Raw genomic sequence first — 288,358 nt, 5'->3', positions numbered from 1 at the left:
TTCCACCTCAAAGTAAATAATAAAAATTGTGAGATATGTTAAATAAAGAAATTAATGAAGTTGCAATTACTAGAAATGCTCACAAATTGTAAGATATAATTTCACATAATGACATCCTGTCAATTTATATTTAGAATTTATAGAAAGAATTTATAGAAAAGAAAAAGTCACACTGCGTGATATAAAATCATGATTAATAGATATAAAGTTGCAATTATGAGAATAAAGTCACATTTGTGAGAAAAAAATATATATATATATTTTTATTTTTTTTTATTCTAAGGCCAAAATGGGCTTCCATATTGATATCAGTTATTTCCGATGAGATCTGGCGTCATATTCCCACAATAACCTTCATGTTTCATACAAATAAGCAAATGTTCTACTGTACAGGTTTATGTATTTTACTCTTAGTGCTTGTTATGTTTATACCCATAGAGCCTCAGATTTGGACCCCCCACAGCCTACCGGATTTGGACCCCCCAGCACGCACAGGAGTATGATGTAGTGGGTTAAGCCAAATGATACATTTTACTCGCCTGTGCCCCACTACGATCGCTGTAATTCCACCCATCCATCTATCCTGCCATCCCTCCATCCTTTTCTCTCTACCCCTCCTCCTCTAATACATCTTCAGATTAAGGTAGACCAAATGTCACCACTGGAGATTACCGTACCTAGTAAGCTATTAACATTTATGGCCCATGGAGGGATTAGTATACCTAGCTGGCTATTAGAGTCAGAGGTCCGGCGAGCGAGTCGGTGACTAATGTGAGTGTCACAAGCAAATGCAGCGCAGTCTGGGCTGAAACCCAAACTTCAACACCTGTCAGGAGTCAAGGGTGTTTGCTGTGCCTCCACACACCTGTTGTGGGTCTATCAAACCGTGGGGCCCGCGTGATTCGTGCCAGGTGGTGACATTCAGATGCACGTTTACACACACACACAGACACACATACGCACATGCACACACTCACATGCACAATCATGAGCTCCCTGACAGGATGCCTAACATAAGCTGCATCAGTAAATCCCTGCCACAACACACCTACGCTCGATTTTTCTTGGCAGATGATGTCAGTGGAACAAGACAACTCCTTTTCGAACCAAAAATGGTTACTTTTAAATTTGAGAATATTGAAATGATCTAATAAGCGAAATCTAAATTCTTAAAATATTGATTTTAATATTCCATATGTAAATACAAACTAAAATGATCATCTTTTAATATATGATGATAAATCTTCTGAATTGAATAAAAATACACTGTAAATCTGGTAACTAAAAAAAAAAAAAGAAAAGATCAAAATGCAATTAGGTGGGTACATGTTTGTTGTAAATGCACAAGGTGCAAGTTACAATAAGAAAACACATACTACAGACGACAAGTTGGGCGGTCTAGACGCGAGATACCACGAGGTCTTCTGAATGAGCTGCAGAATGGTCATCAGTGCTGGAGTGGTTGAATAGGTTGTGATCATTCTTGGTGACTCAAAGGCTGACAATGCTGACATGAACCGTGGCAGCAATATAGTCATTTTAGCTATGAGGGATTGTCTGAAACTATATGATTATGATATATAGGATATTTACCATGAAATATCCAATGCACAAAGACAATTTTGCTCATAAGTCAAATAATTGCAGTTAATAATAAAAATTTAATTTGAAAAACTGAACTGATGTGTTTTACTGACCTTTAGTCCTGATTGCAGGAATTATTTCACAATGGGATTGCTGGGATGTAATAATAATAAAACAAATATATATATGTGTGAATCAGGAACAGTTTCCTGAAAAAAAAAAAAAAAAAAAAAGCTGGGGGTGGGGGTGGGGTGGTAGTGGTACATCTCTGGTACATGGTTATTTTATTCTCCATATAACTAAAATTTAATCTGATAATCTGTTTATATCATGGAAATACAGTTAATATCAATTTAAACCAGTTTCGGGTTTGAGAAAAAATAATAATAATAATTTAAAATATTTTATTAGTGGCACAGTGCAATCTATTAGTGTTCACCTCAATGACTCACATCTTGCTCATCATTGTTCTGAAAGAAAGATGGGAGTTTTCTGTTCTCTTCATTCTGACAAACAAGAATAGTGATGTGAGGGGGAGCCACACAAGCAACAGATGTCAACAGTCTGCGAAGTTCATTTTCAAAGTTGAACGTTTTTTACTTCAAATATATCATTGGTACAATAGTAAAAATGTGTTTTATTTATTTAAATGCAATTTTAATTCATTGAAAAATTAAGTTTAAATTATTATTTTTTTAAATTTACTAAATCTAAATATAATAAAGATACTAAAAAACACAATTGTGCATAACAGCAGGAAGTATAGAAAAAAAAAATGTAACCTGCGGCAAGAGTTCTTGAGCAAAGGTAAATGCACCTAAGTACTGAAATGTGCTACAAAGGTCATGATTATGTGGAAAAGGTAATGAAACCTCTTACTGGAAAATATGCAATGGTAGCTGATACAGCTGAGCAGACTGTTCGAGTTTAAAGAATCTGTCATTTATAATTGCATTAAAATGCCCATGAGCTTGAGCAGGGGTCAATAGTCAACCCTGTTTTTGACAACGAGTTTCATTTATTGATTTTTCTTGTAATAGCTGTACTATTCCAAAAATAAAAGGGTAGATAAGAAATACCTAAAATAAATCATTTAATAAAATAAACATATTTTGTTGTAACATCTTTTCTTGTGCTTATCACTCATTTACCAATGTTTACCCTTTTGTGTGTCTATGGCTTCTGACCAATGAGCTATTAATTAGAACAATGACTGATTTTGAGAAGAAATGACTGGTTTCTACATCTGTCTGCAATTATATTGGAATGTAAGATATACTAAGTAACATTAGTTTTGCTTTCATAATTTGCGATGTGACAACACATATCAAAACTCAATGCAAAAGTGAAAAAAGAAGAACATGATCCATCTTTGAAAAGTTTCTTTGAATAAAAGTTACAGTAACTTGTTGCCAACCTCAGGGGAAGCTATTATGAATAGGTTGAGAAATTAACATTCATTTCACATTCATATTTAAAAGATATTTCCCATTTAAGATCAACTGGCAAATAATTACAAACCAGACAACAAATTTGCCTCCGGCACGACTGACTGCTAAACCTGCGCTAATGAAGTTTAGTTCATGTTGTTGTCAGTTAGAGGACAGAGGTAAAGACAGTTGAGAGAGGAAATATTCGAGTAATATCACTTCAAGTGACACAGAAGCCACAATGAGCTCAGAATCGTAATCAATGGTGCCCAGAGTGATGTGTCGAGCTCCTGTCAGGCAGACAAAGAGACAGGCTGTCAGGTCAGGGCTAAATTTACTCTTGAGCTGGTCTCTGGTGTTTCCTCAGGCCTGTCATAGCTGCCCTCAGGTTTGCCGATAAAGAAGGCCGGATACTCAAGTGTCTTGACAAGTCTGACAAAGCATAGGAACTGTAGGTTGGAGCGCGCGCGCGCGCGTGTGTGTGTGGACAGCGTTGGTGCGCAGCGTCCCTGAGCTTGAGAGAAGAATGATACAGGAAATCTGCTCTCTCCAGATGTACTGAAAGAGCATGGAAAGCCATTTGTCCTTCTGAACATACATTTATAAAGCTCACATATTTCCAAGAACCGCTGAGACTGTAAGCACCTGTGATCGATACAAGCACACCACATGATTATCTCCAGACTTAGTTGTTGTTGTTTAAAGGGATAGTTCACCAAAATGAAAATTCTGTCATCATTTATTCACCCTCATGTTGTTTCAAATCAGCATGACTTTCCTTTATTTTGTGGAATAAAATTCCATCCAGCATGGTTAATTTTGAAAGTCAATGGGGTCCAATGTTGTTTCATCGACCCCATCCTTCAAAATGTCTTATTTTGTGTTCTACAGAAGAAAGGATGTCATGTTTGAATACAGGTTTGGAACGACATGAGGGTCAATAAATGATGACAGCGTTTTCATCTCTAAGATACAAAACACTTTATGCAAGTATATGAGCGCAAAAGCTACACTGAAGAAGTTACACACTGAAAATACAACACATACAAGTGTTGTGTAACAAATTGGACATTAGCACAAGCCAGAGAAGCCCAAAAGTTGGCCTGTGATGACCTTTGATTTGACCTAACATACTAAATCATAAGAGGGGAGAAAATAGGGAAAAGCATGCCATTGAAGGATACTTTCATTTCTAATTTATCATTTTGTTTCACATTTTCTTATTTTATTTTTGCATTGAAATAGAGAATATAAGTGAATATATATATATTTTTTAATTTATTGAATTTAGTATAATACTTGACCCTGGACCACAAAACCAGTTTTAAGTAGCATGGGTACAGTATATTTGTAGCAATAGCCAAAAAATACATTGTATGGGTCAAAAGTATCGATTTTCCTTTTATGCAAAATTCATTAGGATATTAAGTAAAGATCATGTTCCATGACGATATTTTGTAAATTGCCTACCATAAATATATTAAAACTTAATTTTTTATTAGTAATATGCATGGCTAAGGACTAAGGACTCGGCCAAGTATTGTCCTATCCCAACAAACCTTGCATCAATGGAAAGCTTATTTATTCAGCTTTCAGACGATGTATAAATCTCAATTTCCAAAAATCGACACTTATGACTGGTTGTGTGGTCCAGGGTCACATATAGTTGGATGTACGGCAAAATTTACTTTCGACCCACAGTCCTCAATCAAGACCGAAATTTGTCCCTTCATAGCAAAAAATTTGGGCACCTCTGGTGTTAGCCATATTCTTTTACAGTCAGTTTTCTCTTTCAGGTCAACTACTGTCATGGCAGAGTAACAGTTTGAAAAAAAATCCTGCTGAGCAATTTAAAGATGGCATGTTTATTGCTGGCCACTTGAATAATAACACATGTGGTTTAAAGGGAAAAGCATTTGAATGTAACCCCATCACCCCCCTTGAGTGCTAAGGTTTGTAACTGCCTCAGCCAAACCAATAGTTCATAAACATGAGCACCTTAGGGTCTAAACACAAAAGCCATAAACGAAATGCATCTGGAAGTAAACAAGCAATTCAAAGGTGACATAAGTTCAAAGGTGACTTCCCCTATGATTTCATGTCACATACTTCTTCCTTTCCTTTTCTTTCTGTGCCACATGTGCCCATATATGACCCTATAACTTCAGTGAGCTTTGGCCCTGTGTTGGACCTTTAATCGGTGCTCAGGAAACAGCAGAACTAATCTTCTGGGGGAAACAGCGAGGTGAAGCCTGGTGGGCTGAAGAGGGAAGTCTGCAGGAAGTGACCAGCCTCTGATTACTGTACACACGGCTGTCACGGCCGTCATCACCTCCCCCGCTACACTCAAGTGTGTGTGCATAGTTACCTTCTCCCTTTCGTACCCTCTCTGTGTGTGTTTGTGCGAAAGAAAGTGTTTGAACTGTCAACACCTTACTTGCGTTGTGTGTGCATTGAATGAAGCGAGGTATGAGGCTCATTATCAATGGCCTGCTCACAAGGGAAATGCGTTTAGCTATGACAGTCAAGCAAAGTGACTTGTTTCAACACAATATACTTAAACAGAGAGTTCAGCAGGCTAAACTGATGTTTCTTACACAGAGATTTTTCTCTGCTGATCTCCAAAGGTTTGAACACGCTGATAAATATGAGTTCTGATAAATAGGGGAGGAAGCGGTAAGATGTAAAAAAGTAATATATTTAAAAATGCATTTATTTTTATTTTTATTATAGCCTTACTGATATAAAAATACTAATTAAATGTTATTTGGAGTACTACTTGTGCACAATTCATGTTTCTTAATATTATTAAAATGTGTTTTATTGTCACTATTGAAGATGATTGTATGATTTCTGAATAATATTGGTCTTTAAATGCAAGATATTTAAAGTGTACAGGAGGTATACTTGCAATAGTTCCACTTTAGTATATCTTTAGTTGGACTTCAGTACTACTTCTGCGCAATTAAAGTGCATTATGTGTTCCAATTTAGCAGACTTCAAATATACCAGTTTAGTATACAATTGCAGGATATTCTTATTAAGTACATAAATATATTTACATGTTGTAATTGCATATACAATTTGGAGTAGACTTAGCATGAAACAAATGTATTTCAAATACATTTTAGTATATTTATTTTTTCCCTATAGGGACTCCTTTAATCTAGCAAGCTGTGATTAATATTTGTCACGCTATATATTTAGAAGAAGAAAAAAAAAAAAAAACATATACAGCTGCCTATTTATTTATTTATTTATTGTATTTTGAGTGATAGTGAGCTTGTACTATATATATATATATATATATATGTATATATATACAGTATATAACACAATTATAAATAATAACAAAATAGCAGATATCCTGAAATAATTACCCATCTCATTTCTCATTGGCCTATATGTAAAATCAAAAGTGAGACAGCTTACCCCATTCCCCCACACTTGTGCAATGCTGCAATGATTTCTTCATAATATAATTTATTCTCTTCAGTAGAATCGCATTATTGATTATGAATTGCAAAATGTACTGTAGTAAAGTAACCACATATACTAACCAGAGAATAATGCTTTTTTGGTAGTTTTATGGTAATATTAATGTGTACCTATTATTCCTTCTTAAGAAATCTATTGACATGTTCGAGCTATAAGACAGAGGATGTTTTAACAGGTCTCATATTTTTTACTACCCATTCACTGCAGCGAATACGGTACATCAGGCCCTTTATCTGTTTATTCAGTTGTCATGTTCATATGTTAACTGTAAATATATCTAAGAGTGGTAAAGAAAATCCTGTCGAAGCGATTAGAAAAACAACACAACAGAAAAGACACTGCCTCGATGAAATGTCAGCTCTTTTGTAAAGCACACCGACTGCCACAACAAGGAGAGGATGCATGTTTGATCCCTCCCGCTGTTGTCTGAAGCATGCACCACAGACGCAGAAAGACAGAGACAGCGAGAGACTGAAAGACTGCGAGAGAGAGAGCGAGAGAGCGAGCGAGAGAGGCCGCAGAGAGGATTAGGTTTACCTGTGAGGGGCCTGTCAGGTAGATTTAGCAGCAGAGATGATAAGCGAGGGAGTGTGTAGGAGGACGAAAGCGGGAATGAATGAACGTTTCACAGCGCTGTCGGGCAGACAGAAGAATAAGACACTATTTCTATCACAACATCAGGTTAGTCTGTCGGAGAGGAGTTTGACCGAGTTAAACAGGATGTCACGTTATCAGGGACTGCTAAAGGGAGTGAGGGAGAGCGAGAGGGAAGAGGAAAGATAGAATGTAGTTATGCACTTGAAACTGACCAGAGCCACAGCCACTGGCTCAGAGCACCATGGGAAGAGGTTAGAAGTGATAAGCTAATAACGTTCCGTTTACAGCAATGCTCCTAAATATTCCTTAAAAAATGCTACACTATCATGAGAAAAGAGCAACTGAAATTATTACGTGTGGAGTTATTATGTCGGTTGGCTTCATAGGCAATTTATTTATGGGGGCTTCAGTTTTCTTCTGTGATTATGCGATTTCCCTTATTGAAGCGACTGCAGTAACTTTTTAGTTTTTTTAGGATGCTTCTTCCTTGATACACTTGTTAATGAATGATCACTTGTTAACTTTCAAAGGTTTGGGGCCTGTAATATGTCTCTGAAATAATAAGTCTCTTACGCTCCCCAAAACTGCATTTATGCATCATATAATTCATGTAATTTACTGCTGTGATGTCAAAGCTGAACTCACCATCATGTTTGTTGTTCCCAAACCATTTTCTGTTATATATTCTTGGGAACACGCATAAAAGATTTCTAAATATTAAAACATAAATTTTCTCTAGCAACCAAGAGTTATGAAGCAACAAAATACCCTATATAGACACAGCTTTATGTGATTAATAGAACAAAATTGTTATGTTTATTGTAAGTTACTGCTCCTGACACCTAAATAAATAAATATCCTAATAACTTGAAGATTTGACCTTATGATACGACCTTTGTTAACTGTGCTAATTAAATAACTACACTTGTACTTACTTCAGGTCTGCACTTAAAAGTCACTGGCAGTCTGAGATTTACTTAACTAAGTTGACAAATACTCAACATTCAGTAATTCAACAAATTTTATAAATTGTGGTTTTCCAGTGCAACCACAAATATGTAACATTTAGAGACGTTGGCTTGGAGTGAGAGCACTTTGCAGCTCAAGTATTATGGCTTTATTTTAGCTCTCAAAGGGAACAGAAGACTTCAGAATTGAAGTGCAAAAAAGGACAAGGAAAAAAAGGAAGTGTCTCGCTGTCAAGTTTAGAGAAGTTTTTTAACATTACAGCAAATACGTTTGCACAGTAGACATATATTTGCAAGAGTGTATGTCATTTTGTATGTGTGTGTTATGTGTAATTTCAGCTTAGAATAAACCTTAAGACTGGGATGCTGTGGCAGGTCATGTTAATGCTGTCAGCGCTGCTTTGGTTTATGTCCAGCTTCCTGGAAGCTCCGCCTCCCCATCACCACTTAAGATAGCCCTTCAAATGTCTCCTGTCTTCCGCTGTGTTCCTCTCAGCTGTTTTACAGAACAGTTACAAACAGCATTCATCGTTGTGATACCTGGGACTGCTCCTGTGGCTCATACATGACCATATGTACTACACACTTATCATGTGTGATAAATGCATATAGGTAATGAAAATGCAGTTAATACAGTATTAACACTATAACACACACCCACAAAATCACTTATAGAACTGATATGAGCAATGAACCAAAATTAAGAACACACCAAGTCCAGGATTTCCTCACAATTTTAAAGTTACACTTCTTCATTGTACTTTTACAATGTAATGATCGTCTGATACGAGCTGCTACAAGCACAGCTAATCCACAACCTCTACACAACTGTTAAACACCCCATGATATCAGTGTTCCTGGCTTAAACTGGAGTCACGTTACCAGTCATCCTGGGTCAGGTGTTCCATTTTAACTGAAAACCCCACAGACTGAGCCAAAGTAAACTAGTGGCGCAACTGACAGCGGCCAGGGCGGCTTTTGTGGGAGGGAAAGGGGACCCCTTTATGGCTGATTTTCTGGATACATATTACTTACCTTTAAAAAGCAGAGCTGTTCTCTAGGGACCCATCCAGAATCCGGCCAAAGTGTTAAGGCTATTGTGTTAACACACAGCTGGAAGCCACAGCTACTTCTGTCATCGGGCCCAGCTACAAATGTGTTTGTGTCTGGAACTGCCTGGCCAATTTCAAAAAGTAAAAAAAAAAAAAATTAATGCTCATATCGAAGAGGGAGTCATCTTCTGTTGACCCAGCTCATTTCACTACAGTAATGAAATTTCACTCCGTGACGTGGCGCCATGGACAGCTATAGCTTATGTGAGCTTTAGAAGCGTAGAATATTGGCATAATGCTACATGTCTGAATGATTGAATGTTACAGGTTTTTAATGATACATAAGACAAAGCCTCTTCTCTAATAACATAAGCCTCCATTTTGACGCCAACATAATGGGCGCTAGACACACACAAAAAAAAAAAGCAAATGAGTAATATGCAAATGGAAAGTATTGTTATAAAAATGTGAAAGTTCTGACACTGTGTTTCGGAATGCACACACATTATGACTAAACACTTTTGCTGAACAAAAACCACCCTAAAAATTGGTCAGATGATGAGGGCCGTGCCAGTCTTTTAGAGAACAGCACACTGGATGTCGTCACGCAAATTGTTTGTCTAGAAAACTAAGCTGATCTTGGGGCATCATTTCAGGGTCGTGTTCTTGGCCTTCTGTTGTTCTTGGATCTTATCCTACAGAGATCTTTTTCATTGACACTCCATTGCCCGTTTGACAGTAAGGGTATCCTACACTCTCAGAAAAAAAGAAACAAAACTGTCACTGGGGCGGTATCCCAAGGTACAAAAGCTAAAAGGTACATCTTTAGACCGTATTTACACCTAAATGGTACATTTTAGTACCTTAAAGCTACATATTATTATTTTAAAAGTACATATTAGTATCTTTTTACCTCATGCTCTGAAGTTTATAAGACTGCATTCAAATCACTGATGTCACACAGAAAGTTGCAAGTTCATTACTAATATGTACTTAGAAGTGCAACTGACTTACCTCTGATATGAGAAAATATGACACCTTCAGGCACAACAGAAAGTAGAGGGATGCAAAGTGGACTGTTTTTGCTGGGGGGAAAAAACTGAACACATAACACAAAGTGAAACACCTGTTAAAATATTTTTAATGTATTAATCAGCCAAACTGGTTTCAGACAGTTTCACATTAATTTGGCTTATTTGTAGATTATCCAAATTATTAGGAAAAGATTTAAAAGAGACAAGAGAGAGATTACAAAAAAAGAAGAAGGGATTTTGCAAATGTAAAACTGTACTCCTTTGAACCTACCTTTTGACTTTTGAGACATGGAAACCTTACTGTCAGCATTCTCTGTAATTTCTTTGTTCTGAAAAAAAGGAACTGGTTAATAATTAAAAATAAAACAGTTAGATGACCTAGCACTTTGAAGAAAATGTCACAATGGCTTGACAATATGTCATGTTCCAAATAAATAAATACTTATTATTATTAATATTATTATTTATATTGTTTATATATATATATATATATATATATATATATATATATATATATATATATTGTTTATATCATTCTGCATTCTTTCGTGCATGTAATTGCATCTATTCCTCAATTTTGGTTTCTTTACATTTCTATGCTTAAATTCTTTGGAGATTCTTTCATTTCTCCAAAAGAAGAAGTAAAAATGGAAATCTCTAGATTTCCGATAGCTGGCACAGCAGAGAGGGTGTATCATGGGAGGTTTTGGGGAATGTTGGGAACAGCAGCTTGTCGAATGATTATGGTTTTTGTTGGCGGTGGGGATCAAAAAAGGAGTCTGGTGGGTTGGCTTGGAGGTGCCAGGTTGCTGGGACAACAAATCAAAGATGAAGCGTCTGGTATGTCTGACTGGGTACTCATCACTCACGACCAGAGCCTTTAGTGAGGGGGAAACCGAGCCCTGCCTGAGTACACAGCTCCCTAACCTCCCACCGTAGTCTCTTGTTATAACAGACAATGTTGACAGAGCGTTCAGCCGCAGTTTGGAAATGCTACACCATGTATCTGCAGAAAAGGTAGAGGCTTTCAGTTATGACAAAATGTGTTTAGATTGGGACAGAGCCCTGGAGCGGTGGTTTTCATGGCCATACGTGATAGCGGAAAAAAATTCTTCATGTTATTCTTCTTCCCATATGAGAGACACTGTCACGACTGGTGGCTAATGGAGTTATATACAGCACACACGCCCATAGCAAAGAATGACATTTTTGATTTAGTACATTGGTTTGGGAAGGAAAGGACTGTATAGTCATGGAGGATATATTTGAAGGGTGAAATACAATCAGAATCCATTTTTTTTCTGTACACTACCATCAAAAGGTTGAGATCAGTAAGTTTTTTTATTTTTTGAAAAAGTCTCTTCATATGATCAAAAATACAGTAAAGGCAGTAATACTGTGAAATATTTTTACAATTTAAAATAACTTTTTTTTAAATGTTTTTAATGCAATTTATTCATGTAATGATAAAGCTGAATTTCAGCAGCCATTACTTCAGTTGACAGTGTCACGTGATCCTTCAGAAAATTATTTTAATATGCTGATTTGCTGTTCATTTCTTATTATTGTCAGTGTTGAAAACAGTTGCGCTGCTTCAAATTTTTGTGGAAACTGTGATACCTTTTGACAGGATTCTTTGATGAACAGAAACATTTTTAGTATTTGAAACAGACTTTTTGCAACATTATTGAAGTCTTTATTGTCACTTTTGATCAATGTAATGCATCCCTACTTAATAAAAGTATCATTTCCTTCAAATAAAATTTTAAAGACCCCAAACTTTTGAAGCAGCAAACCTACTTTTCATAGTAATGAATGCATAAGATAAATAGATTGCAATGTGGATCGGCATTTCAAGGGTACAGTATTTAGATGCAAAAAGAAATGCATGAAAAACAAAACCATGTTTCCATAAATTACAAGGTAAATAACGTGTTTACACAACAGCTCAAAACGGCCTCTCTTCTCTTGTCTGTTACATTTCCTGTCTAAAAACACAAGCTTGGAATGTGAAACCACCCCCTGATTTACAGCAATGAAACACATCAAAAGAAAAACACTGACAGTAATAGTTGAGCCATTTCCCTTCACTCAGAGAAAGCATATTTTAAGTAACAATTATGGCTATGAAAACTCTACATGGAGGGAGGTGCTTTGACTGCACGCCAGGAGTGTCTTTTGTGTCTGGAAAGTCCACATCAGTCCAGGAGCCCGGGTGAATAGTCACCGAGTGGTCGGAAAGGGAAACTATTACTGATGTTTTCTTTTGTGAGATGAAAGTAACAAGGAGGAAGCAGCCATCATAAATTCTTTGTTTCATAGGTGTTTCTCCAGCACGTCAAATCAAGCGATCCTTTTAATCTTGCCTGCAGGAACTTTCATCCCTGTTTGAGATGTATGTTATGGTAGAGACAATCAATAATATCAATAGTAGTGGGGGGAAATAGTCCGAAATAGGGAGTGCCTGATTAAACACAACCGGAAATGATAACAACTCGAAATAAAAAAATAAGCTTGCACACAAGGGCCACTGTGGTTTGGAAGGAGTTGGCACCATCAGTGGCATTTTTGCAACTTTGGCATCAAGAGCAGGTCATGGGAAATAAACATGCTAAACAAAAGTGGTTGTGCTGCGACTCCCACACTTTCAACTGTATGCCATTATTACGACAGAAGTGACAAACTGGCTTGGTTTACCATTAAACATTTTTTCATTCTCAAGTTCTTTACCAATGCATATCACACAAACATAAAACTAGAAGAGAAACATATACAATACATTTGCCTTATCCAATAATATAATATAAATATTAGTGCTGGGCAACGATTAATCGTGATTGATTGCATCCAAAATAAAAGTTTTTGTGTACATAATATATGTGTGTGTATTGTGTTTATTTACTATGTATATATGAATACACACCCATGCATGTATATATTTAAGAAAAATATGTTATGTTTATATATTAAATATATTTATATATCACATAAATTATACTAATATAAATATATACATGTAAATACATCTAAATATTTTCAAAATATATACTGTATGTGTGTGTGTCTTTATATACATAATAAATATACACAGTACACACGTTATATAAACAAAAAAATGTATTTTGGATGTGATTAATCGCGATTAATCGTTGCCCAGCACTAATAAACATAAATAAGGGCCAAAACAGCACATCTTTCTCCCAATCAAATGCATCATCTGACATCTATGGAAGTCGCAGAATACATGATACAAATAAAAAAGTTAATTGAGAGAAAGTTTAAAATAAACAATGTACGTTTTTGTTAAATAAAAAGTCACAATAATTGAGAGAAATACAGTTACAATTGTGAGACGTCACGCAGCTTTTTTCTTTTTCTTTTTTGGAGGAGGCACCAGTGACAGTTCTGGCACTTCTTCCTATGACTGTTAGTCATGACAGTCTAGTAGGTCTACTGTAATTTTTATCTAGAATGCAAGAGGCTGGGCAAATTCAGATCTCATATAAATTCTTATATTGAACCAAGCAGTTTTGCAGTTTTGACAGCCAATGATCACCCTGCATTTACATCGTATGGAAAACAGTGTTTCTCATGGGAAAAACTGAACTCACAATGAAAACAATAACTTTTATTATTTACTTAAGTTTTTACTATAGTTACCTATGTCTATAGGTCAAATTACATTCTTTTGAATTTTGAACCGAAGCAAGATGATATATTTTAAAAGCTTTATGTCGCAGTTTCAGAATATTTAAAGTTCTGCATTTCAAACCTTTAGTTTTGGATAACGCAACACTAAACTGCTCTATATATTTGCATGTGGAAGCACATTTTGTGAGCTCTCTGTAGTCATTCAGAGAAATGTGCTTCACATGTAGCACAAATCTTCTGTAAACATTCAGCCGATCAACAAAAATCATTTTCACAAAAGATTTTGGATATAATACATTAGGCTAATAGACAAATCTCCTTGGTTGTGTTCTGTTGACAAATTAATATTTTGCTAAATTTTGGATTCCCCCAACCACTCATATGTAAAATACTTAAAAATAACATAAATGACATATGACTTTAAAATGTCAGAATTCATCAAAAGGTGAAGGCTTCGGGGCATCAATAATGTTGTTCCTGAAATAATCATCAAATGTTTTATCAAATAATAAAATGCTAGGTTACAACCCAGCGCTGGGTAAAATATGGACAAACCCAGCGGTTGGGTTAAACATTTGATATACATTTAATATATACACTCATAACTGCTGTTTCTGTCTCTCTTTTTCTTGACAAGAAGTGCATTTATTTAGTCGCAGAACGTCTTTACGAGCACATTAATCTGGAGACGTTTCAGCTCCAGCTTCACTTCAGCGGCAGGCCAGGCGCGAGTCAAACTGGCGCGCGCTATAGCCTGTATCAATTCATATTAAAGCCGAAATAAACTACGTGCATGTAACGTCGTGGTCAGTTAAGGCATGAAGTTACCAAAAAGGCGATTAAAGCTGCTTTAAAACTACAAATGGATACAAATGGATACAAATGTTTTTAATGATGAAAAAGACCTTGTTTTATGAAAAGCATCACTTAATAATGTCTCATATCTAAGCAAGGTTGTTTTTCGGTGACACATGCATGTTTCATAAGGTTTCAAAGTTGTGTCCCCACTTTTTGTCAACACTGTCAGACATTTATTAAAATGTAATAAAATCAGGAAATATCAGGGGCAGCTGTCACTCTAAAGGACCCCCTTGCCACAATCCTCCTCTGCCAGGTACATCAATGTCAGACAGGCTCTGCTAAGTTTTATAGTTTTAGAATATTTTAAATCCTAATGTTAATATTTCCTGTGTCACAACCATGATATGTCAACACCATCTTCCAATTTCTGAGGAAATTATTTGAAATATTTAGATCATTTTATTCTCCTGAAGCAGGTTCCATTAGCATCTAGCATCAACAGAAAAAAACTAAATGGCTACTACATGAACTCTATTTGCTTTGTGAAAGAAATGCCAAATTTGTCAACACAGTCAGATGTCACCACCATAAGATTTTGTGTTCCAAAAATACTTAAGTGTGACTCTTGAATAAAAGCTTTATGAACAATAACATACTCACTGTTTGTTGTGTATGTTTTAGTACAGTAATTGATTGATCCAGTGTATTTGATCCAGTCATACTTAAAATGACTACAAATTCAGGTTTTCGTCACCACCGTCAGATCTGTCACCTCCGTCAGATGAATATTTTGATAATATTTCATTATGATATTTCATATTTGTTGTGGAATTCTTGGAATGACATGTGAAAGTGTCATCTATCTGCTAACATGAGAATGTGTTTTGAAATGTTAAAAACATCTTGAATGCTGTTAAAGATAAAGTTGAAATCATATTACACAGTCCAAGGTAAAAAGCACATTTTGTTGAAAAAAGAGAAAAGTTGGGAGGTTGCATCAAAGCATAGCTCAGTAGCTTAGCACATATAAGATACATAAATGTAGTTTCATTTGTCTGAGTAAGTTACAAAGTTTTTTTTTTTTCAATTTTGCACTGTTTTGTCCCACTTCTCAAGAATGATATGAGTTACATTAAGAACATTTCACTGAAATGGTTTTCAAAACCGTCCTGGAGCAGCCCAGCACTGTCTCCCTCATATAACACACCCGATTCAACTCGTCAGTTCATTAGCAGAGACTGAAATGGGTCCGAAAAGGTAAAGAGATTTGAGAGAAAACACGATGCGTGTCAGATCCGCGTCACGTTCAGCAGCAGCAGCTCTTAAAGAAATAGCAGCCAAAACAACCTAATAACCAGCTGCTGTGATGTCTGTTCATCAATAATAAAAGAAAAAAGAGGAAATCAATGACTTTTAAATAGCTGTAAGTATTCATCTGTATTTAGTTTAGAATTTAGTGTCCCACCAGAAACAAACTTTACATACTGTAGTTCCGTTTATTTGAAATGATTAAATTATTGTTCGTTGAAAGTATTAGTGCCATTAATTAGACAGATCTGTTAAATCAAACTTAGAAAATAGACCAATAAATAGCACTAATATTTTGTATGATTCGTTTATGTTTAGTCATAACGTCTTTTCTTCCCGTGACTACAATATGTAAGGTTTGTTTCTGGTGGGACACTCATTAGCAGCGCACTCTAGGCGCTCACTCGGCGCGTAAGGTTTGTTGTTACGGTAATGTTGATATTTTAATCTAATAAATGTTGTCTGCTTTTGTAAACCGAATTAAAGTCATGTTTGCATTTCCCTTTTTTTCTGGAAAGTTATGTACAGTAATTAACAACATTTCTTTTCTCTTTTTTTGAGCTTCTGGACGCGAAATATTTGACCTTCTGTGTGTCTTTAGAGGTAACGTTAACATTATGTTTGGACTTTCTTTTGAGTCCATACATGTGAAATTATGTAAATGAATAATAAAATAACTAAAAATCATTGTTTGTTGTATTGGTGGTGTAAAGGAATAAGGAGTACACCCTTACAGCATGTTTAATTGTATTTAATTTGATGATCTGTTAATGTGTATTTGTGTCATCTCATTATTAACTACCCACTAACTAACATCAACTAATGGCTTGTAAAAGTTGATTTTGACATGACTTTACTTGAGAGGGCCCAACAAAACTAACTCATTATTAACTACCCACAAACTAACATCAACTAATGGCTTGGTAAAGTTGATATTGACATGACTTTACTTGAGAGGGCCCAACATAACTAACTCATTATTAACTACCCACTAACTAACATCAACTAATGGCTTGTAAACGTTGATTCTGACATGACTTTACTTGAGAGAGCCCAACATAACTGACTCATTATTAACTACCCACTAACTAACATCAACTAATGGCTTGTAAAGTTGATTTTGACATGACTTTACTTGAGAGGCCCAACATAACTAACTCATTATTAACTACCCACAAACTAACATCAACTAATGGCTTGGTAAAGTTGATTTTGACATGACTTTACTTGAGAGGGCCCAACATAACTAACTCATTATTAACTACCCACAAACTAACATCAACTAATGGCTTGTAAAGTTGATTTTGACATGACTTTACTTGAGAGGGCCCAACATAACTAACTCATTATTAACTACCCACAAACTAACATCAACTAATGGCTTGTTAAAGTTGATTTTGACATGACTTTACTTGAGAGGGCCAAACATAACTAACTCATTATTAACTACCCACAAACTAACATCAACTAATGGCTTGTTAAAGTTGATTTTGACATGACTTTACTTGAGAGGGCCCAACATAACTAACTCATTATTAACTACCCACAAACTAACATCAACTAATGGCTTGTTAAAGTTGATTTTGACATGACTTTACTTGAGAGGGCCCAACATAACTAACTCATTATTAACTACCCACTAACTAACATCAACTAATGGCTTGTAAACGTTGATTTTGACATGACTTTACTTGAGAGGCCCAACATAACTAACTCATTATTAACTACCCACAAACTAACATCAACTAACTGCTTGGTAAAGTTGATTTTGACATGACTTTACTTGAGAGGGCCCAACAAAACTAACTCATTATTAACTACCCACAAACTAACATCAACTAATGGCTTGTTAAAGTTGATTTTGACATGACTTTACTTGAGAGGGCCCAACATAACTAACTCATTATTAACTACCCACAAACTAACATCAACTAATGGCTTGGTAAAGTTGATTTTGACATGACTTTACTTGAGAGGGCCCAACATAACTAACTCATTATTAACTACCCACTAACTAACATCAACTAATGGCTTGTTAAAGTTGATTTTGACATGACTTTACTTGAGAGGGCCCAACATAACTAACTCATTATTAACTACACAAACTAACATCAACTAATGGCTTGTAAAGTTGATTTTGACATGACTTTACTTGAGAGGGCCCAACATAACTAACTCATTATTAACTACCCACAAACTAACATCAACTAATGGCTTGGTAAAGTTGATTTTGACATGACTTTACTTGAGAGGGCCCAACATAACTAACTCATTATTAACTACACACAAACTAACATCAACTAATGGCTTGTTAAAGTTGATTTTGACATGACTTTACTTGAGAGGGCCCAACATAACTAACTCATTATTAACTACCCACAAACTAACATCAACTAATGGCTTGGTAAAGTTGATTTTGACATGACTTTACTTGAGAGGGCCCAACATAACTAACTCATTATTAACTACCCACTAACTAACATCAACTAATGGCTTGTTAAAGTTGATTTTGACATGACTTTACTTGAGAGGGCCCAACATAACTAACTCATTATTAACTACACAAACTAACATCAACTAATGGCTTGTAAAGTTGATTTTGACATGACTTTACTTGAGAGGGCCCAACATAACTAACTCATTATTAACTACCCACAAACTAACATCAACTAATGGCTTGGTAAAGTTGATTTTGACATGACTTTACTTGAGAGGGCCCAACATAACTAACTCATTATTAACTACACACTAACTAACATCAACTAATGGCTTGTTAAAGTTGATTTTGACATGACTTTACTTGAGGGGGCCCAATCATAATGAATTCACTGTGAACTACTTACTGAACTCAGCTCACGATGTTATATTTTCTATCAAACACACATGTACTAACACAGTGAGTATTCAGCTTGTTTAAGAGATGCTGTGTGGATTTTCAAGAAATCAGAGAGTGGAGATACAGGATCATCATGGCTGTGTCTGGATAGAGAGTAAACTCTTTCCAGTTTGAGCATTTCTTTAGGAATTGTTCTACAAAATGTTCTTTGTGGGTTTCGGGTTTTTATTTTTTATTAATCTGTGTATAAGTCACAATAGGGTGAGTTTAAAGGGAAAGAGAAGAACATAAAACAGACAAGATCAGTCATTAGTGTATTTAGTATTTTCTACACTTGATAAGGACGATCAACTAATAATTTTCCACCCAATAATGTTTATGACAAAGCTGAAGATGTCAAATGCTCAAATTATGATTTGTATTAAATTATTTAAATTAATTTCAAAGTCAGAGTACTTCTTATTCCTTCTTAAAGAGGCTGTTTGATTTAGTTGACCCATAAATGTTAATTAATGCATTAACTATCAAACATGTACTAACACAGTGAGTATTCAGCTTGTTTAAGAGATGCTGTGTGGATTTTCAAGAAATCAGAGAGTGGAGATACAGGATCATCATGGCTGTGTCTGGATAGAGAGTAAACTCTTTCCAGTTTGAGCATTTCTTTAGGAATTGTTCTACAAATGTTCTTTGTGGGTTTCGGGTTTTTATTTTTATTTTTAAGTCTAATAAATGTTCAAATTGATAGCTCTCAATTATACTCTAATGTACATTAATTTGAAGATTGAATGTGAAATTATTGCAATATATAAAAGTACATTTAAAAAGTTTAATGTTAGGTGGAATTAATTGTGATTAATTTCAGAAAAAAAAACATGCAATTAATTAGTCATTTTTTCATCGATTGACAGCACCAATATATGCATATATATATATACACACACACACACGTGTATATATATATATATATATATATATACACACACACACACGTGTATATATATATATTGTAGAATCTCAATTTCTAAGAGATGCTGCAACAGGGAATTTCAAGTAGGCACTTAAATTAGAAGTTTTTATTTTTATTTTTAAGTCTAATAAATGTTCAAATTGATAGCTCTCAATTATACTCTAATGTACATTAATTTGAAGATTGAATGTGAAATTATTGCAATATATAAAAGTACATTTAAAAAGTTTAATGTTAGGTGGAATTAATTGTGATTAATTTCAGAAAAAAAAACATGCAATTAATTAGTCATTTTTTCATCGATTGACAGCACCAATATATGCATATATATATATACACACACACACACGTGTATATATATATATATATATATATATATATTGTAGAATCTCAATTTCTAAGAGATGCTGCAACAGGGAATTTCAAGTAGGCACTTAAATTAGAAGTTTTTATTTTTATTTTTAAGTCTAATAAATGTTCAAATTGATAGCTCTCAATTATACTCTAATGTACATTAATTTGAAGATTGAATGTGAAATTATTGCAATATATAAAAGTACATTTAAAAAGTTTAATGTTAGGTGGAATTAATTGTGATTAATTTCAGAAAAAAAAAAACATGCAATTAATTAGTCATTTTTTCATCGATTGACAGCACCAATATATGCATATATATATATATATATATATATATATATATATATATATATACACACACACACACACACACACACGTGTATATATATATATATATATATATTGTAGAATCTCAATTTCTAAGAGATGCTGCAACAGGGAATTTCCAAGTAGGCACTTAAATTAGATATTAAACTACTAAAATGAGAATAAAAAACAAAAAAACATACAAACATCCTGTTGTATGTACATTCAGACATGAACACAAAGGCATTATTGTGCACAGAGAGACCGCAAAAAGACCCAGCCAGGGCAGAAGTGTTACCAAATCTCAAATCTCCCATAAACCATAAATCACACACATATATTCGCAAAGGTCATATAATGAGGAATACACCTGTGTATGATATTCTGTGAAAAAAAAAAATAATAATAATAATAATAATAGCATATTATTATATACATATACAACTACATTTCAGAGAGTTCGTCAAACCTGTACTGTTCCTGGTTGTTTACTGCACCTGAGGGCCACTATTTCTCAGGACTGTTTTAAAACGCGCGCAAATCCTTGTTTACTGAGCACAAGCTCGACAGAGAGCAGCAGGCTAAGCTTCAAATATCAAATGAACCAGCATGAAACATCAGTAAAGAAGAACTTTGACGAATAGGGGTGTAACGATTCACTCGTTTTCTCAATGCATCGATTACAAACCCTGACGATGCATATGCATCGATCTTGAAAAATGGATTTTTGAACCGCGAATCGTCGATTTCGGACAGTAATCGATTTAAAACGCTAAGAATCGAACGAATCGCGATTTCTATAGCGATTCAATGCTTTCAAAATAAATACACATTCAATTACTACAAGCACGAATTAATGGAGAGCCTTGAACAGTGTTCGTGCCTCACATCTCTCCTTCACGCGCGCCACTATTTACCGCCTGTCACAGGTTTGCGCTCGCGCTTCGTTCGTCTCGTCACTACTGACACATTTTTTGAGCAGCTGGTGTGTGATCTCTCCTTAGAACTCGTGGCCAGTAATGCTAAAGTGAAGTAGTTTTAGTTTTCTGTAGTTTTCTCTGCGCATTTATTGCATGGAAGAAGCAAAAATGTAAGTATCTAAAGCATACGCACAGTTCCACTTAATGATAAATGTGTTGAACCGAATGTACGAAGGAAACTGTTAAAATAACCACAGCATTAACGATAACCTTGAAATAAGAGCGCGAGGTTTATCTGTTTATCTGAGTTCGTTGCTATAGCAAACAGACATTGCTTTCAGAATCATCATTCGCCGATGGAGAGGAAAAGTTAAATACTATAGCATTTTATTTTATGAAAATGAGATAAAGAAGTTTTTGCACTGAAAGATAAGTGATCGTGCGCTCCTAGAACTTAAGACGTGCCAGGAAAAGGAAATGCCTAATATGGATTTCTTATAGCAAATTCAAAGTAAGAGATAAGAAAATAATTTCTTGTAAATAAAATAAATAATAATGCATACATATACATACATAAAATTATTGTATTTGACATTTCTGTCAGTTCTGAAATGATGGCTACGCACCTGGTGTGACAAAATGTTAGCCTATACATAATACTTGTAAAGCTCTTTTTTAAAATATTGGCTTACATAAATTTCTAAATATGCCATGTCATGCCATAGCATCATTAAACTATCTAACAATGGACAAAAGTGTTTTTTTTCTTTTTCTTCTTTTTTTCTAACCTATGGTTCTCTAACCATAAAGGCTGCTGTGTAATTTGCCCCCTTACAAAGCATTTAAAGAATTTAGGGGAAGCATTTAAATAATCATGTGAATGCACTTAAAGAATGCAGAATCGAATCGTTAATCGAATCGAATCAAATTGAATTGTGAATCGAATCTGAATCGTTCTGAATTTGCAAAAATCGTTCTTGAATCGAATTCGAAAACCTATGAATTGTGAATCGAATCGATTCGCTGTCTACCCAAAGATTCACAGCCCTACGAATTTACATTCACCTTGTCAGGTACAGTATAGTATTAACAGGTCTTCTTGTTTAAAAGTAATTGTGTTCTTCACGTAGTTTCAGACAAATGATTAATATACAATGCCAAGGCTAAATGAATAGTTTATCCGGTTTTGATCCTGTGGTTTAAATTTAAATTAAAAACTAAAACAAAATCCCTTGTTATTGGCTGCATATATAAGCAAACATTCAACGCGACCAAGTCTGGATATTTACGGTAATATGAAAATCAAATGGATAATCAAAAAGTAGCGCAGACTGTTTGATCTATCATTCTGACGAATTTTCACTTAATGAACACACTGAATCACTGAGTTAGAGTGGTTACTGAATGAACGTTTGACTAACTGAACTGCAGCTTATCATTAGTGATATTTGTCTCTAAATGAAACAAGTTTTGTAATCTGGTTTTTCGCTAGAAAAACAAAATTCACTAACTGACCTTTTGCTTTAGCAATATTCTTAAAAAGTCTAGGTGTTTTGCAAAGATGATGCCCTATAAAGTTTTTTTTCCTCTGAAATGATTCAAACTAGGAATCAACATCTTTACAGCAAAAGGAAGTAGCCTACTGGAAAATTTCACACAGCACATAAAGCAAGGCTGTCCTTCATTAATCTTAATTAAACATATCAATTTGATTAGCTTCATATATATTTAATTCACAATATATAATTAATCTCTATTCATCTCTGGGTTGATTAATTCACAGCAAAACTTTTACTATTTATTTAAAATAATTGTTTACACATTTCATGTTTTATGTGGTCAAAAGGATGTTGCAGCAGTGCTGACCACAGAGAAGAAGTGACAACATCAGGTTGTTTCCCCAGGTGTGGTTTGCCGAATGAGGAAATACAATGGTTAAATGATTGCACTGAACACCCAAACAGGACACAGTGTCTTAAAAGACAATCATTTATTTTGATTTATTTAATTTAATAATATTATTTTATTTTTTATTTAGGTCTATCATGTTCCCTATGTTTGAATGCATATATAGTAGTCTTAAAATATATGAATACTTCAGACACAAATAAAACTCCATGAATTTAATTGCATTTGAAAACAAACTATGAAACCAAGTGGCCTGAGTCTAGACATTTTCTCAAAACTAGTGTCACTTTGGTGAACATTTTTAAGGTTGTCTTCATTTTTTTTATGAATTGCCATTTGGTTTGATATTTTATTAATGCAATGACATTGTGACATATAATTGTCCAAATAGTTTTGTGGACTATACTGTATATATTTTTCTAATATCCTACCATTTAATCATCATTATTGGCGACTTTATGTAGAGGCATTTATCCTCTTTCTCGCCCTCAGTTTTTTAACAAACTTAATAGCAGACCTTACTGTCAGCAGTTCATATTTTAACACTTTCTAACTCCTATACCATAAACACAGCCTGCAGCCATTCGCCACAGAGTGTCTCCATGAGCAGTGACCTGACAGAAGTGTTAACTACAGCAACTCCTCACTGTCTCACCAGCCGAGCTACCTTGCCAAGCTCCTCTCGTCTAGTTAACTTCAGTGATGTGATTCCAGCTGTCACTCTGTTTAATCCTATTCTTTACCTCAGTTCTCTCCACTTCACTCACACCTTCCATCACTCCAGTCCTCCGCACAGGCTATTCAGTCCTCATCTCACTCTTCAGCTACATGGCCACACAACAGGATTTAAAACTCATTAAGGGAATTCATTCATTCATTCAATTTTATGAAGAGGCTATATCAGGGTTGATTAGTGAGTTTGCTTTTCAACAATTGGACCCGTACCCGATTTGAAAAGGTTTGGGGTCATGGCGCATACTCAGTAACCTTTGCTGAAGAGGTTAGTAGTCAGAAAGGATATCAGGTACAAAGATGCCAGTGAGGAACCGGAACAGTCTGTGAGCTACCTGCGATTACCCCGTCCCCTAGCACAAATTCAAACATTAAAAAAAGGCAAAATACTTTAAAGGCAAAATAGTTCTTTAAACTGTTGAAATGTAATAACGCCAGTCTGACCCTTGTTGTTGTTGTTGTTGTTTTATTAGACATACATAGTTTCATGATCTACTTAATAATCAAACGTGCAATAATAAATGTGCAAGCTGCTTTAGATAAAAGTGTTCTTCTGGGGCAAGTCTGTGGTAGGGTTTTAAACCCCAGGTCTGGGGACCTCCAGTGGGTGTCTGTGAAAAAAAAAAAAAAAAAAGAAAATCTGAATATTAGTATGAAATAAACTAGGCAAGAGTGATAAAGCTGTATTATTGTGTCTTCAAAATTGTCTCCATTCCTGATGAAAGAAAATATATGAGAATAAATTCACAAAGGGTAAGGTTGTTTTTGCGAGAGGTGACATTTCCCTGAGAGACTGGCTTATAAACTATCCTGTGAATGACACAATAACCAGCACTGTTGCCGTTAGTCTGAAAACTCCTAAATAATTCCTTTGTCATTATGATAAAATAAATGTATTATTGAGAAAACGATGCAAAAACAGTATTGTGTTCTGTAAAATTAATGGCAGACGTGACAAAAAGTTTCCTTTTGACATTGGTTACAACACCCTAAAGTGTTAAATCTCAACTTAAAGTTGATCATGAACTAAACTAATATATGATATAACAAATCACAAGAAAGTTTTAAAGTCACAAGTCAGTTGAAAACTAATTTACATTATGGATTCAAAAGATGCCTGTTTTTGCATGCATTCAATATCTCAAGATAAGCTAAACCTTTGAGTAACTTAACATATGAATATGTGACAATTTTATACAATGTCATATGTGCTTTATTTCACTTTAAATGATAATAGAACCATGTGAAAGGCACTTTTCCTGACGTTTCAGAATGTCAGAAGCATGTAAAAATGCATCTGACATTTTTGGTGCACTCAAAAAAATAGCCTCCAGTCTCATCAAGTGATTTGGGCAGCTAACACAAAGACACATGTGTTTTGGTAGCCCATTACAGCTAGGATCACACTGAAACGTCCTTTTTTTCTTCTGACACACACACACAAAAAGTCAATCTCCAGTAAAACAGATGACTCCACTGAAATGTTCCGTGAATAGAGATGCTTGTGTGCTATCAGAATCTGGAACCCTGACAAGGGCTGTCTCTCCTTCCGTCACAGAGTCTCTAAAACCCTCGCTTCATACGCTGCATTTCTTGGGAAAAGAGCTATTTTTGTTTTTTTGAGTTGTAAGGAACAGTATAACTAACATCCCTATGAATTTTCTTGTTCATATAGTTCACTCTGGGCAACGCTATAAATGTTTAGGTTAAAGATTTATAACATGCATTTGGGAGAAATATGTAGTGTAAGGATGAATCTGATGCAAGAGCTTGCAGAAAATACTTGTAGCCTCTAAACTGTTTGAATGATCCCACTGGTAAAATCCAAATTTGCACATTGCAGGCCAACCAGCAATGACAATTATAAGACATAAAGCACTATTGACATCTGCTAATGGCCTGATCATCTTTCTAATGGGCAATTTTGGGGTCAAAACAATTACCATACTAATGAAGTAGATAGTAGCTGAAGTGTCATGGGACCTAAACTGCCATCATTGTGACCTTTTGTGAGCTTTCTTATTTACTGTAGAATGTAGAACTAGAAAAATGAAATCAGGAGTATGCATTTCTTGAGATGACCTTCTGTTTCTTTGGGAAGTACATGTTCATAATAGAAAGCAAAGTGCTTGTCTGACACAATGGACAACATCAAAAACACTCTTGTGCAAAAAAAAAAACAAAAAAAACGGTAACACTTTACAATAAGGTGTCATTTGTTAACATTAGTTAATGTATTAACTAACATAAACGAACAATGAACAATACATTTATTGCACTATTTATTAATCTTGTCGTTTGTTGTTTGTTCGTGTTAGTTTACAGTGCGTTAACTAATGTTAACAAACACAACTTGTGATTTTAATAATACATTAGTAAATTCTGAAACAAACATTAACTAAATGCTGTAGAAGTATTGTTTATTATTAGTTCATGTTAACTAATGAACCTTATTGTAAAGTGTTACCACAAAAAAAACTATGTACACATTTATTTTAAAGCTAGGACTGTTGATGGTTTTAAAAAATCTGATAGAAATCTGGTAAAGCTGCATCAACATGTATTACTTGTATGTTTTGAAAGTTGTGTTATGTTCTGAAAAAGAAATCAAGTAAATTCTGTATTTTTCAGCAATATATAATGGATCTAATTATAGTTTTGCAGCATACTAGCTTTATAACCCTTTATATTCATTGTAGAGTGGATGTGACCTTATCCTTTTCTTTTTGATCTGTCTATTGTTTATGGAAAACCCATGTTTTGATATTTGCTTCACACCGCCTTTCCTCCCAGTGAGGATGTTGACCCCTGGGAAATCATTTCACAACGATTAAAACTCAAAACACAGACTCCACGAGCCACTTATCTGCATTGAAGTCATGCTGAAGGAAACATTTAAAACAGTACAAACTACAAAACAAGTCTAATTATTCCCGACTGAATGAGTGTGTGGATGGTACAAATCTAAAAGCGATATCGTTCTAGTTGCTGTGGCAGATGCACTCAGTTGAGTCATTCCGACAATAAAAATGATTGTTACATTGTTTGGGAATAATTAGGTTGACATCCTCAGAAGCATGTCAGTGATGATCACAAGGGATTCAGGCAACGGTTGCTGGATGTCATGTTTTTATGATTTAATTGCTCATATTTATGAGTATACACATATTTATAAGTCATTTGCAATCTCTTTCTTTTTACAGCAGTAAAGCAACCTGTCTGTCGTGAGCTGCACGTTGCACGTCATGTCTGAGGTCATGTGTGTAAAAGAGTGATGAGAGTGCGAGTGAGGCAAGATGGAGGAAATTTGCTGACTTAAACCGTGGCAAAGGTGACCAGGACTACAAGTGCACTGACAGCTTTATGAGCTGCTGGCCTGGGAGGAAAACGCTGGAACATGAGGCGCTGGCGGAGGTCCCAGATTTATACAGGTACTAACCAAAACAAGCTGGCGTCATACCAGTGCACCTCACAGCAGCTGATGAGCTCCAGAAATTGTATGCATACTTTACCTTCATTCATTTACTGTTGTGTATTGGCCACAAATTGATTAAAGAAGGAAGTATTGGCTCTGAGACACTTGTTCCATGGCATTTTAAATAAATTTAGGAACGTGCAGCAGTACAGTCAGCAATAATTACACATTTATTGAATTAGCATAGTTTTATTGAGGATTTCGGTATTTTAAATGCACTTTTCGGCCAACAGCAACTTGATTCTGTGGAAATACAAATAAATTAGAATTAGATGTGATGAGTGTTATGTTATAGTAAGAAGCAATTTGATGGGGCGTTCGCATACACAGTGCTGGTGAGCACAGAGTGGCTGTATTATTGGTCGTAGTGAGCATTCCCACAATTAGGCATTGCTTTTTAAAGGGGTCATATGACAATGCTTAAAATAACATTGTTTTGTGTATTTGGTGTAATGCAATGCGTTTATGTGGTTTAAGGTTCAAAAAACATTATTTTCCATATACCGTACATTATTGTTGCTCCTCTCTTCCCCGCCTTTCTGAAACACGTCGATTTTTACAAAGCTCATCATTCTGAAAAGTGAGGTGGGTTACACATTCTATTAACTATAAGTAACTTTGTAACTACATGTCAACTAATTCTCATTCATTTGCAACTACATGTCTACTAACTGTCAGAATAGACTGTTAGGGTAGGTTTAGGGTTAGTAGAATAAGTTGACATATACTTGCAAAGTTTCTCATACTCGGTATGTTGTATGTTGTGGACCCATCAAAATAAAGTGTTAGGAAATATTAAGCAGACAGTCTACTAATACTCTAATGACTGCTAGTTGACATGTAGTTGCAAAGTTACTTACTGTTAGTAGAATGTCTAAAGTGGACTATTGAAATAAAGTGTTACTGCGAGGTGTGCTCTGATTGGCTAGCTATCCAGTGTGTTGTGATTGGCCGAATACCTCAAGTGTGTGACGGAAATGTTACGCCCATTACCATATTTGGAAACACACAGTGTTTCCACGACATGGCCACGATGGCAACAATGCATCAGCGAGAATAAAAATTACACCTTCTTTCTTTGCGTAAACATTTGGGCAGTGTTATGCAAATTGTGATGTAAATATGTGGGGGCGTGTTTAAATGAAGCATTTTAGGAAGGTGTGGATGAGTCTTAACTTTTATAAAGAATATCTATTTAATCTTTGCAACTTTACACATCTTAGCTTGTAACACTCCAAAGACAAAGGCAAACTTGAAATTGCATCATATGACCCTTTTAAAAATTTGGCATGGTAAGTAAATAATAGGTAATTATTACTTGACAAGGAATAATATTTATTCAAAATCCATTCTGAAATATGTGTTTATTATGCATAATATTATCAAGATGAATACTTAAATGTAACCGTCAGAATGCTGACAATTCCTGTAAACTGTCATCCAGGAACCCCCAGGGGGCCTTATTAGGAAATATTCTCAGAAATTCAAAAAAAAGAAGAAAATTATTAACATTTTATAAATTTGACATTATTACTGTTTTATTCTACTCTGTAAGGACTGTTTGCGCTTCCTTATAATATTTGAATTTTTCACAGTATAAATAGGAGTGTGGTAAATAATTATTATCGAATGTAAATATTTTTCAGACAATATTTGACACATTTATAGCATTTTTTACAACAAAAATAGGCCTTTATACAATACAGTAGTCAAAGCCACTCATGTCACTATACGTCACACAACGTCTAGTTGCTTTGTCAGTGCAATTTGCTGTATGTGTGAATTCCCATGCAGTGTTTGATTCAAAACATTGCTTTCAACACTCACAGCACATTTAAAGCAAATCTTTAAAGCTTAAGTTTCCTGAACTCTTCTAAATAAAATCATGCTTCTGTCGTGCTTCCAAAACAAGCTTGTTTAAACATCTGGGACGGTATAGTCACTTTTTTCGAGTAGAGTGTAAATGCTGTGTTTACACTTGACCGCCACATCTCATTAAGCAGCCTCTGCACTCTGACTGCCTAAATACTGCGTCACCCTCTTTCTCTCAGTTTGTTTTCTCTGTCATTCACCATGTATTTGCACTCACTCAGCCTGTGGGTTTGGCCCCTGGCGGCAGCGCAAACTGGTTATGGTGTAACCGCACCCCTCGTCTGCTTCATCCTCCCGATCGTCCTCTCAGCCATGTGGTGTGAGGTAACACGGCTGACCACAACTGTAAGTAGTTCCACCTTCAGCTCATGGAAACCTGGGGAGAGGGCTAGACCGTCAATTATGACCAGCATCTTCCAGAAGAAAAATACATTTCTCACTGTTAGCGGTTGAGGTATGGCAGTAAGGAGTTTAATGATGAGGTGGAAGGGCCAGCAAAATTAAATAATGTCTGATGACCTCCATTATTAAGATTCATTAAAGGAGCATCGGTTCAGTGTAACCTAGTTTTAAAAACCCGGACAAACGCTGACGCCGTCAGTGGCTTTAGCTGAACTAATTTGAAAAGGCTGATGTGCTACAGTCAATATACTAGTTCAGAGTAGAGTAAGCGCCAGAATGAAATAAGTCTCTTATTTTTTTAAAGCTGCATTAATATGAACAAAAATATTGTAAAACAGTAGTGTTGTGAAATATTATTACAATTAAAAAAAGAAACTGTTTTCTACTGTTTTAAATGCAATTTTAAATAAAATGACAGGGTTACAGCATTTGACTGCATATAACAGCATTTATAATGTTACAAAAAGATTTCTATTTCAATTAAATGGTGTTATTTTGAGCTTTCTGTTTACAAAAGAACCCTGAAAAAAGTATCTCCACCCCAAAAAAACCAATAAACATTTTTGTCAATATTGATAACAGCTTTTGTCCCATAAATTACATTTTGAAATATATTAAAATAGAAAGCTGTTATTTTATGTTGTAATAATATTGACAGGGTTACAGCATTTGACTGCATATAACAGCATTTATAATGTTACAAAATATTTATATTTCAAGTAAATGCTGTTTATAATATTTCAACTTTCTATTTATAAAATAACCCAGAAAAAATTGTCATTTTCCAAAAAAAAAAAAAAAAAAAAAAATCACATGAACATTTTACATTTTAAAATAAATTAAAATAGAAAACTTATTTTACACAATATTAATGTTTTACTGTGTGTTGTTGTTGTTGTTTTCAATCAAATAAATGCAATCTCAGTAAGCATAAGAGACTTTTTTCAAAATCTTATTGACTCCAAACTTTTGACCAGTAGTGTACATCTTTGTAAGTTGTGAGAAAACATCAATAAGATAAATAAAGAAATAAATAAAATATATTTTAAAAAATAAAGTAAAATATAAACAGTATATTAGCAGATGTATAGTGGGAGGGGTCAAATTTATGTTGTAAACTTGCCCTGCACTGTATAGTGCTATTATTATCCCTCTGGTTTTGGCTTCTAGGAGGTGAAGAGACATTTTTATTTCCAAACTGCCTATCCTATCCCTATGTTACAGCGCGTGAAGAAAGATACTGCTAGGTAATATGCTTGGACTTTTATTGAGAGGGACGAGCTACTAGTTGGGTCCAACGTTTTGTCTGGGAGGGCACAGTGGTCTGGGACACTGCCCAGAGGTCATCAAAGGACCCTGCTTTAGAGTAACAGAGATGTTTGCATAAGTTACAGACCAACAATCTCTATTCCAGTCCCTGGTGAGTTGCCTTTAGAAAGGATTTAGGCCATTACAGTTGTTCTTCAATTGGCAGAAAAATTACACAGATGTTTTTAGACACTTTATTTTGGTCTGAGTCTATGGCGGCATTGCATGTAACCATAAATGTGGTAATACTAAAATGTATTGCAATAAGCTCAGTGAAACCTTTTATCCAAGATGGTGAATGAACTTGATGTTGATTATAAATACACTGTACATAATTTTATTTGGCACTTGATACTATCAAAATGGATTATTTTACCTTAATTTACTATTTTGCTTGCATCTGTTTGTGTGGCATGTGTGTAGAGTGTTTAAATTGACATAAGGCTTTGTCATTGACTTTTTATGAACATAGGTGCCTCTTTACTCTATGATAAAGAACAGACATGTGAAAAAAATTTGATCATAAAATATTAAAAAGTTCCCTTTCAGTGTTCCAACATTTCCTCGGAAACAGAAGCCATGAATTAAAACACACTTGTGGTCAATATTTCACTATGTTTCTATGGCTACACAAGAAAAAAAAAAAAAAACCTTAGTTTAGAAATGTAGGTGATGTGTTTTCCTGCCCATTTTTGCACAATATTCTCTCCTGGGGAAAGCTGTAGCTCCTTCATGTGAGACAGATGCCTAAAATCCACATACTGCAATCTTTCCTGAAAACAAAGTTCAGTTGTGTGAAAGCCAGTCTTCATTTCAGTGGCCATTTGAGCGTGATTTCCAAATTAAGCCTGTGGGTACCTAAGTAGCATCAAACACTTGAAAGCCTTTGATTTTAGTCCTGCATGCTGAATATGTCACAGTATTTACAAACAAGAATACCGTTTAAATGCAGGCTGAGCTCTGAGGTTAAGACTTTGTGTTGTGTGTTTGTGTGGTGTCCTCGCAGATTTCATTGGTGGAGCCAAGGTCATGTTTAAAATGTATGTCACAGTTTTCAAAAGGGTTTCCTCCAATTACATGTGAGTGGCAGTTTTTCAGCATTTTAATAAAAAAACAGATATGTTTAAATTATTTGTCTTATCAAACCCATCAAATCATTCATTAAGAAAGATTAGGAACAGAAATTATAAAGTCAAATGGTATAATTGTAAATTGCACAATAAGTTAATGAGCCAGATCGAATGAGGGAAGAAGCAAGTGTCTCTCATGTCATTTCACTCAAGGGCTTCTCAAGATTTTGAGAAAAATTCCAAGAACATTAAATCTGATTATTCACCTCCAATATACACTGGATAATGGTTATAAATAATATCTCAAACTAAGTTAGATCTGTTGGGAATATGATTATGGTTTTGAAGTCATGGCAGATCTTCAAAGGCCCTGCTTGCTCGTGTCTGATGCCAAAGATTAAGAACACAGATGAAAAGCTCTTCGCTGTGAACGCCGTTCTGTATTAGAAAATTGTAAGGCAACACTGACTGTCACTGAATGAAGTAATAAAGTGAATTAATGTAATTGATCAGTGTTACAGTTTATTAAAAATGAATCATCCAGTAGTATTAACAATGATTTAAGTAATGTCTAACAACTGAATCTTTCATATAAGATGCTTGTCTTCACACAGGATTCATTCTTGTTTTATATGATATTTTTCAGTTGTTTTTCGGCATACACTGACAAGAACAAGTCCCCCAATTGTTCAACAATCGTACAAGTCCTACAAAAAACACACAACCCAAACCATAAAGTTCATCCCATAAACTTAACCATAATTATAATAGGACAGCTCTGTTACAACTCACTTTTTCCAGTGTCCCGCATTGTTTAAAACACAGTGTCGCGTTAAAATTAGACTTTTGCATTGTCGTTTTTTTCAATTGCATTTATTAATCAAACTAAATAATGTGTTGTTTTGACACCTATCATTTAAAAACTCTGCCCTGTACCATCACATTTTTATGACATAACTTACTTCTGTGGAACGTGAAGAAATACATTTTGTGAGATTTATTTATTTATTTAAATCCGTAAAATGGAAATGAATGGTAGCCAAAACTGTTTGGTCACCAACATTCTTTAAAATATCTTCTTTTGTGCTCTACAGAAGAAAGTAAATTATACAGGTTTGGAACGACATGCATTTTCATTTTTGGGTGAACTGTGCCTTTAAAGTTTACTTTTTGACCCTTACACTACAAGCTAATGATAAGACTGAGACTCCAATCTAACAACTAAGCTTTTGGGTTTATCAAAAACAGCTCTGAAAACAATAACCATCATATTTTACGGTTCAGCACTCTCATGCCAGTGATGATATGATTCCATTTTGGGAGTCTGTATGACATTAAATGCCCCTTTCAGAAGAAGTTCATCTCGACAAGCAGTTCTTGATCTGTACACAGGAAGACATGCACGTATGCACGCACACACACACACACACACACACACACACACATACTTTTTTTTGTCCACAAGACTGGGGGCAACTCTTCTTCACAGGAATTCTTGGGGAATTTCTGCTCTACCTCGCAGGCAAATGAAATTAGTGGGGATTGTGGTGACAGAGTAGCCATTGTGGGAATCATACAATGTGGTTCTTCATCCTCTCTGCACTGCTTGGGGTGGAAAGTCCTGTCTTGAAGGCTGGTTCACTGGCCTGCAGGAGTGCTGTTATCCTCCCCCCTGCCCTAGACACGGTGGGATGCTGGCCAAAAAGGAATGATTAACTGATTACAAGGCAAGGGGTGTTTGTTGTGGCCTTCCTTGACACGAGAGGTTGCCCTTATGGTCACCTAACACACATGCTTTTTTGATACCTGTACCGATGGCAGACTTAATGTAGCCAGTTTTAATTGTGGACAAATGTGATTAACTAACAAGTCACATTTTGTCATGCATATTTCAAGTTATGGTTTTATAGAGGGTAAAGAATGTCATACTAGTTCATCAGTGTGTGTGTGTGTGTGTGTGTGTGTGTGTGTGTGTGTGTGTGTATAAGGTAAAATTAGCAAATTATTAAATTTTAAGTTAGAATATGAATACATTTTATTTATAAAGAAATCAGCTGTATTCTGAAAGCCATGGCTAGCATGTTTGCTTTATATTGCTGCCATAATGTAGCAGCCAGCTGTGATGTCAAGATTGGCTTTGTAAAGCTTACAACTCGGTAACTTGATATCAATAAATATTCTAAAATAGCCCTAGTTAAAGTTTATGCGCTACTTGTGCCATAAAATTTGATTTGCAAGTAAATTAGCCTGAGTAATTCGCATTAAAATGCTGACTTCTGTTCAACACTCAAGATTAAGTTGTTTATCTAGAGGAACTGAGGAGCCTGGTACCTGAGACTGGAGAAGAGCCGGAGATCCAGGGTTACAAGTTTTCCATGATGTACGTACTATTTGGCTTGAAAACAAAATCAAAAGTGAAAAAACGTTGTGCAGTATATGAAAAGCTTTTTGTAAGGTTTGATTGGCAACAATGTGATTCTGTGCTTGAGGTAGAGATCAGTGGGGTAGTACATGCATATGGACTGTGTGTGGAATGCCAGCTTTTGCATTTATTGAACACAGAGGACTTTACATTTCAAGCTTGGCAACTCGCGGGTAGATGAAATCTCATTGTTGGGATGGTATTCTAAAAATATGAGATGATCTGTTCGCTATTAAGGAGGTCTTTGTGGATGGCAGTTGGTCATACATTCCTTTGCACAATTACGCATTGCCCCCTGTTCTAGGAACAGAGGTAGCATTATAACTGTAGCACACGATTGCATTTGGGGTTTCAAACTGACAAAATAAAAATGAAATGCTAACTCAAAACATACATGAGTAGCTCTCATACTTGTTCTGAATGTTACATTTGATTTTATTTGTTATGTTTTCAGGAGAAAGTAAATAAAATATCCCTTTGTCAAAATGGCAAGTTGTTTCCAGTGCAAATAAACACTCTTTGTTCATAATCTCACATATTTTTGCCTCAGGGTGCAGTTATTATCCTGTGTCTGGCCTGTATTGAAGTACGGATAGATTTACACATCTAGATAGACGTCATTTACTAAACCTTGAAGTCTAGGATGGTTCTGAAATATGACTTTGATCACTGTCAAATTTTAGTAGCACCCAACCTTTGACAGTTATGCTGTTTGCATATCTAACACTTGACTGCATTGCAACAGAAATAATCATTCTGATTCTTTGTTGTTTTTGGGGGTTATGAAATGGAGGAAACAGTAAATGCTTTATTGCTCTCAGCCTTCCTTTCCTTTTTGCATCTAATTTTTGATTGGCAGAATCAAACGAATTAAATGAAGTCTGTAACTGGCGTATCCACACAGTTACAGTCCATTGATTGATTGATTGATTGATTGATTGTCTGTAAGCAGGTGCAGGGACTGCAGGGAAATTTCCCCTTTAATATCAGTGAGTGGCCACACATCATTTTAACACAACTGATCATGACGATGCAGTTCTGTATATTGATTTATTCTAAACTATACCAGAGCTACCAGTTTCTACTTTCCTCACATTTCCTGCTCCTTCCAGAAATCCATTGTTCCAAATATCTGTCATAAAAATCAGAAAGCATCGACTTCCCTCACATGGTACAGACTATGGTTTAGAAGTTTCTAATCTTATTTTACAGGGTTGTGGCACAGTTGCCAACTATTTACAAGGCTTTGCTAATTACCATCAACCCATCACTATTTAAACTCATAGAGACCAAGAACACAAAAGCCACGCTGGGCTTAGCAAGCAGATTACTGCTCTTAGAAGTACATGCAGTAAAGATTTAATCAACTCACTTGTATTCTGGCACAGAGCTGAAGTTGAGCTTTGACTTTATGGAGGCTGTGCATGATTTATCACTCTGTGATCCAAGAACTAACATTTCATACCTGTTTTTAAGCATGATTTCCAGGTTCATGCCAACCAAATAAATCATTGCACACTTGGACTATTTTTTGTGCACTTTACCACAGTGAGTTCCTAAGTAAGTCCTGCATGTCCTTAATTGTATCTTCTCCCTGAATTACAGCCACCCAGACGCTGGTTCCCTGGAGGATTCTGACTGTTGTGGCAGCACTAATTTAACCACTGACCTCCTAAATGATATTGTCTCTCTTTCTTCAACCAGATTTTTCCACATTCTCATTTGAGCACATATCTCTTCACCATGTTGTTCATCATGTTTCTTTTCCCCCCCTGGAGAACCCCTGAGCCGAACAAAGATAATCTCGCTACATTCCTCCGTTTCCTCCTGGTGGGAGGTAGCGCTCTGATTCCAGTGATGAGCACATCTTGACTTGCGGCACTGGCCCATCTGGGTTCAATATGCCCCTTGTCACTATGTCATCTATGCCTAAACAAATCCTTTGATTTTGGATAATCACAGACTGGAGTGTAATTTCGTATTTTTATCTTAAAGGCAAAAGATTCTGCTGTATTTAAACTACCTGTGTTTGAAACTGAGCAGCTTGATTTTAAGATTTGAAATCTAATCATCTGTCTTAAAAAAAAAAATATGAATAGAATTAAACAAGAAACAGTTGATTGATTATCATTTGATAACAGTTAAGATAACGTGAACTTTAGATTTACCTTTTTTATTCTTTGGACAGTCTAAATCAAGTATCGGACTGCAAGTTTTTTTTACAGTTACAGAGAATGTGTTCTCAAATTACAGGGTTTTAGTTGATTGCACAGTGTGAATGCTCATTTAAAGCGAGAGTTCATGCAAAAATGAACCTGTAGGACATTTTCATGCAACTAAAAAGGGGTTATTTTAAAATAGAAGCTATAAAGTTGCACTTTTCCATTCAGTGAAAGTGCAGCTGTGGTAATCATTCACATTTTTTTTTTGGCCACACTTTATTTTAAGGTACAATTCTCACCACTAACAAACTACATTAACTATTATTTTGCCTCAATAAACACCTAATTTGCTGCTTATTTATAGTTAGTAAAGTAGTTGTTAAGTTTAGGTATTGATTAGGGGTGTAGAACATGGTCATGCAGAATATGTGTTTATAAGTGCTAAAACAGACAATATGTTAATAATAGACATGCTAATAAGCAACTAGTTAATAGTGAGAACTGGTCCCTCTGATCTTTTTTTAACAATGTGTCTTATGTAGTGCACAAATAAAAAATGAAAGGAAGATTCACAGAATGCAGAAACATAAATAATATTTGTCTCTGGAACTTCACACTTGTGGCACCTGTGTTCTTCCAGAGTAAGGTTTCAGATGGACTTTTAGATTGGATTAGAGGTACTAAAGTGAGCAGGAGGGAAACTCAGCAGCTGTTGGCGCCCCCCAGGTGAGCGGGACGCCCATGGCTTAAGGCTGTCTGAGATAATGGCACTGTCTCACCCCGTCATCTCCCACTGTCTTCACATCCTACCACTAAGAGTTTAATGATTAATCCTTCAAAGTATTCTAGAGATGTCTGGGTAAACATTCACTCATATTTCCTTCGTGTAATCGCATAGCTCCTTTTTGGTGTTTTGTTTTATTAGTAAGATGAGACTCTGAAAGCACTTTCCACAATTGTTTGGTCCCCAGAATCTCCTAAAAACAGTTGTTGCTATTAGAACAATAGAAATGTTCTAACACTTTACAATAAAGTTCACTTACGTCTAATTAATAAGCTTAACTAATTACAAATCTATGATCTTATATAGAATCTTATATATTTTATAATTAGATATATATGTATAGACCCTTTAGAACTAGGTTCGCTTAGATTTTCTCAAAAGAGAACAAAAACTTTGTGTCAACATTGTAATGGTTGCTTTGATATATGTACATATGATCACAATATGTAAATATGATCTGAATTTTAAACAAACATAATTTGTTTTTTTAGCCTACACACATTTTGACAATACAGAGCTCCAGTAAAGGAATCGTGGCTATTCACTGCTTCACATTTGAAGAGGATCATTATCTTATGGACAAAAGAACACACAAGAACAGGTGACAGAGGCCTCACAACAGCCCAAATTCCCACTGACTGTGGCCCCTTTTGGCCTAGCAGATGGCACAAGGCTTGTTGCTAGGGATAAGGAGTAAGGAATCCATTTTTTAATTCCAGATTATTTGCTTCAGCACGGCAAGCAATATCCAAAGCTTTCCCAAGGCCAAAAGGGGAGGAGGATGCATTGAGAGAAGACACAGGCCAGGTCAACAGTCACTTTTATAGGCAAAAGAACTTGTCAGTACAGCTGGCTGAGCTTGCCGAGACCTCAAAGAAACAGATTTGCTAAAAGTTGCTCCAGTTCGCTTGAGGTGCCTAATAAGGGGGGCGAAAAATGTTTTTAGCAGGTGAAAGCTTGTTGGCTCTCCTAATTAATAAAAACATGCTCTACCTTTTCTGCTCTCAAGTTTGTTGTGTAGAATAACAACCGGTCCACTGGACACACACAAACATTGGATAAGTGGGGATTCCAGCCAAGAGGGAAGTGTTGGTGGTCTCCCAAGACGTTTGATGAAGGCGCTCTACCGCAGCAGCTGATATTTGTTTTGATCCCACCAATCTCTTTATCGGGCTCATTTGTAACAAGAAACAAAAACAGACTTTTTTAGTTCAGAGAAAACAGTCGTGTCCACCTAGACAAACCTAACGGGAATGATGTCAGATGTTAAGGGCCAAAAGCAAAGCCACAATATGAGGGTTCAACAAAGGATATGGTAATGTCACAATAGAATTTCACAACTAATTTGTCACATGTTCCCAAAACAGTGCAAAATAAACCAGTTTAATATAAATGGAAGCAAGTCAACTTGAGAAAGTAAGCTCATCAATATGTCAGTCAAATGAAAAAGGCAGATTTCACCTATCCGTCCAACAGTTTTGGGCTCTTCTTTGTATTCATGACTATAACTGTCTGTAACTTCTGGAATTCAACTATAGATAAAACTCAGTGCTTCTCCGGTGAGACAGACAAAGAAAAGCTTTTGTGAAAGTTTGAGTAGTTCTGATGTAATGACAGCAGCTCTCCATGCAAATGCTTGTGCACCGTATCTCTGCGGATCTGATGCCTAGACTACATTTACACTCTATTATATGCAAAAGCAATAGCACCGCATGTTTGAGAATGTGATTTAGAGTCCTTTCAGGCAAAAACAAAAATAAGACTGAAAATACAAATGAAAAGGTAACACTGTGATAAACTTTAAGACTCATTTCATTCAAAAGCAAAGCAGTTGAACGAATATGAGGAAATGACACCTCGTTGGTTGAATTTGGTGTCAACAAATGACTGCTGTGTTCGAACAGGCCACCAATTTCCTTATTGCAGGTTTCATATTAGTCTGTGCTAGCAGCTAAGTTTCAATTGAGAATAGAAAACAGTTACACAGTTTCAATACGCTGTTTCTTTTAAGTGTGATTTGAAAGCAGTCAGTTGGACTGTTGTCTGCACACTGAGGGTTTAGCTTCATTTTAAATGTCCATTCCATCTCTTACCAGTATAGCCTAAGGTATTGAAAAAGTACTCGGAGTTTGGCTGGTTAGCATCATTCAGTTAGCTGATACTCAGATACTGGAACTACACCATTCGATTACAAAAAGCATTTTCAATTTCACACTTATAAAAGGCAATATTGAAATATTGGCAACACTTTAGAATAGGGACAAATTATGTCTATTAACTATTAACTAGCATGCCTGTTATTAACATATTGGCTGTTTATTAGTACTTATAAAGTACATATTCTGCATAACCATAATCTACATCTCTAATCCTACCTAAACTTAACAACTACCTTACTAACTATTAATAAGCAGCAAATTAGTAGTTTATTGAGGCAAAAGTCATAGTTAAATGTTTGTTAATAGCAACAATTGGACCTTAAATTTAAGTGTGATTAAAATATTTAATGCCATTCAAAAGTTTGTCGGTCAGTAGGATTATTTTAAAAAGAAATTATTAGTTCTATTCAGCACTGAATTGCATTGAATTGATCAAAAGTTGGAATAAAGTTTTATGAAATGTTCTATTTCAAATAGAATCCTCACACTTTCTGTTCATCAAGAAATCCTGAACAAATGTATCATGGTTTCCACAAAAATATTATGCTGCACAATTGTTTTCAATAATGTTTCTTAAGCACCCAATCAGCATATTAGAATGATTTCTGAAGGATCATGTGACACTGAAGACTGATAGGACAGATATGGTTGCTAAAAATTCACCTTTGCCATCAAAGGAATTGATATATTCAAATAGAAAACAGGGTAACACTTTAGACTTTTCACTCAATAAATTCCTAATTTGCTGTTTATTAATAGTTAGTGCAGTAGTTGTTAAGTTTAGGTATTGGGTAGGATTAGGGATGTAGAATAAGGTCATGTAGAATAAGGCATTAATATGTGCTTAATTACTACTAATAAATGTCTAATATTCTAGTAATATGCATGCTAATAAGCAACTAGTTAAGAGCCCCTAAAATAAAGTGTTACCGAAAACAGTTATTTAAAATTGGAATATTATTTCACAATATTACTCTTTTTACTTTATTTCTGCTCTAATAAATAAATGCGGACTTGTTGAGCATAAGAGACCACCCCAAATGTTTTATATATATATATGGCTTAAAGCTGCAGTCCATAACTTTTTTTGTGTTCAAAATTTACAAAATTTATATAATAAGTGAGTACACCATGAATCCGTTTTCCAAACCGTGTCTTTGGCTTGTCCTGAATCACTACACCTTTAATAAGTGTTCATATTCTGACTATTTTAGACTGTTTCGGGTAGGTACCGCTGCAGAGTAGCCCAGTACCTGCGTGATTCTTCATAGACATAAACAGAGAGAAGTAGTTCTGGCTACAATGTTCTTCCACAAGACGCACGCAGTTCTGTTCATTAGCCGCTACGGACTGCAGCTTTAAATTGACTATTTTCTATTTTCCCTTCTGCTGGCTTTGACATCACATGCTCGCCTCAGGTTACAGAAGTCAGTGAAGCCTCCACCTGTTTCCTACATGACTGACATCATCACAGGCCCTCCCATCACATGCCGTCATGTCAGCGGCTGTGTGCGACAAGCACATGACAAGCAAACAACGCTTGGACAGGCTATTTGTCTGCGCAGGCAGCGTGGCGTCTTACAGTCTGCGCGAAGACTCTTTCGTCATGTTACATTTCCTCCCTCTCCTCCATCTCTTCCTTTATCTGTGTCCCTCACTCTCCTCCTCTCATTCCCTGTAGCTCAATTTCAGTCTCTCTCACATCCTGATTATAATGTCGTTATCTCATTAAAACGGCCATCGATGTAAGCGCGAGCGAGCTGAGTTTAGCACACAAGCAGTGTTTACTGCGGTGAAGCTGAGGTATTAGTCATGGAAAGATGAAACTTTGTAACTTTTCAGTGGTCTAGAACCAAATTCCCACATTCTCCAACCAGTAAGTAACCTGTCAGGTTGACAGGTCTTTTAAATCGCATTTATGTGCAGTATCTCTGTGTGCCGTCTTTAATATTTTCTTTAAGCTAAAGTAGAATTATGACAGCTGGATCTGTTCCATATAGATTTGCAAAGTATTTCTCTCTTATTTCATTAATTTTTATAGAGCGGACAAATTTTTGTTGGCCTCTGTCGTCAATTACTCTTCAGAGATGGAGTTCAAGTGCTCTTCCAGTGATTCACGGCCTAAACATATCCATTTTTCTACTTCTTCCTTTGAAATATAGCTTTTATTTACTAACTGTTGCCTTAGTGAATCTGATCATAAAGAAAGAATGATTTTTATGCTAACAAAAGAAGAGTAAAACATAACAGATGTGAACCATTAGAAGGGAGTTACAGGAACGATCACAATTCAAGTGGGCAGTGCCAAAGCACCAATGACGGAATACCACAGTGGATTAAAACCAATAGGATCTTATCATATTATAATGATAATGAATGATATTCTCACTTGGGTTTCTGAGCAGTACAGTAAGAGTTTTCTGAGAACAGAGCAAGGTTAGATTAGAGAACTGTCTGGCCTTGGGTCTCTTTAGATTTATTTTATGATTATTGACAAACATTGGATGGCTGTAAGAAAACCTCAAGATGTCCAGCCCAGGCACAAAGCCTTTGTTTGCTCTCTCCCTTCACTAAAAAATGAGCAAAATGTTTATATAAATGTCAGATTATTTATGCAGAAGTGAGCTCTTGCTGACTTGCTTCTTTGACCTTAGAGAGTCAAGAGAGACTCGTCTGTTTGCTGAATATCAAATTCAAAGGTAATTTGTTTGTAATATATTATTCATGTAGCAAGCAAAATCTCAGAAATACATTGAAAAAAAATGTAATCTCATATATGATTCTCGAAATGCTATGACATGATGTTTTGTTTGTAACGCTTCCACTGTTGCTTCTGTAAAGAGCAATTTATTGTAATTGAATAACTTATTCATGAGTTCCCAATGGATTTCACTACACTGTTTAGATTTGGCTTCCGCAATGTTGTTTGTACACGAAGGCCAGTCACTGGTTCTTCTGAGGAGACCCTGCCATTTAGCCTATTTTAATTCTCATGTTGAACGCTCCCCTGAGACGTGTCCCTCCTCATCTCTCTCTGCAGCTCTTAAGGATTATTATTGCAAAAATCTGGATGAAAACAGCAGGATTATCAGCTCACATGTGTGGGCTTTTTTAACACTTCACTTTTAACCGTTTGAGAGCGTGTCACTTGTCAGCAAGTCTGCCAAAGGGATTACAAACCACTTTGTAGACCTCGGTTTATGATCACGTCTCATTAAACTGTGTTCTTCTACAATGCTCCTTTGACATTAATGTAGGTTTACACAGTGCTAATAGAGCTCTCTAATGCTATTTGAGAGCAACAACATTAGGAGAGCGTCTTTCAAACAGCTTCCTAAGCAACAAGATAGTCACATTCGAGCATATTTTTCCTATTTATTTCTTTTCAAGCCCAGTTTTTTTGTTCCATCACATTTTTTAAATTTCTTTTAAACATTCTACATCAAATTGGTCAATTTCTATAAAAAAGAAGAGCACCAAATTAGCATATTAGAATGATTTCTGAAGGATCATTTGACACTGAGCACTGGCATAATAGCTTCTGAAAATTCAGCTTTGCCATCACAATAGTAAACTACATTTTAAATATATTCAAATAGAAAACAGGTATTTTAAAACTGTATTAATATTTCACAATATTACGATTTTTATAGTATTTTCAATCAAATAAAAGCTTTTCTCAAAAACAAAAAATCTTCCTGACCCCAAACTTTTTAACAGCAGTGTAGACTGTATGCCGTTTTCTAATGCAATGACGTTAGCTGTATTAAATAGTATAATAACCTCTATGTAACGGATTTTTAAATGAGCGCAAACCTGCTGAAGCTGCACTTGACATGTTCATTCCTTCCTGACCTCACAGCATATATGACTCATGCCGAATCAGATCATCTGAATAAACTCCAGCCACACTGGGAACATGCTAACCTATTTCTCTGTAGGGAGGAATCTCTGGCATTAAAAATTACGGTGAGGAAATGCGCCCATCGGAGACCTCTAAAGCATCGCAAAGGGGAGGATGTCACTGTGTGTATTTGCTACAACACTCAGAGGATGTGGCTTACGCACATTTTTAATTATCCTCGTCACCCCGAGACAGGGCCTCAAATGTGTTTGTGTCTTTGACTTAAATGGCTCAAATGAAACCCATATCCACAAACAAAAACCCGAACAGTTTTCCTCACGTAAATCAAGTGTGCCGAGCACCCCGCAGCTCTCCTCCCTGTCACTTCTCTCAGAGCCCTTTGGCAGAGACTTGCAGTAACTTCTGGCCACGTTCTGGAGGAGATCCACCCCGGGTAATTGCGGCCTCCTAATTGCCCAGGCACCGCTGGGCTTTGTGAGGGGAGACAGCGGCCCGTGCTCGCCGGCAGCCCCCCCTCTAAATGAATGCCATGTGCTGGGAGTGAACGCCCGAGTGAGTGGCTGCGCCGGAACGTTCTTTGAGGTGGCGCCGTGACGCCTCCGGCTCCATCGCTCCGGCCCCGCTCTGCCAAGAGCAGCATAGTTCAACTCTTACGTCTCTCAAGACACACCTCTCTCTCTTTCTCTCTCCTGGTTTATTCTTTCTTTTGGTTTCTTTCGAGCTGTCTGTCTCCATAACACACCCTCTCGTTCTCTCACCCTGTTTTTGTCTTTGGCCATCTCTGTTTCCCTCGCGCTCTTTATTTCTACTCTGTTTAAATAATGTAGATGGGATGTTGCCGCTCATTAGCAGCAAAGTTTGAGCCTCTCTCTGTCTCTTTCTAGAAACGGGGAATGCCCACCTCGCGAATGCCATCATGTGCCAGCCTCTCTGGATAGACGACCCTGCTGGTTTTTCTCTTCCCTGGCCCTGACTTCGTCCAGGATTCTCTGATGTCACTCAGAGCGCCTGACATCTGGGAGGCTAGTTAGCACACCAGTGCTTGAAGAAGCCATGTGTGTTCGGTGGGAAACCCTCATACTGCTGTCCAGCTCTCTCTCTCTCTCTCTCTCACACACACACACACGCACACACAGCACAAGGCTCATTTATAAGGCCAGTCCTCATGACCACATCTCTGTTTCCGTTGAGAGATTTTTGCTATTCTGGATTTGGAAGCAAACACTCAGTTTGTAGTAAAATGGGATGGATATTGCTCTACTTTCAAAATTGCACCATAATTGTCCTGCAACCTCTGCATTTTTCTTCATGGAATTTTATATAGACACAAAGTAGATTTAAAGGCAATGTGTGATAGATAGATTTACCCCGTGTTGAATTTCTATTCTATTCTATTCCATTCCATTCTAACAACACACTGTGGCAAAAAGGTAGCTGAAAAAACTCACCAGAATATAGTCAATATAGTCAGAAAAACTGCAGTCATCTCTGATGAGTTCAGAGGTAAACCCAGAGTTGCGTAATGTGAGCGAAGGTGTTGGAAAATATAATTTTCATACCTCATTATGCATCATGGGAAACAGTATGACTAAAATCTGTGTTCTCATTGTTGTATAAATGGGGGATTTTTGACAGAGAGACTCGCCAACATTTTTTACTCCTTCCCAAAAATCTTTACGAGATAGGTGCATTTTTTCCCAGGCTAAAACAACAGCTTGTTCCCTGTGGAACTGAGTGACTGACTGTAAGTCACACACACACACATCAGACGTACCCCCGTCCTGCTCCAGGGAGAAGCAGGAAATGTCTAAAAATAGGCTCGATTAAAGGTATGTTATGGCAGGGACACATGAGAAGGATGTACTTGTGTAAGAGAGAGATTTGCTCCTCAGCATTCCTGCCGCTGTTTCTCATGTGAAAGTTTGGGAAAGAGCCCAAGCAGCTGAGAAGTGGCCCGTTTATTTTCCTTTAAGGTTCAACATTCTCTGTGTCATATCTCAGAGAAAAAGAAATAAGTGTGTGTGTGTGTGTGTGTGTGTGCGCATGTCCATTTCAAACACATTAGTTGTTGATAGAACATTTTAGTGGCATTTTTCCTGTGAAGCACCTCTGATAATCTAGTCATTAGTATATTTTACATTAGTGGTGACTCAACACAGTCCCACAATTATTTATTGTACCAAAGTAAGCAAAAAAATAATTAAATTAAAAAGTATTGTTGTAATATTTTCATGATACACATTGAATGGGAAATTTGACTACTACTACTACTACTACGATTAATAATAATTTTTTCTTACTGTCCATTATCACAACCAACCTGTGACCTATTTTGTGTCAGGAACGACTGATCTATTCTATTCTATTCTATTCTATTCTATTCTATTCTATTCTATTCTATTCTATTCTATTCAGCTATGCCCCAAGTTTCTATTATTGACTTCCCAAATTTAAATATTGATTTTTCCTGCAATCACAGTGTGCAGATGTGCATGACCGTGCATGTGTGTGTGTGTACGCATGCAAACGCTGCCGTCTGCGCTGCACCTGAGCAGCACTTAATGAACGGAAACCTTGTAAAATTATCTTTGTTACAGGCACTCAAATAAAAGCACTGCCTTCCAAATTTCAGTAATTTCATCCTGCCAAAGGCAATACAGTCCCTCTGCAGCCTCTCCTTTTCATCATCCTTAAATCAAGCCTTTCAAATCTGATTAGAGATATCCCTCCGATGAACGTATACAAATGAAACGTTTGATGAAATCTTGTGCGGCCCTTCTCGCTCAGAATTTTCATACACACGTTTATCTCTCTCGACACCCAAGAGAAGTCAAGAAAATGTTGAGCACACATTTCTAGGCAGGATCATTTGGGGCAATTACAAACACATGGCACCAAAGGGAGGAATAAATTGTAATTTGAGTGTATTGGCTGAAAGCACAGAAAGCATTTCAGGAGACGCTATACCTGCAGATATGCTAGATATGAAAGATTTCTCCGAATTGTTGCTTTGAACATTTTTTGGAAATGTCACATGCATTTGGCAGCTCATTGAGTGACTTGCCGGTTTATCTTTACCACTTTTGCAGTGTTTATTTTGACTCCATCATTCCTGCTCTAATGTTGACAGAATCAAACTTCAACCAAACGATGCCACAAGATGAGGTAAAGGCCTTTCGCACTCACGCTGCATTCAAAACCAGAATGAGAGCCAGAGCGAGGGACGCCACATCTGGATCTCTCTCCTTGTGAAATTAGTTCAAAGACTCACAGCTCCTTGATTATTTAAACATTGTTCAAGCCAATTGAGGCGCCTTCTTTTCAGAGGGGATGGAACTGTATAAAAATACACCGCAGTCACTTCAACACCCCTGTAAGAGCAGGGAAAAGAGGGGGAGCGGAAAAAAAGAGAGAGGCTCCATACGGAGGACTTCTGTGGGCAGCGTGTGTTTGCTTTGAATCCTCTCAAGACATCACGTCGCTTCGGGGAGCCTTTTGACGTGCTCTTTACTCTTCGCGTGAGGCTTTGATGTGGTCTGGATGAGGGTTATGTAAATCAAACCCATAAAATACCGAATCGTGCTCTAGATTTGAGCCTCTACAATGCTGTTGTGGCATATGGAACATTAGAACAGATTGTAATGAATTACAAGCGAGCAAACCTCGCCCAAGACGAAAAGCGAGACCGTTAGCGGCGCATAAAGATGCAGAAAGTTTGTGACACCGTGCTTGTTTGTGTTAACGAGATGTGACGCCAGCTCTGTCTCTGGCTGATTTCCAATCATACGAATTCAGTTGAACTGAAGTGGGCTATTTTAGGGCCAAGGTTCGAAAGTCTGTCGCTACTTCGATGTGGGAAAAGTCTGTCCTCTGTACTCCCCTGTCGCCTGATGCATTCCAGCTCGACAAGTCGAAGAGTGTGAGGGAGTGTGGTCTAAAAATGTGTATTAATGTGTAGTATGTTGACACAAGGGATTTAGAAACGTGAGAGTCAAGCCATCACTGTTCAAACAGGTCAGTGTCACTATCTCACACACACATAGAGCGCAGGAAGACTTCCTCCTCAGCCCTCTCTCTCTCCCTGCCTCACTTGTATCAGAGGAATGGCATTCCTGAGCCATTTCATTGCAGAACAGGAAGTGGGTCCGGGGCCAAAAATGATTAGGGGCTGGGGAAAACATAACATCCCCAGTGCCTGAGTGCTTTGGTGGGAGTTTTGTGGCCTGACACTGTGTCAAACACATGTGAGATAGCAGTCCCTACACTTAAGAGACCAGACCCAAGGCGCTCTGGCTGCGGTACCTGACTCCCACCCTGAGAAAGCAGCCATAGTCTGAGCATTGGGGGATTCTACCCAAACAGGGAATTGTAGGAATCAAAACTGTGCTGTTGATTTAGTAATAACAATATGTTGGATGCGTCTCAGTGTTTTACAGTACAAATGTGGTGTTACTGAGATATATTGGGCAATATGTAATTGCTAGGCAAGTATTCCTCCTCAAAAGGAGAAGAAAAAACGATATTGTCTTGAATACGCTCTGAACTGTGGAGATTAATTCCGTCTTTTGTTACTTTAACAAAACCTCAGTGCTATAAAAGTTGAAAATAACCTGCTCACAGATATAACATCTTATGTTTCCAAAGCCAAAACGGCATCAGTTTAACGTAAACGTTTTGCATATACGTGATGGAATACCAGGAGCTCAAGTGATTTGACATTCGACTTGTGTTTCCCGCGCAGTTTGGGATTATGCCCCATCCAGATCCACTTGGCAGGATGTGTGCCTCAGTTATTAATATTCCACCAGAGCTTAGAGAAAATAAACTCCCTGTCAGAGCGTGTTGCCATAGCATCTGTGGCCGCCACAGAAGTCAAACTTTATTTGGCAGGTCCAAAATGGCTCCGCATGGCTCATTGTTCTCAATGGCTTCATTTTACAAAGAGGCCCCTTTTCAGAAGACGTCAAATTTCCGTTTATTTGCTCTCTACATTAATCATGTCTTTTATGAACAGAGCATAACTTTTTTGTCTTGTTTTTGAGAAGAGGAAGAAAGGCCAGAAAAACAGGAAGTTTCTTGCAGGGCATGAGACAAAGAATCAAGCATTTTTAGCAAATAAAATATAAAGCGGTGCTTTGCGGTCCCGCTGGTTTTAGCCTATTTTGCGCATTTCAAGCATGTCCATATTCTCCCTGCCTACCCAATTGAGTAATGATAGATTAGGCATATTTACTGCAATCAATTAACTATTGATGATCTGGGAATATGAAATGCATAATCTCCCCATAGTATGACACTGCAGTTTTGTCCCATAGAAAATAATCATACAGTAGTTTACATACTCTACAGTTCAAATGGTTAGTAAGATGTTTAAAACATATTCAAATGGGAAATAATTATTTTAAATTGTAATATTTCATAATTTGTGATAAAAAAAAAATGCAGCCTTGGTGAGCATAACCGAAAAAGAAAAAAAAAATCTATCCCAAACTTTTGAATGATAGTGTATGCATGTGCATGCATTGTATTAATGCTATATATTTACAGTTGTGGTTCTGTGCAGATAATTGGTCAAATAAGAAGGAAACAGCTACATCTGAAACAAAAGCAACGATTTCCATGACATATTAATGTTGGAATGCATGCTGAAAACTGGGGTCCTCAGTACACAGGTCAATGCAGTTATTGTACAGTGAATTGTGCAACTGTAGACTGGGTTTTTTTAATTTACTGTTAGTTTCTTTGGATGCTTAGTTTCTCTGTATAACTGTATACTGGATAATAGCATTCATAAATCAAAATGTAATTATTTATTATAAGTAATGTAATGTAAATAGATATGCAAAGTAAGCTAAACAGCATGATGGTGAGAGTAGTTTCAATAAAGAAGGACAAGGATTTCCAAGTGTCTCAGGCAGGCCAAATGTATTGTTCTTTCTACGAGACAGGCTGAAGTAGTCAGGAGCCAAGGAATACACTTTATAGACACAAATACTCGTAAATTGGGAATGTCACCTTAAAGTCGAGGCATTTTTATTATTGTTGGTGGAGCTGCTGAGAGCCTCTGATAGTTTATTCTCAGAGACTCCAGCCGTTCCCAAGTCCAGGAATCCACCGTGTTCCTTCTGCCTCGGTGTGAGGGGATGACAGGGTGCCAGGGGGCACTCACTAGACCTTGGGGTGATTGATGGCTAATGGTTAACCTATCTGCACACAGGACAGGATTATGTTGGCTTTCATTAGAAAGATTGAATTCACTTCTGTCACAAAATAGTTTTGTTTTTTAAAAGCAGATACTAAGAGTGAAGGTATTATACTAGACAGTTTAATGAATGCTGCTGAATGTGGTGAGAACTGCTTTTCTTGCCAGCAGTGATTCTGTGGAAGGTTTGATGTCATTAAAAATTGTGGTTGCACATTTTTATGATTTGCCCACTTAGATGTTTGACTGAGTTTGTTGTGGTTGACTAATTTAATCAGCAAGACTTTAGTGTCTAAAATATAACAATGGCACTTATAATGGCATATGCTTTTTTTTTTACATTTTTTTACATTACAAAATGAATCACTCTAGGCACAGCGATAATATAGATAGATAGATAGATAGATAGATAGATAGATAGATAGATAGATAGATAGATATTTGTACTCTAACAAAACATAACCATGAGTGCAACATAAACTAAAATATGCTTTTGCACAGGTTTATGGTTCATTCAGTGATCAAAAAAGCAGTATCTAGCTGATTTTCCCTTGCTGCCAAGTGGGATAGGGGCAACAGACAAAGGAAACATTCATATATTCCAATTAGATTTGACACACTTCACTGGCTCCAATGTGTATGGGGGTCGGAAGGTCCATTTGCTGTCTGTTTTCCATTTTTGTTGGTGTCTGCAAATTAACAGAGACTGAGTGTGTTGCGTTTTTATTTTACCTCTTTAATTATGAGTGTTTGAAATGCATGCACACACATAACAGCCTTTCGTCATTTGTAGGAGTCTTGGCTAGAAACATAGAACATGTGTTTACTGTTGACCAGTCCAAACATAATGTGCTCTGTTTTTTTATTAGCCTAGATGCTTTGAGATACATACACTATGCAATAAATGTTCACCATGTATCAATCATATACTGCACCAAATTCTCAAAGTCACAACAAAGAGGTGATCTCATTTGTATATGAAAGTCCAGCATTTGTGTGTATGTATAAGTATGTGTGTATGTATGTGTATACATACATTTTTGTGTATTTGGGTAGATACTGAAAGACAGTGATATTATTATTATTATTATTGTTATTGAAAATGGATACTGTTAATGTTGTTGTTAGGATCACAAGTCATATTATGTGGCGAATGAATTGTTATTTTTATAATTATTTATTATAAATGTAACTCAGTTATCATATTGCTGTTTTTTTAGTGATGTCAGGATTTCATTCAGCTATTTGCACTCATAAGGCTGACTTTATCAAAAATCGAAATGTATGAAATATAAGTGAAACACTGTAACTTTATAATATTTTTTACCTTTTTTAAAATGTCAAATTTGGTAAATGCTAACTGCAATGTCAAATGCAATTGTAAAAACAAACAAACAAACAAACAAAAAATAATTAATCTAATTAATTAGAAATACAATACAATCAACTATTCAACAACGCTGAAAATATTTCTATTTGTGTACGTCTCGAAATGCTATCAATATGTTTAATTCAAATGCATTGTTATAAAATGTACATGTGCTGAAACCACTTTGCATTTGAATACCTATGAATACTAATGAGGTCACTTTGGAGTGCCACAGTAACTGACTTTTAATTATGGACATTTTACTAACAAGCAACCTTGGCCAGTTTCATTTGAAGGCAGAGTAGGTGGAGACCATGCCTCTCTACCTCGACTAGTTGAGCTCTCATTCTCTGGGCCCTGCAGTTAACGTGGCGGTGTTTCTCAAAACAGTAACTCGAACCTTTTTTTTGTGCTGTAAGCAGCCTCGCTTCAAATAAGGTAGACCACAGACCAATGCTGTCAACTCCACACAGGTTTGTCAAATGTCAGCCAAGCCACGGGGCCGCTTTCAAAAGGACCACAGCTCAAATTATATGTCAGATGAGAAGTCTTAAAACTGTTGACGAAAAAAATGAGGAGAAGAGGCTGATTTGGGCCGGACTGTTTAATTTTTCAGTCCTGTTTTGGGAAGCCTCCCTCAAATACCTGTGGAGGCCGGAGATGAGGGACTAACTACAAAACCTCGACTGTGCTCAGCAGACCAAATTTTAGACAATTGACTGTGCTTTATGTCAAAAGGTACCGATTTCAAAACCGCAGCTGTGCATAAACATGCTATTTAGTGGAAATGACAACTTAACTACTTTCCATCATTTTTCTCTTGAAACATATCCATGCGCCTAATCAAGAGGCACAAATGGCAAAGTCTATGAATGATGCCATATTTCAAAGTGACAAGTGTACATAGTCAGCTCTAATCATATCATGTTATGTGAGAGTATTTTACAGTGAATTGACATTTGGAGACAAAATTCAAAAACACTGAGCCTGACATTGATCAATTGTTGTGCAATGAAGTTCAGAAAATGCATTAGAACGAGAACATGACACATTCCTGAATTTGACAGCTTGCAAGCAGTGCAGCGGTAGTTTGACATGTTGCAAAAACAGCCGGAGGAGTACAAATTAGTGGCTGTACTGTGTTCATGGACTGAAACCTCAGTCACATATACAGTGGGTTGAGAAAACAAATGGATGTCCAGAGGAGCCGACCAAAAGTGTGGTAAAGATCGGTTGGTCTGAGGACTGAGCTGTCGTGGAGAAAGTTCAAACCTCAGTGCTTTCGCATTCTCAACAGCCCATAGTGTGGCGTGAGCCTGTCCACCGCCCCGTTCGCCACTGTATCAACACACCGTATGACTGTATACTCAGGGCTCAGGAGGCCATGAAATTATAAAAATGAGTATCAACTACTGGATTCTATATCAAGATAATTCTCCACAGCCCTTGAGTAAATAAAGGCCCTAATATCTTTTTCTTGGAAAGGGTTTCTCCTTTTGTCTGCTGACACGAGGGAGCTTTTCGCAACAGGGTGAGGGAAGCAGGAATATGAGGTCACGGGGCCTGCGTGTATGGGTGTGACTGGTAGGAGGCATCAGAGGCTTGCTATCGTGTTCCCTGTGAGAGGTTCCTGCGTTCCAGGATTGAGTCTGAGGTCTGGCACATGGACGCTCAGTTAATTTTACTCTCCATGCTTATTTCACTTGGCAGGCTGTCTGAGGATCTCAAATGCGATTGCTGACCATGATGGTTAGTATCCTTTGACCACTGTTTTCAAGTGAGTTTTGAAGCTTTCTATCAACCTGATTGTTTGAGTGGTGAATATCAGGCAAGCGGTTTCAAGGTGGTTAAGATATATATCCAGGGTCATGCTGTTTTAAGAAGAGTCACACAATTGATTTATATATTGGTTGGACTGTATGCTAACTGCTAGCGTAGTAAGAGTTTTTTATTTTTATTTTTTTTTTAAAGCAACTGACTAACTTGCAAAGCCATTAATAGACAGACAGACATACATACAGACAGGTAGCCAGATAGATAGATAGATTACAATATTTGACTATACATACTATTTATTCAAAATAGGCTATATTAAGTGGATTACAGCTAAATGTAACAAAATCTGTGGAACTGATTTTTCTGTCACAACACAAACCAACACATGCAGACACGCATGTCCTCAGATGAGCTTGTAATTCCATGGATAAATGCTTTTAAAAAGCTAAGTTATATATTTATTTATTTCTCTTCACTATCTGCAGGACGCTTACAGTAATCTGATTATATCTTCAGCATCTGAGCGGTTCAGGACCATACATCGCTTTCTGCCTGTCACCCTTCAAACATAATGCAGGTACGTTGTAAACATATCCAGTCACGCAGCATCTAGTAGGATTTCATCCGAGTGCAGAGAGGACATTGGTAAATCCTGACCTCTTGGTTCATCCTCGCAGGCCCCACTGATCTGTGACACTGCTCTGAGATCAGGCATGTTGAGACCATTGTGTATCCCTGAACAGATGCCTTTCTTCTGGGCCTGGTACTGAGGGAACGAATATTTGTTGTCACAATTTCCAAGGCGCAAAAAGGTTAAAACAAACCATAAATCCATGTAATGCCTCCAAATGCCACAAATCTGGAATAGCACATCTATTTGGCAGATGTTGGAACAAAGTGATACAGAAAAAAAGCACAGGGAAAATGTGGGAAAGCATATTTCCTTTATTTGGTGGCTTGTTTAGATGGAGTATTGCTCTATAGCAATATGTTCAAGTGAAAAAATGATGCATTAAGGTATTTAAAAGAGTGAAGTCTGTGCTTAATTATACATTTCTGTGAATTGAGAACCTTTCATGCTTTAACAACCCAGAAGACAGTATTTATTTAAAACACTGGTGAAAGGGAAGATATACATGTGTCTTAATAAGCACATCAGCCGTAAGGGGAAATGCAACATTTTAGCCATCTGTTAATGACCTTGTTGCTCTGGAAGAATAATAGCATCACATCTCCGACATTTCAGTAACAAAGACAGCGATCATCTCCATTGAGTGAAAAGAGTGGAAAGTGATCCATGAACTGGAAAGCTCCCTCAGCACTGTTAAATTAAATGAGTTTAAACTTTTATGAAAGAGAGACACCAAATTATAGCTCAAATACTTCCATCGACAACATATAATTTAAAATTCACCAAGGAGATGTCTCCGCTGCCAAAGAGTGCGGTTTTCTTTTGAATGTTTTTCGCATATGACAGGCTGCAATTATTCAATCCCAGTGAAATGTCACTGATGTTTTTAAACAGACATGCGCCTCTCACCTCAATTAATCAGCCCGGTTCATCTTCTGGAGTTTTTACCACTTTCATTCAGGTTGTTTTGAGTTACATTTGAAGAGAGGAGCCTCAAATCCTTCCAAAGGCAAAATAATGGAACAATAATCATATCAAATTTGTGGTGAGACGCTGCCCGTGCAGAGGGTATGCTTATTTCAGCCTATAGTAATTCAATACTCTTCCAGTTCATTGGTGGATTCATTAAAGAGTCATTTCACCTAAACAGGAATTGTGAAGCATTTTCCAGAAAGGCGGCTCAACTGATAGTTTTAAGGTTCATAGCTTCATTTTTGTAGTTTCTGGATTTGCCAACAAATCCCTTTGATTTCAGATGGTGTCAAAATAGGAGCCACAAATAAGCAATGTTTGCTGTAGCAGTGTACTCATTTAAAATTTTCAAGGAATATTCTGGGTTAAGCTCAATCGACACCATTTGTGGCATAATGGCAAAAATTAATTTTCACTTGTCCATCCTTGACTTCACAGTGAGGCAATTACAATGGAAGTGAATGGGGCCAATTCATAAATACTCCCATTTTCAATATTTTTGTTACCCTAGATTAATGGATGTTTCAATAGGATATCCACAAGATATCCACTTTATGTGTTAACATGATTTTTAGTGGGAAAATGAATCCCTTACTAACCTTCTGTGTAAATCTATATTCAATTGAACGACTTCGATGCCATGACAGCAGAATGGCTAAAACTCTAAAATGACTGTAAAAAAATTACAAGAAAAACTTGTAGCTCAAATAATACACACAAAAGAATAATGTAAATGCTTTTATTAAATCATTAAATTCAAATTCATCCTTTGATGCACAACATAAAAAAAATAAATAAATAAATAAAAATAAAAAAAATTGGCCCCATTCATTTCACTGTAATATCATGTTGTGGTTGTTGTTTAAAAAAAAAGGCCAAAATGATTTATTGTGATAATCAACATAATTCTACAAATGCTGTCAATTGAGCTTAACTTGTATTGAACCCAAAATATTCCTTTAAGGAAAATTCAAACAGCAGGGAATGCACATCAGCTGAGCAAGACAAATGATTCTGGATGGGGGTGGATGGATGAGGTTTTCAGGAGCTGAGCGCTTTGTCTATGAAATGGGACTTCTGAATGGCTTCAGTCTAAATAAATTTTAAACTCACTGCTGGAAGCCAAAGACTGTGATCAGAGGTTAAACTGGGCACAGAAAGGTGGGGGACTGTAAGCGGGCATCCATCATCTAAGAGCTGCATAAATACTATGGTTTAAATGTTGAATTATGGCACTGAAGCCCAGATTAAACTAGTCCTTAGTATAAATGGGATTTTGGGAGCTCGCCCTACTTGGCTCACATCCATGGTGACTGTCACCTTGTTGTGAATTGCAGGGTATCCCCTGTTACATGTAGAAGTATAAACTCTCACTCTTTACAGATAGTCCAGCATGCTTTCCTCCACTATTTTAAATTCACACATCTCACTGACTGCTTGCCACTGGCAGCATTAACCTTGACTCTTTAGCTGCATGAGTCTTGCAGTGGAGTCCGTCTCAACTGAACTTCTAATGGAATAGAATCTGATTGGTTGTGGCTGTCCTGAAGTTTTAAATGACAAAACCAAAATCCTTGCCTCAGGATTAGAATCATCATCCCTTCAGCGTGCTGACTATGATATCAAAGTGGTGAGTGATGACAGGATGCCTTCTGAGACAGAAAGGGCATTGGAAAACATACGTTTAATATTAGAGTGTTTCTTCAACTATGGCCTCTTTTATGTTCTAGGCATTGATTTTTATTTAAACTAGCAGATTTCTTTCCTTTTTTTTTTTTTTTTTACATTTAAAACTTTTCTCTCTCTCTCTCCTTTGAAGTTTTAAAACTTGGAAACTTTTTATCATGATTTCATCATTTATTTTTGTTACTTTTAAAGTGCCTTTTAGATTTTATTATTTTGCCCTTGTACCAAATCCAAACTTTGGTTACACTTTATTTCGATAGTCCAGTTTAGACATTCTACTAACCATAAGTAACTTTGTAACTACATGTCAACTAATTCTCATTAATTAGCAAATACATGTCTACTAACTCTCAGTAGGGTAGGTTTAGTGTTAGTAGAATAAGTTGACATATACTTGCAAAGTTTCTCATAGTCAGTATGTTGTATGTTGTGGACCCATCAAAATAAAGCATTAGAAGATATTAAGCAGACAGTCTACTAATACTCTAATGACTGCTAGTTGACATGTAGTTACAAAGTTACTTACTGTTAGTAGAATTTCTAAAGTGAACTATCGAAATAAAGTGTTACCCAAACTTTTAATATTAAAATATATTAACCATCTTAATAATTATTATACGATTCATATACATTTTTACATCAATTCTAATTTATGTTCAACTTGCGTGTCTTAACTGAGGCGTCATCCCATCATGTCCAACATGTTTTCAAAGTCTGAAATATGAAACATGTTTCATATGAAAACAAAGAAAAATCAAGGTAAAATCACCTGTTGTTATTATTTTTAATCAAGCTGTAATTTTAAATTGGGAAATACAAATGAAAATATTAAAAAGTTTAATAATATATTTGCTTAATACATAATTTTAATATATTATACAATTAAAATATTAATGATACCAAAATTCTATCTATACAGTTATCTTTAGAAGAGCTGATGCTTTTTTCCATAACATTGTTAGGAAAATTTTAATTTCCATCATAAACACAATGCATCATTTGAGAGGAATTAGTTGGTTCAGGAAAAAAATAAATAAATAAATAAAATAGTTTTCATGTGATGCATTGCAAATCCATTGTTAGAGACAGTGTGAAAAGTTTATACAGTTAAAGAAACACCCATGATTATTGTTTAAGGTTTGGTAGGCTACTTGTGGTATTTTGTACCTCTAATGCAACTATTTAGTATGAACCATATTTTTGAATGAGTTTTACTCCTCTCACTATGGGATGACTTATTCATGAGCTGAAAAATGTTGGCACACAACCTCGTGAAGCTCTACATTACGATAACCCTGGAGATCGATGAGGAGGTCACACTGAACTCTACACTAGATTAAGGCAAAAAAAAAAAAATTTATCCATGGTTGTCTTGACCGGCTGTTCAATTTCAGCATGACACGTCTGGCCCCAGCTCACCGACAGCAATATGCCCAGTACATCTGTATCAGCATACTGAACACTTCTTGTATCTGACCGGATTAGTTCAGATGTTCCCAGGGACAAGAGCCCATGCTCTGGAACTGCCGACACAGGTGGCGTCCTGCTCTCAATCCCGTCCTAAAACGGCTTTACAGCTGCCCGTCAGAAATAAAAAAAGAGGAGGCAAAAACATCTGTCCGGAGATTGCTTTTTTAAGACTGATTAATGAAAATAAAGCTGCTCCACCAAATCCTCTACCTTGTCTGAGTAGTTTTTCCAAGTTGAACGTCCATGTGGTGAGATAAAAAAAATGTCAGGAGTGAAGAGGTCTTGTAAGCCTGGGCTAAATCCTCGGTCCGCTGGCTTAATGTGTGACTGTCTGTGGTTGTAAGGTGTATTAGAGGTCATATAAATGCTGTATATTGGTGCATTTTTCAGTGTTTTCAATGTTGATGTGTTGTTGCTATTGTCTTTGGCTGGAGAGATCTGATGCCATTGTTTTTTGTTGAGAACATAACCAATGCATCTTTATTTGCAGAAACATAGCCCACAGTGTTTGGTGTAATGTATTGTTGATGACTGGCACTCTTAAACAAAGTCTCTCACGCACATACTAAAGCTATGAAAGTATGTTGAACATAATTACATTTATTTTACATAGAAAATTACACAAAGTAATTTGCAGTCTTTGTATGGTGGAATTTAAATATCATTGAATTCCCTATAAATGCATTAAAAGTGAATGCGCGACATTTTGAAAGCAAAAAAAGTAGCAATTGGGACTCAAACTTTTAGCAGATTCAAAATAATCATGATTATTTTATTTTGTATGTATGTTTGCAGTTTGTAAACTGGCTGCTACTTTTACATTATTTAAAAAAAAAAATCATCAGGGGTTAGGAGTTTTTCGAACTTTATAAGCCAGCTGTTCTCTCTCAGGTCCTCTGTACAAGAAGGCCATCAGGTTGTTTCTGGTTTATTCATCACTGGTTCTTTGGAGAGTTGTTTTAATGTTCTGCGTTCTCCTTAAGAGAACATGCTGGACCACGGACCTCCACAGGTGGGAAATGAATTAGAGGAAGTCGAGTTCATTGTGCAGTGCATACAGTTTTGATTCCAGCTGAGAGCTCTTTGTATGTGGTCTCTAATGGCTGCTAAGAGCCCCTCACTGGTTGGAGGTGTTGATACAAAGGCCATATCAGGCATGAGTATAATCACAGTTTGTTCATACACTTACTGGGAACTGCATTCTTCACACAGGAGTTTCACGCCACAGTCAAAACATAACTCGCGTTACATGAGTACAGCGATTCAAATCAGCTGATGCAGCTGATGCAGCTGATGCATACAGGAGTTCAAGTAAAATAATATCAACCCTAGAAAAAACAAACAAACAAAAAAAAAAACTATGCCATAAAGTATACTTCAAACCATTAACATATATTTATTGACATATCACTTTGACATACTGATATAAAATTATAATTAAACTTTATTTGGAGTATTTCTTTACTACACAATGCACATTTCTTAATATTATGCCTAAAATGTGTGACAACACTGAAGAAATTACACTTTGCTACAATGTAAAGTAGTGAGTGTACAGCTTGTATAACAGTGTAAATTTGCTGTCCCCTCAAAATAACTCAACACACAGCCATTAATGTCTAAACCGCTAGCCACAAAAGTGAGTACATCCCTAAGTTAAAATGTCCAAATTGAGCCCAAAGTGTCAATATTTTGTGTGGCCACCATTATTTTCCAGCACTGCCTTAACCCTCTCGGGCATGGAGTTCACCAGAGCTTCACAGGTTGCCACTGGAGTCCTCTTCCACTCCTCCATGACGACATCACGGAGCTGGTGGATGTTAGAGACCTTGCGCTCCTCCACCTTCCGTTTGAGGATGCCCCACAGATGCTCAATAGGGTTTAGGTCTGGAGACATGCTTGGCCAGTCCATCACCTTTACCCTCAGCTTCTTTAGCAAGGCAGTGGTCGTCTTGGAGGTGTGTTTGGGGTCGTTATCATGTTGGAATACTGCCCTGCGACCCAGTCTCCGAAGATGCTTCGGTATGTCACAGTACATGTTGGCATTCATGGTTCCCTCAATGAACTGTAGCTCCCCAGTGCCGGCAGCACTCATGCAGCCCCAGACCATGACACTCCCACCACCATGCTTGACTGTAGGCAAGACACACTTGTCTTTGTACTCCTCACCTGGTTGCCGCCACACACGCTTGACACCATTTGAACCAAATAAGTTTTGCTTGGTCTCATCAGACCACAGGACACGGTTCCAGTAATCCATGTCCTTAGTCTGCTTGTCTTCAGCAAACTGTTTGCGGGCTTTCTTGTGCATCATCTTTAGAAGAGGCTTCCTTCTGGGACGACAGCCATGCAGACCAATTTGATGCAGTGTGTGGCATATGGTCTGAGCACTGACAGGCTGACCCCCCACCCCTTCAACCTCTGCAGCAATGCTGGCTGCACTCATATGTCTATTTCCCAAACACAACCTGGATATGGATATGACGCTGAGCACGTGCACTCAACTTCTTTGTTCGACCATGGCAAGGCCTGTTCTGAGTGGAACCTGTCCTGTTAAACCGCCGTATGGTCTTGGCCACCGTGCTGCAGCTCAGTTTCAGGGTCTTGGCAATCTTCTTATAGCCTACTCCATCTTTATGTAGAACAACAATTCTTTTTTTCAGATCCTCAGAGAGTTCTTTGCCATGAGGTGCCATGTTGAACTTCCAGTGATCAGTATGAGAGAGGGAGAGTGATAACACCAAATTTAACACACCTGCTCCCCATTCACACCTGAGACCTTGTAACACTAATGAGTCACATGACACCGGGGAGAGAAAATGGCTAATTGGGCCCAATTTGGACATTTTCACTTAAGGGTGTACTCACTTTTGTGGTCAGCGGTTTAGACATTAATGGCTGTGTGTTGAGTTATTTTGAGGGGACAGCAAATTTACACTGTTATACAAGCTGTACACTCACTACTTTACATTGTAGCAAAGTGTCATTTCTTCAGTGTTGTCACATGAAAAGATATAATAAAATATTTATAAAAATATGGGGGGTGTACTCACTTCTGTGAGATACTGTATGTTCACAAAAACTTTTATTTTCGATGTGATTAATCGCGATTCATCATTGCACAGCACTAATTAAATTAATGAAAAATGACAGTAAAGACATTTATAGTATTTCCAATTAAAATATTTTGTACATTCTATTCATCAAAGAATGCTGAAAAAAGTATTAGAGTTTCCACATAAATATTAGCAACATAACTGCTTTCAAAATTGATAATAATAAGAAATGTTTCCTGAAAATCAAATTGTCATATTATTAATAATTTCTCATGTTACACTGAAGACGTTTACAGTTACGGTTAGGAGTAAGGGTTACTGAAAATTCAGCTTCATCATCACTGGAATAAATTACATTTTAAAATAGAAAAGTTATTTTTTTATTGTAATACAACCCGAATTCCGGAAATGTTGGGACGTTTTTTTTTTTGTTTGTTTGTTTTTTAATTTGAATAAAATAAAAACTAAAAGACTTTCAAATCACATGAGCCAATATTTTATTCACAATAGAACATATATAACATAAATGTTTAAACTGATAAATTTTGCAATTTTATGCAGAAAATGAGCTAATTTCAAATTTGATGCCTGGTACAGGTCTCAAAATAGTTGGGACGGGGGCATGTTTACCATGGTGTAGCATCTCCTCTTCTTTTCAAAACAGTTTGAAGACGTCTGGGCATCGAGGTTATGAGTTTCTGGAGTTTTGGTGTTGGAATTTGGTCCCATTCTTGCCTGATATAGGTTTCCAGCTGCTGAAGAGTTTGTGGTCATCTTTGACGTATTTTCCATTTAATGATATGCCAAATGTTCTCTATAGGTGAAAGATCTGGACTGCAGGCAAGCCAATTCAACCGGACTCTTCTACTACAAAGCCATGCAGTTGTAATAGCTGCAGTATGTGGTTTTGCATTGTCCTGCTGAAATACACAAGGCCTTCCCTGAAATAGACATCATCTGGGGGGGGGGGAGCATATGTTGCTCTAAAACATAGAGGACACGGCATCTGTGATTTCCAACAAGAATGTCAAATTTGGACTCGTCTGGCCATAGAACACTTTTCCACTTTGAAACAGTCCATTTTAAATGAGCCTTGGCCCACAGGACACGACGGCGCTTCTGGACCATGTTCACATATGGCTTCCTCTTTGCATGATAGAGGTGTAGTTGACATCTGCAGATGGCACAGTGGATTGTGTTTACTGACAGTGGTTTCTGGAAGTACTCCTGGGCCCATTTAGTAATGTCAATGACAGAATCATGCCGCTTATTGATGCAGTGTCGTCTGAGGGCCTGAAGACCATGGGCATCCAACAAAGGTAAGGTCCTAATGAACATAGATTTCTCCAGTTTCTCTGAATCTTTTGATGATGTTATGCACTGTAGATGATGAGATTTGCAAAGCCTTTGCAATTTGACGTTGAGGAACGTTGTTTATAAAATATTCCACAATCTTTTTACGTACTCTTTCACAGATTGCAGATCTGCCCATCTTTACTTCTGAGAGACTCTGCACCTTTTATAGATAATCATGTTACAGACCTGATGTCAATTAACTTAATTAGTTGCTAGATGTTCTCCCAGCTGAATCTTTTCAAAATGTCTTGCTTTTTCAGCCCTTTGTTGCCCCCGTGCCAACTTTTTTGAGACCTGTAGCAGGCATCAAATTTGAAATGAGCTCATTTAGTGGATAAAAGTGTAACATTTCTCCATTTAAACATTTGTTATGTTCTCTATGTTCTATTGTGAATAAAATATTGGCTCATGTGATTTGAAAGTCTTTTAGTTTTCATTTTATTCAAATTTAAAAATAAAAACATCCCAACATTTTCATTCGGGTTGTAATATTTCACAATATTACTGTATATCGATTTAAAGAAATCCTTGGTGAACATAAACTTTCTTGAAAAACTTTAAAATGGTAGTATACTTTTTTTTTTAAGAATCAATGAATGTTACATTAACAACCATAATTATAAATTCTCAGAGAATCAATATCAATAATTACACATGAAAACAAAAAAGTTTTAATTCATTTTAATTTCCCTGTATGTTATATGTTGTACTGTAACATGACTGTTGAATCTTCAACAAATAAAGCTAAAAATGTCTGGGTTCACCAGTTATTCCCTTTATGCTCCTGACAACATTATGTTTTCTTACTTCCCAATATGTTGTTTGGGAAAATATCGCAAAAGCTGAATAGATGTGTTAAGATGGTCAGCATGATTAGTCTGTATTTTTCTTCTAAAACTGACAAATCCGCTATAATCCGTCATCCAAGATAACACGCAAAAAAGTTGAAGGACACACTGCCAGAGAGAAATTACTGATATTTCTACTTAAAGAAGCACTCTGGGACTTTTTAATGTGTATGCTTAACTGGCTGGCCCATCATTTCTGATTACACTAAAAGCATCTGACACATGCTAATTATATTAAATTTATCAACATTTGTTTGATTACTAATGACATGGGTGTCACGAGTGGCATGTTTTCTCATGATGTGTTCACTGTCTTGTCCAAATGAGCAGTTTTTTTTTATTTTACCCTGCAGAAAAGCTTCCTGTAACGAACTAGCCGGCCCTTAACGCATCCTCATTTGTATATCACTGATGTTAGCGCAGTCAGCTTGAGATGTCAGGCAACTGGAAAAAGAACACAGTGCTTAGAGCACTTATCTGGGACGGAGTGAAATGACATGGTCTCCAAGTGAAGCATGGGATAATTTCAAGTCGCTAACAGCAAAGCGTCCAGTAATGTATGGGAGAACTTCTAACTCGTTGACATCCCCCAATCTACAAAAGGGCACGTTGGTTGTTTCTCACAAGGATTAGGCCGATCGTCAGTTCGTTGGTGCGACATTGTTGTGATAGCGGAATCCGACCAGGTGGACTCACAGGGGCATGTTGCTTTTCTCTAATCCGCGTGTAAAACGGAAGTGTAAATGTTCTGCTTTGTTTAGAGTCACTAAGGCATACGCTCAGGGAAAATCCAGCGTGTTTCCCATTTTAATACCTACCTCCATGAGGGTAACCAATCCCAGATGTGCTCCAGCACCAAATACATTTTCACTCTCTTTAAAACCTCTTTTTTTCCCTCCCTTCTGACTCGGGGTCAATGACTTGAGTTTCAGATGTAGTGGTAGCTAAATATAGATTTATTGAGAGTCACTAAATGACTTGTTTTTAGAGCATTTGTCAATGCGGTCCTTAAGAGAACAAATATTTATGCATTTTTAAATGGGGATATGTCCGGGAGAGTGGCGTCGCTCTTCCTGGGGCTGACGTGAGAATGCAGTTCACTGCATGTCAGGTTTTAGTAAATCAAGATAATTGGTTATTTAAAAACAGAGAGACAGTAAGCGAGAGGGAGAAAAAAAAAAAAAACCTGGTCCATCAGCTTCTTTGGCTGAAATAATAGACAAGGCAAGAACAATAATTTCTGTGGGGTGAAAAGGCGGCGGTCCTCCTGTTTGAGAGGCCGCCGTACACAAACCAGCGCATCGCAAACTCTGTGAGAAAGTACGGGCCGGGTTGGAGGGGTAGGAACGTGTGAATCTGTAGTGTGTTATGATAGCTCTGTACAGGGCCCCCAGAGCGATGTCCTCTCCACGTTTTGGATCACCTAGGGGGTCCTTGCATCCTGTTCTTCTCCAGCAGGGAGAGGTGGGAAGTTCCCCCGACAGGAAGTGGGCCTGTCAGATCTGCAGATTGTGAGGGCTTTGAGAAAGTTCGGGGTGTTTGGCTTGCCCCGTGCTTTCCCAGGGAGAAGAGCCTCAGGAAGAGCTCATGAGCCGGGGATTTAGGCCTGTTTCCTTTTTAGATGTTCTTCATGTTTTAGAGTATCTTTTCCTTGATTGTATGAATCTGTGCCCTGTAACAAGACTGTCATTGTGTTCTTCTTGTTATTGTTTTGTCTTCTGAAATGTGTACTGACCAGAACATATCTGCAGTAGGCCTAATGCTTTTATTTAACGGCATTTAATGTCATACCTACTGTATATTGCAGTTTGACTTTATATTTTACAGTGTGACTCCATATCTCACTGTCTACCTTAGTATCTCGCACTTTGACTATATTTTTCACAGTATGACTTTATATTTCACAATATGGCTATATTGTGCATTTTTAAGTTTATTTTTCATGATTATGACAATTTCTTGAAATTGCAACTATATTCGCAATTTGTACATTATATATCACAAAATGTTTGACTTTTCAAACAATATGACTATATTTCAAAATCTGACTTTTTTTATTTTTTTATTTTTTACAATATGACTGTATTTGTTTCTTGAAATTGCAACTTTATATTTCACAATTGGGACTTTTATATCTCACAGTGTGATTTATGTACTACATTTACAGAATATTGTAGTGACATTCATTTTCATAAAATTATACATGGAGTCATATCAATAGATGCAAAATGAGTATAAATTATATTCATAGATTCATCATAATTATCAAGAATATGTTGGTATTTTGTATCACAGGCATATTAAATTACTACAAAAAATATTCCACTTTTGTTCTTCTCATTTTTTTAGGCTTATTTTACGTATTCATCTCAAATACAGCCCTGTCCATCAGCAGCTACTGCACATATGGCCTGTACTAATATAAAATAACCCATTATCAGCACTGAAATGGAAAGAAAAAGAAATTAAGATCTTACTGTCCCAAAGCCAAAGGACTAAAGCTCTTTCACCTTTATCATGGCTGATAATCTCGCTCACTGTGATGTGGCTGGGCCCCTGGCCATCATGATACAGATGTGCAGATGCATATCAGCGCTGCCCTCGCAGTTCCACCCTGGGCTCAGCCCACAAGTTACAGACCTCAATGCTACATGCGTGAACAATTCAGGGATGCCGTCAAGGCAGTGTACTGGAGAATTAAAGACTGAAGTAAGAAAAACTGGCAAGTGAGCTATACTTCCTGTTAGGGGCCAGACATGGGAAACCCTATTGTAATACAATATTGTAAATTTGCTATTCTTTAGATATTCATTGTCTGTATTTTATTCCATATTTACAGAAAGATTGCATTTAAACTTTGACCTACACATTCTGACTACCATGTTACGTAGTTCAAGATCACTTGTGCATTTGCATAATTTTGTACAGATGCAAGTTCTAATATTACATTACTGTTCAAATTTTTTTGAAGAAATTCATATTTTTATTTAGCAAGGATGTATTAAATTTATCAGAAATGACAGGAAACACGCATACTGTTTTTCTGAACATCAAAATCCTGAAGAAAAACTAAATAAATCACACTTTCTAGCACAGTTGTTTAACAGTGATAGCATAAAATCAGTATATTAGAATGATTTCTGAAGGATCATGCGACACTTGAAGACTGGAGGAATGACTGCTGAAAACTCAGCTTTGCCATCAGAGGAATAATTTTAATGTACATGCACAAAATAGAAAACAGTTATTTTTGTATCATTGAGAGCATAAGAAACATTTAAAAATCTTACTGACCGCAAACTTTTTGAACAGTAGCGTATATTGTTGTGTATGTATCTGAATATGTATATGTAACGTGGATATGATGTGTGGTTAATTAACTAAAAGCACTTCAGTTAACCAGTGTTTGTTTACGCATGAGCTTCAGCTTGTGCAGCTCAAGCAGGTCAGTCTCAGAATCTATGATCTTTGATATGACTATGATTCATTCTTTTTATGAATCATTATTTTAAGATTTTAATATCACTGACAAAGTCAAAAAAAAAAAACATTTCATCAAACATTTGATGCATAATTTCATCAATACTTGAGAAAATGGGGATAAGATAATCACCCAGACCTCAAGATAGATCAAGCTGTTCCAGAACTACCCAGAGCGCACTACACGCAGTGTCACCGCTGTGTTAAAAGGAGAGCATTACCCCTTGGGGGCTGGACTAATGGCAGCATTTAAATGTGTGTGTGTGTGTGTGTCCATTTGTGTTCAGGAGGGCTCCACTGTTTCCCCTCCCACTCAGGTCACTGGTAATGCACTCGTTGTACATCCTGGCCTCCACGTAGGGGGAAGGAAAAATAAATAGTAGCAAAAGAACGCGTCTGGGATCTGAGGGAGGAATGCAGCGGGGCATGGGAACGGCAGTCGCCCACGAGGATACTTTGGCCCGCCATTAAACGCCACCTCACCGTCATCACAACACACACACACCCAGTCCCGTGCTATATCTCCCCAGCCATCGGTGCTCGTGGGGGCTTGAGAAACAGTGTGTGGGCGCTGTCCTGATTCAAGAGTGGGCAGGAATTACAACACCTTCTTCTCATTTGCTCTCTTTTCCTGTCCCTCATTTCTCTCATCTTTCTCACAAAGTCTTTCTTACTCTCTAGGGGAGGGCTTCCAAAATCCCGAAGACAGGAAGGCCTAACTTGCAAGCTTCAGACAGCCGCCTCTACACTAAGGACAATTTATTTTAACCGTGGGAAGGGGGAGGGGGCGACTCGGGTGTTGTTTGAAGGTTTAAAGATGACAAGGCCTAAGGTCCATTGGGGAGGTGGGGGGGGGGCATGTTGTTCCCACGAAGAGCGAGGGCTGGAGGGGTTTGACTCCCCAACTTGCAGGAGCTGACGCAAAGAGGAGCGATGACTGCGAGAGAACTGTGTGCAGGACGCTCATGTCAAGAGAGGAGGGAGGCAGATAAGGAGCGCTGCCTCATTAGTTTGGCTAATGTTAACAGAGTCGACAGTGGAGAGTAGAGAACAGGTCACAATGAGAACGCCGGTTTGATTTTGAACAGGGGATGGATGGAGTGCAAAGGCCAAACACAAAAAGTTCCTGAACTTTCATTCTTGAATATGCTAGATACTGGAGAGTCATGAAACGATGTGTACTGTTTGTAAATCTCTGAGATGTACTGTCAGTAGCGTAGGTTTCATTGCACTTTGGGGAGGAGACACTTTGGCTCCCTAAAAATAAATAGAAGTTTATTTATTTGTCATTTTAAATAAGAGGTAACAAATATTGTGGGATGCAAAATCTTGATCAATCGGAATAGCACAACACTCTTTTGTGTGTGTGTGTGTGTGTGTGTGTGCGTGTTAGAGAAGTCTGTTTTATGTTCACATCTACACTACCATTCAAAAAAAAAAAAAAAATGCTCACCCGTGCTCCCTTTATTTGATCAAACGTACAGTAAAAACAGTAATTCTGTGAAAGAGTATTACAATTTAACTCTTTTCTATTTTGATACATTTTAAAATCTTATTTATTCAATTCTAAATTTTCAGTAGCCATTATTCCAGTCTTCAATGTCACATGATCATTCAAAAATCATTTTAATATGCTGAAATATTTATTTGTATTATAAGTGTGGAAAACAGTTGTGTTGCTTAATATTTTTTTGTGTTCAAAAGAACAGTATTTATAATGTTTTGTTTCATGGTGAAGGTCTTTACTGTCACTTTTGTACCATTTAATGCAGCCTTGCTGAAAAAACATTTAATTACTTTCAATAAACAAATAAAAACAATCTAACTGCCCTAAACTTTGGAACATTAAGTGTAGAGGGTGTGTGAGTGACAAAGAAAGTTTTGCTTTCCTTTGCACTATTGCTAGAATACAGGTGCATCTCAATAAATTAGAATGTCGTGGAAAAGTTCATTTATTTCAGTAATTCAACTCAAATTGTGAAACTCGTGTATTAAATAAATTAAATGCACACAGACTGAAGTAGTTTAAGTCTTTGGTTCTTTTAATTGTGATGATTTTGGCTCACATTTAACAAAAACCCATCTCAACAAATTAGAATACTTCATAAGACCAATAAAAAAAACATTTTTAGTGAATTGCTGGCCTTCTGGAAAGTATGTTAATTTACTGTATATGTACTCAATACTTGGTAGGGGCTCCTTTTGCTTTAATTACTGCCTCAATTCAGCGTGGCATGGAGGTGATCAGTTTGTGGCACTGCTGAGGTGGTATGGAAGCCCAGGTTTCTTTGACAGTGGCCTTCAGCTCATCTGCATTTTTTGGTCTCTTGTTTCTCATTTTCCTCTTGACCATATCCCATAGATTCTCTATGGGGTTCAGGTCTGGTGAGTTTGCTGGCCAGTCAAGCACACCAACACATTGGTCATTTAACCAACATTTGGTGCTTTTGGCAGTGTGGGCAGGTGCCAAATCCTGCTGGAAAATGAAATCAGCATCTTTAAAAAGCTGGTCAGCAGAAGGAAGCATGAAGTGCTCCAAAATTTCTTGGTAAACGGGTGCAGTGACTTTGGTTTTCAAAAAACACAATGGACCAACACCAGCAGATGACATTGCACCCCAAATCATCACAGACTGTGGAAACTTAACACTGGACTTCAAGCAACTTGGGCTATGAGCTTCTCCACCCTTCCTCCAGACTGACAAATGTAGCCAATTTCCTTGACACGTCTGTGTGTGGTGGCTCTTGATGCCTTGACCCCAGCCTCAGTCCATTCCTTGTGAAGTTCACCCAAATTCTTGAATCAATTTTGCTTGACAATCCTCATAAGGCTGCGGTTCTCTCGGTTGGTTGTGCATCTTTTTCTTCCACACTTTTTCCTTCCACTCAACTTTCTGTTAACATGCTTAGATACAGCACTCTGTGAACAGCCAGCTTCTTTGGCCATTTTGAAGGCTCAGGAAACCTTTGCAGGTATTTTGAGTTGATTAGCTGATTGGCATGTCACCATTTTCTAATTTGTTGAGACAGTGAATTGGTGGGTTTTTGTTAAATGTGAGCCAAAATCATCACAATTAAAAGAATCAAAGACTTAAACTACTTCAGTCTGTGTGCATTGAAATTATTTAATACACGAGTTTCACAATTTGAGTTGAATTACTGAAATAAATGAACTGTTCCACAACATTCTAATTTATTGAGATGCACCTGTATGTTAGTACTCTTTAGTATTACTTGAAATGTTAATCACATTAATGTTGCTTGTAATGTGAGCGTGTTGTGTCAATAGCTTTTACAGTAAGCGAATATGGTAATATGATGATATCCTGGTATTTATGATGTCTGACACAATGCAGATATTTGAGTGACTCAATTATTGATTTAATTGTCAATGATTCATTTCAGAAACCTTATAATAACCCATTGATCAGAATCAAGTATTAAAAGTTTGGCATTTGTGATTTTTATGGCTTTTTCTGAAGAAAAAAAAATAAAAAAATAAAAAAATAATAATAATAAATAAACATATATAGTTTGCTCCTTTACAAAGAAAAGAGAGCACATTTTTGTTTGCCATATATAGTATAATGTGGACAGAAATGTGTAATCCACACATCAAAACTGGAGTAAATGTGGAATACACTCAGTATCTTATAATCAAGTGAGATATTGTGTGTACGTAAGTATGAGACAGAGAGAGATAGTGTGATGTGTGAGAACACCTCTGATAAGAGATTAGTATGAAATCTGCAGAAATGTGGTCATTTTGTATAACATAAATCTCAATCTATCTTTGTCATTAACTATTTCAGCTGTCATTAAAAATGTCTTAAAAGATGAAAGATTTCTCATTTTACTGCGAGGAATGAGACATGCCCAAAGCAACATCACTATTTCAATACAGAGCAGCTAAACAAATGTCTTAGTTATGTTTAAACTACAAGTTAATTACCAAATTCTTAATTGAGTACAAGGTACATAATTATTTCATAAGCAGCATAAAAATAATTCCACTTTCCATTTCAAATGTTCATCTTTTTACTGTCTACAGGTTGGTTTAATTATGTAAATGAGAATCCAAGTTTGCACAACCTAGGCTTTGATGTTCTCTAATTGTTGAGATCATCAAAGGCAGAATTGCCATTTGCTGTGAATAAATGTAACACTTTCTTCATTAAAAGGAGTCGTATGTTAATGAAGGTGGGAGTAATTAAATATGGATGAATCCTGGAATGTTTAACAGGAACATTTGTTTCACCATTGGCACAGGAAAATGAAGATGGTTGAAATAACAGTTCAAATGAAAGGAGATCAGACAGAGACTAATCTTTCCGTTTCAGGTTGTTTTCTTAATTTGGAAAGCTCCTGCAGGAATTTGCTTGTTCATTTGCAAATTCTGATTGGCATAATTATAAAAGCTGTTCATCAACAACCCTAAATCCTCCTCAATCTGTTTCTTTCTTTGACCTTTGACCTCTGGGTGAGCAGTCAGTAATGTGAACCCTTCATCAATAAAACAATTATCCTGTCATTAAAAAAGGACAGAAAATGTAATATAATATATGGGCATCTATTAACCAGCCCTGAGCTGCAAACATATCACCTTTTATTTTTAACTTTTGTCATTTTTAACTAGAAATGCAAAATTGACAAAAGCTCTATTGTCCATCCGTCTTGCTATCATTACATCGTTCTATCTATCATTCTATGGATGGATGGATGGACGGACTAGATTAGAGGAAAAGAAATGGAAAGGACTGACAAACTGACTGACAAACTTTTTTCTTAATCTTAAACTACTGATCCCCCCTAGTCATTTAAATAAAATAAATAAATAAACCTGTAGTTATCATTTGAACCCAGCTGTTTTAATTCACAATTAAAATTACAACACATTAGTGAAAAATATCTGCCAGCCACCAATCCATGACCTGTCAGTCTGTAAATCTTACAGTAAATGCTCTTGGTGAGCGTCCTATAAAACAGGACCTTTGCTAAGTATCATTAAGTCCAGCTACAGAAGGCTTTACCAGGCACCGGTGATGTGTGCATTAGGCATGTTGGTTAAGTGCGTCATAATACACAGATAAGCTGGAGACAGATGTGTCTGCCTGTTTACCATTGTTTTCCTCTATGCAATATGATAGATAAAAATATTCCCTGTCCTAATAGGCTTTTTTCACTTATGCAGCTTTGCCATTTGTATTTTTGACATTCATTTAACCTCACAACATGAATGTTACATAAACACTCATCTGTGGAGTGAAAGGCGGTCAACGTTTGCTTCAAGTTTGTTTTACACTATAGGTCACCTCTTGATGAAACCACTTTCCTACATTCATAATTTATGAGACAAGGTCTAAGCCATGGACATTCATTTTAATATCCAGGTTTTTTTTTTCCCATGTACCTTTTCATGTACTACCTTACAGGGTCAGTCTAAAATAACGTGGCTAAAGTTACCAACATGTACAGATAAACCAATAAATGTAATAAGCCTTGACACAAAGCAAACCAATACCATACTGGCAGATATGTGTTCCTATTTTGTCCCACTTCTCCATAGTTGTTGGATCTGGATATGATCTCATATTTCAAGTACTTGTAACATCAGATAAGGATTCATAGTCCCACTTAAAACTTACTCTGTTTTCTCGAGTCCTGTTCTATCTCAAACTGAAAAGAAAAATCACAGGTGCCACAACCTTCCACCAATATAATGTGGGACAAATAGGAAACTGTGATAACGGATATTATATTTCTGTGAAAATGTCTGCGACCTGCCCTTCTCAAGACAAACGCCCTGCTTTCATAAATGTTTACGAGGGGAATGTTACTGTCGGCTTGTATTTCTTTTTAAGTGCAAGCGGTGTTGAATGGCCTTACAACTCTCTCCTCACCCCATCAGGAACTAGATCTATCTAGCCAGTTGTGATACATCATGGATTTGGAAACATAAAAAGGTCACACTTTACATTACAGTGTTCATCTGTCATATTAATGTGCAATGTACTACATGTACATCAATGTGTAAATGCAAAGTGTTACCAGAAAAGAAAAATTAGGAGAAAGAGTGGGCCATGAGGCATTTCCGTTATATTATATATATATATATATATATATATATATAACCATTCACAGTCTGCTATATCAGAATGAATAATTGTTGTTGTGTTCTAGTACCGGAGTTCAGTGTTTCTAATGAAATGAGAACAATTCCAGACTTTCCAGACTTTGTTCTGTCAAAGCAGGAATGTAACATTCAAGAGCTTATCAGTTTTGGTGAAGAATAGATCATGATACACTGTTATTTTCCTAGAGTATGGGAATAGTTCTACCTATTAAATAATAATAATATTTTATTATATTATTATTAATTTTTTTATATTATATATAATAGTACTTCAACATAATACCTTTATAAATCCGACTCCCCATGATATTTATGAAAAATAATAATAAAAATAGGTCTCTTCAGCTTCTGGCATTTATGTCAGAAAAGTTAATTTTTATTAAAACTGATTTGAACTCATCTAATTTTTTCAACTGATTTTTATTTATTTATATACTTACTTATTTTAATTTTTTGAATATTATTACCATGACTTGATCACTTAATACTTCTTGTTTTTGAGTAACTTTTGAGTAATCTTTTCCCTTGTTTCAGATACAAAATCTTAAAATTTGAAAATTGATTTAAAAAATATGAATTTATGAGAAAACAATTTTTAAAGAATATGAATAAAATAAATGCAAACCATTGTATTTATTTTTTGAAAGTGATTCTTGTTGATGCATAGCTGTCCCACGGTTGTGATATTATGTAAGTGAACAGACAGACTGAGAAGAAAACAAGTAGATAAAGTACTTCCATCCATCTAAATATCACTTATGAACAGATTTTATTATTATTATTATTATTGTTTATCATTGGCCCTAGCAACACAAATGGGTTGGCAGTTTTGCTTAAAATGCTTAAAATGTCATTTCCACTTTATACTATAATTTCCACAGGGTCAGTAGTGCTCATAGTTAAAGAAACACCCAGTTAGTAATCTCTCAGTTTCAAACTGTAGTCTGTAGACCTCCCATGACTGAACAATCAAATCTTTCATCTCCACATCAGATTCATTAACTTTGTCGTTATATAACTTCATTTGACCTTATGTCAAAGACATGGACGTTAAATAGACAGTGACACAAACCCAGAACTTGAGCTTGGCAGCATTTCCTATGAATACTTCAGGGCCTGTGTCACCCTGTGAGGAGATACAGACAACCTCCTCCCCGCTCATCTTCTGTTCCTCTGTCCCACGGGACAGTTTAAGGTGGGTGGGTAGGCACAGGAAATTCTCCAGATACTGTGTATGTGTGTGTTTTAAGCTGAAACATTTGTTTGTGGAATGTAATTGAACTACAATTTAACCTGAGAAATTTTCATCTTCATTTTTGAATCAAGCATTTTATTTTATATCTCATGTTTATATCCCAAGTAAAATCAGGCCAGCTAACATCAGACAAGAGCTTGACTCATGCTGATGTGGAATAATGTTCCTTTACGGAGACCATTATCTGATTCAAAACTACTCCCAGTCACGGTTCCTCAATCTAAATGACATTATCCGTGCTCTGCTCCCTACTCCACAGCGTTTAGGTGTCTTAAGCGGTACTCAGAAGCGTCCAGAGGGGGAAACAGACACAGTCCAGTGACATGAAACAGCCTAATTGCCTGGGCCTTTCCTATCTCAAGGCAGAACTTCAATCTTTTGCTTACATTGCACCACACACACTGGCGTTTTAACTTGAACCTGAGGACACAACTGGGAGTTTGCTTATCAATGTGTAATGTAATGTAGACTGGTAGACAGAACAATCAGCTTTTAAAGGTAAATGACCTTTCTAAAACACATGAGGTTGTGTGTGTGTGTGTGTGTGTGTGTGTGTGTGTGTGTGTGTGTGTGTGTGTTCTCATCATGTCCTTTTAGCAGCTGCATAGATGGCTTCTCCTCATGACTTTTGTGTCTCCTGGGACTGAGCATGCAATTGCTAACACATCTTCTCTCATTTTCCCTCTCTCTGTCTCTCTCTCTCACACACACACACACACACACACACACATTAAAAATGTTTTTTTTTAAAAACCCTGTAATGTAAAGAACTTTGAATTCCTTTTTAAGTTAAACTATTAATGTGAACTGATAGTTCTGTAAATTATAATCTGTCACAATTGTGTTATCCAGTGTACAATCAAATATTATAGAACCTGAATAATCGACATACAGTAAACACAAGTTGGAACAGTTGTCTCAATAAACTTTGAACAAATGCTGCTAATTGCTTAAAATGTTTACAAGCTCCCAGCATGCTTTGCAGCATGAAGTAAGCAGATAGTTAAAAGGGTTGTTGTTCTTTTTGTCCTCAATGCAAGCAGTCCTGTAGTTCAAACAGTGGATCACAATGTACTTGATCCCCCAGGTATGTATGTTTAGATATTATTTATTGATTAACGATATAATTATGTTATTTTAATTGAATTCTAAAGTCAAAAGAATTAAAAGCTAAACAAAGTAACGTCACTGGGGATATTATTAAGATTGATATGTTTTATTATTGTTTTGAGAACTTGAATATCTCACTTTGTCACATTGCCTTAATTTGCCTTTAACCTACATGACTTTTTCTGATGCACAACAAATTTTCAACATGATATTTTGAGTCTCAGTGGATTTTATTATCATTATTATTAGTAGTAGTAGTGGTAGTAGTTTATTTTTTATTGTTTGTTTGTTTTATTTTTTATTTTATTTTATTTTTTACATATAATAGAAGTCAGCGGTAACCAAAACTGCAAGGGTTCCCAAAATTCTTCACAATTCATAATTCTTCATAATATCTTCTTTGTGTTCTGCAGAAAAAGTGTCATACAGGTTTGGAATGACATGAGAGTGAATAAATGACAGAATTTTCATTTCTGTGTGAACTAATCCTACAAATTAAGGCAACATGACACATCGAGATACAATGCAAGACAAGTTCTCACAACAGTAATTTAAAATAAAAATCGTAATAATTGTCCTCTGTAACGTTACTTGGTTCTGTAATGTTGCTTTATCTTTTCTCAAAATTGCCATTTTAACATTGAACATAACTTCCAATTGACCATTATCTAAATATGTTAATTAATTTACAAACCAAAAAGCTATTTCCATGTTGCTGACATTGGATATATATTTTTGTTTTGTAACACATAGAAGTAGTTAAGCCAGTGAAATCACTTCCATCCAGACGTAAGCTCAAAATCGATCCCTGGTGATCTGGTCTGCGGGGAAGCTGTCACCACACTGTAAATCTGACTGTCACACCAGGGTCTGACCTCTGTCAGGAGAAAATCCACAGGGCTGAAGTCAAACTCCTCAGCAGTCACCGCTGTCAGCTGTGAGAAACTGACATGGGGCAAAATCATTGATGCAAATACTGCCCTCAAAAGAGATGTACAGTATTTGGGGATTGAATATTGACAGTGCGGCATGAGGGAAGGGAAGAGCACAGGCTCTGGTTTGTCTCCTCAGCTCCATTGTAAGAGTTAGTTCTGAGTTTGTGTACATCGAGATCAGATAAACATGTGATGCAGGTTTTAAAAAAAGAAAACATTATGCCAAGAATGAATGTCACATACCCCGGGCTAAATCAGATTCAGCAAAAATGAAAAACAGACTATAAGCCGCAAGAGTTGAGATCATTCGGACAACACCCATCAGTCAAACAAACATAGTTACAGGACACCAAAATCCTCACGTATCTCCAAGATGCTTTTGTTGGGACGTGAGGACTTTATCTAACAAAGCACAACACAGGATGACCGAACATCCAATCACCACTGGAAAACAATTGCGAACAAAAGTAACACAAAGAAAATATTTAATGTGTCTACGTCGCTGGGCCTTTGGATGGCTTCATTTTGAGGTCAAAGGGTCATTTGCAAAGAATGCAAATGGGGAGACAAACATGATACACACCTTCATCAAACTTTAGTTTTATAATCCTGAAATAAAAAAAAGAACAGATAAAATGGCTAAATAACGCAAGCTTTTAGTTTGAAACCCTGTCCGCCTTTTGTGTTTATATGGTTCCTTTTTGATGCATGCTCCTATTTATATTTCCTTTTCTACCATGAACTTTCTGCAAGTGGATTAATGTAAATGTGCCCAAATGAAACTCTGCCACTGCAAGTTATTGTTGACTTGATGAGATCTGCCAGCCTTTATCACGGGAAAGTAAAAGAGCAATTATCCCTCTTAAACAAAACTGTTCTCAAAGTCTGTCCTAAACATTAAAAGATCCTGTAACAGCCCTCCTTATCTAAATAGGGTTTGATCAGTCCAGAAATAGCTGAAAAACAGCATTTCCACCACACTTATGCAACAGTAACTGAGTCACCGGCAGTGTTGATGGTAAACCTGATGGAGATTAGGTAAGGTGGAGCAGATCTGGCGCTGTACCTTATCTCTTCCGCTAATTTAGTCATGCAGTCAGCGTTCCAGAGAAAGCTAGTCAGCTCTAGCTCACCGTAATCAGGTAATTAAAGCTATTTGATCTAATGGCTCTCAGCTCCATTGCACAATTGTTTTTTCCCTTGATCCTTTGGCTTATCTACCTTGTTGTTTTTATAAATCTTGAAGGCAAAATGAAGGAGATCCTGTTAATGTTTCCTGTCTCCGCTAAGTATTTATTTGCACCATTCCCTCAGTTGCAGGCCTGCATTCACGCTGAACTTTTGAAAGTAGGATTGATTGGGGAAGTGGATCCATCACAATAACCCCTGAGCAGACAGTCGCTAACTAACCATCTTTGTCTTTTGTAAGTCATCAAGTTGTGTTTGTGCCCGTGCCAAGAAACCTTCTAGGATTTGACAAAACCCACCATCCCCTTCCCTCCCAGAACTGGATGATCTTGGTAAATACAGAAATAAATAGAGAAACAACCTCAAACAAATAAATCCACTTTTAAAGACGCTCTGGCTTTAAACAAAGCAAAGGATCAGATGCGTCTTGAAGATGCCAAGTGAAAGGAGCCACAGGCTGTTGTTTGAAAAGATGGCTTCACTTTTGTTCCAGATTTCCTTTTGCTTCAGTTCTGTCTCCTCCTGTGTCAGATTTGCAGAAGAGATATGTCTTGAGATTTAGGCTACAGCTCAGAGCTCGAGTTATAACATGCTGTAGCATCATTTGAATAACCAGTGGCTGAAGAACGGGTCCTTGCTTTTCATTTATCATAAATGATAGAAATATTTTAGGAAGATAAATCAGTCCAAATGGTTTATGCTGCGTTCAGTTTTGATTATAATATGAATTTTACTGAGTTAGTTTATAAATGAGTTTTACCTTCACTACTGACTGATAATTTGATCATGTCACTTCAAGAGAAAATATAGTAATAAGGATGTGTTGTAAATAAAACAGAAATATTTTTACAGACCTTTTTTTTTTTTTCAGTGTGTACAGTATGATGTTCATGGCTAGTAAATATTAGTTTAGGGTCAGAAAGATATTTTTTTTCCCCCTAAAAAATATATATATATATATTGTGGTGCCCACAAAAATATCAAGCAGCACAACTGTTTTCAACACTGATAATATAAAAAATCAGAATGATTTCTGAAGGATCATGTGACACTGATGACTGGACTACTGACTGCCGAAAATTCAGCTTACATTTTACAAACATATTCAAGTAGAAAACAGTTAAATAATTCTTCACAATATTACTGTACTGTATCAAATAAATGCAGCCTTTATAAGCATGAGAGACTTCTTTCAAAAACATGAAAAAATCTTGACAAACTACAAAATTTTCAATGGCTGTGTATTGTACGTAATTGTTATTATTCACATTACCAATAACAATTTGGATTATTCTTCTGCAAGCGATAAAGATGCTGAAGTGATTCAAAACACATTTACTTGAATTGTAAACTGCTCTTTTCAATCTTCTGTGTCCTGTTAATATGATTAATAACATGTGGAGTTGTTATCAAAACATCATGCTCCTAATAAGCATCACATCACAAGACTACCAGTGAAACAACAGCAAGTCAGAGGATTGGCTCTTGAGTTTGTCTCCAAGACCCCCGAGGCGCAGCAATTTCACTTCTTGGCATGGGCCAGGGATTTCAACCCAAACAATGCCCCAAAGGCTCACTCATTTATGGGGATGAGATCAACTCAAAAACAACTAAGGGAGTGTGAGGGGGAAGGGGGGAGCCTATAGCGCTTTATGACTCATTACATAAGCACTTAGCGACATGAATATTCCTCAAATACCTGGCATTGCAGAATGTAATCTGCTTACGACGACAGGACTGGATGTGCCCGGCTTGTGTGGCAGGTGTTTCTGCATTAGCTTCTGTTACAAAAGATTACGGAGGCAGTGATGGCAATCTTGGCCGTGGAAGAGAGGAGGGGAAAACGTTTTAGAAATGGCTTAATCCAAGGGCTAGATTACCCACAAGGTACCGGCTAGGTAGACATCAAAGGCCGTCCCAGCCCACTCAGTGATATTGAAATGAAAACGTGTTCCCGCTAAGCTTGAATGGAAAGCGTCGCCGGAGGTTGTCAGCTCGGTTTTGGGAGAAGAGAGGCGATAGAAGAGCAATCCTATTCACTCTACTCATGACACTGTTTGGCTGCGCACTTGTGCTTATCGCTTTGTTGGGCTGAAAGATGCGATGGAATTTTGCTCCCGTTTCGGAATCGCTTGATTTTGTTTTGTTTTTGCATCCATCTAAAATGGAACAAAAAATCTGCTTCTGTACCATTTCGTTTACCTGTTTTCAACCTGCAGTTTTTTGAGAATCATTGCATCATCTTTTTTATTAACCCGATTGCATTTGTCACGGTGGGATAAAGCATCTCGTCTGCATTTCAAACGCATTCAAGCACTGAACACTTGGACCTTTTTTGGCAGTTGCGGTCGGTTCACATGACCAGAAGGTCCTGGCTAATTTCAGCCAAAATCCCCAACAATGGTGCTCTCTGACAACGCTCAGGTTGTTATCTACAAGTGCCCTTAGAGTTGTGTCGCTCACAGAATGCCTCTTTGGAAAAAGCGCATGAATCACTCGCTCTGTTAACTTACACAGAGACACCGTCCACACTGCCCCCTTTACTATTTCGAAGGTCGCATGAAATCCCCCTGAAGCCCTGAACCGTGTCATCCGTCACTGCTAGCCTGGAGTGCCAGGTCTCATGCTGCTGGGAGAAATGCCACTGTTTAATGATTACGGAGACTCATAGACGCTTACTGTCAGGCTAATCAGCTATAATCGCTGCACAGTAGTTAATTGACAAAGGTCACGCCTAGGTTAGGCTCTGCCGCTGCTAATGGTTATAAATAGAGTTCTTAGAGTGTGTCTTCTGTTTGATGTCACCGATACATCACCACAATATGCTCGTCGTAATCAATGAGGTCTGGTGCACATCTGTATCATGTATGAGCAGACAGAAAAATGAATCACATCTAATAGCCATTAAGCAAATATCAGGAATGCTATTATTATTCCGACAGGAATGAATGTGTACTCATATATGCTCATCTAAGACCTGCAACCTTTCTTCACGTCCTGTCAGCTGACTCACTCAGACAGGAGAATGTGTTAGCCTGAACCGCCGTGTTTGTTTAGTTTGCAGTTTCACTTTAACCTGTCCCGTAGAAAAACATTTCTGAAAAATGTAAAGCTTGTGGGACATTTTTTATTCCCACCTTGAAAGCTGATAGCAACTTTAGACAAAGTTCTTTGTCACTGCTTTTTTAAAGTATATGGCTGGGTTGTCTGGAAATAACATACCATGAAAAGTACCTTCTTTGATCTATTTTGTGTGGGACCGTGTGTGTTTTACATGAACACAAAAATATGTGATATGATTGCATTTATATGAACATCTAGCTAAATGTATATCCATTTCAGATGATATGAAGATATACATTTTTAATATTTTGAGTAACAATATTTTATTTGTGATTAAAGGGATAGTTCAACCATAAATGAAAATTCTTTCATTAATTTCTCACCCTCATGTCGTTCCAAACCTGTAAGACCTTTGTTCATCTTCAGAAAACAAATTAAGATATTTTTGATGAAATCCGAGAGCTTTCTGACCCTGCATAGACAGCAATGCAACTTACACGTTTAAGGCCAAAGGTAGTAAGGACATCGTAATTTTACAAAGTTATGAGAATACTTTTTGTGCGCAAAGAAAGGGTCAGAAAACTCTTGGATTTCATTTTAAATATCTTAATTTGAGTTTTGAAGATGAACGAAGGTCTTACAGGTTTGGAACGACATGAGGGTGAGAAATTAATGAAAGAATTGTCATTTTTGGGTCAACTATCCCTTTAAGTATTTTGTAACCTATTTTTAGACCAATGAATCAATCTTATGGTGTATCAATGGAAGGAAAACTGTGTTTCTATATCACATTCTTCTTGGTATAATGAATTAAAATGCATCCTCCCAAAACAAAGTATTTTATCCAATGAATTTCTATGCTAAAGAACCAGATGTTGGGGGATGAATTTTGCTCATTCAAATGGTCATTCCAGCTCAGTCTTGCCTTTTATCTCCTTATCTGCAGAAGAGTATATGGTGTATGTACAATTCATCATGTACACACAAAATAATTTGTACGTGTGTACTTCCTTACAGACAGCACAGAGAGAGATGACGTTCACTACTGTATGTCCATATCTTTCCAAGAGTGTGCGTTGTTATACGGCCATTGTTTGAGAGGCAGAGGTTGACTGTAGAGTGGTCCATCTCTCTCTGTGGTGTGAAAGGCTACAGATATCGACTGGTCAGATATTAAAGCTTCAGCAGGTGTCCTGTAGCACTGTAGAGACGGACCCTGAGTGAATGCATCGAATTGATCGCACAGACAAAAAGGCCCCTCGTTGTGCATCAATAATGCATTCTCTTTATCTGGGTCACTATACGTCCCAGGAAGAGCAGTCACACTACATTTCCACTTGATCCATGTAGTCATGTTCCTAAACTGATCAATCTTCCACTTTGCAAAAAACTCTGGCATAATTTACTTTGAATTTGTTGAGATCAGTGTGTATTGGCACTGGGTACAGAACTTTACCCTACTGTTAAATTAATGTACTCTGACATTGAAATGTTGAGGTCGGTAAGATTTTTAAAATGTTTTAAAAGAAGTCTCTTATGCTCACTTAAGGCTGTATGTATTTGATGAAAAAAAAAAAAAAAACTTAAATTATTACAATTCAAAATATCTGTTTTAATATATTTTAAAATGTAATTTATTCCTGTGATGGTAAAGCTGGATATTCAGCAGACATTATTTAAGTCTTTAGTGCCACATTATCCTTAAGAAATCATTCTAATATTCTGATTTCGTGCTCAAGAAACAAGAAAGTTAAAAATGGTTGTGCTTTATATTAAAAAAATAAATAAATAAAAACTTTTTCAGGACTCTTTGATGAATGTAAAGTTCAAAAGAACTGCATATATATATATATATATATATATATATATATATATATATATGTGTGTGTGTGTATTTTTTTTTATATTTACAATATTTCCTGTCACTTTTGATGAATTCAATGCATCCTTTTCTGAATAAAGTATGCATTTCATAAATAAATAAATAACTGACCCCAACCTTTCAAACAGCTGCCAAAAGGCTAATCATATGCCAATAATAGTTAATTAAAACTTAATTAATGAATCGTAATTAATTTACAATACATTTTAAATAGTTTTGTTCTAAATTCACCTAAAACTTTTATTCCAAAGATAATTTGTTTCAAAGATTAAATTAGATTTAGAATTCCAGATTTTCATTCACTCAGACGTTGGAACCCAAAAGTCTGTGTATTTTAGTACATTAAAAATTTGAAATGAATTGTGAATAATGTTTTAATCTATTGACAGCCCTATAAGAATATTTTCTTAATAATTACCAAGATCAGCAAGCCAAAATTAGTGTTTGCACTCCTTCAGCAGAAGTAGTGTTCAGTGAAAGGAGGACTGTGTGTGTGTGTGTGTGTGTTTGTGACAAATGGGGACATAAATTTATATAATGACAAGGGTATGACATAGGTATTACAAGTAGAAGGTGACTTTTCAGGACATTACCCCATGTCCCCACTTTTCAAAACGCTTATAAATCCCACAGAATGGAGTGTATTGAAAATCTGAAATAGCACAAAGTTTCCTGTAAGGGGTAGGGTTAGGTGTAGGGTTGGTGTAGGGCAATAGCACATACAGTTTGTACAGAATAAAAACCATTACGCCTATGGGATGTCCCCACTTTTCACAAAAACAAAAATGTGTGTGTGTGTGTGTGTGTGTGTGTTGAGGTCTACATGTTGTTGCATTTATGAGCTTACGTTGGTCTAGGTGAAAGTGTGGCATATCGATAACCTCCCTTTGTGAGTATTGATCGAGTTATGAAAGACGAACAGCAGGGTGCGTCCCCTTTAAATGCCTGCCACTGGCCATTTAGCCTTCCTTTGGGAAGGTGTGTGACAAAGGAATCATTGCGAACACAAAAGCATCTTGTCACACCTGGAGGTACAATGTTGTTCTTTCTCACAGGAGCTCCACATCAATAACCCACATAAAAGAGAATGTGAAAACACTCCCGCTGCTATAAATGACTTTTGGCATCCCATAATTTAAACTCTCTGTGCTTCACTGTCAGGTGTATCATGTTAATTCTGCATTCATGTGTTTGATGAGCTCCATCCCCCCTTTTATTCCTTTCTTTTCCAGTCTTCCCTTATACATTTTTTAAAAAACTGTTCCTAGACCAAAAGCTTAAGTGTTTAATTCTTGATAGATGAAACATTTTCCAAAGAACAGGCCTGTGTTTGAGCTACTGTGTGATATAAACATCTGCATAATCAAAAACAGTTCATATCAGCATTTTATAAGATATAGCCACTGATATAGAGCATAAATGCAAGAGTGCTCAAAGGAATCTGATCTCAGCATTATCAAATCAGTCTAGTATTACATAAAGAGACATAAAAACCAATACAGACTAAACCCATTGAAGAAATTTGGCAACACATCCAAGGCACTCGAAACCTACCTACCTGTAAACTACAGTAAAAAGTGTGAAAATTTGAAGGCACTTGTGAAAAATAAAAGGCTGAAAAGTAGGAATGTTGTTCAAAATTAAGTTGACTTAACTTAAAAAAATTGAGGAAACCCTTTGCCTTAAAATTATTAAGTAAATAATAATAGTAAAAGAAAAGTTAAGTGAACTTGACAATTCACTTAAATATTTTTTTTTTTTAATTATTATTTACTTAATAATTTTAAGGCAACAGGTTTCCTCAATTGTTTTAGGTTAAGTCAACTTATCACTTTTTACAGTGCATAGTTTTTATCAGTTATCAGTTAATTAAATTAAATCAATAATTTGTATAAGAGCCCCTTTCTTTTAAAAAAGTTATTTTTCAAGGTACAGTTGTGCACAGTTTTCAAAACGGTTTGCAGGTAAGTTTCATCCAAACAAATTGGAGAATTTGCTCTAGATCTTCTTGGATTTTTGAATCTAAATAACTTCTTATTACAATATCTGCAAAAGGCAAAATGAATGTTTAGGAATCTAGAACTGTTTACACACTAAAGCACATATAACCATCTTAACACAAGTGTTTTTGTGAAGCATCTAATGTGCTTCACAAAAACAGTAAAGACTTGTGCAGAGTAATTATATGTAGATAAGAGATTCCCACTGGCCTAACACAGAGGAACACTATCCTTCAAGGTTTTTATTTCTCTGGCAGACAACTTACATCCTCATCGCCACGTGTCCCCACAGAGGATGTATGCTTTGACTTATTCATTGTTCTTAAACATATATGTTGTTGTTCCTTCCTAGTATGTAACCCCACAGACACAGGGTCATATATCGTGTCTCTGTTCACATTTCGCCTTTATACAGCAATCATTGCCAGTCGAGCTCTTCAACACAATCAAACGCGAACACTGGAATGATTGAATCTTCCCTTCACACTGCTGCTCTGCCTGGTACAGGACTGATTCATTTCTGAGGTGTGTGTGTATGTGTGTGTGTGTACGTCGGTCTCAGGGCGAGGTGAGGATAGGGCCCCTCACTGTCTCCCCAGACAGCAGCACTAACAGGGCGTCTTTGAGGGGGGACCTCATCCGAGCGGGCGGGTGCACATCTGGGCGGCCGCACAACAAGTGGCCCACTGTGCCGCGGACCCCTGTGGCGTATGAAATCAAACGCACATTCATAACGCTTTCTGTGATTCCCCTCTGTCCCCGGTCCCCGTTCCTTAGCCAAAGTGCATCCTCGGGGGGTAGAAGAGGATCGCACCATTATCTGTGGCGCTCGCAGAGTAAAACATTCTCGTGCGCAAACTCGCACACAGAGGTTTTATGTCCAGCTGTTTTTTTCCACACATGGACAGAGGAGCGTATCACAACGGAGAGGCTGTTTAAATGACAGAGCGAGGCCTTGTGGACAATCCAACTTCCTGTTGACAAGATTCCACTCCCATAATGCAATGCTTGCTATCGTACGCACAGCCAGATGAGTGTCAAAGGCTGCTTTTAACACAGCAGAGACACATAGCGGCTCAAAGGTGAGGTCCGTAGAAGAGGACCTCAAACTCTTACAAGAACTTGATGATAAGTTATGTATAAGCAGACCTGACTAGCTCTATTTGATCCATCATGTGAGATATTAATGGACAGATCAATTGTCGTATCATATGCATTTAATGCTGGTCGTAAAGTTGATCAGTAGAAATCTGAGAGGAAGAAAAGTATTTCTCAGATGTCCCACATGTGTTTTCAGAGTTGGTCTCCTATGCAGTCATCGTCAGGTGCAATAAACATTAATAAAAAATCTGTTCATTCCCCTGCTAAAACATCTGCCATCGAAGCATTATTATGAACATCACCGTTTTGTTATGCAAGTATTTAGAAGCTCTTTTAGCAGACGATTAAGATTTCAATTCACGAATGACATTAGAATATTGTAAATAGAAAAAAAATATATAAACATTCATCAAGTGAAACCACTTAGAAGACTGTGTTATAATATGTGAGTCCTTATTCTCTGGTTCCAAGTATAGAAAAATAATATAGAATTAAGATATGTGCAGAAATGGTATGGAAAGTGGTGCAATATTTTGATTACTTTTACATTTATTTATTCAGTTTTATTTTATTTCATTTATTTATTTTTTGAAGAAGATGATGAAGAAAAATAAGAAATTAATACTTTCATTCAGCAAGCATGCATTAAATTACTCACACTATATACATATTTACTATTTGAAATAAATACAGTTCTTTTGAACTTTCTATTCATTAAAGATTCCTGGAAAACAAACAAACAAACAAAAAACATTGCATTTCACTGTTCACATAAATCTTAAGCAACACAACTGTTTTCAATATTGATAATAATCAGAATTGTTTCTTGAGGAGCAAATTATCATATTAGAATGATTTCTGAAGGATCATGTAATGCTGAAGACTGGAGTAATGACTGCTGAAAATTAAGCTTGCCATCACAGGAATAAATTCAAATATATTCAAATACAAAACAATCATTTTAAATTGTAATAAGATTTCACAATTTTCTTTCAAACGCATTAAAAAATATTTTTAATGGTAGTTTATATATTTACTGTATATATTTATGGCCACAAAAATTTGACATCTTGAAGAAAAATAAGTATTTCTGAGCTTTTTTCTGCACACTCCTCTCAACATTCTTCTCTTGTCCAAGAGCACAGCTCCTAACCTCTTTCTGTCCCTATCTTGCTCATTTTGTAGGATGGATATCTCTTCTGACTCCACAACCACAATATTTGTTTAGAGCGGTAGCTAATAACAGGAGCACAAGAAAAGCATGAGAAAGAGCGAGGAGTGAGGGCTAATTCTGTACGTTATGGAAGAGAAGCTTAGTGTGGACTTAGGGTGCTCCTGCAGCGATAAATGCACTCACAGATCTTAAAGGGCACGCTTGGGGTGAACATGCTGCGACTAACTTGCCTTGCGCCGTTCGTTTTCAGTCACGATCACAGGGAGCCCTGCCCGCTGCCAATATCCTGCAGATACCATGTCCAATTTCCTTCCAGTTCATTGACTAGCCTAGATGCTGCGGCCTGTTGAGTGTGAGATGTTTCTAGTTTCATGTTGAATCATGGGAAATGCAGCACAAATACTAAATTCCTTCTTCTATCTTCCAGCCTGACAATGTACAAATAACTTATTCCACAGTAGGATCATTTGCTAGATCTGGCTAGAGAGAAGACACTTATTTAAAATGTTGCATTTCCCTATTAGCGCACAGTTAGACTTATTAGACATTTAGATAAGATATATTATAATTTCTATTAAGGTTGCCAATTGATTTTTTAATGCAATTAAATTAGAAAATTAATTGCATATATCAATATTTGCTGTGAAATGCCAGAAATGAAGATAATTCAAAGAGATTATTGTAGGGCTGGGTATCGAGTTCGATACTTTTTAGGCACCGACCGAATTGCCTCGATACCATCGAATATCGAAAACGCCAAATTTCGATACCTAAGGGGTTAATCTCATCAACATCAGTGAGACAATAAGCCTGCAGCACTAGGTGTGTTCGACTAGAAGCGGCGCGGCGCAGATTGATCGGTGTTTGACATCCGCAAGAGCGATTTGAAAACGTATGGAGCAGTATGCTCTCTATATCACGCGGTTTTGTTTACTACACACAGAGTGGGTTGCCAGGTTTTCTCAGCAAAACCCACCCAATTGCTACTCAAAACTAGCCCAATCACTTTTCAGTGGGGATTCCCGGTAAAAATCGCGTTCCGGTGGGGTAAAATACACGTTTTTTTGGCGGAGTCACCCTGATAAAAGTCACATTCCAGGAGCTAAATATAACATTAATGGGGTCCCTTCAACCCGCGGACATGAAAAACATCCCAACAAAAAGGTTTTGTTGTCCAGGGTCACAAATATATTACTGTTCAGCAGAATGTACATACTGCTACTACTACTATGGTTACTATTAAAATTATTAAAACTTTATTTTTTAAAGTAACGATCACACAACATTTCTTCCTTTTTTTAATTTTAATAGTAAACTCCTTTGTTTGACAAAATAAATAAATAAAGTTTGATTTTCAATAATTTAAAGATGAATGAAATTAATGTTTTACACCTTAATTTGAAAACCAGATACAGAACACAGAATTTCTGAGGAAAAAGAAAACATTTCATAAGGCTATTTTAAGAATAAATTTGAATAAACTAAGTTGTTTTTATGCATTCAAATAATTCACTACAACACAAAATTGAATAGCAATAAAACATATGGTGAAAGAAAATAAAACACCCACTTATGACAGTGGATAAAGATTTTCAATTTTTTGAAGCCTTTAACAAAATGAATAGAAATGATGATTCTGTCCAAGCTATGCGTTTTAAAACGAACACACACTAGTGTAAACATAGTCTAACAGATGTGTAAACTGAAAACTATTTGAACTTTATTAAAACTATTTGCACTGATTTATTGTGTTGGATATATTTTGTTCATTTGTGCAGTGGCTCAGGAGATGAGGCTTTTTATCTCAAGTTTTTTGAGATAATGTAATCTTGTTAGAACTGATTTCATAAAATTGGTTTTGAAAAAAGTATCGTTCAGGAACCGGTCTCAAACTCAAGGTATCGGTATTGGTATCGATATCGATAATCGAAAATTTACAATTTGTCAAAAGTAAAACAGACAACTTTTACTCTTACTTTTAATTTTGTTTTTGTTTTTATGGCAAATTAAAAGTAAATTAGAAATGCATTCAATAAGTATTCCAGTAGTAGAAAAATCTTATGGAATTTACATGATTAATAATAAAATATTTTATTTTTTTCTCTGTTTTTTTTTTTTCTGTTTTTAATGACAAAAAGTTCTGAAATGCATTTAATGAGTAGACATTCAATTTCAGAAGTAGGGGAAATGGAATTTACATGATGATTAAAATATATAAAAGATTAAACTCCATTTAAGTCTGTTTAATATAATTTAATTTGAATTGACTTGCACAGCCAATCTGAATATACTTGATTTAAAGCAGCAACTGAACTTCTTTTTATTGAAGTAAATTTTGTACACTGTATGTATGCACAGACAGATATTATCTCTCACACAAATGCATTTTCTATTCCTCAGGAGTCTGTTCCTTTTACTAGCTCTCTTGTCTCCTCCTGTGGATTGAAAGCAATAAAAGCGTCACCTTGAGTGATTTGTGCGCCCTTTGGCATTTTTTAGTTAAAAGACACTAGGCTTCTTTGAGTGTGGACACCCGTGGACCATCCCTCACAGCCTCCACATTGATATATGTTGTGGTTTGTCCCTGCTCTTATTCGTGCACAGCTGTGGCAGGCAGCGGGCAGGAACAATGGCCGTCTCTCCTTTGGCCCACAATGCCACACTTGTGCTGCCCTCTCTGGACTCCGAGGCGACCCCATCTCCTTTAGAATAGCAGGCCGAGGGAAAGAGAGAAGAGAGGAGTGACTTTACAGGAGAGAGATGTTACATGACGATAGTAAAAGACAAAGCAGAAATACTGGTTGAGGGAAAACAGACCAAATATTAGAGGATAAACATGCAGCGAAGAGAAAAAGTGCTCCCCGCAGGGTGTTTGTCTTCGGTCAGGTAGCTCCTGGAATGAATCCCATTTTCCGACACAATTGGCAGACACCTGCTCTTCACAGATGGCAATAGCAGGACTCGATTTGCTACCATCTGCTCCATATTACAGAAAGGTGCTGCACTCTTCCTTAAATATTAAATAACAAGGAGAATCTCGACACGTCCAGCGGAATGCATCTCCAAACGCTACTTTATCCCTTGGCTCTTGTTTGTCAAAATGGGTTGTTGCGGTCTATGTTTAGGAATTATTTGGCCTGCTCCACATACTTTGACGCCCAAGGTCTGTGTTTTGCACAATAACGAGAATCTGTTTTTTGTGTGCACTAGGCCACTTGTTTTTGCTACTATTGATTCACCAGGCAGATTTTTTTTTGTTAGATTTGAGCTCCCTAATGAGCTGAAGAAGTTCTCTGGTTCATCTTGAAAGGTCAAAAGCCCAAGGAAAGTGTTCAGGTCAAAAAAAAGTTGGAGTGTTTGACCTCTCTACCTAACATCTAACACCTTTAAACACGTTTGGCTTTGACTCCAACCACCACCCTCGTTCTCCATCCGACTTGATTATTCCTGTTGTCATAAGTCAAGATATAATTGCGAGATCAATTATTGATTGTTTTCTGACTTTGTTTATGCGATCTGCCAAGCGCAATTGTGTTTGTATTCATTATTTGAATATGACGTTCTCGTGAGGATTTGGTTGCATTCGAAAAGAGGGGAAGAACTTTGCTCAAGGCAAGAGCATATCTTCAATGTCAGATCACACACACACATACACAGGCCTCTAGACTTTCATCTACAGCGATACCGAGATGCTCGGCAGCACAGTTGGAGGTCTCTAAGTTGGGGCAAGGGCTCCTCAGACAGAGCGTTTCCTCCACGCATACAACACACACATGCATACGGAGACACGCACAGCACACTTGCTATCGGCGTACTTGAATTATTCATGAAGGAACAGGACAAGAAGCTACAAATGAGGTTATGCAGACCTGCGCTAAAACATATGGTCTACTCTCAGCAGGAAGACGATGCTCTTTTAAATCTGTGCCACTGCATTCACTTTGAAATAAAATGGATTGGGAAGGTATTGTGCATCAAATAATAAAGGAGATGTAAAATACACATGGTTAGCGAAGAGCACTCATTTAATGAAGCCATTTGCACGGTAAAAAGGAGTTAAATCTGTGATTGGACGAGAAATGATCTGTATTTAAACACTGATATTAGAATTGCTGAAGAGGAGCTATTAGGTTAAGACTACATCATTTCAGCTCCAGTCCAAGCCCAGCTCACGTGGTGAATGCATAGCTATTATTAAAGATTTTAGGGATATATATATACACTACAAAACAGTAATATTGCAGTAATAATAAATAGTCATACTTTTTTTCTTAAGGATTCTTTAATGGAGAAAGAAAGTTAAAAAGCGAAAGTTCAAAAGAAAAGCATTTAATCAACTTAATGCATCCTTGCTAAAAAAAAAAAAAAAAACATTTGTTATATTATATTTATATAAGCACAAAATCAAATACATAATGTATTTGTATTAATGTAATCTTGAATATGTTGTGCTTATATATTATATATGGTACATTTCTATATAAGTTTTTGTGTGTGTGTGTGTGTGTGTGTGTGTGTGTGTTTATATATTCTTGAGTGTTTGTGTTGATATATTTGCTTCTCCTCACTCAGCTCTAATTATCTTAGCATTTTATATTAGCATTTTGCGGTGGACAGTCAGATATTCTGAAAGAAAAAAAAAAGAAAAAAAAAACTGGCTTTCTTTTCATCATTTTCTTTTTGAGTGCTTCAAATGTTACATATTGTCTAACATTTGTCCTGCCAAACGTTCTGACCACTCATGTTTTACTTCAAACTTCCTTTATTACCGACTCTCTAATCTGCTGCCAGTCTGAAGATCTGAGTCATTAGCTTTAGGCCATTCCAATAGACTTTGCATCAAAAGAAGTTTGGAAACGATGAAGAGAGAGTATCACAACCTGTGGACACACACACACACAAGGGTCACTGGCCTGTACCACTGCCACCAAACTGTGAGGGGTGGAGGCATTTCTCTTGATAGTGTCTGGAGGTAAAGGACTACAGGAAGTGGGCCAAGAATCATGGTAGCTGCACATATAACTTTCCTTTTCTTTCTCTGATCACGCATTTGTCAGTGCACATGCGCTCATGGTGAAGGTGATGTAAATCATTGCTTAGACTTAGTTTTGTCAAGTCAATATGTTATTTTATTTCCATTAAACATCAACCTATCCCTGGCCTACCTCATCAAATATATATTATTCATATATATTATCAGTACAAATTTTTTTACTTATTTATATTTTCTGCATTATATTTTTACATTAATTAGACAGAATTTTATATTTATATCCTTCACAGACTTATTATAATTTATGTCCTTAATATAATGGCCTGCCTCATCAAATATATGTAATTCATATATCAGTACTAAATTTTAAAATGTTTTAAAAATATATTTTTTTTTATATTGTACTAAATTTTATATTTATATATTTCATAATTTATTATAATTTATATACTTTATATCCTTAATATAATGAATTAAGTTAAGGGATATATATTATAAAGTATATAAATATAACATTTTGTACAATAAAAATATAATATACATAAATATGAATACATATATTTTAACATATTATATGAGATATACAAACTAAACATATAACTACACAGAGCACAACATACTGTCAGTTCTGATACCTGGATGTAGATATAAAAATACTGCACAAGGCAACACACTATTATAATATAAACTAATTTGTATTATATTTTTATATTAATTATACTACATTTTATACTTATATCCTTCATAAATTTATTGTAATTTATATCCTTAATATAATGGCCTGTCTCATCAAATATATGTAATTCATATATATTATCAGTATTAAAATGTATTTTTGTATTATATTATTATACTGTACAAAATGTTATATTTATAGCCTTCAAAATATATTATAATTTATAAATGTTACATATGTGACCCTGGACCACAAAACCAGTCATAAGTGTCATTTTTTTTTAAATTGAGATTTATACATCATCCGAAAGCTGAATAAATAAGCTTTCCATTGATGTATGGTTTGTTATGATAGGACAATATTAGGACGAGATACAACTATTTGAAAATCTGGAACCTAAGGGGGCAAAAAATAAAATCAAAATATTGAGAAAATCGCCTTTAAAGTTGTCCAAATGAAGTTCTCAGCAATGTGTATTACTAATCAAAAATTACGTTTTGATATATTAACGGTAAGAAATTTACGAAATATCTTCATGGAACATGATATTTACTTAACATCCTAATGATTTTTGGCATAAAAGAAAAATCAATAATTTTGACCCATACAATGTATTTTTGGCTATTGCTATAAATATACCTGTGCAACATAAGACTGGTTTTGTGGTCCAGAGTCACATATTTTAACATAATAGCCTACCTCATTAAATATATATATAATTCATATATACTGTATTTTCAGTACTAAATTTAATATTTTATGCATTCTTTTTTATATTAATTAGACTACATTTTATATTTGTATCTTTCATAATTTATTATAATTTATATCCTTAATATAATTAATTATTTTAAGGGGATATATACAGTGGTGGCCAAAATTATTAGAACACTAGTATTGCTAAAAAAAAAAAAAAAAAAAAGGTTATTTCTATCTTTTGCTGTAGTGTGTCAGTAGGAAATCCACACAGAGATCTGATCTCATCCTCATCCCGTCTGTCTGGAATGACATGAAGAAACAGAGTTTCTTGATAAGTTAACTGATAAAGAAAATCATTATTTTTGACAACATCCTCATTTTACAGCATTTTTACACAAGTGCCTAGCTTTGCAGGGAAGTCTCTTGAAGCATCTTGGAGACATTGTTCTCCACAGTTCTTCTGGATTTAGTCTGTCTCAGTTTGTTCTGGTTCTTCACTATAGCAAAAGATAGAAATAACTCACTTAAAACCATTTTTGAAAATACTAGTGTTTTAATCATTTTGCCAGGACTGTATTATAAAGAATATAAATATAAAATGTAGTACAATAAAAAATGAATACAATATACATAAATATTAATAAATATATTCTAAAATATTATACAAAATATAGATATAACAGAGCACCAAATACTTTCAGTTCTGCTACTTGGATGTGGATTAAAAAAAATACTGCACAAGATAACATGCACACAGTCACAGAGGTAAACCTGAGGCACTCAGCCGGTAATAGAGCAGACATAACAGCACGCTGGGTATTCCCTCAAGATGTCACATTAGATCAAACACAGAGCGAGCCAGAGAGAGAGAGAGAGGGAGAGAGAGCGAGTGATCCAGGAGCGCTGGCCTCAGGTGTACTGGCCACGGCTGTCTGCCAGACTCTGACGCGTGCCAGGTGAAACATGTCATCCACAATGTCTTTGCTTCAATGAGGCAAGAAAAGAGCTTCCCAGCATCGGCAGGCTGAGGAGCAGGAGGCGGCCATCAGCTGCAGGCTCTACCTGTCTGTGTAACCGGGACGTGCAGTGGGATAAGTGGTTATGTAATTTGTTGTTGAGCTGCAAATTACACGCTCTGTAACTTTTACCCGCCCAGTCAAACATGGGGCAAATGGTGGTGTGTCCTATGCAATTACATGCGAGGCATGAATATACGTGATGCGAACACAAGGTGTAATTTGTTAATGAATGGTAATGTGCTGCTCGTGACCTGTGCTGAGTTCTCCGTAGGTCTGTTAATTACTTCATTTGTGATTCGCGATGAAGTGTGATTACTTAGCAAAACACATCCTGACACAGAAGAGTCTGTTCACTGCTGCTGGTAATGTAATTCAAACTGCTTTATAAGGATGAGACAAAGTCACTGTGAAATAGAGAGTATACCTCTCAATAAAATTTAGAGAGGTTTGTGCTTAAACATGAAAAAAAAAACATTGAATTACAAGGTTCAGTTTGTTTAAAAAATACTTAATTAGGTATCAAACTAAAAACATGAACAACCATTTTTTAACAAAATGTATTTATTAATCTAGGTTAATATTCATCTATGAATATAGTATTGCTCATTATTAATTCAGGTTTTTTCTTAAAATATTCATTTATGCAACTTTAAATATTGAAAAATGCACATGCAGAAATGATCATTAAGTTAATTAATTTTGTACTGAATTGTTAATTGCTATTTCATGTTACTTATTTCATTAAATAACGCAACAGATTGAACCTTTGAAAAATGTTTTACATTTTGCACTGAAAAAAAAAAATAGAACCATTTAAATATGAGGTATTTTAATACTTTTATTCAGCAAAGATGTATTAAATTGATCAAAATGTATAATTTGTAACATCATAAATGTCTTTACTAATGCTGTTCATCTGAACTGTAAAGAGTCCTAAAAATGTATCAGTTTCCACAAAAAAAAAAAAAAAAATATTAAGCACAACTGCTTAAAAACATTGATGATAATAATAAGAAATGTTTCTTGAGCAGCAAATCAGCATATTAGAATGATTTCTGAAGGATCAGTGAAAATTCTGCTTTGCCATCACAGTAATAAATCACATTTTAAAATATTTCTGGCATGGCCTCTCTACCCATCTGTGAGGCTCTAGCCCAATCATGTTATTTGTAAGTTGTTATTTAAACCAAGCTCATACATTTTCTACACTGCAGAAGAAAAAAAAAAAAAAAAAAAATCAACAAGCCCACATTTAAGACTGTTCTCACATGCATAAGTGGATTGAGAGCTTGCTAGGGGTGAGTCCCTGCAGGGCCCTTTGTGCTCTTGAATGATGGACTATCTTCACAGCAAACCTATAAGAACATCATGCTGAATGCCACGGGCCACATCTGCAAACATGCTGCCAAATACCTCCAGAACCAGCAGATCCGTCAATGCGAATCCTCAGCCTGCAGGTGAAGGGGCTATTTTTGCAGCAGATATGTGATTATACATATGATTATACTCAATATCTGATCTTTAGCATGAAAGTATTTCAGTGAGTTAGACATCTGAGCCTCCGACTTTTGCGCTCTTCATGTTTAAAAGTTGAAAGATATGAAGCAGGCTGTGCATTAAGTATTTAAAGAAGGAAATATTGATGCCTGAACTTGAATATATAGAGGATACCACATTAAAGTTTTATTACAAGGAATAAAAGTACCTAAAGCAAGATGTTCGTACAGGAGAGGCGCCGATACCGGGATTAAATGATTAATGAATTCTGGAGGGAATACTTGGGAATCTTAAAAGCCCACGCTGCAACTGGCGAAATGGTTAAAAAGAAAGAGAGGCTACATATTCCATGCCGAGTGTCAAACACACAGACAGAGCGGGTGAGTCGATTGTTCCGAAAAACAAACATCTTCGTCTACTCATTACCAAAAAAATAGAGCGCGTTTAGCCGTGTGAATTTTCGAATGCCTCAGTGAATTACTCGCCAATTTTCCTTACATTTTCAACAGATTGAGTTACGATGACAAACAAACACTTTTGTTTGTTATGCTAACAGTAAGCGCACTAATATAGCAAACTCAAGCTGGAATCCGTCGCATAATTCAAGACTGAATCCCCGCTCACTTTGTTTACAAGAGTCACAGTCCTGACTGGAAGGAGGCTGCAGGCCCCAAACTCAAGTCTTATGAAAATACATGAAGTTCGAGCAAAATGCTGGCCAGAGACATTAGTGGCAAAATTTGCAGTGATTTTTTTTTTTTTCTCCCCTGAAAAATCTCCCGAAAAGTTGACATAACTTCAGGTCCTGACTAACAGCCCAGTGGGAAGAAATGAGTTTCAGTGCAGTTTTGGACTGTTTTCCTTAAACTGAGCTGTGAGCAGTTTGGCAGGCATTTCTGGTGCTCTTTCGGAGGTCCTTTGCCTATGTGAACGCGAGTGATGCGTCTGCCAAGGGTAGCAGCGAGAAGTCTAAAATCCTGGAGCGTAAGATGCAAGGCCTACATTAGTTATGTGAGCTTAGCCAAGGCTCTGTTTTTCTCCCTGGCAAAAGTTGTTTTTATCAGGCCCCTGTCAGGCTCATTTGATAGCACACTCCTTTGGTTTTACAACTGCTTTGGCTAAAGAGAGACAACCCACTGAGCAATGGAAATGGCGCACACCCAGACCGTATCTGCGAAGACCGACAGGTCACAGCCAAAAGTGTATTGCATTTTACCTTTATCAGCTTCAGACTTTGATTATACAAGAGCGATACATGTGCAGGAGACATCTGATATGCCAGATATCCAGACTGGACAGAACCCAGACAAGTTCTGTAAGAGCTTTACGAGGCATCCAGCTACAAAATGAAGGAGATGGAAAATAAAACTATTTCCAAATCTGTAATTGTGCGCTGTTCAGAAATGTTTGTGGAATGTATAAAGTGCTGAATTGGATGATGTTTGCAGAATGGGACAACACCCACAATGCCGTGCTGGGACTCGCGCTGGGCCTTGAGACTCGGATCCAACTGAAGAGTAACAGCATCGTTAAGCTGTCCAACTTGGGATAGTTAGGAACAGGCGATGCTCCAAATATGGAGAGAGAACAACAGTCTCTGGATGACGATTCCGATCCATCATTTTATGAGCGAAATTTCAATCCAGAGATGTCCTTGCTGTTGGAATTTGGAAATATTATGTGATGACAAGGATGCATTCACAGTAAGCAATTTCATATCTAGATGATATGAATGAATATGAATAGATAAAATGGCAGGGTTATTTTATTTCAAGTAATATTTTTTAATGGTTTATTTTATGACAAACATTACTTGAAATAAAATACAAATACATAAACTTCAATGTTGCCTTGCAACTGGCTGAAATAAAAGAAAGTTTAAATACTAAATTAATTAAAACTAAGACTAAATAAAAAAATATATAGACATCTTAAAAATGAATACAAATCACAAAATTACTAAAACTTTCACTAAAATTAAAAGGAAGGGCAGCAATTCTAAAACTAAAATTCTAAAGACAAGTTTGTTTTTATTTATTGTTTTATATGATTTTATTTTTAATGCATATTATTATTTCATTATTGCTGTTGTTGTTGTTGTTGTTATTATTAATTGTTGGTTAATTGAATGTATGATGATTAAAGTGACCTTGAGCTTTTTAAAGCCACATTAAAAATGTAGCCATTATTTTCATTTATTATTATTATTATACTATATTTTGGTTGGTATAGGTTGATGAACTGACTGAATGATTTTTTTGTAAATTGATCTTTTTTTTTTAATTACACTCTTTTGACTACTTAAATTGTGTACGTTTATTTATTTAAATTTCAAACATACTATATGTTCAATAATTAATATTCTATTTCATTATCTGAAATGTGCATTTAAATATAAGAGCGGTGGTGTAAATGTATCACAACAAAGTTCCATGTAACTCCTCTCAACAAAGCTGGAAGTCAAAGGCAAAGTTAGTAGCGGTTCCAGCAAGAGTGGAGTTTAACCAGGAGCAGATGGAGTCTAATCCTAAGGGTTTCCCTTTGCTTCCGGAGTCACCCACGTCCACAGGTGCTCGCCTCTTCTCCCCCCATTCCCATTTTAAATCCTCCCCCTCCATTTCCTGTAAAGCAGGTGCAATGTTAATCCCTACTGGGGGTCAGCATGGCAGCATGCCTCTGGCTAGACCTCCACCTGCTCATGTTGAGCAATACCCATCCACAAATGTATTCTCTTATGGAAATAATCACACTCTGATTGAGGCTAAAATAAAGATTTGTACAAACGCAACATCGACACAGCAGTGAGGCTGACCTTTATGTACAATGCATAATCACTCTCATAGAAATATAAAAACAAGAATAAATAATACTGTGAATTTATGAATCTGTAGAGAATGCTTGAAAGCTGGCCGTTTGCGTTTTGAACCGCCAATCAACGAGAGAGCTGTTTCACTCCATACTTCCTGCCTGAGTGATCACCTCTCGCATTCCTGTCACTCAAACCTCACATCTCAAGTATTTCTGAGAAAGGGGGAAAAGTCAGCTAGCGCCTCAAAGACGCCATGTGTCAAAGAGTCGGACTTTTCACACTTGAAAATGTACATGCAAAATTTCATTTAAAATTTGATTACACACATCCTCTTCCACACGCTAAGATAAAACAGCATAGCTGACTTACAGCATGGTGGCCCATATTTTCATCTAAACCAGTCAAAAGAAGTTCACCAGCTGGAGTGTGGCAGAGCTAGAATGTGGAGTCACATGTTGGGATAAGTTACAGATCTGTGAGATTACTGCAGATGGTCCGTGCAAATAATTAAAATGAATCAAACTTGTAACGGCAGCACTACTCATTTCTTCCATTATGAAATTATCTAATTCGACTCCTAAGACCAGTTAAGGCCTATTTTCAGTTAATGTGTCTTGATTGATTGCAACCGCGGTTTTGTGCCGCATTTTGCAGGCTTACGTGCTTTCATGTAGGAGTTTATGGATGTGGAGATTTTCAAGCTTTTGGATGCCAAGACCCCAAAATATGATGATCCCCTTGCAAGGGACCACCTTTCTAAATTATAAAGCTGGCTGTATGTTTTAATGTATGAAGACCCATTTATACGGTGTCAGAAAAAAACAATGTGATAATATAATATGTTTGAAAAATAAATTGGCTCAGATGGTCAAAGTGAAGTGTATTTTAATACCTGTCAATCACAATTTCTTCAGCACTGTTAAAACAATAAACTTAGTAAAGAATATCAATATATATATATATATATATATATATATATATATATATTACATTTTTTGACAGCCCTCAAATATGTAGATTTTTTTTTTTTCTTCAAATTTTTCCACAGACCCTCCAGCACGCCCCAGAGCCCCCAGTTTGAAAACCCCTTGGCCTAAATAACCATGTGAATTTACACATTCTCCTGAAATCCTAAAATTGAATAGCCTTAAATGAGTCTTGAAGGGCATTTGCACTTGTTCTTTTCATGATCAGAAAGCTATTTATTTAGTCAAAAACGCATGAACCATGCAGACTACAATTTATTTGAGGTAACGCCACATATGCTTGGTACATTAACTCTACAACTCAAAGCACACCGCCAGTGTCTCTGAATTCCAGCAATAGTGTTAAATATCTGCTTGTTGATCAACAAAAACTAATTATGTTGTTGATTTCCCTTCATTTTCCCATTTTACTTTCAAACCCTTACAGGCATGTTATCTAAACCACAGGTATCATGTCTTTCTGAGACAGTTTCTTAAGCAACCCTCCCTAACCCTCCCTCTAGTTTTTCTTTTGCAATCCTTGTACTTTCTTCACCGCTGTTCTCAAATGAGGTAAAAGGAGAAACAGATAGAGGTGAAACTGCTACTTGTGTGTTTCTGTATTGAGAAACTCAAAGACAGCATTCCAGTTAAGGTTCAGCCTCCACGAAAACCCAACTGCATTATCAGCATGATTCACTACCCAGATCTCTGCTCTCAGACTTTGCCAGGTACATTGTTCAGCCGACTGGATTGCGACAGGCCACTCTTGGCTCAACCTTAGTTCCCTCTCTCATAGTTTCATGAGGAAATTAAAAGGGAAGAGGTGACTCTAATCAGAGGTTAGATTATTTTTAAACATCTGGTTAAGAATGTTGTGCAAAACTCACAAAGTCAAAGAGGGAAACAAAAGTTAAGTCTCATGTAAACGAACAAAACTGAAGGAGACAAAGGTGAAAAAAACTTCAGCTCATACAAACAGAATCAGTATCATGTCCAGTCGGGCCCCTCAGATTGCTAATTAAATTGGATATTGCTAAAACAATGTATATATTTGAACAAATGTAGCGTGTACTGATTTAGTTTGTTATAGGGTAACACTTTGCAATAAGGTTCCATTAGTAACATTAGTTAACTACTTTAATTACATGAAAATACTATTACTAATACATAATAAATTACAGCATTTACTAATACACTATTGAAATCAAAAGTTGCATATGTTATTATTACCTAATGGATTTTATTAACTATCATTAACAAAGATTAATAAACAATGTAGCAAATGTAATGCTCATTATTAGTTAATGTTAGTCAAAACATTAATGTTAAATAATGAAACCTTAAATGTAAAGTTTGCCTTTGTTTACAAAAGGTAAATATAATATCAAATAAAGTATGGTCATGTATTATTTCAACTGTAAAAGTGCATGGTCTCCCTGATACTACAATATCTAATAGCAAAGCTACTTGTCTTAAAATAGTGGAACAAGTAAATAAAACAACAATATGGGAGAGGGAAAAATATCAACAAATCTCTATAAAACATAATTTCAGGCCGTTGTAGACTACAGTAGAAAAAATATGATTGTCATTGTTCTTAGTGCTTGATTACACAACCAACTGCCTCTGCTGAGGTAAGCTGTGGTTCCCTCAAAGAAAAGTCACTGCTCTCGCAAACCTTTACCACAAAGTTACAGCCTTATTATGCCAAATTACTGCATCCAATCTTGGGCCTTAAAGGTAGCTCATCATGCACTGATGAAAAACACATGAACAAGCACAGGCCTTCATTTCACTATTAGGAATGATTACAATCGCACCAGGGGCCAGTCCTGTAAGATCTGCGAGGCAGAGACTCCACTAGCAGTCATTTGCGTTAATTACCCGACATTATCAACAAAGGAACTGCGTTTGTCGAAACCTGTCTGATTAGGGACTGAGAGACACCGGCCTCATGGGAACGAGAAACAAATGTTCTCCCTTGATTGTGTTTGTATAGTCACAAGTTGCCTTAAAAAACCCTAAAAGTCATCAAATTTGCATGTAGTTTTTTTCTCTAGATTACACCAGACATGCTGCATCCTGAAGACCTTAAAAAAAACCTGACCCTTTCTTTTGTTTACATTAGTGCCGTCAACTTGGTAGCAACGATTAGAGGCGATTGGCAGGTTTTTTGATGTTTCATAATATATGATAATTTATGCCAGTGGGAAATCATGCACACATAAATGGCACCAGATATAAGTTGTCTGTCTGAGGCAAACTTGTGTACATCAAAAGTGGAAGATTTTAAGATTGTGGAAGAAAAGTGGAAGTGATTTTTTGATCTTATAAAGATTTTCAAATGTCATTTTAGCACACAAGGTTTTACTGTGGTTAAATTGAAGTTTAAGGTCAGTTTATATGCTTTTTTTTTTTTGTAATTAAATTGTAAACCAATCACATTTGTTTCAGTTGCACATTTTATTGAATAATTTGTCAACACGTGAAAATTATAGTCTGCCAAGGAACATGTGGGTGGGAATTGTGCTTGAAGTATTATAGCAGGGTCGAGTACAAAATGCAGTGTTACAAGTTTTAAGCCCACAGATATATTTTAGTTCTTCCTGTCATTAGTAGTGATATCTCCCCCAATGCTAATGGATCTGTAAAGCATTACCATAAATCTAACCTCCCCCATAATATCAGAGTTCTTATGGGTCACTGACTCACCAGATTCTACTTGATGCCTTCGCACCGTGTTAAAAGATACAAGCCCGGTAGCCTTGTGTAATTCATTTCTAACGCTACGCGCTAACCTTTCAGGTTGCACTGCTACCTAATAAGACATGTACACATATGACGTGAATAGGCCCCTTGAAAAACACATTCAAATATGAGTAATATCGCTTTGACAGCAATCTGCATAAATTCAAATGCAGCCTGAAGCATACACTGGCCTCTGTTTAAAATTCAGAATTATCCCTCTTTTAGCACACACACTATGGCATCTGTCCTCTAGAATTACCGCATGAAAAACAGCACCTCGCTCTCATGTAAATGGCAAGTTTTGATGAAATAGTGTGGACTGCGTCAGATTCTCATCACATCTAGGTGTCTATGGTGCCAGGTCTCAGGCAACATATAAACAAAAGCATGTAAATTTATTTTTTTAATCCTGCTGCGCTTGTTAATAGAGCAGATATTCTTACTGCGTTAAGGAGGTTTATCAATTTTTAATAACTTCTTTGAAATTTCATAAGGGAGTGATGATATCTTAACAGAGAGGGGAGGAAAGCATGACAGTCCTCATTGATGTTGTTTTTATTAGAGAAGGTGGACCACAGAGAGCGTTGGACCACCGAGAGATTCATCAAACGCACACAAAACCCCTGCTGTATCAGCATCACTCTCAGGGGTGTTAAGAATACATGTGAATCACATCTAACAGAGCTGGTTTGACACTCATTATGTGATTAATGTGGCTAGAAATAGTATTAGTAATAGTGATATAATATGGAATGCGTTGAGTAATTAACTGAAATATAAAACGACTCAAATATTTTATTTTATTTTATTTTATTCAAATCCCACTGCAATATTGTTGTTTGCTGTTTGTTTGTAATATAAATGTTATAAAGATCATTTATACATATATTCAATCAAACATTACAGTACAATTGTAAAATATTATTACAATTTAAATTATACTGTTATCCATTTAATTAATTCGTCAAGTCTTCAGTGTCACATGATCCTTAAGAAATCATTTTAATATCCTGACTTGGTTCTCAAGAAGCATTTTTGTCTAAACCTAAACTGTGTACTTTTTTAAAGAAGTCTTTGATGAATGAAAAGTTCAAAGGATCTAGTGTAAGGGTAGTTCATGTCACTGATTTGCTGATTAAAAGCATTAATGTCTTTCAAAAAAATGCATTTTGTGTATGCATATGTTTAAGCTACATAAAGCGTGAAGCTATATTTTGCAGAAGCTCAAGGTAAGGTAAACTCGAAGGAATGTGCAAATATTTCTGTAATTGCATTAGACTCTACAATTAGTTCATGTGTACTTAAAACTTTGCAGGAAGTGAAAAACGGCAAGAGGCAATTAAATGGGCCTAAGAGGATGATGGGAGTGAATTCGGTCCCAGACGACTGTGTCTCCCCAGGGGTGGAGGTATTTGTTGCTGTAACAGGAAGCGTTTGGTCAGCACTGAGCAGCTGAAGTGAGCAATCAGGTCCGTGGCAGATTACCTTACCCAGACGACAGGCCTGCTGGGAGCGTCCTGATCTAACGGTACCTGACATGTCTCCCCACAGCTCCCTGCATGTGACTGCATGTTTCTGCCTGTATGTGTGAGAGTTTAGGGTCTGCTGGCAAGTGATAGCTGGTGAATCGCAGGTTTTGCCGGTCTGGTGAGCTGGCTTTTTTAGGTGGAAAGGAATTATGTGAAAATGGAAGATTTATAATTCCTTAATTTACCTCACACTTTACCTACCCTCATAGTTGAAGTACTTTATTTACCCGAAGAGGAAGCGACAGTAGTGGTTCAGTCTCCTTAAACCTTTTCCTCTATCAAAACATTGATGGCCTTCAACTCGACCCCTAGTGACCCCAGCATCTGTTTGAGGAAATGGCCCTTATGTATCATGAACTAAAATGGACTTTTCCTGTGGCCTTGAATGAAAAGGTCATTAATGGGATATTATTCCAACAAACTCTGAGAACTGTTATTGCCATAATCACACTCAACTGGTCTACAGAAAGTCTGCCATTTGTGTCCCTGGCGTGTTTTTTTTTTTTTTTCACAAGTTATATTTAAATTTTATTTTTAAATGCAAGTCAACATTCATCAGTGACATTTTTTCCTCATCATAATGCTGCCTTTAATATTAAATATTTTAATTATTTAAAAAGACTTGAAGTTGTGCCACAGTTTGTGCATCAACTGTGTTTCCATCATATATTTTTTTCTCTCTATTTAAAGCAATGAGGGTTACATAAATCAGCCTCTGAAGAAATAAACGTTCTCTTTATCAATTTATCATCAAATTCCCTTTTTTTTCCAATCAAATTCAGATTCTAAAAAAAACACCTTGTAGTTTTATTGCTTGTTAGCACAGGATTGTATTGTCAGATTAAAAACACTCTATCTGATAGAATATTTAAAAGTTTGCAAAAAATCTAACTGAAAGAGACACCTGTTTGGGACTGTGGATTGAACATATTTGATACCTGTGATCAAGCATTCAAATCAATAATTAATGTTGCTATCCACACACAAACAGGCTCAATCGTCTTGTGTTTAACACTGACCAGTTTTACTGTGGAGAGCAAGATATACAAAACAGGAAATCCAGAAATCAAATGAGGACTGTTTTGTATTTTACTAATATCACGGATTGTCTGTACACATTCTGACAACGCAGACACTGTCAGAACAAGGCATATGTTCAGCTGACTGCACATAATTTGCTTAGTGACATTGTAATCTATGCAAATGATTTTTAAGCTGAACACAATAAGACCGTCTCATTTCGTAACATAAATAAGTATGCATGAACAGACAATTAGAATATGATAATGTAAATATCAATCAAAACGTGGGGAAAACATGTCATAGCTAATTGCCCATCTATTTGATTGCCAGTAGCCACAAGCACTGTTTTTCTCATTCAGTTTTATTCATTTTGAAGTTTACCATGTAGATGAACTTTGTTCTGGCCGTTTGTCAGCTTTCGATTAATATGGTGTGATGTGTTGTAGTTCACACTGTAACCCTGTTCAACAAGAGCACCCTCAAATGTGTATTCTTGAGTGCCACGAAGACACACGGCATCTCAAACCACAACCCAGGGGTCAGCAGTGTCTGTGAGGTCAGCATGTCATTGTTTATTCTACAGTGGTTACATCAGCTATACATTTTTTTTTTTTTTTTAAACAGCATTGACCAGCTTTTTTGTCAAATTGTTAGTTTGGGACCTCACCAAACCAAGTGAAATACGACCATAAATGACAAACAGTAAAACTAAAAATGCCTTAAGAGAAACATCCTTCAGCAATATGAGTCGCAGTTTGGTCATCATAACATTAATTTACATATGTAAAAAGTTAAAATGCTGCTTTTAGTATTTCAAACTTTTTCTTGAGCTTATTTGTCCAATTTTGAACTTAAAGTTAAATATCTACTTAATTTCTCACAAAGTTTTGGAGGGAAAACACACATCTTTCCATATTTTACAATTTCAACAGATGTCCTTAATTATTTTTGGTCATTGTGGTTTAGAGACAACATAATTCTCAGATGTCCGCAATAGTTCTCACAAGGCAAAAAAAAATAAATAAATAAATAACCTAGCACCAAACACAATACAGTTAAACAAGTCTAACAGTGTATTTTCCTTCAGATTTAACCTTCTTATATTCTAGCCATTTTTCTAAACAAATCAAAACAAAACTAACTATATTTTACATTTTGTCTTTTTCTTTCATCATAATATTCCCTTTTTTTTAGCCAGTCTGTATTTTTATTTTTGCCATCAAAATATGTACTGTAAATGCAAGGAACATTTTGTTTTTGTCAAACTCCGCCTACCTGCCTTTGGTTGGACAAGCAGATAGTCCCACCCCTTAACTCACACCAGTGGTTAAGTCAGCATTGCTGTACAGGGTCATTGCACATCAGAAAGCATTTTAACATGAAAAAAGAATAAATTTACTCACATTACACTTAAAACGGTGCCTACAAAATAATGGCCGCTGTGAGGTCAAAGGTACACACCTGACATTTCCTGCTTTTCCTGCTTCTAATTGGCCATGTCCGATGTTTACATTTATAAAACCAGGGGAAGTGTGGCATTTACCCTTATGTAAACACACAACGCCATTCAAGATGCAACAGCTGTCAAAGATTTACATGCCTTATGCCAACCAGTTCCTCAAACTTGCATCATTAGAGTGTAAATGCTCAAACAGCAAGGTACCTGCAACATGTCACTCACTATATTTGTCATTTGAGTAGACGTAAGTTGAATGAAAGCCAGCATGAAGCATGCACGAGTGATTTTTTACTACATTTTTAGCTCAATAGCGTCCATTTACCATTTCGTTACAGCCATGATTTGTAGAGGATAAATTTTCATAGCGGTGCAAATGTTGCAAACCAAACGCGAGAGCATATGTTAAATATTTAAAAATGTGATCAACTCGAGAACCTTGAGTGTTTAATGTAAATCGTGCCGGCATTTGTATTTAACAAATCTAACAGTTCCCGTTTTCATATATAACCTAAGGATTCATCGGAAATCGAGAAGCCTATAAATTACACAAAACAATCAAGTTCCCTAAATCAGCACTTGAGTTCCCTAAAGGCTTGTTCCATACTGTCGTTTCACATTCTCTGTCAAGTTTTTCCCTTTCAAACGCACACACACACGTACTGAAAAAGTACACTGTGATTTTCTCATTGAAAAATGGCTGTGAGCACCTATGAAAAGCTTCAGAATTGTATTTCCCCACATCATTTATTTTCTTTGGGCTGCCGAGTCTTTCTCCCATGCTTCATGCTCTGGCTGCGGTGAGCTGAGAGAGAACAGGACACGCCTAAAAAACCCTAAAGTGTCTCTGGTGGCCGGTGTCAGTTGTGCACAGAGATTGTGGTCCTTGGCCCTGACCCAAGGATTAGGTGTTCCAGGGAAGAGAGATTTCTTGGCCCTCGCCAATCCCCAAGAGTGCTTTGGGAATTGTGTGTTTGTGTATATGTGCTTTTCCCTCCTCCCTTCCCACCTCCTCTGCACTTGAGTTTTACGCCATCTTCCTCCTCCTCCTCAAAATGCCCACGATAGCACGCGGATGGCATAATCAGGGCCTGCCCTGGCTGGGTGGGTTTAAAAAGACTGACAAAATGTAGCTTGGATTGTGAAGGGGGACAAATCTAGTAATATAGTCAAACAGAGTGAGAGAGCGAAAACGGGGGGAGAGAGAAGGAGAGCAGTCGAATAAGTGAACGGTGGGGGATCTTGGGCAAAGGAGGTAAGACAGGATATGAAAACAATGGACTCATTGTAGAGAGATGATAGAGGGATGAGAAGGAGATCGGTGGAACACAGCACCATCTACAGGCTGATAGAGAACACCATCAGATGATCGCAGGAGGACGGCCAGGAGTGGGTGGGATGGCGTTTCCTTTTATGAGTGGATATCAAATGTGATTGGGAAGAATAAATGAATTCATTGTAGTGATACGGGTGAAATCGCTTTGATAAGAGATGGATTACGTTGGTTTTATAGTTGCAACACGAGAAAGAGTGAGTCACTTTGAAACCCTCTTTGACGTGTTTCCACATAAAAGGCTTCGACAAACAAGAGAGAGGTGACCTATAGTGACAAAATGCATTCTTCTCCATTTCCTGCATTTTTACGGGCTGCTCTTGAATTTCAAATGGAACAGTTGTATGAATGCCAGCTCCGACGCTTCCGCTCTGCTCCTAAGTCTTTCTTTCTGTTCTCCAGGTGACCATTTTGTAGCCCCCACCACCTTTCCTGTGCCAAAAATGCCAACTGTAACAACAAAGAGTGGCAGATGCCAAGGGAATCCCAGACGAATGACCTCCGTGAAGCCGGCCTACCAAAGAGAAGCAAATATTTACCCTGCGTGTTTGAACCCATGGCGCCGTGCCACGGCTGCCCCTCAGAGCGCATACCGGCCCGATAGGCTTACTTGTCCTCCAGCTTTACTCCCTGGGTACACCCTATATGAAGCCAGAAAAATCTTCTCGATTTTCGACCATCATAGAGCGGAATATGTTGAAAAGGGGTATGTTTAAGAAATATGAAAAGAATATTCCAGGTTCATTACTAGTTAGGTTCAATCATAATGATCATCAAAAATTAATTGACACTTCACTCTTTTTCTTTAAAAATGATTGATTAATTATTTTCAGTGTAAATTTCAATTTAATTATAAACCCTGCAATACTGTAAAAATGTTTTAAACAAAGTGCAAACAATACATGTTTTAAGAGAAGATTTCATCTAAGCAGATAAAATAAGCTTCACATTTCTGCTTTTAAACACAAAATTTTGCCCTATTCACTCCTAAGAAGTGTCTCTACCACATTTTTGTGATAATCAACATTATGTCAAAAAAGAGAATAGACAACCCAGAATATTGCTTTATTTTTCCTTTTCTTATTTTTCTTTAATTTTTATCAAACAATTTACTTATTTATTTATTTATTTATTCAAACTTTTAGTCTTCTTATTACCAGTGCTGTCTCTTATTCCATTCAGGTCCAGCACATCTCAGAGCTCAGCCGCCCTGAGACTGAAGTCTCCTTACGGGACACTGACTTCAAAGTTCATTTTGGAAGGACTGATCTGAAGAATACGAACTGGTCTCTGATAACCAACAGAGCAGTCGGGATCAGTGGAGAAGCCACCAAATGAGATCTCCAGGGCATCAAACACACACAATACATAAAATATGTGCATATCATTTTAATGTGCTGTTCTATTCTTCTGTTGAGGTGAAGCTGGTTGGAATATGCTGACTGTCTTGACCGTGCATGATTTACTCGTGCATGATTCACTCGCCAGTAAACAATTTTACATGGAAAACATATATTGGCTCTAGTTTTGCTCGACTCTTTGACTCAGACTCTCCTCTCTGAACAGTTTGCAGGTCGTACCAGGATGCAAAACTGCACATCTGACCCACCTGTGAATTCCATGACCCCATAACCCATCATCCTCCATCAGATTAGCATGCCCACTCCAAGAAATGAGCTCTCAAATCAGCCTTTAATCCCTTAGGAGAACAACAACAACTGCAGCGTGGTACAATATAGAACAGATGTGCAAAATCTTAACCTGGGACAAGAAAATGCCTTGATGCTATGTGTCAGCCATCATTTAAAAAATAAATAAATAAATAAGTATCAGACTTAATCTGATAAAAGGGCCAAGAATAGGTGCGGCGCAAATTGAGAAACTCTGAAAAACTTTCAAATGTCTGTCTGCATTAGGTTATTGTCCTTTAATCTGACTCCCACCGTGCTGGATTGTAATCCCTGTGTCCTGTAGGAGCAATCATCAACTACATGATGGGGAAGGGGAGGTTAAGAGGCAAAATGGAGATGCGAACAATGTGCTAAGCTCTGTCCAAAAAAAAAAAAAAAAGAGGATTGCAGTGGATATGGAATCAATCACTAGAGCTACTGACTTTATGGCTCTACTAAGCTTGTTCTACTAGATGGACAGGTGGTTTTTTTTTTTTTTTTGAGAATAGCGATCCAGGGTGAAATGTTTGAAATTTTATTCAATGGTAAACAAAAAGTAACTTTTTTCCTGAAATATTCCACATCAAGCTCCATGTCGAAAATGCATGACTTCAGGAGTTGGCATGCGGCAGCGGTTCCAGCCTGCTCAGCCCACGCCATCTCTATAGACCCTTAAACCAAAGCAAACGTTTCAACAACATTTCCATCCATTCCTGCTCTAACAGTGTGATGAGAGCAGGTTAAAGCTGTAAGCCATCAAAGTCTGCCGAGCAGCGTGCCCTGTTTGAAACTCATCTGGATCCCCCATAAACACTCGGCTGCTAATTGGCTGCACATGTGGCGCTGAGTGCATTTTAGCATGCGTTGGTGTGTGTGTGTGCCGCAGCGTGTTAGAATGTGCATGCGTGTGTTGGCATACAACATGGCTTATCAGTCTGATCAAAGACAGCCTTTCCTTAAACTGTCTGCAATATGAAAGGCACACAAAGGCAGGAATAGCTTCATGGTAAATATCTGATCCGGAGAGTAATTGGTACCTGTCTCGGAGATCTGGTTCTTTGATCGACACTCCTTTCCTCTTCCGTAGTTTAAATGTGGAAATATATTTATTGGTGGCTCCCCCACATCCGATCGTCGTGCGCCATCTGGGCAGGGTGCTAAAAGATGCTCACCGCCAAACATGCTCTCTAAGCTCACGAAACTGTCCTCACTTCTTGCCACACTGCAGGAGAGAAATACCTGAAAAGAATGGCATACAATTTAATTATTAGAAAGGAAAACTGTTAAAGGATATCCTTTTTATTATTATAATAGTGCACTGAGAAGCACATAATTTAAAAAATAAATAAATAATTCATAAATGACTTGCTTCAGATGACTACTTTTATAGATTATCTATTGTTGCACAACCAAATATTGCTACTAGTGTTGCAAGAAAATCCCTTATTATGGAATTTACGTAATGATTAAATGCATTAATTTTTCAACAAATTACTCAAATAATAAATTAACAAGAAATTGACAGCACTGATTGCTGTGTCATACAATTTCATCTAACGGAGCACATTATCCCAAAATAAATCTAGGGCATAACAATAACATAAAAGCTCATAATTCTATGAGCACCTTAACGCAAACATCTGTAAATATCATACAATTGAGAGTATGTTCAAATACAATGCGTCCCTTCAGCAGATCCATGAAAACTTACGGACATGAAAAACATGTAAATGCATCCTTGTTTGAATGATTAATACAACAACACTGCAAGCCAGTTAAACATAAGTGAACCTTCTGAGGTCATGTGACTAACACGGTGTCTTGCCGGGACAGGGTTGACAGAGTCATGACATTTCACCCCAGTGCATCACTGTGTTGTCTGTCATTTTGAACATGACTGAATGACGGCTATTTACATGCCCTAAGGGACAGTATTGTGTGGCAGGGGCCAGATCACATGCGCATGGTCCACTGAATTGAACGCCTGTTCTAAAGGGGGATTTCTACCACTGTAGAATCCTTTCAAAAACAACATCCATAAACTCATACTTGCCTCTAAATAAAGTCATAAACTGTTATGTCAGTAGGTTTAGAATAGGCCTAAGGGATTTTGTTGTTTAGTTGCTTTTTTGCTGCAAGACATCATTTTATAGAAATTACATAATTACATATTCACACGAAATGCACACTGAGATGCTTAAAAGAGTTTACCCCAAACCACCAAGTTGTTTAGCTGTGCAGTTACTATAGGTAAAAAATAATTTAGGGCTTTTATGGTTGCTGGGGCCAAATGCTACTCTAAACAAAACCATTGCTCTTATGTATGTATCATATCGCCACATTAAATAACCATTGGTGCGCAGGCAGTATATTGACAGCACGCAAGCCAACACAACCTCAAATGTCACCTATAAGACCATAAGCCACTTTAGGGATTTCAGTGATGCGATAGCTCACATATCATAATCAAACAGAGTCTGGTTGTGATTACAAAAGAGCCAAAGGCCTCAAGAAATCCTTCTGTCCTCTCAATAACAAAAGGATTGCTTTTTCTCCCGCTAGCTGGCCACGTTCTGTTTCACAACACAAACAGCGCCTCAAAAACGTCTTTAATAGCCTTATCAGTCTGGTTGGAAAACACAGGCCCCCGATTCTCGCTCCGTACACCAGAAATGTTGCCCTTCAAATGCTTAGAGAGTCTGGAGTTATTTAGCTCTGGTCCCCAATTCCAGGCCCGTGCCAAACCCAGAGTAGCATTGGAGGATTGTGTTTAAGAGCTGGCACAGGATAGCTCGGATACTTGTGTGCAAAGACACTGCCAGAGGGAGGGTGCCAAGAGGGCCCATCTCATCTCCAAGCTGTAAGCAACTGGAAAGTTTCAACAATTGTGGCGTTACATTTAGTCTTGGACTGGGATATTTTGATGTTCTGCGTATTTTATTTCTTGCATTGAAATCACCTGAACAAAGCTAAATGTTCATCATTAATGCAAGTAATATTGTGTTGCAAATTGTCTACATATTTTAGCAAAACAAATACAAGTAGAAGAATAGAAAATAAAGAAAAAACATTGACACAAAGAAAGTAGCTATCATTAACACGCAATCAAAGACGACACAATCGACCTCAAAGCACTGTTGCTGATTTCTACTGGAATATATCATTGCTTGATCTATGCAAGTTCCATTACCTCCGATGTATATCAGATGGAGAGGAAATAAAAAGGATTCGCAGGCTGAAGTGATGCGTCCCAACCAGCTTTTTGCCAACGGGAGTCTACGAATCGGAGGCAAGTGGTGGCGAAGCGGGGCTGTGAACCTCTCATTTGCGAGAGCCCAGAAGTGTGTGGCTTAGGAAAATGGCTGTAATAGCAAACATGTGTGCCATATGTAACATGTTAGTAAAGTTGGGGGGTCTTTTCAGAGTGGAAATCTTGATAGTTGCTGATAAGAGCCCTTTCTTAATTTAGTTGACTATACAGGAGGAAACTACTACATGTATACACAAGCACTAGACTAGACAGATGAAGCGGGGTGGGGGTTGCTTTATGACTATTTTACTTTTATACAACAGCCCACAATTCTTTGATATTTATGTGATATTTACAAAAGAGTTCAATAAACATTAAGTCAATATTGAGTAGATTACGTGTTAATTATTCCCAGTTCCCTCATTTGCTCTGCCTCCTTTCAAACAAACCTAGAAAAACACCAAGTTACACAACAGAGGAGTTTTTCATTCAAGAATGATTCCATGTTTAAAAAAAAAAAAACCTCTCGGATGATTCAGTCGCTTATACTTGTTCTCTCAAAGAATCTGTATCTATGAACGAATGGGTGAATGGATGATTCAATGACTCATTTACAAAGCCACTGGTTTCGTTCCTGAGTGAAGCAGGGTTCTTGAATTAATCTGCTTAATGAACGAGTCAATCCCTGCGTTCCATTCGGAAGGGCTCATCCCTATGCCCTTTGAATCCCTTCAAAGTGTTTACCCTCCAGAGTAAGAGCTTGGAAGGGGAGAAGGGTGTAGAGGACCAAACAACTGTTTCTTGAAGTGCCCTTCTGCATCATTATCCCGTGCCCACACGGAGGCGCTGTCATCATGCAAAGGATCTGCGCAAAGGATCATGGGAGCCTGAAGAGTCCATCAGTTGTACCCTTCGAAATCCTTCATTCCGAAGGGCCCTTTGAAGCTAGTTTTGAGCACTTCGGTTTGGAACGACCCTTCAATATGGCGTGCCCTTCGGAGGGTGATATATCCCGTTTGGAAAGCACCGAATGACTCCCTCACAAAGACAACCGATTGAATCAACCAGAATTTTGAATTAACCAATTAATTGAACGATTGAGTGACTCGTTTTGTTCTCGCGGGAATCGGCATTTGAATGAATCGGTTCAATAAGGGTACTTTCACACTAGCACTTTTGGTGCGCACCTGGGTTCGATTGATGTCAGAGTTTGGTTCATTTGAATGATGTGAACGCTGTCTTCCGACCTCGGGTGCGCAACTGCGAACCATACCAGAGTCCACTTAAAAAGGGTGGTCTGGGGTCCGGTTCAAGTGAACTCTGGTACGGTTCGCTGCTGATGTGAACGCAATCGTACCAAATTGCGGAAGTGAACCGCTATTAATGACATATCATTTGATAAAAATGTGTGTTTGTGTGCGTTTCCCTCACATTCCTGATGAGTGTGACTGACGCACTGCAAGCAGTGAGCTGTAGGTCTCATTTCTGTTCTCCTTTAGCATTCTTTAGAACATTTGCAGTACATTCGTAAGACAGGCGTAAGTGGCGTTATGTACTGAAGCTTTGGAAACAAAACCAGTGGTTCAAAAACATAAATATATAAAAATGAAGAACGCAACTATGCATTTTGTTACTAAGCAACAGGGTAAACAGATACAGGCTTGATTACGCAAACAAACTGTGGTTCGGACCCAAATAAAATAATATGAACACAGTCCAGTGGGGGCAGGGGGGAGCAATCGAACTGAAAAAGTCACCAAAGCAACAATAATCGAATGGAGAAAACGACAAAGAATATAAGATTTAAAGATAAACAAAGATGTTTGAACTACAAATTAACTGGAAATTAGTTTAACACTATATGTAACCCGTGATAAAATTATATTTGTACATTAAGTTCTGTAGCATAGATTGTTGTAGAAGTGTGCATCCAGATGAGAGATGGTTATGTAACGTCTTTGCAAAGTATTAGCCTACTGCAGTTTAGGACTGTTTTCTATCACACATGCTGCAAGTAATATATTATGAAGGCTACATAGGTTACTTAAATAAGTGAATAATTTAAAGAATAGGCCTTTTCTTTTACAATACCAATTTGCCAGGGTTACACAATGAGAAAAACTTTGCCATTATGCAAGGTATGATACGATTTCATAAAGTGAACAAAATTATTTCGTATTTCATGCTCTGACTGAGGTAGCATTGATGTTTGACACGGAAGTGTTTTTATAGCTTTCCTGGGAAAGCATGGTCTAAATTCTTAGAGGGTGATAATAACTCTCTTATAAAATAACACTCATTGATGTTTCCAAATACTTAAAAGGTGTGTATAATTGAGAACATTGTACACTTCATTTGATGTGAAATCATGCTAACTGAAGCAATGTTTGGAGGCTATGACCAAATGCAGGAATGTTTCACAGAAATGTATACTTTTCATAGAAATAATACAGTAGCTCTTTCTGTGTCTTTCTCTGATTCACACATCTGTTTGTACAGAAATATTTAAAACTAATTCTTATATAACTGACCTGTCTTTCATTTTATTTTTCCTTTATAGATTTACAGTAAATGTATTTTATAGCATTGTTTAAGTTATATTGGTTGCATATGGTATAGGAGAATGAAGAAATAAGAAGTTCATTATGTGATTAAAATTGGCTGCATTTTCCAGTATTGATCATGTTCTGTAATTGTTAATAAACAAAAACTGATAATTGAAAATTAAATCAGTTTTAAATGTCATTAAGCAAATATAAATTAAAAAAAGTGTATTTTTTTATTCTGTATTTGCGCATTTAATATGTAAATATGTCTGATTTTAAACGTTAGCTCTGAATAAATTATCTACACAAATCTCTCTTTTTTTCTCCACAGTGCATATACAAGTGCGACATAGGTCAACAGTCAATTCAGTGAAGTTCAGAACCCTATAAGTAAATAAGAACCTCAATGTCACATTCATCCTTTGAGTTTCATTATAATGGCAGACTTGCTATTTATTGTCAGTTTCTCAGCAGTAGCAGCTCTAAACTAACATGGTTCATTGTGTGTTCATCTACAACTTGAAGCCTCCATTCTTCAAAAAAAAAAAAATAAAATAAAAAAAAAGAGAGAGAGAGGATGCCACAAGGACACCAGCACGTTGGTTTGAACGGATTTGTGTTATTGCTAAGAGACCACTGGTTGAAGCCAAAACCCCTTCCTTCCTTCCGACCAGCCTTAGCAGAGAACAGCTTAAGCTGCAATGAATTAAGAAAATGAGAACCGGAAAATTGCACTTTTAATTTTCTGACCTTGTTCCATTTCCTGCGCTAATGTCCAAGCGCTCTGGGAGCCACATCCCTCCTTTGTTTTTATGACTTTTATAGACAACACTCCACCATGTAAACCCCTATTTTCAATACAGAGCCTTACAATAAACATTTTGTTTTCAGTTTGGATCGATGTGTCAGGGTTTCCTCTGATCACGGGGTTTCCAGCAGAGAAAGGAGAAGAAGTGGCTCAAATAAAAACTTGAGGGACATCATGGAGATTTTGGCAGATTTTTGATCACCATAACAATATGATTTTAATGTGGCAGAATATCCCCATGGGCCATTATAGCCTGTAGTGAAACCCCATTGAGCAGTACAAAAAGTGAAAGGAAGTATGCCAAAGCAGAAAGTTCTCAGAAATCACACAAACAGATATTTGATCAAAATGAGTGATTTTTATCTGAGGTGACGATAGAAATCGGACACTCTTTTACACCTATGTTATTCTCATGAATCCAATTTCTATCATTTTCTAAAGCCCATTTTGTTCAGAGGATTTTAAGGGACTGGCAGGTGCGATTTGTGAAGCTGTATGAGACAGATATCGCTCAAAGGCAGCTTAAATTGGCCAAGTTTCACTGGCTCCCCAGTGCTGTTATTACCAAGAATATACATTGCTTGAATCACTATTAGTCAACAGCTGGCTTACTGCATTTAAACCAACCGAACGGACGTCTCATGAGAAAATGAAACCGTGTCAACAACAGCAGTCACATGCAGTACTAAGCGATGACATTCTATGGCTGTGGGGTATGTGGAGGCCTTCTTAATCACAATACTTTTCATCATTGCTTTACTTTTGTATTCGAATATTTTTTTGAGCATTTCTTGTTTGTTTGTACTGCAGAATCCTCACTGGAAAAACAAGTCAGTACCCTGCGCAGAACAATAACTTATTTGATTTCAATAAGAGTGTTGATGTTAAGCCGGCTCTTTATTTGTAGCGGACTATTTAGTATAGTGTGTGAAAAAGAAAAGGGGAATACTGCATAACTGTCTTGCGTTAGCGTTTGGATGTAAGCCACTCTGTTTTTGCTCCATGCAGAGATTCATCGCGCCCTCAAGGAGCCTTATTTAGAGTACAGATGCATCTCATCTGCTGGGTCTTAGAAGCCATGCCACATGGGAGGACACAAATTTGTTTTAAGTAGGAATTTAAATACACACATAAAGAAAACTCTCTCAGTGCCTTGGCCTTGCAACACAAACTTTGCAGATTTCAGTCGTCTATTTCACTGAAGTGCTCAAAAAAAGCGACCGCTGCCCTGTTTCAAGTCACGCACTGCAGCCTAAAAAAGGTTACGCTCCACCGCAGACAATGGCGCATATGCACGATTTGGCAGTTCTGTATTGTTTGTGTCAGCAGAGTAAAGTAATTTATCCAAGATAACCTAAGGAGACCTCATTTGGTAGTGCGGAATTGACCATTCAGTCTTATCACAGACCTTTCTGAGATGTTCTTATAGTCTCTCTGTTTTATCCGAGTTTAAGTATCACAACTCATTGTCCTTGTCTGATTTAATTAGTTGGCACTTTATTTGTGAGTTAAATGACCATCTCTTGCTCTTTTCAAATATGAAATGACATTGTGACAAGATAGCGATTCAAATCTGCCTCTCATTGTGTCCTGCTCGTAGGGACGCTGCAGAATAAATCTGAATAAATTAAGCAGATAAATGAATATTCATAATAAGTAGTTAATCTTTCTTTGCCTTCAGAGGTAAAATGATTGCAAATGACATGCTGTAGATACCAATGCAACTTTTTAAAGTTGAGATAGATTAATTTACTGTTGCATTTGAATAACGAACTGTAAGATGACCCTAGATTAGGCCTTATTTCTACACGTGGAAACTCCTTGCAGATTAGGTATCCTAAAAAAAATAAAATAAATAAAGTTTTCAACGAACTCAGACATGAAGAGAAATCACATTGAGTTTACTCAGTGTTCAATAAAATGTTTTTTTATTATTTACAAGATTGAACTCATGCATAAATTAAGCAGATAAATATAAATATATATATATATATATATATATATATGTGTGTGTGTGTGTGTGTGTGTGTGTGTGTGTGTGTCTTATTTGTAATATTTTTAGCATACTGATAAAATGTGCATATTCTTACAGTTCTTATATTATTTAAACATTTTATTTTAACAGCAAAGGGATTTTTGTAACATGCCGAATTCACACTGCATGATTTTCAATGTCATCAGATCACACTGCACGAGCATCTGGGGTAGCATTCAGTTGCTGCTGTGTTCACGTTGCACAATGGATCGGCAACAGGAGGTTACACACTGCATGACTTTACAATAGGAAGAATCACAGACAACATTGTCTGGCCCGCAAACTACGTTTTACAACCAAATGCACGCGAGAAGTGACAAAGAAATAGCGCAAGATCACACGTGAGATCAGAGTTCTCGCGCGAGACTGGAAATGTTATTAAAATACAAATGGTCGACTAAACTTTCCTCCATTTCTTGGGTCCAAATAGACAGAGAAGGAGCCTTTCTCGGAACCAAAGCCATGCTTGCTGATATTGTGGTCTATAACTCTTCTCATAAGCTCTCTCATTGGCTGTAGGTCATCGCCAATGTATTTTTCAGTCATTTCACACAGCAGGATTTTGAATCGCCGACAGATATTCTCTCAGATCACGTCTTTGATAATTCACAGTGCATGACTATCACTCGCGTGAATGAGCACCGATTTGCCTCTGATTTCGGCCATTTGATGGCGATTTCGCAAAACCTGTAGGTGAGTGAAAATCAGGGCTAAAATCGTGCAGAGTGAACTCGGCATTAGAAAAAGTGGGGGGAAAAGAGAGAGAGACATTGATAGAATGAGATCTGACCTTTGACCCTTCCTGCTTCTCTAGGTTATAAAGTGACTGAGCATTACGGCAGCTCATTCTTAAAGGGCTCGTAGGAAGGACACACTGCGTCTGTGGTGAACAGCCCTCTGGTAGAGCGTTTCTGCACGAGAAAGCTTGAGGACGCATCTGAAGTGCTTTGATAAAGTGCTTTGAGAGAAAATGAACTCCCTCATGGATTTAATGACATCAAAGAGTAAGTCTCTGGCATCGTAATAAATTCAGACCAAACTCATTGAGAAAGAGAGGGAAATTGAGCCTTGATTATCACAGCTTTTGTGTGACATTGAAAAGACTAAGAAGGCCAAGGGAGGAAGGGGATAAGAAAAACCCACTTGTCCTCTCTCAAACTAGCCCACAGAAGAGAAAGAGAAGAGCCGTTTGAGGATAGTGTGCTGCCTGGTCGTCAGACGCTACACGGTTCTGAAACAGAAACTTTTCTGCCCATTGGACACAGCTTTTATAAGCATATATGAGGGACAAAAAGCCTGGAGTAGTAAGGAGCCCGCACAGTGGCCATTATTTATTAAGAAAAAAGAATAATATCAAATCCCTTGATGCATTATTTATATGTGATCACTATATTCCCACTGGTCAAACCAAACTGTGACATGTTTACAATACGTGTTTTTTAGTAACTTTCTTTTCACAGTATAAATCTCTTTTCAGATGCTTCGTTAGATTCTTCTGTGTTTCATAGCAACAGAAATAATAATTGAGTTTGCGAGCACAATGGGTCTGACATCAGTACCTTGTCATAACCATTCTTGCTTCATGAGGGGGTGCGTAATTTTACCTCAGTTTGAGCCAAATCAAATAAATGCTTTCATAGTGGTATCCAAACACTTATTCAAATAGCTCACCAACTCTGCCCTCCACACTCTGACTCATAGGTAACAAACATATGACATGGAAATACTGGATATAAAGTCAGGGGGGTGAATTATGGGAGGTTTAAAAAAGACATTGATGTAAAAGTCAAGCCATGTCTGTCATTACCTCGAGCTTTTACAGCAACACCTTTTGGCTTACGTTTTGGGTGAGAGCTGAAAGTTTACTGGTTCACTGGTTTTTCCCATCAAGACATTTGAGTGTGAATTCATGCCTGTAGAAATGGCAAGATAATTGTTCCATTATAGTTTTGATTTTAGGAGGCCTGTCTTTTACTTCAGCTTGTGTAATAGATTTCTGGTTACTGTTAAAAAAAAAAATAATAATTGATGCAGTCTTGGCTGTGCTAATCTGTGGTTTGCATGGAATGTCTTCTTTTCAGTATTGTGACTTGTTAACTGAATAATGTCCATGAGTAAGCAAATTAGCAATTGACAAGACAGCAAATGATTGGCGCAATGGAAAAAGTCCGGAAAGCAGTGGGTGTGCACACACTCATTTATAATTTGTGAGCTGAGAGACTTCTTTAAAAAAAAAAAAAACATTAAAATATATGTATGTTTATATGTATACATGCATATAAATTCATTAACTCTATCAATTTTTTTTTTGGGGGGGGGGATTTTACTTAACTTTTTTCTGATTTTCTTATGAAAGCTTTATCTTCATCTGATTAGAAATGATTGAAACCATGTAATTCAATGAACCACAGACATGAAAACCCAGAATATGTTACTGTGCCATCTTTGTTGCTCAAATAGTCAACAATCAACCTTTTGTATCAGTGACTGGAAACTTCCTATAAATGGTAAGTAGATTTGCTGAAAAGTTGTGGGATATTTGTATCAATTCAGAACTGTTTGGGCTTACATATACAGTAGTTTTAGTGTTAAGGCTTGGCTAACTCAGGTATCAACAAAATCAAAACACTACGCATCCTTAATTGTTAGTATTTCTGTGACTTGTTTTAGGATTTTAAAGCATATCCACTTACTGACCTTTCAAAGACTGTGCTTCGATATACATATACAATATAGTATACAGATATACAATAGCAGACTGATGAAGGCCCAAATCTTTCAATCCAAAATGTCTTCTCAGCTCCTTTGAAATATTTTTCATAGGCCCATATTTCTTTTGAACAGCAGGTAATTAATATTGTGCCGTTTTGTTTATGGTGGGGTGCCACACCTGAACTGACTGAAAAAACCTGACACCAATTATACCCTTTTCAAGAGTTCATTATCCAAACATTCCACAGGCCTTTTCCATTAAGGCCTTTAATTGTTTAAACCAGGGTTGTTCCTGCAGAGTTTAGGTCCAACTCTAATCAAACACACTTGAAGCAGCTAATCAAAGTCTTGAAAATCATAGGCAGGTGTGCTGGAACAAAACATATTCCAGACAATACAGACCTGGCAATACAACATGTTCTTTGCTATTGTTATATTGTTACATAGCCTATTATTATCAATATTCTGTATTATTCATTAGTGTGATTTAGAAGTTTTAACACTGTAAATCACCCATTCAGAAAATCATATGCTGCTTGACCAAATCCTTTAAAAAACACACTTACAAATCATTTTAAATATGTATTGTATGCTTATGATGATGACGACGATGATGATGATAATGTTTAATGATTCTATTAAATTCTAAGATAATAAAAACAGATTTAGATCAGTTTTGTATACTATAATATTTTATTATATATAATATAATTATATATATATATATATATATATATATATATAATATATTATTTGTTTTATTTTTTTTATTTTTTATTTATTTTTATTTACACATGATAAAACCAAATTCTGATTAATTTAACTCTTAGCAAATCTGTCATTGTCAAATATTTTCTGAAGTGTAAACATAGTACCTCAACTCTGCAAAAGAATATCTTTTAAATACAGGTATATTAGTGTGTGTGTGTGTGTGTGTGTATATATATATATATATATATATATATATATATATTAGTGTCAAGGTTAACGCCTTAATGCATACGATTAATCTAAAAATTTTAACGCGTTAATATTTTTAAATGCAAATTAATCGTTTGATAATGATCCAAACTTCTTCCCGTTGTCGCAGCGCAGAAGGTTATCTATCATTGTGTGATGAGGGTACAGCGAACCAGTGATGCCAGGGCAGTGACACAAGTGGGACAGTTTGAAAATACAGTTGCGGGAAAAATTACAGAGCCGTGGGTTGCGGTTTTTGTGGGCTACTTTTATAATGTACCGCAGCCGCCCAAAGTGTATATAGACAAATAAAAATAAAAATAGATCCTTTTATTAATGTGTATTATACTTGGAATGTATCCCTGGCGACTTAAGAATGGAGAGGCGGTTGTAACATCACAAACAACGTGAGTTTCAGCCAGAACATACATGTTTAGGCTTTTACACAGCAGAAATAAACTTGACAACAGCCACTATAGATTATATAAAATAATAAACACACGATTACGATTGGATATTTGTATGTGATTTTCTTGAGATGAATGTGTACATCTGAAATGCTAATTTGTGCAGTGGTATAAAAGGCTATAAATAGCATATTTTAACAACAGTAAACGGCCAAATTCCACATGTGATCGTAAAAGGAAGTTATTACAAACACTCAATGGTGGTTTGAAGTGTGTTCTGAGTAAAAGTGTACTATTAATCTCATAAATTGTCTTATGTAGCATGATGCTAATATTAGCTTTAATGTACCTGCAGAACAGGTCCGATTCTTCTTCATAATGCATTTTGTCATAATACTTCACATAAGGTCGCAAGAAAATGTTTTGTTGTATTTATTTAGAAACACTTTTGATAATAGTTGGGTAAATGTATACTGGGATTGAAGCGATGTGGCTTGGTAAACGTTTTATTGCCAGTATAAAGGCTGATAATGGCTGAATAAAAACAAAAGAATAATAAGGATTATGTCTCATACCTGGCAGAAGTGTGAAAGGTTCTGTTTCCTTAAACTAGTTTGTCATGCATTTCTTTATTTCAACACATTTACAGGTAAATCCTAGTATTTTAAATTCAGCCTGGTCTCACAAAATTCCGTGTAATGACCACGGACTCTTAACCCCCGAATCTGTAGTGGTATCACGGAATCGCCGAAAATTCCAACCTGGTCTCATAAAAATATGTACCTCTGCGCACTTTTTGTGCGACACCATTTTACGTACCTCGCCACACTTTCAAATAGAAATGTCCACTGAGTGGCGCTAAAACACAGGTTCAATATGTGAACCCTGCCACGTTTTTATTACGTAGATTTTGGTACGTATTGCTGTTTTTTTATTATGTTGCTTCAGATACGTATTGCGGCGGTTCAGAATTCAAATATCCGGGGACTATCGCTAAAGGTTAATGCTCTATCGTGTTGGAAATATGCCCTACACCAAATCCAACCCTAAACCTACCCGATAGTGTTAACAAATGCAAAACTGATATAAAAAACTACGTATTTCATGTCACGCTAAAAAGTGCACCCAGGTACGTAAATGCCATGAGACCAGGTAGGAAAATTCCGTGATGGGCTCACAGAAGTGATACCAATGTAAGTCAGTGACTTCAGTGAAAATTGTAAGTGCAATTTTATTAACCAATGTCTTTGCTGCTGACCTTGGATGATCCAGTTCAACCATACTAATAAGCAAACATGACTTTAGATAAACTAACAATTGTTTTTTTTTTTTATTGCTGAATAATAATTTTTTTTATTACCTTATTCTCCTGTGTTCTACTGTACAGAAATGAATTTACTTTTCCTTCAGCCTGAGGTTTATTCATTACACTTTATGGTGTGAAAGGGCTTTTACATTTGCTATAAATATAACTTCTTGTATTAAAAACAATCAAGCCCTGCTCATATTTAAAAAGTAACGCGAAAGTAACGCAAAAGTAACGCAACACATTACTTTCCATAAAAAGTAACTAAGTAACATAATTAGTTACTTTTTTAGGGAGTAACGCAATATTGTAATGCATTACTTTTAAAAGTAACTTTCCCCAACACTGGTTATATTTTGTATATAAATTTATACTTTCACTGGAGTACCTAACCCCACCCCTACCCTAAACCTACCCACTTCTGAACAATATAGAACACACACAGGCAAATATAAGTGCAGTCACAGGTATTTATTGCAAAAACTGTCCATAAACAAGCAGTATAATGGCAATGTTGTTACCCAATATATAATTTAATTATGACGAGAAAATTCCCAGTATCGCTTCGGCATATTGATGCTAAGGGTTTCCTATTTAAAGTGTTGAACCAGTGGATCCGTGGGTGATTCACGGCTGATGCCTGTCACTGACTTACATTGGTATCACTTCTGTGAGCCCATCACGGAATTTTCGGCGATTCCGTGATGCCACCACAGATTCGGGGGAGTCCGTGGTCATTACACAGAATTCTGTGAGATCAGGTTGTTTCAATTTGTGATTAATCATGATTAATCACAGTCCATGACTGTGATTAACGCGATTATTTTTTTTTAATCAATTGGAAGCACTAATATACACACACACACACACACACACACACACACATATATATATATATATATATATATCGCTGGGGTATATTTGTAATAATAGCCAAAAATACACTCTATAGGTCAAAATTATAGATTTTTACCCTACAAATCGCACCCTGCATATATACATATGTGTGTGTATGTGTGTGTGTGTGTGTATATATTTATTTATTTATATATATTTACATTTACTTTTAGTCATTTAGCAGAAGCTTTCATCCAAAGCGACTTACAAATGAGGACAATGGTAGCGATCGAAATCAACAAAAGAGCAATGATATGCAAGTGCTATAACAAGTCTCAGTTAGCTTAACACAGTGCAAGTAGCAATTTTTGTTTGTTTGTTTGTATGTTTTTTTTAAATTTATCTATCTATCTATCTATATATATATATTTCTATTCATTGGTTTAGAATTTAACTTCTTCTGTAATATTTATAATTAAAGGTGTGGAGAGAAAAACATAACATATACTGCGCTTTAATGTTTAATATAGTGGCAGAGTTCATGCTATTAAAAAATAATATGTAGAATTTTTTTTTTATATAATAAAAATAATAATATAACAGAAATGTGTTTTAAAATACTTTTAAACAAATAATAGTGGCTGGATTGAGACTCCTTCAGCAGAATGTTCTTTCTGCTGTTTGGAGGAAGAGCTCAAAATGACAAACTTTCAACATAACCGTCACAAGCCTCACACACAGCAGTCTCACTCAACTCAATGGCTCCACCCAGCAGTAAACGCTGTCCATTTTTTCATAGTGAAGGCAGAGCAGGAAATGATATAATTGTTGCATTTTTCCCATGCCCATTTGCCCTGTGCTTGACCCCCTCCTTCGGCTGCTGGGAATGGTCACTTAGTGATTAGTGCTGTGAGCGTCTGAGTTTTCGTCCGCAGAGGTCTGTGTAGGGGGTGTTCGGAGACCTTTACAGTGCATCCGTGTGGCTGTGAGAGAAAACTTGTGGGAAAAACGGCTTTATGTGGTGCTGCCGCTATAAATAGAGCATCAGGAAATCTGTTTAACAATCACTCATGGGATGTTTAATGAGTCTATAGTTAGCAATTCCAGCAGAGAACAAAAAGACATTTTTAATCAATCAGCTACATTGCATTACAAATGCACAGTGCGCTGTGCTGCCTTTCGTAGTGGATTTGATTACGGCTGTTCAACATCAGTCTGTTCTTCAGTCGATTAATATTGTGTATAATAAGGATGCTCATGGGAAAGGCAACATCTAAACAGTGAAGCGCATTGTGTCTTAAATCCAACCAAGTGACATCATGTCGTTTTACCGCTGAGGTCATATGAAACGCCCTGCACCGTGCTTCCCAAGAGAAGACAGTGGAAGATATTAGGTGTTTCGGACACTCTGGGTGGAAGCCATATTTTAAGGTCTAAATTAGGTCCGCTAGTCTCAATCCTTGACCGTAATGGTGGGAAATGTCAGGATGATCTCAGGACATCACCCAAGTCTGCTGTCATTATCTATTAATGTTAAACTAGCCCTCAATAGTTCCCATAAGTTCCCATAAGTTTTTGACTCCTAATAAGAAATCAGAGAAAAGACTCTGTCTGGATGCTTCTAATGAACACTATATAGTTTTCTTTTGTGTCTTTGAATGGAAAATAGCAGCTTATTGACTTGTTGACATTTTATTCTCCCAAGATGTAGATGAGTTTGTTTCTTCATCATTCTTCATTTTCTTCTGTCCAGAGGAAAAGAAGCATTTTAGTTTCACTCTCTGTCCAATTTGACAACATATGTTTGACTTCTGAGTGACAGGCGTAAGGGGACGATCACATAGAATGTGTTTTTACTTTCTAAAAACCAGGATACCACACAAAAGTATCCAAAGGCAAAGCCACATTGTTGATTACTGAAAGAGAAAGGTCTTGAGTGTTTTTTTTGTTTTGTTTTGTTTTTTAATGTGGCACTCATGAAAAGCACTAGATGCGAACAGTGGAATGGGGGGGGGAAATAGAAGGTTATGCAAAAGACAAGCACAACGTTTAAAGACATCCATATGGCACGTATATATGTACAGAAATAATTAAAAGAAGGGTTGCAGTTGAATACAATTGTTTGATTGTATAATTCACACTACTTGATATGCTACTTTTGAGCAAAAGTGATTAACTTATTCAATATCATAGGCCTATGTGTTTGTCAGCCTCTCCTCACCTTCTGGAAAAAAAAAAAAAAAAAAATAGAGAGAAAAGTGCCCCTATTATGGATTTTTGAAAATTACCTTTCATGCAGTGTGTAACACAACTCTAAGTGAACGGAAACATCCAGCAAATTAAACCTGAAAGTGCACCGTGTATAAAGTTAATTGTCTCTCAAAAGAAAGAGTCGACTCTGAATCATTGAAACGAGTCGTTTTTAAAACGAATCCCAAGCCGTTTCATGTTGACGTCAACATGAAACGTTAGCATATTGCCCGCCCACTTGTTGGTCTTTTCACGTTGGTCTGAATGAAAATGCAAAATCATTTTTTGCCACTAGGTGCGGCTTTTGGAGTGGTAAAAATAGCTGTTTCCCCGGTAACGGCTATACACAAAACAGCATTGTGCTCACAAACGCTGCTTTATCAGGCATTACAGGCCAAATTAAATGAAAATGAGACCAACTGGACCAATCACCGCAGATTAGCGTCATGCAGAGGAGGGGTTTGGAAAAATTAATCGTTTGTGAGTCGCTGAGCAAATAAGGTGAAAATAAATGCATATTATAAGACAATGAAAGTGTTTTTTGACCTTGCATGCATGTCAACAGCTGTTGTTGGGGACTTCCAAAACCAAAATATGAACCTTTCATAATCCATAATAGGGGCACTTTAAAATCTCTGACACATTTCACTTACTGAATGAAAAAATCCAAACTAATCACAAGTCATCATACATCAAAATGACCATATATCATTCTGGCTCCAATTATCAGCCAGACCTCAAATTATTTGGCATCTAAATCGCTTTTGTGAAATTTATAAAGGAAACCAGTATGCTCTGTGATTCAGCTTTTCCCTTCCAAAGGTGGATAAACAAGTCATGAAATCTGGGCAGCAAGCACTGCAGAACTATAGCTGTAATGAGAGTCTAAGAGTACTATCACATCCAGTCACACAAATACACACCTCTTCCTTACAAAATGAATGAACTCGTACTTTTTTTTTTCTTCAGATACACAGGACTGGGTGTAATAATTGGCTTCCATTTCCTTTTATTGAGAGAGAGCACTATAAACTGTTTATGTATTTTAGTACATTGCCTGACTTGAGAAATTACATCATAGTTCAACTGAAAGTCAATTGAAGGTTGTTGTTTTTTTGTACCCTAAAATTAACATTTTACGTCAATTTTTTAAAAATCAAACAAAGACATGGAGAAAGAGGAAAAGGGAATGCACACTAAATATTATGCTATAATCTTTCATATATTGTAGTGGCAGAATTTATGCTGTATTAACTAATATTACAAATTATTAAAATAAACTAATTAAACATTGAATAAAAAATAATATTTTAAATCTGATTTAAAATGTGCAAGAAGAAAATAATAATAGAATTAAAAATAAGAAGAAGAAAGTTTAGCCATATCTACAGGTGCAAGACTGACCGAGTCATGCAATAATTGTCTTCATTTGTGTTGTTTACATTATGATTACATCTAATCGTTTCTCATCAGTAACACAGTTGTATACCATGTTTTACCTTTTTTTAACAGTTCAGGATGTCTGGTGACTGTTTATATGACAGATCCCAGAAGCCTTTGTGTTTGAGATTGGGACTATTGTAGTAGCTCAGGAGGTTTAGTTAGTTTGGTTTGGCAACAGTCCTTCATTTTAGGGTTTCAAACTACTGTTTAGTTTTTGCATAAACAATTGCATTGTTCAATGTCAACCTTATTTTTACCTCCTTTCTTTTTTGAAAGTAGGATCGTGTCAACAGTTGGACTTGGAGTGGTCCTAAAAGTCTTACTCTCATGAATTCCAGCCAGGCTCTCATTGATACAGTAACAAAGCACGTTGAGTGCTGTTGGCCGTTCGGTTAAATCGTACAAACAATGCGGATTCTGGAATTTTCATTTGAGTTCTAACACGTTACAGCTATTTATGATTATTGTGCACTTAATATTTCAAAGATGACAGAACTGTGTAGGGAGTTGTGTTTTAGTATCACAATACATGTCTTTTTTTTTTTCTTTTGTTCCCTATAATTATGCGTATATTTTATTTATTGAAGATTTATTTACAAATAATTAATGGATATTACAACTGCATTTTTATGTCTTTGTGTGATTGTGTAAACCATCAGAGTGATTTATGAAGTGGATATTGGAATAAAGCTGTTGGCTTGTGGCTTGGGAACTGTAAGAACTGGATTAGAAGGTTTTGGGCCTGTGAAAGTAAAAAAAAAAGAAAATACCAACAAGCCAGCAATCCAAGGTCCACAGTGGTCTTGTGTGTGTGTTATCAGTGGAGTGCCAGTGAGGTGGGGGATAGCGTGGCATTATACAGTGGTACTGTGGCATCCGTCTACGATGAATAATGCCAGGCTTAGAAGATGTGCCCAAGCCAAGATTTGAAAAGCTTTGAAAGAGGAGGAGGAGAGAAATCGGGATTGTTCTTAAGAAAAACATTTCTATATGCAGTTTGTTGTTATACAGTAAACGTCATCAGTTGGTTTTCATTTTTGTTCATTTATAGCATTCTTAGATTTTTTAAATGTCTTGTTGTGCACTATTTATCTTTAAAAATGCTCCAATGGTGCAGGGTAAAGGCCGGTATTTGCTATACAGTATCTGAGGTGATTCTGTCAAGTGCATAGCTTCCTACAGAAATTGCTGTCACTCTTTACCTCTAACATCTGCTTCCATTAAAAGCCACTCAGAATGGTAATTTAGTGACCTGCTGAGACCTAAAGCCATCTCTACTGAAGCACACCTGTGCTTTTCTAAGAGTATAATGGGATCAGGACTATTAGTCGGCAATTAGAGATTGTTTAAACCTGAATTATTACCAGATCACATTACAGGCACTGGCCAAAACTGAAACAAGTTCACAAGTGCAAGTCACCAGACAGAAATGGAAACCTCTTTAATGCTTATAAATGTATGCTGAGAACATGATCATCTTGTGCTGAGATACTGTATAGTATACAGGCTGCTTTATTATAAATGCTGTGGAAGATTTAATTAATGCCAAAGAGTGGTCACAGCATGAAAATAAAATAAAACCCTGATAGCATCCCTTCTACAGCTTTTAATTATTTGTAGGCTATATTTTTGGTACATATGAACCCTTAAAATAAATAATGTCACTTTTCTTTATATAAATATTTGAGTTATCTCCACAGCTATGACCCTTCATTTAGAAAGTCTAGTTAATGACAACATACAACATATCATATTAGTAGGTGACATAAGTGTTTATATGGTTTTGAGTATTACTTGAAGCAGCCAGCAGTAAGGAGTTTAAAACATGCTTAACTAAACATTTATATTAAGAAGGCATTGTGCACCGTGTGAATTTGATAACTTTTGATTGACCCTTGTGGATTATTAAATCTTAAACACACACACACATACACACAGAGTGACCATGATTTGTGTAGCACTGAAAAACATGTCCAAGAGCTTACCTAATGTTTCACTTGTGGACCAGTTTGGCCCATCCAACACCCTGCAGCTGTTAACATACCGTAAAATGCTCAGACTGGGCCAAAAGACAGGAAGTGGCTTGTATTAACCACTATTATTTTCTTTTCTTATGAGAAAAGTAAAGAACAAACTACACAAGAAAACTTCTGTGGGAAAAAGAAAAAAAAAAAACTGGACAGAAAGAAAAAGTCAGTTACACACGTTCAAACTGAAATTACTGATGTTCATTTAAATGGTTGGGATTATCATAACATGTTATTGTACGTTCAATCTGTCAGTAGGCAATAAGTCAACATTTTGAAAAGTGTTTTTGTTTGCTTTGAAAACCATGTGTTAAAGCATGTCAAACGAGCCAGTAAAACAGTGTTAATGTCAACATGCCGCCCTCTAGTGTTCAAGAGACACAACAGATCAATCACTTTCCCCTGAATGGAAATATTTGCAGCAGAAATAAAACTTCATAAAATAGATACACGAAATAAATAAGGTTTAGTACGTACCCATTTTCATTTCATTTAAAATGTCAAATCGAATTAAAGTAACATGTTCAAGTGATATGACCACAGATAATAGGCCTAAACATGAAAGCATTAAATGAATATTTTAATAAAGTTTTGGACTGAACCCTAACAAAAGATTTAACACCAATTCATGTTAAAAATAAATAAATAAATAAATAAATAAATAAATAAATAAATAAATAAATAAATTAAAAGATTAAATTAACGTTGTTATTCAATTAATGGGAACGATAGATAGATAGATAGATAGATAGATAGATAGATAGATAGATAGATAGATAGATAGATAGATAGATAGATAGATAGATAGATAGATAGATAGATAGATAGATGATTATATTTCTCTGTTAAAAATTAAAAAAAGGTTTAACTTCATAAAAATGTTAGTGCAGGTAACCTTTTTCAAAATAAAAAAGAAAGAAAGAAAACATTGATTTTCATCTTAATCAAAGCGTAGCTGTACTCTTTCAATGTTTATTTTCTGTCTAACGCTTTGGAAAAGAGACGATGAAAAATGTTTTGCTTCAAAACAATGATTTTTGATGTGTCTCGTGTGGCGTGTAAATGATGACAAACTGCTAATTTTGGAATAGACTCTTCCTGAGACACAGAAGACAATTCAGCCGCAAGGTGGCAGCAAATGCCTGTCTATATCAGACATCTCAATTCACGTTACATGAACGCTTTCATTTTTTAAAAGGAGTTTGAACAGTAGCCTACATTAGCTAGGTAAACATAAATGTTCAAAATGCTGAAAATAAAAGTGAATTTGATGGTCTATTTTTTCTACCTCATTGCTTAAAAAAACTAGTTATAGCCTATTATACTGCAGCTCAACATCCCTGCATTTGAACTCCACAGTCCCATAAACGGATGAATTTAGATTCATGTGATTTTTGGGTAACATTTTACTATACGGTGGTACTAATCTACATTAATTCATGCTTAACTAATGCACAGATAGTTAAGTTAAGGTATAATTCATGAAGAACTAAACCATTTATTAATGATTACTGCATCAGCAACAAATAAACATTCTATATGATTCAGATTAAGTAATCTGTTATTAGTTAAATGTGTCAATGTATTAATTCCCTAATAACATATAGTATTAACTAATAGTGTAAATTCATGTGTTAATTACCACAACAGGTCGAAGTCATGCATTTCAACTTCCAGTTGTCTGCTTTAATTTATCATATTAATTCAAAATCCATAACCACAATGACATATTACTTGACAATTAGTTAATAGTCCTGTGCCTCAACAAGTAAAGTCATAACATGATGATAACTTTGCAAATCATTAGCTAATGATTAATTGAAGTGCATAGCTTTGACTATTGTGCTAATTAACATGAATTTGCATCATTATGCATCATTATCATTATGACACATTTAACTAATAACAATGTAATTGATTATTTAATGAAATATAGAATGTTAATTTGTTGCTGATGCAATAATCAATAATAAATGGTTTAGTTCTTCATGAGTTATACTCATTATACTCATGATTATCTGTGCATTAGTTAAGCATTATTTAATGCATATTAGTGCACCGTATTGTAAAGTGTTACCTATTTGTGTTTCTGTAACCACTCAGTGTGACTTAAAAATCTTACATTTTAATTATTGTATATAGTGCATTCATAATTAGAATCACATTATTTTAAAAAAGGTTTACAGTAAATAAAGCCTCAAAAAAGAAAAAAAGAAAATCACCCAAAAATCATTTACTTTATTCTGCCTAACAGCTCCTTTTGAGTTCCACAGAAAGTAAGTTATATTTTATCCGTTTAATACCCACATTGAGTCAAAGTCAACTGTGGCTCCTTCTGAGATGCTTAGATAGACGATGAAGATGAACTAAGACTCGGCAGGGGGAGCCCATCATCCTCTGACTGCATATGTGCATATTGAAACAAGCCCTGTAAAACATACACAAATGTTAATGTCACTAGAAATCAAGCAGAAACAGAATATGTACAGTATGATAAGTCATTAATTAAGCTCTCATAAATGCAATGATGAATTATCATAAGAAGGCAATTTTAATCACTTTTAAGAAGAGATCTTCTCCTCCATTGGAGTACAGCACTTCAGAATGAAGATCTTAATGAGGGTTTTTTGGAAAAGCTGCACTAGAGCCATCTTTATAACCAAAACCCTGCTTCACCCTTTTGTAGAGAAACCGCAAAAGTGATGTCAGATTTGTGTAATGAGGTAGTTTCCACCGCCACCTTAATGAGATTTTCTTGGCAGCGCTTATGGCTCCATCTAATGCAACATAATGTTGAACGCAAGACCCCCTATTGATGCCTGATGATGTAATGCATGATGCAACCGCGTGTAAGGCTTTGACCAGATTATATAAAAGATGAGGCCGAGGGATATTGGTGGAAAATCGTGCCGTTAGGAGAGAACAAGTCTTGTAGAACTTTGTATAGAGGTATAAATGTGGATCTAAAAAAGTATAGCTTCTCTCTGTTTGGTAACAGTCTACAAATACCCTTTGTTGCCTCTCTGCTTTTATCGTTATTAAGAAACCTTTTGATATATGAATATATGAAGAGGCCATATTGTGACTGATGCGATGAAAGCCCTAATCTAATCATCAAATTTTAAGTAAGCTCCATTGTTAAATTGAGTTTTATTGAGCTGCTTGTTCTATAAATACAGATGTCCTCTGTGTGTTTGAAATGTGTGTGGTGGGGGGTGAAAAGCTCTGAAGCCATGTGCCATTTTAAACCTTTCTTTTATGTGCCTTTTTACTTCATGTAACCGCACATGAAGGCTGGCTCCACAGGATCAAAGATATGAGTCTAAAGGGCTTTACAGTTTGCAGTTGCCCTTATTATATGTCTATATATATATTGTGGGTTCCAGAAGTCTAATTTGACATGTTAAACAAACAAACAAACAATGTTTAAAACATAAATACATAAAAATACATAGTATATACAAAAAAAATTGTTTAAACTTGGAAATGAACAGAAACTTTTGGCATGAAAAAATTGCCAAAAAATATTTTTAGGTCAATAATCAAATTTGTGACACCGATCATGTGAATTACTTTGTACAGACGGGCAGATGCTCTTTTTCCATTACAGCTCAAGATGATATTTGGATAATCTCAAATCATGCTGGAGAACACAATCATCATGTGTTCTCCAGCATTTGAAGAAACAAATTTGAAGATTCCATGCAGCTTTAGTTCTGCCATCAAGCAATTGAGAAACCAACCATATACAAAGACATTCAGAAATATTATTTGTTCAATCAAATTGGTGTGCTAAAAATCAAATTTGTAATGAACAAACTTTTTTTTTTTTTAATGCAAATTAGAAGCATTTTTACTATAGTGGTCATAGGCCTGCTGTATGAGGCTACTTTGACAACTGTACATCAGAACTATTTTATGCTAAAGTGCCACACCACACAAAACAAACCAAATTTGTAATGTGAAACCTTTAAAGTAATATTTTAGAGTTTAACTGCAGCAAAACAAAATCTGCCATCCACCAACATCCTGCCTATACTGTAACTAAATTGCCAGATGCCTCTGTGCACAGTAGATCATTAAGGGTTCCTATTGTGCTTTTTAATGTTTAATTTAGTGTGTAATGTTGCTGTTTTTGCATTAAAAAGATCTGCAAAGTTTCAAGTTTTTCCAAAGCAAGTTTTTTTCTGTATCAGTAAGTGCTGTTTCTGAACTCGATTGCAGTCCTGGGTTTTCTTCTGGGAACCTACATGTCACAATATCCCGCATTTAAATAAATCCCGCCTAAGGCACAAGCTAAAAAAGTATGAGGGGGCGAGGCCTGGTTGAGTTGCATTAGTAGTGTGTTGTCACCATCTCCAAGAGACGTCGTTTCACAGTTCTAATAAACTCATACACATTCAGCTGTTTGCATTCACAGACATAAACATCTGTGTTTGTGTGAACTTTGTGTGCTTTTGACATAACCTTGTGTGTATTTGACACTTGGGAATTGGCTTGCTGTGTACACACTTAAAGCTTGAGCTGATACTTCACAGACTCATTCTTAAGCGTTATTGCATTTTGCAAAATGGGGCAAAACCGGACCTCTTTAAAAATAGAGGAATTATTATCCATTGACTAGGACAAGGTGTCAGTGTGCTCCCAGGGCATGTGTTGATGTTTTGGGGCTATTTATATATGCCAGAATGTGTGCTAAGATGATGGGAGACATTGTGTTCAGCCAGCTACGTTCCCTCTAAGCCGCGAACCAAAGAGGAAGGTGAGGATGGGATAAGAGCACCCGTCCCTCCGCAGCAGGGTTTGCTGTTTCAGCTGTGGGGGATCTAGCTATATAGGCTGACATCTGAGTGCAACTTGCTTAACACGCGGGACAGACATTTTTCTGTCACCGCATGTCCTTTGTGACTCTTAAAGTGATAGTTTATGCAAAAAAATTAAAATGAAAATTCTGTGATTCATAGATTCTGTTAACATATCCTCCACTTATTCCAAAGAATGTGTGTAACCAAACAGTTGCTGGTAGCCATATTATTTTATTCCCATACCATGGAAGTCAATCGCTACCGTCAACTGTTTGCTTACCCAACAAATGAATTATGACAGAATACTTAAATAAATAAATATTTATTTCTTTATTTATTTTTCTTTCTTTATTTATTTCTTTCTTTCTTTACTTCGATTTTTTTTGTCTTGTTTTTCAGTACAAATATCTAAAAAAAAAAAAATTACAAAATTAAATCAAGATAGATTTACTGGGAAAGCAAATGACATAACACACTAAGTCTTGCTTTGTAAAAAAAAAAAATTATATATATATATATATATATATATATATATATATATATATATATATATATTAAATTTGAGTTTATGCTTAAAATAGGAAAAAATTAAATTAACTTTCATAGCCTTTATTTATTTATTTTGTAATATATTTATTTTATTTTATTTATTTTCTCTTTCTTTCTTTCTTTCTTTCTTTCTTTCTTTCTTTCTTTAAGCACATGGTTCTCAAGTAACTGTATCTTAATTTAAGAATGTTTACATATTTTTACTGGAATACCAGACAAATATACTAAGTAAGAAATTATTATTATTATTATTTATTTTATTTTATTTTTTTGCAGTGTATGAAGTTGCATGACATTTTTCATGTTTCTAAATATAGAAAATCTTGATGGTTTTATGTGTTTTGTGTGTATGGACATTCCTGTTGTCCAGTTAGTATGTGCATGGGTGTGTAGGATAATTAGCGTGACTTTTGGCATATGTGTGAGAAAGCAGGAAGGAATGAGTGTGTGTGTGTGTGTGTGAGGAGGAGGAGGGGGCTCATTATCTCATTTGTAATCAGCAAAGCCTCGTTTTCTGCGTCAGTCCAACACACAGTCATGTATCTGCGTCAGTGAATCAACCACCAGTTTCATATTGTGCTATCAAAAGTGTTTGCTTTTCTAGTTTCTTCAGTTAGTGAAACAGCTGCCCTCTCACGGATCGCTGTAAGCTTCTGGATGAAATGTGACTGGTTAACTACACAATGGCTTAGTCCTGCCGGGGCCGATGGGGGATGGGGCTGGGGTTTCTTGTCATGTGATACAAACCATATTTACAATCTGAACTACATACAGCAGGATTTACAGCAGTAAGTCAGCGGCACAGTACGATCTCACAATCTGTGTCAGTGACCCACTAAAGACCAAATACTGTGTGTTTGTTAATACCAGTCGTGTGACCAAACCTGGAATTCAATGAGAAACACAAGTACAATGAATTCTCACAATTTTGCTCATGCTCTGCGTAAGTGATAATGTGCAGTCAGCTGGTCATTATCGAAAAATAAACCCTTGAGAGGGTGATCAGGATCCCAGTGTTAATTGAAGGGGTTTTGTATCCTTCTAAATGGGTTTATTTTGAGATAATGACCAGCTGACTGCACATTATCCTATTTATTACATGGCTACTTACCAGATAAATAAATAAATAAATGTGAATGAAATATTGATTTGCTTTTCAAATTATACTGTTATATTTAGCAACAAGCTTCATACACCATCATCAAAAGGTTGGAGTCAGTAAGTTTTTAAGGCACTTTTATTCAGGAAGGATGTATTCCAAGGATGCATTAAACTGATCGAAAGTGGCAGTGATGACTTTATATTGTTACAAAATATTTCAAATAAATGCTGTTCTTTTAAACTTTCTATTTATCATACAATCCTGAAAGAAAAAACAACATTGCTAATAATGAGAAATGTTTTTGATCATAAAATCAGCATATTAGAATGATTGTGAGACTGAAGACTGGAGTGATGGCTTTTTACTGTATTATTTTATCAAAAAACATCTAGTCAGCTTTATGTTTACCATAAAAATAATACTTTCTCATTTCCTTCATTTTAGCACGAGGTCTGAAGTAATAACAAAAATAGCTGTGATCAACAGCTTCAACACTGTTTCCAGAAACAGCATGAAAGGTGGGTGGAAAATAGCATCCTTCTCTGTGTCACCCTTGCTTTAGTAATCACTCTAATGTGACATGTAGGTCACCGCGGCTCACAAAGCTTAATAGAGTTGTGAAGTGTATAATCAACAGCCATTAACAGAGTGACGTGTGAGATTCACATCTGGACGAGCCTGATGGTGGATCTGCAACCCCGTCACATCACCTGCTGCTTACGTTTAGACTTCTTCATTATCTTAACCTTGAAGACATTATTTGTCAGTCAGCTTAGAAGGACTGTGATATATGGCTACACTAGCTAGACTAGCACAAAATAAGCTTAAACTAGCCAAAGAAGTATGGATGCAAGTGCAAGATGGTCCGTTCAACAGTGATGGTTGCAGTTAAAATTATCGCCATTCACTTCCTGTCACTATACTTTTCTATCAAAATAAAGGTGCCAAAAAAATGCCTATATATATATATATGTATGTATATATATATATATATATATATATATACAAACCCGATTCCAAAAAAGTTGGGATACTGTACAAATTGTGAATAAAAAAGGAATGCAATAATTTACAAATCTCATAAACTTATATTTTATTCACAATAGAATATAGATAAAATATCAAATGTTGAAAGTGAGACATTTTGAAATGTCATGCCAAATATTGGCTCATTTTGGATTTCATGAGAGTTACACATTCCAAAAAAGTTGGGACAGGTAGCAATAAGAGGCCGGAAAAGTTAAATGTACATATAAGGAACAGCTGGAGGACCAATTTGCAACTTATTAGGTCAACTGGCAACATGATTGGGTATAAAAAGAGCCTCTCAGAGTGGCAGTGTCTCTCAGAAGTCAAGATGGGAAGAGGATCACCAATTCCCCCAATGTGTGGAGCAATATCAGAAAGGAGTTTCTCAGAGAAAAATTGCAAAGAGTTTGAAGTTATCATCATCTACAGTGCATAATATCATCCAAAGATTCAGAGAATCTGGAACAATCTCTGTGCGTAAGGGTCAAGGCCGGAAAATCATACTGGATGCCTGTGATCTTCGGGCCCTTAGACGGCACTGCATCACATACAGGAATGCTACTGTAATGCAAATCACAACATGGGCTCAGGAATACTTCCAGAAAACATTGTCGGTGAACACAATCCACCATGCCATTCGCCGTTGCTGGCTAAAACTCTATAGGTCAAAAAAGAAGCTAAACATGATCCAAAAGCGCAGGCGTTTTCTCTGGGCCAAGGCTTATTTAAAATGGACTGTGACAAAGTGGAAAACTGTTCTGTGGTCAGACGAATCAAAATTTGAAGTTCTTTTTGGAAAACTGGGACGCCATGTCATCCGGACTAAAGAGGACAAGGACAACCCAAGTTGTTATCAGCGCTCAGTTCAGAAGCCTGCATCTCTGATGGTATGGGGTTGCATGAGTGCGTGTGGCATGGGCAGCTTACACATCTGGAAAGGCACCATCAATGCTGAAAGGTATATCCAAGTTCTAGAACAACATATGCTCCCATCCAGACGTTGTCTCTTTCAGGGAAGACCTTGCATTTTCCAACATGACAATGCCAGACCACATACTGCATCAATTACAACATCATGGCTGCGTAGAAGGATCCGGGTACTGAAATGGCCAGCCTGCAGTCCAGATCTTTCACCCATAGAAAACATTTGGCGCATCATAAAGAGGAAGATGCGACAAAGAAGACCTAAGTTGAGCAACTAGAAGCCTGTATTAGACAAGAATGGGTCAACATTCCTATTCCTAAACTTGAGCAACTTGTCTCCTCAGTCCCCAGACGTTTGCAGACTGTTATAAAAAGAAGAGGGGATGCCACACAGTGGTAAACATGGCCTTGTCCCAACTTTTTTGAGATGTGTTGATGCCATGAAATTTAAAATCAACTTATTTTTCCCTTAAAATGATACATGTCCTCAGTTTAAACATTTGATATGTCATCTATGTTGTATTCTGAATAAAATATTGAAATTTTAAACTTCCACATCATTGCATTCTGTTTTTATTCACAATTTGTACAGTGTCCCAACTTTTTTTGTGTGTATATATATATATATATATATATATAGGGCCTTTGATAAATTATGTTTGACTTAAATTTATATAATATCATGTTTATCTTTAAAACAAAATTAGCTGAATAAAGTATTGTTCTCCACGTCTTCCACTCACTCTTCCTGTCAAAAGGACAGATGTCATTTCTGTCATTTACTCACCCTCAAATCAGTCCAAAATGGTATGACTGACTTTATTCAGTGAAACACAGAATTAGATATTTTTAAGAAAGTTTTAATTGTATAGACACACACACACAAAAAAACAAAAAAAAACAAACATGCAGGTTTGTAACAACATGAGGGTGAATAAATGATGACAGAATTGTATTTTTTGAGTGAACTAGCCCTTTTTACCTCATAAGTGGCTGTAATGGCTGATGAAGGTGCAGTCTGTTATAAAAAAAAAAAAGGTTCCATGCACAAACTTAACCTGAATGACACAACCCACAACAAATAATGCTGGAGCTTAAGGTCACATGTTAACCTTTAAACAGGGTGATGTTATTGGGCCACAGAGGTCCTCTGATGTGTCCATTTATTCAATTAGTGTAAATGTCAGTGTGTCAGAGAGCATGAAGTTGAGGGTGGTATGTTTGGGTTTGATGGCAGACACTGCATTATGTGCTTTACTCACCTGATAAAAGGATCTTTGTTTGTTTTTCTGTAATCTTCTAAAGTCTGTTATAAAATAGATCAGACAAGAGAACAGACTTTTCTGCTGGCCTGGTTAAGATTTGCTTCATCCTGCCAATATTTTTACTGGCCCCACCACAAAACAACGAGTGTTATTTTAAGCCACATCATTTTCTCTTTTTTTTTTTTTTTTTTTTCTTTTAAAAATAAATAATAGCATTAAACTTTTCCTATTCTTTCCTTTAAAAAAAAGTAGTTTGATGTCATGTGTGTGGTAACTTTACCTTGGTGACATATTTAAAACACAATTTGCACCAATAATTTGCAATACATGAAAGAGAACCAACTGTTTTCACGTTTTTGAGGTATAGTGATCCACAAATGCAAGATGAAATGATAAATTGCAAGGTATTAATATTAATATTATCTCACTAGCATACAGTGAGAATAGTGGTGACAATATGTCAAAAAAAATGTAAACAAAACATAGCATAATATATATTAAACTGAACATTAATGAGCAGAAAATGCAAGCGCAGTGATAGAAATCAATTAGAAACAACCAAGCCAGTGCCATCTTTGTGCCCTGTGTTATTTAAAAGAACCTCCAGGATTTTGGGGAAAACTAAATGCTTCAAAACCAGAAAATTGGAAATAATCTCAATGAAATCCTCATGAATTCATGACAAAAATACTTTTTACAGTCAACCTTCAGCAAAATACAAACAAAATGACATACTGCTGAGCTTCAGAGATGTGGTGGCATTTCTATTTTTACTCATCTCATTTAAGGAGTTGATATTCATATCCTTGGAGCATGCAGCATGTGTCTTACTCATCCGTGCGTGATGTTGTCAGGAGCTTGATGAATTATTCATTCCAGGCCTTTATTTTTGCGTGCCACTTTAGGTTTGGATCAACCGCTTAGAGCATCATTCAGGTGGCTGACGGTATTTGGTGCAAAAGAACAGTCAATATTTATGTGTGTGTGGGGGGTCACTGTAGTCATAGTTACAACTAAATTGCTCCTTATCAAAGTCAAGACTATTTAAAAAAGCAGACATAAAACATTCATGCAGCAGACGTCCTCACAGAATTCACTTCACTCTCAGACCTGTAAATATATTACACGTTGTCTGATCTTGACACTTCAAATGTTCATAAAATGCACATTTTACTGGTTTTGATTTAGTCGTGTTATTTTTTTTCAAATAAGAACGATTCAGCACTCCTGTAAGGATGTTGAACATGCATGAGAGCAGCATGATCTATATACTATACAGCATGCTGGAAATATGATCATTTAATGGTTAAATAAAATGTAAGGTGCACAATACATTTGTGACTGTTTATTTAGGTTTTGGTGTTCCTATCATCACGGATCAGAGACGCTGACCGCAGCTTTCTGTTGAAGTGGGGAGGGTCGGCATGACCTAACACATCGCATCTAAATTCTGCTGCTAAGAGAGTCATCTATTATCTATGCTGTGCTTCCTGCAGCCCACGCGCTCTTTTCATAGAGAGATTATGCAATTTCCACCCAGCAGAAATCCCATTTCTTAACATCAGTAAGAGGACCATTACAGAAACACTATAGAAACAGTACAGAAAGATCTTCATGCAGAAGAGTGTATGTAATGCATTAAGAAGATCACATGGTTTGGGTTTGCTAGCATTTGTCAGGAAGAGATTATGCTTTTTGTGACCCCTTGCTCACTGTCGATGTAATAGAAACAAACACACCCACCACAATAGGACTCAAAGGCACATTTTTAATTAACAAAAGTGTACTGGGCTTACTGAGACGTTTTTGTGTGTTTTCTGTATTGTTATATTATGCTATAGTATTTATTATTCTAAAACAACAATGAAAACGTTCATTTAAATAGCTTTTCTGCTGAAATAATACAATAATATAAGTTTTAATATTAATTTAACCGAAGAATTAATGTAATTGCATTTATGACATTTTTATCTTTAATTTAATCCCTTCGAAAATTCATTTTATTCATGTCCATTATATAGACAATGAATAAATATATAAATAATTGGTGTAGAGACTATTTTAACTCTGTAGTAAATTTCACAAACAACTATAAAGAAATTTCTATTTCACATTAAATTAAATGTGACCTTTTGAAGTTCAAAAACTTAATTATTTTCTGGTAAAACACTCCAATAATCTTTGTTTTAATGAAAATATTTTTTTTTTACAGTTTAAGTGCCTCACTGTAACCTTTTTTAATCAACATTATGGCGCAAATTGGTTTACCTTGATTCTTACTAAACCTAGAATATTCTTTAAATGTTCACAAGTGGACTTTTGTTTACATGTGTGTATAAAATATACAAAACCAATATAAAAATCGAGAAAATGGAGACATTATTGATTCAATGGTGCATTCACAAACCAAACATCGCTGAATCCAAATGTCAGTATCAATGACAACGCCGTACTATTCAGTGTGAGGGCTAAAACACAACATGGCGCATTCACAGTAAATGTACGCGCTAATCTCCCTGAGCTCCAGCTCTAGCTGTTCTTCCAGAGCATAATTCTTCCAGCATGAGTCGACTGTCACTAATCATTCAATCAGTTCACTCACGGGAGCGCAAACTGCCCGAGCAGCAGATTCCTTCAGCGAGAGTCAGAGCGGAACTCGGTAATCCACACACACACACACACACACACACTCACGCGTCCATGAGGAAAACAAGAGCTTGTGCATCTATTTTTGCTCTGCGCGACCTATGGTTTTACAACAGATGCAAACCAGACTGAAAGCCTACTGGCTAATCGATATCAGGGAAAAAAAGTGAACCTGTAGCCACAGAATCTGATTCACTGTATATGGTTACAGAAAAGCAATGAGTTGAAGTAACAGGATAACAGCGCATCTACCCGCTGAAGCAAGGATAGAAAACAAACTGATAGGGGCGTGAGTCGCCTTCATTAGATAGTTGAATAGGCTAGATTGGCGTCAACGACAGGAGGAGGACGTGTTCTGTCTGATGCCAGAAAAGACATTTCTTAGATCACCCAGGTGGAATAAGCCTGAGGCAAAATGGTGGAGTTTTGTTGCATTACCCTTGTCATATGAAAACCTGTTCAAGATGAAATGTTTAACTAAGTATCAACAATGTGAAACAATATCAAAATGATAAAACAGATAGCATATGTTTTAATTAATATTGTTTTAGTCAGGTTATACTACACTCAAACTACATGATGCATTTATATGCATACAAATTCTGGACACACAAGCTCATGCGAAGACGTTTCACGGTGTTCCAGAGTTCAACTTTGGTACACGTGAACCAATAGAAGATTTATTAAGTATTGTCCCTAACCAATACTTTAACAATCCACTATTTTCTTTTGCTTTTTTCTGTTTTCCAAATGAATCATTCTTTTACTGTCAGCTCCTTTTGCATTGGTCAAGTGGAAAGCAGTGCAAATCGCTTAGTGATTCAATCTGAGTCATTCAAATGCCTCACTTACACACTGAATCATTTAAATACAATTAAATAAAAATCGAATTAATTCAAACCAGAAAAACTTCCTAAATAGCTGCATTTAGGCTACATGTATCCAAATGTTCTGTTCGTAATTGGATTGATGGCATGATGTAAACACCTCAGTCGAGCCGAATGAGCTCAATCCGAATGCAATTTTAATCGGATTGAAAGTGGTGGTGTAAACCTGAAGTAGTCTGAACATGGCAATTGGGCACTGTATGTACTTACATTTTGTTCAGAATACATGTAATGCACATGTAAATTAATCTGTGATTCAAATTGCAACATATAGGATATATATAAACAGATTTATTTAGAATCTGAAATTGGAATGGATGTGCAAATCATACCTATTTAGTAGCCTAGAGATGAAGTGTATCAAAAAAGTATCGAAACACAGACATGGCACAAATAATTTGTGTACAACACTACAAAAAAATAAGTTTCTTAAATGTTACAACCTTTTTTAGCCATGTAGCTTGTACTGTAACTGATTTCTTCTTTCTCATTTTTATTTGCCTAGAGTCAGCCACCATCCTTACGTTCTGATGTTTATTGACAATTGATGTAAATTGTATTATGGACAATAGGTAATACAAGACATGACCTCTAAAACACTGTATCCCATAATAAGGTTAGTAGATTACATCTGACAAGAACAAAGGCTTACCAGCACTACAGCAATCATGCCAACTAATGCAAACACAATCAAATGAGATACTATTGTGCAGTGGAGTAACATACATGTATATCAGATATCCCACCCATAAGTGCTCGCACAATCAGTAAAGAACTGATTCTGTATTGGCTGGAGCTCAAGTTGTTTGAGTGCTGCATTGTATTGTATTGTACTGTGCGAGGTAAAGGAAGGGAGGGTAGGATCTGGAAAATAGCCACATAACTTAAAAGCCTTCAGTGCTGATCTGGGACCAGCATTTAGATGTCCTAATTGTGGTGAAGATTATGATTTGTTAAGCTTTAATTCCTTGGTAATTGTATAAAGCTAAGATTTCAGTGAGCAACGACAATGGAGCATGCTTTTAAAGAAAGGGAAAGAATGGCGCTGTCATTTTAGTTTTAGAATTAGCCCATAATGACTTCAGACAATGGTTATGATGAGGGCTGTCAATTTAATACAATTGATTATACAAAAATTTAATTGGTAAAAATATATATATATATATATATATATATATATATATATACACAGGTGCATCTCAATGAATTAGAATGTCGTGAAAAGTTCGAGCTGAACAGTAATTCAGCTCAAATTGTGAAACTCGTCTATTAAATAAATTCAGTGCACACAGACTGAAGTAGTTTAAGTCTTTGATTCTTTTAATTGTGATGATTTTTAACAAAAACCCACCAATTCACTATCTCAACAAATTAGAATACTTCATAAGGCCATTAAAAAAATAAAATAAACATTTTTAGTGAATTGTTGGCCTTCGGGAAAGTATGTTTATTTACTGTATATGTACTCAATACTTGGTAGGGGCTCCTTTTGCTTTAATTACTGCCTCAATTCAGCGTGGCATGGAGGTGATCAGTTTGTGGCACTGCTGAGGTGGTGTGGAAGCCCAGGTTTCTTTGACAGTGGCCTTCAGCTCATCTGCATTTTTTGGTCTCTTGTTTCTCATTTTCCTCTTGACAATACCCCATAGATTCTCTATGGGGTTCAGGTCTGGTGAGTTTGCTGGCCAGTCAAGCACACCAACACCATGGTCATTTAACCAACTTTTGGTGCTTTTGGCAGTGTGGACAGGTGCCAAATCCTGCTGGAAAATGAAATCAGCATCTTTAAAAAGCTGGTCAGCAGAAGGAAGCATGAAGTGCTCCAAAATTTCTTGGTAAACGGGTGCAGTGACTTTGGTTTTCAAAAAACACAATGGACCAACACCAGCAGATGACATTGCACCCCAAATCATCACAGACTGTGGAAACTTAACATTGGACTTCAAGAAACTTGGGCTATGAGCTTCTCCACCCTTCCTCCAGACTCTAGGACCTTGGTTTCCAAATGAAATACAAAAATTGCTCTCATCTGAAAAGAGGACTTTGGACCACTGGGCAACAGTCCAGTTCTTCTTCTCCTTAACCCAGGTAAGACGCCTCTGATGTTGTCTGTGGTTCAGGAGTGGCTTAACAAGAGGAATACGACAACTGCATCCAAATTCCTTGACACGTCTGTGTGTGGTGGCTCTTGATGCCTTGAGTCCATTCCTTGTGAGGTTCACCCAAATTCTTGAATCGATTTTGCTTGACAATCCTCATAAGGCTGCAGTTCTCTCGGTTGGTTGTGCATCTTTTTCTTCCACACGTTTTCCTTCCACTCAACTTTCTGTTAACATGCTTGGATACAGCACTCTGTGAACAGCCAGCTTCTTTGGCAATTAATGTTTGTGGCTTACCCTCCTTGTGAAGGGTGTCAATGATTGTCTTCTGGACAGCTGTCAGATCAGCAGTCTTCCCCATGATTGTGTAGCCTAGTGAATCAAACTGAGAGACCATTTTGAAGGCTCAAGAAACCTTTGCAGGTGTTTTGAGTTGATTAGCTGATTGGCATGTCACCATATTCTAATTTGTTGAGATGGTGAATTGGTGGGTTTTTGTTAAATGTGAGCCAAAATCATCACAATTAAAATAATCAAAGACTTAATCTACTTCAGTCTGTGTGCAATGAATTTATTTAATACACGATTTTCACAATTTGAGCTGAATTACTGAAATAAATGAACTTTTCCTCGACATTCTAATTCACTGAGATGCACCTGTATATAAAATGCAATTAATCATGCCCCCTGACCTGTATATGAAGTCTTCCCTGTTAAAGGATAGCTGGAATGGGTGAAACAGAATTCAACAACTGGACTGAGTTTTGGGAAAATAATTATGAGACATATAATGTTGACTGGCTGCGCATGTTCATACACTGATATGTAAAATGTAAGCTAGAAAGTGAATGCATGGACTGTTGGCCAGTAACAGGTTTGTGCTCATTTATATGAAAATAAAATGAATATCAAATTGATTTGGAAAGACACATTTGACCATTTCTAGTGCTTTTTATATTAAAAATGATCAAAACTGCTATAATTAGTACTGCTTTCAATTGTCGTGCCATTGTCTCTATTGACCTCCGTGATTGAAACAAAATTGCTATGTACTTGCAGAGGAACATTGGAAGCGTAAAATTTTGTGGCAAATCAAACCAACTGATTTTATGTGTGGTGAACTAAATGAAAATCTGTTAAATTATTTTGCTAATTAATTGGGGATATGTTAGTTAAATTAGCATACCATGAAATTAATTTGATCACAGTTTGCAGTCCATTGAGTTATGGTCTATGGAAGTCACCAGGTGGTGCCAATAAAAATGAAAACACCATTTAAACATGAACATGTCATTCCTTCCAGAGGTCAGTTATTTTGGTAACATATTCAAGTACCTTTTAAGAGCTAAACATAACATTTGTAGCTTCCTTTTTGCCTTGGCAGAGGAATAGAGATCGCTATTGATTTCATACGCAGCACTAACACTGCATCACCGTGTGGAATCGATCAGCTGTTCATGTGCTAAAGAGTGATTGTAAACTTGTGGAAAAAATAAACCTTACTAATGGGAAACTAGACCACTATTTTACTAAATGGCCAGTCCGACCATTAATGAAAATCAGCTGTTTCCTGTAGTTTATTCTTATAGATTACATATAAAAGGATGGGTACAACAATATTTCAAAGTTTCACAGACATGTTGCAGACCCAGCAACCTGAGGGATGAGGACTTCATCTGCAGTAAAGGTCGTTCCTTGGGGATGAGAATCATAAGAAATGGGATGAATCTGGTTCCAATTGCACTTATTTAGTTCTCACGAGTACATAGAAATGACCATAAGTAATGACTTTTGGCTCAGTCTGAGTGATTGAATCTGATGTTAATTCAGTAACATCTCTGACTGATTTAGTGAGTGAATGAGTTGTTTTAGACCAATGAGTTTGCCTGTGACTCATTTATGAGTTGCTCTGAATGACTCATTAAAGAGGAGTTCTTCATAATTCATAAGAATGCAGAAACTGTTGAATGATTAACAGAATAAATTAACCCTCATTTTTGACCTGTAGAGGATTACAATCTTTTCATCGACCTTTTGATAAACGTTTTCTTTCGGTTTTGTATTTCTTTTTGGAACTGACTGATTGTACGACTAATTGATCTGAGCTTTTGCACAACAGTTTTCCAATGAGCATTGCCAAAATTATGCACAAATAATGCTTTTTCACTCAAAAACTGAGGTGCATAAGCTCAGATTAAAGAGGCCTATGACCAATAAGTTCCAAAAAGAAATACAAAACCTGTGCTAAATGAAAGAAAACAAGTCGACAAAATCAAATGCAAAATTTGGTATAAAATATAGCATAGCAAAGAGAGATTTACAAGCAATTCAAAAAAGTTAATTAAATCAGTTTTGAATAAGAACTCTATTCCCAATTCATTTCTCAACATTTTCTCCACACACACAAAAGGTAGGAGGCAAAAAAGTTGAGAGCGAAAACAAGGAAAAACAGTCAACCATCTAATGCACAGTCCAGCATAGCCTTGGGAACCAAAGACAACTGTTGTCTTGTCATCTTTGGCACTTTCTTCTCCGGCCTAGAAGAGAAAGATCATCGGAAAGAGTGAGAAAGTGTGTGAATTTTCCCACTGTTCTTGGCCGAGCTGAGTGACTGCATGGTCTGTGCGTTTAGTGGCTGCTAATCGTCTCTTCCCGTCGTTGTTGTGGAAGTGCATCCTGTGCCAAGGCCTGAACCACCCTCGCCTGGCACACTGCCTGGACCATCTCGCCCAGGCTGCATAGCTGAAGTGGCTTGCGGAGCCAGCATGGACACGCAACCCAGCGGGACGCTCCTCACAACACCGCCCAGCGTTAAAAGAGAGCAGATCTGTTCCATTAGCATGCACATGCTAGCGCTGAAAATACATTCCTCTCATGCCAAGGCATAGGCCCAATCGGTGCACATACTGTACTTACTGGAGAACATATAGCCGTTAAAGCCAAACAGAACATTCAAAACCAAAATGAACGCAATTTGCATGCTACAATTCCCGATTTTGCAGATTGCTCTGCAGTACAATATATAATGAGCCTAATTTACATATAAAGGAGGCATGTTTGCATAAAACATTGACTTAATTTAAATAAATCACAAAACAGCATGATTTCAATGTATTTAGTGTAAGATTAAACAAGATTGCGTATGGTTTTTGCACAACCTGCAGGCTTTTGCGCTCAAGTTGCACAACCGTTAAGTGAATTCGCTCCTAAAAAAACAGCAGAACTGGATATTTGTTCAAATATTAATGTCGCATTTTGAGGATTACAATCGTTCTGGTGATTCTGTGAGGGTGTTAATGATGATTATCATATGAGGACGCGTTTCTGAATTGTAATCTTCTTAATTAGCGCTCGCAGTCATCTGTTGTGTTCATCAGCGGTGATGTAAATGACTGCATTAATAATTGATTGTTGGCACACTGATCTCTAGCTACATGCTCTTAACAGATGGCCTGATGCTGAATGGAGGTTTCTGCAGCTGTTGGTTACAAGTTAAGGCAGGTAGAACTGGATTTCATTTTTCCACCAAAAGCTGTTAGTCTTTTTACTGCCTCCGTGGATTTCTTCAAGTCTTCTTTATAAGGGCAAACTTGGCATACTGTGCTACATATTCCTGATCATTTACTCTTTGTTTGGAGGGTTTTTTCAGCTTGGTCAGCTGACTAGATTTGTTACTGCCAAGCTCGTCCTTAGACACCCTTGTTGCACCTAGCCTTTGCAATTCAAGCTTAATCTGTTACACGGGGAAAGCGCAGCCGTGTAGGAGGGAAACAACATCAATCTTACAGCTGTGGAGATGTCACGCAGCTTACCTATTTCCACCCCTGCTGTCCCGAACAGCCGTAGCGCACATGCTTTGACCTGTTTAGTAGCTCTTGAGCCCTGTTTTCAGATAAAATATTATTGAGGGAGCAGCGTGGTCTTTTGTAAGAATGCCCACGCAAGGCCTTGCCAGGTTGCGGCTGAGCGTATCGCTAGCATCGGATTCCATCCCCATGGAGAGACAGAACCAAGGAAACCAAGGGGCTGATGGATAAATAGTATCCCGCTTACTTTACTGTGAAAATGTTACTTTAGTTTGCTGTAGACTAACATACACATGAGCAATAAAGAAAGACAGCGATAAGTATTTTTATTACACATTAAACCTTTATGATCACGAAGCCTGTTTTATTTAATTATGAGTTGAATGGAAGACAAAAACTAGTAACTAAAATGCACTGAGCAATTCATCTGCACAGTCCACTAAACTGCATGCTGCAGGCTAGTAGCAAGAATATATTGTATTTAGTGCATCATGACCCAGCATGGCACAAATTATGTCCCGCTTGCTATGAACTTATTTAAATTTGCTGAAATTTGCCTATAAATACATATTTTCTTTTCTAAGTGTAGTGGATTCAGTTCTTAAATAATAAATGCAATGTATTTTTGCTACTAGCCTGCAGCACCATTGCTGGCCTTCTCATTAACAGCGTTTTTCACGCACTGATGATATTTCATACATGTGAGCTTATTCTAAATATTATAATGAGATTAGAAATATATTTGCTGTTAAGAAGGCACAAAGAAGAGCACTTTTATTCCTTATTTACTGATGAACAGAATTTGTGTGTGTGTGTGTACTGGTGCTCATTTAAATGTTCAAAATCCCACAGAATCAAATGAAACGTAATGCATAAATTACTATATATGCATAATATGTATAAGTGCAATGGTACATATATTTGCGAATTGGTTCAGAAGCTATTATTAGATCTGTTATGCATGGGTTCATCAGGTCTCTCACTTCTCTCCCACACACTGCAGTGTTTGAAGAGTGTAGTTGTAGTTTAGAGCACTGGCACTGATGGCCTTTACTAGTCTTCTTCAATCCTCTGTGGATTGCAGTTCAAGCAGATATATGATGAAATATCTGCTACAGACCTCTGTGTGAGGAAATAGTAAAATGGTCTTGGCATATTTTTGCCAGCCATTTTTTTTTTTTTTTTTTTTAGATGAAAGCTTTGAAAGCATAATGTTCCACTGAACTTGAAAGACAGCGCATACAGCTAGTAGTGAAAATGCCAGGATTTAAAAAATCTTCTAGCAGACATTTATTTTAAATGGCGTTTCTGGAAATAGGCAACTAACAGGACACACTGTAAACCAGAACAACTGCATTTCTTTATACCATTAATAGAAATGGGTTATTCATGAACGCCTGTGATGTAACAAATAAAAATAAATTTTAAAAAACTCTTTATTTGTCTCTCATAATTTATCGTTGGCTGCATTATAATGATCTTCTAATTCTGATTAAAGATTGTGTTAGCATGTTCTAGGAATGTAGATATTGAAAATATAACATTTTAACAATTTAACAAAATAACTTCAATAAAGATTTGTTCATTGTGCTGAAAGAAATTCAAATATAAAGTCAGTAAAATGATCAGCTCATCCAATTCTGCATATAGATTAATGTGCATGACAACTGTAAAGAGAGCTTATGAGGTGCGTATAGCAGTTGTGATTTTGGGAAAAAACCTTTGGGTGAACATGAATAACCCTTCACTAAGTATGTTTTTAAGTATAAATTATGTTTTTAATCAGTCAATTTAGCCAATGCTGAATTTTCTATGAGTTTTGCAAATTTGGACAGTTTTTGTTTACTGAACACTGGGCCTACTTGATTTAAACAGTCACTGCTATTCATTTTTGAGAGGTTTCCTCTTGATTCTTAGCATTCAAGACACAAACCAAAATGCTTTCCACACACTGGCAATGACTCTCAAAACTACATAATTATATAGAAAAATGCACTCTGTATAATCATACACAACAACCATTATAAATTTGGGTTATTATAGTAAACTAAAACAGAACCAAAACAAAAAAAGAACAATTTAAAATATAATAAACCTTAACTGAAAAAAAATAAAATAAATAATAATAATAATTTCAGGTAATTGTCAAGGCAACATTTATCATTTTAATTTAGTTTAACTTAACTTGTGTATTAAAATAATTTAAACTAAAGCTTAAAAAAAAAAAATATATACATTCATAGACATTAAAAAAAAAGTCAAAATGATACAAAAATGACAAAATAAAGCATAACAAAATGACTCAAACTTAATTTAAAATTAATAAATAAATAATAATAATTAATAAAATTAATTAACAGCATCTCAATTATACTAAAATAACACTGCTTCAAATAATTTCAGTAAAATGAAACAAAACACCACTATATTGCAGGAAAATGGAACATGAGGTATATACACATCTACACACTATAGCCATACATACTGTACATATAAATGAAATTTCATGTCAAATAGGTTGCTGACCCCTGCCATATGATTACACGGATTAATACATGCAACTGTATGTCAGATGTATGAAGATAGAGTAATAATTGGAGCCCACATTAAAAGCAAACCTGAACTCAGTGACCCTTCCTCTAACGGCCTTGGAAGTGTCCTCGAGCCATTTGTCGTGATCGTGACAATGTCAGCGCACTGCTTTCATCAACTGAACAGCCGTTCACTCGATCAAAGAGATCTCAGCAGAGAGCTGGTAAGAGTAAGCTCCTCTGATGAGACCAAAGCTCTGCAAATGGCACTTGCTTCAGCACTCTCATGTTGCAAATGATCAGCTAATTGCCTAATTAAAGTAATCTTTGTATAAATTGCTCCTTAATTACAACCAGCCAATAATGAGCTACTCCAGAGGGAGGGTTACCCCCCGACCCACATCAGTGTGACTATTATTACACCTCATTTATGAGCATGAGTTTAGCCATTCCTATTGACAAACATACACACTATCAATTCCAAATGAGTCAGATAAGCAGAACAGCACATACACCCAAATACATGCAAGAAAACAGCTGGTCACTGCTGACACTGAAAGGTAGTTTCTGGAAAACTAATCTCTGTAATTTGCAAAAGCCCATTTTCTGATTGCGTTTGTGGTTATGTTCCAGTAAAACAGTCCTGCTTAATCTCCTCCTCTCACTTTAAACAAATACTGGTAATTGATCTAGAAATGTGGGCCAACTGCCCTGAAATAACGCCTTTCCATCTGCCTAAAAGCAAAGCAGGCTATGCAATTGATATACCGTATTCTTTTATACAAGACCTAACGTTATGACTCCAAAGTTCTTCATATGTGCTTAGAAAGCACTTAGTTAGACAATATTGGCACTTCTCACAAGGGAGGGAAATTGGTGTCCCGTGACAGCTGGAGTGCTTTCAGGATAATGTGACATTAAAGACTGGTTCTTACCACCTGTACAGGAATTCAATATTTATATTTATATATCATAATTGTATGCATATTCAGACATGCATGCTTAAAGGACACCTACCAGAAAACTAATATAAAGTTAGAAATCTGAACAGTTGTGTAACAAACTGTAACAAATTCTGATGCCAAATTTTTGATCAATAAAATGTTAATTAGTCACACAAAATTTGTCAAATGTATGTTTAATACATTTTAAATCAGGAAGTGAAAAGAGTCTATTGGCACGTAATGATTTCATGAAAGCTCTAGCAGTCAAATGTGAACTATTGCAAGTAACATTGATTTCAACAGGCAGCTGAGCGGTAAATTCACTAAGAATGAACAGACTACTTGCAAAAACACTTCAGAGTTCTGTTGAATACGACTCCAGTGTTCAGGACATCTATGCAGGAAGCTAATTTTGGGAAGGAAGAATAATTAGATTAAAATACTGAAAATGCGAAAATCAAATCATGAAAATCAAATTATGATTTACTCACTTTCATGTCGTTCCAAACCTGTATGACTTTCTTTGTTGCAATGAGGCACAACAGGGAAAAATCTTAGAATATACCAGCCATTCTTTCCCATTCAAAGAAAATGGGAACTCAGTCTCCAAAATGACAAAAAAAATATCTATAAAAATAGTCCACATGACTCATTCCATAAAAGAAATAAAGTCAAACGACATGAAGGTGAGTGAATAATGACAGAATTGTAATTATTAGGTGAACTATCCCTTTAAGAACCCCTGAGGCTTCCAAACTAAGCTCAGCCATATTGGTTATTTCCAGTTTAACCCTCCATCACTGCACATTATGTACTGCAGTCACATCAGAAACTTACTCGCATGCTATAAAACAATAGTCTTAGACCAGTTGTTCATTTGATATGCAAATAACTTCAGGTTTATTGCTCAGTTACATCAGCGTTGTGTGCCAAATCCCATCAGTTGATGTCTATCAGCTCTGGGAACTGCTGTAGTCAAAAGGACACATATCGCTCAAATGAGTGGGAGATTATAGCTCCTTTGACAAAGAAAAAAAATAGTCTTCCAGATGTTTGATTGACATAAAAAAAAAAATTGCATGGCTCTCATTTTTACAAAAATAAAGAACAATCAGCCGCTGGGCTTTTCAAAAAAAAAAAAAAAAAAAAAAGTGGAAAGTGGATCATTTTCTATGTTTATTTCCTATACACTTTCCTATTTCCTCATGTCCTCATGCAGAAAGAGTTTCTTTTTGCAATATGAACTGGAATATTCATTTAATAGAGATGGTTAAGGGAATAGTGAGGGACATTTGTTAGATACAGTTGAAATTATTCATACCCTTGGTAAATATGATCAAAGAAGGCTGTGAAAATAACTCCGCATTGTTTATCCATTTGATCTTTCATTCAAAAAATAAAATAAAATAAAAAATCTAACCTTTAATTTAAGCAAAAAAAAAAAAAAAGTAAAAGTGGGGGAAACTCACATTATGAAATTAATATTTTTCTCTAGTACACAATGGCCACAATTATTGGTACTCCTAAAAAATTATTATGATTGAAATATCTCTGAAGTATATTCCCATTTATTATTTGCAATTTTTTTTATCACACCAGGGTGACTAGTAACATGAAATTATCCAGCCATGGCTTCCTGTTTCACAGGAATATAAATATGAGGGCCAAATTCCCTTAATCAATGATCACAATGAGTAAAATCAAGGAATGCATTTCTGTTGTGCAGCAAAAGATTGTCAAGTTTCACAAATTAGAAAGTGGCTGTAAGAAAAGAGCTAAAGCATTAAAAATTCCCATTTCCACCATCAGGGCAATAATTAAAAATTTCCAATCAGCAGAAAATGTTACAAATCTTCCTGGAAGAGGACATCTTAAAGCAAGATGAGGAGGATAGTTTGCGTGGCCAAAGATCCAATGATCACAGCTGAAGAATTGCAGAAAACAGTTGAGTCTTGGGGTCAGAAAGCCTAAAAAATAAAAAATAAAAATGATCAAACAGCACCAACATCACCACATGTTGTTTGGGAGGGTTTCAAGAAAATTCTAGAAAAGAAAACACTTTCATCCAAAAACAAACTCCAGCATATTCATTCGCTAGACACTACTGGAACTTCAAACGGGACTGGATTCTATGGTCAGATGAAACAAAAAAATTAGCTTTTTAACAGAAAACACTCAAGATGGTTTTGGTGCACACAGGAATAAAAAAGTATCCCATGTGTACAATGAAATATACTGCTGTACCTTTAATGTTGTGGGCCTATTTTTCTGCAAGAGATCCTTGTTGGCATCATGGCATCAAGGATTCTATCAACTACCAACAGATAAAAAATAAAAAACTGACTGTCCATGCTAGAAATCTGGTTGGCTGTGGTTGGATCCTCCAACAGGACAATGATCCACAAACAAACATCAAAATCAAAACAAAAATGGGTCACTGAGAACAAAACCAAGCTTCTGCGATGGCCATCCCAGTTCCCCGACCTGAACCCTACAGAAAATGAGTGGGTGAACTGAAGAGATGAAGTACTAACATGGAGCTGTGAATCTGAAGGATCTGGAGTGATTCTGTATGAAGGAATGGTCTCTGATCTCTTGTCAGATGTTCTCCAAACTTATCAAGAATTATAGGTGAAGACTCAGAGCTGATATCTTGGAAAAAGGAGGTTGCAAAAATATGCATTATTCTCCAATGAAAGGCTAAATTTTTGTAATTTTTTTTTAAATAAGAGATCAAAAGGATGAATTATACAGATTTTTCATTGCCTTCTTTGATCATATTTACCTATTTTAATTTTGAGCATAACTGTATATAAGTTGTGTTTTGAATGATTTCCCTGAGAAGGCCTTGCGCAGGTGCAACACTCTGTCATTTTTCATTTCATGACACTGTCTTCACTCATGACAGTCTGTTTAATGGGATAAATAGCCGAGGAGCATCAAGGTTATGGCAAAGCCGTGATGTAAATGGACCGACGCATCGGGGGGTGACAGCTGAGCAACAACAACAAAACGTGAGCCATTATTTAAAAGGTGGCACACACATAATGCACGATCGCCACAGCACCTTCAAAATAAAAGGCTTTTATTTATATGCTGTCAATACAGTTAGCTTTACATCTTTTCAATGGCAACACAATGGCTCCAGACAAAGGCACGGTGAGAGGCTGCTATGTGAACGCGGAAAATATTGTTCGGGCTCTCTACAGCTGCCTTGCACACTTTTGGTGACCGGTTTCTACTGTAGGTTTGGCCGGCACAAGCGGCGCAGTGTGGGAGAGTGGCTCTCGACCTTGCAGACTGAAAGGGTTTCCCAGGGACAAGCCACAAAGAGGTCCGTCCGTCAGAGGGGCCCACGCACGCCGCCTCAAAGATCCGCAGCAGCTGTCACGCTGGAGCTCTCGCCAAGCAACAACAGTTCTCTGCTTTGAATAATTTCAGTGAGATTTGAATAAGCACATTTTCAAAAGGGGTTTTGCCAGCTTCAGGGTGAGTGTGCGAGCAGAGCAAAATGAAAATGAGGTGACTGGAGTGAGAAATTGAAGCTCGAAGTGTAGTGAGAAGTTTAAAGGTGTGAGGAAATCCATCTTCTGGGTGCCAGTGGAGAGATTCAAAAAGCAACTGAACCAATATAACACAGTTTTAAAACAATCCATTGTTTATTGTTATGGCGATTACATATATGTTTTAAGTGTTTTCCAGCTTTTTTGTCTCATGCTGCCGCTCCAGCCCCTTCGGTATGTCTCAAATACCCTTTAATCAACCAAACCAGAAATGTGTTACTTTTAAGTCACATTATACAGTTAGTTCTGGTCCTCGATTGGTCATACAGCGATCTGATATTTCTAAATAACTATGCTTGTCTGAGTTTGCGGGTTTCAAAAACTGTTGACTCTACAGGCGACAAGTGACTGCCTTCATAAGTAAGTTATTTACTCATTTATTTAATCAATTCATTCAAAACCTCTGATTCATCCTGGAATGAAACAAGTGATGATCTGTATGAATGAGTCATTTACTCATTCATCTAATCGATTAGATCAAAACCTCTGATTCATTCAGGAACTAAACAAGTAATGTGTGTTGCTTGGAGACGTAATGGACAATTCTGCTGGGACTTTGTTTGGAACTCTTTTCATTGGTGAAGCAAATCTGCCCAAAGTTAAGGCCTGTTCACACCAAGGACCATAACTATAAGGATAACTAACTATAAAGTTTGAATACCACAGAAACAATATCATTGGAATCACTTTTCACAATTGTTTACAGCTGATGAATGAAACATTGACAGCCAATTTAATCCAGCCCACTTTACAAAAATGACAAAAATACAGCTTGTCCTTATAATAAACATAATTTTATCATCTGTGTCTAATATAGTTATCTTTATAATAATAGTATGTATATGCATATGTATGTATATATAAACTGTATATCTTTTAGTACTTTAGTGGAGAAATCAAAAACCTACCCTGTAAACTGTTTAAGTATTTATTGATCAACACATAACCCTGATATATTGTATATAAATATTATGATGTGAATTAAAAAAATAAAATAAAATAGTGCTACTCATCTTTATCATACAATACATGTTCAGTGATGCAAGTGATATCTGATATTAAAAGGTTCTGGTTGATCTAATGGGTTTTTGTACATCTCAAAATACCCTTGAGTCATCCACATAAACCGTGTACCATATATCATACGTTTACTGCAGACAGCTTCAGCAGTTAAGAACGCTGGCCCCAAGCTCAGGTTTCATTTGCATCTCTGATCAGGATTTTATCTACAAATAATGTGCAGACGCCATCTCGTCTCTTGGTCTGTGGCGTTTGATCTCAAGCGCAGTGAGAATCTGATATCAGGGCCTCTTGTAAAAAGAGACAGGCATCAAAAAGCTTGCCACGGAATAAGTGTTTACCCATGACATAAGGAGCTGTCAGTGTGTCGTCCGCGCTGTCGGTCCCCTCAGGATAAAGAGCTGTGCAGATTTGAGGACTTTATCTCTCTAGAAGGGATTATATGTGGTTACAGGGCAGAACTGAATCGTTAAAGGAGACTTCCGGGTTCAGCAGAAGTTAAGCTCTGGCTTAACATGGCATAATGTTGATTAGCAAACAAAATATTTTGGATTTTTCGCTTAAAAGGCAAAATTGTGGTTATAGTAAGACACTTACAATAGAAATAGCCTAAGGTAAAAAAAAAAAATATAAAAAAAAATCTTAACTTAAAATTACTCTGCCACTCCGGCTTTAGGTTATGACATCAGGTTTCATAACTTGCAGAGCTCATGAGAACAGGCCTCGATTTCACAGCATCTGCTCCAAGATACCATTGTAATTGTCAATGCCAACATTTCATTGTCTGACGGGCTTACAGCAAAGCGCTTGTTCTTCTGCCAAAAAACAAAGCAAAACACCAATAAATCTGACAACTGATTTTTTTTTCTGCCTTTTTTTTGGGGTCTGGTAACTGACTTTGCATTGATGTCCTCTGGCAAATCACATTATTCATAACTGTTGACTCATTATTCAAAATCATTACCACAAAGACAAGCAATTAAAATGTACCCCAAAGTTGTTTCCAATGTGTCATTTTCAGGGACAACTGGGCTAGCATACAGAACATTTCATACTACACAAAGATTTCTATTGTTTCAGTAGGAGCTGTCACAGTTCTTGTATTTTGCTATTCTTTCATTCAGTAAAAAAATTTTGGAGCTTTTTGCATTAATAATTACATTCATCAGGAAAAGATGAGCAAATACTCATCCAGAATCAGTATTTTAGGTTTCAATGCATCCTTTTTTGAGATAACTTTTTATTAAAAACACAGAGATGGAAGATGAAAAAAAAAAAAAAAAAAACTTTCTTGCTTATTTTCTTTACATTCATTTCCCATAACCTTTAGCATTATTTATTATACATTTTAAACATTAATATTAATACTTAACATTTTTATAGAAAATGCGACATGAAAAATGTTAAATATGTAACAATTTAAAGGGTTAAGGAAAATTAAGAAAAATTTAAATTATCACTTTCATTTTAGTTTTCATTAGAAAATTAATGGTTGGTTCCATAAAGTGGTTTCAATTCTGTTGACAGGCACTAGTTCTGGTAACTAGTTTCTGTAATTTAAACCAGGAAAAAGAATATTGTTTTTAACAATATAGTATCATTAAAAGCAAAACCCCAAATAAAATGATCTCTGAAATATAGACCTTTAAAGGGGTGTTTGTCTGACTGTTTTTTTTTTTTTTTTGTAGGCTTGATGGTGTTTATAGGGTGCAGTCTAACATGTTTTTTTTGTTTTTTTTTTTTTTTAAACGCATTATTTTTCAAATAATTTACCTTTATTCCACACCACCCTGTCCCTTCTCTGATAAACACTCCGATCATTTCATGCTTTTATGAAGCCCCTCCCTCAGAAATACATGATGGGCTCAGATTGGTTAATTGGTCCAGTGTGTTGTGATTGGCTAAACCACCTCTAGTGCGCGTCTAAAAGTCCCGCCCCTCACCTCAGCGGCATGTGCTCCGGTTGTATTGTAAACAATGGCGTCATTTAAATTGCTTATCAATTTGAGCCCGATTGAGAGGCAGAGGATATTAGTGAAGAGGATCGCGCAGAACCTGTGCAAGCATGGCTCTTAAATGGTTTTTAGGCCTAAGTTTTTTCTTTGTTGTTGTCTCATACGTTTAGATACGCTGTTATTTGTAAACGCTGCTATGTTAGCTTTTAATATACGGTTTTATTCTGATTAAAGCTTTAATACAGTACAGCAACCACACACGTGTCCATGTAGTATAACGCTTCTCATAGCTATGTGAAAATAAGTGTATTGACTGAGCTGATGATCTGAATGAGAGAGAGAGAGAGAGAGAGAGAGATGCAGAGCATGTGCAGAGCAGGGAACAGGATTGAGAACCGCTGCTTTAGAACATTGATTATGAAACTTGTGAATCCATTAGAATCGTTAGAAGACTGAATGAATCATGATTCATATATGAATAGATTTTTACATGCACCCCTAGTTTTTTCTTCCTCTTCTCTAAAGCAGCGCAGCATGGCCTCGCCCCCTTTGCTGTGTGTTCCTGGCGGCGGGGTTTATCTGGGTTTGTTACGTCACGAACCCGGAAAGTAACTCGTTGTAAATCGTCTACGAGACGTTTTTGCAGCCATTAAACTGTAAACCTCCGTTTGCATTGAACTTTCAGCTTCGTAACTTTGCAGACATTGTTTATGCTCAAACAGCAACATTACACACTAACTAACTTTAAAAAAGTCAAATTGCAAATCAACCACCCCTTTAAACTTAGGTCAGGAAGAGAACATCATTTGTATATTTTTTTTTTCTCACTCAAAGAGCCCCTGAGGGGACATGCTGATGGAAAAAAGATGAGATTGGAGTAAAAATTATATTTAAATGTTTTTGCATTCTTTCACAAAACCACTGCATTCCCCCAAGAAATGTTGCGTTCTCTCATAAAAATATATACCTTAGTCAGGTTAGATGTCACATTGAATTTAACACTAAAAAACAAAGATGACAACAATGCTCTGAGGGATAGACTTAGTCTTTACAATGGGACACACTGTATAAAGGCTCTAGATCATGTAATTTGTAATTTGTCATAACAAACACACACAACAAAATAATAATAACAGCTTGTTCAAATGTTCAGTGTTAAGGGTTATCCAGGAATGTAGTTGGGAACCACTGTCCTAGCTCATGATAGTATTTCAGGACCAAGTATTTTTGTTTTTCTGTTGGAATACTTCAGGCCACTAAAAGATCATTCTTTTTTTTTTTTTATCTAGTTTCTTCAGAATTTTATAATCAATATTCTACAATATTTATTACAATATATACATAATTGTGGTTTGTTTTTCACAGTAAATAGTTTCATTTTAAATAAAACAGTTGTGAATCTGAGAAAACAGATTGTGTTGAACCACTGTGGGGAATTGAAACCCATCTGGCAACCCTTCAGACTTGACAATATCACTTTTCCAGAATGCGGCCATGGCTGACAGCAACAGCTTCAATGAATCAACGCAGCGGAGGCATATGCAATTTTCTAAGCTCCTCTCTGACATCTTGAACAATATCTTTTTCAACCTATGGCTGTAATGGTTGAGGCCTGTCAACCCCACCAGTCCCCCTTGGCACTTGCTCTCACATGGAGCACTTCGATGCATTCAGTGTGATTTAGATCAACTACCTTGGACAAAACCACTTCGGCAGGAAGGTACGAGGAGGGGAGGGGATAAGCAGGAACTTGAGAAATGGCTCTTTTATCAGCACTAAAGTGCTGGTTGATCGATGGGCTGAGATTAAAGAGACTCTGATGCTGGCCACGCTTGAGAGAGACATCAGGACAGCCTGCCAGGACAAGTTTCTCAGAAGCGTGTTTATGTGAGTAAGCGTATAGCCGATTTGGTAACTGGGTTCAGTTGAGGACAGGAGTAGCATGGGGATTCAGGCCAGAACATTCCTCTAGAGAGACACGATCGGCTTGGCCTGAGGGAAAAGAATCTGCGTTTTGAGGATGCAGTCCCAAACCGTTTGGCATCTGTTCAGCGCTATTGGTCAATCAACAGGTTTTCTTACAGTTTATTTTCTTATTGATCATTTATAGTCTTCAATATTTATTCTGCAGGTTTGACTGTACCTTTAAATTTGAGTGGCTCATTTCTTGTGTGGCACCTTCAAGAAACATTCTGCACAGCAATGTGAATGAGTTGAGGAATCTCAGTTTGTCCTTCAAGAATTTGGCATTTTCCTGTAAGTGCATTCAGGAGAGAAAGAGTTCATCACAGGAAGGTGAATAACTGCCTTATTTCCCCAAACGCCCCTGAGCTAAACAGGTAAAGTTGAAACAGGCCTGTAATTAGTAGCACTTGTTATCTTACTGTTGCTAACATGGTTAATGATTTTAATAATCTTTTGCATGTTACTCGCCTCATAGTCTCGCGTAGCCTGACAGCTGAAGGTCTGGAATCCATGGCAGCTTTCATTGGCCAAGGCCCGCCCATGAGGCCCATGACCGACATGTCAAACAACCAATCACAGTTGGTTTCGTTCAGCGTCACGTTTCAGCTCGTGGAAATGTCGCCACAATAACAGACTGGTAATAGTTCAACCAATCTGATGACGACTTCGAAACTCCTGAAGTGTTTCCACTTTTGTGTGCCATATGCATCAGACATTTATCTAACGTTCCGTGGGTGTGACGTCTGAGGCTATACTCGCCTCACAGCATGGACATGAACGTGTCAAAAAATAATTAATCTGTCTTGGTCAGCCATTCTCATTTTCATATCATTAAGATAATTATTTGTCTATTTTACTTTCACATTTTCTAACATCTTTTACTCAACATATTTTTACCTCAAAACTATTTGGGCAAACATTGCTTGGGCAAACATGTAGCCCACTTATTCAGTGATTGCTTTCTCACATGAAGCTGACACACTCTTAGCCTATAGCAATCTGGGACTAATTTACACTTTTGGAAAATTGGTAGCTAATTCAGATGAGTACGTACAATCTCAAAAACATTTTTGTACAATCTGGTTATGGCTTACTGACAGTTTGGTTTAGGAGTGGACCATATGAATCACAACAAACAAATTCATACGAAATTGAAACCTTGTAAAATGGTTACGCTTGCTTGTGAGATCGGGCTGTTAAAGTAATAGTTCACATTTTCAAAAATGAAATTTTGCTGAAAATGCACTCATTTGGAGTGTTAACATCTTGTGAAGCAAAAAGCTGTGTGTTTATAATAAATAAATCTTGGATGGTGTAAGGGTGAGTAAATGTTCAGCAAATTTTCATTTTTGGGTGAACTATTCCTTTAATTTTGAGCCCAGTGTAAAATGTACAGACCTAAGAGGAAGAGCATTGGAGGACAGCCATTTTCCAGGCATTCAGAGATGAGTGAACAATGATTACAATAACTGAAGGGGATCAAATGAAGTGGCTTTTTAATTGCAGGAGAGAGGCTATTACTGACGCGCCTACGCGGAACCAGCTCTGCTTGACCAGCACTACCACATTTCACTGCAAATAAATCTATATAAATAATTAAAACATAAAAAAGCCAAGAAAGACGCTAAAAACAGCAGGGAGATTCACTCACAGTCAGTAGACGTGATGATTACAGAAAAGGGCAAGATGAAATGTGGGGACAACAAGACAGGTAATGGGATCAGAAAACTAAACAAAGAGCAAGGAGGGTAAACAAAATGTTCCTGAAGAGTTTACTCTGGTGTCATCTGCTATACGTGTCAACTCTGACATATGTGGCATTTTCAAAAGTTTACCTTTGTTTATTCTTCAAAGTGTGGTAATGCACAGAAACCCCAAGTCCTCAACGCCTTGCTAAGCTTACATTTTCACCGATTCCTTGTTTATTCTTTCTTTCCTGTAATATAAAACGAGCATCTTGTGATCTTTATTTCCTGATGTTCTGTAAATCTAAAAATGTGGTGTAAAGACTGCAGCAGTACTGTAATGGGGGATGTGCAGTACCATCTGTGCTGTGCTTTTGAAGGTCATTAGCAGGTCCACATGGAATCTGTGCTTACAAAACTCTGCAGATTTCCACAGAATTGGAACATTTGTCTTTTACAAAGTTCTACCGCATGTTTGTTTACTGAAAGGCTTTCAGCTACCGATAAGAGATCTATGCAGAAACTGAAACTGTGAGAGGGAGAGCGAGAGACAAAGAGAGAGAGATTCTGTCTTGTTCAGTTTCAGTCATCACACGTGAAAAAGTTCAATGATGTAAATTACTGCACACATGTAAAATAAAAGACTTGCCTGTTTAGAATTGTTCAAATGTGAGGTTCTGCACGGCATTCAACAAAATAATTCTTTATGACCACATTTGAGTCACAAGGTGCCATGACACTTTTACAACCCATAATGCTACATTAATCATTAGTACTCACCGTGAAAGGTTTGTGGTTTTAAAAGAAATCAGCAGCAACGAAAGTACAAACACATACTGTATAATTTCACACACACTGGTCTCTACTGCTCATGTTTTCAAGCAACAACTAACTTCGCTCTTGAACTCCACAGATGCTGACCTAGATATTAATATCTTTCCATTTCACTTCCCACGTCTTGTTTGTTACCCACAGACACCACATCCTCTTGTTACAACCTTACCTGTGAGTCTGTGACTGCTTTCATTTTTGTGTAGTATATGTAACACATAGATTGTCATTGTGATGATTATTTACTAAAATGAATCATATAAAACAATAATAATAATCATTTTTAAGCAGTTAAAATGCATTTTATAATTGCAAACATTGCTATGCAATTAATGTGATTAATTAACATAGCAACATAGCTAATACCGTATTCATTTTAATCGATTTACAGCTCTGTTATATATGTCTTGTGTAATATATGTCTCAGAATTTTCCAATGTTCTTTCACCCCTCTTGAAGAGTTGAAATAGTGAAGATGAGGGCAGAACGCTTCAGTGTCTGAAGTGTTTAGCTGTGTTGGGTCTAGTGGATGTCAAGAGGCACAGCCAGGAACGCTTTCTCAGGTCGTGTAGTCACAACACAGCCATCAACCCCACTACCACCAGGTAAAGACAAACACAAAAGTGAGCCCCTGCTGGTTTGCCCAGGTGTGGGGCGACACCGCAGCAGGGGGCAGCTCACAACCTTTAAAGCGGGGCTAGATCAGGCAAGCTTTCCTTGAAAGTCATGCTGTCACAACCACTCTGTTTCCTAATGTGAGCTGTTTATGAGAGTTTTAAGGAAAACATCACTTTAAAAAATATGATGGTACAGTGGTTCAATTTACATACAGGAATATATTACCAATTTATGGATTAAACACCATTATATAATATTATTATAATATATGAGTAGATAGATAGATAGTTTCTTATATTTTGAAAAAACTTTTCTCATCAGTAGCAGTGCCAACGTGGAAACATACATAGAGAATCAATTATGCCTCAGCTCTTATAAAACAAATGTCTCCGTGCTTCACTGTTTGTCAGTAGTGGTCAAGATAACAATGAAGTGAAGATGTCCAGTGGAACAGCATGTCTAGTGACAGACGCATTCGTGCTGTGAGGAATTTATCACTATGGCTCCATCAGTCTCTGCCCAGCCAAGCTGCCAGTCTTTGGATGAAACCCCACTTGGCACTGGCCACTAGCTTTTCATTTCAGCCACGGACAAACCAAACCATCAGGGAGTGAAACCTGCAGTTAGTCTCTCTCTGAAAGGGAACTTTGGGTTGACTGGCTGTGATTGTCTTACACAAAGCAGGTAAAAAAAAAAATGGTACAAACATAATCTGTGGACTCTCTACACATACAGAAGAGGATATCTGTAGAAGTTCACTTTGATAACTTTTCTTCGTTTTGGCCTGCAATGTCATCAAACACGGACACATACGTAAATCGTTTAAGTAACAATTTAATGTAATATAATGCTCATATCTTAAAATAACTATCTGCATATTAAAATATAATTTGTCGTACATCAAAACCCCTAATTTAGTAATAAATGTTGTTTCACATTTAATATGAAAGTAAATGTCATTTGGTATAAAAGTCTATTATACAATGTGTGCGTGTGCCATTTTTACCATTGTTCATTGAATTTTTGTGGGACGAGATTCAGTTATTCCAATATGAATCCACATAATCAGAGGCCAAAAGATTTCACCAAGCAGATTTTGCAATGTGTTCAATCCGCGTTGACCAAGAGAAAGCTGCTTGGTTTGAAAGTGACTTTGTGTGAGCTGTGCTTCATACGCTACACTATTGACAATAAACAATGGACTTTTTTCTTAACATGACTGAAGAAGGTGGAGCCAAGAGAACCCCTAAAGGGACATCAAGATGGTACAAAAATGCAAATGTTTTGCAAGTGAGTGCAAAGTTTCTAAAGAGAACGCAAATGTTTCACAATCAAATGCAAAGTTTCTTGGGGAAACGTAATAATTTTACAAGCAAATGGAAAGTTTCTTGGGGACACACAATAGTTTTGCAAGAAAATGCAAATGTTTTGTGAGTGAACGCAATGTTTCTCAAAAGTTTTGAGAGAATGCAGAAGTATTGAAATATATAATTTTTTTTCTCCCTTTTGCAAAGTTTCTTGGGGGAAACACAATAGTTTTGAAAGAAAACGCAAATGTATTTTGAGCGAACACTAAGTTTCTTGAGAGAATGCAAACTTTTTGAATTACTCTTTTTGGTCACACTTTATATTAGGTGGCCTTAACTACTATGTACTTACACCAAAGAATAAGTACAATGTACTTTTTGTGTTCATACTGTATTGCAAAACACTTTTGCTGCTATTGAGGTGGGATACGGGTAAGGTTAGGGACAGGTTTGGTAGTATGGGTAGGTTTAAGGGTGGGTTAAGGGGAGACACAGCAGGCAAAAACACTGTTTTTTCATGCACCTGTCAATTTTGAGATTTTGGGCTTTTTGGTTTTTCATAAAGTGTTTTTTCAGACTAGTAGAACGAAAACATCCAAAAGACACTGTTAAGTGTTTCTTTTATAGCACTTTATCTATTTGTGTCAATAGATTTCAATTACAATACATATTTTTAAAGGCTGTTTTCTCAAAATGAGTTTTTTCTCCTACACTGAGCCATAAATCTCCACTTCAGTAGCACTTACACACCAAACTTTACATTTTTATTCCTGTCTATATCCTGAAGGTTTTACAGAGGATTTGTTCATATATAATTTGCTTGATTATATACAACATTTGAATCCCCCCAAAATTGTCAAAATCTAATGTTTTCTGTCTGTTCTAAGTATTTTCTTAATTATGGAGTGACAAAATGAGATAGCCAAAATTCCCTCTGTAAAAACTTTTGACTGTAATATGTCAAAAAAATTAAACAAGAATTTTGAAAGTGACTTCATCCAGTGTTTAGATTTTTGTACTAGAAATGTATGCAAATTAGTGCATATTTCATTAAATAATGCCTCATTTGCATATTTAAACCTAACATTTTAGAAAACTTGTAATACAAAAAATGTTTGCAATTATCAATGTAATCAATCAACTAGGTAAGTAAGGCGATAACTATTAGTAAAAAAAAAAATTACCCTATTCACCTGCAGTGTCTCGGTGTAAAGGATGGGTCAACAGTGTAATTATAAATTTAATTGCAGAAATTAATTATTGATGTAATTACATATAGGTATTTTAAAAAATATAAGTACAATGTAAAAACATGTATGTACACAATAAGTGCATTGTTTCAAATTATTAATTTAAATGTAAGTACATAGTAGTTAAGGACATCTAATATAAAGTGGGACCGGCTATTTTATATCCTTTAAGCCCTAAACACACTGCACGATTTTCAGCTGTCCCAGACGAAAGATTGGCATCGTGAAACAATCGTGCATCGTGGCATTGCTTCACGATGCCAGTCTTTCGTCTGGGACAGCCAGAAATCGTGCAGTTTCAGGCTTTAGAGGCTCCGTCGGAAGCAGATTTGAAAGTGGAATGAAACTCACATCACACTGCATGCCACCACGGCTCAATGTGCTGAAGCATGTGGCTGAACCACTAGGCCATGACTTGCTATGACACATTATGAGCTCTAACTACAGTAAAAACAGAGAGGATACAGCATGTAATGTGAGAGTATGTTTGAGTGTGAAGTCAAACTGTGGGGCGTGCAGGCTTTTATTTCACCATATGCTGTGACTATTTTCCTACCTTTTCACGAGACGTTTTATCCTCAAGGGGAAAGTCATTTATTCCTCCTCCTGTGTCTGTGGCCCAGAGGCATTTATTCCAACCAAGGAACTGAAAAATAATTAAGAGCTCTTTCTGCTTTTTATGTGTTTGCTGTAAGGCACCAGCTTCTCCATATGCCTTTCAGATTTATTTAAAACAGCTTCACACTGTAGAGCTAGAGACGTAGACAGCAGGACAATGACAAGGTCAGTGATATTTGAAAATGCAAAGAATGAAACTCTGCTTTCAATAGAAAGACCCTGCTGCATTTTAATGCCTTAGGGTTGGAACATTGATATGATTATTTTTGGGTTTGAATTATTTAAATATTCCTAGATGAACATGTACACAGTAAAAAATGTAGTGTCAGTTTAACACTTAAAGTGTCAATTTTAACACTACTAAAGATCATGTATGGTCCCAATCTATTTAGTGTTAAAAGTACACCATTCATAGTGTTGAATTTTTAGTGTTAATATAGCACCTTACAGTGTAGACAAATTACACTCCGAGTGTAATTTGTTACACTTGCAATTGTTACACTTGCAATTGTTGTTCAAATTTTACACTATGGGGTATTTAACACCCCTGGTGTTGTTTTAATCCTTTAAGTGTTAATAATAAAGTATTCTTTTCAGTGCAAAAATAAAAATGCTATTGTATAGTGTTAATGTACAAGATCAGACATAAAATCAAGAGTCTTCAGACAGATGTACAAATTCCAACGTTTATTTAACAAATGGGCAAAATGGCAACTACCAGCATATACCAGCATATAAAGCATATACCAGATGTGTAGGGGTTAATTAGTCAGTCACATTCATTAAGTGTCGCATAGAAACATAAAATAGTTAATAAAACACATAAAATCATCAAAACCTAGACATTAACAAGATTTGAACAAGATTGCAATAAGATACATGTCGACAGTTGTGTAGCATCCATGAATGCTGTTCCTCATTGTCCCATCAGCAAGCAGGTATGACTGTGTGGTCTCTTCTATGCAATCAAGGTGTTCTTCTTGTTAGTGCCTGCAGATAAAAGACAAAAAAAAACAAAAAACAATTAAGGTCAGCTCTCCAATTGATTTTATTTTTTATTAGTCTTTCATATACAACACATCTGGCAATATTTTGAGGCAGACAATAGGTAGTGACAGAAATTTTTGATGTTAAAGTCAGTGTCATCAGACTCCCAGTTTGTAATCTTATAAGAGGAGCTTCCTTCACTTGACACTGCAGAAGTCTGGGCCAATTCTATTGAAAAAGAATAATAAAAATAAAAAACACTTATTTCAGTCATTTAATTTACATTAGGACTGTAAATATGGTAAAATAATTGTGATTACCCCTAATTTTGAGTATGCTGAGAGCTGTCTATAATACAGGTGTCAAATCATAAACTTATTTGTATTTACATCCTTCATTCTAGGGTCAATTAAACGACTGTTAAAGTTAATAGACACAAAACCTTGTGTGCAATATTCACACGGAGGCATTCTTGAAACAATTTAAGTATTTATTTATTCTGATTATTAAATACATTTATATAATTTTAATGAGTAACATGAGTAATAAGGCATCTTAAAATGAACATAGTGTTAGAATAAATTAACATGTTTAGAATTTATCTTACTATTAATTTATTATTTATGATGTGAAAAGAAAATACAGACAGATTCAGACATATCTTTCTCCATTAAAACTTAACTTTGTATACCTGAAAATATTTAGGACATTATTTACCCAAAATAGCATGCCATATGAATTGATAAAGACTTGTTTCAAGCTAAAGTACCTCCATGCTCTGCCCATGGGCACTGAAGGAAATTGAAAGACTGACGGATTTACAGTTTAACGTACTTTTAACTCACTTCCACAATGCTTGTATAAATGTAATTGTCATGAGAAAAACTTGATGGTAGCGCGTTTGTTTCTTGATGCAGATATGACGACATAACATACATGATATTCAGCGCTGAGAACAAGCATCATACAGATTATGCAATTCACACTTAAGCCTAGGGTGAACAAAGTTCCCTGTCAAGTTCGATCTCTCGACACTGCGTATCTTACACTTGGGTTATCCCCCTCCTCCCAAAATACTGAAGCCTTATTGCATCACGCCAGTAAGTCTTATCGGGCAAAGACGCTTGAGTGCTCGAGCTAGGGGCGGAGCCACCCACTATATAGGTCGATGTCCAGCGTCATTGCCTCAGAACCTTTATCCTTCATGAAGCAAGCATCGAAGACTTTTACTCACCCCCGTTAACTCTTCTCGCCATTGACAACGCCCTAAGAGGAAGCCGTTCACTTTTAGTTCCCCTTTGGCGATCCGGCAAGAGGACGAGATGTCACTTAAGGAGTGGTGTGCATGCAGAGGCCCAATTGAACTCCCTGATGCACACGTCGCGTGTGTCTTCTGTCTGGGCCGAGCCCATGCAGAGGCCACACTGGATGGGCCTGACTGTCCTTCCTGTGAGCAAATGACAGTCAAAACCCTCCGGGCCAGGATTTCCATAATCCTAAACTGCGCACCGGCTAATCCATTGCCTCCACTCCCCATCGCCGTCGAGCCGCGGGAGGAAAGGCCGAGGCAGCCACGTGCAGTAGGCCCCTCTGATGAACGCATGTCGACTCAGTTCCTGCATGCTCATCACTCAAGAGAGCCACCTGGTTCCTACACGAGGTCCAGCCACCACCCCTCGGATGATACGCGGGACCTGGTCTCCTTTGGGGCTGCAGAGGATGACGACGACGCTATGTCAACTGCAGCCATTGGTTCAGGTGACTGGTCCGCCTGCCAGGAGTCGGAGGCTTCCCACAGCGAGGTGCATGAGCCCCCGGCGCCGATCGATGAAGAGCTGGTGAAGATCCTGTCCGAGGCTGTACAGGATTTGGGTCTTGATTGGTCGCCCCCTTAGCAACCAGCTAAGAACAGGTTGGACATACGGTATCTGCAGTCGGGCTGCCAGGTTGCCACCCCCCAGAAACCCACTCCCTTTTTCCCTGAGGTCCACGAGGAGGTCTCACGGTCTTGACGCTCCCCCTATTCGGCCCGAGGCTAATCCACGGGATCGCGTATGCTCTCCTCTGTCGACGGAGCCGACCGCTGGGGTTATACTAAGCCGCCGCCCATCGAAGAAAGAGTTGCAGCACACCTTTGTCCATCCGCACGTGGGTGGAAATCTGTGCCATCGCTTCCATCGAAGCCGTGCCATACCACGAGCCACATCGTGGACAAGGCTTATATGGCAGCCAGCCAAGCAGCGTCTATGATCCACACTATGGCCGTTCTCCAGGCTTTCCAAGCCAAAATGCTTCAAACATTAGATGAGGAGGGGCCGGACTCTGCCGCCTTCAAAAAGCTGCGTTTGGCCACTGAGTTGCTGCTCAGAGCCACGAAGAAGACGGCCCAGGGAATCGGCTGCTGTATGGGCAGTCTCGTCACGCTTCAGCAGCATCTTTGGCTAACATTGACTGACATGAGGGAGTTGGAGAAGGCTCAGCTGTTGGACGCGCCCATATCCCGACTTGGCCTGTTTGGTGATGCTGTGGGCTCATTTTCTGAGAAGTTTCTGGAGGCCCAGAAACAGTCTAAGGCTGCCGAAGAGAGATCAGTCCGCTGCACTTCCACCACGTTCCTGATCTTCTTCTTTGCAGCGTTCAAAAAGGCACAAAAGACCGCCGCCTGCTCCTTCCCCGAGAGCGAGCGTGGACCCGGAGCCAACCATGAGACCGAAAGTGAGGCAGTTCCGGTACCCAAAGAAGATGGGACCCCGTCCTTCTGGTGCTGTGCCAGATCCACAGCAGCGTTCCTGACGGGGATGGTCTGAGGGGGAAGCAGCCAGCCGGAGAGACAGACGACGAGCTGCTTCGCAAGAGAGTTCATCTTACTGTGTTTCACCTGCCTGTCCCCTCGCATTTTGCAGGTGACAGAGGGAAATATTTGTTGTCAATAAAGTTTGCTCAAAAAAGAAAAGAGCACAAAACAAACACTGTTCAACAGAAGAGCTCTTTTTCCCCTCACAATTGTTCACAATCGCGAGTTATAAGCAGAGTCCCATTTTTGAACGGCGCTCTGCGGGGCGCAGGCCCCACATGCCCTCTCAGTCTAAGCACGAGTGTTCCCCCAGCTCATGCCGGTGGTCCAGCCAGTGCAGAAGACATCTACGATGCCCCTCGGGTGGTGGGCGGCTCCCCATCATCAGACGACAAGCCGTCCCAGATGCATCATGGGGCGCTTCAACCCCTTTCTCACTATTTGGACGCGTGGCACCCACTTCCATGAGTGTCAGAATGTGTGCTGAGCACGGTTTCAAGCGGGTATACGCTTCAGTTTGCACGCAGACCACCCCGCTTCAACGGCGTGATGATGTCAGATGTGCAGGACAGGGATGCACCGGTTTTGCAAGCAGAAATTCTTTCTCTCCTTGCAAAACAGGCAATAGAAGAGGTTCCCCCAGAGAGTATGGAGTGTGGCCTTTACAGTCGCTACTTCCTAGTCCCCAAAAAGGACGGGGGTCTTCGCCCTATTCTGGATTTGAGACCTCTGGACCGCACACTTGCAAAGCACTCGTTCAAGATAATAACTGTGAAACAGATCCTTGCGCACATTCAGCCCGGGGACTGGTTTATCTCGGTGGACTTCACATTCAAATAGCCCCCAGTCACAGGCGCTTTCTAAGATTCGCGTTCAAGGACAGAGCTTATCAATTCAAAGTTCTCCCGTTCGGCTTGGCGTTTGCCCCGAGGACTTTTACAAAGTGTATCAATGCAGCGCTTTCCCCTCTCAGGCAGAGTGGAGTTTGCATCCTGAATTATCTGGACGACTGGCTTGTTATAGCCCAGTCACGGGATACACTGGAAAGCCACAAATGTCAGCTTCTAGAACATCTGAAGCATCTAGGACCGACAATCAATGTGCAGAAGAGCAAGCTTCACCCCACGCAGGCCATCGCATTCTTGGGAATGGATTTGGACTCGCGATCGATGAGAGCGCGTCTCTCTCAAGAGCGAATGCAGGCTTTGATCAGCGCTGTCACCTCGTTCAAACCAGGGAGAGTGGTGATTCTGAAATGCTTTCAGAGACTGTTAGGACGTATGGCAGCAGCAGCTGTGGTGTGTCAACTCGGGCTTCTGCATAAGAGACCACTTCAGCTATGGCTGAAATCCTGGGTGCCAAGCAACGCGTGGAAGAACGGTCAGTTGCATGTCTTGGTGACTCGCGGATGCATGCATGCAACACGAGGATGTTCGAGCAGGGAGTCTTGATGGGCAGAGTGGTCAGCAGAAAAATTGTCACTACGGAGGCGTCATTGACGGGCTGGGGAGCCCTTTGCGACGGCAGACCCGCTTATGGCACTTGGACGAGTGCGCAAGCGAAGTGGCATATAAACTGCCTAGAGCTGAAGGCAGTATTTTTAGCTTTGCAAGGCTTTCTTCCACTGATAAAGGATCGACACGTTCTGGTTCAGACAAACAACACGATGGTGGTATCCTATAATCAACCATCAGGGAGGTATTCGTTCACGCTCACTTCAGAGACTTGTGGAGCGTTTCCTCCTTTGGGCAGACAGAAATCTTCTGTCGATTCAAGCAGTTCATGTTCCCGGCAGTCAGAACCGCGGCGCAGACATGCTGTCCAGGGGTGGTCCAGTTCACAGGGAATAGAGGCTGCACCCGCGGACCATTCAGCTGATTTGGAGCCTGTTCGGAGAGGCGGAGATCGACTTGTTTGCCTCAGAGGAGAACATGCATTGCCAGCTGTTCTGACGAAAGATGAGGACCCAGATGATGTGAAAGATGATGTGTCTGTCATTCTATCGTTTCTGCAGGTCTGCTTGGACGCTGGACGCACACCATCTACTCTAAAAGTGTATGTGGCAGCTATTTCAGCTTTCCATTAGCCTATCGGTGATCGTTCAGTTGGTAGGCATCATCTGGTGACGAGCTTTTTAACAGGAGCGTGGCAGTTGCGCCCCTTTCGCTCTAATATGGTACCAGTTTGAGATCTGTCCTTAGTGCACTTTCCGAGTCACCCTTTGAGCTTGTTTTCAGAGGAGTTGAAAGTGCTCTCGTTCAAGACAGCACTCTTGCTCGCCTTGGCATGTGGTAAGAGGGTGGGCGACTTACATGCACTGTCTACGAACACTGCATGTATGGAGTTCTGTAAGGATGACTGTATGGTCAGACTGCAGCCTAGATGGGGATATGTGCCTAAAGTGTTTTCTACGTCATTTAGAGCACAGGTCATCACGCTTCAGGCGTTTGCTCCTCAGGATTCGGAGCCAGCGACGCACCCGCTATGCCCAGTCCATGCTCTGCGAGTTTATATAGAGAGGACTAGTCATTGCAGACAGGCAGAAAAGCTATATATGTTTCAGTGGCGGTACCAAGGACTGCCCGTGTCAAAACAGCGGCTGTCACATTGAATTGTGAAAGCGATCGCATTGGCGTATGCTTCTAAGAATGAGTCCGTGGGGAGCACACGCCCACTCCACAAGAAAAATGTCTTCGTCGTGGGCTTGGGCAAAAGGTATGTCAATTCAGGATATTTGTCTGGCAGCAGGATGGTCTTTTGCTAGATTTTACAACCTGGAGATTCTGTCATTCGCACTGCTCGTTCTGTATACATAGTGATGTATCTACAGCTTGGCAGTTGGCTGCCGCCTGCACCTGGTCACGCCCCCTAGATGATCAGGGTGGTTCCGACTAGGTCCGGTAGACCCAAGACATGCCGGTCTGCGGTCGACAACAGCTCGGATATAACTATAATAGATATCTATTATAGTTATATCCGAGCTGTTGTCGACCGCGGTAGGTGAGCTGTTTTTGTATCAAGTGGTAAATGCTGCATGTGTATGTGCAGCGCTGTGGCCAGTCCATGTGTGGTGCTGTGCTTTATTACTGTGCTTAGTCCTGCTCGGCTAGAGCTGGAGGACGTTGTTTCCCTGAGTGTTCTATGAAGCAGTTAACGGGCTCAGCTCTATTGGGTCTGGCTCATTAGACTCCTCTTACCAGATGTGTGGAATACAACACAGCGGGATTGTACACGGTCCCCAAGCGTAAACTACGCAGTGTCAAGAGACCGAACTTCATAGGGAACATCTCCGGTTACATTAGGAGGGAACGAGACACTGTGCGTGCTGCTGTGTTGTAATCCTCAGAGTCTTGTGCCCGTTAGAACAGTCGAAAGATTCTGAGACAATGATGCTGGACATCGACCTATATAGTGGTAGCTCCGCCCCTAGCTCAAGCGCTCGAGCGTCATTGGCTGGTGAGATTTACCGGCGTGATGCAATAAGGCTTCAGTATTTTGGGAGGAGGGGGATAACTCAACCCAACCGAGGTTACGTACGTAACTGGAGACGTTTTTAAACGCCCTCTAATTTCACAGTTTTGCATTAGATTATGCCAATTAAATGACTGGTAAATGTTCCGCATTACACCACCCCCGTCTGCAGCGAGAGGGACACAACACTTCAACACGGTGTTGTGTGTCACAAAATCGAAATTGTTAGCGCGTAAATGTTTAACAGTCCCACTATTTCCATTTCAAAGCACTCACTGCTTTCAAAAACAAATATAAATTTACCATTTGATGAATTATCTCCTCTGAATAGAAAACCGCCCAAATGTGGCTGCTTCAGTTCAGTGCCAGACTCGTTGTAAAACCAGGCCTCGCCGGGTATGAAGGCGAGAGGATCTGTCAATGAACCAAAATGAAAGAAGCTAAAAGTATATATATATATATATATATATATATAACATAAATTGTAAACACATTCCAAAAATGTGGAATGTAAAATCACCTTATTATTATTATTACCTTATTATTTGAAAATATATAAAAATGATTTCTCCTGTGTAATTTTATAAAGATAAAAGCAATCCAACTTACCGTCTCGGTCGCATGAAGATAAAATGTCGTCTTCGCTTTGCGAGGCAGCAGTCCTTGAAGGGCGGAGTCAGATAATTCGGCTGGGTTTTTTCTTTTTTTTACACTTTCAGTGTAAAAGTGAAATTACATAAATATTACACCATGTAACAACACTGAACATGAGTACTGTTTAACACTGTAGATTGTTAATGTAACTCTTTGGGAATTAATAACTTTTAATACTGTAAATATTGCTGATTTTACTGTGTAGTTACATATATTAGAACGCCGCCCCATCACTCACGTGCTCAGACACACACAGCACTAGAGAGATTAAAGTTAATTGGGCATGTGTCACTTTGGCCTGGGTCACTCAGGTAATCTCTAGTCACCTTTAGTCTCTGAGATAGTCAAACTCAACAACCTTAAGCCTCTGCTCTTAAAACAAATCTGTTTAATGCACACGTTAATCGCTACTCTTTCACAGCAGTATGCTGTAACAGTGATCTTTTCATTTAGTAAATGCTGGTCAATTAGTTACGCCTTTGCTTTGAGTTTGCCATTTATATTTTTTTTGTTTATAGCATAACATTAAAGATGCATAGAAGAGAGCCACTGCTGTGAAATGGTCCAGCTGTAAAGAGCCTGTGATCATCTAATGTTTTGTTGTTGTTGTTGTTGTTGTTGTTTGTTTTTGGTGGTGCAGTAAAACTGCAGTACTGCAATAAATTATTTTCTTAATCAGTCTTAATTCCTGAGTCTTTAAAACTAAATTTATTTGAAATTTAAAAGCATATTACAGTATATTACTCTTTTGTTTAAAGAGAATATATAGGAATAGTTTGCACAAAAATGAACATTCTGTCATCATTTACTCACCTTCATGTTGTTCCAAACCGGTATGACTTTCTTGAACATAAAATAAGATATTTTGAAGAATGTTTCAACAGTTTTTTAATACATACAGTGAAAGTCACTGGGGTCTAAAACAACACCCCATTATTTATTTACTTAATAATTAGCATTAATAAACAATAATATTGCTCAATGTTAGTTCATGTAACAGCATTTATTTAGCTTTGTTAACGTTAGTTAGTATAACTGTTCATATTAGCTCAGGTCCATTAAATAATATTAACAGATACAACTTTTATTTTAAATAATGTATTCTACAGGCTGAAATTAACATTAACTCAGATTAATAGATGCTTTAGAGGTATTTTTTAAAGTTAGTTCTAAGAAAAAAAATCTAAGAAACTTTTTTGTGGAAAAACCTAAAAATTAAACTTAAAGAGAATAAACTTAATTCGAGATATGAGCTCTTACAAATTTTGCTTCTCATAATTTGCTTAATTTTTAACAAAAAGTGAAAAGGAAAAACTATATACACAAGCTAAAACTGATGTAAAATTTGGCTCGTGTGTGTAAATAGTACGCCAAATAAAAACGAAAACTCATGGTCTTGATACGCAAAAATGGAATTTGGCGTGTATATGCTACGCGATGGTTAGGATTAGGGTTTTGGGGTAGATGCGTATCATATGTACGCGAAATCTGCGTATCATATGCACGCCAACAAATTTCGTATCATATGCACGCGAAATCTGCGTATCATATGCACGCCAACAAATTTCGTATCATATGCACGCGAAAACTGCGTATTATATGCACGACAAACACGTGCGTATCATATGAAGGCCAAAATTCATTTTTGCGTATCAGTACCACGAGTTTTCATTTTAATCTGGTGTACCATTTATACACATCTTCATGAGACCGGGCTCAAAAATTGACACTTAGTGTGCATTTGTATAAAACCGAAATGATAAATTGCCTCATTCAGTGCAATAAAGTCCAGATGTTCTTCAAAGCAAGTTCATCTTCCTTCTAAGATGCATGCATTTTTAAAGGTTACTGTATAATACAGAGGTGGGGACATAATATATGCTTTCAGAGTCTTACCCTCTGACGCTGTTGTGCACAATGCATTCACCACAGTATCATATGCATGGTTAAATCCACATCACCGTGGATATCTCAAGCATACATCATATGTAGTACAGTCTTTTCCCCCAGAATACATTTCAGGACTGTTTTCAGACATTTGCTATATTATTGCTGAACGCCGGTCAGTAAAATAGCTGTAATTTAGCATTTGAGACTTGATTACAGCTTTCAGAGATAAATGATAGGGCCTCATTAAGGCTGCCATAAAATAATTACATCAAAAAATGAAAGGGAAATGCAAGATGATGCCTTGATTTGCTGTTATGGTGAATGAATAGGGGTATTCTTGCCACGTGTCAAGGCTCAGCATTAATGTGCTTTAAGAGAACAGGATGTAATGTGATTTGCCTGTTCTTTTAGGCTGTGCGCTTAGCCATGAGCAGGAAGAGGTAATATAAGATGTAAGAATGTGGCTTAGTTTTTGAGAGATCATTTTTCCAAGCAGGGGTTATGTTTGCATCAACCACCCAATCTGGCTGATTTCATCTTTGACACAGTAATTCATTGATTTAGCCTGATGTTGGTACAAATACACACACCCAGGTCCATTGTGACTGGGATTTCGCACCTGATTGTAGGTTGTGCATAATTATTGTGCAGCAGTGGCAGACAAAGCACCAAGGGAAATGTTAATTAGTCACACAGAAGAGCCACATGTCCATCTGCCCAAGGACGCCCGTTTCGACGGGGATGACAAGCACTGACAGATGCATTGCCATCTCACATGCTCCCTTTGAAATCTATCAGGATAATCTCCGGCACGTTTAGAACTCTGATTAAAAGTTAATGAACTTACAGGACAAGATATGTTATAGGCATCTGTAGAATTCCAGCAATGCAAAATATTCTTCATGGTCCAGTAGAGAGAATGCATGCTTGCTGTCACTGAGACGCTGTGCTGACAACGTGTCAGTTGAAGTATGTGTTAAGTATCCGCTCGAGCATTGTGCGGTGTGGATGATTGACTTAGCAAAGTGGCTCCTGTGTGTCACAAGGCCGATAAAATGGCACGTGAGGGAATGTCGTTTAAATGGGTTATTGTAATGACCTTCAGTGGGAGCGCACAGCTGCTGTAGATAAATTCCGATTTCCTAGCTCTTAATTACGAAGAGCTGGAGAGAAGATAAACACTTAACAGCCACTCATGGTCAAGTTGACAATCCCTCAAAGGCCACAAAAGAGAAATTCCATTCTAGATTATAAACCACAAGTCCAAAATCATTAGCTGCACAATATGGACCAGCGAGGTTTCCTGGTAATGATGACAATGGCAAGGATTCTTTGTAATTGCTTGAAAACACTTCTTTGGCCTTGAGCAATTAAGAAGTAATTCCTGTCGATCAGCACAGAGCAGATGTGACGAGATGATAGGAAAGATGCTCTGTAGTCTGTACATGCTGTAAATTTCCTTTTCAAAATTGCAAGAAAAATTTCAGCCATGGCCAAAAAATTATATATTATCCTTAATAAAACCCCACATAATAATAATAATAATAATAATGTATTGTTATTATTATTATCATCATTATTATTATAACTATAATTTGTTATTTTGGGGTAAAAAGTACAATATATTATTTTTGACATGGCCTTTTCACAATAATGTAAAACAGATGTGAAAAGTAGATTCACTTTAATATGCAAGTAATAATAATAATAATAAATTAGTTTTAGTAAGCCATTATGCTATTATGCATTATGATTATTGACTGTTTATCTACATATGTATACATTCATCCTATATATCCTATCCAGCTATATCTATCTATCTATCTATCTATCTCGCTATCTGGAACTGCATTGGTTCACTTTTAAAAGGGAAAGAAGAGGTTGTGGAGGTTGGTAGAAAAGAGCGTTCTTCAGCATTCTCTCGGGTTTGAAATATCAGGAGAGGGAGACAAAGTGCGGTGGGCACTGTCATTGATCACATGTCTTTGACCTTCACAGTAGCTTAGTTTGGAGATTTCCAAAGTCACCTCTGGTTGGTGGAAAATTGACATTTCATTGTGAAATATGCTCCAGAGTTCTCTTTTCATACATTCAGTTCCAAATCTTTCAGCTTTTTCATTGCAGACACTGAATGTGGAAACTGAAGGACTTCAACAAAGGTTCAGATCACTGCAGCAATGGAAAAAAAAATGCTTATGGTTAAATAGGGCATCAGGATTATGTGTGAATATTTGTGGATCAGATTACATAGGCTGCATTGGGCCAGGTTGGGAGTTGCTATTATGTTACAATGAGAGCAGAACACAAATCACTAAGAGCAGTCCTCTGTGGAAACCTTGTGATGTAGATTTATGATGGTTTTCATTTCAAAAATGGTCTTGTTAGTAATTATCTTATGCTACTAATGATTTGTTATAGTATGTATACCTGAATTTATGTCTGAATAAAAAATAAAATGTTTTGCATTATATTAGACAATTAGCTGCTACTGATCATGACAACACCACAGTAGTTATTTAAAATGTACAAAAGCATAATAAAATAATTTACTGTATAGCACAGAGGTGTTCAAATTAGTATTACTACTCATGTTAAGATGAGTGCATTAAGTATGAGTGCAGTGCACTTTCATCTCTTTTATATATTCAGAAGTGCCTGTCAAAATGCCTGACCTATAAATGACTGAAAAAAAATTAGTTGGGTTCATACATTGATGAAGCAAAAATAATAATGAATGACATTTTATTTAAAGGCAATTCAATAACAATGCTATTAAGGTGAAACATCCAGCTGTCGTTCTTTTATCAAAAGGCTGACAACAACAATAGCGAATGATTTCTCATTAACCATGCAGGCATTTAATGGTTTTTAGTAAGAATAAAACAATACATCACTCACTACCTCTTTGTCTTTCACAAAACTGTAATGGTTTCTCTCTCATGATTCCTGTTCATGAATTACAAATATTTCTAAGGTAAGTTTATTTCTGAAAATTAATTACTGTATATGCAGATATCTTAAAATCGTGTCTACAAAAAAAAAAACCGTTAAGATAAAAGTTAGGATCGTGATTGTTCAGTAGCACTACAGCACACAGTAAGTATATATATATATATATATATATATATATATATATATATATATATATATATATATATATATATATATATATATTAGCACTATTTGTTTTTGCTTTAAGCATCTGGTTTTGTTTGTACATCAGACTTAGCAACCGGGTTATATGCTTTTCAGCTAAATGTAAACTGTATAACAACTATGAAACAATTCATAACACAGCATAAATGTTCAAAAGCAAAAATAAACAAACAAACAAAAAAATGATTAAAAAAAAAAACTATTTCAACTAATAAATGGTATAAACAGCTACCAATGACCGCTTACCACAACCTGACTTTTATGGATAATACCTTTCTGTTAAAATCCACCAATGAATGCAGTGTGGTTTATTGTGTTCACTTGATTGTGATCGATCTGGGTAAAACCAATATATAAAACCTTTATTAGAGAAAACACACACTTTTGTAATTGGACTAGCCTGGTCTACCCAGTATGTAAGTGCAACATAATTACACAATAATTTGTGGTATGCCTTTTATAAATGATAGGATGTTACATCACAAGTATAATAGTATCCTACACTACTTAACATACAGTGAATATTTCACAGCCGAACACTCTACTTCCACACACAAACCCCTCATATAGAGAGGGCTGGGTTTATGGCCAGCTCTATGGTTGGTTTCAATTATTTACATATGTTGTTCTGATTGGGTAAAACGCTTGTCGATCAATACGGTGCCGCGCTTACGTAAAGAAATGGGCGGGTAAAGGCAGCGGAGGACAGAAAAAACAAAAACAATCCACCCCGGCGTCCATCTTGAATACAGTAAGCCAACGGTGACTGACAGCAACGGAGAGGGAAATCGCGATAAATTGAGTTCCGACCGCTCTAAAAAGTCAACCGACCGCGAACACCGGGACAATTCATATTGAAGGATTACATTTAGTGACGTTATCTGTCAATTCCGTCTCATTTTTGGCGTCATATTCCCGACGGGGCTGATGAAGTTATTTCGGAGGCTGGACGTGCTAAGCTTTATTCAGCCGTCGACATGTCTTAGTTTAAAACGACTATTTGTTTTAACTACCTACCTTAGCAGTTCTGGAGAAGCTTTGAGAGGTCGGGAATTGCAGGTTTGAGTCATTAACACCAGAAGGGAATGTGGATGTAGCGCGTTTGGCCATATTTAAGTCCTTCACTGTCAACTTGAGCTCGCGCGTGCGCTGAATCGTGCGCGTGACCCCATTTATTTCACTTTATCTATGATCTGGTGTACTACATATATTATATTTAAGCATAAAGCGAAGTGAGCGTGATGTGGAAACATCGTTTAGGGATGTTAATTCCATTTTTATCCCCGTAAATGTGCATGCATTTAGTGTACTGCCATAGACTTTCCAGGTGGTTTGGAGGCATTGCTCTGTTTGAAATTGTAGTTCCTTTGCATTAACAACAGTATTTTTATCTATATATTTTATGGCGGGTTCTATGCATAGGTTGTCCAGCTGTTCTGATCAGTGGGGTTGGGAGCTGGCCCATTTACTGAACGAGTTTATTGAACGGGCTCGTTTATTCTGAGCGCGCGGCAGGGCAGCATTGTATAGATACAGTATTCGTGCGCATTGGAATTTCCTCGTTATTGATATGGGTTTTAAAGCAAACTGCATGGACAGTCATAGATCACTTTATTTCTAATAGCTCGTTTGCTTTGAACGAACTATCACCAGTGGACACTTTAATGCCGTTTCTAAATCGCCGAATCTGAGGACTATAAACTGGCATTGGATTTTTGCACTGCCATATATCACTGACTCGGTGACATGGATGCGTTTCACTGACTGCTGATCAGTGGTTCGAGGAGAAACTTGAATGCAAAGACTTCTGGATTTTGTAGGACAAGACAGAAGATTGAAAAATGGGACCTGCAACAAAGCTGGCTTTTGGAGTGTTCCTCATTTCCTGCTCCTCAGGTGGGTGTTAATACGCTTTGACCCCTTTAAATGCAATATGTATATACAGAGTGTATATTTGTATCATGACATGTCTCTTTTTGTGTGTATGTATGTGCCACCGGAGGCTGTTTCTCGTGTTACCCCGCATTGAGATCGAATTCACTGGTTTCTCGTAAATAGCTACATAATACCTTCTGAATATAATCCGAGCATGCACCATACAGGAGCAGTGTTTGCTGGCAGGATTTTGCAGCTTATTTCCTCAGTAACTGGTCTGACGAGTCCCCAACATGAAGACCTGATCAGTGGAGTTGAGAAAACGCACTAGTAATGCATTGAACTACTGTTAGTGCCAATAATATTGAGCAATAACATTTTGCTGGCTGCTGCTGCTCATGCATGCATGCATGCATATTTTATATGTTGCATGTAAACCCCCTCTACTGGTAGTTTTTTTTAAATTTAAATTGTTTTTATTTTTTTTATTATTATTCATGGACGAGGACTGTTACATGTTTGTATATGAGTGATTTAAAAAAAAAAAAAACATTTGATGAGGCCGGCAAGGCCAAAGGTCATATTTGAGAACATTAGATAAGATATGGGTGAGTGCTGGAGTTACATCAGCATGCACCTTAACGATTATATTTATTCAGGAATATTTAAGGGACTGCAAGGCAACTGTCGGATGTCTCTTAACAGACTTTGTGATCAAGGTTTGAATTTTGCTTTTATTGAAAAATGCATAAGAGGCACAGTCTGTGCCTGTACTCGGTGTTCCCACTACATCCCTCATCTTGGATCGCACTTGCCCACACATCCCTGCGCTCTTTTGGCTACAGAGACAATTAATCAATACGATGTTATATTTGAGCACATCGCTTCGGTATTTATATCAGTCTAAAGGCAGAAGTATTTAGGAGCATCTGGGCAACATAAGAAACTAGGGCTGCAACAACGAATCGATTAAATCGATAAAAATCGATTACTAAAAGCGTTGGCAACGAATTTCATAATCGATTCGTTGTGTCGCGCGACGCGGAGACGTTTGATTATTTAAAAAAAAAAACACTTTAGTTGAGCGGAGCGGAGTGAACACACTCGGTCTCTCTCGCGCACGGATGCTAGCAGAGTTTGGCGCCTCATAAATAAAAAAAAACAAAAAAAACGAGCGGAGGTAGAGGAAAGATACATGGCGGAGGCAGAGAAATCCGTGCGACCCAAGTCATCCAAGGTGTGGGAGCAGGGGCGGCGTTTGCGTATGGCAGAGTATGCAGTTGCCATACCCTAGCCCAGTCAGGTGCTGTGAAAAATTATCCAAACTTGAGTCGCTTATAATTCGTTTTTATTATTTTAAATCAGAGAGTTTTAAAAATAGTAAACCAATGATAAGCATTAAAATAACTTGTCAGTAAAACTGTAACGCCATTGGATCATCAAGCTCTCAGCTAGACCTCGTAACTTCACCCGCCTCCGTTCAGATTGACGCGCGCACAGCCTGGAGAAGATGAGATCTCTGCTTTTTCGCAATGCAAGGGTGAATAAATAATTGGTGTTTGAATAGTACAGCGTTTTCTTTACTCAAACACTATGTCAGTAAAGGATAATGTTTTGTGTGTTTGAAGAGTGGAGAAGAATTAGTTATTTGCCGTCTATATCGTTTTAAATATCCTGTGCATTATGTGCATAAGCGCTTAATTTGAGATTTTGGCCAAGTGTATTAAACAACAAGAAAAAACTAAGCGCCCATATAGCTACAATCAAAGTTATATAACCTGTAAAAGTTGATGAAAGCATAATGCACTTGCTGCTTCAGATAACAGTTACAGCCGTTCTAATGACAAACAAAACACTCCATCTCCGTCATTCTCTGGTCAAAAACATTATTAACTCCATTTGAGCTTGATTTTCATATAATGTTAAATGCAAGTGTCTGATACAATACCAACGCTAACGAACCCCAAAAGTCTATATATTTGGCAGATGTAAAGCATACATGTGTATGTTTTTTGTGTTAGTCCATTTTTATTTTATTTTATTATTATTATAACAGCTCAGGGATGTTCAAGGAGCAACATGTTTGTGCACTTTCTAAAGATTTTAGTTCTGTTTTTGAATAAAGGGTTGGAAATGAATGCTTTTCTTTTTTTATCCGATTCATCGATTAATCGAAAAAATAATCGACAGATTAATCGATTATTAAAATAATCGTTAGTTGCAGCCCTATAAGAAACCATATCTTTTGGGTCACATTGCACATGCTCCGAGGAATTGGTGTAAACTAATGGAATGAGCATTTAAAGCGTTGTTTGAAGTGATATGAAGAAACTTTCACCTAATTTTTTTTTTGTAGTTGTGTTTTTTAGAGCCACAATTAAGATTGTAGTTGTGTTGTATTACTGTGTTACACAACTGAATGTCCATTAGAGATACTTCAGGATGTCAGTGGATGTTTTGTCTGTATTTGGACCTTGTTTGCTACTGTTCATATACCGGATATAAATGAACAGTTTTTTTTTGTGTGTGTGCTACATCTAAGCTATCACAGAAGTTTTGCCCAGGCATGAGTTTATGACTGCTGAGAGCGCTTGCCCTGTCGAATGTAAATTACGCCTTAAACATCACAACTCTAAAATAAATCACCACTGGCAACATCTGACCAAAGCACACAGAAAAATAGGAAGCATAAAGAGGAATTTGATTTGTGTATTTATTTAATGGAAATTCTTTAGCTTTTTCAATGCTGAATGACAGAAACGGTTATAGATATAGATATATATTTGATTTAGTTGGTGCTGTATTATTTTGTTGTTGTTCTCCAATGGATTTTTTATGTCCATTTTAGAAGATAACATGAATTGTTTAATTTTAAATGTTTTTTTCCCCCTCCAAGTTCTAGGGTAATCCTTTTAGGAGCGATTAGATTGAACTATCTGCTACTGCTTTTTTTTTTTTTAATTAAAGCATTAGAGTGAAAACAAAGCTTACACTTGTGTCTGATATTGATGCATTACAAATATACACTGTAGTTTTGGCATGAGACAAGTTATATTTTAGCAGCAATAGCAATTTATAAACCGATACAACGGATACAAGATGCATTTATTATTATTGTTGTTATTATTATAATTAATAACTAGGGCTGGGTATCATTCAAAAATGTTCGATATCGATACAGGTTCCTGAACGATACTTTTTTTCGATACCAATTTATGAAATCAGTTTTAAAAAGATTACATTATCTCAAAAAACTTAAATTTTTTCAGCTTATTGACATTTATTCAGACTCAAAGCCTCATCTCCTGAGCCACTGCACAAATGAACAAAATATATCCAACACAATAAATCAGTGCAAATAGTTTTAATAAAGTTCAAATAGTTTTCAGTTTACACATCTGTTAGGCTACATTTACACTAGTGCGTGTTCGTTTTAAAACGTATAGCTCAGACAGAATCACAATTTCTGTTAATTTATTCTATTTATTCTAAGTTGTTAAAGATCTTTATCCACTTTCATAAGTGGGTGTTTTATTTTCTTTCACCATATGTTTTATTGTTATTTAATTCTGTGTTGTAGTATGTCTAATTATTTGAATGCATAAAAACAACTTAGTTTATTCAAATTTATTCTTAAAATAGCCTTATGAAATGTTTTCTTTTTCCTCAGAAATTCCGTGTTCTGTATCTGGTTTTCAAATGAAGGCATAAAACATTCATTTCATTTATCTTTAAATTATTGAAAATCAAACTTTATTTATTTATTTATTTTGGCAAACAAAGGGGGTTTACTATTACAAATGAAACATGGAAGAAATGCTGTGTGATCATTACTTAAAAAAAAGTAAAGTTTTAATAGTAGTCTAGTAGTAACAGTATGTACATTCTGCTGAACAATAGTAATATATTTCTGCCGCAGTGTCTTCCAAGTTAAACCAAACTTTTATTTTGACGGGTTGCCGTGAATACCTTTACAGTTCTGTGTGTATATGATATGACGCTAATTTTACTCAAATCAAACGGTAAAATGCTAATGAAGTGACTTTCAGAGCATTTCTGGAGATGTTGTTCATGTGTTTATGTCCTCATTTAGTGAGACGGCAGACGCTGAATTCACCGCGAGCGTCACGCTTCAGTCTGTGTGTAGTAAAGGAAACTGCGCGATAGAGAGCAGACTGCTCCGTACGCTTTCAAGTCTCTCTTGCGGATGTCAAACACTGATCAATCTGCGCCGCGTCGCTTCTAGTCGAACACACCTAGTGCTGCGTTAGGTATAAACGGAGGTCGGAGCCAGCTTCAAATGGGCGAGTCAGATGTAAAAGGGTGGGATTTGTTAATATCGTCTACCCCAAACCTACCCCCTCCCAACCTACTTGCGGCGTAAGTCCCTTCCACTTGGAGGTCTCCGGGCTGCAGCGATACATACTTGAGTGCTGCAGGCTTATTGCCTCACTGACGTTGATGAGATTAACCCCTTAGGTATTGAAACTTGGTACCGAACGAAAAGACGTTTTTCGATACTCAATGGTATCGAGGCAGTTGGTATCGGTGCCTAAAAAGTATCGAACTCGATACCCAGCCCTATTAATAACTGTTAACTTTCTTTTTTTAAACTTTAACATAACTTGGTGAGTGTTACACAGTACCTCAGATGTAATGGATGATATACTAGAAGTTGGAATTAATGTGCTTTATTTGACCTTAGATTGTTGACCGCAAACATCTTGGTTGAACTTACGAACTTTGTTCATTGGCTTCGCTTGCTGTATCTGTTTTTGATGTAAATATTTACCAGCTATTAAAAGTACATGCCACGGTCAGCTGTTTTTCATGAGAACTTTGGTGGAACTGAGTGTCTTGCAAGATTAGCATTTAAGCAAGCAAAAATCAGTTTGTGTTCCTCACAGAACGCGTTTGCATTAAAATGACACATTTATGCACAGTGTTTTGTGCGCTTGTGATTGTGTTAGTGTTTTAGACTACATCATGACTGGAGTGCAGAATGGAAGTAATGGTGGTTCCTCTTCTAGTGTCTTATTCACTGTAATCTATCGGCGCAGCTGTTGTGGGTACATTTATTTCCCTTGTATAACACCCAGACAGCTTAGCTGGGTCATTGTACAGCAACACAACTTCTGAAACAAATCCCCAAAACAAAGGACTTTTTGTGTCGAGATAATATATATATATTATATATTTACTCTAGAAATCTTCTTTTGTACAGCCACAACAGGGTTGCTGATGGGCAAATCGATAAATGTGCATTTGTATTATACAGTAGCTGTGAGACTACAAGATGGCATAAAAACGATTTTCACTAAAAAGTGTTTACTTTCATCTAACTCACAGTTCTCACAGTGAATGTACTAGTGCAAGTCTTGTTATTGTTTGTCATGTAGGTGCAGAAGTAAATTGATCACAGACTATTGGTTCCTCTCTTCCTCTCATTTTCATGGGGTATCAGTTAAATATCACCTGACCAAACATGTCTTATCGCATCCAATTTTATGAAGTGATGGTGATATCTATTTTCAGTTGAAATACCTGAATGTTGGTAAGAAAAAGAAAAACGATAATAATAAAAACTTTCAGATCTCAATCTGCATATGTGATGGACATTGATTATGCTCATCTTTAATATCTCTATTGAAGGCATCTTGAGTAAAACAGCTCCATATTTAATGAAGCACATCCAAAAGACCTGAACTGGAAGCAACGTGACCTGTTTTACAGAACTTGGAGGTTTGTTGCTCGCAACAATGATTTTGGAATAATTTCTGGAATAATGTACCAATTTAATCTTTTCTATATAGATTCAATTGGATCAACAAAATAAGTTCATTGCCTGAATTGTATTACACTTTCAGGTTGAATAGTTAGCCGGGGGTCAGTTCACTATTTATGCTGCAGCTGATTAGATCTGTGGATTGTGTGCGCTTAAGTGCTTTTATTGTTTATGATCTGTTATCTGTATTTCTGGAAATCCTGAGGGATATTGCGCAGAATTTATGATCAGGAACAGATCGTAAAACCTATTGTAATTTTAAATTAGCATGTTTTCATGTTGACTTGTATGTGAAGTGTACCAGGGATTTTCCATATAGGCCTTTTTCACAGTTCCATGTTCGAAAAGCGGAAGATTCAAATAGTAGCATAAAAGAACTTCCGCTGCAGCCTCTATCAATGGCTGTGCCCATAGCACAGCATTGTTGTGGATTATTTATGTAGAATTCAGCACAGATACGTCTTCTAAAGACACCAATCTCAGTTTACAACAATTAATTGAGTATTATGAAACCAAGGAGTTTGTTGTCACGATATCCCAATGTGTATTTCGTGACTTCAACAGTAGCGTATGAGCCATACTGTATGTGTATAGGCAATTTTTCACAGTCTGATCAACTTATTTCATAACAGAACAGTGAGAGATCTATACAAACAATATATCACATTAAAAAGCATTAGAATTAGCCAAAACTTAAAACATTAAATACGACTAAAGGCTGTAGAGAAGGATTAAATTAAAGGTTTAGGGCAAACTTGTTGTATTAAACATAATGCTCGCATTTTTCATGCGCTGACTTTGATGCAATCCTCAATAATTGCATCAAATTGAAGTTGTTCAAATAAAGAAATATTTCCAGCCCATAGATGATAATTAAAAATAAGTTTGATCATCTTAATAGAGTTATATTCTCCGTGATTGCGTGCAACAATTGAATGTCATTACACTGTGAACAAGAACGGAGGTTAATCACAATAAATATAATGCAAAAATAAACAAAATAATATTAAAAATAAAATTAAACCAGTCCGAGTATTCCTCTCTGGCAGTAGCGTGAGCTGCGTGCTCTTCATTAATCTGACTGGCAATACCGGCAGTGCTGACAGTCACGTCGCTCAGATAGGCTAATGTTACACATTAAAATGAAGGATGACATGATGCATGGTATGGAATCGGTATAAATATGCAGTTTTAACATTGAAGTTTATTACGTCATATTATGTCACGCAGACTGTGATAAAGGTCTATTTTCTGACCTGAGAAGGCACGGATAGCGACAACATGTATTGTCTATAGTTCACCCAAAATGAAAGTTAATTCATATTAAATTTGCCATTAAATAATACTGTAGTGACTCATCATATGTGGTAAACCGAGAAGGACACACATTTGTGTCTCTGTATGTCAATTATTATTATTAGTAAAGATGAAATGCATTATTTAATAAAATACAATATTTAAAACTTTCTAAATGTGTGCCTAGTATGTAAGACAGTTATATTTGCCAGTTGGTATGATTTATGAAAGGCTATGATTTTAATTATTTAAATATATATTCTGATGAACTGTGTTTTAGAGTGAAGCATTGCTCTGTTTTATTTACATGAGCAGCTCTTAATCCAGTGTTTTCAGTGTCTCTGAGAGGCTTGGTTCACAGTAAATGCTGCTTCACATGAATTCTGCAATAGTGAGTTTGGCTCACTTATAGCAGGAGAAGAGGCAGCATGTGCCAACTAGGGGTGGGACAATAAACGATATGGCGAGATATCGCGATCCTTCACCATGCGATACGAGAATCGATATCTGAACAAAACCTTGCCAGAGCCACAATGCGGCGCAGAAGTGTGCAGTGTGTGCGCTTGCCGTGCATCTACATTTGAAATAATGAACCTGAGCATGCAAAAGACGCAATGTGAACCACTATTTCTTTTTGTGGGGCTCCGTTTTTATGATAAAGGTTGAGAAAGCACTCCAGGTAAATTTTGAAATGTACCAGGTTTATATTATATCTATCTATCTATCTATCTAGCTTTTCTTTTGCTGTTGTTTTTGTTTTTTGTTTGATAAGCAGTTGTGTATTAAATTAAATGCCGCTCCATCTGAAAGCATTTGCTACTAATCACAGAACCGGCTTTACTGACGAGATGCGCACGAACATAGCATGCAATTTATTGTGCAGCCCTACAAATAACCATAATTAGTTTGTTTACTTCAATTATTTTAAAATCACAAAGATAAGAAGTGCACTCTTTCAGTAGAAAAATATATCCCACCTTTAATATTTTAGTATATTTACAGTATAAACCTTTAATGAACTGCGAGGGCAAAAAATTAAAAGAACTAAAAAAAGTTCAATAATCGTAATCGAGGTAAAGTGTTAATTAATCGAGGTTTTGATTTTAGGCCATATCGCCCAGCTCTATTCTCAACAAAAGAGAAGCTTTAGTTTAAAATAAATTGTCTATGGTTTGATGTTTGAAAGAAGGAAATAAAGAAAGACATCCAAAAATATGATACATTAGACGCTTTTCCACTATCAGGCCGAACAGTTCTAAGAAATGTCAGGTACGGTTCCAGTTGTATTTCCACGTGAGCCTGGTACGGCACGATTACAAACCGTTCTCGGCCTGGAATTCGGTTAGACAACCATGCTGAAGTGTGTGTGCGTGACGTAGCCACTCAGGATCTGTCACTTGCCTGTGGCCTGGCTGCTAGTTTCTCCGTATCTTGCTAAGCACGCTATTTTGAGCAATGTAAACACAAATTAGTAATAAAATCGAAAGAAATTTCTGCTCATCCTCCATAACGCGGTGGCTATTTACACCTCATATCATATGTAAACACTTGTTTTACCACGGCAACGACTGACGCATTTGAATTGCATTTCAAAGAGATCCGTTATCAGCCCCACAGTGGAAAACGAAACCATAACTGTACCGGCCGACTCGGATCGGCACGGAATGGAACGGTTATGCATAGAGAACCGTTCAGCATGATGGTGGAAGAGCAGCTATTTTTATTACAATCATTTTTATCAGGTTTTCCTCCTTGTTCTTAGATTATCAAGTGTCTGATTAATTTGGGTATGCTGTGCATCATTCATTCTTGTTGCGTTAGGAAAGACAGCGTAAATAAGTAGATGTCAGAACTTCTGCCTTAATGTACTTGACCTTAGTCTTGCTCAGTTTTGTTGGTTTGTCTCAGTAAAGTATTTTTACCGTGATGTAATCAGTGTTCTCAGCTCCACCATGTTTCTTTAATGCCAATCAGATGGATGTTTTCAGCCCAGTATCAAATATCGGTATGAACCTATGCGCTCAGTTTGTCACACTGTTATAAAACAATACTCATTCACCCTGTTAAGTAAAGTCACATCGCTAATATTTAAACAGCAGGTTAGATGGACTGCTAAAGAAGAATGGGCTTTCCATACACAGGAGGAGAGGCTCATAAATGGAAAGTCCTTCAATTAAAGTTATTCTGTATTGATCCCTGTGATCCTGATACAAACACATTATAATATGATTCTTCCCATATTTTATTTTGCCTAAAGCGCTAATGTGTGATTGATAGCTTGACCTTGAGTTGCTTCGCAGTGTATTTTGATCCTTGCCAACTGGACTTCCATGACATAGGCAGGTTGCAGCCACTGTTGCCCAAGATGCAGATGCCTCTGTGAATAATTTACAACCACGGTTGACCACTGCTGACGGAAGGGCTATTTGAAATCAAATGTGCTGCCTTTGTCCTCTAACGGTCTGCTTTGACCTGTGCCATAGTTTTCCTGTTTCTTTGTGACAGACGTTTGTGTGGTTAAATCGTGATCGAGTAAATATCTGTTTCTCACTGTAACAGTGGATGCGTTTAAGGCTTTTAGCTCTAAGAGCTGCTTGGCCTAAATATTTTGTATATGAATGATTTTTCAAAGAATGGCAGATTAAACCTGTCATCCCTGGATGCGTTTGTCAACCCCTGAACAAGATTTCCAAGTGTCTTCCAAAATGTTGTTTCGTTGCACATCTGTACATGAATTTCAATGTGTTTGCAAACAACTTTGAGTGTGACACAAAGTCAAGTTGCCTTCTGACAGCTAGACACAGGAACAAAGGCTGATTCAGCTTGTTTATTGGAATGTGATCGTTCATTTCATGCATCATAGATCTGTGATCTTGTGCTGTCAGGAGGAGCACACCAGAGCTTTCAGAGACAGTCCTGTGGTGGTGTTTGGTTGAGGGGGGCGGAGGGAAATCAAAGCAGATTAAAGAGATTTGCAGCAAAAAGTGTGTTAAACATGATTGACAGCTGATTGACTTGACTTATAAATTGTATACATTGGTGAGTCAGTGGTGTGTCCAGATTTATTTGCACAAAAATGTAATTCATACAGGCAGAATATACTTTTAGTAGGTTAGTATAAAAAACATTAATATTTGAAAGTTTGGCTGCCAAATCAAAGTCCTTGTGGAAGCCATAGGCTTTGTTAAACATCACGTGACCGAACTGGAAAACTGGTCTTCACTCATCTGGTTGTCAGAGAAGCTGCTAACCCCAGATGAACTGCCTATGAAAGCTATATACAGTTTCAGCTAAAATAATTAATGCTTTTTATTGTTTCTGTTTATTTGACTATCTGGATATTAGTGAAAAGAAGAAAAATAAAGTACCAGAAGTGATAATCCTAACAATGATTTCTGCTGTGTAGTTCCGGAAGGCATCTTAATTGAAACAATGCCTTATTCACCTTAGCACATGCAGAGGACCTAAATAGTGTAGCTTGGTTTACAGAATAAAGAAGTTTTTGCACAAATTTTGATGTTATGTGACAAGAAAGCCATAAAACAGGAATTTATATCACAGAGAGGATCCCTATAGACCTTCATTTCTTTTTTGTTTTGTTTTGTTTTGTTTTTTAACTACCATTCAGGATATTCATGATTCATTTTTTGTTTTCTTTTTCTAAATAATTAAATGTATACAATCAGTTTTATCTTTTTACTATATATCCAGGGACTAAATCTAGTAGTTACTTTTGTGCTGTATTACATTTACAATGCAGAAGAAATCATTGCAAATATTTATAAAACAGTGTTTTTCAGTAAAAGACTGGCTAAACAATTTGCAAGAATATGTAAGAATTCTTAAAATATTTGCTTCCTTCTAACAATATCCGTGTTTGAACGTTTCTTGGAAAGAACGGTCTTGAATGCCAGGAAGTGTGTTTGTAATGGTAAAGTGCAAGGTCTCGCACTGCTTGAGAGGGCTTTTGTCTGTGCTTCTCAATAGGAGCATAGCCCAAGATGCTCAATTATGCAGTGAAAAGTTCTTTAAAAGATCTTTTGGAGTTATTTGAGTGTGTTTATAACTGAGGTTTAGCATTTATATGCAACATTGCATATGTATTGATATATTTTATTCTATTTAACTTTATATTTAAAGTTCAGTCCTTTTGAACTGTTGAAAACTGGCTTACAATGTGCAGTAGTGCTGTCATCGATACTACGATGTATTGTCACAGAGATTTGACAATACGAGTATCGATACAGCTGGCCCTGTATCGATATTGTGGAACGTGTGCTGCAGTGGACCACACTTCATTTTAAACTGTGTTCTTGTATTCAAATTGAGTAGAAAAGTGCAAGGTTTCTGGAAAATAATGATTAGAGCATAATATAGGCTACAACAAGGTTTAATCTGGCCGCAGAGGAACACAACTGAGTTGCCTGAAATAGAGAAGTAATCTCCAAAACAGAGCTCCACACTTGCGCAATACTTAAATATCTGCTAAGTGTAGGGCTTCACGAATGAAATCGAAATCATGATTAGACAGAAGCTGTGATTGTCATGTGTTTCTTTCTGTGAAACACGGTTCTGTGATCAGTAGTAAATCTCCATCCGAAGGCCAGAAGAAGGAAACTCCAAATATGCCCCACAGAAGAAACCCAGGAAAACCCTACACTGTAAAAAAAAATAAGTTGATTCAACTTACAAACGTTGAGTTGTTTAAACTATGCATTTTGTTGAATAAACTTGTAAGTATAAGTTCTGCAAACTTGATACAAATTGGCCAAACTAAGCGTCTTGTTGAATTAACTTATATTTTTAAGGCAGCCAGGTTACTTTTTCAAGAATAGTTCATCTTACTAGTAATGTTAAGTTCATTCAACTGGCTGAACTATGTAATTTGCCCACACAACTCAAGTTTCTATTCTCTACTTGCATAAAATAAAATACATTGCATGTTCTTAAATGTCCATGACATTTTTATTTCAAAATTGACAGCATATTTAGTATTAGTGCGTTTAGTATAAAAACACCTTTAAAAACATATTTTCTTTGGAACAATTGCAGTAAATATCTACATTCCTTTCACTAATGCACATTTAATCAAAAGAACAGATGAGTAATTCAGAAATTTTCCATTTCAATAGAAGTCAGAACATGCATCAAAGTGCATTAAAATTTTAAAAGAGTTGAACAAAGTGCAAAAACCAACCAAAAAGCCTACTTTTTGCGGAGTAGCATGTTTCGTAGCCCGTAAACACGTGAAGAACAGCTACTCCCACCAATGTTCGTGCAAAGTTTTGAGAACATCAGAACTTTACTGTGTTTTGTTAATAATGTAAAGAAGACCCATCAGGAGCACAAATGCTTTCGGGACGTCACAGATATCGATGGCGACAAGACACTCTTCCAAAATGATAGCAACGTTATTGGTTTATTTTGGAAGCACCTCCGATTCCTCCTCCTCAGTCACAATCAAGATGCCCATGTCATCTCAATTCATGAGATGGCTGAAAAACAAAAAAGAAGAAATTCTTTACATACAATTATAAAAATGTAATCAATATAGAATACTACTGTACATTACTTCAGCTACAGTAATACATTACTTCAACTACAGTAATACATTCTGTTAAAAATATTCAATAACAACAAGCAGCAATAAAGAGGCTAAGTAAAAAAAAAAAAAATTGCAAATTACATCAGACTAACTGCAACAAGTACTGCTATTTCAAGAATATAAGGGTGCTTTAACACTAGCACTTTTGGTGTGCACCCATTTTAACGATATCTTTTCTACCTTTAAGATCTTGAAGGTCTTATAGGTTTGGAACAACATGAGGACGAGTAATTAAAGAGAATTTTTATTTTTGGGTGAACTATCCCCTTAACTGTGAAATAACCTTTAAACATGAATCCCCTATACAATTAAATTTCAGTTACTCTGGGTTTAAAAAGTTGCCTGCCACTGATGCATGGAAATGGTTAAAACATGCAGAAACAATTTTTACCTGCAAAATGCACAAACAACTAACAACTCTTAGTAGAAATACACAACACAATACTGAATGCTTGTAAATACTAATATATATAGAAATACAGAATATAGAAATGACAGAATTACAGAAAAAACTAAAATAAATAAAATCTAATGTAAAATGACATTAAAAATAAAATTTTATGAATCACCAAGTACCACAATTTCAGCCAAAAATGTTCTACTGAAGGAAAAAAAAAAAGAGTCACCTACACCTTGCACATTTTCATTTTAGGGTGAACTATCCCTTTAATGTTGGCTTTATTTTAGTCTTGTGACATTGTGTATCATGACATACAGTAAGTGCTGTGTACTATATTGAAAACTTACGTGTTACAACTGCAGATAAACAAGATTTCTTCTTCTATTACTGGGACCACATCACTGCAGATTGATAGTGCTCATTTTGGTCACCCACAACAACTATAATGCCAACAGACTTGTCCTTGATGAATTCCTCTTGAGAACCTGTGTGCTTCAATAAAAACAAAGGGAAGCGTTAAAATACGCCTTACAATATTAACAGTCACAGACTCCAATAAATATGTGCACTTATAAAGTAAATAAATTTATTTACAATTTGTCCAAGCTCTACAATGTGACAGTCATTCCCATTGTGTCTGCATAGCACAGATACAACTGCAGAAGGACTTGCTGAGGTCCATCCACAAGAATTCTGTGCTGATCTTTAGTCATTCCAGAATATCATAAACGTGGAAAATACAGAAACATGTTAAAACAACACTATAAATAAAAATAAATAATCTTGACAGAGAAAGTCAAATGTCACTGCTAGTTTACGTTTCAAATACCAAAACCATATTTTACAATCCAGAAAAGGCTTTTAAATTACATAACACAGGAAATTAGAACAAAACAACAGAAAAGCTAATTTTACACATTTGTGATTATCCTTATCACAGGGCTTTTTATACAAGATATATGCCATTATTACTTTTCATACCTTCAGTTTTTTAACCTAAGTTACCATATATTCACGCAGCGTTGCCATGGGTTCCGGTGAGGCACTTCTACACTTTAACTAAAAGAAGAGTTTGTACCGTTAGAACTTCATCTGAAGCAAGATTATGTCAGACAAATGCACGCTCTCCAAACCAACTCTGAGAGGTGCTCGTTCGTTTCACTTACAACGTGCAGAAAAATGACAGTTCGAGCAGTAATCTTGTTTATTTCCCCTAATTTTAATTGTTCATAAGGTCATTTTTTTTAAATTCCCGCTGTTCTAAATCCAGACAGTTGTTCGTCGCGCTCCGTCTCGTGCTCTGTTTGAATGGTCTCTAATGCAGCACTGGGCTTAAATAATACATACCAAACAGTATATTCTCCAGATAAGTTCAGCTCAGTACAGCATGGGAGAATATTTAGTTTAATAATTATATGAAAAATACTGTGGAACCGTGTGTATTTTGAGGCTTAAGACGAGTGTCACGAAACTAACGCTGGTATCCATTTAACTACAAAATGTGATGCTTTGAACCATACTTGTACTATTCTTAGACAACATGCATAATTGTACACATGTTAAACCAATAAATACAAATAGTTCCTTACCAAAAGTGCTGGTTTGAAAACATTTTCAAGCTCTGTGGAGAAGCTCATCAAGATTGCTGACCAACGTCTTCATTCTGCAAGTCTTCACGTGATCTCGCGATAAGTGACGTGATATCGTTATTAAATTGATTCAGCACATTTTTTTTAAGTTGAGGGGGCAAATGGCTAGTTTTGTCAACATACGAACTAGTTGAGACAGTGAAAATTTTAAGTTGAACGAACAAACTAATTAACTGCAAGTTGAGTCAACTTAAAAACATTAATTGAAACAACTAAACTGCGAAATAATTTTTTTGTGTATAGCGGTAGCTGAATAAACAGAAGATTTAAATGCTTTCATTGAGTCAACGTGACTAATAAACACGACTGCGGCAATATATGGTTTATCGGAGTTCTTATTATAATTTTCATTATAATAAAGTATATCTATAGCTCTTGAGCGATTAAGCTATTTTATGTATAAAATTGCGGGGCAGCGCTGAGAAGTTTGTGTTGCTGCATGTCTGTGTGCGGCCTCAGCGTGATCTGTTTGAGTGACTGAATTTGTGTGGGTGGGTGGGTGTGTGAGATTCAGTGAAAAGTATTAGTTTAGAACTCTTCTATTTTTTATTTTTTTTATGTAGAGTGTGTTAATTTGTGGAATGATAACTTACCAGCAATGTTAAGATGATTTTTAATATATTAATATAAGTACATTACAATATAAATTTATTAGAACTAGTATATTATTATTTATGGGCTTAAAACAAGATGCAAGCAATCAGAATATTGTACCTGGTGGGGAGTGCCCAATGTAAACATGAAATTGTACTGTGGTACAGATATGGAGGCCCCTCATAATGCAGAGTAGGGGTGGGAGAAAAAATAAATTCTCTCTTCAACGATTCTGAATCGATTCCAAACATTTCTGAAGCGATTCTGAGCATATGGTACGTGTGCACACTACAGACAATTGCGGCAGCTTCATTGCATAGGATACGCGCCGTGAGACGCGTGCACATTGCTGGACAGTGTGTGCTTCCACCCGCTGTTATTTCAGTGTTTTACTTTAGATATGCTACATAATGCAGTACATATTAGATGCACGACGCTCGCGAACTAACAGACTTTCACGTGCACTTTATGTATCGTCCTGAAGTTCGTCCTGCGGTTAAATGCACTTGCATCTCTGAATACTTTTATATGAAATTTATGTGTAAACAGTCAGTTATGTTTTCAGAGCAGGACAAAAGAGCAGGATCTGTGCATTAGTGTGAATGCAGCCTATTAAAGCTGCCACTGTCTATGATCTCATCAGTAATAATCAAATGGCAATAATGCTGAAGGAAAAAGGAAAGACCCACAACTATGATTGTCGGTAAACAATCATAAAAAGTAGCCTGCTTATGTAATTTAATTAAAAAAATAAAATAAATATTGCACAAAATAAATTTGAGATAAAATATATATGAAAATGTAGCCATGGGCAGTAATATTGAGAAATGAGGATGTGATGCATTGTGATCCATGGTGATATCAAATTGAATCGAATCGTTGTAAAGATGTATTTGCACAGTAGAAGAATTAATTAGGAAAAAATGTAGATCAAGAATCGTTTTGGAATCTGATCATGACTCCCAGAATCGGATTGGATCGGATCGTGAAGTGCCTAAAGATTCCCACCCCTAATGCAGAGGTCAACTGCCTGCTCTGCCTATAGTTAGCAATGGCCCTATAGTATGCAGTGTTTAATTAACAGCTGTTTTACTAAATTCTGGTGAGGTGAAATTCAGTGCTGTCCTGTATCGTGATACGTATTGAATCGTGACTTTGCTGGTGATACACAGCCCTAATGTGCAGTGGACACAGACTCTAATACTCTGTTTCGAGTGGCTGTGCAAATCCGTTTTTGAATACCTCAGTCAAATGATTATTTGAATGTGGTCAGAATAGCAAACATAAAATGTATGGAATCAGATTTCCAACTTCACATTAGTAGATGATTGAAATCCAGATTTCCAGAGATTGCAAAGCAAAATATTAGACTATGAAATCTCTAGAGCTCTATATCAGTAAAACCATCCTGATTTACAAAATTGTCCATGCAGTTTCCTTTTATTCTGACCATTCATGACTTGGCACTTTGATGTTTATACTTTATTGATGCCAGTTTTGAGGGTGGCCTGAAACAGAGTGCCTCATGCCACCCTCCTCCATTGCTTGGGTCTTGTTTGCTCTTGCCATGAAACTGCATCTTAAGTAATTGGATGGCTATCTGATTGCAATTCAATTGTCCCAAACCGCATAAAAGCACTTGGGTATGTTTACATGGACAATTTTATGTGCTTTAAACCAATAGAATGGCAATTGTATAACTAGCTGATTACTCAAGACACTTTTTAATGCCAAAGGGAATGAGGCCCATTGGTGGCCAATGCACTCTCCGAGTTCATCTAGTCACTATTGGCTCGTTTCCACTGAGCGGTACGGGTCAGTACAGTACGCTATGATTCGGGACCGAACACCCTGATCCAGCTTGCATTTCCACCGCCAACAGTACCCTTACTTGATAGGCATGGTGTATGCTGGAAAGTAGCGGTCAACAATAAAGCGTGACAATAAGCGCAACTCTGCCTCCTTTTGATAAATGTCAGTTTTAATGAACAGTAATAGCCATTATAAAAGTATAAGTACAAAGTATGAGAGGCTTATATAAGAGGAAATACAGACAAAAGCATACAATTCAGTCAAACATATGCTACAAAGTCAGCACTGTACTACGGTACAGTTCAAAATAAATATACAAAGTTAAATATAACTTTGTGCTCATCCAAAACGATATGACCAGGAACAAATAATAGATTCATGAGACCACGAATGCCTGTTAAATATGCCCAAAACGAATTGTATCTCATGTTTAATCACTACAGAGGGACTAGCCGAGCTAAGGCTGCTCTAGGCGGATACATGAGCACTGAGCACCCAGTGATCGCCTGGAGCTCCGAAATCGGCATAGCAAATCTTCAAACAGGCGCTATATTTATAAATAAACCGCAGATTTGAGTTTTAAACAACTACATTCTCGCCTGAAAACTCTTAAAACTACATTTCATGACACAATAACAGTAATATTTTGAAAATTATGCAGGTTATTGGGCAATGACGTTTCACAATTCCACAAGAACAGAAAATAACACATATTGAGAAACAGCTATCGTCTGTGTGAAAAATATAAAATTATACAATACACTTATTTTTTTTTTTGTTTTTGCGCACTCTGATGCAGATAAGCCCAACACTTATTGACAGCAGAGCAGAACGAGTGAAGGAGAAGCTTTATTCCCTTGTATCACGCAAAAGTGACGATTCTAGTCGACCAATTGATGTTCTGCAGTGAGTTTAGCGCCACCCTATTGGTACCCTTTACTGTTTTACCCTTCCAAAAGAAGGGTACCAAAAAAGTGGTTCGGTACGGTTCGCTATTTTGGTACCATTCTTCTGACAATGGAAACGAACATAATTGCATACCATACTATACCATGCTGTACTGAACCGTACCGCTCGGTAGAAACGTGCCATAAGTGTCTTATGCTGCATACAGTTATGGTAGTTAAGCACCGATATCTGCATAGTTACTGAAGCAACCCGTGTAGGCATGACTGAAAATCAGCATTCAGCCTGTTCACTTGCAAATGTGTTGACAGTCAGCCCTGTAGATCACATTTAGAAAAAAACAAATAGAACTTTTATGATTTAAGACACACAGTTTACACTATTTGTTGCAGTGTGCTTTTAATAGAGTATTTTCAAATAATTCATAAGTCTTTCTAATGCTTCATGGAGAAAGACTGAATGGAAATTTGACTGCATTAGGTTATTTTGAGGGGCAAAAGTTCCTCTATTAAAAGAATAAAAAAACAGTAATTCTTAGTGTTTGCTGCGTTGTCACGGGAACATCCCAGCTGAATATAATGAGGAAATTACTCTCTCCCTTTGCCAAGTGCATTCCAAACAACAAAATAATGGCACGCATGTGCCCTGTTCACTCCAAAGTACCCACGCCAAGTGGATAGGGATGATCACTTCCATTTGGAATTTACCACGTGAACCGTTTCGGTTCGGTACGCGTACCGTTACACCCCTAGTAATTATTTTTATTGCTGAAGTGTATGATTAGAGCAACAGGAATAACAAACAGTTGTATAGTGAATTAATTAAACATCGAGCAGTGTCTGATAGGAAATTGGGTGTATTGTCTCGCTCTCACTCACAGTAAGTCATTTGTTACAGCACAAGAAGTTTAAAAACTGAAAATATTTCACATTCTGCACTTCGCCACTAATCAAGTAATCAAATTTGTGACATTGATCTTGTGAAACTTTGTACAGTTAGTCAGATGTTGTTCTTCCATTAAAGCACAAGGTTCTCTTTGGATTACCCTAAAATCCATAACGGTTATTGATAACATTAGCCTTTGGCTTGATTGTGTTATCAAACAGCTAATAATGTGTTGCTAATGTTGCACAAACCATGTTCCAACTAGTTGACGGGACTGACATGTGTTTGTGACGGTAGGAAACGGGGCTTTTTCAAACCACATTTTTGAAACTGCAGTTTTAAGGAGAAAATGCTTAACAATAGTGTTGACTGATTATTTTGATCATGGTTTGTCTTTATGTCTATTAAAAAAACAGATAGAAAAGTAAATAATGTTAAAAACTTGATTTTCACCACAGGGTGAAAACGGATGCATTATAGAAGCATGTTCGTTATTGGTCACAGATATTACTTCCCTATTGTTACAAATGTACCTGAATCCAAATGTACAATAATGCAGTTATGTGTAACCTGTAATCTCTCTTTCTATCCATGCTATGAGTTTAAATGTGTCAGAGATGGAAAATGCAAGCATGAGGAACTTCAAATATGCTATCAGCAGCCCACTTCTAAACCTTTCAAAAAAACCTTTGTTTCTAATGTGCAGGCAAAGTGTTGGTCATCAAGTTTATTTTGTGTAGGAAACCACCATAAGTGATCCATTAACATTACGGCATACGGTCTGTTCACTCACTGTGTTGGCTGTCATTCATGGGCCGTGTTCAGAGTGTTTTTAAGCTGCCTCTTCTACCAGCTCTATATATTTACCCTGTCGTTTTACCTCATATAACCCTGCTGACTCAAAGGAGTCTGTGTATCCCAGCGTCTCATATTAAAAACTGAGAGCAGCTCAGCGGAGGGGCAAGAGCTGTTGTCAGGAAGAGCAGTTGTAGAATATGGGTCAAAGATTTATTGAGCCATCTCCTTGTTAGTGTAGAGGGCAGGTGAGTAATTCCCTTATGTTTGCCACTTGTAATTAGTTTTTAATTTATTCTAGATGTTTCCTAACAGATGCTGAAGGCATTGGAGCAATTTGGGGTGCTCCATTTGTTATTTAAAATGAGTAAATGTGATTCTTCCTCTGATCATTGATGTGCGTCCTGTGCTCTGCCGTTCTTCTCTACATTGATGTGACAGTAATTCTAGCAGATTTCCTTCTAATCCCAATAACGGTGACTTGTGTCTCTGGAACAAATCCTGAGGATTTATCCCCACTAAGGGCAATTAGCAAATTAATTCCCACTAAAATAATTTTCCTTCAGGATTTTGTTTTTGTAGTGTGATAAACAGTAACAATACCCATTTTTTTCCAACAAATGATTATTTTATTTTATTAAAATGCTAGTGAATAAAACAAAACTTGTTGCAGATATGTTTAATTATACATTGTCATATGCACAGACGTTTAATACAGGCTGATTTACATTTTGTCAAATGTAAAAATTACACATAACAGTAGCAGTTCAGTAACATTAGGGCTGGGCGATATGACGATATTATTATATATCGACGATGTCTCGTAAGTATCGCGATGTCGATGTCAGGTAACCGATGATTATCGGAAATAAATGACAAATGATAAACCTAGTAAGTTGCAAAAAATATTTTACATAGCCCCATAGTCACCATACAGGTCTTTTTGCATGCAAGAATAGAATAATTTAGAATAGATGATTTAGAAAAGGAAGATATTTTGAAGAAAGTTTGTAAACAGGCTGTTTTGGGGCACCATTGACTTCCATAGTAGGAAAAAAAATACTATGGAAGTTAATGGTGCCCCAGAACTGCTCTGTTTCCCACATTCTTCAGAATATCTTCCTTTGTGTTCAGCAGAACAAAGACATTCATACAGGTTTGGAACTACTTGAGGGTGAGTAAATGATGACAGAATTTTCATTTTTGGGTGAACTATCCCTTTAAGGGAACATAAAGAGTTGAGAAAGAAAGCAAGGGCAGGGCTCGCAAAATTTCTAAATCCCTGGTAGCCCTTCGGGCAGGTACTCTTCAGATTTTGGTAGCCCGAAAATTAATTTAACTAGCCCAAATTAAAAAAATACCTTTTTTTTTTTTTTTTTTTTTTTTAAATATAGAAAAACAGATAGGAGTTTAAATGTCAAATCAAAAATATTTTCAATACACAAATATCAACAAATATGAAGGAAGGAATCTTATTTCACTATTTACAGGGTATCTGCAGAATTGTTAAAAATAAATTTAAGGCAATTTATGACCCATTTTAAGAGCTGCACGAGGAAAATGAACACAGAATGAGCGGGGTTGGACAATGTCTATGGTAACATACAGTATTGAGCCATAAAATTACATGATTTACAGTTCAGATACAGGTTTTCACAAAAACAAATATTTCAGCATTTCAGGCTATAGACCATTTTTATGAAAAGGGATAAATCAAGCATATAAATTATGTTAATTTAAAATGTATAAATATTACTGTCTTAATTGTTAAAATTTTTTGAAGGCATATTAACTTCTTTCTCATTTACAACTCTGTGTTTGCTGCGTAAAAAGTTGATATTTGCATCGATCTGACCATAATCAGCAAGAAAGGCTTATTAGAAATGCAAATTCATTCTCTGCCACGAGGTGGCGCTTTAGGAGCGCTGAAATATTGCGGTTTCCCTGGAAACGCAAGCAGCTCCGCACTCATAAACGCTGCTTTATCAGGAATTATAGTTTAGATGAAATTAAAATGCCAACGACACGTTTCTGAGGACACTCGGTTCCCTTCAGATACATTCACATAAAGACATCCGCGCCGCGTTTTGACTTGAAACGTGCAGCGCTCATATTTATTCAATGACATCGTTGCCTTTTGAAGTTTAATCCTGCCGTATCGCGACTCTTGTCTTTCCGTCCCCAACTGTAAGACCTCTAGAAATTAGACATTTCTTATACCATTTAACGTATTTAAAACTTTTTATGGCCTTAAGTTTGATACAACTCACTTTCAGAGTTTTTAAGGACCCGCGGGAGATCTGTATTTAAGGAGCCCGTCGGGCAGACAGTGATACATTTTGGTAGCCCGACTGGAAAACACAATAGCCCCGGGACGTCGGGCTAGCGATTTTGCGAGCCCTGAAGGGTGTATCACAAGGGTCACTGATCTTGACTGAATCACTTTTGGAACCTCAGTTTATATTTTATTTGCCTGTTGTTCGGCGCTGACTACTGTAATGGCAACGTGCATCTGTGTATGCGTTTTGTTTTGTTTTTTTTGTATTTATTTTAGATGCGTTCCAATATAATTTATCCGTATTTAGGGTATAGGCCTATTCTATTTTAATCTGCAGTTTAATAAAAGTTAAACAGAAAAAAGACAAATAGTAGCACTGCATGTGTTTCTGAATATTTCTTTAAACAGACTGTATAATGATGAAAAACCACAAACATGAGTTATAATAAAATTATGCAAATTCCTTCACAGCCTAATCATACAGTGCACATAGTGCTCTATTTTTACAGATTTTTTTTAAACAGTGTATACAGTATAATTTTGTTTAATTTTATAGTTTTGTTGCAAACGGATGAAGACATTTATAGTACTATATTTCAGCTCGCCCCTCGACATGCACGCATTCGGAGTTTCGCCAGGGAATATTATATTGTGGGCGTTGTATTTTGATTAATAAAATAATTACAAAAAATTAAAATGAAAATACAAAAATTTAATTTAAATTACCCCTGCTTCTAAATAAATAAAGCAGTTTTTTTTATTTAGTTAAAAACGGGCCAAAAGACACCTCCGAACTAGGCTACCAGAAAGGGAAAAAAAAAAAAACTAACATTTTTGCTCCGAATTCGTTTTTAATCCTTGCATGATTTTAGTCATACATGATAAATATCACATTGCCTATGTTATAGCTTGACTACAAGTTTAAAAACAACGCTACAATTGTTATAATCAAGGAAATTAAACTTGCCATCATGAAATATGTCTACACAGGCAATGATGCCAAAAAGAAAGAGAAACATCAGAATAAATAATAAAATAAAATAATAGGCACATTTTATTCAAGACATTACTATATGACATCAACATGCATTTATCATTCAATCACTGCCAGATTGTTCACCATGATGAATTTAAAATCGGGTTCTATTATTTTTCCTCAACAGTTCTCCTCACAAAACAAAATTCATTTCAACACAAATTTGATAAGTACAGAGTGGAAATTATTAGCAACGCCAACATAACAGTAAAGCTAATGTTTTCTGTTAGTTTAAGCACAAACTAAGAAAAGTAAAACCAAACTTTAATGTGGCAATAATTTAGACCAAACTGAAAATGGTGTACTTTTCTGGTGCATGTCGGCAATGTTGTCTCAGCGGGGGCAGGGCGTGGTGGAGGTGGGGCTTGGGTAGACGATATTATCGGATATCGCAATATTTTTTTTAAGGCGATTATCAATAAGATATTTTTGACATATCGCGCAGCCCTAAATAACACATCTTTTGAAATAACCTTTTGTAACAACATAAATGTGTGCTGTCTCTTATGGTCAATGTAATGCATCCTTCCTGAATAAATGTGCTAATTTCTTTCAAAAAGTAAAGCTTTACCTCAAGCTTTTTAACAGTAGTGTGCGTTTTATTTTATTTAATATTCAGTTTGTTTATTTCACTGTGCCACTCCTAAATAGTGATGCAGAAAGCACTGGTTTGCGCTATGTGCACATGTATACATGCATGCATTAGGTGTTAATGACCCATTTCTGTTGTCATTGTGGTAATAAAAACACTGACATGCAATGGAATTTTTGGACTGAAGATGCCATATGGTCATGGAATGCACACACTTAATTGTTTTTCTTGAAAGAAGTGGCTTAAGAATTTTTGGAGCATACAAAAGTGCCGTTTGTGACATGTGAAGAATGTTCCTGTAATTGCTTTATTGCAGTGTACGTGCATTGTTTTCTGTTCCATTCAACTGTACCCAGCATGGTGCCACCACTAAACCTGTGCAACCAGTCCTCAAATACCTGGCCCAAAGCGTAAACTGTTCCTTGTGCTGCAATATAACATCAGCTCAAGCGTTGCAAAATGTCTGGATTCCCATAGAAGCAAGATTGCCGCCAAACTAGTGTCTAACTCTTGACTTTCCGTTCTGTTCTGTTACGCTCCATCGAAATGTTTTTGAGCGCAAGAACGCATCTTTTGTAAACATTCAGACGAGACTAAGTCTGCTTAACCTGTGCAAGATTCCTAGTGTCTTTGAACAAGCTTAGCAAGTGAAGTAAAAATCTGATTCCACTATTTGCCGTTTGTTTTGTTCATTAATTTTTATTTATTTTTTTCGTCTTGTCTCTTAAGTGATGGTGATGACACTGTGTTTGTTTTGAATAATTTCCCAACACTCATCGCATCACTTAAGTGCCATATTCAAACACAATCTTAGTTGCGGTTGTTTCAGGAAGAAGTTGGGAAACCGCCCTCCACCACATCCTGTTTTAGAGCCCTTCTGTGTTAATCATGCTCACTACTACTTCGGTTGTTGTTTTGGTTAACCACAACTCTTGCTAGTGTTTTTTTAGTTTTTTTTTAGCCATGTGGTTGCCTGTGAATTAGCTTCTGCAAACAATATGAAGTCCTCTGTGGATCTCACTTTTTTGGGTTATATTAAACCACTTTTATGTCTGTTATAAAGCTCCAATGTCTATCATCTTCGATTGATATTCAGCTGCCAGCTTGTGACTTCTGGTTGTGTTTTTTGCTTTATATTTTGGGTTGAGTGTAAAGTCTTGTGAGTGATCAGTGAAGCAGGTCTCCGCTCTCACTGCAGGCAGTCCATGTCTTAACCGGCCTCCCCTGTGGTTTTCTTTTCCAGGTGCCATTCTCGGCCGATCAGAGACACAAGAGTGTGTGTTCTACAACTACAACCCCAGCTCGGAGAACCGAGGAAATCGCAGCGGTATTGAGTCCTGCGTGGGAGAGAAGGACAAGAGACTTCATTGCTTTGCAACTTGGCGAAATGTGTCAGGATCGGTTGAAATAGTAAAGCAAGGCTGCTGGCTTGATGATGTCAACTGTTATGACAGGTAATCTCTAGTGGTTTTACGCCTGTTTGACATTACCAAGAAAGCAAGATAGTCTTATACAAATAACTGGAGTGAGGAGGAAAAAAGGCTCATTTCTGATTAATTGACTGGTAGTTTTTAAAATTGATATATTCATTGAAAAAAAAAATATATATTTTTTTTTTAATTCATTGTCTTAACGTGGTCCATTGAGTGCTAACTGCACTAACTTTAATTAACTTTATTCAAGGGTTAGTTCACCCAAAAACGAAAATTCTGTCATTAATTACTCACCCTCGTGTCGTTCCCAACCCGTAAGACCTTTGTTCATCTTCGGAACACAAATTAAGATATTTTTTATTTAATCCAAGAGCTCTCAGACCCTCCGTAGACAGCAAGGATACTACCATGATCAATGTCCAGAAACATATCAAGGACATTGGTAAAATAGTCCATGTGACAATGATTCAAGAATGATTCAAACTGGTAACCCAGTAGTTTATGAGGCTTTTTGACCTCTGTCACTGTTACTCAACATCATTTTAAGTAGGGATGCACGATATTATCGGACCGATATTGGAATCGGCCAACAATGGCTTTAAATGTACATATCGGTATCGGCCGATATGAAAAATTATGCAGATGTGTCTTGCCGATAAGAGGAATAGGTTAATTCACATGTGCTCAGGGTGTGCTAGCGATTAGATCACGTCAGCAGTGTGGATCATTCTTTAAGCAAAGTTTTGCATGAATGGTGATTTAGATTCACTGTTTTGGATCGCTGCATTTAAAGGTACAATAGGAGATCTCGGAAAATGCTAACTTTAGCCTGATAGCGCTGAAAGCGAACATCCCACCCTCCCTGCAATCGCCATCCAAAGCCACGCCCCCTGAACGCACATGCGCTCAAAGAGCAGAATACCGAAGACAACAAACGGTTTCCAATTACAGTCCTCGTGCCCCTCCCCACTCTGCACATTTCATATCTTATCACATCCGACGGTTGTTGTATTCGACCGTAAGTCATAAGTGCCCTGCGAAGTAGACATCACCAGATATTCCGCCATGATTCCAGTTCAAAGCGAGCGTTTATGATCCATACAAAGGGCATTAAAGTGTGCGAGACATGAATTTAAATTGTATTTATTTACAGGGGTATATTATGTCACACTACACTTCTCTAGTAAGTTTTGTCTGTGTGTGAAGACGCTGTGCAGCGCAAATCCGTGAGTGAATGTTCTGAAGTGAAATAAACTTCAACGGATTTCCCCTGCTCAGGGAGTAGGGAGCAATGAACACAGTCACAATCGGAACACAGTTCATGCACGTAGCTCTCTTCTAACGAGCTGGTTATCTGAATCAGGTGTGTTAACTAAGAGAGACATGCAAAATATGCAGAGCGGGGGGAGCGAGGAGGGCTGGAATTGGGAACCGCTTGGCTACATCATGTATCATTCACCGGTGAGAAAACTTTATAGCACAGTTAGCAAAAGTACTAAAGTACCATAAAGGAAGATCAGGTTGTTGATGTTTGTCTGCCATTCTCGCTCTGTCTGCAATAGCAGACATGAACACGCTGAACAGGGTGCGCAGAGGGATGCTAATACACACGTTGACAGGCAGGTAGGAAAGCCAATTAAAACACTCAGGCCGAATGTTTTGATTGGATGAACATTTCTTGGTCCTACGCCTTCCACAGAATATATAAATGCAGATAAATACATTTAGACCACTTAACTTAAAGATTGCTATCAGGATGTAAAGAGACTTTCAACCAGAATAACAAAAAATATTTCTGAAGACAATCACCTATTGCACCTTTAAACTGAGAATGCAAGTACAGAATGACGCGTTTGGTGTGCAATATGAGTAAACAATAATAGAGTGGTGGAACTATGATGTCATTTTGTAGGTAAAAACCCGAAAGCGAGTTAGCATTTTATCACTTCCGGGTTCTATCGTCGCAGAGTCGATGGGTTTTCTGAATGGGATTTTGGTTAAATCCCTTAAATTATGTCCGTGGTTCAGACAGGCTCAAGATACTTTCACGTTTTATTCTACGACAAAAAACACACCAGTTACACCACGCTCCTGATTTATTTATTTTTTAACTGTTACGTTTCTTAAAAAAGACGGTTTCTAACAAGTTGCTAAATGGGACTACAGGCGCTGAACAGTTTATCAATTTACAGTATTTTCCAGTTGTATTATAATTCGTAATACAATTAATTGTAGTAGACGTGAATAATCCCGCCCACTCTAAAGCAGTACTAAACTGCAGTGGAAACGCGAACTGAGCCGTGCCGAGCAGAGTTGTACAACGCAGTGGAAAAGCGCCAATAGTTCCCCCACTCTATAGTACATGCAGTGGCAGCAGCGGCAGCGTCCCGCCCGGGTCCTAATGCCCGTTCAGTAAGGAGTTTTAATTCCGTAGGGGGCACTGTTGGCCTACTTTTAATAAAATGAAAGTACAATACACGAATAACATTTAAACTGTTTCTAATTAAATAAAGCAGTAATTGATGTCATAAAATCATGAGTATGTTTTGATTTAAAGGTCAGAAGCTATAGCTTACATGAATTAAAAAAATAAATAAATAAATCACAAACATGACATTTTTAAATTAAATAATTTTATGTATACTGATTTATTCATGAATGTGTATTGTTATATATTTTTAAACAAATTATGAGCTCTAAAAGATTTTTCAGAATTTTTACAACTCTTTTGCTTTAGACCATCTTCAAATGTCAAGTCTTAAAATAAAAAGTTAAAGTCCGTGTCGAGAATTCTGAGAATTGTTTCTAAACACATTACAAATGTTAGAAATGTATTGCTGAAACACATTACAAAGACTCTGAACTATGTAATACTGAATTGTGGAGTTAAACCGTTTTTCATCAATTCTGTGTTCAGGATTTATTGGGCGGGGCTAAAACGGTGGCTCGATGGTGCAATACTCGCAACCGGCGCAACGTCATAGAATGTCTCTGAACAGATTCACGCCCACTTTTAGGGGAAAACAAACCGCCATACAGTATCGGATCGAGGAAGTGGACAAACCTTACAACATGAGTTGTTGTGTGGTTGGGTGCACCAATAATGTTTGTAAAATCCCAAATTTAGCCCAGGCTACCTGCCATCATCATCCATATCTTGCTGTTATGGAAATATCATGAATTACGGATGATGCTATCGAAAGCTAAGCTAGGCTAGTTGTATGGCTGGACAGAAAAGTGCACTCAGTACTCTAAATATAAGAACATAATATATACATTTAAAGATGTTTACTTTCAAATACGAAGTAAAATCATTCACTGGCTTAACTGGTGATTCGATTAGGTACGAGTAAATGTCTGGTAAGACGCCTCTGGCCGCTGGGTGGGGTTGTTACACCAATTTGACGCTGGGAGAATGAGTTTTTAAATTGACCAAATTAAGTTTGTGGATGTATCTTTCACGCTCTATGGCAAGCAGGGTGGACATATAATTACTTGACATGTTTAATCTTAGTGATTTCTTAAGTTATTCACGCATGCCGGCTGTGTACGGATGTTGCTTTGTGCCGCTATTTTGTAAGTCTATGGGAAGTCTAGTTTATTTTCCCCTAAAAAGGGGTGGTGATGAAATTGACAGTTAAGTTCCCGGATGTGCCGGTAGTACGTATGGAGCCACCGAGCTTGGCTCCGCCCCTAACACTATAATAACTATGTTGAGAGGTCAAGTTCTTAGTTTGTCTTTTTGAATGTCTGTGATGTTAGATATACAGATTCTAGGCAGGGACGGTCCTAGGGTGAATGGATACTCGGGTCTTATCCCAGAGACATCAATATGTGGCAGAATACATACAAATTAAAAACATGGAGCATTCACAATTTGCATCTAAAAACGCATGGATACGCGAGCTGTACCGCTTTCTCTTTCAAAGCGTACCGGAGCTTGCGCTCTCGTGGTGTTTGCCGTAGCTAAGCCACCATGAGCCTCATTCGCCTTGATGACGAGAAGGTTTCAACTCACTGCAGCGCTGATGCGCATTGAGCGTGCTTGTCGCGAGTCTACAATTAAATAACGAACTTACACACTCAAACATGTATGGCTGTATAAATCCAATTAAGCTACTAGAGGTAGCATCAGTAGCATCCATTCAGGTTGTAGCGGTATTTGACAGTTGAGAGAGATGGCTGCTTTCTCACGAGTGGGCGTGGTTTCAGCGCTGACAGCGGACACTTTACATCACTTTAATATGACTTTACACGGACTTTAAGGTTACTACTGCATCTTTCTGAAAAACAAAATGCAGCAATTGATATACAGTTTATTTATAGTTATTTTTAAAGCTTCAATGTACTGTCGTTAAAAAAGAACTTCATTATTTTTTAATTCTAACAAATATGGTCTTGTTAAAAACTTAACTTAAAAATATTTTTTAAATAAGATGTTTTTGCTGCTGACGTGCAATTTTTCACTTGTTTTGTTTTGACATCTGTAACATTTGTGCAATTTTACAAATATTGTCAAATTAGATTAATGTATTAACTAGGGCTATAAATATTGCATTGTGTGGTGCACTACCATTCAAAGTTTGTACTCAAGATTTTTAATTAATGCATTTATTATATAGAAAATATGCGTTTCATTGGATCAAGTCACAGTAAAGACATTCATAATTTACAAATTATTTCAGTTTCAAAAATGCTGTTCTTTTAAATTTTGTTCGTCAATCCCTTTTTGAGCAGCAAATCAGCATATTAGAATAATTTCTAAAGAATCATTTGACACTGAAGACTTAAAATTGTAATATTATTTCACAACATTTCTATTTTTACAGTATTTTAAAATAAATTCAGCCTTGGTGAGGCTCTTTAAAAAAAAAAAAAAAAAAAATCTTAACGACCCCAAGCGTTTCAAAAGTAGTGTATGCTGGGTTTTTTTTTTTTTTTTTTTTTTTTTTTTTTTTTTAAGCATTGTTTAACTTCAAAATTGCCTAAATGGTCTAAATTGTCCATGATCAATGCTACGGACTTCACAGAGAGATTACTCCATACATTAATTTAACTAAATACTTCCTTCTCAAGATTTCATATAAAGGCTTGTGTAAACATGTTTCCATGTTGAGGTTTGGTTGTGAACCTTGTAACCTCCATCCATAATAGGGGAGATATTAAAAACAGTTTTATCAGCCCATCTGCCCCTATGCAACAGGTAGCACTGCTGGCAGATCAGGAAGTGTTTCTCCTGAACAGAGGTGTTTTGATAGCGTGCAAAGGCAGCAGCACTTCTCTTGTCCTAACATGATGCTGAACCCGTTTACCTCATTCGTTGGAGGATTTAAGTTTTGTTTTTTTTTGTTTTTTTTTTCCCTCATGCACATTGCACTGCCATGTCAAGTCCTTAGGTAGCTAAGCAAGTATTGCAAACACTTTATGGCGCGTGTGCGTCGCAAGCAGGAATGGACTCACTTTTCTGATTAAATGCCTCTGGAATGGCATCCATTCCCCTTTTATTTGTTCATTTGCACCTGTGTGTGTGTATCTTAAGGATTATTGGTGTGCTGCTAAGCTTTGTTTATCTTCTTTAAGCCAACCTGAGAGCTCTGCTTTGATGTGGGCTGCCAGTTTTTAAAAAGTATCTTTTTGGCACAGGCTTTTTCCACCCATGTGTATTTATCCGTTTGTTTGCTCTCTAACCCGAGCAAAATCCAAATAAACCTTGCAGCATGCATGTCTTAATTATCTCCAAATGTGATGCCATCTTTATTTTATTGCCAAAATTATTTTTATGATTCAGAAAAAATAGTGCTGCCGATCAATGTTTTTCTTTGTTTTTCAATCAAATTAATTAAATAACATATTTAATTTAATAAATTAAATGAATTACATGTGATCAGTATGTACTGTTGTGCACCTTCATTGTCTTTTTTGGTGAACTGATGAAACGTTGAAAATATGTTGTCCCCTAGAAGTTTCAGTGGTTGAAAAATTGACTGTTGTATTTTGTTCTATTAGTGTGTCAAATTTGAAATAATTCTGAAAATGTCCATAAAAGAACAACAGTTGTGGGCTGACAGATCTGCTTGATCTCTATCTTACAGCACTGAGTGTGTTGAGAAGAAGGAGGACCCGGATGTGTTCTTCTGCTGCTGCGAGGGCAACATGTGCAACGAGAAATTCTTCTATAACCCTGACATGCAGCCAGTTCAGAGTAAGGCTCCCCTCAGCGACACAAAAGTCTTTAAGGGTATTGGAAGTTCTTCAGTTATACCCCTTCCTCTGATGTAATTGTCATGTCGTTGTGAACCCTTCCTTTATGTCTTTGTCTCCTCATAACCTATATTACCTCATGACCTCATTATCAAAATCATCAATTACCTCGAAGAACCTCTCAGGTGTTTTTCATGACTGTTCGTGTCAAAAATCATAACAGGCCTCACTGCTTTTCCTCTCCATTGTAGTGTTTTTTTTTTTTTGTTTGTTTGTTTGTTTTTTCCCAGTGTGTTTCATTTCCTGAATTATTTGTGCTGCAACCTTTTTTTTTTAACTGCCACAATTCAATGCATAAGTGCTGTGTAACTGTACAGTGCATGTAGAGTCTGTACATCAGTGTTGTGTGGTACATGTTATTTATGAATATAAATCTTTAATGAAAAACTTTAATTAAAACATGCACATTAGGAAGACCACTTACAACGTATGCACTTTCTCTATTACTATGTGTTGTGATATTTACCGTCCTTTATGCATTTAGCAAAGCATCATACCATATCAATTAGTGTTGGGTGATATGCTAAATTTTCATATCGTCCTATCGTCAGCCTGTGAGATCGCCGATGCATGATATTATCGTGCTAATTTATTTAATTATTTATTTACTTCGTTTCATTGCCGGAAAGTGAACCAACTCCAGCGTGAGGCTAAAAGCAGCCTAATGTTTCTAATATGACTGAATTTGTATTTAACATGATAGCAAATTAATAGAAACATCGTAAGTTACTAATTATAATGCTTACATTTCCTCAGTTATTCAAAAAGCAGCTACAGAAAACAAGCAAAGAACATTACATTACCAAAGAACATTATCACAAGCTCGGCCTAGCACGAGTTTATGCACTTTAAAAACACTCCCGTTATAATCAGTGAATCTACACTATGATGAATAAATCTCTTATACTTACATCACACATACATCTGCACTTTGTTGTTTATGATGAGAGAGCTCGCGAGTCAGAATTCAGTCAGCGCGCGCTGAACAGCGGAACTCCGCTGTTCCAGCGATGGCTCATCTGAACGCCTCTGATTGGCCATTGCATTCATAAGCTCAGCATAATCGTGTGATTGGTTATAATAATGCGAAACACTGTAAAAATGCAGAAAAATAAATATAATGCAACAAATAAGCCCTAATATTAATTAGATTGTATTACTAGCCTAATAATAATAATAATAATAAAAATAATAATAATCGTCTTGCTGTCGTCAAAGGCATCATCCACAGGCGATATCTCTGACTATCGTCGATACACGATACAATCGTCTTCGGCACAACCCTAATATCAATGTTATGATGTTTATATTAAATTAACTGGCTGTTTAGGCACTGGTTTTCTAAAGTGTTACGGTGTAAATGTTCGTTATGATTTCCTGTTGGAATATTGCTGCTGAAGTTTGTTCTGCATGTTTTTTTGGTCTGTTTTCAATATCCATCTAAGAAAGTGACATTGTTGAGGTTCGGTTTGTGTGAGCTATTTGAGTTTGATAGTATCTCATGGGTGTGCAATTTAGCTTTTGAATAGATGTTCCAGTTAGTTCATTGTGCCTTCTTTCTATAGTTTTACCTTGATTTTAACATTTGATTCGGAAATATCAAATTACAGATTTGCTTTTAAGCGAAAGATGTTGGGGACTTGGATTTATTCATTCATTTTGTTCAGATAATTTTACATTTCTCTGATGAAAAGATATGCTTATCTTGACCCCAGCCACTAAATCACCACTGACAAAAGCTCTGTTAATTACTCTATACATTGGCTCTTATTCATATCTTCATTTCTCGTGACCACTGCACAGTTCAATGGCTGCAGATTAATCTGCTTTTGAATGTAGAGCTTGTTGTCTGTCTCGTATGTTATCTCACTAATGCAGCTCATCAGGACTTTTCATGTTTTATAACCTTTACTTTTAGCTTTACTTCAATGCAAAAGAAGTTCTTTTTAGAGCGGGAGGTTTCTCTGTAAAATCGAAATTGATTCTTGTGATGTTGCTGCAACCGGAGGCTTTTATAAATTCAGGTGCTATTTAATATCAGAATCGCAAAAAAAAACTAAGCATGCCTGTGTGAACAAGCTCAGACACATTGGATGGAGCTAAAGTAGATGCAAGCGATGAACATGAAATATCTGGCTTAAGCATATTTTTGAAAATAATCATGGAGTAGCTGTGAAAGTTATCAGAATGTTTGCTAGGTGTTTTAGAGGCAGAAATGCATCTGTTTTTATTATTATTACCTTTAAGTAAACCGTACATTCACATTAGTTGTGTTGTATTAAAAAAAAAAAATTAAGAAAAATGGAAGGCAACTTTATATTTTACAAAAAGTAGGCCTACTACTTATTGTTTAGCATTGTTAAACCAAATTCTAAGGCTGAATCAGCTGTAATGTTGAATTTTTAGGAACAGAATGATTGAATAAATAGCAATATTTCAGTTTTACATTGTTTCTCTTCTGAAATGTTTAAGCATAACATTACAGATTTTGAACCATCTTCATCCGCTACAGTAGATCCTCAAAATACATAAACTGAACATGAGCATAGCTTCTGAACAACCATCTATATTGAGCGATTCTGTAATTTGGCAACTCAGAGCTGTTTGGCTTTCATCCATCCATCCTAAAATGAAACATTTAGAAGATCGTGATCTATCATATAGAAGACATCAGTTTGCTTTGCAGTCTTTAGGCTTTCAACAGCAGAACGTGCTCTCGCAGCCCCAGAGATGACCGTGTCTTTTAGATTACCGAGGCTGATCTGGTCGCTTTATCTCTTCTGAGTAAACACTGACATCAACATCCTCTTAACTAAATGAGGAATGGAGGATGGAGGCATGTCAGCGAATACAGACCCAGCGGTTCTAATCTACTGGCCCAGTGCTCTCAGCTCCCTGCAGGGGGGCAGTTGTACGTTTCAGCAATCGTGATTTATTATCTGCTCGCGGTCTCTTGAAAACATGGCCCGATTTAGTTGCGTGCAGTACTGGTTGCGCTCTGCCTGATGAGTTTTGACACTACAACTGTCGGTATCAGTGCAAATGCAGTGGGTAGAAGAGTCTTCAGTACTTCAGTAGCAGAGGAGGTAGGTGGGGAGGGGGGTCTCACTCGTGCTTATGTAATGGGTCTATTTCCAGCACTGACTCACTCCATATGGAATGATCTTGATATGAAATACAAAAACCCACAGGGACATGAAGAGTTGCACAAAGCACACTGGAGTTTCTCAGAATTCGCTTTCTGCGAGCATGGAGCTGTGTGCTTTTTATGACCTTGTGACCGGGTACTCTCATGCCCCACAGCTGTGTGTGGCCATTCTGCCCGCTGAGTGGGGGAAGGGTAGAGTAGGGTCGGATGAGAGTGGGTTTGTTGGGGCTGGATGTGTGTGTTTTTTTTTTTTTTCTTGTGCTTATGGATTAAGCCAGAGTCCTTAACCCACTTCCAAGTCCATAGCTGGCACGAAAGAGAAGAAATGGCATCATGAATGAGATCTCTCTCTGCTGGACCGAAGCTAATACGTGTTCAGCTGAAGTTCGACCGGGTGGGTTGCGCACATGGTCCTGTGGTCAGCCCGGGTGAATGGGAAATGCTCTGCCATAACATAAGAGCAAGGGATCGCTGCATCTCTGGCCAGCAGCCACAGCCCAATCCGATCTCTGGCACTAGATGCAGAGAAACCGAGAGCCACTGTGTGCACTGACTAAGCATGCGTGCTATTCTCCCTCAAGCGCACACTCGTGCATTTCCGTTGAACCGCTCTTAACGGGAATTTGCATTTGCATAGATGCATGTGCATTGGAATAAAGCTGTTTGCATGAGGCGGAATCTGTCAGCAGCCTTCTGGGAATCAAACCAACCTTGTTTCAAGGCTACTGTGAAAGAATTGCAATTAGCGAGTTCAAAAGGTGTGGGACATAAAATAAGTGTGTGCCAGACTTTACATCCATCATCTGTTTGTGTTCCTCTTGAGGGAATTAGAAGCAAACTCTCATCTGAGGTTCTGCTTGCTAATGTAAGCTGAAGTCATTCTGTCAAATGCTGATGTCATCCCTTTTCACATTCATGTCACTTATTAAGCCAATAGAGATCGTAATAGTGTGGGTTTCCAAAATAGCATATATGTATTAGGAGGGAAACTACAATATTTCTGGACTTAAAATTAATCATAGCAGTATATTGTAACAGTCGTAACTGGTAGAATACAATAAGCAAGCATATTTGTATACATTAAAACTGTCATATGCACATCTGAGAAATCCTTCAAAATATTTCCTTATTTGTTTGATTTATTTGCACGACTAAAACAACTGCTAGAAGACTGAATGTAAATGGTACTCATGACAGCATATAGGAATGTGTCTTGTGTGAACATCCTCAAAGTCAATTCCCAGTTATTCCTAGTCACATACACTTCGGTTCCAAGGTTTGGGTTCAGTAAATTGTTCTTGTTGTTGCTGTTTTTTGTTTCTTCAAAAGGAACAGTAAAGATTTTTTAACCACTTTTGACTTTCTCTTCATCAAAGATTTCTCTAAAAAAAAAAAATACAAAAATATTTAGCAGCACAACTGTTTTCAACATTAATAATGATAAATGTTTCTTTGGTACCAAATAAGCATATTAGAATGATTTCTGAAGGATCATGTCATGTCATGGCATGATTGCTGAAAATTTAGCTTTGCCATCACAGGAATAAATTGTAAAAAAGAGATTTTTTTGTACTATAAGTTGTAATATTATTTCACAGCAGTACTGTTTTTACTGTATTTTGTTCAACTAAATGCAGCTTTGGTGAGCAAAAGAGACTTTGTAAAAAATATTACCAACCCCAAACTTTTGAACAGGAGTGTAATCGTGCACCTATTAAAAAGTGTTGATCGGTACTGAACTCTCTCATTCTTCTTCTCTCCCTAGCAACATCAAACCCCTTCACCCAGAAGCCACCACTGTTCAGTACCCTTCTGTACTCCATCGTGCCCATCATGGCCATCACGGCCATTGTCCTGCTCTCCTTCTGGATGTATCGACATCACAAGCTGGCGTATCCACCTGTTCTGGTGCCTACCCAGGTAAATTGATATCTCTACTGTATAATGCATGTGTTTTGATTCACTTTTCGTAAAATGAGAGAAGTATTTCCATATTTTGAAGTGAAACACTAATGTCAGTGAATCACATGTAGCACAATGTTGCAAAATCCATCTGCTCTTATCACTGTAGCTCTTGAGTGTCAGTGTATCAGAACATTTTCATGCCACTAGAAACGGTGCTATTGGGAGCTGTTATTTCCCCTGGGCAGCACCTCCTGTTGATGTGAATGACAGTGATTTCAGGGATCTAATGTGCTCAATGTCACACTCACTTAAGCTCAAACACACTGTCAGCTGAAATCAAACTAGATCTGTCAGGACATGGTTGTGTTTCAGCACCCTCTTCTCCCACCAGAAAGACGAGATAACAGAGCTGACATAACACAAGACATGAGCAATCAGGTGACCTTTACCCCTGTGTGTGACTAGTGTTGAGGTTCACATCTACTTCTGAATTATAGTATTATCCAGTGAAGTAAAAATCTGAACTGCTGGGTCAGCGTGAAAAAAAATCCTTACTGTTTATCCTTAGCCTTGCAGGACATCTTTAGCAGCTCGGAGCAGATGCATTTATGTGTGCTGGGCTGATATATGGTCTCTGTGGGCACAAAGGGTTACCTTAGTGTCAGGTGAGCATTTGGAATTCCCCGATTGCGTTTCAGCGTTATGTAGGCCAGATCTGACAGATGAAACATCCCCATAGCCCTGCTGATATCGAGTATCATGATCAGCCCAAACTTGTTTTTGATATGTAGGGAACTTTATTAGCTCTTAATGCAGCCGTCAGAAGGCCTCAGGGATTATTACAACACTTAGTTAATATAAAATTGCATTTGCAACTTCCCTAATGGTATATCAACTAGAAAAATTGTAGGGGTTTGACAGGTGGTGGGGCAGGAGATATGGAAAAATGGGAGGGGGGGGAGAAAGTTATTTTGGAGCAAGAAAACATTTTATTTTGTTTATTTATTATTATTTTGAAAGAAATTAATACTTTTATTTAGCAGGGACACATTAAACTGATCAAAAGTGAGAAAGATTTTGCATTGTTACAAAAGGTTTCTATTTCAAATGAATGCTGTTTTGAACTTGCTCTTCATCAAAGTATCTTAAAAAATTAAAGAGAAGAAGAAAAAAAAGTGTAAGGATTTTTACCATCAATTAAAATATAAAATAGTCATTTTAAATTGTAATAACATTTCACAATATTACTGTTTTTACTGTATTTTTGAGCAAATAAATGCAATCTTAGTGAGCAAAATAATCATACTGGCCCCAATCCTTTAAATGGTAGTTTATATACTAATGTACTTTTTGTTTTGATCGATCATTTCCTCTAGAATTTTGGTTCTAGCTGTCACTCTACTGCGTCACAAACATTGCAAGATTGCCAGAAACGATTTTGTAACGTGTTGACAGGAAATGTGGCATTTCGCAAAGTACCACAAAGAAATCTGCTTGTTTTGAAATGTTTAGAAATGTAATTTCTTTGAAAATCTATTTCATCGACTAAGACATTTGAGTGCAGAAAAAGGCTTTAGTTCTTTCTTTCTTCAGTGATGAAACCATTACTGTCCAAAACCTTGCTCACTGTCTGTTGATAAATAACATTTTGCTTTCTTCTGACTTTCAGAGGAGCTATTATTACAGGGTGGTTGCTACATTTGTGATATAACCTTTCTTTCTAGTGTTCAGTGCTAAGCTAGATGAGCTAAACTCTCACAACTTATTTGTACAGCTCAAGTGTACAAATACGAGTAACGTGAGCACTGTCTGACTTGATATTTATTACGGTTTGCTCTTTTTATTTGGTTAAAGACTCCTCTCTTGTCTTGCTGTAACTTCGGCAGTTAGTTCTTTTACTCAATGATATGATCTTTATAAACATTTTCACTGCAATCCGGAAATGCACGATACATCTCATTTAGATCTTTAACTGTACACGGTGGCCTGATGGTGGTTACTGTGTGCATTTACATGGGCACTTTATCAACATAGATGAGAATCGTTTTATGATGCCCTTAGCAGTTGTCATTAACATTGTTTTGAATAGCTCTGATTGAAATGTTTCCCCATCAATTCTCAGGCCATTTTAAAGCATGTAGTTAAAAATAATGTCTTCTTTTAAAACATTTGGCCCCCAGCCTCCACTTTAGAGTCTCATACCATTTAGAAAGCAGAGAGTAGCTTCTTGATTATTTAACGGTTTTCTTACTAGGACCCAAGACCTAACATGCCCCTCAGGAGAGAGAGAACAGTGTGCTTTAACCGCATTAAGTGCTTGGCTTCACTGCGAGGACGGGAAATTTTTATTTCTGGAAGGAAAGGGCATTCAGGCAGCTGCATGCATTTTGCAGAATTTGCAGAAAAGGTCATTGGGTCAGATCCTGCATTCACGTGCAGGTCCATTTTTTTTCTATTCATATTTTAGTTCTGGTGCATGTGCCTAAACTCATTCCACAGCTATCTTTATTTAAATCATGGTTTTTATTTTTACTCACCTTTTTTTGTGCTTTGTATTTTTTATTGCATTAGTCAGGAAATGTTTTGGTATATGGGGAGGGAAGACTGCTGCACCACAGCTCTGAAAACACTATTTTCTTATTGTCATTTTGTTTTTAAGTCATGGTTAAAATGTTCCTGTTCCTGTTCCTGTGTTGGTTGTCTGACAGGAGTACAATATTATATTGTATCTATGAATGGGAATGCAGATTGGTTTTACTTCCTGATTGGTAGCAATTTATGCCCGATCTTTTGAAATATTCGGAATTGTTCCTTGTTGACAGTTTTATTTGGTAAAGTCTCTCAGAGTCTTGTAGAAGTCTGGCAGTTGCTGTAACATGCAGATTTGGCCTCAGGTATAAGCAGCAACCGTTGAGCGGTGTCCTTGGGGCTGAAGGTTCATTCTTTCCAGTTATATTCACTTACACAAAGTTAAAATCACAGACAAGCCAAAAAATAAAAATAAAAAAAGGCAAGATGTTTATCAGAATATCTACTTGAGGCCCACACCTGCATCAGTCTTCGCCGTTTTATCTTGTGAAGCATGTGCTTTTAGCAGCATAAGTGTCACCAAACAGAATTGTGAAAATAAAAAATCCCCAAATCATTGGTTGGACAAATAGATTGCCCCATCCCAAACACAAGCCATTGATAGAGTAAATGTTGCTATGTCAGGACATTTTTCAGACAAGAACAACCTCTGAATGCCTTACTTTCAGTCTCTGCACATTAAAGTAGAAGAAAGTATTTTTCACTTGAAAAAAAGTATAACATAAATGTTCAATCTTTTGGACAGATGTAATTGGGTTAACCTGTAAAATTGTATTGTGTTGGCTAGCAAGTGAAAGTACCTACAGAAATAGTGAGAAACGCATTAACTCGTTCTTGAAGAAATCGTTAAATTCCCCATCACGTCTTTCCATCTCAAATACGTTAAACTAAAACTAACACTTGATTTCCTCTTTCCTTCCTCAACTAGCACGCCTTTCATATAATGATAGAGGTAAGAGAAGCCTGACTCATTCATCTTTTCTTTTCTTTTTTCCCCTCAAGATTATGTTGGAACCTCATTTTAAACCTTTTCTTCATTGCTGTCAAGAGCACCCCTTTGTTTTTGTTAGCACATTTTCCTATAATATCCCACTGGTTTTATTTTGCGTTTATCCCTGCACATTGCCTCATCAATCTGTGATGTTCTGACTTTCAGTGCACGGATAACAAATACAAAATCCTCACTGATTCAGGGGATTCAGGCAGAGATCCCTTGATTTAGGTGCATGGTAAAATGGCAGTACTGAGGTTAAAAATGCACGTCTCCAAGCATGCAGCAAATGTATGCAAAGATGAATGTTATGAATGTGGGAATGGGGAACAGCTTAAAGTGCTTTTATTGTACTTAACCTATAAAACATTTGCAGTCATATTGAAAGATTCATGGCAAACTGTCATATTGCATCAGTGTCACCCCTTGGACATTCTCCGTTTCAGCGCACACACTCAAATACACATGAAAAATCAGTGATTTGATACCTTTGAAAGTTGTGAGGCTGTGGGTCTCTGCAGCACTCATTTGCAGTTTTGGCCAGAGAGGCAAAGCTCTTAAAAACTGGAATGAACTAAGATTATTCCCTGATGAGTCCTGAGCTGTATGTACATTTGCATGAATGTGCTTCTTGACGGATGTTCGTCCATGAGCTAAATAAATCTGTAACAGCAAAATATAAAAATGCCTTGCTAGTTTTAAAAGGGTCATGTTATGTAAAACTGGATTTTTCTCTCCCAGGAAGTAATGCAGTAGTATAGTGATTATATAGATTATTCTGTTTTTTTTTTTTTATATGATTTTTTTCTCAGAAATCACTTTCCATATCACACTAACGGTGAAAGCAGCCTGTTTTCTTGGGGCTAGAAAAAAAGTTGCAAATGGTCAGGAAAAACTGAATTATGACCAGGATATTTAACTTTTAGACCAGGAAACCTTGACTAACATTATAAGGGGACCTCAGGGGGGAAATAAAATAAGATATTGCCCTTTTAAAACCTTTTTAAATCGCTTTGTGTTCCCAGAGGGTGATTGAACAGTAATGTTGGGCAGCCCAAGACCAAGTAAAGGAAATCAACTGGTCATTCAGCGTTTCTGGAGCCAAAGATTGTTGCCTGATTCCTCTTGAGATTTAGTCCATCCTGAAGGTTTAATACAAAACATCACATTGATGTTTTTATCCACCCGTGTGCCAGTACTGATAAGAAACACTCTGGCACTAAGAAGTCCTTTTAGTTCTGTAAGGATTTAGCTCTGCATTACATTATATATATGCTGCCTACACTTCCATTTGTTACAGCAAACCGTTGTCTATTGCTTTGGTCTAAATGTGTCTTCCAAATGAATTACTGTATGTAAATAATTCACAAGAGATCAAAAGCCCACAAAATTTTCAGGGCCCCAAATTTTCAAGTTATCCCAGATGCATTCTATGCGTTCTTCTTAAAGTATAGTCTTGGTAAACAGTCATGGACCTTAGGGTGGCTTTCTGTTAGGTGAGAGATATCTTTTTTTTTTTTCTTTTCTTTTTTTTTTCCCATACATATTTATAGTAAACTTAATAACAGTCCTAATAAAAAAAATTAAAAAAAGGTTTAATTTGTTCAGTGTATTAAAAACTATTCAGACATGAATCAATATAAAAATGTCCATCATTGAATACGTCTGAATTGAAGGTACTTGACTCATCACAAAATAACGAAGCCACATCTTTGAGTTGTCCTTGTATGCTGAATTCAAAAACAAACTTGACTGTGACCTGATTGATACAGAATGTTTATGTATAAATGAAAGCAAACGACATATCTGAAGAAGTATTGCTTAAATTATCTTTTTTTTTTTTTTTAACCAGTTGCTTGGAGATTGAGGTCTCTGCAGAGCAAAATTGGGTGTTTCTGAATTGCTGGGCGTTTTCAAACTGATGGGTGTTTCTAAATCATGCAATCAAAATGATCCCCTTGACCTAACCCCACCCCTAAACCTACCGTCACTATGACTTCAGCCAATCAGGTAACATGGTCGAAAAACGCCCCGATCTGGTAACTCCCATTACTTAGCTGCAGAGACCTATACTTGGTTATTAGGGCTGGGTATCGACTTCGTTACTTTTTAGGCACCGACCGAATTGCCTCAATACCACCGAGTATCGAAAAACGTCTTCTCGTTCGGTGCCAAATTTCGATACCTAAGGGGTTAATCTCATCAAGGTCAGTGAGGCCTAGGTGTGTTCGACTAGAAGCGACGTGGCGCAGATTGATCCATCAGTGTTTTGATCAGTGTTTGACATCCGCGAGAGCGACTCGGAAGCGTATGGAGCAGCCTGCTACTACACATTGACTGAAGCGGTGATTTCAGCGTCTGCCGTCTCACTAATTGAGGACATAAACACATGAACAACATCTCCAGAACTGCTCTGAGAGTCACTTCATGAGCATTTTTACCGTTTGATTTGAGTAAAACTAGCGTCATATCGTATACACACAGAACTGTAAAGGTATTCACGGCAACCCGTCAAAATAAAAGTTCGGTTTAATGTGGAAGACACTGCGGCAGAAATATATTACAGTACTATTGTTCAGCAGACAGTACATACTGCTGCTATTAAAATTATTAAAACTTTATTATTATTTTTTTTTTTTAGTAATGATCTCAAAACATTTCTTCCATGTTTTAATTTTAATTGTAAACTCCCTTTGTTTGCCTAAATAAATAATAAACTTTGATTTTCAATAATTTAAAGATAAATGAAATTAATGTTTTATGCCTTCATTTGAAAACCAGATACAGAACACGGAATTTCTGAGGAAAAATAAAATATTTCATAAGGCTATTTTAAGGATAAATTTGAATAAACTTAAGTTGTTTTTAAGCATTCAAATAATTAGACATACTACACCAGAATTTAATAACAATAAAACATATGGTGAAAGAAAATAAAACTCCACTTATGAAAGTGGATAAAGATTTTCAATTTCTTGAAGTCTTTAACAACCTAGAATAAATGAATAGAAATGATGATTCTGTCTGAGCTATGTGTTTTAAATTGAACACGCACTAGTGTAAATGTAGCCTAACAGATGTGTAAACTGAAAACTATTTGAACTTTATTAAAATTATTTGCACTGATTTATTGTGTTGGATATATTTTGTTCCTTTGTGCAGTGGCTTAGGAGATGAGACTTTTGAGTCCGTATAAATGTCAACAAGCTGAAATAATAGTTTTTTGAGATAATGTAATCTTGTTAAAACTGATTTCATAAAATTGGTATCGAAAAAAGTATCGTTCAGGAACCGGTATCGAACTCGAGGTATCGGTATTGAACATTTTTGAACGATACCCAGCCCTACCAGTTATTCAAAGTATAGGCTGAGAAATGAGAATTAAGGACATCAGTGGTATGAATAAATGCCTGTATGAATGCTTCACGTGGAAGTCACATGCAAAACAATTGTGTCCTCTGGACTTTTTCCACTGGTCTCTTTATTTTCAGGCATTGAATAAACCAAACAACTCCAGTAACCTGCACTCTGACATACTATATCTGCCACAGGCGTCTGGGTAGACGGATAGCCCTCTTAAATTACCTGTGGTGTTTTTCTTTTTCTCTATTTTAGAAAAGGAATGCTTTAAAAATGTCAGTCTGTGCCTCCATCCACGGCCGCTGCCCCAGGGGCAAACGCTTCCCGTAAGACCTATTGTCGTCATGTTTATGACTGGTGTCTGCTTAGTGACTGACATTTAGGCAAATGGAAAAGTAAACATGACCCTGACCCGTGTGTGTGTGTAGGTGTGTGAGGTCAGGGTGAGGGTTGTTTTCTTTACGTCCCCCTCAGGAGCTCAGTCCCTCCTGTACCTCCATCCTCCCTCATTACGCGTCGACTCTCTCAGTTTGTGTAACAGCAAAGCATTGCCATCTCAGAAGTATTCGCTTTCTCGCCTGCATCCTCACCGTTTCGTGTTTTTCTTCTCTGTGTGATGGATGTTGTGTTCTTTAACCTTGTCTCCACCCACCCACAGTCTTGCGATGTACTTTTCTCCAGCATTTGTTTCCTTGAGGACTTGGAAAAAGTTAGTTAACAACCCAGATCCATATGCTAAGGAGTCTCAGTTCAGAACAATCGTGCCTTCCCCCCCATGTTCAGTTGGTGGAAATGTAGGCCACATATAAAAACATGCCTGTTCTGCATTTGTCCTACTTTTGCCTGAACTCCAAACCACAATCCAGCAGGTGCTCTGTGGACAGTCTTTCTTCATCCTACCTACTTATTGGGCATTTGTTTCAAAAGGAGGCCAAATGAAGTTCTTTTTTTTTCTCTATTCGAGCACTTACGACTAACAAAAGGAAGTAGGTTGTTGTTACAGAGTTTTAAGGGGAATTTCACAAGACACCTGTAAAGAATGTATTCGGGTAATTTGTCTTCCAGCTATATTTTACTTATTTCTGCTTATATTTGATTAAAGAAAAAAAGTAAATGGTTTTTGGACCATAAAGAAAGTTTTGCAGTGTGGCATTAAGTTAGTTAAAAGGGGTTATATGATGTGATTTCAAGTTTTTCTTTCTCTGTTACAAGCTGTTCATGCATAGATAAGCTCCCTAAAGTTGCAAAGACTAAAGTCTCAAACCCAAAGAGAGATTCTTTATAAAAGTTAAGCAACAAATGCCTCTTTATAATGGGTTTCATTGTTTTTGTGTTGTCGCTCCGGGACACGGCATCACAATACGGTTAGGAGCGTAACATTTCCGTGACACGCTTGAGGTATTCGACCAATCATAACACACTGGATAGCTGGCCAATCAGAGCACACCTCGCTTCTCAGAACAATGAGCTTTGTAAAAATCGACGCGTTTCAGAAAGGCGGAACATAGTGGAGCAATAATGTATATTATGTGGAAAATAATGTTTTTGTTTTTTTTTACCTTAAACCACATAAACACATTGCCTTACACCAAATACACCAAATAATTTTCTTTTTAACAACGTCATATGACCCCTTTAAACAAATTGTTGTTTTATATACATTTCTAAATGTTTTATGTTTTTATCTTATATAAATAAACACATTATATATTTATATTACACACATCTGTACTTTTTTTTTTTTTTAGAAAAACAATTATTTATTATTTTTTCAGTTTTATATGTATTACTGTGTATTGCATTTATATTTATTTGTGTGTGTGTATATATATATATATATATATATATATATATATATATATATATATATATATATATATATATATATATATATATTATTTATTTATTTATTTATTTTATGTGAAATTTGTGGATTCACTCTTTGCGTTGCATGCCAAGTACAGCAAGCACCCCGGCAGGGGTTGGATCCGTGCCTACAGATGCCATCTATATTGCTTTCTTGCACTGATTCACTTGAATAATTGGGATTAGCTTATTTGATAAGCGGGAAACAGTCTATTGTGTTTTGCTGACAAAGGGTAATTGGTCAGAAAAGGTCATGTTGGGTGTAAGACGAGGTTTGAGCGCGCACTCATGCATTTAGATGAACTACTAAATGGTCTCTGCTTGCATAAGGCGTGTTCAGAAAGGTTCAAGCCTTCAAGGTGTGATGGCATGCCAGTGTCTTTCACGGCACCCACAAACTAGGTCAGCTTCTTATCAAATCTGTGGTCCACTTACAGAAGCTATGGATTATGTTTAACAAGCTCTGAACTGCAACTCCCATAAGTCCCTTCTGTCCAAGCTTTATGCAGTTCAGCGGCATGACATGGTCCACCTTTACCCCATTTAACACATGCATGCCTTTTCATATAAGGTATGGTACCTGTCACAATAGTATTTATAATGGCCATATGAGAGCCCTCAGTGTTCTCACAACTTGTTACAATCCTAATGCAATGAACAGGTCTTCTGCTGGGCTTACTCTTTTCACTTCCCTTCTCCTATAACAATGGGTGTGGGCCATTGTGAAGTGCTCATTTTACTTAAAGGTAAAAATATTGTACGATAGTAACAATTTTATTGTTGGTTATTAATGACTTAAATTCATGCAGTTTCTCTTCTGAACTGAAATTGTATTGTTTTGTACTTGTCTTACACTAACATAAAAAAGGGTTTTTAAGATTTTTTTTTTTTCTGTTTTTGAAAGAAAATACTTTTATTCAGAAAGGACACATAGAAGACGTTTATAAAGTTACAAAAATACAAATACAATTTCTATTTCAAATAAATAATTTTCTATTCATTAAAGAATCCTGAATAAATGTATTACGGTTTTCACAAAAATATTAAGTATCACAACTATTTTGAACTTTAATAATAATAATAATAATAATAATACATAAGTACATAAGTGTTTCTTGTGCACCAAATCAGCATATTGAAATTATTTCTGAAGGATCATGTGACACTGAAGACTGCTGAAAATACAGCTTTGTCATCAGAGAAATAACATTTAAAAAATGTAACAACATTAAAATAGAAAAATAGAAAACTCTTATTTTAGTTATTGTAATAATATTTTAAATATTAGGTTTTACTGTCATCTTAAAAAGTCTTGGTGAGCAGAAGAGACTACTTCAAAACATTTAAAAAAAACTCTAACCAGCCCTAAACTTTGAAATGGTAGTTACTAGGGCTGTGTATCACCAGTAAAGTCACGATATGATACGTATCATGATATAGGACTGCACTGAATTTCACCTCAGAAGAATTTAGTAAAACAGCTGTTTATTAAACACTGCATACTATAGGGCCATTGCTAACTATAGGCAGAACAGGCAGTTGACTGCTTTATGAAGGGCCTCTATAACTGTAGCACAGTACAATATAGGTAATGGCATTTGTATCATGTTTACATTGGGCACACCCCACCAGGTACAATATTCTGATTGCTTGCATTTTGTTTTTAAGCCCATAAATAATAATGTAGCCTACTCGTTCTAATAAATTTATATTGTAATGTACTCATATTAATATATTTAAAAAATCACCTTAACATTGCTGGTAGGTTATCATTGCACAATGATACACAAATTAACGCACTCTGTACATTTAAAAAATAAATATAAGATTTAGAAGAGTTCTTCACCGTCTCTAACGCACACACGTTCACTCACACAGATCACGTTGCGACAGATCACACAGACATTAACAATAAAATAGCTTAATCGCTCAAGAGCTACATTATCTCTCTCAACAAGGAGCTGGTAACATCATTGTTTCTAAAGGAATTTAAGCCACCGCTTCACTGTTAATAGAGAAACGCAGCAAAACGGTGGTAATTCATACATACACAGCCTCTCTCTCTCTCTCTCTCTCCCTCTCCCTCTCTCTCTCTCTCTCTCTCTCTCTCTCTCTCTCGTAAATGAACAGTTGTTGAATGTTGAAGTGGAGATGGCTAAACTGCAAGCTAACCAGTGTTTTCAGAAAGCAAGTGCGTTTATCCACAGTGGAGAGAGAGCACGTGCACATTGTTGCCGGGTTGACAAAGATAAGTAACACACTTAGCAGATATTTCCGTATTGCTCAAGTGGGAAGCTCTGTTTTGGGGATTTCGTCTCGTTATATCAGGCAACCCGGTTGTGTTCATCTGCGGCCAGATTAAACATCGTTGTAGCCTATATATTATGCTCTCATTATTTTTTTAGAAACCTCGCACTTTTCTACTCAATTTTAAACGGCGTACTTGTATTCAAATTAAGCACGGCCCACTGCTGCACATGTGCCACAATATCGATACAGAGACAGCTGTATCGATACTCATATCATCAAATCTCTGTGACGGTACATCGTCGTATCGATATATCGAACAGAGCACTAATAGTTTCTATAACACAGGGTTCCAAAATGAGAATTTCCTCTGTTTGATTTTCATCCAATAAGTAATTTTGGATGTTTTAAGCCTTTATTGGTCAAACAAATTTTCTCTATGCCAGATCACAGGTCAGAGTTTATTGTGTAGCAGAAGACAAAATCTTTGCATGTGCTTATGTACCCATTCCCCTTGGTTTGCATGTATATGAATTGAAGTATATGAAATTGAATACAAAATCTAGCATGAACCATCCCTTAACTCCTTTAAAGTGGGAATCACAACATACCAGTGACACCAGCAATCAACGTAACAGAGGGGTTTTATTTAAAGAGTCACGGGTTAATCCAGGGTCTTCTTTCCAGACGGTGTCCTTCTGTAATGGGCACTTTGAATGGCCCTTCTTTGTACATGCATCTTATTGAAATAACCTTATAGTAGTTAGTGATGGCACTGCATAGGTTGTTCAGAAATCAGAACAGCCAGCTTGTGATTTAGAGAGTCGCTGTGAAACGAGCTGGGTGACGATGGTCTCCATAGTGATGAAGTCTACAGCAGTTATTACACCTACAGATGGTCTGTTCAGCCAACCCAATGGCTTACACTTCCTTATTTATTGTCTTGCAGGACCCTGGACCCATGCCGCCGTCTCCCACCCTGGTCCAGAAGCCTCTGCAGTTGTTGGAAATCAAAGCTAGGGGGCGCTTTGGCTGTGTTTGGAAGGCTCAGCTGCTCAATGACTATGTGGCAGTGAAGATTTTCCCCATTCAGGTACCACACAGACCCGAGGCCAGAGAATCAGCTCCTAAAGCTGATGAGTTAATCTAACCTGCTTAAACAATTACACAGCCAAACGTGGAGCTGAGCCATGTGCGGGCCTGTAAAGTAGTACATACATGTGCACTGCATGTACAACATTAGCACATAATGTGATTTAAACAAAACTGAATTTGAGAGTATTGTAAAGTATTTCTAATTAATGATACTTGACAGCAAAGATGATGCAATTGTATGAAACAGAATGTGAACAGGAAACTATACATCTTCCATATTCTAACATATCCTGTAAAAGCTGTATATGTCAATGTTTAGTAGTTATATAGTTAAATATACATAAATTCTATAATTATTTTTTTCTAAAATAAATATTGTAACTTTTTTTTTTAAATTAAATATGACTTTAAACAGAATAGGAACAGAACAGTGTTCAGTGGGCGCTGTTTTTAAAAGAAATTAGTATTCAGCAAGGATGCATTCAATTAGGGATGGGTACCGAAACCCGGTATTAAATCGGTCTCGGGGCTAAATTATGAAAGACCGGAGTATCGATAAGCTCTGACGTTATCGGTTCTGCTGTCGGTACTGGAGAAATCAAGAAAACACACATACATTTATTGTTACTATATATACACATTATTTTGCAAATTATATTTCACCAGAGTTGCCAGCTGTTTTTATGTGCAATAATATTCAAACATCTGTCTGATACATTTTGCTATTCGCAATTCAGAACGAACGCGCTTACGCGGAGGAGTTTCAGCACGTGCAACATGAAAGCCCTGTTTAATTATGATAGAAGAGAGAACTAACTATTCAAACATCTGCTTATGCTTTAGGCCTGTGGCTGTTATATTAAGCTTAGTTTATTTATTTTTATTTCGATTTTGGCTTCTAAGTATTATAGCGCGTTTCTTCTAGCACAACTTCCTTCCCTTTACAGCGGTGCGCATTCGTTCCTCCCTAACCAAAACTTAACGTCAGAATCAGCTCAATCGGTGATTATTGTAAAATGCTGTCTTTACTGCTGCTACATTGCGGGACATGTTTGATAATAAAACGTTGAAAGCACAATCAGCGCGAGACGCTGTTCCCCAGGATGAAATGTGTGCGCGCCGCTCCAAAACGGACAAGCAGATTACACTTTGAGCTTCAGGCGCATCCAAACGATCAAATGCACACAAAATGTCAAAATGGCCAGCTACGAGTATTCACTTAAACACAGTTTATGTCTTAAGTGGACGAGATCAGTTGGGAGAAAATCCGATGTGTGTCAATATTTTGTCTTAAAGTGACAGACTGGTGCTTGGGCCATCAATGTTAAATAACAAAATGCAAAGAGAAAATCACCCACAGCTCTTAATCTGAATAACGTTATAGCTTTAATAAGCATTAATCTATCAATACATACAGTGAAAATTATACAGTGTTATTTTACATTTTAATTTTTTTGTTTTACGTTTGATTACTTTTAGATTTCTTTTGTAGCTATTACTTACCTGAACATTAATGTTAGTAGACCTTCATGGAAAAATGAAAGCACTGTTTATTTCATTTCATTTAATTTGTATATTTGTTTTATTGTATTTGTTGGTTTGTTTTACTTTGTTTCTTTGTTCATGTTCTTACTTTATCTTATGTATATAAAACACTAAAAATGCCTGCACACTGGTGCATTTACAAATTGATGTTTTATATTAATTTAATTAAATATTTATTTTACATTTCAGAATATAAAGCAATGTTAATCCAGCTCCTAATCTGTCTCATTCATATATATATATATATAACAAAAAGTACCGATAAGAATACCGTTAAAGTACCGGATCGATAAGCAGTATCAGTAAGAGTAGTAATACCGTTAATACCTTAACGATACCCATCCCTACATTCAATTCATCAAAAGTGATGTTACAAAAGATTTCTATTTCATATAACTTCTGTTCTTTTGAACTTTCTTTTAATCAAAGATTCCTTAAAAAATGTATGACTGTTTCCACAAAATATTATGCAGCACAGGTTCTTTCAACATTAATAATACAAATAAAAGATTTTGAGCACCAAATCAGCATATTTTAATGATTTCTGAAATATTGTGTGACATTGAAGACTGGAGTAATTGCTGCTGAAAAGTCAGCTTTGCATCACAGGAACAAATTATGTTTTAGAATATATTACAATAGAATATCATTATTTTAAATGGTAATAATATTTCACAGTGTTACAGGGTTTTTACTCCATTTTTGATCAAATAAATGCAGCTTTGGTGAGCATAAGAGACTTCCTTCCTTAAATATACATGAATTAAATATGTAAAAATATAAAGATAAATATTTGTCATGAAATAAAAATTTGCATCCTTGGTAGAAACAGAGCTAACAGAAGCTGTCTCGCTCCACAGCTTAGAGTTTGGTGTGAGGGAAATAATTCATCTCATCCATCAATCAATCTTGTATTAATTTGCTCTGGTAAATTAGGTAAGATTACTGCTTATTTACATAATGTGAGTTGTCTGTGAATGGTAGCTAAAGCTCTGTAACTCGTATCAATTGTTTGAATGGTCAGTTAGCAGCCCTGCCGCTGTTGACTTACTGGTGGATCAGTGTTTTTTTTTTTTAGGGGATTGCCCATCATGCTGGTGTGCTGTAATAACCATGTACTTTGTGTCTTTCTCAGGACAAACTGTCATGGCAGAACGAGTATGACATTTACAATATCCCTGGCATGAGGCATGAAAACATTCTGCATTTCATCGGGGCAGAGAAGAGAGGAAGCAACCTGGACATTGAGCTGTGGCTCATCACAGCTTACCATGAGAAGGTGTGGAGATGTATGAGGGCTGGACAGTATTGGGGGAACCGTTCTAGATCCATTTTAGTTTCTCAAAGTTACAAATTAATTTCTGATATCATAATCACTAGGGATTACGTGCTATATTATTTTTCGATTGTTGCTAATAAACTTTAAAAAGTATTTTTTATTATTTATTTATATGAATTTTGAACATCATACTTTAATTTTGCATTATGAAATTATCAATCCCAGCTGCTGAACACTGAGAAATAAACATGAAAAAGAAAAAAATGAGAAGGAGAATTGGCTGCTTTTTGAATGCTACTGATGTAGTAAAGAAATAACAATTTTGTTATGAAGGTTTCTGTTTGATATGTTCTCAAGGGACATTACAAAAGAAACATTTTTTATTTGTCAAATTAATGCCTGGTAGGATGCAATTATGTGAAAGAATAAATTTTCATCAAAAGGTCATTCAAGATTTTCAAGTAAATATGTGACACAGTAGCACCCAAAGTATCCACAGTCAGTGTTATTGCTGAGTTTATACTTTTTCTTTCCTTTTATTGTGAATTTAAATGGTTTAGTTTTTTGCACTGCAGGCTGGTATATAGCCATGATTGATCCGCATGTCTGTGCTGTCTGTGTGCAGGGCTCCCTAACGGACTACCTAAAGGCAAACATAGTGACGTGGAATGAGCTGTGTCACATCGCTCAAACCATGGCTCGGGGCCTGGCTTACTTGCACTCTGACTTCCCCGGACACAGAGACGGCCACAAACCAGCCATCGCACACAGGTTAGAAATGTGCAGCTCTTTCATTGAACAGAAAACACTGTATAACTTGCTTTCTTGTGCGGAAAAACATTTTTAATGGGTGAATTTTTTGTCCATGCAGTGAAAGTTCTGGACCGCACTGACTTTCATTGCAGAGATAAAAACAGCTGGAAGCATTGAAAGGATCTTTGTGAGGATTTTAAGCCTTTTTACTTATATGTGCACAGAGATATTAAGAGCAAGAACGTGCTGCTGAAGTCGAACCTGACGGCCTGTATAGCTGACTTTGGTCTGGCTTTGAGGTTTGAGGCAGGAAAGTCAGCTGGGGACACACATGGGCAGGTAAGTGTTGAAAGACAACTGTTCAGATCCTCTAAAGCTTTGTACTGATCGTAAAGTGCCACCCTTTGTGCGAGGGTTGGCTGTTGTGAAGTGTGTTTAAATATGAATATGATTCTATGGAGGTGTATCAGAGGCTGTATCTCAAAACCTAATGTGCTGCCTACATAAAAGACTTGTCACGACACCAAAATGTCAGTAGTCGATACCATATCAGCAGTGAAATTTCTTTCTCGGTACCTCAACAAAAATGTATATGCTATTGAGCACAAAAAGTATTTTGTGCAAAAAGTTAAATAGTAATATAAATGCTAACAAATTCAATTAAAACCATGGCATTTTGCCTTCAGGGGTTTCTCAATTAAGTAATCACATCTTGAAGTTTTTCCAAGAAATTATTCAAGTAATAAAATCATGAACAAATAGAACAATTAAAACAATAGAACAATGATGCAAATTAAATGGACGTTTTTCACATTTTAACAGCAGTCTGAAGTATTCAGGTAAACATTCAGTAATTTATTTAAATACAAAAGAAATCAAATATAAAATTCAACTTTTTGTTTTGTTGTTAGGCTATAAATCACAGCTGGATGGGCCCTCCATATTTAAACTATGAATGAATTGACTGCGGTGCTAGCAGAAAGATTGTAGAATGACTTGTAGCAATACTTTTTTATTATATTCACTTACTGGCATGTTCAAGTGTTAGTGTATATCTAGATCATTGAAACATTCTCATATACTTTAATGTAATTGTTGCTCTGGCAGCTGGACCCTTGCCCATAATTCACTACTCAAGGCATACTATATGCATGTACATGTTCCATTTTTAACTGTCATGCTAACCGGAAGGTGGTCTCTCTGTGCGCTCCAGGTGGGAACCAGACGTTACATGGCCCCCGAGGTGTTGGAAGGGGCCATCAACTTCCAGCGAGATGCTTTCCTCAGGATAGACATGTATGCAGTGGGACTGGTGCTGTGGGAGCTGGCAGCCCGTTGCACTGCGTCTGATGGTACGTATGCGTGAGCTGCTGTTCCTCGTAAACCATTTTGACATCAATCTGTGAAGTTATATCAGTTATTTTATAGTACAAATTTGATTGACATTTGAGTTTAATCTGGTCTGGCAGCACTCCCTGATCACACAAACACATTTCCAGTTTGTTTTCCTGTCACTTGGGCTCCTGAATAAGCCTGTCACTGTAAGGGCAGTAAGTTCACTATTATCGATTATTGGTGTCTGGTCTAATGGAACAATATTGATCAGGTGTGGACAGTGAAGCAGACCTCAGGGACTGTTGTGACAGGGTCATCATGTGTGACGACCTCATTGAGTGCAGCACATGATGGGATTGAATGGATGATGGATGAGTGTGATGGCAGATCAGGTGGTTAAACGGCATTCTGTCTAGCTACTACTTCTCCAAAGTGTCTTCTCCCTCATTTGTTTGGCGTTTCTGTTGATAATGCAGAAGAATGTTATTTTTTCAATTGTTGAAAAATGTTATCCTATCTTGGGTTCATTTCTATCAGTTTTTATCAGCAGTTATTTTATTTAATTTTTGATGTGCATAGCAAAATATGTATTTTTATTCTCCCAGCAAAACTCTAACCCAGGGGTTTTTAAAAACTTTAATGCCAAGAACAAACAAAAATGAAAAATTGTCATTTCCTCACTCTTATGTCGTTCAAAGCCTGAAAGACTTTTTCTTCTGTGAAATGTAAAAAGATACTTTGAGAAACAGTTTGGTTCCCTACATTCTTCAAAATATCTTATTTTGTGTTCTATAGTGGATGTCATGCAGGTTTGGAACAACATGAATTATGACACAATTTTCATTTTTGCAGCTGAACACATTCTTTTTAATACACATTTTAAATGATTTTTATACTGCTCAAAATGATTAAAAACTAGGGCTGATAATCAAAAATGAAACGGTAATAATTTAGTAAATGTTAAAAATGATTACATTTACCACATTTATGTCTAAAGTTAACACAAATTTAGACATTCTTTAAAAAAAAAAAACTTTTTGTGGTGGTGTTTTTCTTGCAAGTTTTCTGTGTACCCCTTTTACCCCTGGGTTCTCTGGACCTTAGTTTGAAAATGTCTGTTACCCCATCAATGGTAGAACTTCCTGAGCAGATGTTTGTTGCTTCTTAAGGTCCAGTGGACGAGTACATGCTTCCGTTTGAGGAGGAGGTGGGCCAACACCCCACTCTAGAGGACATGCAGGAAGTGGTGGTCCACAAAAAGCTTCGGCCCACTCTCAGGGAGTGCTGGCAGAAACATGCGGTACGTAATCATCATTAAACCTCACCGCTACTCTGAAGTTTTTAATGAAGTGAATATTATACTTGATATAAAACATGTTCATTTGTCTCTCAGGGTCTGGCCATGCTGTGCGAGACTATAGAGGAGTGTTGGGACCACGAGGCTGAGGCACGTCTCTCTGCGGGCTGCGTCGAGGAACGTGTGATCCAAATGCAGCGGCAGACCAGTGTCTCTGCCCCGGAGGAAATAGTCACCGTTGTAACAATGGTGACCAACGTGGACTATCCCCCTAAGGAGTCCAGCCTATGACTAGAGGATATCAGCATGTGAATTGCGGGCTGACCGAACAGAAAAGACGTGTCGGAGATGGTGGTGGACTGCTGTTCTGACGGCTGGCTTCAGACATGCTGGATGATCGTCCTGTACTTACGGCTGGAGCAAATGCAGACAATGCATTTTGTGCCGAATCTGGGTTTAATACAGGTTTAACTGGAGCCAGCTACGTTATTGTATGTGTTGTGTATATATAAACTAGTACCATGGGGCGCTCTGGTAAGGACGGATGGATTATAAACCGACATCAAGAACCAACCTCTTTGTTGTCGTTTCTCTGCTCGGAGAATAAACTTTCCCATTCAAGGAGGAAACGAGACTCCTCCTCTGCACGGCGCTCGTGTCATTTCAGTATAAAAAAGGGCAACGTCCATGTAAAAAAAGACACATTTAATGTGTTCGTATGAATGACTATTGTAATGCCAATAAGAAACAGCTTTTTGAATGTGTAGTGTGACGCTGCTGTACAGATATCAACGGAAAGGGTGACGATACAACCCAAATCAACACGTGTTTCCTCTGAAAGCTTTCAGAGTTTCTGTCAGATAACCACCAACCTCTCGACAAGGTATACCTCAGTTTCTCATCCTAATAATAAGTTTGTTTTGTAACACTATATGATATAAAAAAGAGGCTTTTCGATGACCTCCATTTGGCACGAAAGCTTTTTAAATACGGGGAAAACTTTTTTTATATGACAGATTATGCCAAGAAACGATGGCCATTCATAAACCAGTGTTCTGCCTTCTTTCTTTTAGTTGTTCTCTGTTGCCCTGCTGTTTAAAATGTGATACTTTTGTTTTTTTAGCATTGTGACCGTTTGTTTGTTAAAACAAATTTTGACCTTTATTGAGACCTGTTGAGAAGAAAAAAATCCCTGAAAATATGAATTTTGTGAACATAATACAGAAGCACTTACCAATATAGGTTTGCGGTGTCCTCACAACATTGACGTATGTGCATGCCTTGTTTTCTTTTCTTTCTTTTCTTTCTTTTTTTTTTTTTTGGTTCATTTTTTATTTTCTTAGCTTTTCAAACCTTTATCATGTGGATTGAGCATGAGATCCCGTTAGCAGTCATGGAAAACCCCTTCATTATTGGTTAATCTGAAGTATTTCCTGTCTTCAGGGCGTCACTCTTTTTGTTTCATTTCCATTTGGAATCATCCAATCTTGGTCTTCTACGGTCTTCTCACTGTCCGCTTCTGTCGCACTGCGAGTAGAAGACCGCTCTTGTGCGCTGCGTTTGAACCAGCCTCCTCATGAAGCCCGAACTCACGAGTGACACGTCAAACTGGTTTCAGATCAGCAGCCAGGCGACCTTCTACACACTTCTACAAGAACTGTATCTCAGTATGTCTCAGGAAGCGTTTCCCTTTGCTTTGAGCCCTCTGGTGCCATTCTGGTGACCCTTGTTGTATTATGTATGCAAGGGCCCTTAATATAACACCTTATTAGTGTGGTCATATTTTGTGCAATAACATCCTAAGCAGGGACTGTTTCACAGCTCACAGGCCACTTCCAGTGTGGTAAAAATCCAAGCGCCTAGCAGTTTGCTTAGACCATAATGTACATCACAAACTGAAGTCGATGTCAGGCTATGCATATGTTATGACGCCCGGTTGTCTGAGAGTATTAAGCTAATAATATGCTGTAATGGGGACCGAACACATGCAGTAACTCTCTGCCAACAGAGTCTTTCAAAATAACAGCTGCTCTGCTGCTGCTCTTTGGCTTCGTTCACACTACACTTGAATCCAATTTGATTTTCAAATCAGATATTCAGAATCATTTCGCGAGAAATCTGCTTCATTTGTTCGGACAGTGTAGTCAGTATCCATTCCAGATAACAAAAAACTGCTTAAAATCTGATCAGACTGTTCACACTGAAACTGATATTAATCTGACTTCAAACCACATATTTATTTGTAAATATCAGATTTTTTATGAGGGTTTTTTTCCCCTTTTAGACTACAAACAACTGATGTGATTTGTATCAGATACTAAATTGGATTTCTGCTGCTTGTCTGAACAAGTCCTGAAATATGATTCAGTAGCTCATTTTAGTTCATTTTGCTTTCAATATTCTAGTTACGTTGCACCCCAAAAGAGTGAAAAATGAATTGAGATCTGAACTGACAATTGAACGCATTTCTGAAAATCTGATTTTAATCTGATTTAAAACCACATATTCATGTGATTTGTATCAGGTTTGTAAAAATTGTCTGATTTCATGTGCTCTTTGCCCCGTTCAGACTACAAACAACTAAACTGATTTGAATCAGATACTTAATCATATGCTGCCTGTCTGAACAAATAATCCCAAAAATGAAAAATGAATTTAGATCTGATCTCAACACATTTGTAAAAACCTGATTTTAATCTGATTTCAGACCACATGGCTGTGGTTTGAATCCAGTTTGTTAACAATGCATTTCATGTTTGTCTTGTTTTTTGTTTTTTTTCCTTCATCCATTCAGACTACGAACATCTGAACTGATTTGACTCTGATACAAAATCTGATTTCTGTTGCCTGTCTGAACAAATCGTGAAGTATGATTCAGTGGTTCATTTTGCTTTCACAATTATTTTACAGTGTGATGCATTTGACAATGTTCAGGTCCATACAATCGTATGCAATCAAGCCCTTTCAATGAAAGCTCTTTATCTCTCTCTCTACTGTAGCATTCTCAGCCAGCTCATTCTGTTTTACTTCATGTGATGGTAAATTAATACATGGGCCTGTGCCATCTTTTAAAGGCCCTCAGTTGAACTCTGTAGATGCAAAGGTTCATTTGCAGGATGAGCGCTCTGGTCTGAGAGCATCTCCGTGAGGTTCTTGTGATTCACTTTTGACTAAACACTACAGATGATTCAATAAGCTGAGTGACTGCTGCTGGCCTGTAGAGTGTTTTCACCAGGTGCTGTCCTGTTCCCTGTCTGTTTTTGGTTTTCTAGTTGGGGAATCTGGGAGGAAGGTTGAATAAGATGGAAAGCCAAACTTTAAAAGCCCCGTGTTTAGTAGAAAACTAGGATGATAATGCACCGTATGTACATATGAATGTTGTTTTAGATTGTGAAAAGAGCATGCTTTTTTTTTTTTTAATGTCTCAAAGAAAAAATCCTTTATTGATATTATTATTATTATTATTATTATTAAATATTTTCATGTTAATTTTGTACATCTGTATTTTAGTTTTATTAATTTATATCATGGCCCAACTGTCATTTCTTCTTTTCCGGATCAATGAGAAGTGATGCTATTTTTAAAACTGGTCAGATAAAACACTACTAAAGAATCAATCCTTTACCTCAGACTTCCACTCACAGCGTTCAAAAGATTGAACAAACAGTGTAGCACGACAGACAACATGGTGCAGCGTTGCAAGTATTGCTCCTGGGATTCGACCAGCAGCTTCTCTCTCTGTCTTTTCTCTCAGACACACTTTTTTGGTCTTCAGTGCTTCTTCTCAACTACACCATTGAGTGAATGTCTCCACTTTACCAAAACTCTCCATTTTAGGTGCGAGCAGCTGTATTACTGTTGTGCTGGACATGCCATTTTTGTCCACCTTTCTCTCGAATATTTAATGCATTCAGGGCCTGATCAGATGTAATTGTTACATAATGTACAGATGAAATTTTATGCTACTATTCCCCTCAAATAAAGTATAGTGACTGCTCTCAAATGTGTGCTGTCTCACTGAATTTACCTGAAAATACTTGCATGCATATTTTCTCAATGCTGGGATCAGTACTGTCCAGCCTGACAGGTCTGTGATGAATAGCTGTTATGTGTGAACACACCACTAGATGTCAGCATTTAGCCTGATTCTGTGTACACCCATTTTGACTTAGATTTTCCCTCTTCCCCTAAATGTAAAATGTTTGAGCTCAGTAACATTATTTTTAATAGTAATATTCAATAAATTAATTATTAGTGTTTGCTAATTTAATAAATTAATGACCGATTAATTCATACTTCTATTTAGCAAGGATGCATTAAACTGATAAAGAGATTTCAAAAACTTTATAAAATATTACCAAACCCAAACTTAAATGGTAGTTACATGTGTCTTCCAGCTATTCACAAAACCAGTCATTAGGGTCAGTTTTATATATATATATATATATATATAAGAAAAAAGCTGAATAAATAAGTTTTCCATTGATGTTTGGTTTGTTAGGATATGGCAATATTTGTCTGAGATACAACTGTTTGACAATCTGGAATCTGAAGGTGCAAAATAATCTAAGTATTGAGAAAATCGCCTTTAAAGTTGTCCAAATGAAGTTCTTAGGAATGCATATTACTAATCAAAAAATTAAGTTTTGATATATTTGCGGTAGGAAATTTACAAAATATCTTCATGGAGCATGATCTTTACTTAATATCACCAATGATTTTTGGCATAAAAGAAAAATCGGTAAATTTGACCCATACAATGTATTGTTGTTACACCCGTGCTAATTATGACTGGTTTTGTGCTCCAGGGTCACATATTATTATATGTATTTCAGTTATTATACATCCCGATTTTTTTAAAGATTTATTTTTTGCATTTTCGCCTTTTATTATGATGACAGTTCAGAACTGATTTGAAGTGCAGTGGGAGAGAATGAGGGATTGAGAAGGGTCTGGCTGCAGACTTGCACTTGGACTCTCAGACTTCCTCTTGGAGGGATCGGGAAAGGTCCTTGAGATGGTTTTTGAACTCGGGACGCACCCACAAGGCTCTCTGCGCCGACATACATCCTGATTAATAATGATAATAATCTCTTTTTTTTTTTTTAAATAGTAATCATTTGCAGGTGTTTTTAAAATTGCTGTCATTGTGTCATGACCCAGTCTCTTTTGAAAGTGGATTTGCGCTCCAGCGGCACGTCAACAGCAGTTCTGCAGTCCAGCAGGGACTGAACGCCCACCACTACAGGTTATATATAAAATGAAGTGGACTGCTTGTCCAGAATCTCAGCTCACTGTTTCTCTGTGAGCTGTTGAACTGAAGCACCTGGTCAGGCTGCTGTAAAGGTCCTTGAATAACAGTGTGGGAGGCGACACATCATTCTCCAACACACTGCTATGTGCTTCACTGACTTTAACACAACAAAAAGAAGAAAAACTACAGGTGAGACGTGATCATGCCTTAAGGTCTGAGAATAATTTCACAGTCCAGAATTAAACATTTGTATTAAGAACATCAAGTTACTTCAGCATCTCATCCTATGAGACTGAGTGGTTGATAACAACCTGATCAGAGAGAGCCATTATCCCTGGAGGAGAAAATTAACATCTATTTGAGCTCCTCTTGGGAAAAACATGTGTCTCTAGAATCATTTGGCAGCTCCCCAAACACTGAAGTCACAAAGCCAGTGTGCTCTATGCACATCTGCCACCTGCCTCTCCAGAATCTCCAGAGGTCACAGGAGGTTTCACATGATGCACCTGAGGATTTTTAACATCAGTGCTGTTATTGTTAATTAAAACTAGCTATTAAAATAGTTTTCAGTAGTTGAAATTAAGCTGAAATAAAATAGACCAAAAGAACTTAAAAAAACTGATGTGTGTATATATATATATATATATATATATGTGTGTGTGTGTGTGTGTAGATAGATAGATATACATACCTATATATATGTATATATATATATATATAAATAAATGTATACGTATATATATATATATATATATATATGTGTATATGTGTATATATATATATATGTGTGTGTGTGTGTGTGTGTGTGTGTGTGTGTGTGTGTGTGTGTGTAGATAGATAGATATACATACGTATACGTGTATATATATATATATATATATATATATATATATATGTATATATACATATGTGTGTGTGTGTGTGTGTATATATATATATATATATATATATATATATATATACACGTGTCAGATTAACTCTGAAAAACTGTTGATGTGACAATTTTAATGTTAGTTGTATCAGAAAGGTTTTGCATTTAATGCTCTATTCACACATAGAATTTATTTATTTTTCTTGGGCAGAACAGACAGCTGTCTGAAAAGCCAAATGTTAATTCAACCACAACATATTGGACCTATTGCAATCCAACTGTCCAAACCACAACTAGAGATCTGGAAATGTGCTTAAAAACTATCAGTAACTTCATATCATAACAGAATACAACATAAACACATACCATGATCCCCCCCAAAAATCTTGTCAGTAAATTTAGAAATTCAGTATTCAACTTATCAATAAACTAGTTGATTTTTGAGCAAATGTATTTTACTTGACCACCATTTAAGATCAGTCTACCACTGAATATGTAAACGGCAGTCTCCAGTTTTTATGAAGGAAATTTTAAATCCAATCCAGAAGGCATATTTCTGTGTTTGGTGGATAAATGTGAAAAAAGTAAAACTGTTTCCTCTCAGGCAAAAAGGAAAATTATAACCCTAAACTCATAAAGTGTTGCAGTACAGATGAATATAATAGACCCATAAGCAGTTATATAGAACTGGCCGTGGATCATTTTTCTGTTAAGATAAGCTTGAATATCCCCTCTCATTTTTAATTTGTGTTTTTAATTGTTTGTAAATGTGTACATCTTTAAAGTTACCAATACTTTGGCAATGAGAATCTTGAAGTGGTGGCTTAATTTTCTCCATTTACTCTTTCAGACTGAAATGTCAATAGCACGTGACCAAAAAGAAGTTGCCTAAAAACATTGCACAGTGAATGCACGTTCACACTTGAGCTGAGATGAAATTGGGTCTAGTAATGCCTGTGGCCCATGCACGTCACAATATCACGAAGGCCTCTGGGCTCACCGTTCCCCCTCAGTGAATGCACGCAGCTCACAATATATAATTCAGGTGGTGTTTAGTTTATTTGCACGCTAAGTCCTAGAAAAAGCTACTAACTGCAACTTCTACTCCTGCTTCTACCCTAGTGTTCATATGGACTCCCAAAAATAAAGAGGGAGTTCGACCAAATGTCAGCAGTATAAACTCCTACTCGTACAATACTGCGAGACACATTCCTGTCACCATTATTTGGCAATGTGGAACATAATATCCAGAACTCCCAGGACTTGGCAGAGGAGGTCCGGGACCCAGTGTACCCAAAGAACAGGACCCTGAAGGGAAAGAAGAGTAAAATATGCAGTACAGTAATGAGGAACATCATAGCTGTCACACAGCACAGAAAGGCTGAAACACCTCCGGACTACACTAAAACACAAGGTTCACACATACACAGATATTCCAGTTGAAGTTTTGGAGAAGAAAGGGGTCATTTAAGAAAGGAAGATGACCATTTGTGACAAAGTGAAACAGCCATCTTTGAAGCCTTTCATCCTGATCCCAGCAGTTTACACTAATTCACACCTGGGATCTCAATGCCTGCAATGACTTCAACGATGAATTGTCTTGAGACTCAGGATCGTGTGCTTTGAGCTTAAATGATGGGGAATCACCGCCATAACCAGCTCTATGAGTGGTGAAATGTCTTAAACAAGAGAAAAACACAGTCAGGTCAGGAGACAAACCAGACACACATTCAGTATTGGTTTTAGATGTAAAACAACACGTTAGCAAGTTGGCTGCAGTGTGTAAACATCATAAATGAGCATTTGTCAGTGATTAATATGACTAAAGCAAACAATATTTCTATAACTATTTGTAACCCATCACACATGCATACAGGGCATCAAATCTTTCATTTGTGAAATGTGAATCATTCCAGAACATTATTTTTCCATGACACCTTCTTTCTAAGTCTTTTCTATTTCACTGATGGTTACAATTAGATGTTTTTCCTTCCATTTCATAGCTACACATTTTTGTTCAATTCATTGATTTTGGCCTGATGATATGCGATGAAACAGGCACAAATGCAGTATTCTTTTACAATATCATTCTTTTAAATAGCGGTGGACTAATCATACAAAGCACTGAGATATTTTGCAGTTATGCTGCTTAATAGTTTTGTCAAAACTGTAAAATAAAATAAAAAATAACCCTGTTGAAAAAACCAGCAAATGCTGGTTAGGCATGTTTTGAAGCATGTCAGTTGGTTTAAGCTGGTCTTTAGTTGGTCATAAACTGGTTTAAGCTGATCCTAAGGTACTAGCTCCTGCTCAGGACCAGCTCATAACTAGTTTAAACCAGGTTATGACCTACTAAGGACCAGCTTAAATCAGCCGCATGCTTCAAAACATGCCTAACCAGCTGTTTTTTTTTTTTTTTTTTTGTCAACAGGGAAGATTCTCTGATGAATACACAGTTCAAAAGAACAGCATTTAATTGAAACATAAATTTTTGTAGCAGAAATTAAAAAAGGACTAACTTACTCTCCCCGGACTTTTAAACAGTAGCATACAACATAAATGCTCCAATTAATTTACTGTTCCTGGTGTGTGCAAGCAATATAGGCAATGTTCTCTAGAGAAACACCCAGTGCAGCCCCTGCAGCTCTCAGACACTCTCCACTTATCCATCTCACCGCTGTTTTATAGGATTGCCTCAGCGCTCTAAGTTCTGCTCGTTCCTCTCATTAAAAATGATTTGTGTCTTAGCAGGTAACTTTTTCCAAGCAGCTTCTTATGCTACACTTTCCTCTCTGCAGGCTGACCGCCTGCTACCAGACTGCACATGAAACTCAATTCCAGTATCATCGAACATGGTGGAGGATGGATGTTATTTATTTAAGAAACTTATGTCAACAAAATAGGCTACTGTGAACACAGTATGTACTCAAAAGCAGAGTAACCACAATCCCAATAAAATATGTGGAGTATGTTTTGATCATTTGAGCTAGGCACATAAAAACACAGCAACAAAATAACTGCATCTGAATTGAACATATGATTCTGGACCACAAAAGGACCCAGTCATAACGGGTATATTTGTAGCCAACAATACATTGTATGGGTCAAAATGATCTTTTTCTCTTTTATGCCAAAAATCATTAGGATATTAATTAAAGATCATGTTCCGTAAAGATATTTTGTAAATTTCCTACCATTAATATATCAAAACGTAATTTTTGATTAGTAATATGCATTCCTAAGAACTTCATTTGGACAACATTAAAGGCGATTTTCTCAATATTTAGATTTTTTTGTGGGGAAAAATTTAAAGCTTATTTATTCAGCTTTCAGATGATGTATAAATCTCAATTTAAAAAAATTGACCCTTATGACTGGTTTTGTGGTCCAGGGTCACATATGTGTTGTTGGTTCACTGGTTTAAATTTAGTGACAAAACCAGTAGTAAAAACAACCACAATTTTGAGCAATAATCCATAGTAATTACGGATTTTACTTGTATTTAATGGAATTGGAATATGTTGTAAAGCAAGCAGGCCCAATTCTTCACTTTCTTTATTGGTAATAAAACGACTATAGACCTTAGTCAGAGTACGCCATATTTAATTTTTGACAGGAATTAAGAAGTATAATGCGCTGAATGGATTGTACTGTTGTTTAACAACATACCGGTTGTTCAGCCAGCAAAATGTCTTTCTAGACAAGAACTATGAACAGTTTTCAAAGTAGTAAATTGTGAAAATTTGTGTTTTCAAACATTCATGTTAAATTCAATATGGTGCCTAACCTGAATAAGGGTGTGAAGGTACTAACATAATCTCATTGCAATTCATAAATATTTTACATTTTGGCAAATTGGTGACTAATTTGTACAAAATTTGTACAATTCCTATGTTCTAGTATGTAGCCCCACTGAAGGTTAGGTTTAGAGGTAGGGCTTCGGATGGACCCTTATGTTTATGCTTTTCTAAAACATGTAGGCCTGTTTCCATGTGAATCTCTTCGCCTCCTCATAAAACTGTAACATTTTCTCATAAGACTGGATGAGCAGGCTCATATTAAGAGCATCCCTTCCCCAAATGCACATAAACTGTCGGTCAATAGGCCTAGCCTTTGGGATTTTCAATAAAAACATTCTGCGGCCAAAAATCTTGAATATTTGGTTCAGTTTTGGATTGGAGGCCATCTTTGGCTGCTTGGCATATGTAAACACATTACACACATCACTGGGGATGTGTAACAGACTGTCTACTAACGTATAATGTGACAGCTCTGCGACGCACGCATGTGCTCCTCGTACCCGCGTGTCGTAACACCGTGTGCGCGCGTGTTGCCGGAGGTGCGCGCGCAGCGGCACCCGCGCGCTCCCGCTCACGCTCTTTGGCAGTGTCGCGCGGACTGTCGGGATCATGTCCGCCATGTTTTCACACCAGCCGAGAAAAAAAAGCCCGTGAAAAAACACCAGAACTCGCTCAGAGATGCCTTTAACCGCCAGATTTCGATCGGAGGGACGTCAGTGAGCGCGGCCGCGGAGAGAACCGTCGGCTCGTGTGTGTATTTGTACCGAATGATCCGTGTTTAGTGTGTTTGTGATCGCTGAAAACAATGAGTAAACTCTCGTTCCGCGCGCGAGCGCTAGACGCCGCCAAACCGCTGCCGATCTACCGCAATAAAGACCTCCCGGACCTCACCGACTGCGTCTCCATCAACCGAGCGGTTCCGCAGATGCCAACCGGGATGGAAAAGGAAGAGGAGTCGGTATGTAAATGGTTTTAAATTCATAATTTTTCGTGGGGTTCAGGTGCATAGCAGGGTGTTGGTATTCACGTATCTCTTACGCACGTTTTAGTACGTAAGTCCGTTCTCTGCTCGAAGGGATCCGCAAGCACCGTTCTAATGCTCTAGGTTACGTATAAAATTTACGACAGTTGCGTAGTCGTGGGAAATCTTTTACACTAGTGGCGTGAGCAAGGTTATTTACGTGAGACATTTGCTAATGGTGAATGCGCATTGACGTCAGTCTTTTTGCGTAAATGCGATAGAGATTCACGTATGTTACGACAGGAATACACGAGCTGAACGGCGTGCTTCTGAAGCCTGAATCCGATTCTTACGATCTGATGTTTAGTTTCTGCAGCACCAGGCCCTAGTCATCAATATAGCATGACTACCTCCCACATTTCAGTGTCATATAATTAATACAATGGTATATGAATATGGGAATCATTCAGTATCATTGTATATATATCAAAAGACCATGATATTACTATGTGTTTCCATGGCACATCTTATAATGAAAAATCAAATAAAAATGTCAAATATTATTTAATTGAACTATTTAAAAAAAATATATTATTGGTTATTGTTGGTTTAAAATGTATTATTGTTTTTGTTGTTAATATTGTACATAAATATGTATGTGTGTGAGTGAGTGAGTGTATATACAATTTCTTATGGAGTTACATAATGAGATTATTAATAATTTAAAACATACTGTATTATTATGATCATTATTATTATTGATATTATTAATACTACTTAAAATTTTTCTTTAAATATAAGAATTTTTGTTTTGAGACAGTAATAATATTTGAAAAATGTCCAAGTCCTAGTAACCAACAGGCAAAAAGCCTTAATGTTGTTTTCAATTTGTCAAGAAAACCCTTAAACAGAAACAACCCCGTTATCTCTCTGTTTTTTTTTTTTAAACATTACACATTTTATGTCTTTTAAAACATTATACATTTTAAACTTTTTATAAAAAGAAATGTTTTGGTCAGGTCAAATCAAGTAACCCTCCATTTGGCAAAGAAAACCTCATGGTATTCATTCAGTCAAAAATGTATATTTATTACTTTACTTGGTGTACTTGGTTACACCACTTGACACAACTGTCAGGACATCTTCGGCTGTTTTGAAAGATGTGCAGCAGATCAAGATTTCTTCAGTTTGGTTCATTTTATTTGTTAGTGAAGTGAGTTTTATTAAAACACAAGTATGAACTGCCATGTTAACATCTTGATCAAGAGGTTCTGTTGGACAGACATACAGTACAGACCAAGGTACATGTTAAAAACTTGAGTTACGTGCCACAGATTGCATTTGCTCTCCTCACCCACCTGATAATGAACTGCTCACCTTTCTATTATTGAACCGTCTACCACAGTGAGTCTCTTATGAATCCAAAAGTCATTGGAACGACTTGGAGTTCATTTGTATGCTTGCGAGCTGTGTAAGCCATTGCATTGGGTTTCATCACGTTGCTGTTCTCAGCTGCATTAGAAGTCATATGTGCCCAATTCTTATTTCCGTCTCTGTGTGAGTTTTGAACTTTTTCTTATTACTGATTCCAGCTACATCAGTTTCAGCTTAACGAACTGGACTCACTTGCTAATGGAAATACTTTGTGTGATGTATGAGGTGACAAAATCTTTACTGTTGTGGCATATATGGTGTAACCTTTTCACAAATTTGAGTTTCCCCCGAATTAGGTTTACTCATCTTCTCTCTTTCTCTCTCTGTCTCACACGGTGTGTTTCAGGAGCACCATCTCCAGAGGGCCATCTCTGCCCAGCAGGTGTTCAGGGAGAAGAAGGAGAGTATGGTCATCCCTGTGCCAGAGGCTGAGAGTAACATCACGTATTATGACCGCCTTTACAAAGGAGAGTTCCGCATCCCCAAACAGCTCATCCACATCCAGCGTGAGTGACCCTCAGCTTCAAACTCAAGATAGTCCTACTGGATACTCTAATTTCTTGATTTAAATAAACAAATAAAGTGTTATCTAAATTTGAATTTCAATCTTTTACACCAGCTCTGGGGCTGGATAACGAGCTGCCTGACTATGATATGGACTCAGAGGACGAGACTTTACTGAACAGACTCAACCGCAAAATGGAGCTCAAACCTGTGCAGTTCGAGACCATGATGGATCGGTTAGAGAAAGCAAGCACCAACCAGGTAATAACACATCAGTGCTTCTTATCTGGTTTTTCTGCAGGACATAGGACATTAAGTGGCGAGCCAGCACGGTACTAGAATAGTATGAGAGTAACAGTCTCATAAAGCCAACGGTGAAATAAATTAATATTACCATAAACTACCATACAAAGGTTTGGGGATCTGTAAGATGGTTTAACCTTTTTAATAGAATGTGTTAATGTGCATTAAAGCTGTATTTATTTACAGTAGTTAAATGCAGTAAAAAAAAACTTAAAATTGTGAAATATTATTACAACTTCAAGTAACTGTTTTCTATTTGGATATATTTTAAAAAGTAATTTATTCCTGTGGTGGCAAAACTGAATTTTGAGTAGCCATTAGCCCAGGCTTCAGTGGCACATGATTCTTCATTCTCAGTCATCTGTAAGGTTTTATTGGAAACTATAATAAATTTTTTAAAAGTTTAAATGAACAGCATTTTTTAAATTAATAAAATAATTAATTACTTAGGCAGTAATTAATCACAGAAAACTAGGGCTGGGTATCGAGTTCGATACTTTTTAGGCACTGACCGAATTGCCTTGATACCATCGAGTATCGAAAAACGTCTTGTCGTTCGGTACGAAATTTCGATACCTAAGGGGTTAATCTCATCAACGTCAGTAAGGCAATAAGCCTGAAGCACTAGGTGTGTTCGACTAGAAGATTGATCGGTGTTTGACATCCGCAAGAGCGATTCGAAAGCGTACAGAGCAGTATGCTTTCTATATCGCGCAGTTTTGTTTACTACACACAGACTGAAGCGTGACGCTCACGGTGATTTAAGCGTCTGCCGTCTCACTAAAAGAGGACATAAACACATGAACAATTTCAAAATCTCCAGAACTGTTCTGAGAGTCACTTCATTAGCATTTTACCGTTTGATTTGAGTAAAACTAGCGTAATATCATATACACACAGAACTGTAAAGGTATTCACGGCAACCCGTCAAAATAAAAGTTCGGTTTAACTTGGAAGACACTGCGGCAGAAATACATTACTATTGTTCAGCAGAATGTACATACTGTTACTACTAGGCTACTATTAAAATTATTAAAACTTAATTTTTTAAGTAATGATCACATTTCTTTTTCACATTTCTTCCATGTTTTAATTTTAATAGTAAACCCCCTTTGTTTGCCAAAATAAATAAAGTTTGATTTTCAATAATTTAAAAATAAATGAAATTCATGTTTTATGCCTTCATTTGAAAACCAGAACACAGAATTTCTGAGGAAAAATAAAAGAATTCATAAGGCTATTTTAAGAATAAATTTGAATTAAGTTGTTTTTAGGCATTCAAATAATTAGACATACTACACCAGAATTTAATAACAATAAAACATATGGTGAAAGAAAATAAAACACCCACTTATGAAAGTGGATAAAGATTTTCAATTTCTTGAAGTCTTTAACAACCTAGAATAAATGAATAGAAATGATGATTCTGTCTGAGCTATGTGTTTTAAATTGAACACGCACTAGTGTAAATGTAGCCTAACAGATGTGTAAACTGAAAACTATTTGAACTTTATTAAAATTATTTGCACTGATTTATTGTGTTGGATATATTTTGTTCCTTTGTGCAGTGGCTCCGGCTTTGAGTCTGTATAAATGTCAACAAGCTGAAAAAATAAAACCAAAGTTTTTTTGAGATAATGTAATCTTGTTAAAACTGATTTCATAAAATTGGTATCGTTCAGGAACCGGTATCGGTATTGTTATCGATATCGAAAATGTTTAAACGATACCCAGCCCTACAGAAAACACACTGTAGTGGACACAGACCATTATTCTCACTGCAACTGTAAGTAAACCTAGTATGTAGTGTCCTAGTCATATTTTTGTTTTGTTCACAGCACCTGTCTGATTTAGCTAGCTTTTAACAAGTGGCAAATTATCTTGGTCCTAAATATTATAAATGTGACGCATGGTTTTGTAAAATAAAAAAGTAGACAGTACAAAGTCTTATAAAAGTATGCTTATTTTTGAAAAAAATAAGACTTTTTATTTTGTTATTCTAACTATGCTCAATTGTATTATAGTTATTATTTGCCTTTAGCATCATTTTTTTCCCTACTCTCCGAGACCGATTTTGGGGTTCTGATGCACAATGATCTAAAAAATTATACAGATCAAAAAATTCACCTAATTTTTTGCTTTTATTCACACATTCTTTCTCTCTCAATAATTTTTGTGTAGTTGGTCACTCTTCAGGAGGCCAAGCTGCTGCTAAATGAAGATGACTACCTGTTGAAGTCAGTGTATGACTACTGGGTGAGGAAGAGGAAGAACTGCCGAGGCCCATCGCTCATCCCTCAGATCAAGCAGGAGAAGAGGGATGGCTCCACCAACAATGACGCTTACGTGGCCTTCAGGCGTCGCACAGAGAAGATGCAGACTAGGAAGGTATGCATGTGTTCTGTGCTTTGTCATGCATTCCTCAAACAGTATTGCTAGAGGGCATTCAGACAAGTACTTCTTACTTTTCAAATGGAAATATTTTTTTATGTTTGTGTGTCAAACTGGCCTCCTTATGTTGCGTCTTATTTTTACTAATATTATTATTTATTTTATTTGCATCAGCTTTTTGAAGACATCTGCATTCAGTTCTAGCTTTTTCTAGCTAATATTAAGATTTTTAAATGCCCAATGTATTTGTTTTCTACAGCATATGTCTTAATTCATACCATCTGTCTGTGTGTCTTTTTCTCTCCGTAGAATCGTAAGAATGATGAGGTGTCTTATGAGAAGATGCTGAAGCTGAGGAGAGAGTTCAGCCGAACCATGAGCATCCTGGAGATGATCAAGAAAAGAGAAAAGAGCAAACGAGAGCTGCTGCATCTGACGCTGGAAGTGTTTGAGAAAAGGTGTGTGAACGTTGCTCTTTTTATAAAGCTGCTTTAAGATGATTTCTGTTGTTACATACACTATATAAATAAAACTGTGTTTTGTGTCACTTAACTGCCAGTGTAAGGTGACTCATCTCTCTCATCACCAGTCTCGCTAAGCTTTAAATAATTTGAAAAGTGGTTATTACACTGTTTTCCATGTTTTGTGTATTTTAGATATCAAATTGGAGACTTCTCAGGAGAGATTCTGAATGAGGTCACTGTACCTCTGGCAGAGAAAACCATTTATCCTTCGCCCATATCCCTACCCATAAGCAGTCGGCACAAGGCAGAGAGCAAAATTAAGGTAAGAAAAGATCTGTGTGCAAGAAATAGCTTGAAACTGCTCAACGGTCGTTATAAATATAAAAATATTTCTTCTGTCTCTTTCCTTTAGTCACACAAATCTGGTCCCAAACACCTCCACCCTTTCACAGTCAAGCCTGAGCCTCACTTTGACTTTGTGCGTTCCCATAAAAAGTACAACAAGAGGCCCAGACTTGATACATTTCGCCAGCCTGGTCGGCTAGAGCGACAACAAACAGTCAACAAGGCAGACATTAAACAATATGACTTCCACAGCTCTGGAGAGGAGGATTACCCATTGGTCAGTGCACAGTCAGTGTTTGGCTACACATGCTCATGTAGATGTTGTATTTAGTGGCTTCACTTAAAAGACATTGTTTTTTGTTTCTCCTTTTTCCTCTGAAGTCTCCAGCTTCAGAGCCGGATGAAGAGAATGATCCTGATGGAATCTTTGCCTTCAGACGGAAAGCTGGCTGCAGTTACCACGCTGTGAGTTTCCCGTTTTATAACAATGCTGACTGTAGACTGTGCCAGAGCTGGGTGATATAGATGAAAAATTATGTCTTGATTTTTAAGGTGCCCTGAAATGGCGTGAAGCAGTGGTTCTCAACCTGTCTGCAAAAATATTTGAATGCCCCATAGTCCTAGTTTTGTTTTCAAAACTTATTTTAAACCATGGCCACTTTTACTTTAGTTGATGTAAATAAAAAATAAAAAATTAATAGTTAAATTTTAGGATTCCAAAACTTCTAGGAGCTAAGTGAACTCACTTAAAGAGTTATTTAGTATAATTTTGACAGAAAAAGTTTTAGAATTCTTATCATATGTTAATGTAAAAATCTTGTGTAATATAACTTGTTTGTTTGTTTGTTGGTTTTTATTGTATTTGTTATACTTGTATTTTTTTAAATAGTTTTTGCCATGAAAATAGCCAAAGATGCTGACATGGCATTAAATAAAAATATACTACTACTCTAGGAGCTAAGTATTTTTTACTTTTTTCCAGTTGTTTGTGATTTATTGCATAAGGATTAAAAAAAAAAAAAAAAAATTGTTTATAGTTTAGATCTATAAATCTCACTTTTAAAATTAGGCAACCTCATATATCCAGAATTCCAAGTGGCCCCCCAAATACAAATCATTTTCAAATTTCAGTCTGCCATTGTCAAGTAGATAATTTCTTATATAAAACATTTAGCCAGAGGTGATGTTTTGGCAATAAAAATAAACAAATCAATTATTTTAAACATTTAACTGTATTTAAAAGATTTGAAATAAAAATAATTTAAAAAATACTTTATTTGTGCTTAAGTATTTTATTTGTATTATTTATATAAGTGCATGTCGTTCTACTAAAACGTTAAGTATGAAAAAATGCTGTTTGAGGACTTTTAAAAACTATTGTGAATGTTAATGGCATCAGATCATTGTTTTGAATGTATTCTTGAAACCACAAAGAATTGATTTGCAGTAATGAACACTTAAACACGCGAGTCATGAGACAGGAAGGGGTGTTTTTTGTCTTGGCTTGTAAATAAAGCACATGGACAATAACTGTGCTTAGCTTTAGTGCATGTGAATATCATGACACTAAACCAAACTATATGTAGTTGTTTCTAGATGTCATAGACCAGGGGTGTCGAACTCAATTCCGGCCCTGCAGATTTTAGTTCCAACACAAAAACCATGTATTTTTCAAATAAGCCAGATGAACATGATTAGCTGGATCAGGTGTTTAGGGGTTGATTAGGGTTGGAGCTAAACTCTGCAGGGCTGTGGCCCTCCAGGAATTGAGTTTACACCCCTGTCATAGATTATGGTATACTCGCTCTTATAATGACAGAGAAGCATATTATTTGGCTCTGTGGTGTTTTAGTCATTGTTAAATGTGTGGTGTGTGTCTGCAGCCGCTGGTGGATCAGAGCTGCTCTCCTCACTGGCAGCAGACGGGTCAGGACCGACTGTGGCAGCGGAACTGTCTCACCGCTCTCTCTGTGCCCAGACGCTGCATCGCAGTGACTCGCGGGAGGGTGGGCAGAGGTGGCAGGTACGTCGCTATTCTATTTACAGTTTCTCAATTGCCCTTTTCATTTTTTGTAAAAATTCTGTTTCCTGTAATGAAGTATGAGTCACTGTAGAGACAATATGTGTGGTGTGAATTTATTTAGTTCAGATTAAAGTATAAATCTAAAAGTACTGTTGTATTCCAACAGGGTTGTTTTGGATCGCACCTCGTCAGATCTGGACCGTGCCCTCAGGCATCTGGACCCTGACATGTTTTATCCCTCCGCTGACTCTATTGTGCCTGACCTCCCCGTCCACACAAACACAAACTCTCACAACTCCAGATCAAGCCCTCAGCGCTCACTGACTCAGCTCCTGAGTGACATCCAGGCCTGCAGGTGGAAGTTTTTCCGCCCTCGGCCGCTACAGGAGAACACAAGGGGTGAGGACAAGAAAGGGACTCCGCAGGTGGAAAAAGGTGGAGCAACGCCGCTCTCTAACAGTGTGTCAGGTGAGGTATCTGAGCTGAACAGGATTCAGAAGGTCAATCAACTAAATTGTAACTTTCAGTTTATTCCAGGGTTTTTCAACAAATCTAGCCTGTCGGTTTTTTGTAATGTGTCTGGCCAGTTGATTTTGGTTATTTTTTGCACTGCCCTGATACATGATAGTGCACTATCCATTAGGGCTGTGCAATTAATCAAAATGCGATTTCGATTTCAGCCTCCAACAATTATGAAAATACAATAATCAAGATAAAACAATTATTGCGCCCCTTTCCGCCCCCTTTTTCAGCAGTGTGCTTTCGCTCCTCCATAAAAGACCAATTTCGCGTGCAAATCAGTCAAATGTTATGTGACATTTGCAAAATGGGACGTGCTTGATTTATTGAAGTTGATTAGATTTATTCATGTTTTTAAAAGCACGAAAGAGAACTTGCGCTGTTCCTTTGCAAGATTTCTGTGCTTATGCTCAGAGACAGAACAGAACATCTAGTGTAAAATAATTTTTTATCGCCTAAAAGGTCAAATACACACAAAAATGTCAAAACGTGGCGCTTTGTTTTTATTCATGTAAACCCTGGTCGTTTGTCATAAATGGACATAAACAGATGAGAATGCAAATACATGTGTAACAGTAAATTGGATTAAAGTAAAGGGGAGGGGGGAATAGGACCCCCCATATCTAAGGGTTGTCCCCCCTAAAAAAAATCATTACAAGCGACACTGTGTATTAAAAATAATATAATGGACATATACTTAAAATAATTGTGTGAGTAGTAAAACAAAATAAACGCAAAAAAAACGTTTTAAGTTCAGAAATGTTTTGATTCCCCCCTCCCTTGCCTCACAGTGGTTTGGTCCACTGCCTGCTTTCCTCTATTTTACCGATACACACACACACGAGTCCGGTGGGAGAGAGCAAGTACCTCAGTAACAGTTAGTAATGTGTAAGTAATTTAGGCTGTCAAGGCTATTTTATTCTCTTTAAACATCGGGTGAAATGATTCTTTCTCTTTAATACAGATGATGCTGGATCATTAATAAATTAGTCATGACAAAAAAAATTTTCTATGAGCAATTATAAGGTTAACAAGCTTAATACCGTAGCTGGTCACCCACTACAACTAACACGGCGATAAGCCTGTGTGTGAACTGATATTAGGCTAATATTGTAGACCTACCTATGTGTTGGGTTTTGCTGAATATGATGTTAAGTGGCAGATCAGTGGGCTTAATACGGTTAAATATCTAAAGAGACTTACTCGGTTTCAGACGTAATCTAAAATACTATGGATGACGCAAAATAATAATAATAATTATAATATGATTATATTTCATATTATAATTGATATGAAATATGAAATATGAAATATTTCATATAATTGATATGAAATATCCCCCACCACCACCACCACCACCACTGTTAGATGAAATTTACGCCCCTGGGTGAGACACGTGAGGAAAAAATAAACGATCAGTTGTGGGACTATTCTGTCATAAATCGCATACCATTCATTTCTGAACTTTCCATTACTGGAAATGAAATTACTGGTTGATATGTCCCGACCTAAATAAAGTTTAGACGCATGCTTTTAGTCCGTGAACTCGATCTCGCTCAGGACGTGCGCTGTCTGGTTCCAGAATAAATCACTGAGACATTTTTGTCCCATCCATTGCTTTGGTTATCACTGTTTCAATCACTGATATTTTGAGAATGAATCCAGCACAAATATAAACACCCGAAACGTTGCAGCATGTCTGTGTCCGAAAAACAAAAGTTTCATCCAAATTCTGAATGGATTATAGCCTTACTAGAAGCATCTCTCATCTTAACTTAGTTCATTGCGATCTCTCAAAGTTCCTCTATAATCAATGAAGCTCTCTAAACTACACAATGAATCTCTTATTTATATCGCATCTGCACTTACGAGATGATTCACGAGCGCGCAAAACCCCGGCGCTTTCAGCGGTGAGTGAATTCTGAAAACTCTTAACGTTTCTGATTGGCCATTGCTTTAAAGAAATCAACAGAAATGTCTGCGATTGGGTACATTGCTCAACTGTGCAAAAACACTTTGGATAGTGTGCAATCCAGCAAACGTTTGATCAATTTAATGCATCTTTGCTGAAGAAGTGGTACATTTATAAAAAAAAAATTAAAAAAACTACGGAATGTTAGTGTTCATGGTTTCCTTAGTACATGAGTTACTTTACTGCCACCTAGTGGAAAAAAATGAAATAGCTGGTTTAAAGCTCTTTAAATCTGTAGAGCGTAAATTTATGCTCCATATTCTTGCACATGCAGGTGGATTCACAGAAGAACAGTTTCACTCCCATCAGCAGCAGCTGGTCCAGATGCACAAACAGTTACAGCAGCAAGAACTCCAGCAGAACTCGACAGCACCAGAACTGCACACACACCTGCCTGTGAGTATATACACTAAATGACAGGCATTATGGTGCTAAACCTCACTGCCATTCTGTTCTGTAATTATGAATTCATCAAAAAAATATATTTTTATATTTCTTCTACAGAACACGGCATCATCTGACTGCATGTCTAAGACTCTGGACTCGGCTAGTGCACACTTTGCTGCCTCTGCTGTGGTCAACACTCCCAACAATGAAAACAGGCCCCAGATTGCGAGTGTCAATGGCGTCCTTCCCAATGCAGGCAAGTGCACCTTCATGTCATTGAAATCTAAAATTCTCAGTAGTTCTATTGCAATATTTTAGTCCAAATACACTATATTGCCAGAAGTATTGGGTCACCCCCTTCTAATGAACAGGTTTGACTACTTTGGTAATTTCCATGAGTACAAATCTTAACGTTGAAGCATATAATGATATTCTAGGGAATTGTGTGCTTCTAAATTTAAAGCAAGAGTTTGGACAGGACCCTTTTCTATTCTAACATGACAATGCCTCTGTGTATAAAGCAAGGTTCAAAAAGAAATGATTGATTGAGTCAGTGTGGAAGAACTTGACTGGTCTGCAGAAAGCCAAGTCATTGGTGTTTGGTAAAGAGTTTTTGGCTCAAGATCTGCATTTAAAGTCACACCAGAGGTGTTCAGCTTGGATTAGGACTTGGCTTTCTGCAGACCAGTCAAGTTCTTCCACACTGACTCAATCAATCATTTCTTTTTGAACCTTGCTTTATACACAGAGGCATTGTCATGTTAGAATAGAAAAGGGTCCTGTCCAAACTCTTGCTTTAAATTTAGAAGCACACAATTCCCTAGAATATCATTATATGCTTCAACGTTAAGATTTGTACTCATAGAAATTACTAAAGTAGTCAAACCTGTTCATTAGAAGGGGTGACCCAATACTTTTGGCAATACAGTGTATTTTAAAACTAAAAATGCTTGATAGAACTAAGTGGGGAATAATAACAAAACTTTTAATGAGACTAGGCTTGCAAAAAGGTGGAACATTTCCAGTAAACTTCGGAAATATTCCAGAAATTTAGGAAACTTTCCAGGATTTTTTGGAATATTCCAGGGATTTTTGGAAAGTTTCCGGAAATGTACCGGAAATTTTCCACCCCTTTGCAACCCTAAATGAGACCTAACTTTATTTGGAGTCTTATATCAAACTCTTTGTTTGGTGGTTAATTTAAAGAAAGTTAAGCATATTTGATTACTTAAATAGATTATTTAAATGATTCTTCTGTCTCCTGCAGGAAGCTTTAGACAAGCCAAATTGAACCGTTCTGTACAGAGTGGAGGTGGTGGTGAGTCAGGCTCTTTAGTACGGATGACGAATGCATCTAGCCCACAGCTGCCCGTCCCTCAGTCTCTGCCTCACGGCCACGGGCACCTGAGCACCGTGAGCGCTGTGTCTCCTGCCCACACGCACCACAGTGCACGCCTGTGCGCCCCTTCACCCTCAGCCTTAAAGTTGGCCAGTGTTGCTAGCAGTCTGGACCGGGTACCCAAAGTCACCCCCACTAGTGCCATCGACATCGCCAGGTCTGAACCCAGACACAGTGCTTATTCTTATTCACTTTACAGCTATTTTGTACGGTGACGCATTGCTGCCACACACACATTATTTTTTCCATTCAATTGTGTCGTAATAACGAGATATGTTGTTTTAACGACATCTTTTCTCATAAAAACGACGTATGTCATAAAAACGATGTTTTCCGTTATAATAGATGATTTATGTGAGCGAGCTGAGCGATTGTCTGCGCTGCTATCGCCACAGTCTGACATAAACGAGGATCTGCACGCTGCTGAATTGAAAATACACTGTTTTAAATGTATTTTAATGTAATGGTTTTAATTGTAGCGGCATGTTTATTAGAATTAATCTCCAGTCTGTCTACAATATAGTGCTATCCAATAACTGCACTCAGACCCATGACTCGTTTATGCTATGATCAGACAAAAATGTTTATTTTTGAATAAGACTCTGTGCTTGGAATATTTCTTTATTTGAATGACTGAAGTTTGATTTAACAACAAATCGAAATATGAACAAAAAGAAATTAAGAGATTTTCTAATAGGTTAATAATAATAATAATTATTATTATTTTATGTTTGAAAACGGGTGAATTATAAAATTATATTATTATAAAATGTCGTTTTAACGAGAAAACATCTTATTTCGAGAAAAGATGTTTTAATGAGATAATTGTCATTTTAACGACATAACACGTCATTTTAATGAGAAGATGTCGTTAAAATGACATAACTCGTTATTACGACATAATTGAGTGGAAAAAATATGTGTGTGGCAGCAATGCATCAGCGTAACTGTCTTTTCTTTTCCTTTTTTTTTTTTTGGACGGTGAAAAATGTATGTACTGTTTAATAGTACTATATATATATATATATATATATACACACTATATCTTTTTTTTTTTTTTTTAATAAAAAATATACACTATTGTTCAAAAGTTTGGGATTTTATGTTTTTTTCTTTTTCTTATTAATGTTAAAAATGGTTTTGCTGCTTAATAGGTTTGTGGAAACCATGATTTTTTTGATGAATAGAAAGTTCAAAGGACAGAATTTATTTGGCAAGTAACATAATAAAAAATCATCAAAAGTGACAGTAATGACATTTAATGCATTCTTGCTGAATAAATGTATTAAAAAAAAAAAATCTAGTTTAGTGTATCTTTCATTTTCAAATATAGAATGAAAAGTTTGAATAATATATCATATGTTTTATTGCTATTGCAGGGAGAATCACGAACCAGAGAGACTGGCTCTCAACGGATTATCAGAGACCACAGTCGCCATGGAGGTCACATAGCCCATCCAAAAACACAAAGACTGCAGTGCTGAGAGCTGTGCGCTTCTACACGGACTTGTACCCAATAACAGCATATCAAAATATTAAGAAATTTGTCAATATTATAAGTGTACATTTTGTAAAATTGGGAATTATCACTACCTTGTAAAATAGTATATTTGTATCATTAGTCTGTCATTTCTGTTACTTGAATCCTAGATTGTTGTTTTTTTTTTTTTGGTTTTTTTTTTTTGTCATCATGCTTTTGCACTTGAAAATGCAAGCAAGACAAGTGCATCAGTTCATGTTGGGATCATGAGCATGAATATAGGTCCTGCGTCACTTGTTTTAACTATTTATTTTGCAATGTTTACATTTTTGTATCTCGTACAAATAAATCCAATTTTGTGACCACAAAATGCAGACATAGCTAGTATACCATGCTTTGTGCTTGTTTCTTTATAGGAAGGAGAAAGCTGAATTTGGTTTCACAGATATGTACTTTCAGAAGGGGTGATCTCCCTCTCGAAATGTCAACCATTTTTAATTGGTTTATTTTCTTGCCTTCCTCTCCTTGTCTTACCAAGAATAGTATGTTAATTCTGGAGACCAATGGGCTTCGTCAGAATGTGATCCTTGAGAAATCGAGCAGAAGATCTTCAACATTCTGCTCTTCTGACGGAAGCCCTCGTGTCATTTGTCTTTAGCCATTGCTGGTTAACCAGTGTTGAAGGAGCTGTTCAGGTTTCTGACTCGTGTTGTATTGAAAGTAAACTCTACAGGTCACAAATACTGTCAGACATCTTGTTTATGAATGCTGAAATTTATACATCCTCAGTCCAAGTGTCTTCAAATAAATTTCCCCTTTTCAAATGGCTTTTTTAATGAAATGAGTGAATACTACCACAGCCGCCAGTCATTTGCATTTAGTTTCCTGTAAAATAATTACATTTCAGTTATAATAACTCAGACATACATGTTTTGTTTTTACGATGTTTAGGGAAAAGTACATAAGCCTACAGGCCTTCTTCATGAGCTTAGATTGACAGTCCATGGGGCTCGCTAATGTGGACGTGACGGGTCTTTTAAAGCCGTTTTAACAATTCAAGGTGCATTATTGTGGTCAGCTGGTGAGTGGGTGCTGCTTAGTATGATCAGTTCCTTGTGTTTTTGTTTCTCTTTTTTGGGGGGGGTTTAATATGTAGTTTAACTATGCAAGAATGGGCTTTAACCACCAGAGGGGGCAAATGAGCTCTTCAAGCCGTATTGCCAGGAGGAAGCTGCTTGTTTTGTCAGTTGTTTGGCAGGTTCCCCAGAAGCATTGTGACCTGCTTTACTTCCGTTTTTGCTCATGGAAGTTAATTTGAGCCGATCACCTGAGCCGTACCTGATGAAAATCTGAAATCAACCCAAAATGACTCTCTATGCTGATATTCTTACAGTGCCACACAGCCTCAGTATTTACGTTTCAGGGGAATAAAATTTACAAAATGCTTACTTATAGTTGTCTCTGCATATTAAGCTGGGATCAACTGAAATATTTTAACATCACCTTCAACTAATCACCAAATAAAAAAAAACAACAACTGCATTTATTTGAAAGAAATAGTTGGCAACGCTATGTCTTCACTGTTGCTCGACACTGAAAAAAATTATTTCTTTGAAAAAAATCCACCCCAAACATTTGAATAGTTGTGTACACTGACAAACCTAACAAAATAACACACAAACACGAAAATCTGTTTATTTTTGTTTATATGGAGCTTGTGTCTAAAGACAGAAAAGTGTTTAGCTTATATACAAATCAACCAAGAACAAAAAGTCCTTTCAGACTGGAACATTTCTAGTCATTTTAAAGGAAGAGTTCTGTTTGCATGTTATTAATCTCATTAAAAACAAAAGATTTATATATGCAATTAAAATGCAAATTCAAATATACCTCAAATTGTCACGCTGCAACATTGTGATCCAGATTATACACTAATTTGCTGAAAACTTTGATTTAAATACAGTAGATGTTGCAAATGTTAAATATAACAGAAACGCTTTTATATAAAGACAAAAAATCATACTTTTTCAGCAGGTTCATGGAATAAACTGTTAATTATTTAAATTACTGTCTAAACTGATTGGGCGTCTATATAGGCTATAATCACTATTAATCCCCTTTTGTTCTTGTGCGCAATATGTCTATTAGGCCTAATATTCATAAAATAGCATAAGACACATTACATGTACAATCAAATATAATATACCTCTTTGTGCAGAAAAGACAGTTTCACATTTTAGATTTTAAAAAAATGCATGTGAAAAAAGGCCTATGAAAAAACAAGCAGGCACAAAAGAAACTCTTTTCACTGAATGAAGGGAAGAGCTGAAGATCTGCTGCTGTGTCAGAGATTCGTGTTCTTCATGGTTCGCAGATCAAAGTCTCCACAACAAACTTGTTTTCAAAATGGCGGATCTTGTGGCAGTTCAGAGCCTCACGTTTCTGCATACCTGCAGTGGAGCACATTCAGCTTTCAGAAGTTTGAAATGTACTTGAGAGGAAATACTGTGCCTCCACCCCTTATTTGTGCTTAAAACTTGAAAATAAGATCCACTGTGATGGTGTAAAGATGTAAACACTGTTTACTGTAAACAAAGTCTTATCAAATGGTTTGTTTGTGTACACTTACCCAGTATGGTTTCTCTACGCTGCAGTCTGTACGTGTCTTTGTCTTTGCACAGGTTATTGATGTAATAGCCCAGATCACTGGTGCTGTCCATCCTCTCTGTAATCATCATCTCTTCTCGCACAAGGTACGTCTGAGGAAGATACATTCCTGCCTGCAAAAACACACACAAACATCAACTTAACTTCTGAAATGCACATCCATGCCAACACAAGAACCACTTATTGACACAAGTTCACAGAATCTCCTGTTATTAATGTGGCTGGCTACCTTGATGTTGACCAGGAACTCCTGGAAATCTCTGGGCGGCATGACGATAGATGTGTTCAGGTTGATGATGTAGCATCTGTCCAGACTCAGGTCGAGGTAAGCAGTCAGTTTCTGACAGCACAGAATGGCACACAGGGTTATTCACACAGAAACATATAGATTTTTTAATTAATTAAGAAGACATTAAGGTTCTGTGGGACTTTCTTTTTTTTTTACATTAAAAATTGTGATGTTTGCAGAATTTTTATGTTGTTTTACAGTGAAAACCAATCAATCATTATTATGTATTTACATAATTAGTTTTTGTGACAGTAAGATTACAATAACCAAAAAAAAAATAAAAATAAAAAATTCGGGGCTGGTAAGATTTTTTTTTAATGTTTTTGAAAAAAGTATCTTATGCTCACCAAGGGTGCATTTGTTTAATCAAAAATACAGTAAAAATAGTAATGTAAAATAATATTACAATATAAAATAAATGTTTTCTATTTGAAAACATTTTAAAATGTAATTTATTCCTGTGATTTCACCTTCAATGTATTTACTGTCAATTTTAATAAATTTAATACAACCTTGCAGAATAATAATATTAAAGCAAAAAAAAAAAAAACAGTTCTTAAAACAGTTTCTGTGATCCGGGAAGAACATATCAATCAAATATGTGACCACAAAACCAGTCATAAGGGTCAATTTTGTGAAATTGAGGTTTATGCATCCATTGATGCATGGTTTGTTATGATCGGACAATATTTGGCCGAGATGCAACTATTTGAAAATCAGGAATCTGAGGGTTCAAAAAAATCCAAATATTGAGAAAATCACCTTTAAAGTCCTTAGCAATGCATATTACTAATCGAAAATTAAGTTTTTATATATTTACGGTAGGAAATTATCTTCATGGAACATGATCTTTACTTAATATCCTAATGAGTTTTGGCATAAAAGAAAAATTGATAATTTTGACCCCTACAAAGGGTCACATAATAATATTTCACTAATGTCTCTTTAACACGAAACAGGAAACTTTTAAACTTCTTTTTGCAAACTATAATCTCAGAAAACCAGTCTATCCGTTAAATTTATAATGGCTACAAATACAGCAGCGTGACTGATAATATGTTTATGGTGGTTATGGCTAAACACTGTCTGTGTGTGTGTATTTTTGTACCATGGTAAAATCATGCAGGATGCCAGCTGGATCGCCGTCTGCGAACTCAGGGACTGGTACTTTGATGAGCTCCACCTCATCGTCTTCAAAAAAGCTCACATTCTCTTCGATCAGCCTCAGAGGTGCCTCAACCTCCACCTCCACCTCCTCATCAAACTCATAGTCTTCCTCAAAATACTTCAACCCACAGACGAACACCTGCTCCTCCTGTGTGTTATCAACATGCAGCATTAACACAAATTGGCAACAACATTTCAAAGAGCAGTTTGGTACCAACAAAATGTACGCTTTTCCAAAGGCAAATCAATTATTTGCTCGTCGTGGGAGGTGCATGACACAAGTGTAACAATATCGCAGTTTCATAGGGGGAAAAAGAAAGCTTGTTACGGAATGAATTTACAAGTACAGATCTATAAATGTCCTGCTGTCTGAAAAAATCTGCATTTTTATGGAAGAATATTTGTGACTTTCTCTCAAGATTTGTTCACTTAATGAAGACACGTTTTTTCCACGTTAATATTAGTGACTAGTTTCTTAGAACTTGCCAACATGTAAAATGGCTTGCACTGTTGCACATACATGTTTACTCTCATGTTTAAGTTGTATCATGCATAATTTTGTGGTTTTTGAGGATGAGGGCAAGTCACGTGATCTTTGCATATTGGCTTGTGGCTAATTTTGCAAGTTTCTACCAAGTGGCAGATGATTTGCTGTTACAGAATTGCCAAGCTCCAACATCACCCAACCACAGCGCTCATCAGCACCAGAATTCTGATCACACACACCTGCTACTCATCCAGCTCACTCATTAGGACTGCTACAAACACACACACCTCGTCTCACCTCATTGTCTGGGCTGTATGAAGTGGACTACTTACCTGACTTCCTGAACTCCAGCGAGTCTTCCCTTTCTTCGTGTCTCCACTGTTCTGTTTACAATTCCTATTATCCAGGTACCAAGAATGTCAGAGTGGATGCCCTCTCCTGTCTTCATGCTCCAGAAGAGGTCAAAGACCAACCTGAGCCCATCTTGCCTCCCAACTTGATTCTGAATCCCATCCTTTGGTCACAGCAACTAACCACATCCTCCAATGCCTCAGAAACAGCTCCCCCAGGGTGTCCCAGATCACAGCACACCCCACTCATCACTCAGCAGCCAACAGCACACTCTGGCTGCTTAAAGGTTGTTTCTGGTGGCGCAATATGGCCAGGGACATGAGAAGGGCCCCAAAGAGCTCAAGCCATCTACCAACAGGCAAGCTCCATCTGCTGCCGTTCCCAATTGCCCGTGGTCACACCTAGGAGTGGACTACATCAAAGACCTGGCCCCCTCTCATGGAAACGCATGCATTCTTGTTGTCAATGATCAATTTTATAAATCATGTCATCTGCTTCCTCTCAAAGAGATTCCCACTGCAATGCAAACTGCAGAACTGGTCTCCAATCATGTCTTCTGGTACTTCGGGATTCATGAGGACATAGTATCAGATTGGGGTCCCCAGTTTATTGCAAAGGTATGGAAAGCTTTCTTCACTCTCTTAGGTGTGACGCTGAGCCTCTCATCTGGATACCATCCCCAATCAAATTGGTAGATGGGGAGAGAGATCCAGGAGATTGGACCTATCCTACGAACCTTCTGCCATGGCTGCCAGAACACTTGGAACCAGTTCCTAGGCTCCTGTTCCCTTTATCAGCCTGCCATTGGGCTCACTCTCTTCCGGTGCATGCTCTGTTACCAGCCTCCTTTGTTCCAGTGGTCCGGGAAACCATCACATGTCCCATCTGTTGACTTCTGAGAGGCCGAAAGGGTCTGGGACACTCACTCACAGTGGCAGTGCGCCACCAATGGATCCAGGCGTACATCCGATGGATGGAACTCCAACTTTCCAGCCTGGAGAGGTTTGGCTGTCCACCAGAGACCGTAGAATGTGCCTGCCATGCAAGAAGCTTATTCCTAGATGCATTGGCCCCTTCCCCATCACCTGACAGATTTACCTGGTCGCTTATCAACTGCACCTTCCTGCACACTACAGAATCCATTCAACTTTCCATGCGTCACTCCATTAACCATATCACCCACCTGTTTCTGTCTCCACAGAGCTTAGGAACCCCCTCCACTAATTCTGGAAGATGGAGCCATGTACAGAGTGAGAGATCCTGAACTCCCCGCACCATGGTGGATGGTTGCAGTTTCTGTATAGTACAGTATCTGGTCGATTTGGGAAGGTTATGGCCCAGAGGTGTGCTCCTGGGTCCCCAGAGACAATATCCTTGATCCAGCCCTGCTCACAGCCTTCCACGACACTCAACCTGATCATCCTTTGCCCCGAGGAAGAGGTCGACCACCGTGACATAGGGGAAGTACTGTCACAGAATGACTACTTATGATGTATTTCCTGTGTTTGGGCCAAGTGTTCAAGTGAGGAAGAAGACCATAAGTGTGTAGAACTTTTCATTACCTGATGGGACACACTTAGTGTTGTAAAAAGTGTTTACATGGCTTTATTCTTATTTTAAACACTTTGCATTTTAACGTCAACTTCTAAACGCTTGTTGAGTAGTCCCTATAACATGACACAATTTAATATGTGGTGCTTCTAATTAAGTGATGAAAAGCAGTTGCAAATGTTGTACAAAATGAATATCACCACAACTTATCTTTGCATCAATAAAATGTGCAACACTTTGTTTTTCTACTAAATTATATAAAATAAAATTGAATTATTATATTAATATTTCACTTACATTGGAAAGGTTTCCGTGACATCTTGGCAAAAATCTCATGATTTAATCCAAAACATGATGCACGACGCGATACACTAAGCCTGGAATAGTGTTCCGGAGCGGTATTCGAGATCGTGTGGATTTAGTGTGTGTTCAGGGCACTGTGTTTTGAAGACCCAGGAGAGTCTTGTGCACTTGCTGTCACACGCACGCGCTCTCAAGTGGCCAAGACCGCAAGTGTGGGTATTTGGACAAGGCAGATTGCCAGCACCAGAATTCTGATCACACTCATCCTGCTCACTCATTAGGACTGTTACAAAAGCACAAACCTCGTCTCACCTCATTGTCTGGTCTCGTTTGTACGAAGTGGATTACTTGCCTGACTTCCTGAACTCCAGCATTACCTCTAGCCATTGTCTACACTTCCTTTGTGTCTCCAGTGTTCTTTGGCTACAAACCTGTTGCAAGGGATTACCTCTATACTCACCAATTGCAAAGAGGTGTGTGCATCCTTCCTCTCATCCGCTCTGCCATCCATGATCTCCTGCATCTGTAGCAAAGGAAAGTCAAGTTAACACCCTTACTCTCTCCCCTGATTATATATGTGAACTGCATACTCCACCTTGATTGCCAGTGTGCTCAGGGCTGTAATAATCATTCCGTTAATTCCATGTATCTGTGTCTGAGTCTACATTCTGTCTATGCTCGATTACAGTTGCTTTTGCATTTCAGATCAAATCTGTGACCCATTTATGGGTCACAACAACCCACCAGCTGAAAACCACTGCTTCAAGGCTTAGACTGATTATGAAATGTTATAGAAATGAAACAAGATGAAGATAATCATCAATGCGAGATGACACGTTAGATGTTATGATGTTTGGTTTCTGATATTACTATGGTTACATCAATTTTCTCACCTCAAGCACATAGTATCTATACAGGTAGGCTCCTCCCACCACAACGCCAGAGAGAACGAGAGCCAATCCCAGACAGAAGCACCAGCACCACACCTTAGACTGTGGACGCACCAACACCGCTGCCTCAGAATCCTACAGGGCAAATTACACGGAGAAACGATGGTTACAAAATTACATTTGAACAATTACTTAATAAATATATATATATATATCTTTACACACACTACTGTTCAAAAGTAATTCATACTTTTATTCAACAATGATTCATTAAACTGATCAAAAGTGACAGACATTTATTTCCACAAAAATATTAAGCATCTGTTTTCAACACTGATAATAATAAGAAATGTTTTTGAGCATCAAAAATCATCGTTTCTGAAGGTTTGCATAACACTGAAGACTGGAAGAGGGAACCTGCCATCGCAGGCAAAAATTACATTTTAAAACGGATCAAAATAAAAAACAGCTATTTAAACCAATAATATTTAACAAATTACTGTTTTTTTGTATTTTTAATCAAATAAGTGTAGCAATTTAAGCATATTAAACAAGGCTTAAAACAAAAGAACAGGCCAACATGAGAATTAAAGTCATCTATTGAAGTTACAGAGTGTGATTTTCAAAGCACTAAAGGATAAAATATGAATATTACTGGCTAGAGATTCATTATCCTTGTTCAAATGAATGCCTTATTTTAAGCATTATGTACAGTATACAACAGGGCCTGACTCTCCCCAGCCTGACCTCCAGCCTAAACTTTCAGTTGTGTCCCTGTAGACATTCACGCACAGCTCACAGACAGCAAGATATCATCTTCCATGAGACACACCACAAATGAACCCAGAAAAACGTTAGTCTATTCAGAGTCTGTTATAAACATAACATATGACAAATGGCAGTTATGAGAAAAACAGAACAAAAAAAGAAGTGAGATTCACACTGCATCTCTTCTAGTTTCCAGTCAAAGAGGCGTTAAAACAGTTTGGTGTCAGCAACTTCTGTCACAAAGAGGAAAAGTCTTTAAATTCTAATCTACAAAAATGCTTCTTCACTCAAGCAAAAACTGCATGCCTAAGTGAAATATGAATCGAAAGAGAAAGTTAATCAAACAGTTTCTATTTGAATAGCAGAAGGGGAATTTAAGCGACTATAGAATGATAAAAAGTGAGACGCAGATAACATGTAGGCTATAATGCAGGAGATAGAGTGCCACCAAATGTATAGAGCTACTTGCTTCATTGTGCTGTACTTATTTAATCCAAATAGTCAAAACAGTTTATTCTAGTTGTTGATTTGTTTTGTTTTTTGGCACATTCTCTCATTAATGTAACCACACAGCCCTTTATTGAGTACATGTACACCAGTACATTTTACAGGTTCCACAGTAAAATCAGATAAAACTGCCCTCTGTTTGCTATATGCTTGTATTTTTGTACTTTGATTTCTTTTATTTTAACAATAATGTTTAGCCTAATTTATGTAGCGCCTTTCCATAGCTCAAAGATATTACAGTTACAGACATACAGCAGGAAAATTAACAACAGCAACAATCATATGGTATAGACAAGCAGTAGAATAGTTTTTATTTCTAAGCTTAAAGGGTTAGTTCACCCAAAAATGGAAATTCTGTCATTAATTACTCACCCTCATGTCGTTCCAAACCCGTAAGACCTTCGTTCATCTTCGGAACACAAATTAAGATATTTTTGATGTAATCTGAGAGCTTTCTGACCCTGCATAGACAGCAATGCAACTGAAATATCCCCAGACCCAGAAACATAGTAAGGACATCGGTAAAACAGTCCATGTGACACCAGTGGCTCAACTTCAATTTTACGAAGCTACGATTTGTGCGCAAAGAAAGCAAAAATAACCTTCAACAATTCTTCTCCCCGAATTACCACATTGATTACGTTCTGGGGGAAAAAGCACGTGTACACGTCGTGGTACTCTCCAAATTGGCGGAAGACGGTAGCTTGGGGGAGAATAATTGTTGAATAAAGTCGTTGTTTTTGCTTTCTTTGCGCACAAAATATTCTCGTAGCTTCGCAAAATTGAAGTTGAGCCACTGATGTCACATGGACTGTTTTACCGATGTCCTTACTATGTTTCTGGGTCTGGGGATATTTGCTGTCTATGCAGGGTCAAAGAACTCTCAGATTTCATTAAAAATATATTATGCTGGGTACGCACTAAAAGATTTTTAAGATCTTCAAAATGTGAGAGACCACAAACATGAGGACAAAAAAATCCTAGATTTAACCGTTTTGCTCCTATTGTGTGTGGTGTGCTGCAATGTGACAAAGACAGCACACCACACATCAACAGATTTTCAGCCAGAGTCCCGACTGTTAAATATTCAACATGATTCGTGATCGGTGCGCCTCCGACGTTCTTCCGAGCAGATTCAGTCAATCTTAACACACCTCACACCACAGGAAAATCTGATAAAATAATATTTAGAACCACCAAGATAATCGGGACATTACCTAGGATTATCGGAAGGGGAGAAATCGGCCCAAAATCAGCCCGATTATCTTGTGGTGTGTACCCCAGCATTAATTTGTGTTCCGAAGATGAACGAAGGTCTTACAGGTTTGGAACGACATGAGGGTGAGTAATTAATAACAGAATTTTCATTTTTGGGCGAACTATGCCGTTAAGTTGAAGTCTGACTTTCTTATTCTTGGCTTGCAGTTCTGATTCCTTATGCAATACACTAATTGTCTTCAGAGTTGCCCGTATCATAAACATGTTTGAGAGTGCACACATAAAACATGTCTCAACACATCTGTCTTCCACAAGCCATGAAAAGCACTCACATATATAACAGTGAAGTCTCCCGGTAGTGAGCGTAAAGTTTTTCTAAAGTGTGTTGTGAGAAACACAGTTAAATTATTCTGAAAGAATACCATTCAGAGAAACACAACTATGTTTACTGCTTCCATCACACAAAACACACATACACGCACACAAAATGGTTAAGTCCATTTTGCAGGGCACTTGGTCAACTGGAATGCACCTACTGCTTATCAATCTCAATGTAAATTTCATATTTGTAAGTGCCCCCCTTGTAGTCAGAGGAAACTGCACCACTGGCCCATAGTCTAGCCTTGATTTGGGCATTTTTAACTAGTAAAAAATAAAAAGTTTAGAAAACGTAAAAGTTTAAGGCAACCAGCTTCAGCAGATTTTTGAGTTTTCTTAACTTGTTGTTTTTGGTTTATACAACAAAAAGTTGAGAAAACTCAAAAATCTCCTACAAAAACAAGTTGAGAAAACTCTGCTGAAGCTGGTTTTCTCAACTTTTTATTTTTTACAGTGTGGGTCAAGTCTGTCATCCATTTTCTTTCTCTTCTCTTCTCTTCTATTCTATAATATCCTATTCTATTCTATTCTATTCTGTCACTTGTGTCACAAGTATTTAGTTTTTTTCTAATAAAAAATAATCAGTGAAGAGCTTTTTTTTTATTATCCGCATACAAATATAATAAAGAAAAAGTGTCAGTGAGGCAAAAACAGGCTGTGTCAGCTGCCAACAAACACGCACAAACAAGCAGCCCAGTACAGTCTGTTCAGGCAGTCTCACACCCAACATTACCAGGAAATTATGCGTTTATTAACATTGTATTACACTTACAAAAACGTACTATGGTAACCAAGGCTTCTGTCAAAACACGGTAGTAACTATGGTACACTTATTTCACTAAACTAAAGTGAACTTGTTCTCAGTAAATATCCCATAGGGGCTTGTGTAAATTAGTTTTTTGTTGTTTTATTTTCGTTTTTATTAGATTATCAAACCATATAAATTGAATACATCAAAATAAATTACAATTAAAAACATAAAATGTTATTTAAACTAAAAAAAAATGACAATAAAAATGAGGAACATAAGTTTACTGAATAAAAAAAACTTCTTTTTGTGTTTTTACTTTGTGGACTAAGACAGCTCTTTATATAAAAATGGCAGGTAGTTCAATTTAATATCAATTTAAGGAGGTGAAAAGAACTGCGGTAACTTTTTACCAGATTAACGTTACAAGAGTGATAACCCGTCTTTGACAAACTTTGGGCCGTCAGCCATTTTATAACACTTTCAGTCAACCTGATCAAAGTTTGATGAGCAAACCTAAACAAAGAAACACATTTACTTCTGCATTTGGGATACTTTCTATACTTCTCTCAAGATAATATAAAAAACAATGTGCACATATATAACTGGACTTTTCGGTTAAAAGTCTTAATTACGACATAATATTGAACCCAAACATTCCTAAAATGCGGTTACGCAATTCAACAGAAGTAAATATACAGCAAGATTTGTTAGTAAGGTTACAGTACCTGTACACCAGCAATGAGACTTTCCTTCTTTGGATCCTTTAAGGCGAGAGCCTTGTTAAAAGAAACTTTAACCATACTGAAAAGATTCTGTAAGCGGTTATTTCCGCGAAATCGAGAAAGAAAAGACAGAGCAAAATGAAAGCGTTTAGTTTCCTGATCAGCAGCGATGTCTGTGTGTGACGCACATGACAGATCACAACATCTACAGCTCTCACTGCCTCTAGTGACAGCTGCTAGAAAATCAACTTGGAAAGTACCGCTATGGCAAGCACTTACATTGTTTGTTAGAATTCATTATTTTAAAATCACCAGTGCTTTTAATTACAGTTAAATGTAGAATATATAAGGAAACAGAATTATTCTTGAGAACCACAGCTGTGTCTCATCTAGGGGTCCGAGGCCCACTAAAAGGCTTCAGCAGACTTCAGGGTGCCTCAAGATGACTTTAAAAAAGACAAAACAATATAAGCTTTGAATGTTGTTGGACAGTGTGGGGCTTTGTAGTCAAAAGGTTGAGAACCACAGGGTATAACTGCAACAACAACAAAAAAGTAATTTGTTTCCAGTTGTTGTTGTTGTTAGAACGTTCTTTACTTTTATTCGTAACTATTAATTTGAGGATTTTTGCTTATTGACAAATAATATCTGAATATCACACATCTCTATTGCGATTAGACGGACAAATTCCCCACTGACTGTCATTCAAACAGAACATTTGCATCTTCTTGGACTCAACGCAAGTCTGTCTGAATACTCGATTCTGATTGGCTGGCAGGTGTTGATTAAATTCGTTTAACTGCACAGGGGTGTATTCCAGAAAGCAGGTTTTGTGACATACCCGGATATGTTTGAGGATAAGTGAGCGGATAACCTCAGCTTTCGGTTCCAAAATCGGAGGTTACTTTGAGGGTATGTAAGTAACCATAGCAACTTGCTCTCTGAAGATAACCTGCTCCTGAGCAGGTTATGTTCCAGTTCACTTCAGCGCTATCAGAGCATGTATGATCTACTGACGAGCCTTCGGTGGGCGTGACAGATAGCGCACAATATTATATATTATTACAATACAGTTATGTATATAGCCTACTATATATATATATATATATATATATATATATATATATATATATATATATATATATAGTTGTATGTTATTTTAATGATAAAGCGCTAATATAAGTAATAAATAAGGTTAGCCTATATATTGCTCTAATATGGTTATTATATTTTATTGGCATATATAACAGTTATCTGTATAAATTATAAAACACTATTATGAAAATGTAATGTTTAATTTATTATATTAGCCTATATATATATATATATATATATAGGCTAATATAATAATATAATTATTACATTTTATATTATCATCTCACACATGGATCGGCATTTTCTATAATGTATAATTTAATCTATAATAAAAATACATATATGATATGACTTAATATATAATTAGCATCAAACAAACAATATAATTCTTATTCTCAAGGATTAAAGATTAAACGGAAAAAAAAAATAAAAATGATTGCAAAACCATCATACATGACCTTTGAACAGAAGAAGAAGAAAGAAGCATTATGGCGCGCTTATTCTTAGCGTCCGTTTCCATAGTGACTCGTCGATTCGTCGCTCTGTTGAGAATGTCTTGAGTCTTAACCAGGAACATACTCTGAGTTGAATGAACTTACTCCCGGACGTGTTTTTGGAACCACATACCTCGAGTAAGCAAGGTTTGGGGTTAATCAACCGAAAGTTCAGGGTTTATCTGACGGTAAGTTAACCATGCTTTCTGGAATACACCCCAGGTAGTTCCAGGTTAGTTTAATCACGTTCTATATTAATGCGCTTCCTATAAACATTTGTAACCATAGTAACATACAGTTACAGTTGAATAGTAATACAGACGAAAATAACCGTCATTTTTATCGTTCCGGTCAAATATTGCAGCACAAATATTGTTAACATCTTTAATATGTGAATGCTGGGAAATGACCATGGTCCGCTGCGCGTCGGGTGGTTCTTCGCCTCCACGTCGTGCATTCAAATCGTTTAATGCACAGCTAGCCGTTGATTATCCCTTACATAATCGAGCAATCAAAAACGAATATTGGCCGATTCTCAGCAGCGCTGAGAAAACGAAGAAGTACCAAATTACAACGGCATCTATAAGTGACAGGTATTGCCGTCATAACCAGTTAACAGTTATGTTCTTCGCCGTGTACTCTATTATCCCGCAGTTCTGCAAGAACTGTTTATGTACACAGATAATATTTTATTGAGAGCGATAGTTTATTGTGGTCCTTCTGCCAGCAGGCGTCACTGTCTGACTCTTGCTTCTGAGTGTTATTTTTCGCGCATGCGCAAGCGAGGAGAAACAGTCATGGCGGCGGCGGCGGCAGAGAAACCGACGAAAGAGAAGCTTTTATCCACTCTGGATGATATTGAAGTTTTATCCAGGTTTGTCTTCATATATTCTGCATGTTTAGATGAAATAAACTTTGATGTCAATTCTGTCTGCTTTTGTAGCGGTTACAAAGCAGAATTATATTAAACTGCTAGTTCATTCATGAAATTCCCAGTGATTCCTGCTAAATAAATAAGTCGCAGTCTCCTTTGTCCACTCGAGTCTGCTGTTTTCACAACTGTTAGCACATTATACACTACTACTATTATACACTACTACTATTCATCTCCCCTTCGGTTCTCTTATGTTCTTGTTTGTGTTGCAGAGAGCTGATAGAGATGCTGGCTCTGTCCAGGACACAGAAACTGCCCCAGCCTGGAGAGGACACAGATGTGAGAGACACTGTTTACACATACAAGTACAGACAATAGTACATCACTGAAATCTCAAGAAGAAGACAGATTTGTATCTGATATTTACAGGTTTAAAATTCTGATTTAGCCTGGGAAAAAAATCCTGATAAATCCTAACTAAGAAATACATTTTGCATTTTCTGTTTAATTAGAGTTAGCATTAGTATTCATATTGCCTTGTGTATTGCTGTGTAGTGCACGAATTTACCATATGCTGACTCTGTGAGCAGATACTGGAGCTGTTAGTGCAGAGAGATAAAGAGTTCCAGGAGCTCATGCAGACGGCGGTGGAGCAGGGAAAAGTGCACCAGGAGATGCAGGCGCTGGAGAAGGAAGTTGAGAAGAGAGACAGCGATATCCAGCAGCTCCAGAAACAACTCAAAGAGGCTGAGCATATACTGGTAACTGAGCCAATGCATGTTTATTTCAGTAACATGCAGTTACAGATCGGCATGCTTTATTACTTTACAAACTGTCACCTTTTGTGCAACTTTGTAGATATTTAATTTCCAACAATAACAACTGCTTGTTTGTGTTGTGAGTTTGATTTGAGAAAAATCATTGGTTATTTGAAATTACAAAATTAACCAAGAACTTTACAAATGTATTTTGATTACTTTGAACTCACAACGAGGACACTATATGTATGTATATGTATGTATGTATGTATATATATATATATATATATATATATATATATATAAATAAAACATTAACAATGTAACAACAGTAAATTATGCATAATTACAAGCAACCAACCCTAAGCCAAACCTTAAACATATAGTATGTATAGTATACTAATAATAACCAGTATGTATTTGTGTATTTACACTGTAACAAGGACACTTTAAAATAAAGTGCAACCCACCCAGTCTTTTTATACAAACTGTGTTTGACATTATATTTATGAATCAGTTCTTTAAACTGAAAATAATTCTGTTTTTCATTCATCATCAGGCCACTGCTGTCTACCAAGCCAAAGAAAAGCTGAAGTCTATTGAAAAGGCCAGAAAAGGTATTGTGCTATTAAGATTATGGCCATATTTTCTGGAAAATAAGTCTCACCTGACTATAATGTACACTAGGTCATATTTGCGTTGTTGAGGGGGTAGAAATGTAGAAAATGTTCATCAGTGTAGTGTACAAGACACTTTATTATTACTTTCAGGAAGTTCAGGAACATTATAAACACTGTAAATATGTATTTTAGTTTCCTTCACTTTACAAGAAATCCTTTAAATTTAATGGCATTCAGAAATGAAAAATATAAGTATAATACAATCATAATTTATAGTGGCATTCATTATTAAAAAAAAGCATATTATAAACTCCAAGTCTAAAGGAATTTATTTAAACTGACATTAAAAATGCACTATGCAAATGTGCTTGACATTATTTTAAGCCTCTTTGGATTTTAAGTTCCAGCATGTTTTAGATGATTTAAAATGTGAAAAAGTTCTCAGTAGGATTGATTCAGTCATAAAACTGAGATGCAAGTAATTGTATTTTATTTAGTTGATTTAATGTATTGATTTACCATAATACCAGATAGATACTGCTCTAGTTAAAAATCGACTCTTGTCTCACTCTTTTTGTGTGTGTTCACCAGGGAGTATCTCTTCAGAGGAGATCATCAAATATGCTCACAGGATCAGTGCCAGTAATGCAGTGTGTGCTCCTCTCAACTGGGTTCCAGGTATGCGGACAGTATTTTCTTCTGTGTCCAGTTCTTTTATTCATCTCTTTCACTATTCATGTGATTTCCTCAGAAACATGTTCGGTTATATTTGTAAGTTCTTATGATGTGCATGTATGTGTAGGTGACCCCCGCAGGCCGTACCCCACTGATCTGGAGATGCGCAGTGGAATACTGGGTAACATGAGCAACATGTCCACCAACGGAGTGAACGGGCACCTGCCAGGAGACGCATTGGCTGCTGGGAGATTACCAGGCAGGTCCACTCTCCTGTTTCATCCGTCTGCGTTCTTTTCTCTTCCCGTTTGTCTTTATCATATTGTGGTTTGTGTATGGCTATGTACTTTTCTGTTGAAGGACAGAATGTTTCCTTGATGTTTGTTTTTTGCTAATGCCTTTCTCCTTTCGCTTTTAGATATTCTAACCCCACAATATCCTTGGCAGTCCGCTGATGTTTCCATGGGGATTCTGCCTCCTCACCATGGCAACGATTTTGGCCTGGAGCCACCTGGTCATAACAAGGAAAATGAAGATGATGTCGAGGCCATGTCAACAGATTCCTCCAGCAGCAGCAGTGACTCAGACTGAGAGAGTGTGTGTGTGTGTGTGTGTGTGTGTGTGTGTGTGTGTGAGAGTGTGTGTCCACAGTAACTTGAGTTTGTCCACCTGAGCAGCCTGAAAGTGTGTTGTCTGCATCTAGTTTCTGTGATTGTGGAGATCCAGATGGCAACATATACTGCTTTCAGGGAGGACCAAACCTACACAGGTCCTCTTTTCAGCAAAGCCTCATTTGCTTGGTTTTTTCATTCTCCAGATGCCTTGCAATCATCATTTGTTTGTATAATTGTATCCCACTGTCCTCAAATGTCACCAGTGCGTTGTTTTCATTGTGTGCAGAGTGACAGGCTCATTTGCATTTATTTGTAATCTAGTGAAGTGTTACTGGTTTCAGTTGGAATATAAATAGCAATGTAAATACCTCTGAACTTTCAGACTCTGTAAATAAAACATTTTTTTAATATTATTCTTTTGTTTATTTTACCTGGTCTGTTTTGTGTATACAGAAGGGCTGTGTAGTTTTAAAATGGCTTGTTTCCCCTGTGGAGCTGAGGTAAGGTAGTAGAGGAATAGGTCTGATTTAAATGACCCCTCGAGTTCAGTTTTCCCAATATATTTATACTGTGACCTCTAAAAATGCTTACACAGATCCTACTCTGTGCATGATCATTGCTCATAGACTGTCGACTTCAATTTATTACAGTGCTTGCAAGACAAAACAGTTTTGATATATTGCTGTAACATTCTGGTTAGGGTTTATTTGAAACTCCAACAATTTTACAGTCTGAATCGCTTAACATACATATGACACTGTCTGAAACTATGTTTCAATGAATATAAAATTTTCAAGAATTTTCTATTTACACTGAACATATAAATTTCAATCCTGCTCATTTGCATACTGAATATTGGTTTAGTTGAGATGTCTTGATTTGGGCACACTTGGCCCAGAATTAGATTTTTTAATTAATGGGCATCCATCAATCTCAGCCTTTCCCTCCTCTCTTCATTAATTTATGTATGTTTCTAGTCTAACTAGAGTTTTATTTTACATCGTTTTAATGCACATTTCTTTTGTTGCTTTGCAAGCGCAGGTAGGCTATTTCCTTCAGGAAATGATCTAATTTGTATATATATATTTTTCATACTGGTCAGAAACGCAATCTAGACAAGCTACAAAATGTGCTTGAATAAGTGGTCCTTGTAGCATTAGTCGTTAAAACATGTTTACTGCTTCGCTTTTAAAAATAAATTCTGAACTTCTACCTTAGTTTCCATTCTTAGCTCTAAAATCACTTTGATTTCTTATTATATTGCACATGGTGATAGGGTTTAATGGTCCCAGAGCATTATGTTTATACTTTAAACATTTTATGAATATGTTTCTGATCGGGCATAGGTGCAAGTTCGGGTTGTTTAACATTTGCCACCAGATGGCGCATTAACACTAATTAGCCAGCACAGCATTTTTTGTTTAAGTGCTTATATAGTATGTACAAAATACTGACATCTGTTCAAACAAATGTAGAATCAGGCGAATATATTAAAAATAATTATTCATATCTACGCGTTTGTGTAGATTCAGAGATGTCAGACATATCCTAATCCTTTCAGATGTTATGTTCTGATCCTATGTAAAAGCATTGACTGGGTACATTTTTAAAAGTCTATTTTCAGTCTATTCACAGTTTGTGTCCAGCATTAAAATACGGTGATTCAGTGCATGACTATTTGAAACACTATGCTAATGCATGCTAATGATAAGTGTACCAATAGGTGAGATAATGTGTCCGGACATTTTAGAGCTGTTCCTGCTTGTAATTAAGATTGAATTAGCTGCTAGTGAATCACACAATAATTCATTATTTTCCTTCTGTGCCTCATTTACCAACACAAAGGGTAGGGAACAAACTCTTCTCACTGTGCAACTGTGCTCTCTGCTTCTGTCACTTCATTTCTTGTTTTAGCTTTTTCTCCTGTCTGTGCTCCCGGCAAGCTGTGGGGTGAACGGGGAAGGACGAAAGAAGAGCTGGGGGAAAGAATGATTAAGGCTTTCAGAGGTGAACTATAACACAGACAGTTCAGATGTTCGTCTGTATTGCTTCAGCTCACACATTTTACAAACAAAGAGCAGCGCAGCCACAAGCTCTTGTCTATAAACCTTGCTCAGCTGTAACGTTAATGTGTTTCACATGATCAAATGTGTAAAAAAATATATCAACAAACCAGAAACAATCCTGGCTATTTTCACATCACACTTACATTCAACATTTACTAGCTTTAATCTACAGTACAAACACATATTTAAATCAAGCAGACACTCCTTTTATGTATCTTTGTTTCTCTTTCTGCTCTTCGTCCTCAACTTTGTTGTCGTCAATGCTCAACACTGGTCAATATTACAGGTAAATTATATCCAATCAAAAGATTTTTGTCTTGTGTTTCAGTACAGACATCTCAAGATATTTAAAACAATTTCACTTTAGGAAAATGGCCATTAGGACATGTTTTCAGAGAATGTTTACACTAAAGGTTTAGGGGGCAGTAAGATTTTTTTTTTTTAAGAAATTAAAGGGATAGTTCACCCCAAAATGAAAATCTGTCATTAATTACTCACCCTCATAAACTAACCCAAGGACACATTAAACTGATTTAAATTCCTACAAAATATTTTAAATAAATACTGTTCTTTTGAAATTTCTAGTCATCAAACAACCTGAAAAAATACCACGATTTCACCACGAAAATTCAGCTTTGCTATAACAGGAATAAATTACGTTTTTAAATACATTAAAATAGAAAACAGTTATTTTAAATTGTAATGTTTCACAGTTGTACTGTTAACCTCGCTAAATGTTTTATTTGAATTTTCTTATTTACTAACAGTTGTTATCCATTTAATCCCACCGGTAACAATAGTGACCGTAAAAAAGGTTTTCATTTATAAAGCTCTAAAAACCGTACCGACTGATGTTTTAGTGCACTTCCTGCAAATATGGAAAAAATAAAGGGTCTCAATTAAATATGTGTAGTTTCACATGATTAGTGCAAATTGTCACATGACCAGAGCAGTTTATTTCCTGCTTGCACCTTGAGAAGATGATGACTGCATCAAAGCTCCAAAACGAAAGGCTAGAAAAGTATGTTAACATAAAGATATGACAAAGATTTCTGGTACACATGATCTTTAGGGAGTCTAGTATTAATTTATGCATTTGCATATATTTAGTTTTGTTGAGTATGGTCATAGAGTGAGTAAACAGGTTGATAGTCACAATAGTGACCGGTGGGTTTAACAGCGAACTTAGGTATACAATATAAATCCAATGGCAGTTGCTAGTGAAAATGACAATAAAATGTTGCAATGACAAAATATTGCACTAAATTAAAAATTCGATAATTTGATGTTATATTTTACAAAAATTAACAATTTTGAAATGCGGTGATGGTTGATTTTTTTTGTTTTTTATCTCAGTGTTCCTATCAATGTTACATAAAGTTTTTTTTTAGTTTTTTTTTTTATGCATAATAGTAACCCTAGAATGTGTTCAAACAGTTTAAAATAGCTGAGCTAAGATATATAACAATTTTTATGACTGCAGAAATATGTGATTTCAGTACACACATTATCCCACTATTGTGACGAACATAAAACAAAATTATTCACACACTTTTCCAAAAAAATGCAAAAAATAATTATTGATTATTTCAAAGGGTTACGTATGACACACCATTTGGATATTTTTATGTCTGGGAAAAATTTGGGATTATTTTATTTATAAATTATTAATTAACATATTATTAATATAAATATGTTAAAACATCAAAATATTAATAAATATTTAAATAAAATCAAAACAAAATCAAGTTTTTCCAACACTGTTCATAACATCACATATTTTGAAGTCAAAAAGAGCTCTCTGGCTGTAAGTCTCCACCATTGTCATTCAACAGCATGTACTGTACATCAAACACATGCAAACACACACCTTGCAAGGGAGCACATAATGGCTCAGTAAATCACAACAGGGTGGCCAGTGTCTCTATGGCAATCTCTGACTCATTCGACAACATCACTGTCTTCAGTCCACCAACACGTTCCCATAATGCAACAGAAGTGTAAATGAAGTGATGATCCCATGGCTTCACTACGGAATGTAGCCCATTACATGAAATATGTGTTACGTTATATATGCTTGGGGTCTTTGCACCATTTAATATCTATGTTCCCATATTTACATGACATATAATGCTCTTCTGCAGTATTAACAGTGATGAAAAGCTAATCTTGTTCACGTTGTTAAATAATTTGTTAGACAAAACGACTACATATTAAAGACTTAGTTGCAAATGATGATCTACTATTAGGGTCTCTTTGATCACATGGATGAGCTGGGGGCATGTCTCTGCTCTCTGGAGAAAATGTGCTATTAGCAGAAACTGACTCTCTAAGGACTTCTCACCTGCTCACCATATGTCTCTGTGTTTCTGACTACCCTACTGATACTGCATCTTTAGCCTTTGTTAGTACCATCATCAAAGTACTCAATTATAAAATAATAACAATGTTAGATAATTACCATAAATAATTATAGTAATTTATATAGAGACTCATTTAGTGTTGTAATAAAAAGGGATTGTAAGAGGCGAGCACTAAATTATGTGAGGGCAAGGGTGTAGAATTAGGGGGGGACGCCAAGGACATGTCCCTACCAATATCCAGCGACTACCAAATTGTCCCTAGCAATAATTTTGATCAAACAATTAGCCCGAGTGATATGCTTCTATTGTGTCCCCACCAATGTCAAAAGCAAACCTACGACCTTGTGTGAGGTGTTGATTAGGTACTCACAGGAGTGTATTGTCATCTTGTGATTTTCCATTCTTCTAGAAAGTTCTATAACACTTAATTACTTTATGTAAGGGATAGCCTAATGTATGGGCTGACTGTACATTATCCTGCTTATTACACAGCCGCTAACCAAATAGCCTACATAGTAGACAACTATTGATGTACACTGATGTACATTATTTTGACATTTACCTGTTCTCTAAAAGTTTCCATTAAGATAATCCAGTAAAATGTATGAAACAATTAGTGAATAATAATTGAACAATATTACAATACTGTAAATGTATCAAAACTTAATTTTTGATTAGTAATATGCATATCTAAGAACTTCATTTGAACAACTTTAAAGGCGATTTTCTCAATATTTGGATTTTGAGAGAGAGAGCGCGCGATTCCGCAGAGTGATACATGAAAGTAGCTCCGGTTGCAGTTACCCAGAATCGCAGGCAGATATAGCCTACAGCGTTGCCATTAACGATAAAAAATATTAGTAAATATATAACCTCTGAATGCTGCGATTGGCCGACCAGCCAGAATGAAGTTTAATCGCATAATAGGCCTACGCACATTTTTAAAGTAAAGAAAACTCAATAACTGTTCAATAGGCTATCTACTACATTCTCTCCTCTTATCTGTTTTCACCTGTTGGACCCTTTGTGATGTGTAGGCCCTACACTCAACCCTGCACAGCCCAGCATGTTGACTTTTGGTGGAAAATTAACTGACAGGAAATAGCGCCATTAACTTAACATCTCTCATCTGGGCCTTTCAAACTCCTTCATAAGACCTTCGAGTCCTATACAAGTTTAAGGTGAGTTAAATAGTCCTACTGACATACTAATATGTTAATGATGACAGATTGTAACTTGAATTGACAGAACTAAACACCTTTCTCCATATTTAGATCTTGACTGTGTCTAGAACCTAAATAAAATGTGTATTATTTGTCATTGAATGTTTTATGAAGCATAAATAATGTTTGCATTTAAGATTGTGCTTAATGAATATTTACATTGCATGAACTTGGCAAGGGCAGTTTGATACTGAAGAAATCAAGTCGAGGTCTAATTAACCAAGTGCATTTGATCTCTGTAACTAATCCTGTCCTCGAATTTAGACTTTACTATTTTACTCTGACAAATAAATCAGATTATAAAAGCCGGTATAAGCTGGAGAAAAGGGTTTAGAAAATGGATTTGCTCCTGTCAGATTTGTACAGAGATGTGTGTTTGTTTTGTCCGCTGAGAGCAGCTATGGCTTTTTTCCTCTCACAATATAGTCTGTCTGAACATATTATTTTTTTCACCCTGATATAACAAAGGAGGATCTGTCCACTGACTCCACTCTGTAATAAACTGCTATGGAGTCTCCATATAGTCTCCATAAGACTATGGAGAATGGCCATCTCTGCTTTCTTTCCTATTTTCTGTCTTAAATACACAAAACATGCTGCAAATACCAGGGCTGGGTATGATTTAGAATTACAAAATTGGCAGTACCGAATTAAAAAACTCATATAGTGAATTTGAATTGAATTAGCCACAACACACAGGAAATAGAATTCTATTTTCAATTTGGAATAACAAGAGAAGAATAACAAGTCTCATTGAGAGAAAGTTCACAGGTAATGGCATTCTGGGGAAAAAAAGGTTTTCCTGGTCAATAATCTGTTTGTCCACAAGGTCTATAAAACCTTCACATTTTAAGCTTTTATCATGACGAGTTTTCCTTTTTTTTTTTGAATTCATATAAATTAATTTAATTTTAAATACACCATATAAAGTTTGGGTTCAGTAAAATATAATTTTTATTAAATAATGCTTTTATTCAACAAGAATGCATTTAATTAATCCAAAGTGATAGTAAAGACTTTTATAATGTTTTATAATGTTTCAAAAGATTTGTATTTCTGATAAATACTTTATATTCAAGAAAACAAAAATGTTTCATGGTTTCCACCAAAATATTAAGCAAATGTTTTCAACACTGATAGTAAAAAATACCAAAAAAAAAAAAAAAAAAAAGCAGCATATTAGAGTGATTTCTGAAGTAATGACTGCTGAAAAAAATCAGTTTTGCCATCAATCATTTATATTTCAAAATACATTAAAATAGACTAGTTATTTGAAGTTATAATTTTTCATAATATTACTGATTTACTGTATTTTTGATCAAACACATACAGCCTTGTGCATAAGAGACTTCTTTCAAAAACATAAAAAAAAAAAAATCTTACTGACTTCAGACTTTTAAATGGTAGTAGTGTGTATTACACTGGTGTGATTAGTCTCAGTCAATTTGATTATATCTTTTAGGAGTGAGGACGCTCATTCGCAACAATGAATCCTGCTGAAAGCGGTTGACTGCGGTGCTCTGATATATGATCAATTCAGAGTGCTTTTATCTATTTATAATCGAAATAATTCTGCACTTGAAGATACATTATATGAACACTGTCTTGATTTATGCATCGTCTCTTTCTTGGAACAACCATGTAGGGACATTTTTCCTGTAATGAACTCTTACAGACAACCAGATGAGGAAAATGCTTTTTGCAGAGAATTTAATGAAGGGAGTCAGAGCATATTTTGGTACAGGAAGAAGTGTTTATTCAAAGTTGCCATACATCTTCAATTCATTTCTCAATTTCACAAAGGTGTCCTCTCCTGATAGAACATTAACAAAGAGAGAAGATACATTCAACTGCAAATAAAACGATCTGACAAGACAAAGCCACGCTGAATTAAGTTCCTCATGCTGTTTGTGTGCAAGTGTGTGTGCGTTTATGCCTCTTGGGGCAGCAATTGTTGATCATTAAACATTGATCTCCAGCAAAGACTCATTCTTTCTGTCTGCAGTCGTCGTCTTATCCTAATGCTGGCAGAATGCTATGCCACAGTTATGATTCTGAAAAACATGTCATTTTGAGTATACTGTGCAGCAGTGATAACGCATAACACAGTGTGGGATGGCATTAGGGGAGTGCATGTGTTCCACAGACACACATACATTAAATATTAATGCACTCTTGCTCAAGCAGGAAAATTTGTGTCCACTGTCAGAAAATATTAATATCTAGATGAAGGTATTTACCCTGTAGGTGTTCGTATGTGTGTCAGTGGCTTCAAGCTGCTTGAACAAGGCTCTGAAGAGCACTAGGAGTGCCAGCTGGTCTTTATTTTAATTTGCACACAGATATTTCATAAATGACTGTAGATAGTGTCTGGATTGTTCACTAAATGTACAGAAATATCTCAATGATGCACGTCTTTCACACAGTAAGGCCAGTGATAAGCTTACTCAATAGGATACCGTCTGGACAGAAAGAAGGGCTTTTCTCTCATCCTTTTCTTCTTTTATCTTGACGGATAATTAAATCTTTTCTGTCCTTCCGCTTTTTTGGTCTGTTTATCACACTGTAGTGAAAGCATGAAGACAGTGGGTTGTTTTCGAGCTTGTTTTCCCCTTTAGTCAAAATCATGAATGAAAAGGCAAGTGTTCTTATCTGCACAGAGCGAGCAGTGGATGAGTCACCTCTATTGCACGGCTAAAAAGAGAGAGATGGCGGTGACTTGGGTTTATTAAGGGTAACATGATGAAGTCTGTCTCACACGGCCAGAAGAGAAGGAGAGAGGAAATTTGAGGAGGGGAAAAAACCCGCAAGACAATGAAAGAGACTGAATTCTGCACATTGTCCTCAAACAATGAAGTATATTTTCCTGAGGCAGAGATGATTTTCGGAATTACTGGTCAACAAAGAGCAAATAAGCAATTACAGGTTCATCTTTCTGTAGTACATTTAGTAACATGCACTGTGCTGCATATGTGTGTAAAGGTAAGGACTGACACTGATTGTTGTAGAACAGCAGGTTTGAACTTCTGTAATAAGAAAAGTATTTTGGAACACTGATATGTAAAAGGACAACAGTACGGGAGCAGGGGAACCTGAGGATGGCTGTAACACTGTCAGGTTAACCACTTTTTGAACCGACAATGTGCTTTAGAATTGGATTATCAGGCTAAATCAGCAGACTATTGTTTAATTTGATTTTACATTTACTCAAAATACTCAATACATATTTTCTTGTGCTAGACCTTGAACAAAATGAGATAGTGTACAAGCCAACATTGGCACAGTTTAATAATGGCTGACATGACTCACACACCTGTCTGCTATGTTGTGTTTTTTTGTGCGTATGTGTGTGTGTGTGCATATTTACCTTTCACTGTAAAACAAATCATGAAAATGAAGTATACCTGGGCTTTAAGCATTTTCTTCATTATAAAGAAGAACACGTTCCATGCAATTTAGCATACTGCTTTCATATTTTGGGTTCATCTGCTCGCCTGCAGTATATGTTTTAGTATATAAACTGTATGTAGACATTGGCATTTTATATCACTGTCTTTGTCTATGAAGCCTTTTCTTTATAATGATTTTCAATGGGAGGAAAACACTTAACATGCAGTTTAGCGCATTGCGTTCATGTTCTGGCCAAATCTGCTTGTCTTTATATATTTTGCAACATCAGTAAGGTGTATACTGAGTTTGGTATTTTATCACTGTATTAATGCTCAAACTCATGTTAAGCATTTTCTTTATAATTGGAGAAGACGCAAAACGATTGTTTTTGAAGTCTCAGAAGCAAACAGTGTTTTGAGAAGAGAATGTAAGAGATTGTTTTTTGCTGGTTGTTAAGCCATGTTTAGCATATAAGCGTTTTAATACACCAGAAGTGTCGCGTCAAACCCACATAGAACCCATTACAATCAGTTATCAACAGCGGATGCGCACTGACAGAAAACATGATCAACGGATGCCCCATTCTGTTTTGTGCGCTGGTATAACAGGACAAATGGGTTTGGAACATTCGCTTTGACGCATCCAGACACGGTATAAGAATGTTGCAAATCATATTCTTAGCAAGTAGTTATAATGTTTCAGCTTGTGTCGTTGTGAATCTTTGGCCTAAACTCACCGTAAATAAATGCCCCCCGATGTTCTCTGAATGCCCACTGGCGGGTGGTACAGCCCCCATTGAAGAACACTGACTTATACCTCTTTTCCACCAGGGCTGTTGGGAACCGGGTTGCACTTCTCCGCTCAAAAAAATCCTGGGCCGGTGCCCAGATCCTTTCTGATCTCGAACACGGGAACCTATGACATCAGTAAGTAGAGCTTCCACTACAGGCCGCAGTTTGAAAGGCGCCATTTTTAAAAGCCATTGGAGTTCAATTGAATTAACAACATTAACAAGAATAATTAAATGTGTCAGTTCAGCAGTGGTTGGCAGAAGAAACCAATGCTTTCCTTCTGCAAGAGATAACAAGTGATCCTTGTTACATGTTAGTGACAAAAAGGGTTCTGTTCCCTGCCAGTGAACGAGTGCAACCTTTGGCTGAGCACCGGCTCTAGCTCTGGCACCTGTCTCAGTGGAAAATTTGAGTGTTGTTCAGGAAACTTTTTTGGTGAAATCCTGTAATTTCAGTACGATTGTGAATTCAATGTGAAGGTTTCTGATGTCAATCTTTTTAATAGTGTTTCAATCCACCCCATCTACTGTTACAATTTACCCATGTAGTGGGGTAGGTTATAACAACAGCACTCATTACAACAAAACAACATTAAATTGTAGCAGACACATGTTTGAGGTAAAAAGCAAAAAAATAAAATAAAAAAAAAACAGATACAAAGAGCAAAGAGTGCTACAACCGACCCTGATCTCACCTATACTTCTCTTCAGTGTAATCCAACCTGATATGTGTTAAAAACCTGGAGGTGCTTGTCTGTGCCTGGAAAACTGTATGGATAGACACACACACACACACACACACACACACACACACACACACTGCCTCTCATAGGTCACTGGAAGCTGCTCAGCATTAGACTGGCTTGATACGAGATTCTGAACACTGGTTTCTAATTGCAGTGCTCTCCACAACTCATTTATCTCTCCACTGAAATGATAGTCCCTCATTAGTTAAAAGCAGCCATTAATATTCAAACATTTCACAGCTCTTTTATGAGCACTTTAATGATGTCGTAGTTGGTAAACTTCAGAGCCAAATCCAAATAATCTGTTGGAGAGATGGGAATTATTAAAGATAAGATTATTAAGTAATGGACAATTAAGATGTCAGCTTTAATT

General features: G+C 36.9%; 4 protein-coding genes and 1 long non-coding RNA gene across 9 annotated transcripts; 3 read left to right on the top strand and 2 right to left on the bottom strand.

Annotated features, from left to right (window-relative positions):
* Positions 1-167,264: 167,264 nt before the first annotated feature.
* On the bottom strand, positions 167,265-180,647 carry LOC131546599 (uncharacterized). The gene is made up of 3 exons (XR_009272753.1): positions 180,527-180,647; positions 174,113-178,522; positions 167,265-167,547 (listed from the first exon to the last, which is right to left on the bottom strand). It is a non-coding gene; the product is annotated as an uncharacterized LOC131546599 (long non-coding RNA).
* On the top strand, positions 180,207-240,118 carry acvr2aa (activin A receptor type 2Aa). Of its 2 annotated transcripts, none has more exons than XM_058786279.1 (11): positions 180,207-181,405; positions 206,261-206,471; positions 212,543-212,688; positions 217,625-217,779; positions 229,767-229,910; positions 232,593-232,736; positions 233,362-233,507; positions 233,714-233,828; positions 234,703-234,841; positions 235,994-236,124; positions 236,218-240,118. In XM_058786279.1, the coding sequence occupies exons 1-11, from the start codon at positions 181,351-181,353 to the stop codon at positions 236,410-236,412; spliced, it is 1,581 nt and encodes a 526-aa protein (XP_058642262.1). In that variant the 5' UTR covers positions 180,207-181,350; the 3' UTR covers positions 236,413-240,118. The 2 variants fall into 2 exon arrangements, with proteins under 2 accessions (XP_058642262.1, XP_058642263.1); XM_058786280.1 differs by having other exon boundaries at positions 180,208-181,405; positions 212,543-212,652.
* Positions 240,119-246,645: 6,527 nt separating this feature from the next.
* Positions 246,646-261,052, top strand: epc2 (enhancer of polycomb homolog 2 (Drosophila)). Of its 2 annotated transcripts, none has more exons than XM_058786499.1 (14): positions 246,646-247,004; positions 248,788-248,947; positions 249,061-249,206; positions 251,430-251,636; positions 251,949-252,097; positions 252,296-252,425; positions 252,516-252,725; positions 252,830-252,913; positions 254,332-254,471; positions 254,638-254,939; positions 257,237-257,358; positions 257,467-257,609; positions 258,621-258,905; positions 260,128-261,052. In XM_058786499.1, the coding sequence occupies exons 1-14, from the start codon at positions 246,852-246,854 to the stop codon at positions 260,198-260,200; spliced, it is 2,304 nt and encodes a 767-aa protein (XP_058642482.1). In that variant the 5' UTR covers positions 246,646-246,851; the 3' UTR covers positions 260,201-261,052. The 2 variants fall into 2 exon arrangements, with proteins under 2 accessions (XP_058642482.1, XP_058642481.1); XM_058786498.1 differs by having other exon boundaries at positions 246,648-247,004; positions 257,467-257,605; positions 258,617-258,905.
* Positions 261,053-261,917: 865 nt separating this feature from the next.
* On the bottom strand, positions 261,918-272,478 carry itm2bb (integral membrane protein 2Bb). Of its 2 annotated transcripts, XM_058786502.1 has the most exons (7): positions 272,281-272,478; positions 267,937-268,068; positions 267,504-267,566; positions 264,293-264,499; positions 263,125-263,235; positions 262,858-263,008; positions 261,918-262,678 (listed from the first exon to the last, which is right to left on the bottom strand). In XM_058786502.1, the coding sequence occupies exons 1-7, from the start codon at positions 272,353-272,355 to the stop codon at positions 262,590-262,592; spliced, it is 828 nt and encodes a 275-aa protein (XP_058642485.1). In that variant the 5' UTR covers positions 272,356-272,478; the 3' UTR covers positions 261,918-262,589. The 2 variants fall into 2 exon arrangements, with proteins under 2 accessions (XP_058642485.1, XP_058642486.1); XM_058786503.1 differs by lacking the exon at positions 267,504-267,566 and having other exon boundaries at positions 272,281-272,477.
* A 1,440-nt stretch (positions 272,479-273,918) lies between these two features.
* med4 (mediator complex subunit 4) lies at positions 273,919-277,829 on the top strand. 2 transcript variants are annotated; one of them, XM_058786501.1, is made up of 8 exons: positions 273,919-274,054; positions 274,597-274,740; positions 275,013-275,079; positions 275,331-275,501; positions 276,058-276,115; positions 276,710-276,796; positions 276,921-277,052; positions 277,212-277,829. In XM_058786501.1, the coding sequence occupies exons 2-8, from the start codon at positions 274,640-274,642 to the stop codon at positions 277,382-277,384; spliced, it is 789 nt and encodes a 262-aa protein (XP_058642484.1). In that variant the 5' UTR covers positions 273,919-274,054; positions 274,597-274,639; the 3' UTR covers positions 277,385-277,829. The 2 variants fall into 2 exon arrangements, with proteins under 2 accessions (XP_058642484.1, XP_058642483.1); XM_058786500.1 differs by lacking the exon at positions 273,919-274,054 and having other exon boundaries at positions 274,374-274,740.
* The last annotated feature ends 10,529 nt before the right edge of the window (positions 277,830-288,358 follow it).

Source organism: Onychostoma macrolepis, chromosome 09, assembly GCF_012432095.1.
Source record: "Onychostoma macrolepis isolate SWU-2019 chromosome 09, ASM1243209v1, whole genome shotgun sequence".
Lineage (NCBI taxonomy): Eukaryota > Metazoa > Chordata > Actinopteri > Cypriniformes > Cyprinidae > Onychostoma > Onychostoma macrolepis.
The sequence above is the reverse complement of the archived record's forward strand: the minus strand, read 5'-3'. Positions and strand labels throughout refer to the sequence as shown.

Excerpts from the sequence above, each read along its gene's own strand:
- acvr2aa (XM_058786279.1), top strand. The coding sequence starts at position 181,351 with ATGGGACCTGCAACAAAGCTGGCTTTTGGAGTGTTCCTCATTTCCTGC. Across the intron at positions 212,689-217,624 it reads CGACACAAAAGTCTTTAAGG|CAACATCAAACCCCTTCACC; the intron begins GTATTGGAAGTT and ends TTCTCTCCCTAG. Across the intron at positions 233,829-234,702 it reads CTGGGGACACACATGGGCAG|GTGGGAACCAGACGTTACAT; the intron begins GTAAGTGTTGAA and ends TGTGCGCTCCAG.
- epc2 (XM_058786499.1), top strand. The coding sequence starts at position 246,852 with ATGAGTAAACTCTCGTTCCGCGCGCGAGCGCTAGACGCCGCCAAACCG. Across the intron at positions 257,359-257,466 it reads AACTGCACACACACCTGCCT|AACACGGCATCATCTGACTG; the intron begins GTGAGTATATAC and ends TTTCTTCTACAG. Across the intron at positions 258,906-260,127 it reads AGTGCCATCGACATCGCCAG|GGAGAATCACGAACCAGAGA; the intron begins GTCTGAACCCAG and ends TTGCTATTGCAG.
- med4 (XM_058786500.1), top strand. The coding sequence starts at position 274,538 with ATGTACACAGATAATATTTTATTGAGAGCGATAGTTTATTGTGGTCCT. Across the intron at positions 276,116-276,709 it reads TATTGAAAAGGCCAGAAAAG|GGAGTATCTCTTCAGAGGAG; the intron begins GTATTGTGCTAT and ends TGTGTTCACCAG. Across the intron at positions 276,797-276,920 it reads TCCTCTCAACTGGGTTCCAG|GTGACCCCCGCAGGCCGTAC; the intron begins GTATGCGGACAG and ends ATGTATGTGTAG.
- itm2bb (XM_058786502.1), bottom strand. The coding sequence starts at position 272,355 with ATGGTTAAAGTTTCTTTTAACAAGGCTCTCGCCTTAAAGGATCCAAAG. Across the intron at positions 263,236-264,292 it reads TCCTGCATGATTTTACCATG|AAACTGACTGCTTACCTCGA; the intron begins GTACAAAAATAC and ends CTGTGCTGTCAG. Across the intron at positions 262,679-262,857 it reads GCGTAGAGAAACCATACTGG|GTATGCAGAAACGTGAGGCT; the intron begins GTAAGTGTACAC and ends GCTCCACTGCAG.